Genomic DNA, 286,239 nt, shown 5'->3' with positions numbered 1-286,239 from the left:
AATCAAGTAAATATAAAGCATTAATGTGGACAGGTCTTGAAGAGGTTATAGTGATGTGATCTAAATGAATAAACGGAAACTGTTTTATGCATGAAAATCCGTATTTATTATAATAATACGGTATTCATAAATTCATGTTGAACGAGGTTGCCACTAAATAGCTTTCCATTACGATAACATAGATATAATTAAGAATAGAATAGAATAGAATAGAAAGACATCATTTATTCATCCCCGAATTCTTCGAATTCTTCTGTGTTGCTCAACACAGAATAGAACACAGAGAATGAATACAAAAGAAACTTAATGTTAAATGAGACAAGATGAAATTTAAAAAAGGATATTAAATGTTAATATTAATATGTACAGGCTTTACGTGAGTAATATAAGTAGAGAAAGGATTGACTGAAAACACAGCAAAGTGTAATAATAATAATAATAATAACATTAATAATAATAATAATAATAATAATAATAATCATCATCATCATCATCATAATAATAATAATAATAATAATCATAATAATAATAATAATAATAGTAGTAGTAGTAAGTAGTAGTTAAAAGGCCTGGGCATTCATTGTACGTCATTAATTTTAATATAAACAGGGATTTTTGAACATTTTACAACATGTGGTTGAAGCACACAAGTTAAAAGTTAGAGTTTTCAAACCGTTTTAAGACGCACACTCATGGAAGTTGGAGGAAGTCCAAATTGTTGCTTCGTGTCTGTGAAATCTCGCGATATTTCCAAATCCCGTCTGTCAGGCACCGAGAGGAGTACGGATGAGAGGAGAGAGGCAGCAGAAGAAAGACCAACAAATAGCGCATAACTAGCAGATATTTTGTCCGAGAAACCAAAAAACCCTAAGTCTGCTACATGCCAGTCGTGATTTCCTGAGTTTACGTGAACTGAGAGTGGAGAGCACGCGGCCACAGAAGCTGAATTGTATGTGTGAAGTGCTAACACTTAGCTGACAGGCTACCTAGCATAGCCATTGGAGCAATGGCGTTGAAAAGAATTCAGAAGGTGAGTGTATATTTTTCTTCATGTGTCACGTTCGCCCATCACTGGGTGTCTTTTTCCAAGTGCGCCGCCCTCTCCGAAGGCAGCGCAGTGTGGTATTTTCAGCAGGTCGAACTAACCCTCTTCAGCTTTGTTTTGTGCGGTTCTTTTCCAAATAATTCACAGACAAAGACGAGCTAACTCACTGCTGGCCCTGTTGGTGCACTGCTGCCAATAATGTCATCACGACGCGTTGACTTCAACATTTACACGTGATCTGGGTTGAATGTTTGAACATTTTGTGTGAAATCGTGTCTTTAAACTTGATTGCAGGTGGAGGAGAGAGAGTAAATCCTCAGAGCAGTGTTTTGGATAGCACTTTTCCTGCTAAGCGTCAGTTTGGTTTCATTGGTTGGCACGATCAGGGTTTGCTCCCAAATTATTCGGCTGTCAGTTTTTCTTTATCCCGGTGGTCGATGTCTGAGGCTGACTCTGTGCCTGTGTTTAGTGGCTGAATGACAGCTGCTTGATGGTTGCCAAAATTGAACCCTAGTGTCAGTGTTGCCATATAAGGAATGGCAAATGGGGCACTGGAGCAGGCCATGGTGTGTATTTATATAACAGAATAGATAGACTTTCTTTCAATGGATGTTAAATAACCTGCTTTAATTCTATTTTGGCATCTGCTGGCTGGAGTTGTTTGGTATTTGCTGCAATAGGTTTCCTTTATAGTGTTTACATTAATGTTAGTGCATCCGGTTTAATATTCTCTCCTATTATATTGTGTTTTATTATTCATGGCCTTGTTGGTATTTTTTTCAATTGCGAGGCAACTATTTTTTTTTTATTTTTTTTTTGTTCTTGTGTCACAACAGCCAAGATTAAAAACATAGATACAGATATTAAGTGTTCTCACGACCGCCGGAAATGTATTCAGGTCATTTTAGCTGTCATTTGATTGTGATTTAAAATGTCATGTTGATTTCAGGATTAACTGACTCTCAAAACACTGCTTCAAAATTGAACCTTAGTAATGGTAGAGCCCAATATCATAAGCAAAACGACAACAGCTTCTATTTATGTTTTAGAGCATTGTTAGTCAGTGACAAAGTTCTTAACAAGTTTTGATAAATTAATCTAGAACTTTGATGTTTTTTTTTTTTTTTTTTTAGATAAACAATTTACACTACAAATAATAAATCTTCGATTCAGAGAAATGCTTGTTGATGATTGATGAATTACAAAATATGCCAATTGTTCATGGTCTTTGTTTTACCTCAGGTTAAACCTGCTAGGATGCAGATATAGACAGACTTTCTATAACTTTGTGACCCTGTGATATCTAAAAGAGGCTAATGTTCTTTACAAAGCTGTCTGTTTTACACATCAAGGCAAATATATTTGAATATATCCACTGTTTATCATTTGAACCCAATTGTATCAGTCGTGACGTGAGCAGGTTTTTAAGGGTACCCATACCACATTAGCATCACATCAGTTTAAGTGATTTTTCAAAGTTTCCTAATGTTTTTCTTCATGTAGGAACTGTCAGACCTGCAGAGGGACCCTCCTGCTCAGTGCTCTGCTGGGCCAGTCGGAGAAGATTGTAAGTGTAATGTTTTTCTGTGATGTACGAGTATAATTTCAATGTAACATCTGTAAAGTGACAATGTCCTTTTTTGTGAATTAAAATTGACACGTATTTATATGATATTCTGTATTTACTCTTCAGTGTTTCACTGGCAGGCCACAATAATGGGTCCGGTAGGTAGCACAAAAAATATAAAATACGAAAAACAAAGCTGCTGACAACATGCTGAACTTGTTCCTATTTTTACTCCCAACAGAGTGACAGTCCTTATCAGAGCGGAGTGTTTTTCCTCACCATTCACTTCCCTACAGATTACCCCTTCAAACCACCCAAAGTGAGTAAAACTTGTGTGTGTGTCACACAACAAGACACAATTTTAACGCGACCAAACCAACTTGTCAATCAAGTTCATGTTATTTGTGAAGATTAAAATGTTCCTGTCATGTTTTGCCGCAGGTTGCGTTTACAACAAAAATTTACCACCCAAATATCAACAGCAATGGAAGTATTTGTCTGGACATCCTGAGATCACAATGGTCGCCTGCACTCACAGTATCTAAAGGTAAGAAGAGATGATGCAGGGTTGTTCCAAATCAAAAAATGTTGTCCTGTATTTGCTTCCTTGACTCCTAAACGTAGTGGAAAATAGTCAATTTGATACAAACATATTCAAAACCAAAGAAGGCCTGTAGCTGAGGTGGATCCGAAAGCCTGACATGAAAACCTGAACTGGAATTTGTCAAACTCCTTGATAATGGTTGAAATTGTGCCGTAATCAACTTCTTTACTCCGACCCCGTTGCCTCTGACCAGGTTTGACTTCAGCACTTCTCCCAAGACAATTGATAATATTTACAAGATTATGTAAAATCACAAAATGCTGAACAATAGAGTTGTGGGCCCATTTTTTTAATAAAGAGATCCCAGTATAGGATTCATCACCATGTCACTGAAAACAAAAATACCGTCATAATATTAAACAGATTTTGAAAGTTGTTATGTTGAGAAAAGGGCAAATGTCACCCATTGATAGTTTTACAGTCAAATTAAATCCAGTCAAAGTAGCCAGGAGTAAAAACTAATTCAAATATTCCTCTTTTCACACTTCCATGTGTTTTGCAGTCTTATCCACAAGGGGGCCGCTCTAAAATAACAAACTGGCCAAATTCCACCCAGAAGAGTAGAGTTTTTCAGGGGAGAAGTAAAAGAAAACGATCCATACGTCAGTGGCTGCAGTGGAGGGAGAAGTGATCGTGGTTGCAATAAGAAAGGATGACCAGTGGAGGCGCTCTGTCAGGACTTTGAACTCCACAAACTGCCATTTCCTTCCTATTGCAGCAGTGCCTCCACGTCTGGTGGTACTGCGGCAACCGGTTCATGTCGGTTAGATTCAGGGGAACAGACACGTAATGGATGCAGCGTACGCACACATGGTGATGTTTGTTGGTTTGTTTATCTCACTAAGAGCATAAATAAGCCTTTGGACTCTACACTCCAGGTTGTGCTGCTACACTGAACATGACCTCCAGTGTGATATTAGCCTTTATCTGACATATGTCCCTGTGATCTGCTGCTGGATGTCAGCATACAGACTGTCTCGTTTAATCAGTCACTAACACTTGAAAACAATCAGAATTTTGTGAGAAAATGTTACTCATTAATATCATGTTTGAGATTTCTGGTGCTTGGTTTAGGTTTGTAAAACAAAAGTTATCTCTTTTTTTTTTTTTTTGTTTCGCTCTTCTCTCATGTTTTCTTCCTTCCACAGTATTATTGTCTATTTGCTCTCTGCTTTGTGATCCGAACCCGGACGACCCTCTGGTACCGGAGATCGCTCATACGTACAAGGCCGACAGGGAAAAGTGAGTGCAGCGCCTGACGACTTTCACCATTTCTTGATTTCACGCTGATGTCTGTTTGAAAGTTGCTCCAGCATTTTCACAAACGTTGCATGTGTCTCCTTTTACAGGTACAACAAATTAGCAAGGGAATGGACACAGAAGTATGCAATGTGAGAAAACCAGGAAGCTTGAAATACACATGAGAACAAAAGAAACAAACGAATTGTAACTTGAGGCAAATGAGCAACCGCGGAGAGAGAGAAAAAAAAACAAAACAAAACAAACCCATAACTAATCAGCAGCCCATGTTTGGAGGAGGAAGCGATACAATGAGGTACAGTGCCACTTGGCTTTCCATGTGCTGAACTGCTACCGTCTGCTTTCCTTCATGACTTGTATGGATCTGTTGAGCAGGACCTGATGGACTCCTTAAAGCACTCCCATTAAGGAATAGCGGAAACTTTTCACAGTCCCACCCTCGGACTTCAAACTGTTACTCCTGCTCTTTCTGTTGTTGCAACTAATGCATCGTTTTCTTTGTCAACGGAGTCATATCGTGCTACTTGGAAGCGTCTTCAGGAGATTGGGTCTCCTTTCATTTCAGAGGTACTGTCTGTGTCCCACTGGAAGTCCCGTTATTACTGTATTTCCATGTATTTAGTGGCCTTTCTGTGTTTGTGTTTTAATTTTTCAAGCGGTATATGTGCAATTGAGACAGAATGTTCTTTGTTGAACACAAAACGGTGCAGTGCCACTACCAGCAGCTCATCTGTTGGCACATAACTGTCTCTACCCCCCGAAACAATGTGAACGCTGGCAACGCAGGATTGGTCTCCCATCACCCCACTGCAATTCAAGTTGTATCAGTATTAAAACGGTTCTAAAGACACTGGAATTAAAATTAAAAGAAAGGAGAAAAAAAAGCTGCTGTCAACGACCGGCAACGCCCACACCCGCCGTTCACTCCCATTTTTCTCACACATGCTGTCATTGCCCTCACTTCCTGTTACGAACCACCCATGTCTGATGCCCATTCTGCACAAACGACTAACGTTGGTTACTTGTGTTATGCGGATATCAACATGGCTCCTCTTCGGCGTACGGCTCAGCCGTGCGCCGCCGCCTCCTCAGTACAGTTACTCAGGTATCCGAACACGTCGGCCTTCTCATGCAGTGACACGTGGTGAGAAAAATCACTCCACCCCGAGAAATCAGACTTCGAAAAAACAAAACAAGACTTAATCCAATGGTTTGTTTACTTAAAAAACTATGTTTAATAGGAGGCAGCATGGTCAGAGATGGGCCCTGACCATCCCTCTGCAGTTTTCCACTCCTTTTATTATTATTATTATTATTATTATTATTATTATTTGAACACTAGTATGTGAACAGCTTTTAACCAGGGGAGCAAACTGTTAGACATGTTTGTGCTCCTGTTCTATTGGAAAGGAAACGGCCTTTTGGTGACCGGCCGCAGGCATCCCTCGTGCTGAAAATGGGAACTTGAAGAGACTTGACCTTTTCTAGAATCTAGTCCTTCGAGGTCATGTAGTTGCTGGAGGTGAATAAGTACAGTAACTCACCATGACAGTTTTAAGTTTAATGTCGGGTAATATTGACGCTTCGCATTTATTTATGTTCAAGTTTTTGTGTTTTTGTTTTTGGATTCTCAACACTGACGGTAAAGCATTTTGTCTGGGTGTTACATTTGTGACTTTTTGTATTGTATCTTCAAAAGCTTTAGCTTTAGGCTTTTTGTTTTTTCGTTTGTTTGTTTTCATTTGTGTCACAAGAACTGAACATGATTGTGATTTGTCATGATGTAATAGTTTTAATATAATCCATTGTAACCGTTGGATAACATAGATAGGAAAAGTTGATTTTCAAAAAAATAATAATAGTGGCTCAATGTGCTGATGCTGCCAATATAAAGGGAAATATTGAAAATTAAAATGGGGAAGAGATTTAACTATCGAGGCATTATTGAATGGAGTCATCCAGGAAAACACATAGCGAAGCACGATGAATTTAGAAGCTTTGATTGTAGAATTAACTTCACAGTTTAGGCACTTAATATAGATTTTCATCATTGTTAGCTGCTGTAGAGAAGAAGAAGAAGAAAAAAACAAGATGTCCTGAAATATATTCACTAAAATGTTTTGGTTTTTTTTTTTGTTTCGGGGGGGTTAAAACCTCTAAAGGCAGTTAAAGTATTTTTGCTGCAAGAACCTCAATTGTAATACAAGTAGTTGAATCCTTGTGTGCATTGTTGTCTGTTCTCCTGGCTACTTATTTATTTGAACGCTAACTCTCTTCCAGCTGTACGACTGAATGCAGCCTCGACTCGACACTACGATATTTACTTCCCTCATCCAGCAGTGTGCTCTGTAGAAGTTTATATAGGCAGCTTGGCATGCTTTGCACTCTGGAGAACCGTCTCACAGCCATTTGCCAGATATCAGGGATTTCGTTACAAATCATCTGCCTAACACCTCCGACTAAAATTTTAGCCTTAACCCTCATTTTGTATGTATATGTATATATCAATAGAGGCAGACGGAACGTGTCGTAAACTGTAAATTTGCTATCAGGGCTGTGTGTTGTCCCCCCCCCCCCCCCCTCACCCACCCCCACGCCCCTGAGAGTGGACGATTAATTTTCATCGGCTGATAAGGAAACCTGCTTGAGTAATATCAATATTTTTGTTTAAAAAAAAAAATAAAAATCAGCCTGGCTTCTCCCCTCCCCTTGAATATGCAGGAACAGCCTTCATGCATTTAATAATTTGGAATATCTGTGCTTGAACTGCCATTATGAGCATCCACACGTCTTCACATAGCCTACACAAGATAACTGTCGACCTTCTTACAACATATGAATAAAGCTCATCTTGGTTTACTGTTGTCTGCAGTTATTTCTCTCCATTTTAATGCACAGCAATCAACTGTGCATCGACTGTATTGAAAAGCCTGTAATGCTTTGTAGAGCACTGAAATATGTGTAGTCTTGCATTTGATGGATATTTGTTCAAATTTGGTGTAAACATTACATTACGTTACATTCCAGTCATGCAATCAATTACTGTATCATTTACAGCAATAAGCAGTTCTACATAAAGTTTGCCAATAATTTGCAAAACCGCTTCACAATATTATGGTGCATGTTTGCTCAGTGCTGCCTTTCAAATTAACACAAACCTGCGCTGAGAAAAGGAAGTCATTTGCTGAAACATAGAGGCCAAGCAGTAAAGTTTATGCTTGAATAAATAACTCAATAATTGACACCACTGGTTGCCCTGTTTTGTAGGCGAATTTATTTATATAAGAAAATTCTGACTCATTTTATTGTTTTGAACAACGCGTGATGAGAACAAAACACTAGCGAGACAAAATACACAAGATGAATATTAAGCCAAGTATAAATAGAACTAGGATTTTTTTTTTTTTTTTAATGCATGTCCCTTGAGGACCTCTGTTGTGTTGCTCGTGTGCAGCAGTAACAACAGCACAGTGCAGTGTTTAGTGCAATAATTAAAAGGAGTCCAGTGTCAAGCACTTAAAGATGCATCGTTCAATGCGTCAAAGGCATAAAAGGGAGAATAAATAATGTAAAAACTTTATTAAGTTAATGGTTAAGTTAAAACTTGTTCAATGTAAAGCCTGGGCAAATACTGTTTCAAGTTCTGATTTAAAAGAAGTGAGTTTGCCAGCAGTCCTCCACAATTAAACTAATTTCTTCCACAGGTGAGGAGCGTAGGAACTAAAAGCTGCTTCACCTCGTTTCTTCTGACCCTCGGAACACTGAGTAAACCTGTTCCCGAGAGCCTCAGGAGTCCACATGTTTCACATTCTACAAGTACGTCTCAGACGTATTTCGGCCCAGGAACATTCAAAGCTATATAAACCAGAAATAAGATTTTGAAATCAATCCTTTGACTCACAGGCTGCCAGGGCAGCGGGTGAAGCTCACATATAGCATGCTCCACCTGTGTTGGCTGCAGCATCAACCACTTTCTGTGAATCTTGTTTGGTCAGGAATCCTTTCATTCTTGCCTTATTTTTCAGATGGCGAAAAGCTGGTTTTGTTATTGTCTTAATGTGGTTGTTGAATTTCAGGTCTGACCCATTAATTACTCCCAGACTTCTGGCTTGATTTGTTATCTTGGGTGACATTGAGTCAAGATGAGCGCCGACCTTTGACCTTTCCTCTTTGGGGCCAAAAAAACAATTACCTCCGTTTTTTACAGGGTTAAGTTGTAAAAAGTTCGGGTATACCCATTCATTCAATTAATCTAGTAATTTATTTACCTTTTTGTTCCTTGTTTTGTTTTGTTAGATTTTTTTTTTAATGTATTTTTCTGGTGTGTATGCATGTATTCTATTATTCTTTTTTATTGTTCATTCTGTATGTTTGTTCACTTGTAAAACTGAAAAATTGTTTGCAATGCACGTCTGTAAGAAATTGTATGTCTGGAAGAAAAAGAGAATAAAAAAAAAAAGCAAACACAATGTGATGCACAAATCATCATGATGAATGATCACATGAATCGATTCTTTATGTTCCAAATGATTGAAAATATCTATTATTTAGTATATGTTAATAGTATAGTCCTCGGATGGAGTCCTTCTGGTCATCCCAAAGTCAAAGCTTCAATCTCAGAGTTACCGTTTGTTCTCCACCAGGGCCCCTCAACTGAGGAACGACCCGCCCGAGGAGATAAGGCTTGCAGAATCTGTGACTCTTTTATATCTCTTTGCAAAAACCCACTTCTATAGATTCATCTTAATTTAAACTTACCTTTTGTTTTACTTGTTTTTTTATTCCATTGACCTATTCTTACTCAAAATTATACTCTATTTATCTTATATAGGTTCTGTTTTTTAGCCACTTAAGCCCGTAGTGTTTTGTCACCTATAACATTTGTATGTACTACATATTTTTTGCTATTATTATTATTATTATTATTATTATTATTATTATGAAGAAGAAGAAGAAGAAGAAGAAGAAGAAGAAGAAGTAGAAGAAGGAGGAGGGGTGGCACGCGACACTGCCCACGGGCTCGCTGTGAAGTCACGCCCCTGCATACCTGTGCGTGCTGCCTCAGGGTATGTTTGATCATCACGATAACTATTTTGACGCTTTTGCGGTGCAGACACACAAAATCAAATGTGGAGCATTTCACCCTATATTTTTCGATGCAGCCGACAAACATTTGAACTTCACCACTCGTTCGCAAATATATTTGAGTTGATTATTCACTGCTGACAGAATCTCCGCACCGTCGGCGTGTGCAGACGCGGTAAAAGAAGCGCACCCCGCCTGAGTCAGCATCACCGCCGCTCCTCCCAGTAGGAAGGGCGCATCCCGGAGAGCTAGCGGGCTAGCTGGACGCGGTGGTAACGATGGCAGTGAATCTCTGTAAAAACGGCCCTGCGCTGACAGCCGCGTACAAAGAAGTGGTGGATGAAAAATCCGACACCAACTGGTAAGAGGCGGCGCGCGTGAAGCGGCTCTTCGCTCCGTATCGGGCGGGCTGTTAGCTGCTGGGCTGGCTAGCTTTCAGTTCAGCGCGTCCAGTAATAAGTTAACGTTCCGTAACCTGGACATGAAATGAACCCAGTCTTAACCTGCGGTCAACGATTCTTCAATAATCTGAGCAAACGAGTCGGATTAACGATGACACGAGATGATGAATGGTGTTCATATATGTGGAGGTTCATGTGTAATATCATCTATATGTCCTCAGGTTTTTTGTCTTGTGAAAAGATGCCCTGATTAAACCGCTTGTTACTGACGGTGGAGTTGATTATAGAAATTAACTAGCTTTACATGCAGTTTCACCTTTAACAATAGTAACTTGATACTAAATGAGGTCAGTGGACCAGCTCCCTCACCCACTTCCTGGTAAGATATCAGAAGTTTGACACGATCTGCGTGAGAAAGTAAAAAAAAAATAAAACACCTAGAGACTTCCTCTTGAAGCAATAGAGTGAGTCAGCCAGGACTCATTCAGACAGAAACCTGTTGATCGCTGCTGCAGTGTTTAATCCTGACCTGGATTAGTGAATCCCATCCCAGGGGGAGTCCTGCTGGCGGGATCTGTGCTCAACTCTCATGAATGGCTGCTCGTCTGTGTCTTTTTCCTCCCATTTCACTGAACAGTTTGTTCCTACATGGTGCTGACAAGAGGAAAGTAAAGCTGATACAGTTGAGAGGCAATGAAATGACTGGGTACACACTCGGCCTGCCTCGCAAACATTTACTTTTGGTTACTAAATGACAGAATCAACATCTTGTAAGAAGAGATTTAATTATTCTACAATGGGCTTGTAAAAAAATTTGATCATGTGAAAGTGTCCATTGGCCAACAGCCCTCATTACGATATCTGATGATCGCTCAACTATTTTAAATAGTTTCTCACCAAACTCTTTTTGCCGAATAGAAATATGGCCGTTTTAGAACAAAGGCTATATAAGGATCTGACCTGAGGCCTTCGTTGGCGCTGAGGTTGAACTTTGGACAAACATCTCGTCAGCTTTTGGCAACGGAACGCACCAAGCCGGTTTTCGCTCAGTCCATAGTTCTTATATTTAAAGAAGCTCTTTCAGGGAACCGTGTACAAATGAAACCCTTAATTTGCTGATTTTGTTTAGTATAGAAGAGAAGAAGAGAAGTGCAGGCATGGTGGAGACGAGTGTCAGGCGCCAATGTCGGAACAGATGTTTAGGTGGAGGAGGCCGAGATGAGGATGCTGAGATTCAAAGATGAGCGGGTTTCCAAAGGTTGAGCCGCCGAGGTAAAGTTAGACCGGCCAGATTGAGATAGATGACGGATGTAGTGAAGGAGGAAGCAGATCAGGTGAGATGAAGGTCAACGGTCTTCATGCAGTAAACGTGTTCGATCTCATGTGATAAAGAACAACAACTCACACCAAACACTGCACAGAAAGTTCCTCTAAGCCCAACATGGGATTTTCCCTCCGATAAGGAAAAAAGTACCAGAATTACCTGTTGGCCATTTGACCAAAGTTTGGGTTTCCCTGGACTTTTTCTATTTATTTTTTTTTTTTGCATCAAATGTGTGTGAAGTTGCAAGAAAGTGAGATAAGGAAGTTGCGTGTTCGTATGTTGAAGTGAGATGAAAACTGAAAGGAAGTGATTAGCATGTCCTTTTTAAATGTGCTAATTTGAAATGTTTATCCGGCATTTAATCGCCTCTGAATTTCTTCCCTCCGTCGGCCTGAAAAACCTCCTTTAACCCACCGTGACATTAAGAAGATGCTGTTTTGCAAAGTTTTACAGTAAATACTTCCTTGTGCCTCTATGCTAATAAAAACCAGTGCAAAGAAAACCCAAAACTGCCCCGTAGCAACTCTGGATTTAGTTTATTTAGGGAAGCTAATCTTTGGTTATTTTTATTGGGCATTTTATAGCAAAGAAAATTCAGTAAAGTCTTTATTAGAGCCAGAGCACACATCCGTTCAGGATTAGTGACATGGGCGATATCAAGGAGGATTAAAGCTGCAGAAATGTTTGCGCCGCCCGACTTCCTCTGTGGAGCTCTTGTGTGAAGGAGGCTTAAGTGTGAGAGATCCTTAAAATAGGTTGACGAAACATCTGATGAACTGCGTGAGCCTGTTTTTTTTAATTTTATTTTAATGGCTGATGTTTCTGCAGGGCCTTGTTCACCTACGAGGGAAACAGTAATGATATCCGTCTGGCGGAAAAAGGCGGTGAGTAACCCGAGTTGGTTTTGTCATCTCGTTTTTAATGATCTCAACACAATATTATGAGAACGGTGCTGGAATTTGATTGTCAGCAGCGTTCGGATGCAGGACTGGAACATCAGCACAAAAGGATCGCCTGCCGCTGCTCTCTCTCTCTCTCTCTCTCTCTCTGTCTCTGTATCTCTGTCTGTCTCTCTCTCCATTCGCAAAGCGCCAATGGTTACACAACAAATCACCACAACCATCTGACTTCTCCCCACAATGTTTATGTTTCAGACGGAGGCCTGGAGGAGCTGGTCGAGGAGCTCAACAGTGGAAAAATAATGTACGCTTTCTGCCGGGTCCAGGATCCAAATTCCGGTCTGCCCAAATACGTTCTCATCAACTGGGTCAGCACCACATTCAGCTCGGCTGTATTTCTTTTCTTTTTTTTTTTTTTTGTGGCGGCCGTCCTCGTGCTGATGGAATCTTCTCTTGTGTTTCAGACTGGCGAAGGTGTGAAAGACGCCAGGAAGGGATTATGTGCAAATCATGTCAGCTCCATGGCCAATTTTCTCAAGGTAACCCGGTCTACTTCAAATATAATTTCTGAACACACACTCCCGCCACTCCTCTCCTGCTCAACAAAGGTTCACTCACACACACCTTTCGTGTTTCTTTCTGATAGTAAGCAGGCGTCCCGACTTATGGCTGGTTAAAGTTTTGAAGCTCTCCAGACAATGACAGTGGAAACATATCATTTCTATTTAATTAAGACAAAACTCATTTTGGAATTGCATTGAATGATTTTACCTTTTTTTTTTTAAATATAAAGTAAGATATTGATGCAGTTATATGTGAAGCATTTTGTTTTTACATTCATATTTAGAAAAAGATTGCACATGTTAAAAAGCAACCAACAAGTTATTGTGATCTTCCGTTTTATCGGCGTCATGCCAAAACAATGTATATTACAATCTATGCTCAGGGAAACTGCACAGAACACACACTTTGTGCTCAAAGTGATTTAATCGCAGTGTAAATTGAGTCGTTTTCCTTCATATTAAAGTGATAAATCTGTACAGCATCTTTTTAAATCTTCAAGACAATGAATAACAGATTTAATACAATTCAAAACAACATGCGTAGAAACAATGGAGCCAAAATGTTGGCTTATTCATTTAAAACGTGTGTTTTGACACCAAGGAAAAGCAAGAAAAGGAGTTTTTGATGAACAGCGCGTCTTTCAGGGGGCCCACGTCACGGTCAATGCCAGGGCAGAGGAGGACGTGGAGCCGGAGGCCATCATGCAGAAGGTGGGGAAAGCCTCAGGAGCGAACTACAGCTTCCACAAAGAGGCTTCCAGTCGCTTCCAGGACAGCGGTCCTCAGGGCCCAGTGGTAAGGCTCCTCCGTTCGCTTCCGTGGGAAGAGATAAATGGCAGCGTCACATCTTAATTATGCAGCTGCGTCTGAAAACATGCAGGCACAGGAAATGTGTCTGTGGGCTTTCACTCACCAAGCCTGCAGTTTTGTTTTTTTTGAAAATGGTGGGAATGATTGTGAAGAGTATTGAATCTCTGACAGTCCCGTTTGAGCTCCAGTTCCCTGGATGGAGAAAAAAAAGCCCCCAAAAGGTCTTTGCATGTCATAAGAACTATGTTCTCCTATTGGGGATTTTAATTTTTTTCTTCCCTGTTTCTGTTTCCTTTTTTAATGATTTGTTTTCATGACAGATCCTCGTCTTATATTTATGTTACACACATGAAAGAACATCATCAAATGGTCATTCTAAATTTGATTTCCATTAAAGCTCACTGGTGAACTGACTGTTTGTCACATTAATATGAATTATTTTTCTTTCCCTCCTGCAGGGCTCGGTGTACCAAAAGACCAACGCCATGTCGGAAATCAGAAAAACCAATAAAGACAACTTCTGGGCACAGGCAGAGGTATAATTCTGAATGTTCTTTCAAACCAATAAAGTGTGAAGAGTGCCTCTAGCATCTCTTTAAAAAAAAAAAAAAAACCCTGTGAAATGTGTTTACATGGTTTTAAATCGTCGACTCTTCAAAACTGTAAAATATTAGAAAGTCTTGGACTATTTGATGGAGATGAACTTTTCTCCTGATGTGCAAATATACAGACATGTAGTGTTTAATCATCAAGAATATAAATAGAAACTTTGCTCAATGTCAGCGCTTCTTCTCATCTTCTGACGGCTTTTCTCTCCATTTGCACAATAACCAAGCAGTGCGGCTCCCGTTTGCTATGTAGAAAGAAGAGGAGAAACGCCGGCACGAGGAGCGGCGCAAGGCGGACGAGGAGCGGCAGAAGCTGGAGAAGGAGCGGAAGGACCGGGAGGCCAAGGAGGCAGCGCAGCGGGACAAGAGAGACAAGGAGAGGTCCTCGCAAATTGACCAGCAAAAGTAGGTTACGAGCGGGCCGCCGTCAGGTCGCAGCTGTTCGAAGAGGTCGAAATGACACTTCCTCTGTCTTTTGAAACGTTTACTAGGAAGTACCAGCAGCAGCAGGACGCTGTGAGCAAAGAGCAGGAGAAGCCGCGCTGGGTAAGAGTCTCTTGTTTCACGTTGGCGACAGTGACGATGACTGGAGGTCAAGATGGGTTTTATTTTGACGTCATGTAGAACCGACCCTCGTCAACCTTCGCGTTTGTAGAGTTGTATTGATGGTGAAAGAAGAGATTTGGGGTGATGTAAGAACAAAAAGGGGGGGGAACAATCAATGAGAGCAGTGACATCATTGATGTCGACGTCATCAGGAGGAGCAGGAGGAGAACCAGGAGGTCCAGAGGAAGGCAGTCATGAGAGGTGAATCTGTGGAGAAGGCCAACGTGAGTCCCCCTCCCCCCGAAAGTGTCCTCTTCTCGCTAATCTTCTTCCTCCTTTTTTTTTCTCTTCTCTCCCATCTGAAAGCGAGCCTCCGTCTCTCTCTGAGGAGAACGCACCTGTCCTCCACTCTTTGCACGACGTCCTCGTCCCGTCAGGGTCTCGTTACGTTTCAGCAAAACCTCATGAATTATTTGTGTCTCCCAGGAGGCGGCCTCTCTCATCTCTCAGCGCGCCATGAATCCCAGAGAGATGTTCAAACAGCGAGAGCGGGGAATTACTCCCAGCGACTCGGACGTGCCCGCCGCCCCAGCCCCAGCCCCAGCCCCCGCCGCCAACCCTGCCCCCGCCCCCGCCAGCCCTCAGCCAGGTACCATCACGACCGAGTAGCTTGTTTTGACTGTCACTGCTGAGTCTCTCAGCCGCTCGGGGGTCGGTAGGCTGCAACCCGCTGGTTTTTATTTCTGTGGTAATCGGTGTCTCTTTCAAAGTTTCCATCCGACTGCAGTTGTCCCATAGTCATGCTTGACACTGTCTCCATAACGCCGTCTCCTCTTCTGCTCAACTTGTTTTGTTCTGTCTTTCTTTCTCTCTCTCGCCCATTTTGGTTTGTCTCCACTCATTCCGGGGGTTCACTGCTCAGGGCGTCTGCAAAGCCCTTTTCTGTCTAAGCAAGCGTATGAATCTGAGCGATCCAGCTCACCTCAGCGCCAAGCTTCTCCTGTGCCAGCAAGCTCCGCCTCTCCTGTCCATGCCACAGGTGTGAACTTTACACACACACACACACGAAGAACACCTCCACAGCTCAGCATTTCGTGTCTCATTCTTGCTCTCATGTCATCATCCTCATAATTCTTCTAAGCTCCACACGTTTATCACGACTCTGCAGCTTCCATTCATTGTGTTTTCTGTTTTCCCAAGCGTGTTTTCCTTTTGTTATCCCCCCCCCCCGATTGAAACAAACCATGAGTGAGACCGGCTGTGGTGTTTGAGCCTGTGTGGAATCGTGAACGTGTCGCTGTGTGCACATGCATGTCTGTGCTTGTGTTTTGGCTGATAAGAGCCCGATGTGGATGACGGACAGTCCAGGTGTGAGTATGAGGAGCAGGAGGCGGCGCCACAGGAGCAGCTGAAAGGTGGGGCTCTTATCACATGGAAACCACCCCACTGTTAACCCTGTAATATCAGTTCCCCCCCCCCACCCCCCCAATCCCTCCATCTGCTTCCACTGCCGCTGCAGTGTGTTCTCATGATCAGCTGCTGATGCTGCCACCTGCTGGCAGAAGAAGTTGTGCTCACCGTCGTCTCTCTTTGCAGAAGAGCCACCGGCTGCCAACTCCTGGGTTCCAGAACCAGCTGTTGAAGAAACCCCTCAGGTGGGTGTAAAGAATCTGAGTGTGCATTAACGGCTATATGTGAATACATCTGCATCACGAGTCCCGTTTCTTCTCCAGGTGGAGGAGAGCAGCTCCCCGGAGGTGACGCCCGTGGAGTCAACAGACCGAGGCGTGTGTGCCAGAGCCTTATATGACTACCAGGCTGGTGAGACCCCCCCCCCATTTATTGTGTTTATTGAATACCTGCGTTTTTAGTTGCAGGTGGTTTCACTTATTGCCACAAACTTTCGAGAAACGACTCCCCACAGTCATAAAGCACAGCTGGGGGCAGGTCTTACTCTGAAGTAGAAGTAATAAGAGGAAGTTGATTTAAGTGACAGATTGTGTTTGCCCTGAACAGTACACTTGTTGTTCGTAGAATTTGCTCGGCAGAGTTTTTTTTCCAGTAAGAGTGCTGCTCCTTGTGTTTCCCAGCCGACGACACGGAGATCTCCTTCGACCCCGACGAAATCATCACCGGGATCGAGATGATCGACGAGGGCTGGTGGCGGGGATACGGCCCGGACGGTCACTTCGGAATGTTCCCAGCCAATTACGTGGAGCTTATTTAGCCCCCCTCTCCCTGCCAGCCACCCCCCCCCTTCCCCCCCCCAAAAAAAAATAAATTTAAATCCTTATAGTGGCAGATCTGAAGAACTTCTGCGGTCCAACACCACACTGCTAAGTCAGTCCACACGCACCAGATCAGGCTGAGTCGGGGCCAGTGAGCCTCCACATTCTGGACCAATGAAGAGTACGGACAGTAATGGTGGGCCTGCTGCTTTTCAAACCTCTTTATCATTTCAAGAAAGAAATTCCATTTCTTGTTGATGTTGTGAGCAACGGGTCGCATAGTTTTAGGGATTTGTGTCGATCCACACGCTGACCAAACCCCCCCCCCCAACCCGAGACGAGTCTCTTTGCCTGTCAATGTGATGCAGTACAGTGTCGGCCTCCGTTATATTCCATTGTGAGCATTGATCGCACTTCTCCTTCACATTCCTTTACAAAGTGGCTTCATTTCTCTTCCAGGTATAGTTTAGTCGTTCCTTGTAGCACTCGCTCCTGTTCATTTCAGGGAAATGACGGTGGTACCAGCTGCAACCTGATCTTTTGCCTTGTTTTTGTTTTTTTTGTTTTTTTTTATCTTTTTGCCTTTCTATACCGGCATACTGAGTTTTCTTTATGTGATTGAACCTACATCCTGTGTGAATCTCCAGCCTGTACTGATAAGACTGTGGTTGAAGTGAATATTTAAACTATAGAGAAACAGATGTTTGCCGTGTTCTGGGTGATTGGCTCCAGAATGAGAATGCATGAAACGGTTAAGTTCCTTAAAACTGTGAGTAAATAACAGTTTCCATTTCAAGACCTTCCTCATTTGAACAACATCATTTCAGCATTTCAACGCGCTGACTTTTCAGGGACGAGCTGGCGAGAGGGAAGCTTAATAAGTAGGCGTGGTTTTCTGCCCCGTTTGGATCCGGCCGGACTGAAGCCGAGTGCGTGACCGAGCTGTGATATGTGAGGTCACGGTGCCATAATGACGGGGTGAGATTGTGGTTGGTGGCATTTCAAATTAAGACATTTTCAACCGCTTGATGGCAAAATATATGCAAGTCCATTGCTTTTTTATCATGGAAGAAAATACCTGGTCTATGAGGTCAGTTGACCAAAAAGCAGCCGATTGTGAAGAGAAAGCGGCATCGCGTTTCCATTTTGCTTTTTGTTTTTCCCCCAGAGTCTATTGTAACGCACAGACATTCTTCATAATAAAATGAATAAAACAACCTGCTGTGGTGTGTGTCAGTTTCCTGGAATGAAGCATCAACCAGGGGAATTCACTTCTAATGCTTAAGTTTCATTTTCACACGAAAACCTGATCAGCCTTTCTGCCACATCAAATAGTTTTGCAGGTGAATATTTTGCACATCTCGAATTAACTTTAAATGATCATTTGCAATGTAAAAGAAATGCGGTGACTCTTCAAGCCTGCGTCATCTGACCTGTTTTGTCCTTTTCACACTAGTGGAAAAATGGATGGTTGCATAAATGTATTTTTAATACACAGGATTTGGGTAATTGTAAAATGTGACTAATGAATATTGGAGAAGGGATAAGATTAAATGTTTTATTTATTAATATCCCTTTTCAGGCATGGAAAATTAGATGTATGACTTCATATGTATGGGAGTAGTGTACTTGGATATAGTTATTTGGTGTAAATATATAGATTATCAACAAGGTTGTTTATATGTATAAAGGTGTATCAGTGTATGTTTTTGACTTGTCTGAAATTACTTCATTAAAAAAAAAAATCAATGTAATGAAATGCATCAAAAGCTTTGCTATTTTTGTTTGTTAACCTGTCTTACATCCAAGTCTCTTTTTGTAGATCCCCTCAAACATCTATTGGCTTTTAAAGAAATGAAACGCGTAGTTTAGCAAGTCATTTCTGATTGCGCTTGCCTATTTTAAAAACTCTCACCACAGGACAAGGACGTTAATTTTAGCTCAGTTATTGTAAGCAATGCAGAAAAAGAGTAAGAGGGAAAAAAAAAAAAAACTTTGAGCAGAGATAAAGACAAATGCAGAACTGTAAAACGGTTTTAAATAAGGCCTCAAATGTAAATTGGATAGAAGAGTTTGGAGATGAAATTGGAGAAAGCACATGCAGCCATTGCACTCAGCTCAGCCTGGTTTTCTAACCCTGTTAGTGACAGTTTGTCTCTGGAGTCTAATGTGTTTCACTTTGTTCCCTGGGATAATGAGTCACTTCAGACAGGAAGCCTTCTCATGTGTTGGACTGGCAATATTTTCTCTCCACATGCCCTGATTTTACATTTACATTATGGCAGCCTCACTCCGCTGCCTTGGTTTTTTTTTGTTTTGTTTTGTTTTTTGTCAGTGAAAGTCTGAAATGAATAGCTGGGGATTTTTTCTCAATGTCACGACTGATGTTTCTGCCGAAGATAAAGAAAGATCAGAAGGGCATGACAAAATCTGACTTCTGGAAATTCTAACATTTCTGTAAAGCTGCACATCAACTCAGTGTTTCTGTAGAGGAAAGGATAGAATCAATATTAACATTTAGAAGTTGCGTTTACACTGTGTGCACACATGAATTATTGTTCATGTCTGTGAGTTCAACTGAAAACAAAGTGCAAACTTCAAAAAGTATAAAATTCAGTTTATCAACACTTTTATCTTCAGCGCAGAGCTTTGTTGCATCTTGAAAACAATCCGTTTTGAAAAGCCCCCCCCCCAAAAAAAAACTTGTTTTTCTCACTGAAGCGGAGAAAAATCCCTCTGATATTTGACCAGTTTGTAGATATTTGGGTAATTTGACATTTAAATGTTAATCATTTTGAAATGTCATTCGCTATCCGCACCAGATGGAGGAATAGGGCATCCCCCTTTCAGAGAGGTTGAAAACATGCAGAGGAAATGTGGATGGTGCTGCATCTTGTGTTTTTAATCATGACATCTCTGCAGGTTTACAGGAGGGAAAAACACGGTCAGATGTGAAAATATCAGAAAGTTGCTATAAAGTGCTGCTTTTATTCAGTCAAACAGAGAATCCAGGCTTTGTGTTTCAGGAAACTTCTTTCCAGTTCTTTCTGAGGGTCACCGTGGGTGCAAAGGACCATATTTGGTAACTTCAACATTTTCTGATTCTTAAAGCAAAAGAAGAATATAGTGCTTGAGGACGGAAAACTGAAGGGCAATTTTTTTTTTTTTTGTTAAACCAAAACTTCTGGTAAGTAAGATGGAGGTTCATAATTTACAAGTAGCACATTGAATAGTATGACAGTTTTACAGAAACCTATTCAGTTGTTTTTCTTTTTTTTTATGCAATGGTTTGATAAATGTAATAGTTTTGTAACATGTAAAACTCTTTCCTCACACTTCAAAGTCTTCAACTTCTAAAAAATATGCTTTAATCAAACAGTGGAATTGAAATATTCAATTTACAAATATGTTAATGAGTGTCCTCTATAAACTTAAGACAATTCCCTGTAACTCTGAACTTGTAAGGGACTCTTTTTTGTTTGTTTGTTTGTTGTTGTTGTTTTTGAAACCCGCCTGCCAATCATCTGTACTGGAACAGGCTACTTCTGCATTGTCTGGGCATCCTATTTTTAACCAATATCTTTCAGCGATGGTCAGTAGAAACCATTTTCAGGAAGTAGTACATTCTCTCTTCCTGTAAGTGTAAAGTGCTAAACAGCCAGCAGCGCCTGAGCAGTCTCACAACTCTCCATCAAACACACCAGCAGGTGAAGATAGGTTCATCATGCAGTGAGCTGAAGTTAAATTAATGTGTGGCTGTCCTCAATTATACTGTTCAAGCACAAACATTCTCTTTTCTTTTTTTATTACAGTTGTTTAGTTTGGTGTCAAACTGATCCGGACCATGGAGGTCGCTCACATTCACCCTTCGCCAATTTGGAGCTACGGTTTCACCTTAAACACTTGTTTTTGATGACCGTGAGAGGAAATCCACACAGGGACGACATGCAAACTCGGCATAAAATGGTCCTTTAACTGGACTCGCTTTATTGTGAAACCAAAGGAACGAGCTACGACAGCACCATGCCATCACCTTTAAATTAAACTCTAATTCACAGTACACCCCTGAGAAATAACACTTTATTGTTGTTGTTTTTTTTCCCGGTATGATGGATTAAACATGCCGTTGGATTAAACAATGGCGTGAAATGACTTTGTGATTAGAACAACAACATTCATCATTGACTCTGAAGGATCCCACAGTGTTTCTGTCCTATTCTCATTCTTGAGTCACGGTTGTGTTCATGCCAGCCTTTACAGTCATGAGGCTCGCATCCTTTTTTTCCCCTCCGTATTATCAATTTGCAGTAAACGTCCCAGAAATGTCACTCCTACATGTCATGCAGACATCGCTTCAAACCTTTATTTGGACATCAGTTGAGTGTTGTTTTTTCACTTCCTTAAATCAAAAAACGTTGCTGAATTTCGTGTCTGTACATTGAAGGTGACAGGCTTGTTTAATATGTTGTGCTTCTGGGTTCATTCTATCCAAAATATAACCTTTTGCGAGTTTGTATGACGCATTATGGTCGCACGGAAACTATGTGGAGATTTAGAGTTTTCACTTGTACTTGATAATCCATGTACTGACTTACAAAATCGAAAAGGACAGGTCAGTTGGTTTTTATAGTGAGCACTATTACATTATAATTTCATGTTTCTCTGGCTGTGGGAAAAGCATGGAGATGTGAAATTTAATGACCAACAATTGAAACACAGCTGTCATCTTTTGGGCAGAAAATCAAAAGATGAAACTGAGAGGATAGATATTGTGAGATTTAAGCAAAAAAAAAAAAGAAGTACTTAGTTTCCCAGCCACATTTGCTGCGGTGTGATCAGTCAACCAATGAAACTGCCCTGTGGAAACACCTTCCTATTTCGTGGTGTCGAGTTGAAGAGAGCATGGCATGAATTACTGTCACTAAACACAGATGAGCCAGAGACTGAAGGACGGCTTCTGGAAATGGGTGAGAATCAACTTTAAATTCATTGAGGACCTGTTACCTTGAGCTTATTTACAGTTTGTCTTTTTCCTTTAGAACATATGAAATAGAATCAAACATTCAAGTTAATGAACTTTTTTTTATATTGAATATATGAGGAGCTGAACTAAATCTACTCTTTTTTTAATGTAATTTATGCACATCATACTTTTATTTGTTTAGATATTTCTCCTTCACTGGGAAATTATTTGTAATCTTTGCCTTCTCTCAGGTCCATAATTGCAGTAAATCACTACAAGTAAATATAATAGTCTTTTAGTCACACAAATCAAACAGTCATGAATATTTTATGGTAGCACAATATACGAACAAATATGTATTCAACAGAAGAAAATAGAGAAGTCGTGAGCTACTGAAAGCAGAATTAAAGGTTCAAGCCACAGCACAGGAAGCGAGCCATGTCAAAAGTGAAGCATATTGGTTTTACACAGTATTGACATCAGTGCAGGGCGGAGGGCTCACAAGATGAAACACTTTACTCTGGTAAAGACATACTGTTCTCAGGCTTGTCAAATTAAAAGCTCACTCTCCCTGACAAGGAAATTACGAGATCGGATTCTCATAATTATTCTGGACTCTGCTCATCTTTAATTGCTTAAAGTTGGTGTATTTTGAGCAAGGATGGAAATTCCATCTCCTCGTCGTTGGGAACAGAAAACATGCTCGTGAGCACTTTTCAGGGGGGTTTTTAACCAAAAGATTGCTCTGAACGCTACGAGACTTTACCCACACAACTCTATGAAGTGATCATTTTTTTGTTTGTTTGCAGATGTAACATCTGGTGTCTGTGTTTTGAAACCTTCAATATTGATATTAGAGTACTTGGGGGTTTGTTGCTTCACTGCAGTTGCAGCTTACAAAGAGAAAATCTTGCTCAATACTGAGTTACAATATGATACAGTGCAGCACATGGTTGTGCCGATGAGCAGGAAGTGGTTTACGAACCTGTGGTTTTATATCACACCCAGTTTATAATAAGTGCTACTTTTCTTTGTGTTTGTTTTTTCTTTGTTTTTTTGTGTGTATTTTTTTGTTTTGTTTTGTTTTGTGCTGGCTGATCAGCTGATCATGCAGATTGCAAAATTGTCCGTTTATATATTTATATGAATTCCCGGCAATCCGTTTTGAAATCTCTCAAGGGAACTGGGTTTGTGCTTGTGAAAGACTGCATTGTCATTTTTTTTCTTGAAATGAAGAAGTGCTGGGCTCCTTCACTTCTTTGAATTCAGATTTACATAGCAACTTAATGACTTATTTCTGACTTTCTGTTCAAGTCATTTCTTTGCAAATGTGTTTGTGTTTCAAGCCCAAGACGAGCAAAGTGAGGCATCGACGCCGAACCGTGACGGAGAGAGGACGAGAGCGGAGCAGGTATTGCCTTCAGTCACTGCTGATCAATTATTAGGCCTTCCAGTTTGCATCAGTTACAGTTAATCAGTGACTACAGACATGACTGCTCAGAATGAGTAATGTGCGTTTTCATTTCCCCTTTTCACTCGACTTTCAGAAAGGGTTCTTTTTGAAGTGCTGATTGTTTGATGGACGTTTAGAGGCGATCTGTTGGACCCGCTTCACATTTCACTCACCGCTGTATTTCATAACATGTGAAGACGCAAATTAGGCCACGAAATTTCCAAGGTTGACGTGTGTTGAAAGCGCGGCGGTTTCTGTGGCGACCGCTGGGCCCAGCCGATAGCATCGGTCCAGAACGCCACTAACAATCATCGCAAGAATCACATAAGCAACACAATGACATCAGTACCACCCACGCAGGTTTCCAAATAAAAACAAAACAAAACAAAAAAAAAATTACTCAATATGTAGAATTCAACTGAATTAGTGACAGAATGACGTCCAGTCTGAGGGACCCTGTGAGCTCCAGCTCATGACAGCGAGCTTTGGGTTGGGGATTTGAGTGCAGACGCTTCCTGAATTTGAGAATTCGCCGCTCGTTACGGTTTTGTGAAAGACGGTGCTTTGTCGGGATGCACCCCGTCAATCGAAACGCAACACACCCGCGATGGGAAACGCGGCTCACTGAGACGTTCTCGACAGAACAGCAGCGGAAAGTCAGAAGTGCAGGCGGTTAGCTGGGAACTACAATGTGAAGCCAGTGAACTGTGACTCAGCCGGCGCTATCTCGGTTAGAGGCCTCCACCTTCACTATTAGTCACTCGAGAAGTTTACTTCTCGGAACCAGGAACCACATAGAGGAACTTCATTCAATATGAAACCGCCTCGAGCTCTTTTGTTGTGCAATGAAAGCCGTAGATATAGCAGCTTCCACGTAGGCTGATTCAAAGTGAAATATTGACTGAAATTCATCAACGCAGGCGCCATGTGAAACCTCACATTTAAGTGTGTGACGTGAATCCTGAAATTTTCAATTTCAGGGCAGAAACCCGAATGACTAACTACATGATCCACAGCCCATGAGAAATAGATGCAATGACTCCTTTTCGCTACTTACAGTACATAATTTACATTAAAAACTATTTGTTTCCTGTGATTATATTTTCTTATAGTACCATCTGTGTTAATAAATAGAAACTTTTTAGTGTTTCAGTTTCAATCTTCTGGAGTTCTCTTCAAATAGTTTGAACTCATCAGTTCTTATCCTGCATGCCTTCACTCTTTCATTTCTCCTTTCTTGAAAACCACAAATATTGACATTGTGATTTACTGGAGTTTGTAACACTTGACACACTTCAGTTCAGATGCTGAGCACACAAACGCAGATCCTTTAATTTTCAGCTATTGAGGATTGTTTTTTGTTTTTTTTCCAGAAATGTCTGAGTTAAAGTGGGTTTTGTTTTTGAAACCAAACTCCCCTTTCGGGTTAAGCTTATTTTTCAAAGTAAGACCGGCGACAGACAACGCGAGACCGAAAACCCCACAAGTCTGCTGCTTTCTCTCCAGACAGGAAATGTAGCGGTTATCTATTGAAAGCCGTGGTGAAATCATACTCTCCGATTTTGAAGTTTCAGTTCAATAGTGAGGCGTTCAAGACATATCTGTGCACAGGTTTTCACACGGTGGAGGACTTAGTCATACACTTCTCTAATGTATCTGCTCTTCTCAACACCAGGCTTCCATGTCTGTTATTGAGATTGATGACTCCACCGCTGAATGCGAGGAAGAAGCGACACCCGGTGTGGTGAAGATGGAGGAGAAGGCGTTCATTTCAAGCTTACACTCTTTCATGAAGAACAAAGGCACACCAATAGAACGAATTCCACATCTGGGCTTCAAACAGAGTGAGTTTAACGTCTACTGGCATCATGCCAGCTTATGAATTCTTTTAAATTGAAAGCTTGGGTTTTAATTGTTTTCTCTCTTCAGTCAACCTGTGGAGGATCTACAGAGCTGTGGATAAACTTGGGGGCTATGATTCAGTAAGTTCTATCTATGCCAGTGTAACGGGCCAGAGTTGACTGTCAGGTCCCAGGCTGTACACTCACAAGACAATTTGCAGCTGCCCACGCATGCACACGTTCACAAACCAGAGTTTTGTTTCCGTACTGAAAGTCTGCAGTTTAATAACCAGCCACAGTCCTTTTGGATCCGATGCAGAGCAATATTACAATGAAACAAGATAGAGAGACGACACGTACAGTATAATTTCACCAGATAAACAGCACAACATGACATACCTTCCAAAAACTACGACTTGTTGCCTCTTTCTTACTATGTCGTATAAAAAGTCATTTGTCACTTTCACGCATCAACTGTCACTATCATGAACTTTGAGCGTTTGTAAATGCTTTGTCTGTCCAGGTGACGGCTCGACGTCTGTGGAAGAAAGTGTACGATGAGTTAGGGGGAAGCCCAGGAAGCACCAGTGCTGCCACCTGCACACGCAGACACTATGAAAGGTGGGACTGATCCTCCTTTATTTTCCTGATAGTAGCGTGATGTTTACTTTAGTCTAAGTTTTACAATAAAAAAGTGACCTCGATGAATGTGTTGCGTGGAATTCTAAAAGCAAAATGTGTCATTAAAGGCTGGTGCTGCCGTTCGAGAGACACTTGAAAGGAGAGGAGGACAAACCGTTGCCTCCGAGCAAACCCCGAAAGCCTTACAAGAGAAATTTAGATGGAAAGGTATACAAGGCTGACGGAAAGAGAAAAAAGACTCATCTGGACATAGAGTCGGAGGTATGCAAAAGACAAGAAAAAGAAAAAGTGTATTCTGCGTTGCTGATGGTCAATTATAAAACAAATCCTTTGTATTGTCTTACAGTTATTCCTTCAAAGTCCTGAAGCTGCTTGTCAAAGTGAGTCGATGATGCATCCTCACTCTGTTCTCTGGGCCGCCTCGCCTGACAGACCCGTCTCCAAGAGCAACCAGCCCAAAAGAGCCGGCACTGACCTCTGCGCCTCCGTCTACACACACATCCTCCAGGCCCCGACATCCAATTCCTGGATTACTCACATCCCACCTGCAGCAGGGGAAGTCATCTCTCCTCTGGAGAAGAAGAAGCGAATGGCTCAGGCGAGCCTTCGTTTGCCAAGAAGCTCTGAGAGCGAGGACAAAGACCGACCGTCCGTCATCCACCGCTCTCAGTCTCCTGCTCAGGCTCTTTCCAGCAGGAACTCCGAAGGCTCGCCGTTGCCTCTGTCCTCCTCGTCTTCACGCAGCCCCTCCCCTGTGTCTGTCTCATCAGAGGATGGTGCAGCAACTAGTAAATACAAACGTGCATCCAGCTCAGAACTGACTGTCAAAAACACATCCGATTGCAGTGAAGAAGGCAAGACTATGACTCAGACATCCAAAGACCCCCTGGGACGGAATAACAACGTAGCTCCAGTTAGATCCCAACCACTGTCTCCCGACTCGGGGAAACAACTGAATCAAGACTCTGCCTGGAGGCCTTACCACAAAGGAACTCACAGATATTTCTCATATCCGCTTCAACCGTTGTCCCCCTTCTCTTCTACCACCTCCACTTCGAGTTTCACTAAAGTCGCCTCCAAGTCCGTGCAGCTTCTACGGCCCGCTCCGATACGACCCAGTTATAAAATGTACCCAAGTAGGTTCCTTCAGCAGGTGGACTCTGAGGCCTGTGCAAAGAGGCTGCACAGCGGGACTCCGTGGCTCCATCAGACAGAGAAGAGGGACAAATGCAGGACAGCCCAACAAAAAGTTCCTGCTGTTCAGCAGAATGTGATTCACCCCAATGCCGCTCTGCTGAGCTATGACAAGTCGGGGAGAGATTCTCGCTATCAGCCGAACGTACACCCCGAGTGTCTCACCAACCGAGTGAGACTACCTCAGTCTCAGCTGATGTACCGTCACGTCCCCATCGGTCCACCTGTCTTTGGTTCAGCCGTCTATCCATATCCGTACGCCATTCCGCTATACAACTCTCAAAGTGGATATAACATACCTGCAATAAACCACATTTACCCTCACAAGCTGTAGTCAGTAAGCAGTAGTGACATTTGGAGATATTTATCGGATTAGACTTGAACATTTCTTTCATTGCCCACACAATGAGTGCATTTGGAAAAATAAACTATTCACAAAATGTAAATTACACTTGTGCCAATTGTTGCAATGCCATATCATGTAAACTGATGTCTTTATTTACAGGGTCCTTATTCCCACGTTCTTGATATGAACTATGAATTGATAAGTGATACATTTAACAACCAACCATTTCAGATGTTGATTTTCATGGAAGAACAGGTGGAAATGTGCTATTTAAAATGCAGTTTTTATCAAAATATGTACCACATTATCCTCATATGCCACATATTTGGTTTCTGCACGGCCTTTATCTATGTTTTTTCTGGAGTAAATAAAGAAGAATATTAACAAATATAACTAAATTAAACATATTGCTCAATGTTTTCTGTTAATATGGTAAAATTGTTCCACAGCAATAATGATAATTTGTGCAGGTTATTTTTCAATGTTTATTCAAACTTTTGACTGCAGAATTTGTTTTGGGGTTTCATTTTAATGTACCATACAACTCAGCGCTACAAAGTCCACATCATGTTGGGTTTTTTATTTTTTTTTGGGGGGGGGGTCACAAGTCCTTGTCTCTGTAGTCATGCTATTACTTGATATTAGTAATATTAATCAGCTGCTCCCCTCTCAGTCTGTAAAAATATGAATTAACTGAGTTGAAACAGATACCCTTTGTAATTATTTGTTGATGTTAAATGCATTTAAAGCGAAAACTATAAAAATAAGTGCAAGCTGATTTATTAAACTTGATTCCAAACATAAAGGATCATTCTCATACTTGTGCTCTGATGTAAAGGTGTTCTTCACAGTTGGATTTCCCTCAGTTTTAGTATTTCAGGAAGTACAAACATTTACCTAATAATAAAAATGCAAGAACCGGATTCATCAGTGTGTGTTGTTTCACCTACTCTTAAGATACTCTAAGATATTGCTTTATGTGTCCCACAATGGATATATTTTATTGTTGCAGCAAAGTATCATCACGCACATGGTACTATACCCACATTTCTCACCCAGTCCCTCGTTCATGCATGCATATACATGACTGTACACATTCACTTATTAACGTTCTCCTATTAACCTGTCATGCCAGTTTTCAATGGAGACAACATCAGAAGAATCCTAGTTGGCTCCCGTTGCAATAGCAAAAACTGTTTTGACACTAAACGGCTCTTAATCGTGCATTATTGAACAAATTAGCTGCTAAAGGGAGCACAAAAATCATTAATTAATACAAATATTCATTCCCATGTGGGTGATACAGGCAGTAAAATTTAATTATGAATTAAAAATGGCCATTCATATGAACTTAGAAATTTAGATTTGGGCTGTAGTATGATATAAAATAAAATATTTCCAATTTGTTGATTTGTTTCCAATTTATTTGTTGAAAATTCAGCGAGTTAGGACAAGTTAATTTGCATAGAGAAAACCACGTCACTCCAACAGGCGGCGACAATCAATGAGGCGCGCGCTAATGTTTCTCCGCCTCTTGAATGGAGCTCATTTTATCCTGGGTTTGGTATTTCAGGAAGTACGGCTCGGAGAGGGGAGCTGGTAAAGATAAACTCTGGTCAACTACATGAGGAAAGATAAACAGTGATATAAACATGAAATAGGCAAAGCCTTTATGCTCGCAAACTGCAAAATATATTCTAAATTCTTGGAATTTCGCAGTACATTTCACACAGACGGCAAGGAGCGTTGCCTTCCATACAAAACTCAGGGTTGAAAAAAATACGTTTTAAGATCTCGCGAGAGGACCTGTTGTGGCGCGAAGAGAGAAGCCGCTTCTCTAGTTTTCGGTCGTAATATTTATCCACACGGTGAACAATGTCGGACTCTTTACCGAATGACAGCGGCGACCTGGAGCAAGATGACAGCCAGGAGGAGATCATGACCCCGGCGGAGCTCATTTCCAACCTGGAAGAAGTAAAGTGGCTTCACCTGGATGAAGTGTGACGTCTAACATGCAGGAGCCTCAACTCCACTCTTTCTTTATTTGTTTGTTTGCTTGTTTGTTTGTTTGTTTGCAGGCCTGGCTGAATGAGAAGTTCTCCCCGGAGCTGCTGGAGAGCAAGTCCGAGGTGGTGGAGTGTGTGATGGAGCAGCTGACTCACATGGTGAATAAACATGTTCACTGTGGGAGAACCCTGGTGGAAGTCAAATAAAAAATAGTGACACAAATTATGAAGCTGGCAACAAAAGAGCCAAGCAAGCAGCGATTTAAAATGTGGACTTGGTCCTTAAAAATAAAGTGTTACAGTACACCGATGTTTAACCCTGGAATAAAAGTGAGAGGGATAAACAATCAAAAATATTGCATCTCAAAAATCGTTCAATGTGTTGCACTTTTTTGAATGTTTCCTCAATGATTGCTACTATTTTTCATTCTTTAATCGCAGTTCTATAATAATGCCATTAACCACTGTCAGCCAGATTAACGCTTTTTACTCCTTATTTCATAACGAACTGCTCTACTAAATCCTACTAAAATGTCAAACTTGCTCTAACTTTTGTGAAGATTATATGAACGACATTCATGAGAGCTCATCTACATCTTCTTACTGAACCACAGCAAACATTTAAAATTCAGATATGCGACACTCAGTTTTTTTGACACACAGTTTCATGATATTCGTGACAATGGAAGTAATTTTTTTCGCTGGACATTTCAAATGCCAACTATTAAAAAGTTCAAGATGCAACCTGAGTTTGCTTTGAGCTTTAGCATTATTATATGTCAGCGCTGGCATCCACAGTACCAGAGATGCACTATATTTATAGCCATAAATAAACATTTTAAAATCTTTTAAATGTTGGTAGTTTATCTCAGCTGTGTTGTAGCTTCTTTTTTGTGTTTGTGATTTTTAAAACATTTTTATTTCCCACCGCCAGGAGTTGAACTTGCAGCGGGTGAAGAAAGGCGATGCGAAGGCCAGCGTCCACCGCATGGAAATAGACAGAATCCGCTTTGTCCTGAGCAGCTACCTGCGCTCTCGTCTGCAAAAGGTCAGTCGGCATCACAGAAAAGCAACGAAAGAAAACAAACCCCCCCCCCAAAGAAATCTCTGAACACTGTCGGCCAGTCTGTAATCTAATTCGTTTTGACTGCTTGTCCAGATCGAGAAGTTTTTCCCACATGTCTTGGAGCGTGAAAAGTCGCGAGGTGAAGGAGCTCCTTCTCTGCTTTCACCAGAAGAATTCGCTTTTGCCAAAGAGTTGAGTGTTTTACAACAGACGAAAGTTTTTAAGGTGTTTGTTTAAAACAGTGCCGGGGATGTAAAGTCATCGATGTGTCCTGCAGGTACTATGCCAACACAGAAACCTACCTGAAAGCGGTCGCATTGAAGCGCATGCCGCCAAACCTGCAGACACTGGATTTGCTCAAAGCAGGTCAATTCTCTCGCACTCAACTGAGCCCTGGATGCGCTGTGGCTTTTCTCTCGACATCTTCACTGACTCTCGCCTGCATTCCAATGTATTTTCAGTTCCCGAGCCCTGCTTGGACTCATTTGTGTTCCTGCGAGTGAAAGAAAGACAAGAAAACATCTTGATTGAGCCTGAAACAGACGATCAGAGGTACCTCCTTCAAATCTCTTAATATTTGGCTTCTTAGTTCACTCTCCAGTAGGTGGCAGTGTTTCCCTTTTCACAGTAATTGGATGATTCTGCTTTGCTCCTGAAATGAGTGATGAATCTGCCCTGTGGCTCTTCTGTCAGAGAGTATGTGGTGGATCTTGAGGAGGGTTCTCAGCACCTGATGCGGTACCGAACCATAGCGCCGCTGGTGTCGAGCGGAGCCGTGCAGCTCATTTGAACGTGGAGGTAAGAAACGGCGGGTGTTTGACCGCGTCGCCCTCCTCATTAAGCCGGCGCTGCCCTCGCACCTTCTTTTACCGACATCTGCAGATCTTACATAAGCCGCTGCTTTGCGGCGACATGTGGATTTATTTTTAGCTCTCACTTCTTTCTCAGTGTTCATTGTCTCTTGGCAACACAACGTGGGCTCCTAATGAATCACAATATTAGAACAATATGTCCAACCTGGCATTTCACGTTGCTGCAGTTCTGGGTCACACACAAGTAACGCATCATATTTATTTATTTTTTGATCTTGCAGGTTTGTCCGCTGTGTTATTCTTATTCTGGACAATGCCGCATTGAGAAAGAGGTTCAGTTTGCTTGAAGTCACACCAGAAAACACGACCTTCCGCCCTGCGACCGTCTGTAAGGACCGTCGAGTGGGGGATGCGATTGCCGAGAAGTTTGGAACGCCACGGCTCATTTTAAAGTGCTCGCGAGGAGACGTGACGGACGTGGAGGAACGCTTTTCACTTGATCGGCTTTTAGCAGTGCGGGGGTGTTATTTTTGGGTCTTTCATATCATGTCACAACATGGGTTTGGTTACATAATTCTAATGTATTCTAGTTTGTTGATATCTATGTGACTGCTAAGCCCCTTCTCGCGCATCTGCTAATTCATCACTCGTCCTGTTACTATATCCAAATTATTCACATTATTTGATGTTTTCTTCCCCCCTGCATGATAACGAGATACATCAGATGACCTGGAGGTGAAATTTCATCAGTTCATTTGGCATCACAATCCCTGCTTCATGACACACATGTTTATACCCGTGCAGATTTTAAAATGTTTTTCTTTAATCTGTGTTATTCACACTGTGATTTGTAGATATTAATATGATGTAAACAGCAATAAATCACCTCCCTGTGTTTTTATGTGCACCTCAAGTTCACATTTCTTTTTTGTGCAGTTGTGAGCTCGATGTTGACGGTATGTAGAAAGCGTTTCCTCCTCAGATCAATAACCGGTGTGAGAGAGCTCTTATATAGGAGTTTCATCGGGAGCCATCGGTGCCTATTGTCTGGCCTCGCATAAACACACTCAGTAATCGGAGCTAATAAGGAGCCGAGGGAGAGGCGGCTGAATACAACTGAGCACTGTCGGCAGAATGTCCTCCTCTTGAACTCCACTGCTCATCCTCACTACATGAAAACACTTTATAACTCGGGTTTTAATTCTTCTTTGAGAAGAGTTTTCGCAACAATTTTTAGTTCAACAGTCAATGTTTGGTGAACATTGAACATGAGTATTAATAAACAATGAACACAACATTGAATTGGAACAGTCTTTTTAAATTTATTGTAACGTGCTGGCAGGCACAATCACACACTCCTAGTCTGAGCTCATCAAAAGAGTTTGAATGCATATCACTAACTTTGTCTTGACCAGTAGTTATGTGTGTGTGTGAATGTGCTTATATGGAGAGATTGTGGGCAAAGCTTCCTCGGTAAAGTGACCTGCTCATCAGGTGAGAGTGGTGATTAATCCGGTTCTCCTCGGTGGTACGTGCTGATGGACGGCAGGACAGTGATCCAGTTAAAGCAGAAGCCCGATACCAGAAACTTGGACCGATGCCTCGGCCTCTATTAGGATCTGTTGACGTGTCTGAGAATAGAGCCCGGGATGACTGGAATGCTTTCCACAATGCAGGATGAGGTTACATACTTTGTACATTATGTGCTTTATCCATCAAATGGGAACCGAGCGACTCTGAGCTGAGCGCATAATGCATCCACTCCCATTTTACACAAATCTTCCTCCTGACAAACTGCTTTAATCAAGGTCTGATCCTGTTCTGATGAAGCATTCAACTGAAAAGAAATGCATAAAAATGAAGGGGTGCTTTTGCAAAGTAAGCAAAATCAGTATTGTGAAAACATTTGAAGTGCACAAAACCACAAAACTTGACTGGCCGGGACAGAGAAGAGGGTGGGGAGTGCAACATGACAACTTTACAGAGGTGGTATAAATAGGAAGCGGAGGCAGATTCTCCGGCGGGCAAATGGATGACCGAGACGACGTAGAACAACCTGCGGCTCCCTGCAGTTTGTAAGTTACCGGTAAATATGGATTTTTAAATAACTTAATCCTTTTTTTTTTTTTTATGACATTTAAAATGCAGAATTGTACATAAAGTTGTTTAAAATATTCACAATAACTTGAGATCTTTCTCTAGCATGTTATCTGTTGTAATACTGACACAGGCTACTCTTGTATTTGGGTTTTCTAGATCTTCCATCAAGACCAGAGTCTAATAACGGCATCACTCAACACGAGACAAACACTATGGAGATGTCGAACACAAAGTAAACGCTTTCTTCATGCTAAATATAGGAATTGAAATGAATATCTCACCCCATTGAGTCTAATTCTAATGATTCGCTCTGGTTCTTGCTAGTGTCTGCCCGGCTGTTGGCGTTGGCTCGATGGCCCAGTCGGCTGGACTCGCGGAGATCGCTGTCAGGCTGTGTTTGAACCAGCGCAAACAACTGTGTCCTCATGTGTGGGTTCCCATCCTGAAACCCCAGCGGCCCTGCCTCCGCTCTTCACTCTCGGAACAGCCATCCCCTGAAATCGTCAACGAAGCTTATCTGGGTCCCCTGTTCTTTCCCTTCCTGGACGACTTCGACGAGGACATTTTGATCCCCGTCAGGAACAAACGGGTGGTTTTTGCCGACACGAGGGGATTGTCTCTGACAGCCGTGCGAGAATTTTCTGAGAGGGAAGAGCCGTCCGACCTTGACCTTCTGCCGTCTCTACAAGGTTTGGGGAGTATGACGGAGGATGGCTACAGCTGCACCGTCAGCACCTGCTGCCCGGGAACGAGCCTCAAGCTGGGTTTCCCGCAGCCCGCGGCCAATTTCCAGGCCTTTCGCGCAAAGCTGGCCGAGAGCATGGTCACCCTGGAGAACTGCAGCATCAGTGAGCAGGCCCTCCACGGGACTGTACGGGTCAAGAACATCAGCTTCCAGAAGGACGTGCGTGTGCGCATCACCTTCGACTCGTGGCGGAGCTACAAGGACGTGCCCTGCTCGTACGTGCAGAAGCGCTTCGGAGGGCCTCAGACAGACATCTTTGAATTCGACGTTTCCATTCCTAAAGTCCTGGATGCCAAAAGGACAATAGAGTTCTGTCTGAGATATTTGCCAGGAGGGCAGAACGAGCCTTATTGGGACAATAACAACGGGCAGAATTATAGCATTGCAGTGTGTGTGAACTCACATCTCTGCTGCGGGTAGAATCTAAGTGAAAGGGCATGACATAGTTTTGATTGGAGGCGAGAGGTGACCCTTATTTCTGTCATGTGTATTACGTCAATCCCTGAAATGGAATTCGTAATGACGTGGGGGTATTCCATTACACATGCTTCGTTTTCCCCCATCAAATAGTATTTCGAAATGTATTTTAAAAGTGGATACATTTTTTTGCATTTAATATTATCTCAAATGTTTTATAATCCCTTAAGCACAACATTGAAACTTCATACTCCATCGCCATGACTAACATTTTGGCTCGTCACCCTGGTATGAATTGGCCTTGTAGTCCGGAGCAGGGATCCCTTTCACCTCCAGAGTTTCTGGGATTCCTTTATAGGTCAGAGATTACTGGGCAGGGAGCAGCAGCAGACGCTAATCTTAGCTCGGAGCCGTTTTAAGAGCTGCAGCTTGCAGTCAGAAAGTTACTGCTGCAGCCGACTTTGAAATACTAACATCTCCACTGTTGGTGTAAAATCCCAAATAGCTTTTACTCGTGGCTTTTACTCGTGGCTGTGCAGTGAAAAGCAGCACGGGCACACAGATAGGTTCCTTATCACACTTGTACAGATGTTTTGAAGCTCGTAGAAACATATAGTGTGAAGGTGCTCCAAGTAGAAGCTAAAGTGGCATAGTACAGAACTGCTTTTGTGTTTTGGGAGAAAAGTTGTGTTTTTCTGACTTCATGCACAGGGCATCACTATAAGCTGAATTCATTGTTTCTATTACTTAAAAATTGTATTAAAAAATGTAATTATGGGCTTTGAACTCAAACGTTGGTAAAACAATCCAGCGAAACATGTTGGAGAAAAAAAAATGTAAAAAGGAAAAATTTCTCGTAAACGTCATTGAAAATGCCTTAAAAGAGTTTGTATGACTCCACAAATAAAAGAGCAGAAATGTTCACCCGTCCTGTCAAGCCTGACATGTCTTCCATAATGACTGTGCTCTTCACTGTATTTCCAGCTGGTGGTCGTGGTGAGGTTCTGCAGTCCACATTTGAAACGTTTTCTACTTTAAACATACTAATCTAGTCCTGGAAGGGTTGGAGACAGAAGCAGCATGGACTCTAGAAGTGTCTGTTTCCACAGTGTCCGTCAACTTGTGGTGAGTGTGACTTTGTGGTCAAGCTGCAGCACTGTTTTTAACTGTCACTCCAAACTCAGTCCTGGTGAGGTCCTCGTCCTCAGCGTCCCACACTGATGTTGCACACTTTGCAGCTCGGGTCCTTCTTGGCGTTGGCTGTCGTCAGACTCATGAGCTGGTGGTGTCCACTGATCTGCTCCACGCTGCCCTGATCCAAGTGAACTGGCTCCGTGAAAAGCACCTCCAGGATGACATCACTGGCGTGGCAGTACAGAGGCTCCTCTCCCGGCCCCTTGGGGGCAGTGTATGTCAGAAAGGGGTTAGAGGCTAAGTCCAGCATGGGGAGGCGTGTGCGACAAAAGTCATCTCCCGCGGTGCCGACTGGAGCCAGCACCAGCACTACATAGTGGTAGGCTGTGTACATACAGTAGAAGTCTGCAAAGTAGAGGCTGATGTTGGGATTCAGCAGGTGTCCGGCCGGGATCTGGAAACGAAGGGGCCCGTACGGAGAGTCTTTGGGAGGGAGACCTGTGTCAAACTCCGTGTTGCAGCTGAAGAAGACTCCATGCAGTTTGCCATTGATGGGAGAACCGTGGCTCCCACTGGTGTCTTTGAGTGCTGGACTCATCAGTCCTCCACATTCCCGCCTAAGTCAAGACAGGAAGAAGAGGTCATTGTAGCATGGCGTTGCTGTGGACACGTCTGAAGAGAGAACGGGGGGCTGACCTGACGCAGTCGAAGTAGTCTGGGTGCTGATTGCGATAAAACACGGAGAATTTGAGCAGCCTCCCCGCGGCGCCTTTGGCCTTGTCGAGAAGCTGCTGAAGGTGTTCCACAGCGTAGTCTGGAAAGTTCATTTAATTATTTCAAACTCCAATTCAAGCACTAATGGCCACTCCATGCTGAGACTATGATTGTTCATTTAAGCCGGTTTCTCCTCTTCCAGGCACAGCACATTTTCCCCCTTTCAGTCACAGTCTTTCACATTGCACAACACGCATCAGCGGCACTATAATTGTAAGACGTAACACATCTTACCCCCGGTGCAGAACTCCACCACCTGGCTCCACTCTGACACCTGGTAGTCGCCGTCCGCCTGGCGTACCGCAGTCTGAACAGCCACACAGTATTCAGTCCGCGGGCTGAGGAACCAGTGTCCTCTCACTGCCATGGGAAGAGGCACAGCCTTGGCCACCAGCTTGGTTGGCACATCCTGGAGGTCAACAGCAGGAAAATGGTGGAACTGGGAAACTGGATGGATGTAACGTTATAATACGACTCTGCTGTGTCACATTTACATTTCAAAGCAAATGCAATTGCTAATCGGGCCATTTCGCTCTGTATTCGTTGTCTTATTAGTGTGGGTTTTTTTTTATTTCAGTTTGATCTCAAGCCGCTGTAATCAGGATAAATCTAATCAAATACAGCGGCTTTGTTTTGTCGAAGGCCTCCAAGAAACGCAGCTAATTACAACAGGCTCAGAGGAACTTATATCCATAGCAACATCGCTGATGCAGGTTTGTAGCACATTGTGCATCAGAGAGGGAATATAACTGCATTCAGGAAGAAGTCAGGCGCTCCTGCTGCCTCACTGACGTTCTCTTCCTGAATACTGCCTCCAATAATAGACTGTAATGACAGTAAAGATTAAGCATCTGCTCTAAAGGGAGGTGTAAAATGTTATGAGTAGTATAACTGCCAATAAAAGAAACAAACAAGTAGAAAAGGAATAAATATCTGCGAAATGTACATTTGTGGAGAAAGTATGCTGCTAAAAGCAAAAGTTAGATTCTAAACTAAAACATACCTAATAAATAGCAGGTCTGTAATGCAAGAAAATCAATTCTAACAGTTAGAAGTCAGTTTAATGTTCATGCTGCAGGTGTTAAACAGAAATGTTTAACAAGAAATGTGGTTGCAGATAGATGGGAGGTAAATGTTGCACATAATACCTCCGTTAGACAAGAATATTCTCTGACTGCTACATTTATTTGAACAATGCTTCTTTGTCAACTTGTCCATGTTTAATTCAATCTAATGGCGAATTTGAGAATTGAAAAAGTTGTGCGTTGGAAGTAATTAACATGGACGCTGCTCCCGGCTGCAGCTGGATTTGTCAGTTTGAGTCCAGTTTAAAAGAAAACAATGTACGAGTGAGTCACTGGCCCCGAAGCCGTTGACGGCACACGTTCTGCTTTTCATTTGTATTGGAAGTGACTGAAAGGGCGCAACCACAGTGTTCTGTGCTCAGACTAAGGCAGGGTGTCATAAAGCAGCCTGTTAACCCAGCTAGTTCTCTGTCTTATCGAGGCGAGACGCTCCAGCATGTAGTACAAGTAGCTAATAGACAAGTGCGTAATGAAAACTGATTCATTGGGCCTCTTAACACCGTACAGACGACGACGACGACGAGTGAGGGGTGTGTGTGGCATCATGCAGGAGGTTTAAATGATCAGACCCTGTGTTTGAAGCGGTTTGGATCCCTGTTCTCTTTGCGGCTCAGGTCTATGAAGAAGTGTGTGGCTCTGGCAGTGTCCTCCGGGGTCATATCCCACATGATGCGGAAGGAATCGCAGGTCACCTCACAGATCTGGATGTTGCAGGGGGTTGAGAGGGGGGCGTCCATTTCCGTAATCTGCTTTTAAAAGTGGGAGATGAGAGCGGACAGTTAGACCAGGCTGTAATCCGGGATTGTGTTGGGCAGTGCTGGAGATGGTGAACGATCGGCTACAAGAGATTAAACTGTGCCACATAAGAGCCATGAAGTTGACACTGAACAGCGGTTGAGAAATATTCCGGCTGAATGCACCTCGGACGGAATCGAATTAACCTTTCATTTAGGGGTCGGTGTCCCAGCATTTTACCCTCTTGTCTTGCTCATTTATTTCCCCACTGCCTCCCCCTTTCTCGCCCTTAACTGACATTTCCAATCATTACACAACACAATATGTTCCCAGCTGAGTGACTGGCCCCTACTTTCCTTGCACATTTCATAATCCACCTACAGCAGTCTCCCAGCAACCGCACGCCCGACGCCTCCCTCAATCATCACCCTGTGATTCTCAGGGAAAGGGCCACAAACAGAAACGTTTCTGCGCCCGTCAGCAACGATTTCAAACTAAAATGTGCCTTTCTGCTTTTGTGCTAAAAACCGCTTTCTGAATCAGCTCATTAAAGTGAACTCCCCGCAGCACAGGGGTAGACCTTTAAACGGCTTATGGACTGTTTCTGCAGGCACGTTAGGTGTTAAGCACCAGCAGCAGGTGATATACGATCATATCTCCTCAGTGGCCCATCAGCAGCTCGATCCAGACTGCTGCACACAGCCTTGAGTACCGGGCTGGGAGTATTCAATTGGCCAGCCCTGTGCTTGTTTCATTACCTGTCACCTTCCCTCCTCTGAACTGATGAAGCCTCTCTGGTGTGTGCAAAATTGTTTTTCTGCTGGTAATTTTCATTCGTCTGGAGTTTGTCCTCATTATATCTGCTCCGGCAAATCTTGCTGACTTATTATTACACGTTTATTTATCTCCGACCCCAGCTTCTTCTCACCAGAGGGTTATTGTTATTTAAAGCTCTCATCACACCGAGCATATGCCAAGTCACAGATGTGGCTAAAAATAACCCTTGAACAATTTTAGATCAAACAAGCCCCCTTTTGTGTTCTTTGTGTTCCTGAAGACGTCTGGAGTGGAGTTGCTGTCTGACTGTCACGTCTACTGAGGTGCTCTCCAGTCACTATGATGGACAGGCTGCATCGCCTCATTAAAGCCTGTGAACTGTGAAATTTGCGCGGAAGCTCGTTCACGCGGGTACCGGGGAGGAGAGAGCTGTTGCATCATGCACGTGCATTTCCATGCGTCTGTTTTCCAGCTGCTGTTCTCGTTCCCTCGTCGTCGTGTGGTCTCAGAGATGGAAACTGGGGCAAGAGGAGATTCTCGCAGGACAACTCATCCCGGCCCCATGTTTGTGTTCCACTTTATGATCGAATACATTTGAAGACGGTTCAAACGCAGGTTTCCACATCCTTCACACAGTTTCAATGCTCTGCATTTATAAATCCGTTTCATTATCTGCACTGCACAACTGGATCTGACAAGGCAGCCGGTGCTCACATCATTAATCATGTTTTATCTAGAGGTGCTTTTATTGGGCTGTTTTCGAGCTTTGTTGTAATCCTCATCCAAAGCTGAAAGACACAACACAAGTACACGGATGCTGCGAGCTTCATGCATATGGAACAGGGGAGCAATGCTGACTTCAAAGCCTTTTCCATTCAGACAGAATACTTTAAAACACAGTTAGATAAGAAAAGGAGACGAACAACCCCATGTTTTCTTGCAGTTTTTAATAAGCTTAATAAGGAGAATTTATTGAATTTGAAGCAGAAATATATCATCCATTTATGAAAGTTCAGGCAGCACTCTGATAAAAAAAGAAAAAGCAAAACCCCGTGTGACTGCAATCCCTTTCACCGTTTAACCAAGCATTAACAGAAATGGAACCCATCTCATTACATGAATCAGTCAGTGCTGCTGCAGAAAATATCCTGACAGTCTCGTGCAAAATGTCTTGAACAGGATTTAATGGAGTCCAAAGTTGGAAAAATGGATTTCGTCACACACGCATGTGTTCACTTACATTGCATGAGAAAGAAACAACTTATAAATCATCACGCACACATCAGACTCTGTGCTATACCCACAAATGAAAGGATTGGTAGATATGTATACTTTCATCTGAATATGGAGTGAAAAACACTCTTGGGTACTTAAAGCATCAATAAAATTGAGTCATTCATAAGAATTACTTACTTGTATGAAGCTGGGGTTTGTGATGGGAGAAGATTGGAGCTTGTCTGTGTCCCACTATCTTCTCACTTTGCTTTCTTCTTGCCTCCTGTGCTGCGGTCGCTGATAGATTCCCCCAGGAAAACACTGATCAGGAGGTGAAACGAGCACACGGACTCCTCTCGTCTTCTAACTACCTCTATTCCTCTCTCACTCTCTGTGCCACACAACCACTCCGACCCCCCCCCCCCCCCCCCCCCACACACACACACACACACACTCTCTCTCTCTCTCTCTCTCCCTCCATCCACTCCTCTCTCCCTCTCTCCTTTCTAAATCGCTTTTTTGCTCCGAGCACTGTATGATGTTTATTTCACTGCTGTGCGAGCAAACGGGATGAACTAAAAACCTAAATGCAGGGGGGAAAAAAAGAGGGATGGGGTGGGGGGGGGGGGGGGGGGGGGGGGGGTGAGGATGGGTGAGAAAGAGGGAATTCCATCTGCAAGCGGTGAAACGTTCATTCAACCTTGTCAGCATCATGCTTTCACCAGCCAAGCATGCACAGCAGCTCGCCAGTAATTCTGCCTGTGGGCACAAAATCCACACACTCAAATGTGAGTCTGGAACATTTAGCTGTTTGCTTGAATGTCACCTCTCAGATATGGAGACAGTATGGCAGAGAAAGGGGGGGGGGGGTGACAAACACTTCAAACACACTCCACTTGCCATAGAGCATTCAGAGGAGATTATGCTTTGAGTGATGTCCCAGTATATTACATCGAGTACCATCCAGACCTCAAAAAAAAATATACATGCACCAACTGTCATGCCATATGGACCAACTCCACAGGGCATCCCCCTCCCAGCCTCTCTGGAGGCAAGGGATGCCACTGTGTAAGTCCAGAGTAAGCAGATTTCCACTGGCATTCATTTTCAGTGGGATGTTTTTGTGCTGCTTCAGCCTCATGTAGCAACATAATTTAGGATTCCATTAGAGATTAAAGCGACCCCTCCCAGATTAATGTCTATAATCTGCAGTTAAAACAATAGACATGAGGGTAGGATAGAGGCAGATAACAAAGGGCTCAAGTTTAGTGAGAGTGCAGTCTTTTCACAAACACATAATATATGTTTTTTCCCCCCCGAAATGACAAAGATGTATTGCCATAATTTTACGGGCCGTGCACAGTATTGAAAAGCTTCATTTATTTCCAACCAGTCACAGATAAGTGATACCCTCAGCGTGTAATTAATCTGTAATCATCCATCATTAGTCATGCCATGACAGTCCTCCTCTTTCCAAATCACTCTCACAGCACTCAAGATGGGAACAGCAAAGGGGGGAGAGACTGCTTGCGTGTCTATGGAATGAAACATTTGGCCTCATTTTTAAAAGAAAACATCTCTATATTTGAATTAGGCTAACACACTTCATATTATTTCCCACAGATTTAATAATCACAACTCACCCTCTGAATGTCATGTATTATCAGCAGGGCCAGGCCTCAGCAGCCTGGGGCACCAGAATGCTCAGAAACAAAGCAAAGCAGGTTCCATGTTAGCACGTTGTCTTTTCCTGCAGGATGCCACATATCCTGCATTTTGTGAGATGTGTGCATTTGTTTGTATGGCATCAGATTCTAGACCAATGTTGAAGGAACTGACACCTCTCAAGTTAAATTAGGATGCAAGCATAGAAATAAGTCTGTATACATTTAAGTCAAGGGGCCAGACGATGAGCCATAGCTCACATTTAACATTAACATTCAATTTGTATAATTTCTAAGGCTTCATTTTATAAATAAATCCGGGTGGATGATTAAAAGGAATAACCGAAAAAAACAGTGAATGCTTGATCATAGACCAAATAAATCCAGTGAATTTGTTCTGCCCTGGCTGGCACTTTGGGGCACTCATGGAAATGATCCTCATTCAATTGCTTGCCTCACTAGATGGCACACTCCACCGCCTTAAAAGAAACACATGCACACACAAAAACAGAGGTTTTCAGAAAATTATTTAATTAATGTTATGGGGTATTGAATTTGCTTATTATTATTATTATTATTATTATTATTATTATTATTATTATTATTATTATTATTATTATTATTATTATTATTATTATTATCATCATCATCATCATCATCGTTGAACTGTCCTTTTAAAAACATGGCAAACCTGGAAATTTAATTAAATGACTGCAATTCCAACAATATTCACAATTTACTTCACACATTTTATTACACTACTTGCACCATAAAACATTTGTCCACATGAAGCTGGAACTCAAACTACATTAAAAAAAAAAGAAAAACAATAAAAAACGAGGTTACGGGTCGAGATGCGCGTGTTTGCGCAGGTTTGATCCTCGTGAAGGCGGAAGTGTCATGGCGCCGTGCGGCTTCATGGTGAGTCAACGTGATGCGGAGTCGGTGTCAGTCCTGAGAGAAAACACTTTGTGATGACTCGAAACTTCTGAAGCTGCACGTGTCGGACAGCAGAAGAAAGAAAAGACCGTAAGTATTTACATATAAGACTCACATTGAAGCGCTGAAAGCGAAATAAACGGGTATTTGTGCGGTATATTAGCCACGTGTTGCAGATTATTCTTGGAAAAAAATCTTCTAGTCCTTCCAGCGATGATCGTGACGTGGACAGATGGTGAAATTTTGATTCATTCGTTAATTTATACGTTTAATTAATATGGATTTAGGATGTTTGTGTTCTTGAATCGTAAATTGTTGTATGATGCAACAACAGAGGCTCCTTCTGAGGGTAAATATTGCATCAGTTCTGTTGTGTTGACAAGTTAAGTTCCTGTATGTTGTACGATTCTCATATTCATTATGGAAAATCTCCATAATTAACACAAACGAGTAACATGTCAGATTCGGTAAAGAAGTTCAAAGGTTCTTGTGCTCTGACACGTCCACATTTTATAACCGGTATGGATTTGAATTGATATTTTATTTAAAAATGTTTTTTTGGGGGTTTTTTTGTATCAGGAGACTTGTTCAGCACATTTTCTGTCCTGTATGTTGGTTGATTCGTTTTGAAAAGACAGTTCTTATTTGTCAGTCGTATTGTGGTTCTCCATACAAGCAGCTTCATTTTCATATTTTTTAGTTGGAGAAATTCTCTTCAGACCATTGATTGTGGAAGTAACATCAGTCTAGGTATGGAGAGTCACCTCTCGCTTTTCTCTATTTTTAAAAAAATCTTTGATCAAAGAAAAGATTAAGGTCTTTTTTCTATACACAGAACAGGGATGCTGTAAATATACTTAAGTTATGAAGCATATTTGAGTATCATATCTGTGGGCTTGGCCAGGTGTCTTTTAAAAAAATGTTCACACTAAATATAATAATAAAATTTAGTAAAAAGCGTTTAGGGGTTGTTGTTATATACTCATGAAAATAAAGAGCTAGACTGGTTCATTGAATAAGTGAGAGCTGTGAACTATCATATTGTCAAAATAATCACTTGGATTTCCTTGTACAGAATTATGCTTTCAGTTATAAATAATCAATAGTGCTTCAGTTTAAACCTCCATGGCACGTTTAGATAGAACTTTTACAGTTTATGAAGTAAGCAAGTAGAAAATAAGTGAGACACAGGCAGGTATGGACGACGCTGCTGAAGATAAATGAAGATAAGGTCTATAAAGATCCAACTATATGACAATAATTCACAATTCAATTGGGAAGTGTTTTTGTTTAATAGCAGACCTATTGGCCACATCTAAAAGTGCTTAAAGTTAGAATGATATAATTTATCAAGCCCTGGATTTTTTATTTATTTTTTCATGCCAGTTCATGATGGCTGACTCTGGAGACTCCAGCAGCCAGCGTGTGCCCACCCCCGGACTGCTGACGGGCCGGCGAACAACGGCCGGCGTGGCTGCTGCCCGGCTGCCTTCGATGCGATCCAGAGACCTCACCCTGGGAGGAGTGAAGAAGGTAATACAGTGTTTTGGGTTTTTAGTTTTTTTTTCTCACTACGAACATTCACCGTCGGTGTTTGAAAGAATGACACGCTTTTAGATGACGACCTATTTCTGCTTGTCTTTCATCTCTTTGATTCTTTTAGAAAACATTCACGCCAAACATTATTGGCCGAAAAGCTAAAGAAGAGTGAGTTTCCAGTTTTTTTTTTTTTATAGTTATTTATTTATTTTAACTGATTTATCATTTTCTTCATGTTGCATTGATTACTGACTTTTGTCACTTTCTGTCTCACCAGAGCAAAAGCTGAAGGCGATCCAAGGTCCGAGAGGAGGGATGCAGGTCGGGGTCGGGGAGCGAGAGACCGTGGACGGGGCCGAGGTCGTCCAGAGGTCATCCAGTCCCACTCTATTTTTGAACAGGGACCTGCCGAGATGATGCTGAGGAAGAAAGGTGGGGCTCCAGACGAGTCGAACACACAACTCTGCGCCGAACATTTTGCCTGTTATTATTTCTCCCCCTCGGGCGTGAACGCCGTCACTCAGACGTTCTCGGTTGAGGCGAAATCTCCTTGTGTTTCACAGGGAGCTATAACAGCGAGGCCGACGCCCCGAGCGTGGGCCCTTCACCCATCATTAATATTAAAAAGGAGAAGCGAGAGACCGAGGAGGAGACGAAGGAGATCCTGCGCAGCCTGGAACGAGACAACGTGAGTCACTGGGTCGCCAGTCACATTGTTATCGAGCGGGCTCATTGTGTCGTTCTCGGAAAGTGGTGACTTTCCTCCTTGTGCGTCATGCAGTTTATAGACGACCCTTACCTCAAGAGTGAGCAGAGGAGCTGCCCGGTCCAGCTTCCCCTCGCCGTGTCCGGGTGGGGCTTCAGGGAGGAGTTTTCTAAGCCCGCTGTTAAAGTTGAGACGAGAGAGGAAGATGGTGAACCCATGGAGGTCGCAGTTCAAGGTGTTTTCATTATGTCACTTCACAATCGGTGTGTTTTCCACCGGTTCCAAGCGTTCTATCAAAATGTTTTTTTGCTTTTGCCAATACACACCGACTTGTCTTCAGTGAAGCAAGAGCCAGAAGAAGTGGAGATCAAGAAGACCGAGGCCATATTCAGGCCTCCTCCCCTCCCCGATCCAGAGGTTCTGCCCGACCTGCTGCACCAGTGGAGTTTGAGTAAAGCCGAGGAGCTGTTCTTCATTCAGATGCCGGACTCGCTGCCTGGACAACCGCCCACCAAAGAGCACAAGCTCGTGAAGACCGAGGTGCAGTCCGAGGATGGGCAGTCCATGCTGCTGAAAACAGAGGCCCAGGTAAGATAAACCTGTCCTTTACGTTGTAGAAACACGTTGTGTTTTTCCAAGATAACTTCAGTATCTGAAGTTACTTTTTTTGTTTGTGGAATGTGCTTCTTAGAACGGTGTGACACAGTGGTGGCCGTTGGTCTGTTCCCAACATGACCTCACCCACGTTGAACTTGATTTCAATTTCCAACAGGATGAGGAACCTGAAGACAACAGCTGCAACCTGAAGGATCTCCGTGAAGGGCTCGTGGGGAAGATGCTGGTCCGGAAGTCTGGCCGGGTGCAGCTCATGCTGGGACAAGTGACACTCGACGTATCTCTAGGAGCGTCGTGCTCTTTCCTTCAGGTACGATAACAACATGCATATATTGTCTGCCTCTGGTTTTATCTTTATTTTTTTTTAAGAATTTTCCGGGATAAGTTTTAACTTGCTTTTATGCTTGAATTTGAGAGGAATCAGTCACTAATTCTCTTAAAATTAATTAAAAAACAACATTTTTGTGCATCAATGTGCTTCGATTGTCTTTGTACACATGGACCACGTTGAAGACTGACCTGAATCCTCTGCTTCTCCTCCCTGCCTCCCCTGTGCTTCCTCAGGAGCTGGTCTCTGTTCATACTGAAGGAAAAACAGGCAACCTGACGGTCTTGGGGAATGTCAAACACAAGATGGTTTGCTCCCCAGACTTCGAGGCTCTGCTGGAGAGCCGAGCCTGACGTCCATTAGAGCAACGGGCCTCCTGAAGCCTGGCTCATGAACGGACTCGCGCTCCTGGAACCTGGCAACTCCTCGATCCAGGGTGGCAATTAACTGCACTTTAGTGTTTCCGAATGACCTAGAACCTCGTCCATCTACACACAAACAAATGGAAAACAGTGCACAGATATATATTTTGCTGTGGTCAAGGCTGATTATGTGATTCAAAGCTCGAGTTGCGTGCCAAGTTTCAATAAGTTATTTTTCTTTTCTCGAGCTGAACGTGGGGAACTGTACATGATTGTAAATGTGTGAATAAAAGCTTTTGTTACTTGGATATGTTGAAAAAAAATTTAACAATTGTTTGAGTGACAGAAAGTAATGTTACTCAGCTTGGAATTTAAAGACGTCCCTTCTGGGAGACAGCTGCTGTATGACAGAAGGGTCATGGCAAAAGTGAAAGAGGGTGTTTAATATGCAGTGGTCTGACCTGGTATTGTAAAAGACCAGAGAAATGGTAGAGATGAAGTTGCTGAAATTTGTGGTGTTTGTCTGTTCCTAACTAGACTGCTGTAATTCCATATTATCACGATGTCCTAGGAACTCATTAAACGATCCCTGTGAACCAATATGCTGCAAATAGAGTAGGGACTAGCAGAAGAGATCACATCTTGCCTATATCGCCTCCTCTTCATTGGCTTTATTTGAAATCTAGAATAGAAATTCAACTTCATTTAGCAGCCTGGCTCCATCTTGTACCGGCATAGATTCTGTCTGAAGGTCAGAGCAGGCCAGTTTGCTGGCCAATAAAACAGTGACGGCATCGTCACTGAAACACCTTTGAGTGGGCAGGTGATGAGGCCTGTTGGAAAATAAAATCAGCATCTCCATGAACTTACTGACTTCATTTCATGACTTCATTGACCGTGAACTTCAGAAAACACAGTGGACCACCTCATCTGCCACTGTTGGGTCTTTTCTTAGCAGTTTATTTAACAAGGACTTTTTCACAGTGTGTTTTAGTATTTTATTTTGATTACAAATGAATTGTTTCAATAAAGTAATCCAGACCTCATGAACTTGGAGATGAACAGAAAAATTCCCCAACAACAGAAGACTAAAGTAAAGAGAAATGTGATCCGCTTTCCTCTGAGCTGCATGCACTGCACATCTACACCAGCAGGAGGCGCAGTCTATACGCTGTCCACACAACTGGACAGATTTACAGTAATTCTCAAGGGGATTTATATCTGGTTCTGGTTCACTTCAACTTTTTTTTTGTTTTTGTCACATTTACTCATTTGATCCGTTAATTTCTTTAATCCTTTTGGGAATAAATGTCATTCATTTTCAAACTTTGTTTCTGTTTTGTCTTTTTGTGGTCCTACAATTGATTTGTTTTGTGTGAGTTTGTTGATTTTGAGGGTGATTATTGATCATTGATTTGATCCGTTCTGATTCCTCTCGACACCTGCGCATCAGTCTGTGGCCATTTTTATCCATTTGGATTGTTTGGCATCTCTGTTCTGTGTGGCAGGAGCATCAATATGAATATCTTGAAAGTTTCTCTCATGCTCTGGAGGGACTTTGGACATTTGAACCTTGGGTGTCGTCGAGCAAGCTTCCTGGATGCTTTGTCTTTTCAACAATTACTAGGCCCAAAATAAGATTGGGATGGTTTGGTTCTAGCCCTGAGAAAAAAAAGAGTGGAATAAATGAAATATTAAAAAAATAAATCTAAATGATTCTATATATATTCTTGTATTTCGTTGAAAATGCATAACTTACAATTGTGGTAAGAAAGCTGAAATGCACAAGATTCACAATATAGAGAGACATATTGATTTACTATTAGGGTGAATGGGAAAAAAATCGGCAACTGAAATGGATCTAAACCAATATTTTGTTTTTTTATTTGCAACTAGTAAAGTTACTGCCCTGTTGCACTGTCAAACATGCTCAAATATTCCAATTTAGAAATTCCTAAACAAGTCTTTTATTTTGAACACCTTCAGCTCACAACAGTGTGGGACAGTTGGCAGAAAGAAATGGCAGAAAAATAATAATAAAACTAAATAGCTGCCTGGGATAGTAAAATTTGCACCTTGCCTCTTAAAGTTGCAGGCACAAAAAGTAATAATTAATTATTTTTTTTTTAAGTCAATGGATTATTTGCAGTTTTTACAACTGACTCCGCGGGCCGGGTTTCACTCCCCTGCTCTGCCGGGACAGTGGAGGTTGTTGCTGTCGTGGCGTGTGTTGTCCAGCAGGGGGCGGCGCGGCGCTCCGAGCGTGTTGTTGTGGGCGGGGCCTGCTGTTACGTCGCCGGTGTGGCGGCGCTGCTGCGAGTGCTCGTCGTCCGCTCCTGCTGTCCGGCGGGTGGAGTTTTGCTCCGGCGTTCAGTCCGCAAGACAAAAGACAAAGTGATGGTTCTGTGATGCCCCGCCGTGCCGCCGCTGGACGCAACGTGACTCGCAGGTCGGTTCCGCCGTCACTCCGTCTTTAAACGTGACATATGCGCACAGATGAGGGTTGATAGCGCGAGCGGTCCGGGGCTAGCGGGAGTTAGCAGGGCGATGGGGGGGAGAAGAGGAGCCAGGAGAAACAATCGAGCACAAAGTGTTAGCTCGGAGGCCACAAGCTCACTCCAGCCGGGGTTTATTTCAAAAACCATGTGGCTCCTGGACGGAGGGTCAGCTTCACGACCCGGCTCCGCTCCGCTCCTCAGCCCGGGTTGAATCGGTCTATAAAGGCGCTGGAAGGATTCGCGAAAGCCGAGGCGGTGTTGTTCACGAGCGGCTAATCCTGGCGAGAGCGGCGGTGCTCCGATCCAGTTCGCCGTCCTGCTGCATCGCCACACGGCGTGAGGAGGATGGAGGTGGGGGGCCTCCAGCTCGCTTTATCTCTCAGCCGCAGCTGATAAACTCCACGTTTATCTGCTTCTTCACAGACAAAACATACGAGGTCGTTGGGTTTGGACTTGGATGGTGACACTCGTTTCTTTACATTGTTTTGAGCGCATGCAGATGCGCTCTTATTTCCCATGATGCAATTAAACCTTATGTTCTCTGACGCTTTGTTTACATCTTTTCAGGGGGTATTTTGTGTGACACTTGGAAGCCTGCTGGACCCTTAGGATCTGCACCAGCCTCCAGGAAACACCTGCCGTGGCCATTGTTTACATCTCTTCCATGTAGCTGGGGACATCTGCTCCCAGGACACAATTCACCAGCAGCTGCTTCAAGGATTAAAACATTTTTTATTTTTCTTCCCTGGAGCCAAATTCAGTTCAGGTTCAGAGACCAAAACTCATGCTGCGACTAATGAACTTTATGGATATTGCCCAAGAGGGCAAGGTCAAGATGGGTGCTTGTATTTCTATTGATCGCCTGCCCGCCGTGAGGAGAATCTCCATCCCCTAGTCATCTTGATGACGGCCTTCTGGTGACAACAGATAAGGGCCAGGAGGTGGACCTCCTCGGACTTCTGCTCAGCCCTGTGACTCCCAAAGTGTTTTTTTTCCTACATTATCTCACCCGCTCCCCGACTTCAAGATGGAGCTCTTCTTCAACCCCTTTGACAACCTGGTGTGTATCCTGCTGGGCATCTCCTTCACTGTGTGGTTCACCCTGCTGCTGGTCTTCATCATCGTGCCTGCCATCTTTGGAGTGTCCTTCGGCATCCGTCGCCTTTACATGAAATCTCTGTTAAAGCTCTTTGAGGTAAGCCTCGCCTGCCCCCACATCCCATGTTTGTCTATTTGAAGAAATGGAGACGCGTTTAATTTTGCTCTGAAGCAGTGCACACACACACACACACACACACACACACACACACACACACACACACACACACACACACACACACACACACACACACACACACACACACACACACCAGTCTATATATGCATATATATCTATTTGTGGATTGTGCCTAATAAAATGAAATGGCGTTTTAAGTGAAGGGAAATTACTCCCATCTCATGTCGAGGAAATGGACAGGTGCAGTTTTTCCGCTTGCCATTTGAGTTCAACCAACCGGTAGACGCTACGCTAACATGCTGATACAGATTAACAGCCACGGCCCATTCTTCCTGTGTTACGTAACTGGAGGAAAATAGTGGCTCGGGCCCCGTCAGAAACTGTCGTCCGTGACATGGCTTCAGGAGCGCAGCGTCATCTGAGGAGGAGAGTTTGATTGGCCGGCGAAGGTATTAATTCAGCCGCTCTGCTCACGTGTATCATCAGGAGTAAAGCAGTCGTCACTTTCCATCGTATACCTCCGAGAGCCGTTCCTGTGCCTGAAATAAATGAGCCAGCAGGGGATATGGGAGATGTTCTTCGCTCCAGTAGCAGCAATTAGATTTCAAAGAAAGGTCAAAGGGCCGAGGGGGCGCAGAGAAAGCGAGAGAGGCGTGGTCTGCTTCGTAGCATTTGGCTCAAGTTCAGCGACTTAAGAAAAATGTATTTGCTGCGTCTTGCGCGCCCGCCCTTGTTCAAGGTATTCCTGCAGGAATCCCACACCTGTAGCACTTCTCACAGGACTTGAAACTGTCCCTCACATGCAGCTCCCGAGTCACATGCTGCCACATGTGGTTTTTATTTTCCCCTCCCTCTTCTACTCCAGTGATCATTACTCTCCAGTACAGCTGCAGTTGTTTTTTTTTGTTTTAACCCCTGACTCAGGAATGTAACGTGACATAACACTATTTAAAGGCAGCTGCCAAGGGAAACAAGAAGATTGCTGGGATTGTATGTGTCCTAACCCGAGCACAACTTGTAGTGTCGGTGCTTCGGATATGAAGTTGATTTTAGCGTGAAATGTGCAGGCCTCAGCCGGACGGAACACCACTGTACCGCTGGAGCATTCTTGGAAGTTTTTTTTCTCCAAGTAGCTTCCTCCCCTCTCCCTGTATAACGTTCCCTCCCTGCACGGCTCCATCCGCAACTGCTTTCAAACGTTTCTTGCCGTGTCGGTAAATTCTCAGCGTCACTGATGCAGGCTGACCTCGTGTTCGGGCGGTTGGTAGTTTTTGACGGACCGGCGTGTGCCGGACGGCTTTCGCCTCAACAATCATTTCCTGAAACTCTCCTGCTCGTCTTACAGCTTGGAGGAACACGGTGTCCTTCCTCCAGACCCCCCCCCCCCTCCGTTTGTTTTCGTCTCGGCACGCCGAGCGCTCGCCAGAGGGCTGTACTTTTTTTGCATGTCCAATTTTCATAGCTTATATTTCTGACACTTATTGTTGCGTTGTGCACACAAGTGGCCATTTTAATGTTGGTTTCTTAAGGGTGGTTGCGATCACATTTGTAAAGACATGAAAATAAATGTTCCAGGTGGGAATGCGTGGCTTTTCTCGACATTTCAGCCAACTTACCATGTGGTCCTTTAGTGTGAAAGAGTTGGCAATAAGTTGGAAACAGAACTCCCGTTTCCCCCGATGCACGAGTGTCGCTCAGTAATTCAAAGCTCACAGTGCTTTGTCTTTAACTCGCTGAATAAACATTTGATCGGCTGTATTTTTAAACCAACCGGTTTTCCTTTCCGTCGTCCAGTGGGCCACGCTTCGGATCGAAAGAGGAGCAAAGGAAAAGAACCACCACCTGTACAAACCCTACTCCAATGGTGAGATCACTGGGCGTTTGTGTTTTCCGCCGTGTTTATCTGCTCCCGGCGCGCTCACATCCTGTCTCTTGTCTCCTGCCGAAGCCATCATCGCTCGGGAGCCCACCTCTCTGGAAGAGGAGATCAAGGAGATCCGGCGGAGTGGCAGCAACAAGGACCTGGACTCGGCCACCGAGTTCGAGATGTCGGACATCTTCTACTTTGCTCGGCGAGGGGTGGAGAGCATCATGGACGACGAGGTGACCAAGCGCTTCTCCGCCGAGGAGCTGGAGTCCTGGAATCTGCTGACGCGCAGCAACTACAACTTCCACTACATCAGCCTGAGGCTGACCGTCCTCTGGGGCCTGGGCCTGCTGATCCGCTACGGGGTCCTGCTGCCTCTCAGGTACTACTTCCAACCTCCACCCAATACAAATACTCGCAGCTTTGATTCATAAAACTTTGGGTTTTAATCTTGTGAGCAGTTAAGTGACGCAACGTCTTCGTTTTTTTTAATTGCAGCCGCAAATGTGTTTGGGTTTTCCGTTTATCCGTGTGGCTTTAAATGGATTTGAGCAGATTCCACGTTGAGACTTACCCAACAATCTCAAGATATTCCTCTGTTGGAAAAAACAAAATAATGATATGACCTCAGGTTGCGTGTTTGACTGTGTCGGCTCAGCAACTCTCTTCCTAAACTTGTAAATGGTGTTGTCCAATGTTGCCACGATTCAGTCCTCTTGAATTCACCACTTTATTAAAGTAATGCAGCACTTGAAGTCAAAAGCTAAAACTGTAATCAGAAACGGTTTTTACCAGAAATATGTGACTTATTTCTTGTTCCAACAGTCAACAACATGTCAGCTGTGACATTACAACTCTTTAAAATGTGTTTTATTGTGTTTAAATGTCAAACATAAAACACGTTTGTTATCACACACGTCTGACAGGTTCCTGTTTCCAGGCCATACTTCGTTGTTTTTTTTTTTTTTTCTTTTGTAAGATGAAGCTGTGACAGATAGATATGACAATCTTCTTTTATGCAACAGCAGTTTGGGGTTTTGAGAAAATTCACAGCTGCATTTGTTTGGCGCACACATCCTGACAGTCATCCTCACACAGAAGTGACGAATACCGGCACTTCCAAACAAATTAAAATTTCATTAATCCGCCAACTGTTTTTATTGATCCGTTTATCAGCCGTATTGCGATAATTGTGACCTCTTGTTGAACACATTCAGAAAAAAATGATTGTTTTGAGATGTCGTTCTTTGGATTTTTCAGCTAAAATGATAGTGAGTTGTTCTGAAACGTGCCTGTAAACGTTGCCACACGCAGTGTGTAGAAGAGCTCCCCAGTCAGACCTATTGGAGAGACACAGGGACAGTGACTGGGTTCTAAGGCCGCCTGGCCCGTTTCCAGTTGCCAGTGGGGAGACGGATCAGGCCACCGCCGTTGTCGTCTCTCGCGCAGCCAACAAATGCGTTCAGTCAACACTTGTCTGGATGAACGTTGGCTCGGCTCCGATTGAGCTCGGATCCTTCACCTGTCTTGTGTTCTTCTAATCCTCACACAATCTATTCAGCACCTTCTCTAACCCTGGATGATTGGTTCATCCAGATTACGTGGACCCGTTGGTCAGCTTAAGCGTCGCCTAATGTGCCCTCATGCATCAGTACCAGCGGGGAATAAAAGCCAGCGCAACATTTCGAAATGAAAAAAATTGCAACCCTGATCTCTCGGAAAGAAAGAAACGTGCCGTGTTCATATGAAGTGAACAGTTGTTTCTCTCTCAGTGGAAGCTTGAAGTCCAGAGAGGGTCATGTATTTGCATTTAAATGTCCAAAGACGCGACGCACCTCATTCACATGCACGCTGGACCTTCCCATGTCTTCCAGTGGTCTTACGTAATGTTCCTGTGTCTCTCCACCAGGGTCACTCTTGCCTTCACTGGCGTGGGCCTCCTGGTGGTCCTCACCTCCGTCATCGGGCTGCTCCCCAACGGAAAGTAAGACGGTTCACTCTCTCCACGCGATAAAAAGCCCGTCAGCTCAGACCTGTGGTTATGTTTATGCCTATTTGTACTCCTCCCCGCAGGATGAAAAACTTCCTCAGTCAAAAGGTCCACTTGATGTGCTACAGAATATGTGTCAGAGCTCTGACCGCCATCATCACATACCATGACAGGTAACGCCGCAACGCGGACTCGCCAGTAAACGCTTGTAACGATGTCATAGAAATAATGCAGATTAAACAAGCATACATTGGAGGCACACAATCACCAGAAATAGGATTTAAAGTACGAAGAAATCAGAGTAATTGCAGATGTTTTGTCTTTATTGGTTAGAGTTGTTGCTACTTCTCGTCTCCGCTGTTCCCAGACTGGATCTTGTATTGGTTAAGCTATCTTTCATATTTGGTGTGTTTTTACTTTTAAAAAGTCAAAATCTCACTGAACAACTCTTGAGTGATTGACTGTATCGGTCCAGGTATATGATGACCACCATGGCAAGACAACAACTTGTGTCATATATTATATCTTATCAACCACATATCTGTGGGGGGGGGGGGAGTCTACAGACTAGATATTGTTTTGGAAATAAATAACATGAATGCATTAAATAGGACATGTGTGAACAGAACATTTTAACATGTCAGAATGTCTTTAAAGACTCCGCTCCGCCATGCAGTCATTTCCCTGCTACATGATGGTTCCTTCTGGCTTCTTTCGAAACAGTTTTGTTCTTCAGGACAAGTTTAGTTCAGTCAGTGAGAAATGGCAGCTTGACGGAAGACGGCCTACATTTTTTAAAAAACTGATTTCTTGGAAGGAAAAGATTTTCTAAAACTGTATTAAGTTTGATCACATTTACTTGATAAAGTAAGTTGCGTCTTGCAGTTGATGGTTTATTATCACACTGCCGCTGCTCACATACCGAATGCTTTCGATGGAACACAATGTGCAGCAACACGCCATTCGTATAGATGGCATCTTAAGAGTTTTCCGCATTTTTTTTTCTATTTTCAAGAGAGGGAATATCAATAAAAAAAAAATAAAAAAAGCAACAACAGCGTGATGAAATGAGTTGTTTGGTTTTAAGCCCTGAAAAGATCTAACTTAGCCTGCCTTAGTCTCTTCATACCTTTTCATTCTCTTGTTATTCCAGTAAGATTAATATCAGACGTCTGGCCAGGAGGAGGGCTCTCTGTCGGATTATGTAACAGGAAGTGAATTATGCTCGGAGGAAAGAAATCGGGGTGTGTTATATGAACACGCACAGCATGAACATAAATGAGGATTCCCTGAGGCTGGACTTGCTGTAAGACGTCCTGCCTGCCTTCATATTCATTGCAGCTGTCAATATGAGACAAAAGACGTCTGCTGTGTTTAACAAGCTGCACTGCTGATTGGTCCATTTTAAGGAGACATGAGCACATCGTTTATTTGACCTCAGTGTTCCCACCTCGATAGAAGACGCTTCATATTCACATTTTGTACACCATTATTGTTTCGGGCAACTGAATATAAATCTAATCTAAAAACAACTAATTGACATTTCGAGACCAGTTTATTCTCACAGGTGAGACAATGATGGGTTGTGGCTTTCTCAGCGTCTGGCTTTTAGTCCCCGGCCTGTTTGAACTTGACCCAGTCAGCTGTTAAAAATACACAACTGACATAGGAAGTGTTGCTTTCTCTCTCTCTCTTTCTCTCCCTCTCTCCCTCTATTTAAGATAGTAACTCTATCTTTGGAATGTGAACTTGGTCCGTTTGGCTCCTGCTCACGGGGTCAGACCTTTTAACATCAGACGCCACGCCGCTTTGTTTCCTCCCGAGACGAGCACGAGAGGCGGTGAACCGCGACTCCCTGAGCTTGTTTTGACACTCGTTTTCATGCATCGCTGACTCCATGCTTTATTTTTATCTTCCCGTTCCAGTGAAAACAAACCCAAGAATGGCGGCCTCTGCGTCGCCAACCACACCTCTCCAATCGACGTCATTATCCTCGCCAGCGACGGCTGCTACGCCATGGTAAACAAACGGCTTCCTGAAAGGAAACTGTTTGAAAAAAATGTTTTTCAAAAAAAGTAAACATATTACAATTTGACTCGCAGCTCTTTGTTGGAGCGACATTTCATTGTTTGTGTTTGTGTTTGTGTCAGGTTGGCCAAATCCACGGGGGCTTGATGGGAGTCATCCAGAAGTCCATGGTCAAGGCTTGTCCTCACATTTGGTTTGAACGCTCAGAAGTGAAAGACAGACACCTGGTGGCCAAAAGGTGTCATTGCAACATGTTCTCTGCTCTCGCTTCAAATAACTTCAGTTTAAACCAAGAATCTTAATCCTCTTTTCTTTTGTTTGAACTTTGCATACATCTTGTTTTGCAGGTTAAGCGACCACGTAGAAGATAAATCTAAACTGCCCATCCTCATTTTCCCAGAAGGTGAGCTTGTTCAGTGGTTTTCTACAAACCCCAGTTGTCGTCTTCTACAATTTTTTTTATTTTTTTTATTATTATTTTGAACATATTCGTGCCTTAATTTCATCTTCCATCGTTTCTTTTCTTCCCAGGCACCTGCATCAACAACACATCCGTGATGATGTTCAAGAAGGGCAGTTTTGAGATCGATGCCACCGTCTACCCTGTGGCCATTAAGGTGGGCGTTGTGAAAGTGTATCATCCTCTACTGCTTTATGTGCCGTTTTCATTCACTTTTAGATCATAACATTTTTGATTTCTTGGTACGTGTCAGTATGATCCCAGATTTGGAGATGCTTTCTGGAACAGCAGCAAGTTTGGGATGGTCAACTACCTTTTACGTATGATGAGTAGCTGGGCCATCGTCTGCAGCGTGTGGTACCTCCCCCCCATGTCCAGAGAAGTACGACTTTTCTTTTTGATAAATGGATCTAATTGTGTATAAAGCTTTAACTCTCAAAGTAATCTAATGAAAGAAACGACAATAAGGTAATGTCCATTGATGTCTCATGTTGTGCTGGAGAAGTTAGTGAGTCAATCTTCTCATCTGTTCTCACTCCAATAAGAGGAGTGGCTTAGAAATATTGAAGAGTAGACATAGTGGAGGCTGTGAACTAAACTACAAACTGAAAGCAAACTCACTCACTACTGCCACCTAATGCACACAGGTGGTATGTTTCAATTACTCATTAAGCTTTTGAAGCTTTCCATGTGCACGTGAAATTATTACACTAAAGAATACTACATTTGGTTGTTTAAAATGCGTGTCCCGCTGTTTCTAGATGAAACTTTTTAAAGTGCTTTACTGTTCAAGGTGTGACCATTTTCTTTGTCCTTCTCGAACAGGAGGGAGAGGACGCGGTGCAGTTTGCCAACCGTGTAAAGGCAGCCATAGCCAGGCAAGGAGGACTGGTGGACCTCCTGTGGTAAGAGAAGAAGTTCTCATGTGACTCTTGATGTATGCAGCCTGTGATCCTTGAGTTCAGGGATCACATATTCCTCTAAAAACAATCCGCGGTAATGTTACTGTTTCAATATCAAGTGACGTTGCCGTCCTTGTCAGTATTGCTTTGTTCCCTCACGGGTACTAAATTCTAGAAACATCCCAGATTGTATTAAATAACCTTCAAAGTAGAATAATCTGAGAATAAACAACACAGTGGTCTAACATCGAATCCATCATCCTCACCTGCTTTGTTCAGACGGGGATTAAACATCAAATGGCGCCAATTTTCAGCGAAACGTATCCTTGTGCCTGTGAGGGAGTGGAAGAGTTGGCAGTTTTCTGAGCCGCACCTGAACACAGCATGGCATGAGCGTATTGATACTAGGAGCTGCAGAAGTTGAACGGAGCAACATGGCCGATAGAAAGCGCTCAAAAGTACGGCTCCACTTTTCTAAATGCGATGCAGATTACGCTCGCCGTAATATTTGTGGCGCGAAAACCAGCAGCAGAACGTCTCCTAATCTGAGAAGGCTCCTGGTGAACCACATTATTCTCAAGGATGAAGAGATGGTTCATTTGTTTTAAGCTCATTTGGCCTCCACGGAGCCTCCTCACACCATGTTTCCAGGGGTGAAAGGAATCAGACTGGGGTTTTAATTTGTGCATTATTAAGAAGAAAAAAAACCACTGCGTAGTTGTAGTTAAGGGTTTTCATGTTGGAAGAACTTTGTGAAACAACTGCGATGTTACAATACAAGCAGTTAGATGTTGTGATGTATTTGTTAAAGTTTACATATTGAGAGATGTTTATGTTCAACTGAAACCTTTTGAGATTTTATTATATAACAAACTAACATTTATTACCAAATAAACACAAAAGTACCAAAAATTGCTACCATTGATTCCCAGGTATCAGTTACCATGTTTGCCCCGGTTACTAGTGAATGTAGTCCAAGCTATTACAGCTCTCAGTGATAATCATTTGTATTGGTGTTGCGTATCTAAACTCTTCTTTCATACAGTGGGTATGTTGAGTTCTGCAGCCATAAATCAGATATAACGTGAGGAACCTTGTCAACAGGAAAACCTCACTGGCTCCTCCATCAGAACCTGCTCTCAGCGTTTGAACCAAACTTGGGAACTTCAGTGGGAAAAGTCTTCAAAGAAAATTGGAATACAGGATAGGACTTAATATTTTAAGAAAAGTCACAGTGAATGGCTTTCCTCTGATCGTTTCTGCGACGTTGCTTCAACATCAAGCTTCATGGTGTTGTGTGTTTAATAGCTGAGTACCTACCAATACACACACACACACACACGCGATCATGACGATCCTCGTCCTTCAGCGACACACTGAACCCTAGTTTCCACTCTTGAATTGGTAAAGCACGCCGAAACTGCCGAGGTGGTAGATTGTACTGCTCCACTTGTGTATGCTGCAATAAAAGATTATTTCCAAGGTGACAGGAGGGTACTCAGTCTGCCGTGTCCAGCCTTTCATCTCATTAAACTTTATTCTGAACATGGAACCTGTTTAGTGTCTGAATTAACTTTTGATCTCGCTCTCTCTCTCTCGCTCTCCAGGGACGGAGGATTGAAGCGAGAAAAGGTAAAAGACACTTTTAAAGAAGAGCAGCAGAAGCTGTACAGCAAAATGCTGGTGGGCACTCAGGAGGACCGCAGCCGCTCCTGAAGGACAATTCAGGAAGTGAAACTCGCTCAGCAAACTGAGGCGGGCCCCTCTTGACGGCGTTGGCGGTCCCACTCTCTGCCGAAGGCACCTGGACTGCAAACCCTCCTCCCCGATGTCGACTGCGCTCCATTTGGCTTCCTCGGTCACTGCCTCGGCCCGGCATGTTCAGTTTGCAATCGCCGTTACGGGTCCTTCAGAGTCCGCCGCCACGCGTCTCGACTCGAATCCCTGCTTGCATCAGAGACGAACGGCGCACAGAGAAAGTCTTCCTCCACGGCAGTCTTCTGCAGGCAAACCTGTTATTACCCACCATTGAGTTCCTGTCTTTGTTTCATAGTTACCACTATAACTTTATAAGTTTTCAGGTGTTTGTACCACCCTGTGTTTTAAGTTACACTCCTACGTATAATTGGGATTTAGAGGACAGTTATTGTAGATGCAAGGTGACTTGAGTTGAGGGTTTTTTTTCGATGACTGGCTCGTTCCCATGTTTCGAGGGCAAGAGTGCCAGTGTTTGTTACATTTCAAGATATTTTTCTGGGCTTTTTTTTTTTTTTCCTCCACAAGAACAAATCTTGTGTTTGAAGCTTTGTGTTTTGCATTAAGACTTGTATCCACATGTGGCCACTGCGGGAGTCGCTTTGCAGACGTTCTGCTCTCACGTTGTCATTTTCCGCGATTTCTTCTTCTTTTTTTGTGTGTTTTCCTTCCCACGGAATGTGTAAATCGACACATTATGAAGTGGAAACTGTGCCGTTACTCTGATGGAAGGCTTTAAAAAAAAAAAAAAATGGCACATCCTCCTCTTCTAGTGAAATAATGCAACATAACGGAAGTAAGGGGTTTTATTCAAGTCCATCCATTCGTCGACTTTAATTGGTCTTTTTTTTTAACGCTAATGGTAAACTGCTCGACACGCACTAAGAGACTTCCTCAACTAATCTAAAACATTCTTCTCATGCCATCGAGCTGACAGAAGGTCATGCTAACTGGACATCGGCTTCCTGCTCTCTGCAGTGACCCTCCTGTCTCATCCATTCATTTCAACTGAAGTCTAGAAGCGACTTTATTTTCCCACTCATTAATAACCTTCCTCTCACTTGGCAGCCTGGAGGAGGCGTTAAGAGGAGCCTGCAGCTGCAGTTTGGACGACACCACACTGGGCCTCCCTGAGGCACTTATCACATTTCTTCTACCTTTTTTAAAAAAATATTTTTTTCATTCATGGACAGTCATTAAGATTGTGTCAAATCAATTCAAAATAAATGTTGAAGAATGTGACTCCATGTTACAGTTTAAGGCTTTTTTGTTTGTGCTTCTCCATCTTGTATACAACTTCATGTATAGGTGAAGGCCAGGGTAGACTGTCCATCACAGGACAAACACACACTCGTATCCACAACTTTTCCAGTCACCATTTGGCTTCAGCTGCATATTTGTGTCCTGGCAGGACACCAGTAACATCCAACCAAATCAACTGGAACTCAAATGGGATTTTCCCTCTATGAAGCCATAGTGCCAACCGCTTTGCAGCCTTTTGTGTCTGTTTTCCTCAAAAAGAGACAATAAATGGATTTAACATGTTCTCGAACAGATGTTTGGTGTTGAGTTCCATAGCATTTTCCAATTACATGGATACATTTATAGATGATCTAAGAATGAAAAAAATGATTGCTTTCATTAATTTATGCTGTTATAAAAAGACTCTTCTTGCAAACTATAACAATACAAAGTCTTGACTCTGCTATATCTTAAGTCCTACCAATGAGCTTTTTGTGACTCTACACTCGATACTTCTTATTTTCATGTTTGCAGTCCTCACCTCGGTGCCGTTTGGATTTCACTTACGTTGCTTGCTGTATGTTTTTTTTTTTCCTTTGCTTACTTCTGTTTTGTTTTTCTATGGCGATCTTGGCACGTCACTGTTTCTTTTCAGATGAATTGTTCTCCCCAGCATCATGAGGATCACATCTAAAACACCATGTGGATATATGTCGCTTGAATGTTCAGTAGCTGCTTCATCCAAAACCAGAGCCTGTCGCTGCTGCCATAAAGCACCTCGGGGGCCCCTTTCAGAGAGGCTTCTTAAACTCTTTGTCTCCAAACCGGTGACGGGACATGGCAGCATTCTTTTGCATCTCTGCTTGCAATAGTTTCAAATGGATGTGTTGACGTTGGTGTATAAAAGCACCCAGTGCCGGGGAGGAGGAGTAAGAGGAAGCAGGGAGAGGTGCTCAAAGGGACTGGTTGTGTAAGCCATGCCGTGTTTGAACGGCTCGCTCGCAGCACTATGGAGAGGCAGAGTCGGGCCCCCGGCGATCTTTGCTTTACCCCGGGCCGGAGTCCAGACTGCCGCATGGCACAGGTCCATGTGCTCTAAATGCATGTTTTATCGCGAGTGGCCTCACTGGGGAGTGTAATTGTAAAATAGTGTGGTTGGTCTGTTGGGAGGAGGCAGGCTGCTGAAGAAACAATGACCTACTATAGTTTAAAGCAGCTTGCTTCTTCAATTTCTTAACACTTCCAGAGTCTATACATTAATGAAAAAAAAAAAAATGGTTTCATACACTCATGTCCCAATGAACAATTGTTCGTATTTGATTTTTTTTTAAATCACTAAATTGCAACATTTATGTGTTGTTGAACAATGTCCAAGCTTCTCTGGAATTAGGGTTGTGAAAAAGGTTGTGTGCAGACGTAAATGCTCATTATGAAAGACTTTGCAGTGAAAAGATGCTTCATTGAAAGAGTTTCTGAGAAACTGACTAACTTCCTGTTTGGGAGTCTGCAGAAAGAGGTTGTGGTCTGTTGAGCATCCAGCAGAGAAACCCCAGCTGGTAAGTTTTTACAAGTGTAATACTCAATACAGTCCATTATTATAGTATCAGTGTGTGGCTGAACTGGCAAGTCAGTTGGAATGTATACCCTGGACCCTGTACCCGAGATGCTGAACAGATAAATGGACACGTCGCTGTAGACCTCACGGCCATTTTTTGCCCTGAAAGACAATGGCACAAACCAGCATAAAAAGAACATTTTTGATCCCCCAGAGGGAAAAAAAACTACCAAAAAACCCCACAAGTTTCATGAGTGCAAAAAAAAAAAGAAGTTATTATGAAGAAACACATTAAAACCTTGTAAAGTGAATTAAATAAACAGCAAAAACACAAGCGGTTCACTGTCAATGGCCTACAGTATGCTTGTAATAATAAGGTACCCCCTGGACAGACCAGCAGTCAAAGGACAGACACAGAGAGACAGGCAGATACAAACACAACCACACCTACAGGCTTTGCACTGTGGTATGAAACCAGAGTGCTTCGAGACAATCCACGCATGCACAGGGAGAACGTGCACATTCTGCACAGAAAGGCTATAAATAACCACAATAGAACTGCAGGGCTCGTTCAGTCTGCTCACACCGGGTCGAATGCTTAATAAACACATGTGTAAAGTCATCATTGGTGCAGGAGGTCAAATCAGCTCGAGACTCAATTGTAATATGCGTCTGTAAGTGTTTTACGGCTCGCAGCCTAACTTTACCATACCCATCCCAGATTGTCCTCTGACGAGGCTCATGAGCAGAGATGGAGCCGGTTGAGCTCTCAGAGAGTCTTGCATGAGGAAAGAGCAGTCAGACTGTGGCAGATGGGGCGGAGCACCGACTCTCCATAACAACCCAGGACGGCGGCGCTGATCGGAGCGCGCTTCACAAGGAGGCGACAGATGCGCCGTCCAGGTTGGTTTTAGTCCCCTAAGACGCTCCTAGTCCAATTAGCCCCGGGGGAGGCGCAAATCCACGCGTGTCGGCACTTTGTGGACCAACTTCTGCGGCGCTCCTCCGCACGACGAGGATGAAGAAGGCGCGCGCGGCACCGGCGAACGGTCTGCTGCTGCGACGGACGCAAGTTGGAGCAGCAGAAGCGACGCGGTGCCAGTGAGAGATGCGCTGTTTGGAGCGGTAGCAGCGGCGATCTGAGCCCGTCTCTCTCTCTCTCTCTCTCTCTCTCTCTCTCTCTCTCTCTCTCTCTCTCTCTCTCTCTCTCTCTCGCACGCGCGCTCAGTAAAGCCTCCGTAAGCCCCACCAGCAGAGCCGCCGCCGCCGCGAGGCCTCGATCTGTGCGTCATTTCGCCGGAGTTTCCTCGTCGGATCGCAGCTGAAACGTGGATCGACATGGAAACCTTCACCGACGTGCTGCTCGTCACCGCGAACGTGGGCTCGCTGTTTGACAACGTGAGTAGATTTGACAGGAAACCCGGCAGATACTGCCGGAGGATCTAATCTCATAAATAGCGCAGAGAGAGAGAGAGAGAGAGAGAGAGAGAGAGAGAGAGAGAGAGAGAGAGAGAGAGAGAGAGAGGGGCGCACAGGGAAAGTTTTGAATGGGCTCCGGCGCGTCTGCACTACAAGTGTGCCAAATAAGAGCGCGTCCCTCTCTCCCTCTCTCTCTCCCCCTCTCTCTGGTTTCCCTCAGTGATTGTGATTCATGAGGATCTAGTATCTTAACGCGTTTCTCTGTCAGCTGTCAGCCGCATGTGCTCGGAAGGAAGGCTCCGTCAGTTGCAGAGGAAATCAAAAGTTGTTATTGTGTCACATGACCTGCACCACCCACGGCCCAGGCGGACTATTTTTAAAACATCAGCCAGGCAGATGATTGGCTTCTAAGATGCTGAATGAAATCAAGTGAGACATAAGAGTTTTCGTAGAAATATACAATAATTGAGCTGATGAACTTTGGTAAAAAAAGAAAAAAAACAATTGAGGGAAAAATTATATTCAGATTTTATAGGTTCATATCGCAAGAATGTTCCACAATCAATATACAATAGATCACAGATCATTACTATTAATCAGGCCAGGTGTTAAAATCAAAATGTGTGACCTTAAAAGGCCAATGTGGAAAAATCTGTTTAACAAACATCACTTCAGAAATGTTTAGGTTATAAAGGTTTTGGCTGGTTTTGTTAAAAGTAAAAATGAAGAAAAATCTATCGATCTATCGATCGATCGATCGATTGATCGATCGATCGATAGATAGATATTGGTCTTGGCCCAACTTTAACCTTTATCTCACCTGACAGCCCAATAAATGTAAGTTTTAAGAAAGCCTTAAAATACAAATATCCCCATTAAAGAAACAGTAGGTTGAGTTAATTTGTGTATCTTCAGTGGTTAAATCCTTGTTTTGTCAGTCTGGATCCCTTAGTGGCTCATCACCATTTGAATATTTTCTGTTTTGTGACTGCTGCTCTGGTCATTTTGTTTCCAGCCTATTTGTTTTTTTTTTTACAGAAATTGGACCTCTTAACACTGCTGGATTCATTATTATTGAGGAATAAATTAATCAGCCAGCTGTTTGGTTAGAACCACGTCAGAAATGGCTGGCCTTTGTTGATGATACTTGAACAAAATTACATTGTTGGAACCTGCCTAAGATGAAAACATTATTCAGTTGATCAACAATTATGACTGACGGAATCAGGAAATAATCCCATTTAAGACGCCAGAATCAAATATGTATAGACGCCTCCCAAACAAGACTGAAAACGTTGAACGAATCAGTATCAAATTAGTTTTCTTTGCAGGTCATAAACTCAAACATTCATGAGATTAATTATGTGCCTTTTTGTTCTTTTTCCATCAGCCACAGTGTTTTTGCTCTTTGTGTCTCTGTGGTTAAACGTCCCTCTTATCAGACAAGACGACAGAACGTCTCATAGCAAGATCTTTAACGATTCCTCCTACAATCTGCTGCCAACTTGTCCTACTGGACTCGATGGACTGAGGCAAGTCAGAAAACAGGAGCACGTTACATTTTAAAGTGTTTGTACAGTGTCCTTGTCTTTATCTTGCTATGTGGCAGCTCCCCTACTGACGCTGCCGTCCTCGAAATGACTGAAGTTGTAGTTTATAGCTCAGTCGTACATGTTTATATCTGTTTAAAAGTTTGCAGTAAAAGCCACTTTTAAACGGAATCAGAGTGGACACACTGTGACTTCACTTCTCTAAACACACCTCTCAGCAGCCGGCCCGTTCTTTGTCTGGGCCGGGGCCCGCCAGACAAAGCGTTCAGACGTTGCAGAGGGAGGAGGGCCCTTGCGCTCATGGAAATTTGGCTCGGGACCATGTTTCCGGTTGTCAGACCGAGCTCCAACGAAAACACGCTGGATGCCATTGTGAGAGATATGTAAACAGATGGTATCTCGCTCGGGGGACTTGATCCTTTCGACTTACTCTGGCCCCCGTATTTCTATAAACAAACACTCCTAAACAAGCCTTTGGGATAATAGCAAGACGTTAAGCACATCACAGAATAAATCCTATTGGTCGACTGCGGCAGACGAGCCGAGAGTCTGAGCAGCTCAACAAGTGAACTCCTGCTACTCGGTGTTTCTGACTGTTCAGTACTAACCACTCCTGCTGTTTCTACATGTGACATACAACTAGTATTTGCTTGTAACAGTTAGTAACTGGAGAACAATGCTGCTGGGGACACAAGCCAGCCAGGATTCTAAGAGAACCTCAAACAACAAAACCGTAACTTAATCGCCCTGCGATGCTCAAATGTTGACGTTTTTATGTTTCTACATCCTGAGTAAAAGTTGCGCACAAACTGTTTGTCAGTGAGTGTCCCGAAATGGAAACGGAGGCCCATATAGATTGAAAGTATGAATCCTGTAGACAGAAGGATGCTGGATTAATCCTCCAGGTCACAGGAGCTGAGCTGCAGCCGCCCCCGTCATGCAAACGCACTATGCAAAGTCGTCTTGCAGAGAGTCACGCATTCACCTGCTCAGACGCGTCACATTTAAAACATCGTAAAGGTCTTTTCTTTTCATGTATGTTGTTTTGTTGCCAGAAGATTCCGTTTTATTGTTAAAAATGACATATTTTTCCATTTGCTAACTGAACAAGCCTGCTTTGTTTGGAAGCTGTATCCAACAAATGAATGTTTAAGAGCTGGAATAAAAAACTTATTTTGAAGTAATTTATGAAAACAGAATTTACATACACACACACATACAGTATACTGTGACACATGTATGAGTGAAGCAGGCAGAAACACCTGATCAACGGCAACTAGTCAAACCAAACCTAACAGGACCGATTTCCAGCATCTTGTGCACAGTGGCTGTGAAGCATTAAATAATAATACCAAATAAATTCTGTTTTCATAAATCACTTCAAAATAAGTTTTTTATTCCAGCTCTTAAGCATTCATTTGTTGGTTACAGCTTCCAAACAAAGCAGGCTCAAACACATGGATTACATTACTTATTCTGCTCACAACGTTTTACTTTTACAGCCTTCATTTGCACATATACATCTCTACTTTTAACTCTTTGCATCCTTTGATTTGAGAGGATCACGCTTCATCAGTGGCGGTTTCTATATCAAAACGTCTTTTTGCTGTCTGTCTCAACACTATGACACAAGTTGAGCCATGATTTGCAGTGGCGGCTCAATGTTAAACTTCTTTCATCCACGTTGAGAAACATTGTATGACGATAGCAATAGTTTCCATGTGAGCGGAGGCGCGGCACTGCACTGTTGCGTCACCTAATGAACGTCTTGGTTCATACTGGGTTGAGTTTGCATCACATGTCTGGGTTTTCACACTTCGCTCTGATGTGCTTCTTTAATTCATTGCAGGCCTGAGTGCTTTGTTTTTGTTTTCCTGTGCTTTGGGCTCCTGCCCTGTCAAGGATGTTAAGTGGGGATATTTCCCTGCTCCCTGGAAACATTGTTAGGAATGAAACTGGTTTTATCTGTAAATAAATAATACATTTATACACGAGAGCAGCATTTCCAGTTAGTATTCCCACTGCGATAAAATTAACGATAACAGTGGATGTTTCACAGGTAAAGAAGCAGATTTTTCCAACAGTACCTTTAAGATGATAGAATGATCTGCACCCAGAAATCTTGCTCTAATGAGTCTTGAACTTTTTGATGTGATGAGACGTGTTGTACCTCGTCTTCTGACTGACTGAGTGTTTGATTTGATGATGTTGCATCAAACAGTGACATCTACTGGCCTCAGTTCGTCTGGCTCAAGCAGCTCCCAGTAATCGAGTTCATTAATGAAAGATTGTGAAAGATTTTAGTGTCTGTGCAACAAATGCACATGTTGAAATTTTAAAAAGAAAAAAGAGTTTTGCATTGAGCTTTCACCATTTTGTGTACTCCTGCCAACAGTAGAAGCAGAACTCTCAGCGCATTACATTGTAACTGGAGAGGAAGAAATTGGCAATATGGAAAAACCTGCAAGGGAAGGAGACTTGTTTGTTTTTGCAGTTTAGTACATGAGCAACTTGGCTCCATTAAGCTTTCACTATATATAATGTAAATAAACATTTGTTTTCATGATTGTTTTATTTGCGTTCCACACACAGATTTTTTAAAAAACTGGTCTCGTCTCTAGGCTGCAAACAGCTAAATTCTGTAAAACAGCTAAAACAGCCAGAACAGATGGATTTGCTAAAAATGGGAGAAAATGCCATGAAACTACTCCCCACAAAATGTACAGGAAGTAAGGTCAAAATAAAGTGATTAAAATGGTGAGTTCCAGGAAAAGGAAAGAGAAGAAAGAAGACTTAAATAAATTAAATAGAAAAGAAAAAAGGAGAAAAAGAAAACAGAAAAAGAAAAAAAGAAACAAATGGAAAAAGAGGAGAAAAAGTATTGTAGTATAGCTGAATCTGCTCTCATAATTGAAAGTACACAGCGACTATAAACAGCTAAATGACTCAAATGGGAAAATCGCTGAAAAAAAAGGAAAAAAGATCTCTAAAAACAGCCACAAAAGCATAAAATACAATAAAACATAACAAAATTGTACCTATGGCACATGAATGCAGCCTAATTTTTTTGCATGTACAGTATAGCTATGCTTTTCCTCTTAATTTCAGATAATTGAAATGATTTGTGGCGTCAGACAAATTTTACTTGGTGGAAAATCCTGAAAACGTCTCTTGAGGCCATAAAGGTTGTCATGGTCTGGTTTCGTAGATTAAACACTTTCAGCTGAAGAAGGAACATATTTCCAAGATCGAATGAAACAAATCGATGACCTTTATCTTTGTCATTTTGTAGGTGGGGGAAATTCAAAATGACTGGTTACAAGAGTTGTACAAGGTGAGTCTGACTTGTTATTTGAGGTTTTAATTTTGTTACTTTCAAATGTAATCATGTGTTTGAAATGTAACCGTTTACAATGACGACGTCGGTAACGCAGGAGCGACGACTGACATTTCCGTGGGCTTGTGACTGTAGTTGTACGTCTTGGAGCTGCAGAGCAGCAGTCTGTGTATGAGAGACTGCGACCAGCTCTTATTAAACACACCTCAGCGAAGCACTGACATCCTATTATACACAACCTCTCCGCGTTCCTCCGGAAAGCCGATGCTGAGCTGATGACTGATAACAGAGACCAGTGCAGGGAGTCTGACGGATGTTTACTGTCACCCTGAAGCTGTTTGCTCTGCTTTGTAACAGACTATCAAGAGCTACAAGCCACAGTTCATCGCCCTGCATTTCCAGGAGGTGGGAGGGAAGGACTACATGGCCAACATGGGCCATGCCGAAAACTTCTTCTGGTAGGATCAATGTGCCAAAGAAAGAAAAAAAAAAAAAAAATCTTTGTTGCACTGTCAGTGTGTGCTCAGCTTTTACTGTGTGTTTGAGTTTATTTCAGTCTGGTACAATAAAAGCCCTGTATCTATTGAGTGTCTCGCAAAAAAACAGATTTTACAGGTTTATGTTTGTATAGTTAATACTTTTTAACACTTTTGTTGTTGACGAAATCTATTGTGTTGTGGTGGACTTGTACCATCAATTGAATCATTTCATAATTTGTTCTCCTGAAAATCAAACTGTTTTGTTTCTGTAGATCAATCGTTTCTCTGCTGTTGTCGTTCTCAGGAGCATTGAGTCCAGTGTGGAAATGAAAGACTTTGACAGGGCCTGTATCTACGTGGACAACCAGTTCCAAGCAGAGGACAGCTTCACGGTGAGACGTCCAGCTTTGCTCAGTGTCAATTCCCATGTGCGTCCACTAGATGGAGCCCTCCTCCACGTTAGGGCTCAGTTGGAGCTGGACATCCAGGATCGGTTTATGTTTCTGAGAATCAGAAGGTGGACTAAAACCTGTAAACCTTCCCATGTTTGGTCCTCACTCAAGCAACCACCAGCAATTTAGACTCACCAACTGACCGGAAATGCATGTTTTTGGATTGTGGGAAGAAAATGGAATATCCAGAGAAAAGCCATGCTCAGAGATAACATGCAAACACCAGCCATCACAGAGTGCTGCTAACAATGGCGCCACTGAGACGCCAAACACTGTTCTTCAAGTGTAACTGAGTCTTCTCGTGGGGAAAGAAAAGTGTCATTATCGTCCCCAACGAAACAAAACTCTCACTTCACATAAATCCGATTTCCTATTCGTGTGGGTGAGACTGTGTTTACAGTAAAGGGTGAGTTAGTTTTCATACATCAAGTCTGATGGGATTTATTTTTGGTCTCACACACGTGCCAAAGCACACTTGTATGAAAGTGTGATTGATCACAAAGACACTTTTTGAAACAATGCGAGTCATCAAACAGGAGGAGGCTCTTACAGAACAGTTTGTTTAGGTGCATTCCCGAACGTCACGTGTCGTTGAGAGTCACCCTCTGAGACGGAGCTGATTCTCTTTAAAGTATCATAAAGGAGCAACTCCCAACACTGCGCGGCTCACGAATGCAATAAAAAGTGAACTCTTCCATGCAGCTGGGCGTCGTTGTGACCTCATGTGGCGACCGGACCTCTGCGTTCCTTCCCGAAAGCCTACAATTTCCAATGAGAATGCAATTACAGAAGTAGTGGACGCCGAGATACACGCAGCTTGTGCGGGATTTCTAGAATTGCTGAAACATTTCTGCTTCACGCGACTCGCGATAACAGAAATGCCTTTGATGACGTGCATTTTGCACACAGTTAGTTGTTTATGAGAACTTTTGCAATCATTGGTCTGTGTGTGTGTGTGTGTGTGTGTGTGTGTGTGTGTGTGTGTGTTTGTGTGTGTGTGTGTAATTCAGCTATGATGGGAGTGGCAGTCCTCCAGCTGAGCAAAGTAGCTGAGTGTTTCTCAAACTATTAACCCTTGGTCCTCCCAGGTGAGACCCTCACACTGGGTGTGTGACAGTAGGGGTCAATGGCTGCGTCTGCAGACTGAAGGTGCGTGAAGTTAAGCGGGCGAGTCAATGGCCAGGTGTGTGTGTGTGTGTGTGTGTGTGTGTGTTTGTCTGTGGGGTGGGGTGGGGTGGGATGGAGGGGCGGGGGGGTGGGGCAAAGTCAATACATTTAACTCTAGATTAAAACTATTGATCCCACCCCATTCGTGCACAATAAATAAAGTGTGTTGGGGGCTGCAAGACAGCTGGGACTAAGTTTCCCCTCGCACTCGAGTGTTTGCACCCTCCACTGTTTGCCCTGAGAGGGTTGCAGCCCCCCCCAACCCCCACCACCCCACCTAATGCCTCATTCTCATTTCGTTGGTGCCACCTGCATTGATTTTCAATTTGTTTCCCCTTGGCTGCAGATCATCAGTTATATGGCCAAGAGAGACTGAGGTTCTCCCTTCAGAGGGGCTGCAGAAGTAGAGAGGACAGACTTGCATGCATTCCCAGTACAAATGGTGTTTTGATAAAAAATCACTTGTAAGTCAATATTTTTTTATTAAACTGTGCACAAACCTGATTGATGAAGATAGGTGTTTGGCGGCGTATGTGGAGGAGAATGTGGAGGGGAAAGTGTGTGTGTGTGTGTGTGTGGGTGTTTGTGTGTGCATGAGCACTGTGCTGTAGTGTTTAAACATAACATCGTTACTAATCCAACATAAACTTGAAAGAAATGTGGTTATTTTTATCAATGAGTTAATTATCAGAACGAAGTCTTCGAGTATCCACAGAGAACACAAGTTTTTTTTTGTTGTTGTTGTTGCCGTGAACTAAAACTGCAGGATAACTTTTTCTGGAACTTGATTTCTCCTCCTCCTCTCTCAGCTTTATGTCTCGACTCTTTAACAACTTTATGGGACTGGTTCACAGACAATAACTTCCTCCATCCTTTGTTTAGACGAGCTGGTCACTAATTGCTGCTGGCTGAGCTGACCACGGAGACTATTCCATTTTATTAAACGAGGATGACTTTGGCACGGAAGATAAATGACATCTTCAGGGAGAGATCTCTCATGCTCTGGCTGTGTGTGTGTGTGTGTGTGTGTGTGTGTGTGTGTGTGTGTGTGTGTGTGTGTGTGTGTGTGTGTGTGTGTGTGTGTGTGTGTGTGTGTGTGTGTGTGTGTGTGTGTGTGTGTGTGTGTGTGTGTGGATGGGGAGGGGGGTCGCACAGCGGTCCGTCACGCCCCGAGCCCTCCGAGCGCCGGCTGATTTTTCTTCGGCCCCCAGTCACAGCAGCGCTGCCTGCAGACAGCAGGGCTACTGCTTAATACCTTTTAAATGGTTTTAATTTTCTGTCTTTATTGATTTCACGGGGCATGATTAATCAGATCAGTGGAGCAGGCAGTTAGTACATTAAAAATTGTCAGGCCCGTGTCAGGGAATGATTGGGCACCCGTAGTGTGAGTGTGTGAGGGTCCGCCGTGCGCCGCGCAGTTATATGTCCCCCCCCCCCCGAAACGTCTGTATTCTTTAAAGTTACATGTGTCTTTTCTGATCGTCACGATAAACTGTGTGATTCAATACAAGGCTCACAATTCAGCTCAAATAGTGAAGAATGACGGTTTCATTTCATATTAGCATCGGAAAACAATTTCAAGCATTTATTTTTTTGCCGCCATATTGAAGTATTCTGTTCATTTTGAACCTCTGCTGAGGAGATTTAGAAAGTCTTTGTGAAAGTCTGACACTTCTATGAAGTTTAATGTGTCAAGATTGAGAATTTATTTAGGGTTGTATTCCTGCCGCAGTGGTTTGCTCTTTTGCTCTCGAACAAAACAGTTCTAGTTTTCTTTTTTGGTGTGTGGGGGGAGGGGGGGCTTTCTATAGATTTTGTGTGCTTATGCAGACGTATGGAAAGTGAATGGCTAAAGTTTAAAGACGGAGTATGAAAATTGAAATAGTGGTTTGCACTCTCGCCTCACTCACAGTTAAAACTCTCCAGTTACAGACTTGGGGCTTCGCTGTTCTGAGTCTAAATTTAGGGCAATTGCCCCTCTGTGTTTGCCCTGTGGAGGAGCTGTGAGGTGTGTCCTCTGAACTTCATCCAATTCATATAATGAAAGAGTGAATAGAAGAAACTTCTGCTTGCACGTCAGTTCAATATCCTTTTCAATCTGAATGTATTTTTGCATCTTTTAATCAGATTGAGAAAAGTTCCGACACAGTGATTTACTTGTGATTGCGCCTCTTCTAAACTCGTGTTGCTTCCAGGTACATTTGGCAGATATCGTGAAATATCCTCTTCTGTACCCACAGGCCCTGGGGAGTATGTACTTCATCCATAAGTCACTAAAAAATATCCATCAATATGACTTTGAAGGTAAGAAAAAACGTCGTAATTGATTTTTTTCACCATTCCATTAATTACCAGGCTGTCATAGGTTTACATTTGCGTTTTTTTTCATTCTTTAAAACACCCCCACGAGAACTCACTCCTTCGACGAAACAAATTCATTGCTGTGTACAATTTGCAAAATTCTTCTTCTTCTTCTTTTTTTTCTCACCTTTTACATTTTAAGGCCCTTCTTTGTGTGTAATGGCAGTTTGAGAGGCGCCTCTCCTCACCAGGTATTTGCAGAGGAGTCAAATTTAAAGCGAGGCTGTTATTCCTCTGTTGCATAGTCCAGTCACGTTAGGTGTGAAAAAGCTCCTCAGAAAAGCTTATGGAAGAACCATAAACATCCCACAGCTGCCACCTCGCTGCGTGGCCCCCCAAAACCGATTGTTGTCCACCAAACGCCGGCTAATGGCCTGCTTATAGATTCTCTCATCACGTATGCCGCTCTGATGAGGTTAACACCAGTTTATTGATTTCTGTTTGCATGTTTTCTCACTCTTTTACATGCCACCTCCCTCACTCCGCCTCTCCCTCGCTCAGTTAAGGATTTCAAAGCGGTGCTGGGGCAGAACAAGTGTGTGGGCTCCCTGGTCGGGGTCACCACTGTGGAGAAAGAAAAATTCCCAAAGAATTTCTGGCCCGATGTGAGTTTGCATCTGTGTATGCCTGCATGAGTGTGTGTGTGTGTGTGTGTGTGGGGAGGGGTACACATGGGCCAAAGGGAGATGTCCGGACAAATGAGTCTGCAGGGGCTGTCCGCCGGCTCTGACAGGAAGATGAGACAAATTATGTGCGAGAATCAATAATTATCAGTTTGGCCCTTTAAAGACACAGCTCACTGCTGTTTAGTGACTCACTCAATTTGTCTCTGTTGCAGTTCAAGTGGTCCAGGAAGGGCTTCATGAGGACCCGCTGGATCATACACAACCAGTACGTAATATACACCGACGTCCCGACGGACTCTGAGTTCTGGTTCTTATCCGGACACATCCAACTTTGAAACAAAACATGTGGCCTGATGAAAATAATCTGGGAAATGTTAGTTTGGTGACTATGATCACATTAAAAGCAGGTTTCAATTGAAACGATCGCAATTGAATGTAATAGTGAGGTCAAGGAAAGAAAAAAACAAAAAACAAAAAAAAAACTTGAAAATTCGCTGCCTTACATGTCATTCATCCTAATCCTGAGCTCGGCTTTCTAATCACTGGGTCATGGATTACATTTTGTAATCCATTGCAAACATTTTGTGCATGGGTAAATCAGCTAAAAAAAAATGTATTCTGTCATTAACAGCTGTACAAGCCAGAGGTCAAACAAAGATAACTGGTCATTGTGGAGCTCAGTTCAGCTGGACGAGCCGCGTGCTGCCGTCCATCTGCCCGACAGTTTGCAGACCAACAGTCAAAACTTTTCACTCAGATGTAACAAGCAATAATGTCGGAAATGTGAAGAACTGAAAATCATCGTTGCTTCATATGTCTGTATATATTTTCTGCCTGGCGAATGAAGCTTTACCACAAACATTGATGCAGCCGGCCTGATTCAAATATTTACAAATGATATCGGATAAGCAGCTGCACCGACGACGGTCAATTCAGTTTAACCAATTGATGTCTGGCTTGACATTTAATGTGGATCCCCTATCGCCGCTGATAGCAAACCAACACCCGGGCCACTCCTTAAACTTGTTTGGCCACTTTGAAACGATCATTTCACTGTTTTCTTCTTCCGCATTTTCTGCATCTCTGTGGGTGTTTTCAACAACAACTTAAAAGAAAATAAACACTTTCATATTTAAATTGTATTTCATTTTAGCACGACTTCGCCACGAAACCACGCTCGGATTGCTTTGTGTTTTGGAAAAACTGAGGGCAGCATTCAAGCTCCACCCCGGTCATGCATCTAATGTTTTGAAATATTACACATTTGTCAAGCTGTAATGTTACTGCTATATCTGTATGTTTAAAAATAGACAGAAATTAGCATTTTATAATAATCTTTATCCATCCATCCATCCATCCAAAGCACATACTTGCAAGTCATTTTCAGAGAAAATATATATTTGCGTGTCTGTTTTCGAGATACTGTGTTGAGCATTGATATTAATGGAGCCACTAAACAAGCTGGAATAAATCACTCGGCCGTGTGTTATAACCCGAGGCGCCACGACCTCCCGCAGCGAGTCAACACAATTTATTTGTCATATGCGCGTTACTTAATTCTTCCCTGTCACATACAGACTAAAGGAGGGGACACTTATCCAGGACAAACATGCTCGTTCACCTCAAGATAAGAACTTACGTGATTTAGAGCAGAAGTTTTGCCCCCCCTCCAAAAAAAAATCTACCTGTTTTTTTTTTTTTTTTTCTTTATCTGCTGCATCTTCTGTTGTTTTCACAGAGGTCTCGACCTGGTTAACGTGCACCTCTTCCACGATGCCTCCAACCTCATTGCCTGCAACTCCAGTCCTTCCATTTACTCTGCCAACCGCAACAACGCCCTCAGATACGTCATAAACAGGTCAGATTTTCATTGGCATTGTTTTTCTTTTTCTTTTTTGCAAAATTTTCAAAAACAGCTCAAAGCTACAAAATCTAAATTTGCTCAAAATAATTTTCTGCAATCATGGTGCTATTTTGAGCGGCTATTTTGGTGAATCGTACAGAATGGAAAAGATCCTCTCTCTCTTCCCAGGGTATCAGATAGCCGCTACTCTTCTCTGCCTTTCTTTGTCTTTGGAGATTTCAACTTTCGGCTGGATACACTCAGTCTGGTGCAGGTATGTACCAGCATCCCTTTTTTCTCACGAAGCAGATATGGTGAAATTCAAAGTGTGGACGTGGCATATTGACACCAGTGTATTTGGCCTCTCTTGGACCAGCATCTGTCCACTGCGGCCGACGTACAGCGAGTGAAGAAGGACAGCAGCAACGAAGTGGAGAAAATAATATGCGAAGAAAAAGATAACGACCATCAGGTGATGCAAGCAGAAATGCGTTTCGAGGAACAGCTCAGATAGGATCTGATGTATTTCGTGATGCGCCTGACGTGGCTTCATTCCATGTGCAGGTGCTTCTCCACATCGAGGAGAAGCTGTTTGCTTACCTGCACCAGGCGGTTTTCAGAGAGGATGACGGCAGAGCGGTGAGGGCAGAATCTCTACCATCGCCCTGATGAGATGCAATCAGGAGAAATGACCTCACTTTCATCCATGTCACAATTCTATTCATTCCTGTTGTGTTTATTTCCTCGTGTTGACAAACGCTTCTGTCCCCCAGCTCTTGAAATATGACAAAGAAGTTGTGGCTTTTCATGACATTTTTAAGGAAGAGGACATCAGGTTTCCCCCGAGGTAAAACTCACAACCCAGCCGCACGCTCCCTCCTGACAAGCCAAGTCCAGATATTGAGGCTTTTCTATTCTGTCTCCTCTCTCTGCTGCTCAGCTACCCTTACAGTGAGGAATACAGCAAGCCGACTCAGTACATGAACACTCGCTGTCCTGCCTGGTGTGATCGCGTCCTCATGTCCAACACTGTGCAAGACTTTATCCACAGGGTCAGTCACTGTTTCGCTCACATTGAGAAAACTCCTCCGAGCGCCGCTCAGTGGAGACGCGTTGAGACAATTGACATTTCTCAGGCTATACGTCTGCTCAAGATGGATGGATGGATGGACTCATGTTTGTTTTAAAATATCACAAATGTTAAGCGTCAGAGTGGTTCGAGCCATGTGACGACAAGGTTCACCTTTCTTTTCAGAGAGATGATGGCGAGAGTGGCGTTGTTTACAACACTGTGGGTCCTAATGTCTGCATGGGAGACCATAAGGTAACAGTTTGAATGGTGTGTACGGTGCGCAGGTAACAAACAGACCATGTGACGTCTCTCTTACATTTTTTTGTTTTTTTTGTTTGTTTGTTTCCCCTGCAGCCTGTTTTCTTGTCTTTCTCACTGAAGACAAATGACCATTGACTCTGATCCTTCTCACTGGTAAGTGTATTGTGCCTCTTGAGTGTGTGTGTGTGTGTGTGTGTGTGTGTGTGTGTGTGTGTGTGTGTGTGTGTGTGTGTGTGTGTGTGTGTGTGTGTGTGTGTGTGTGTGTGTGTGTGTGTGTGTGTGTGTGTGTGGTTCCTCCAGAGGCCAGATTCAGTGTGTGAGAATGATCACAGTAATCTGGCTCCGGTCCCCAGGGAACCATAACCGGGCCGGCCCAGTGGAGTCAGGATATGAACTAAGATGAAGTGCCTGCGGGACACAAGCGCTCCTTTGTGTCCAGTGTGGTCGGAGTGCAGGCGATCAGCACTTTCCCCTGATCTATGTCTATCGAATCCTCTCCACTGTCACTGTTGCTACTCGTTAAGTGCATTGCTGGGGCCCGGTTTTCATTAATTACCACCCCGATGGTCAGACATTCATTGAGCCAGACGGCATATTGGCATTTTTACGGCCATAATTTTGTTTTGCTGGCGTTTAAATTTATTCTTTCTGGGATAAACTGCTTTTTCATGAGGGCGCTTTCTTTAGAAGTCAGCAAAATGATGAGATCTGTGGAATCAAGGGGTCTGAAAGGGGCTACAAACGGCTGGCATTTGACTTCATGTGTGAGAATTTGAAGCATGAAGTTAACATCAATACACTCGACAAACCGTGGCTTGATATTTCACTTTGGGGAACCTTCAGTTGGGTGCAGCAGCAGGAAAAAATCTGGGAGTCAGGAAGGGTTTTTTTTTTTAGTTCACGGCGGTGTTTTCCTTTGAATTTTTGAGAAAAAAGATCTCGACAAAAAGGAATACGCGGATGGTAAAACTGCTAATTGTTTTAATATAACATATCTTGAGTTCAAACATTGTTTAATTCAATGAATAATTGAAATGGTAAATGAAATCAGAGTAACCAGAGCCATTAATGAAATTAAGATATTTCAAATTCAACGAGCACATAAAGGGCTGGATGGGGTTTGATGTGTTTCAATCGCTTTCATTGTGGATATTCATCCGTCAACACTTTGATTATTGTGGATCTTATTGTGCATGCTAGTCGAGGCTGCCTCTGACTTAACGTAACATCATGTGGATATTGTGTGTGTGTGTGTGTGTGTGTGTGTGTGTGTGTGTGTGTGTGTGTGTGTGTGTGTGTGTGTGTGGGTGTGTGTGTGTGTGTGTGCGTGATATTGACTGCAGGTTTTTGGACCACACCGCCTTCAGAGCTCTGCTTCTGGAGTTAAACAGCACGATTGTCACTCGGTACAAACCGACCCATCCGCCACCCACAGGGGGAAACTCAGCCTGCGCTGTAGAAGCGCCTCGCCTCGCCTCACCGGCGTCTCACCTCTGCCCTCACTGCCACGCACCGTTCAACCGCAGCTCTTCGGAGGCAGGCGCGCAGATTCACCAGGAGCCGTCACTTCTACGGCTCGACTCTACAGCCGCTTCCTCGGCGAGACCCCAAGTCACCCGAGACGCCGTCGCCCTTCTTTTCCCTGCCTGGAACTGTTGGGAGGGAGTTTTATGAGCGACACCAAAAGGGACCAGACCTCTCAGATGAATGAATGTCTACATGTGTATGTGACGCATTTAAAAAAAAACAAAAAAAAACCAACAACAACTTTGAGGCGTTTTTAGTCAGCTTTATTTTTTTAATATAGAGCCAAAGGATCATATGCATCGTTTGTCTTTTACTGACTCTTAAAAGTGTCTACATTTTTAACTTAGTCACTCAATTCAAATCTATTGCAAAAAAGACTAAAACTTCTGAAAAATATTATAGTAATGGCAAATTGTGCTCAAATATTTGAAAAAGTTTTAAAGATTGTGGATATTTCATTTAGTAAGGAATATTGCCTGACGTCCTCCCATGTATGTTTTATAATTGTATTTTAAGTGACATTTTGTTCTGATATTTATTTTTTATGTCCCGTTGAGTTACTTACTTTGATGGTCCCACGCAGATAAAACAACTGGGTCATAAAGTTTTTTTGTTTAATTTACACACACGTAGCTGTCATAACAGGCGTCTGGCTGATCAGTTTTGATGATGTTCAGTTTCGGAGATTTTGATTTCGATATTACGTAAAAATGATGCGATGCGGGCACTGAAGTCGATTACATAATTCTTATAAAAAATAAGTAAATGACCCAATCAGTTTTCATGATCTGTAGGAGGAACTGAATTAAAGCACAGAACAATGGTTTACCCTCATGAACTTCAACTGACATAGTTTTTTTCTTTATCGAATCAAGTGCTTTTATTTCACAAACTAGGGCAGATTTTAGCGATTAGGGATGATGTCCTCTGTACTCTTTCTGGTTGGCACTGGCCTCAACTCATTGCCAAAACTAACAAATAGTCAAGGAGTGTGCTGACGCTTTAGTTCAGGGTGTGATTTACTGAGAGTGGATGGAAGAGATTTAGTCGCCCCTGGTCTATGTACCCCCACTTTAGCTGGATTGTTTGATTTTTTTTGCGATTTAATCTACCCTCCTAATAGTGATTTAAACTCCAGCTTCACCAGTAGACCTGATAAAAAACGATTTATGTATTTTTAGTTCACAGTAAAGCAATGCCACAAATTCGTTAACTCCTAACTGAAAATGACCCGGTTCTCGTGCCGAGTCGTCATTTCCGGTGGACCGGCGGACTTCCTGTGTTTTCCTCATTAGAAGATATGAGGAAGACTTTATTTGCTCTGATTACCTCGGCCTGCTGCAGCTTATTTTGTCATTTTAATTGGTCTTGACATTTAAATTGAATTCAGCTTTCAAAATGTGTATTTTAATGAAATAATGAGGTTTACCTTCCCACCAGCTGTGCAAACGCTGGTTCCTGTGCAAAGTGAAACCCTGCTTCAGTGTCACGGTACACTGAGAGTATTTGTCTCTGGCAGCTTGAAAGATTCACGCGCAACATTAAATCACAGTTAGATTAGTAAAACTCAGAGAAATGAGTAGCTTATGATGACATTCTACCTGTATTTTCAGTTTAACCTCACAAATCCTGTGTGTAAACAGTGCATACACACACACACGCACACGTTTGGATTTCTCTGATTTCGGTTCGTTTTCTTGATTCACAGTCTGATACTTTAACACCAGAGCAGTAATATAATTTTATTTTTAATATGCACGTTTTACGTTTGACATTTTCTTGTGGCAAAAAAACAACAACAGTGAATTTAATATGTTTATAACTAAATGTACCGGTAATTCGATTTTTGACTGTTTTGTGGGGCCTGCTTGATGGATGGCACAGTACACTCCCTATATTGATACCAAAATGCTTTATAATGCATTGCTTCACAGATATTCATATTTGTTTGGACTCTTTGTACAGTGTAACCTCTTTTTAACCAGACACTGGAATGCAGATGTTCGTGTAGATTGATCCAAAATGCCAGTTATAAACGTGTAGCATTAGTAGGATGTCGTCACCGGAGTGAAGTTGGTCGTATGGTCAGTTTTATCTTTTGCATTGATTCTGGTAAAAAAAACAAAACAAAAAAAACACTACATCATTGCGATGTTTCACTTTTGTAAATAAAATATTACCCTGAAATGTCTGTTGGAGTCTTATTTACTGCAGGGATTAACTGCTATCCGCTGTTGCAGATTGGCAGTTTGGAGTCACGCCTTTTAGAAGAAACGCAGCCGGCTTTGTGTGATGAAACATTTGTTTACTCTCCCGTGATTCGTTTATGACCCGAGGGCTGAGAAGCAGGTGAGCTACAGGAGGTCACGTCAGGCATAAAGCTTTCTTCTCCCTGAAGCTGTTTCCACGAAATGAAAGTTGATTATGAAATGCACAAATACATTCAACACTCTTCTTCTCCTCCTTCTCCTTCATATAAATAACAATAATGTGAATAAGGACTTCAGCCATGGGGAGAGCAGAAGATAAATTCCTACTGAAACATTAGTTAAAATGAGTCTGGCCCCTGAAACTGGAATTGGCTGCCTATTTGGAGCTTTTTGTTCAAATTGAAAATCTCCAAGCAGTCAAAAGTGCGCCTGATTTTACACTGGTTTTCATTTTCATTGCCATTTGATGTCTGAGGTGAGTTAATAGTTTGTTGATTCAGTCGTTGATAAATGCCACGACAGCACGGAGATAAAGGAGATAAAACTTGGGCCTTGGCAGCTGTTAATTGTTTGCATTTTGCCCGCTCCTGCGTGGACTCGAGAAGCATTTAGATAATGACGGGAGGGGTAACTCCGGCACGCTGCAGCCAACCTGAGCAGGCTTCCTGAACACGGCTGTCAGGCCGGCTGTCGGCTAATGAACCACGGCGGGACGAAACTCACTCGGCCTGAATGGTGATCGAGCTGCTCTATTGCTATTGATTTTATGTTGAAGTGGGTTGCAAGGGTCATTGTCTTCAATTAAGCCATACCACAGGAGTAAATCACATAAGATTTGACCTTCGACCTCTTAAGCTTTTGTACCTCTTGGTTCATTTCATTTTTACCATCACAACGCAGGTTGATCGTTGGTAGGCCTTAACCCACTGCTGCCAATAAATATATATGTACTTTAGATTATTCAATTAAATACAAACTCGACAAACACAGTTTGATAAATAATTCCCAATAATTTATTGTGCAGGAGTTCAGGTGCTTCTCTCATTGCATGTCTGCTGCATATTTTATAAACAAGACAATGAGAAATAAAACATCTGACTTGTGTTTTAACAAAGTGAGCTTCAGTTGGAGCGGTGATAAAAGAAATACAACAAAATGAAAGTGGATGTTAACAGACGGCTTCCCTACAAATATTGCGTCCCCTTTTATTGCTTTCTCCCAAAAATAATGCAAATAAAAATGTGATTCTGCTTGTTGAACGGATGGTTTTTCAGTGTGACAGCCTGCAATTTAACCAAACATTACATGAGAAGCCATAACGGCAATGTGAAACTATGACGTAATCATGTATTCTCTCGACGTATTTTCTGAATTTCACTCAAAGTCTGTATTGGTTTGCGTCAAAGAAGACGAGAATTGTTTTAATGAAGTTATAAAGAGAACCCAACCTGAAACAACAGTTCAAAATGGGAGCTTAGGGGAATTACTTTCGGTTTTGCTTTACATTTATTAGTATGTCCTACAGCATCATGCAGCTTTTTTTTTTTCTATTTCTGTCACTGAGTCATATGTTTTACAAAATTATTTGTATATTTGTGAATTCACACAGCTGAGTAACAGACCAGGGAGTTTTATTTCCAGTAGCTTATAAAAGTTTTCTTTTTTTTTTTTTGCTAATTGTGTGTTGGACCTGTCGTGAACATGCTGTTCACTGACTAAACCTTTGGAATTAAAATGTTCATATTTATACAAGCATGCGGGTTTGCAGAGAAGCGCGTGGATGTAGGCGCGCATGTGTGTGTGCGTGTGTGTTTGTGTGTGTCTGTGTGCGCGCGCGCCCAAGGTGCGTCAGACGTGGTGCGGCCCGAGGCGCAGCACGGAGAAAGCCCTGCGGTGTTTGCGCAGCAGCAGCCGGATCTTGTCGTCGTCGGAGTCCGGGTCCAGCGGCTTGTTGTACTCCTCGTCCTCCACCTCGTTCTCCGAGGCCTCCCCGCTCTGCCCCGCGTGGCTGGCCTGCGTGGAGCTCGGCTCCGACGCGCTCTTTTTCCTCCACTTGGTGCGTCGGTTCTGAAACCACACCTGAAGCACAACAAGGGGGTCCGCTGACATTTCTCTCCACGACTGTCGATGCAAGGTAAAACAAAAAAACAACAACAACAACAACAAAAAATGCATCACATGAAGCCTCAAGAGGTTCAGGATGAGGCAAATGTGTTTTGTTGGCAGTTTTTCCATCAATCCATGCAGAAGGTCAATTAAGTCATCGGATGATTTGACCTTCCTCTTTAATCACAAAGGACAAACATGCCAGCTCCCAAAAAAACTGATATAAAAATGCAACACGTTAGATTTTTTTTTTGGCTTCAGTTTTGATCAAATAGCAAATAATTTCTAGGATTTAAATTTCCCCACATAACGAATTTTATTTTTTTTTCTTCAGAATTACCCCCTGGAGAGGATAGAAACGTCCCACAGAAGCTTCATTTTCAAACTCAAAGCCATTATAAAATGTCAGCATGCATTCTGGATTAGATTTTTGAGAAGATACATTTCATAATCTTTACCTCAAAAATTATTTTTCTTCCACATTATACGCCTATGCATTAAAATGCTTGTCATAATAAAAAAAGAGAACATACTGCAAAATACTGTTTGAACTTTCCAAACGAAATCATATTAAAACGATTTCATATGTGGAACACAATTAACTCTAAAATAAAAAGTGAAGGTTCAAAACAGAGAGCATAATGTTACTAATATATTGGCATCGACTCATCAAACTGGCACTTGAAGGGTTAAAATCTTGATCATCAGTATCAAATAAAAAAAAAAAAAGATGTGGCAGAGTTAATTTGCTGCATCTATTAAAGGTGTACCTGCATGTTATAGAAAAATGCAATAAATCAATTAAGTAATTTTGTATTGATAATCAGAATGATTATTTCACGAGAACAAGTTCATCTTCACCTTGACCTGTGACTCAGTCATTCCCAGAGAGTAAGCCAGCCTCGCCCTCTCAGGCCCGGCCAGATACTTGGTCTGTTCAAAAGTTTTCTCCAGTGCAAATATCTGATGGCCACTGAATGTCGGCCGGGTGTGCTTCTTCCTGTTGGACATCTCCCCGAGATGACCGCTGCCTGGAAACATCAGAAAAGCAAACAAGTTAAAATGTGGATGTGACCGTATGAGATGAACGAGGCTGGACAACAGTGTCGGGAGAATCGGATATTTAGCTCCTTCATTAACAAACTGCTGGGTTTTTTTGTTTTTTTCCCCCCAGCTTAGGACATTTGCTGTCTACAAGCCTGTGTGAAATGACATGAAAAGTAATTTAAACATCAACTTGTACATTCTGGAAAATCCTCCAGCGGGCATGCTGAAAACATGTTTCAGAGCAATAAATGAGAAAATACAGATTATTATTTTTTTTTCTCAATTGAAACCTGCAATGATGTGCTGACTATGTTCTCGCTCTTTGTGTTTTTGCATCTCTGACCGCTCACAGACAGACACAGAGAGGTTTTACTGGGTTGCTGAGCTGGACACTGAGCCCGGGCTGCCGTTGTCAGACTCACTGTTGGTGCACTGCTGCCTCCCTCCTCTCCAGTCACAGCTGCTCTCTGCCCAGCAGCTCACGCTGCGAGCCTTCATGGGGCACTCGGCGCCGGGCTTGGCGAAGCCGCCCAGGGACGAGTTGTAGTCTCGGTTGTAGTACATGGACGTGCTGGTGACCGAGGGGCCGAAGCCGCCCATGGTGGAATATCCCGACAGCAGGGTGGTGGTGCCCGTCGAGCCCACGCCGACCATGGAGCGGCTCAGGATGTCGCTGATGCCGTGCGGCGTCCCCGGCTGCAGCTGGCTGTTCAGGCCCGGGTTGAGCTTGTAGAAAGAGTTGGGCATGGAGTACTGGCACACCGGTGCCTTGAGGTCTGACGGAAACTGGTTCAGGCTGTTGTTGAACAGGAAAGACCCCTGGATGTTGGGATCCATGGAAAGTACTGTACGTCTGCCTCCGGGTACCAGGAACACGTCCAGTAAGATCCAAGCAGGAGAAGACCAGCGGTGGGCTGGAGAGAGGAGGCGTCTCACCCACAACAATATCTGGATCGGAGCTCACCTCCCGTCCCCAAAGTTGCAAACAATTCAAAGCGCTAATGGCAATTTGCACACAAGTCCTTGACGCCTCTCTGCAAGTTGGTACCGCATCAGAAGCAACGCAGCCGGAGATTGAAACTCACTCTCGCCACTCGCCCTTCCTCACCCACACCGGGCCGTGTGTTCGCTCCATGTCTGGAGTCTTCAACGAGAACCTCTGGACACAGATTTCCGTCTCCCCCTGAAGACGTATGCCTCCCGCCGGCTCTCGGCTCAGAAATCATAAATAAGCCGAATGTGGAAGTGGAGTGGCACCTTGATAAAGATGGGCCGCATTAGAATGCGGCCTGGGATTGGCCCGGGTCTGGCAGCTTTAATGCCTTGCTATTGGCCCGGCGGCCAGAGCCGAGCTCTTTATTGGACGGCAGCAGATTGATGGAGTTTTGAACAGGTGGAGTGGGAACAAGTGGATTTTTTGATGACCTGCCATGTCTGACCAAGTGAGGTGCAGCTGGTGTACACACTGGAGGGGAAGGGATGAGACGCTCGGCTGCCTGTTTAAACGACACAGATATTTCGCTTTGAAACCAACAATACTTGCCCATTTGCTGCGTGCAATGCAACAAAACAAGATGTTAAGGTGGATGCCAGTTTATACACAAGTAATCAGATTCACTTCATTGGTAAATGGCTTTTCAATCATTACGTGTGACACAATGATTTATGCTTACTCAGCACGTCGAGGGATAAAATTCAGATCAGGACCATAAACATGGTCATTTAGGTTTTAAACATGAATTCTGTCTTCAGTCACGTCAAGGAAAATGTTCCTCGTGTGATTGTGATGAGAGATGCACTGTCCTTGCTATATCCTTCAGTTTATTTCTCCTCCAAATTCTCCGGTTTTTGAAGATGTGAGCTGATAGTATTATTATCTGTGATTGTAAAAGCTTTATTGTACCATCTCAGATGAGAACGTGGCTGCTTCAGGGCATATTTAATAATCATAACAACCTTTATTTACATTGCACCCCTTATATACACACCATGCCGGTCAAAGTGCAGTGACTTAAAATGATATGTAAATAAGTCATTTATGATTTGTAAAGCAGCACGTGGATCAGTAGGTGAAAAGATTTACAGTTATTGTCTCTCTTATCGGCTATACTTTATTGTGCAGCTGATTCCGGAGACGTTCCTTTCATTTATTGCCGAAGTTTCCTTCAGTTCCCTTCAAACGGAAATTGGTTTGATCATCTGCTGCAGCAGCAGACATTCGAGCATCAGTGTAACGTTTCCTGTGATGCCAGAAACTTGATATTGTGAATTTTTTTGTATTTTTTAAAGAAACTCATTGAGACTTTCAGAGGTCATTGAATCTCTTCTCACGCAGCTTTACCTCCGATAATCTCACGGAAAACTTTTGTGGTAAAAAAAACGTGATTTTCTGGATAAAGATGAAGCCCATTTATGAGATACTACAGGATACACGGTATTTTATTCTTGTATGAAGAGATTTAACCTCAAAACCTGCTTTGAAAGGCAACGCGTTCAGACATGTTGTGAGCTCATTGGTTGCCTGGACATGCTGTAATCCTCCACCACGGCACAAGGCTGGGATTTTTAGGAAATGTTGCTCCTTTCAGGATAAAGGCCAGTAAATTTCCAGGAACGATGATCTCACTGTGGAGTCCTCAGTAAGGCCTCATCCTGTCACATGATCCTATAAAACAGATGGTTTTTGTATTCTAGCGTGTCCTGTAGGGGGCGGCAGATCTTCCTCCCTTCAACTCGCCACACATGACCACGTGTACATAATTTCATTACTCAACTGAGGGGACTTCCTATAAGCTCACCGGTTTAGTCAAAGGAATGACATTCAGTGTCTTTATGGAAATTTCCAGCTTGGCGATAAGGACTGTCTGTCATGTGATGTGGGTTTTACAGTAAGGAAGTGGGTTTGTAAGTTGCTAAATGCAAAGTATGTATGAAAGTATGAGGGTCATTTTGGGGCTGGACAAAGAAAAATATCAATATTGAGGTCCTGTAGACAGAATATTATGTTTATATCAAATGTCTTCACAGTCCGACAGACAAAATAAATAGTCTTTGTTTATTTTCTCTGAAATGGAACAAAAATAGGCATTTGAGAAATGAGAAGAAAGAAAAATTTGACATTTGCATGTTGTTTCCTTAGAAGCCGCATCCTAACTTTTGAAAAGGTCTACTTTATCAAGCTGCTTGTACAAAATTACGAAATAGTTTTCATTTGAAATATTTACTGAAGCTGTTTTGCCACATATTTCAAAACTGAAACATGTTTTTTATATGCATTTAGATACTTATATTACAAATAATGGGGGGATCATCCTCCCCTATGAAATACTGTTTTTTTATTTTCATGGCTTGCTTGTATGCAAGAATGATAAAGAATAAGACTAAATAGTTCAGAAATTGTTGCATCTATATGTAATAAATCCAAAATATAACATTTCTCAACTGAATAGTGAGAGAACTAAAGTTTTTGTGCATGCGTACTTGTGTTATTGTCCACTTTATTAAGAACTTTAAAATGAATTTGCTTGTCTCCTAGAGTTTACAAGAATCTTGAAATTGACTATTAAATGTTTCCTTTGCAGAACTGATTTAGAACTGACCATTTGTAAACAAATGGTGCTTGTGAGCTTTGCTCTCTCAAAGTGAAAGACAAACATCAGTGGTGAGCGATAATGAAACTAGTGGAGAATAATTGTCTCATTCTTTATTGCTTCCGAGAAGGCCGTCCCTTTAAATCCTTCGCTAAACCTGAACCTGACTTTGTTCTCCACTTTGTGTAAATTTCCAATGTTTAGTTCCTCCCTCTGTCCCGCCTTCTTTTCCCTTTCCATGCAGCTACTTTTTTCTTTTCTTTTTCTTTTTGTTTGCAATGAACACATCCACCACGTGCTTTAGGTCCCGCCTTCTGTGTGTTCAAAATGAAGCCAATGCTCAGGGTTTGGGACAATCACTGACACACTGAGCTGGGCTCACTCAAGACTCCAACAAAACTAAATGATTGCAGCTTCAAGATGAAGAAGCAGAACAGCTATGAGAACAACGGTAAGAGACTCATTCTTGGTTTTGACAGAAATTGATATGAATGTTATAATTCTGCTTTTACATGTGGCTGTTGTATTGCCAGGATGAATTCCTTTTTTTCTGAGATTGAATTTAGTTTACAAAGTAATGTGAATGAGCAAACGCCTTTGAAGTGCAGGGAAATTGTGCAATTAGAAATAAATAGTGGAAAAACAGCAGTGAGTAAATAACTTTAAACATGTAAGGCTGAAAATACGGCTGGTCGGTGTGTGTGTGTGTGTGTGTGTGTGTGTGTGTGTGTGTGTGTGTGTGTGTGTGTGTGTGTGTGTGTGTGTGTGTGTGTGTGTGTGTGTGTGTGTGTGTGTGAGTCAAATGTGTAAGATGAACCTAACAGATGTGACGGAGCTGTAATTCACTGTGATTCATCCTTTGGCAAACAAAACACACATTTCTCAATTTCATCATCTCTGCTCTAAGACAGTTTAATATTCAACTTGTGAAGAACTTTCTCAAAATGTTATTTATGGAAAACAATATTCATGCATTATGATTTGAATAAAGACTTAATATTGGCAGAGTTGGTTGTTTCAATGTAGAAGATTAACGGGAAGCTAAAATATGAGCAGTATTCATACCATGAAGACCAGGATTCTGCACACAGCTTGTTGTTGTTGTTGTCATTGACATCATAATGTTTATCTGTTAATGAAAGAATGCACTGAGATAAATCAGGGATCATAATTGAGTTTGTTGTGTTGCAGAGGGAGCATCACAGGCGTCACACAGGTGCAGCTGGCGCTGCCTCGGTCCTCTCACCTTCCACACTCAGGCCGTGGGAGACATGGTGTGCCTGAGCCATGGCCACCAGCGAGCAGAGAGAAACAAAGACACCTTCAGGAACGGCCTGGTGTTCAGCAGCCGCCCGCTGAAGGTTCAGGAGAGGCTTCGTCTGCGGGTGGAGAAGGATTTCTTCAAATGGAATGGATCTCTGCGTGTGGGCTTCACCAACGTGTCGCCCTCAGGAAGATCTCTGCCCCTGCCCAGTATGGCCATCCCCGACCTGACCAACACCCCCGGCCACTGGGCTGCTGCTTTGCCCGAGTCCTTCTGTCCTGCCGGTGCAGAGCTGGAGTTCTGGGTTTCTGCTGGTGGCAGCATCTATATCTCAGGAAACAACGGAACAGGGCTAAAGCTCCTAACAGGGGTGGACCTCAGCCGCCCACTGTGGGCCTTGATTGACATCTACGGACAGGCCTACTCCATTTCCCTCCTGGGTAAGTTCACTTTATATGTCACATGTACCGATCGTGCTGTAAACTGTTGTAAAAAACATGAAATGATTGAATGTCTCTTTGGCTCTTTCTGCAGGCTCAGAGAAACAAGGACTGGTTTGCAGAAGATCCTGTCCTGCAGCTGAAGCCCTCCTCCCACCTGACTGTGACAATCAACTCAGTCTGGCTCCTGGTGTTTCAGGCCTGGAGGAAGACTGTGATGAAGACATGGAAACCTCTGAAGGTAGGACCGAGTCCCTCCAGCTGACACTGTCCAGTTTGAGTCGTCAGTCTTGTAATTGTGATTCCTGTCTTCTGTCCACAGGTACCAGCTGTGTGGTGTGCATGACGAAGGAGGCCAGAGTCACTCTGCCTTGTGGTCACCGCTGTTTGTGTTCGCAGTGCAGCAGCAAAGTGTCCCAGCAGTTTGGCACCTGCCCGCTGTGCCGACACCAGATCAGCGCTCCACATGTGCAGATCAGGAGAGTTCCTGTGCTGGTCTGAGCTCCAACACTCCAGACCAAACTCCCCAAATGACTGGGTCACACTGACCTGATGTGCGAATCTTTTTGTTTTTCACCTCCTTTAATATGTGAATTTTGTACAGCCTGTGTCAGATCATGTGAAAATAATGTGAATGAAAAGCAAAGTCACTTTCTTGCATGTAATTATGTAAAATTGCACTATGTATAAAACATTTTTACAAACTATTGTGTAAAACTTCTGTATGTATTAAATATTTTATTTATTTTTGTGAAATTTGGAAATTTGCCCATGTTTTCTGTGTCGAAAAATAAAATGCTCCTATGTTTTAAAATAATCTGGATCCTGCTTGTCTCTCAACTGAATTCCCAATAAAATCATCACACATTTCAATAAGTGTGGCCAAAATAAAATAAAATATAACAGTCACACATTCAGAATAAATGTGGACTTCATTTAAGATATTTCTTGTTAACGTTAAGGCATGTTGGAAGTAGTATGTTGCAGTGCTTTAAACTGCTTTTTTTACTGAACGTCTTTTGTATATTTGCATGTCGTGTTTCACTTGTGAACGTTTCACAATCGACTTGTTTCAGTTTGATTCAACATCCTCATGAAAACATTGAAATGTCCATCAACACGAAAGTTAGCATCAGTACATTATGAATGATTAACATTGACCTTTGTTTTATAGATGAGGGTTTATAAGACTGAAATTATATTAACTGGGAAGCTGAGTGATTTATTTTGGATTTTATTCTGCAATTGAAAAAGCGAAAAAGAAAACACACATGAGCAATGCACATACCCGCTGCAAACACTACATACATTTCCACAATTTACTCGAAGCAAAATATTCTGCATAAAGAGGTCAGGAAAGTTCACTTTCATTTAGGTTTTACTCATCACCCAGGCCAGACCATGTAATAAGTCACTTTATAATAACATGAATAGTCGACACATTAAATCTCGGGTGTTGGTGGAGAAGCAATACTTTGCTTTCAGTGTTGTGCTATGTCTTCTACTCTCACAAAAATGTTCTATCCGAAAGAAAACAAAATCAAAACAGCAGTTATTTATTTTTGATAGAAGTTCGCATATGTCAGGTGCACAGAACCAGAACTACTACAGATCAGATCCAAGGCTTTTAGCTTAACAGTCAACAATTCCTGCTGGACGGCACAGAGAGAAAAAAAACCCAAAACTTTATTTCTTCAATATTAGATTTTATTCTGTTTTCCTTCCTAACTACTTTGATTTGCATTTCATTTATATATATAGTATTTATTCTATGTGTGACGTTTTCTCTGGAACCTAATATTGGTCTCATTTTTCCCAAGTTATAGCAACATTTTATCCTAATATTTCCTGCATTTTAAATGACATTTCATCTGGCTTTTCAACACGAGTTTAACCTTATTTTTGTCAATTTAATATTTTACAGTATATATTATTTCTCTCTCTCTATATATATATATATATATATATATCAGTTAGAAAGTATATTTAAAGGTATATTTCAAATTCACTACTTTTCTTAATTTTCTGATAACTCTTTGTTAAACTTTCGAATGGCCTTTTTCATTTTTGTCTTGTATTTTCTCTTTCATTCGGTCTTGATATTGTTACATGAATCTTCCTGTGAAGCACTTTGAATCGTACCAACCTGCATGAGAAGACCTTGAAATGCATGCAAGATGAAGAATCAAGCATTTCAGCGTGTTTATAATAGAACCTTGCAATGAGTCTAAACCTACAGCAGCATAACTGAGGTAATGGCCGACAGTGACTCCAGTCACGTTCAAATAGATGCCCACTGAATCTGACAATTTTAAGCTTTATCTTCAAATTGCACACTATGTGAATACATCAAGGATCTCAATCATTCAAGTGCACAGCAGAACATCAGGCAGTAGTCAAGAAGACATTGAAGTCAGCAGACGGTGAATGAGCAGAATGAAGCAGCTCGATAGAAAGTGTAAATGCAAAGGTTGGTACAGACAGGCCCGCCCCTCCCTACACGCAGAACACGCGCTGTGCGTAGGGCCCCGCGATCCATGGGGGCCCCCATTTTGCGCAAGTGAATTGAATTTCCCTCCGGATCAATAAAGTATCATCATTCTCTGCAAATGCGCAAAGGATGCGCGTGCATTTTGCCGAGAGGCGTGCGTAGAGCACCGCCACCGAGTCAGCCCGAGGCAGGAGAGAGAGAGAGAGAGAAAAAAAGAGACGCAATGATTGAAAGCGCGAAGCGTCACCATCTGACCAATCAGCGATCAGACGGGCCGGCAGGCAGTTGTTTACAGGTAGAGAGAGAGAGAGAGAGAGAGAGAGAGAGAGAGGTGGCTTCCAAACGTCAATACGATTCGGGAGCTAGCAAAAGAAAGAAAAAGTCCAAACAAGAAGAGGCTCGTGCTTCCCTTGAAGGTGGGGATGTTGTTGAAATAAAAAAGAAAAAACTTTGTGGCATAAACTGTTTATGCCACAAAGGTTTTTCAGACGTGTGCATCTGTAAAGTTCTTGTTCCACTGTTGATAGAGGCTGTTCATTTGATTCGTTAGTAATTGTAATGTATTATTATTATTATTATTATTATTATTATTATTATTATTATTATTATTATTATTATTATTATTATTATTATTATTATTATTATTATTATTATTATTATGTTATTGGAAGGGGGGCCCCAAAATAAAATCCTGTTTAGGGCCCCCACTTGGCCAGGGGCGGCCCTGGGTACAGATGCATATAGTGATTGGCCAGGCACAGGAGGTACAGTGAGAACGGGAACAACAGAGGCATCTGGAGCATATGCCTTTATGAACGTTTTCTTTATGTATTCTTTGGTTTTGGATGTCTGATCTTGGATAGTGGCTCAGAGTGTTCACCTTCAGGATGCTGGACTTGAGGTGAAACTCTCCACGATTGGCGAGGAGCTTTCTTGTGTTCATTTTTGTGGTTTTTATCTCCTCGTTTGGCCAGCTTATGATCCCACGACTGGCAGGGCTTGCATGTCGATGGCTTGGATCATCGGTCCATGTCAGACATGTTATATAACTAGTATAAAACAGAGGCGTCAACCGGAAAACCGGTTTTGTTCTCAGATGATCATCAGTTATTGCGTAACGTGTTTGATTCTCCGCCTTTTGAGATTCAAGTATTTAGATTTTTTTTTTTTAATACCGCACCTACTCCATGGTGTGTAATGCTGGTGGGAAAATACTGAGTATTTCCATACAGCATACAACATGGATAAACGTGTGCTTTCATTGAAAAGAATAAAAAAAAAATAGACCTCTACTGTAAATTAAATAATGATGTGGGCTAACAGTAAAGCCAGTGTGGCTCTTAAGTATGTACTGCAGTCAATGTCAGTAATCATTTTCAATGTAGAGTTTACTCAAGTGTAAATCTCAAATCTTTTTCGATGAACAATTTTGTTATGCAAGAAATGATTATGCATTGTGGCCATTGAAATACACTTTATGACATACTTAAAAAATGTGTCTGTTATTCTCATTTTAACCAGATTACCTCTTTTATATGATCTTTTCAGACTTTGAGACTGTTTTGCAAATGGACTGTAATGGACTGTATTCAATTGGTGGTGGTTTTCCAAGTCCAAACTATTTTTATTCAACCCATCAACAATCAACTGGTTTCATCTTTAGATTTTTACAGCCATCAAATTTTTTTATAGGTGTAATTTTGCATCAAAATGAAACTCAATGTGGTCTGTCAGTGTCATACAGATAAAACAGATAAAGCCAAATCAAAAGTTCAAGCTTTTGCAAAGGGAATTAGATATGAGTATGCTGTTGTAAAATCTTGCAAAATGTGTCCACATGATATTTAAGATTTAGTGTATGCCTTAAATAGTCAATTAGATAAACATATGCCAAGTCTTGGTCCAACAGTTGGCCAACTGCATTAAAACTATTCCATTTACTATTCTCTTCACCCACAGCTCAGTTTACACTGAGTCACTTCACGAAAGACTTATTTTGTCCCATCTCGCCTTACCAGGCGTCTTGGACTGGAATTTATTTAGGGTTTTTGCAAAATAGGTGTCATTTTTTAAATCATACTTTAAAGATTTGAATTAAATTAAAGAGTATCATACATCAACAGTGCCTGCAATGATTGTGCGCTGTGGCCATTACAAGAAACATTATCGGTATACAGTGGTCCCTCACTATAACGCGGTTCACCTTTCGCGGCCTCGCTGTTTCACGGATTTTTTTGTGTGCAATTTTGCATGCTTTTTTTTTTTTAAGGCGTATGAACGTGCACAGTGCTCTGCATGCTGATTGGCTAAGGGACTGTAGACCCTTGTCAATCAATCTCCCTGCCATGTTTCGTGTAAGCGAATGCATTCGACTTGCATATACATATACATATTGCAAATACATCAATGTACAGCACTGTGACTCTGAAGTGCTGCATGTTTGCAAGTTTGTTTTAAAATATACAAAGGTTTCAACTGTGGGAGTGTTTAAACAAGAGAGAAATGTGAGAAAATGTGAAAAATGAGAAAATGTTTTTTTTAGGGGTTTTGCAGCCTTAAAACATATATAATACTTGTAAAAAACAAAAAAGTTAACTACTTTGCGGATTTTGCTTATTGCGGGTTATTTTTAGAACGAAACCCCCACGATAAACGAGGGACCACTGTGATTGGTATCAAAATGAAAGTGAATATTTCAGCAGTGTAAATAATTAACAGGACCTTGAGTGTCCAAATGAGTTGAAGTGTCAGTAAACAACACGTTCACCAAGTCATTCTTTAAGAAGGGCATGAGGCTGATCTCAGGTGACCAGGACCAGGTGGACAGGTGACCTGTCCAACACCTGCGTCTCACACACATTCCTGAGCAATTTAGAGTCACCAATTAATCCTAAACAACAAAAACACCATTTTGTGCACTTTGAATTGATCTGTGGCTGAATGGTGTTTTACATATCAATTTGCTTTACCCTACCTGGTATTTAAAGTCATTTTGACGTTGAAAAAAACCTATTCTGTAATTACATCTTGACGACCAAGGCATTTTCCTATTGTGAGCCTCCATGGATGTTTATCATGTGACACACAAGGGTCAAAGAGTTAAAAACCTGTTTTTCTGTTTGACGACTTGTTTGCCTCCAGACAAATACAAAGTTCCTTGCAAGGATAGTATATGCACAAGACATTCAGAGGATACACTCATCACAGAGCTGTCATTTTTTTTTCACATGACCTATTAGAATATACGGCCTTTGACGACCAGGATTGCTCACCTCTGTTCTAAACCATATTAAACAATGAGTTCATGTTCAAAATCTATAAATAGATTCTGACAATACATGTGAAATCCTCTGGTTTGTTTGGTTTTGGGTTGATTATGTTGCGTTTGGCCTTGGTTTGCTTTTACACATAGTTTGTCTTCAATGTTGAGTGTTTCCAATAAATCCTTTGTGAATTCAAAACAACCCCCAGTCATTCACACTGCTGATGCGTTGACTTTCATTCTGATGTACAATTGCGCCTATAAAATCTGATAGTTGTAAACATCTAAAAATGAAACCAGCTGATTAATGTACATTTGAAAAACAACCTCTATGTGCTAAATATAAAATATTTGGTATAAGAAAGATGCCACTTATCATGATCAATATACTTGATTTACAAAATTGTCTCTGAGGAGGTAATTCAGTTAAAATGAGAAAAACAGACATATTTTAATGTATGTAATAAAGTTTATTTAAATGACCATGATACATACTCATTCATTACAAAACTTTACATGAATAAAGATTTGACATTTACAACTGAGTAAACTCTACATTGAAAATGGTTACTGACATTGACTGCTGTACATAATTAAAGACACACTGGCTTTACTGTTAACTCACATCATTATTAAATAATTACAGTTGAGGTCTGTTTTTTAATGCTTTTCAATGAAAGCAACACACCTTTATCCATGTTATATGCTGTCTGAAAATACTCAGTATCTTCACATCAGCATCTCAGCTTTTTATCTGACACAACATTCACATATAAAAGAAGCTGAAAAACAAAAAGGTTCCTGGTTGACGTCCTGTCAGAGACGGCGTGGCCGTGAGGAAACGCCTACTGAACCTCCAGAACACATCAGGTCAGTGTGACCCAGTCATTTGGGGAGTTTGGTCTGGAGTGTTGGAGCTCAGACCAGCACAGGAACTCTCCTGATCTGCACATGTGGAGCGCTGATCTGGTGTCGGCACAGCGGGCAGGTGCCAAACTGCTGGGACACTTTGCTGCTGCACTGCGAACACAAACAGCGGTGACCACAAGGCAGAGTGACTCTGGCCTCCTTCGTCATGCACACCACACAGCTGGTACCTGTGGACAGAAGACAGGAATCACAATTACAAGACTGACGACTCAAACTGGACAGTGTCAGCTGGAGGGACTCGGTCCTACCTTCAGAGGTTTCCATGTCTTCATCACAGTCTTCCTCCAGGCCTGAAACACCAGGAGCCAGACCGAGTTGATTGTCACAGTCAGGTGGGAGGAGGGCTTCAGCTGCAGGACAGGATCTTCTGCAAACCAGTCCTTGTTTCTCTGAGCCTGCAGAAAGAGCCAAAGAGACATTCAATCATTTCATGTTTTTTACAACGGTTTACAGCACGATCGGTACATGTGACATATAAAGTGAACTTACCCAGGAGGGAAATGGAGTAGGCCTGTCCGTAGATGTCGATCAAGGCCCACAGTGGGCGGCTGAGGTCCACCCCTGTTAGGAGCTTCTCTGTCTCACTCTGGTTACATGTGACGTTTATACTGCCACTGGTGCAAACCCAGAACTCCAGCTCTGCACCGGCTTGACAGAAGGACTCGGGTAAAGCAGCAGCCCAGTGGCCGGGGGTGTTGGTCAGGTCGGGGATGGCCATACTGGGCAGGGGCAGAGATCTTCCTGACGGCGACACGTTGGTGAAGCCCACACGCAGAGATCCCTGCCAGTTAAACAAATCCTTCTCCACCCGCAGGCGAAGCCTCTCCCGAACCTTCAGCGGGCGGCTGCTGAACACCAGGCCGTTCCTGAAGGTGTCTTTGTTTCTCTCTGCTCGCTGGTGGCCATGGCTCAGGCACACCATGTCTCCCACGGCCTGAGTGTGGAAGGTGAGAGGACCGAGGCAGCGCCAGCTGCACCTGTGTGACGCCTGTGATGCTCCCTCTGCAACACAACAAACTCAATTATGATCCCTGATTTATCTCAGTGCATTCTTTCATTAACAGATAAACATGACGTCAAATGACAACAACAACAAGCTGTGTGCAGAATCCTGGTCTTCATGGTATGAATACTGCTCATATTTTAGCTTCCCGTTAATCTTCTACATTGAAACAACCAACTCTGCCACTATTAAGTCTTTATTCAAATCATTATGCATGAATATTGTTTTCCATAAATAACATTTTGAGAAAATTATTCACAAGTAGAATATTAAACTGTCTTAAAAGAATATTAAACTGAACATAAAAAAGGGAGTAAATAGAAGTCCACTCTTTCAGTGACAGATTATCTAGCTGTGAAAACTAGTAACGTCAGTAATGTAGATATTTGCGTGAAAATACTACAAATCAAGTAATCATTAGATTTGGGTTTTTTTTGTATTGTTTTTTTAAATTCTTATCACAAGTACATAATTAAATATCTAAAGTGTAACTATAGCTTATTCATCCTATTATCAAAATCTATAGTATAAAATCTTACCAGAGTTTTCGTTGTGGTTCTGTTTCACCATCTTGAAGATGCCGGCAGTACTTTTTGGCGAGTTGTGTTTGTAGATGAGCTCCAGCTTGGACCTCCGTGCAGTTGTGATGGGACACAATTGTCACGCTCCTTTTTGTTGTGGCGCTCAAAATTGTGGGCTGTCCCTAAGTCGCTGAGGTTGACGGGTTTAGTAAGAAAAAAAAAATCTTCAAAGAAAAAGGGGAGGACACAGACCCATAGTGATAACATTTTTCTTCACCCGTTTACTGACATTCCTGTGTTCCTGAACCACACTGCACACGACCTTATTTAACTTGTTATTCATCATTGCATTACTCTCGTTCCTAAATATTTTGAGAATGTTTATGACAGTAAACACCAGTTGAAATGAACTGTATCACATCAAGTCACAGAATCAAAACATTGGAGACGACATACCAAAAAGTACAAGTGAGAATCGTATCAGGATTCTCAAGGTCGGGAGAGGCGTCAGACAACCATGACAGGACATCCGGTTTTAACATTCTTAGGAGCCTGGACGGTGTGATAGAGTGACGTTGAATTGATTGAAATAAAATGTCCGCCTGGCCTGTCGAGAGTTCAGCCTCACGGCTGAACGCAGGTATTGTGGTCCATCCAGACAACAAATGGGGGTTTTGCCCCCTCGAGTCAGAGTAGCCACCTTCACCGCCAGCAATTCTCTATTCCTGACATCATAATTCACCCCTGCTGTGGTCAGCTTTCTGCAGAGGAACATACAGGGCTGGGTTCTGTTGTCCTTTGTTGCCTCAACGTTTGACCCGTCCACCATATTGATCTATTGCTGTTGGGGTTCAGGTACCATCGAGACAGGAGCCCTGGCGAAGAGGACTTTGAGACATTCGGAGGCGGTGTCAGCTTGAGGGCACCAGGAGAACGGTACCTGAGAACTTTCTGTATAAATTGACAAGCCTCAGTAAGCACTGCAGATCCTTTCAAGTGGAAAAAGGTTGGCCAATTCCTGTTGGCACTGACCTTCTATGAGTCCATCTCCACATGACCCAGACCCACCATGTCGCTGAGAAAGGAGACCCGGTGAACATGGAAGTCACATTTCTTGACGTTCATGAACGTTCACAAAGCGGTACTTTGCCATGCGTGCCAGATGTGTAAGTCAAGGTCAAGGGAGAAGATCAAAGTGTCATTGAGGTAGACAAAGACGCTGGTATTGAGCAGTGGACACAAGTTTTATCCACTGTTTTAATTGAAAATACTTTGCACATTTACATTTGAGGAGAATTGAATAACACGTGATATGATTTCAACACATTCACTGCGTCACGTGGAGAAAGAAAAATCCTGAGCCAAACGTAGCAAAATAATAGATCAGTGGTCAATTTCAACAAGTTCTTCTCATTTTTTAATCCATTTTATAATCCAAATTACACAGGCTGCTGTTCTGTAATCTGCAAAGCATTGCTCAAGTCGCATTTGCTAAAGCTCCAGAATAATAGTTGATGGTGCCATGATAGTGTTGCAATAAACTCGTGTTGTGATATGTTTACCACCTCATCCCATGATTATAGGAATAACACACACACACACACACACACACACACACACACACACACACACACACACACACACACACACACACACACACACACACACACACACACACACACACACACACACACACACACACACACACACACACACACACACACACACACACACACACTGTCAAAGTGAAACTGCTCACGATAAGCTAAGATAACAGTTTACATCGGTCACGCTTCTGTCATTAAAATATAGATATTAAAAGATAGATATAACAGATGTTGTTGATGGTCTGAAAAGTAAACAATGTCATAAAGGTTTGTTTGGCTTTAGCTGAATATGCCAGAGCAGTGAGAGGCAGCAAAGTTCGGAATTAGACAAAAAAAAGTACTCAAGCTCGCTTCTCCATCCTCCAGACATGATTATACATTCCAGTATTTTGTGAACTTGCTGTGCAATTTGATAGACACCTCTGAACATTTACCCTGAATGTACTCGATAGACAGTCAATCACATGTATTTGGTATTTGCGTGTTGTGAAGGTGTTCATGTGTAGCCTGTGCCATTCACTATCCCTCACTGACTTAGTTAGAGATGCATGTTGCTGTATTACTATATACTACAAGCAATTGGTATAGTGACTTGCCTCCCTTAATTAGTCCAGATTTAGTTCAGCTGTTTGAACTAGGGTCAGTCCAATAACTCAGTCCAATCACTTTCAATGAGATATTCCAAAATGTGTTTGTTGGAGTTTCTTCACAGAGATACAGTAGATATATGAACTGGTAAAAAGGAGGCCTTACACAGGTACTACCGGTACATACTAATGTTGATTTTGATTATAATACAGCAATAAAAACCCACGCTTTACCGAGTCAAAAGGAGTTTAGTGAAATGAAGCTGCTCATCAGCTCGGAGTGATGCTCATGTTAAAGGTAACAGTGACTGACGGCTTAGTTGGTGAAAACAAGACTCCACTTTACAATTTAATCCAATAAATGATTGTCGTGATAAAAATGCTGTCAAAATGAAACTCTCAATACAGCAAAGATTACAGTTTACACCGGTCACGTTTCTGTTATCAAAATATATAATTGGGAGAAACAAGATAGCAGCTCCACTTTTTTTTTGACTCCTGCTGGAGTCACTTGTTGTGAATTAAAGGTTCAGGTGTCACAATCGAGTGGGTTTTCTGTTCCGTGTCTATATAGTTATTGTACTTCTGATAGCAGACTTCTGATAAAATCAAAGTCTTTCAGTTTCTTTATGAATACAATAATGTTATCCACTCTTTAGTTGAACAACAATGATTTTATTTGGGTATTTAGATTATTTGGTGTTTCTTAGTCAATAAAACATTAAATATTCTTGGAAAACAGCAACAGAGCTCAGTCAGCCACGTGCAGGGTGAGGTGGATGATAAACATCTTTGGACGCTCACGTTCGAGATACGTTTGTGTATGTATTGCTCTGATAAAATGGTCTCCAACCTTTATTGCGTCACAAACCGGTTTAATGTCAAGACAATATTTTCACGGACCGACCTTAAGATGTGGTGGATAAATACAACAAAATAAAATGATACAACCAACACAAAACTGGTATTTTGTAACTAAAACAATAATAAAGGTGAATCCACTGTGTAGTTGTATGTATTTCTACTTAATTTTATGTTATTCTTCTGTCTCCTAGCTGGACCTTTTCTCCTTTGCAAAGAAACTTTCCAAAGACGACTGTTTTTTACTCATTTTGCTGCTTGTGGGTTTAATATCAGCGCTAATGTATCACGTGACCGACACAAGCGTGAGTCAACGACGGATGTAACGGAGATACATTTTTGAAAATAAAAGCTTGTCCAGAGTTTGATAATCAATAAAACGGAAATAATGTAAGTGATTTATTCTTTCTGTGCAGCACGGTACCGGTCCGCGGCCCGCGGGTTGGGGACCACTGATGTACAGCATTCCCCCGCATTTGTTTTCATTCCTGAGGTGTCGTGGGTGTTTTGTCTCTGCTGCTTTACAGATGAAGATGATTTTTATTGTTGTGATCGGTTTGGTTTGATAAATGTAAGGAACATGCATCTGTGGGATGAGCACAGATAAGATATATTGCCAAGAATATAAGAATACGTGAAAAACTGCAGTATATTATACAAATGTTATGTTGTGTTTAATTGTTTGTCTCAGGTGTAGAACGCTGTGCAAAGCTTGTGTTTTCTGTGTGCTTGTGTACGTGTGTGTGTGTGTGTGTGTGTGTGTGTGTGTGTGTGTGTGTGTGTGTGTGTGTGTGTGTGTGTGTGTGTGTGTGTGTGTGTGTGTGTGTGTGTGTCTATGGCCACTCAGTTTTTATCTGTCAGGAAATGAACTCTGCCCAATCTCTTTCTGATGTTTTGATTTCAAAGTTATTTGATTTCTTAGCAGTTGTTTGCTATAATAGGAAAAATAGATAAATAAGTAAAGATAATGAAAACCCTTACATCTGGATGCATTAAAAAAAAGGATAAATAGAAATGTTGCAGAGCACAAAGTGGAGATTTTCTTTGTTATCTAAAAACATTTGATGACTCACAATTGACCCCATGCATGAAGGTTGTTTTTCAGATTTAATCTGAATGGCAGACAAATGCAGGAATTTCTAAAAATAAAATGTCTGTAAATCACAGAGGCATTAACTCACATTCCTGTTAGGCCGACATGTTGTATATTGCAAATTTCCATACATCCACATAGCCAGTTATTTATTTAGGTCATGTTTTTGACCTGATTGTAAACATTTATTAAATAAATCAAATATTTGTGCTCTGCCGCTATGCTTATGCCTATCAAACAGCCATTCATTTTTTATTTCAGTTAAGTACATAGAACATAAAACAGCAAATAAGACACTAAGCATATATTACTTTTCAAAGTTGACGTGAGAATGCCTTCCTTCAGCAAATATCCACACACCTGAATCTGGCGCCATCTGCCTGTGCACCTTATAATATCATTTAAACGTTGTACTTTTCCCTCAAGACCACCAGGAGGCGGTGCGGTACTATTTATTATTTTTCAGAAACACACAGGCGTGCATGCCAAAAGACGTTTGAAAACTGGTTTCTTTCCTTAAATTAAACGGGAAAAATTACATAGAACAAACAAGGTGCGGAAATAGATTCTTATTTGTCTGGAAGTTGGGTCCGAGAAAAAATATCTTTGACTTAAATAGAAGTGTGATAACACGGAGCATCTGGTGGGATCTGGAGGAAAACACAGAGGTGTGACCTTTGGTTTCTGATCTCACAGCCAACCTGTTAAATATTTATTTTGCATGGAAGAGCTGAGCAGCTTCTGAACTCATGGTGCAGGAATCTACCTGCCATCTGTTGTTGAATTAGTAGTTTTTTCTTTCCCTCATAAACTCATAAACTGTGTCTCATTGAGTGTACAGACAGGCCTTGCAAGGTGGTGCATGATTAAGTCATCTGAGCCACCCGGGGCTTGTACAGAAGCACTAATGCGTGTCTCCTGTCCATGATACGAATGTGATACACACGACATGTGAAGACCTGACACAGTGAATAGATCCCTCTCTTATGAATGTGGATTTCACCCGGGCTCATTGGTTGAGATGGAAATCGCCTCCTCTTCCTTTATGCATAAAACACTTGAGGGCGGTTCTACTGAGTCTGTATGGGAATCTCTATTATTTCCAGCTGTGCATGGAAACTATTACTGAGAGTCCTCTCCCTGATGAGCTTTAAAGCACACACACACACACACACACACACACACACACACACACACACACACACACACACACACACACACACACACACACACACACACACACACACACACACACACACACACACACACACACACACACACACACACACACACACACACAAGCTCTACACAAACACACTGCACACGCCTACAGACACCCAGTCAAACATTCAGACCCACGCTGAATCATTCACCAGAGATAAAAGAGACTCTGTTGGCCTTAGTACGAGAAAGAGAAAAAGGGAGGAGAGAGACAGGGAGAGAGAGAGAGAGAGAGAGAGAGAGGAGCAGCAGTGGTTCACTCCTTTTTTCTTCACTTCCTCTCCTACCCTGTGCTGAGGAGACCTCACAGCTCAGCTGCATTCGCCTGTAAGTACTTCACAACTTCTGTCTCACTCTGATTATAGAGAAGTTGTCAGTGTCATGAGGAAAGAAAACAATAAATTACTTTTTCCAACGTCCATCACAGCAACAGGAATGATTTAAATGCATGTTTTCATTACAGTTCAGGAGAGATTTCCTGACAGATTTGAGCATCATGTTTATTTTTCAGCCATTATTAGTAAATGAATCAAAAACAAAACAAAAGGGAAACTACTATTTATTCAAATCTTGGTTTTTGTTGGGACTGTTTCACCTCAGTATTCTGTTTGTTGTTGAGTAGTTGAGGATGAGCTTTGTACCCGAATAAGCCTTCCAAAGAGTAAATGTCACCCCGATATAAGATGGTCGTAATCAGGCCTATAGCTTCAAGCTGTTTGTCGTGTGAGGATGTTTCCAGGTTAGAAGTGCACAGTTTTGTTGTTGTTGTTTGATTTGTTGATCTGACCAAGCCCATGATGATTCATGGCAGATTTATGGAGATGTTAGTCCTCTTCAGCCAACAGTATGACACAGAGTCCCGGGCCAGAAAAGACTGTTTACAGTCAGAATAAACCCTGATGCTTTTTGTGTTTGTTCCCAGATTGTTATGTGACTAACTGTATAGTAGTGTTTGCGTTTGTTATCTGTCCATGCTGATGGTTGTAAACCCCACGGACTCATATAACCTTGATGATGTGACAATTTGATGGTAACGTTATCTCAGAATTTTACAGACTGGCTGTCCCCACGTCCAGGACCCCAGGACCAAATCTTAAAGTTGATCCCCATAGTCACAAAGTAATGAAGTTTTTGATTACATAACCCATTTGTGTCATGGATTAGTCACTCGCTGGAATCTTTGGTTGTCATTATTTTAATGAGCCTCTGCAGTGCCACACTGGCACTGTGTGAAAGGACAGCCGTGGGTATTTACAGCGGAGTAAAGGTCTGCTGGAATCCGTCCATCGAAGTGAAAGTCTGAGACAAGCAACCTTCGTTCCAATATGTTCATGAACCTTCCTGTTGGTTTTGTGCAGAGATCACATGTACGAGGATCCCGTGGGAAAGGTGTTGAATCCCAGTCTGAACTTTAGGCATGGTTACTTCATTTTACTGCAGACTGACAGGGTGTCAGATGTGCTCGCAGTGGGGTGAAAGTCTGCACTAGTGGGACTGATTATGAAGGGGCCCTTCTGCAGCAAGCCCACGTTGCCCCTCAAATCTTTTTGCCGCGCTGCTGTTTGGCAGTAACAGGCCTGGTAAATGGATATCGGCCTTGAGTTTTGCTCTACCAGGCCAGACCGCTGAATTATTTAATAGAGCTGAGTCCTTCAGTTTCAAGCTGAAAAGGGGTCAGCACACGCAGAGAGACTTTTAAACAACTTGAAGGACCACTGACTGTACCATCAATGTTATTCTTCGCCCTCCTTTCAGTTTATTTTCAGATTACATTGTGTCTGTGAGAATTGAAGCTGATTGCATTCATCAGCTGGTGATTGGATCCCTAAACCTGCGACATGGACCTTGTAACTCCGTCCTTTCAGACGTGCTAAAACAAGCCTGTCAGCATCTTCGACATTGGCTTTTTGTGCTGTTTGTCCCTTTTGGCAGCACATGCGGATGAACTGGTAATCCTGGTTTTATTTGGGCAAGAACTGCCTGCAAGAGGGGCCGGAGGAATTTGGTGTTGATTCCTTTCTAACTGGTGTCGGCGCCAAGCTCTGGCCAACCATCCCACCAGAGTTTCACTTACTTATCTGTGTTCATAACACAAATCCTACTTTGAATAATTCCCTGGTTAAAAAGAGTGACATGGTTCAGCCTCCACTTACTTCCTTGAATCTCGACATCGGAAAGTATTTTGTGTGTGGTGTGTGTGTGTGTGTGTGTGTGTGTGTGTGTGTGTGTGTGTGTGTGTGTGTGTGTGTGTGTGTGTGTGTGTGTGTGTGTGTGTGTGTGTGTGTGTGTGTGTGTGTGTGTGTGTGTGTGTGTGTGTGTGTGTGTGTGTGTGAGACCACCACAGTTTTGGTTTGTTTCAAAATACATGATTCCACAATTTACATATTTCTAATGGTTGAAGTGTGGTTTTAGGGTTGAAATCACAACTGGGTCAGGACTTTGAAATGACGGTGTTTACCTCTATTTCAGCCTGGTGACTGGTGAACAGAGTCAAAGGCCTTGTGAGGGATTGAGTTTAAATGTCGGGATTCAGATGTTCGGATTTTGCCTTTTTCTCCTCAATTAAGCTTACAGCTTTTATTCAAAGGAGCAAGCTGAGATGAGAGTTGGATTGAGGTTAGGAGTTTGGGGATTCAGTGCAGAGTTAAGGATTCCATTCAAGGTCAGGCAGACGTTGGAGTGATGGCTAAAACATGACCAAGTTAAGGCTCAGGCTGTCTCCTGGGATTGAGGTTACAATTGAGGTAAAGATACAGATTGAAGAAAACAAGTTTGATTGTGGTTAAGAATTGGACTAGATTCAAGATTGAAAAGTCAAGAATAACGGCAAAGGTTTCGGTAATAATCTTAAGAATAAAAGCTATAGGCACTTTGTTGTGATGGTAAGGTTGGTGTAAGGCGCCAGGGGATGCAGCGAGTGGACCCCACAAGTAATGCTCCAGACTGGTGTTTGCATTCATGTGTGTGTGATAGTGGGATAAAAGTGAGAAAAAGTTGTGGCACACTATAAAACCTGGAATAATGACTTTGAAACACTTCCAGGGCTCCTGGAACAAAAAGAACTCTTATTCTCCCTTCATGGATTTGGCAGGCAAGAGACGTGGCCACACACACACACACACACACACACACACACACACACACACACACACACACACACACACACACACACACACACACACACACACACACACACACACACACACATACAAAGAGAGAGGGAGGCAAGGGGGTTATAAAGTCAAGGGGGGGGGGGGGCAGTGAGCAGTGGCTGGGACGTGGAGGTGATGAACTATTTGTGTTCCCCGTTGGTTAACCCTGCACTGTGAAATATCACCTTATCACAACAATACGAGCTGCCTCACTCAAGGAGGTGCCCCGAGACGACAAGCCAAGTGCAGAATGGCTTTTGAACGAGGGCAGAGTTGGGTTGCTATGGCGACGCCTGTCAACCGGGAAGTCCTCTGCAGAGAGAGAGAGAGAGAGATTGAGAGAGAGAGAGATTGTGTGTCCTGGCCAGTTTCAAGAGTCAGAGAGAGAAAGTGCAGTGAAGGTCAGCAGAGTGGTTTTCATGCGCGACTCGGGGCGGACAGAACGAGGTGTGACTTTGCTTCTTGCTTCCACTTTGAAGGTGAGTCCGTTTAATCACCGTAGCTGTACAGAGATGTACGGCATGTTTGGCTCCATTGCAAGTGTTTGTTTTTTTTAAATTTTTGTTAAGGCTGAGTAACCAGTCTGACTGCTAGAGGAGTATGTGCTGCTCAACACCGGCAATGCCTGGAGTTTACACACAGAGTTGTGTTCTCGCAGAAGATGAGCTCCTGTAATCTCTGCAGTTTCCAAATGTTGAAGGAGACAAGCTGTGTTGAGTAAAGAAAAGGGGAGAGCATCAGGTGTAACAGCTGGAGGAGAGTAGAGAGAGAGAGAGAGAGAGAGAGAGAGAGAGAGAGAGAGAGAGAGAGAGAGAGAGAGAGAGAGAGAGAGAGAAAGAGAGAGAGAGAGAGAGAGAGGACACAGTGGGTTTTGTTTCCAAACATGTCATCCCTCATTGCTTTGCCCGGCAGGTAAGTCTCCACTGGTCTCTGCCAGGTGAGCTTGAGACAGTCAGAGGAAATCTTCTGTTGTGTGAGATCATGCTCTCATCCCGCAGCAGATATCAAGGGTAATGCCCCCCCCCCTCCGGTCAAGGCATCCTTGGAAGCCAGGGGGCTCTCCTAACTGTCGGGGTGATTTCCACAGCCGGCTCTGACTTCCTTTGTGATTCTCCAGAGGATCGAGCTGTCACTGCTCATATCCTCGAGCTGGACTCAGCTTTAGAGATGCAAAATGACAGGCATGAGGATTTAAAACCGTGCACTTACTGTGCACCGAGCATGTACTTTCTCACTGACACACTCAGTTTAGAAACGAGGGAGAACAATTTGGATAAAATCATGCAATTCTACTACTCTCTCTGGCAGCAGGAGGCTGATTTATTCCCTTGTGGACACATTGCCTCTCCATTGACAAGAAGCACGCAGACTCCTCCTGTTGTTGCTCAGACTGGAGGAGCACCATACATGGAGGTGAAATACTTCCCCTCCTGATAAATGTGTGTATCCACCAATAACACCATATCATAAACTAGCGGCTCCCCAGGACCTTGTATGGAGCTCCATCTGCTGATTTGCAGGAAGGCAGGATGGTTGTGCGAGCCACCTCTCAACACTGACCTTTCACATAGCTGCTGAGTGACTCATTTCATGTGTTTACATGGAAATGCCTGTTTTATTTACTCCACAAATGTGCTTGTAATTACCAGCGCACCACTTTTATTTCAGCAGATTTTCTTTGCTCTTTGCACCGCATTACATAACCTGTTAGGTCGCAGGTATCTTGTAGTACGAGTGATAACTGTCGGCCCATATGATGCAATACTGACTGGGATATAAACAATATATTTAGAGGATATAATCTCATACAATTTGAAGATTGTACATCTCATTGGGGTTTAGGTTGAATGCAGGTGAATCTCACAAAAGGGCCAGTTGGAGCTGGGCTCAAGTTTTGGCTCGCTTCCCTTCACATGAGCAGGTCTTAGATCCTTTCATCAGACTGTGTGCAGCAGTTCCCACCACATGGAGTCAATGATTAACTCTGCTCTGCACTCCCCACCGCACACTCCAAAACAGAGGACATGAACCATGTTAATGAATGGAGATCAATTCAGAAGTGACCGTTTGATTTGTTTTATTCAGGTCCATTGGGCTCGATTTATGGACAAAGAGTTTCCCTCCCTGACCCGCACTTCATAACCTTTCATACCGAACGCAGGTTCACGGGTCACCACTGTGACAGTTTTTCACCAGAATATGTGTGGTCACCTCGACAGCCTTGTTCTTAGTGGGAACAATGCAAGAAGCTCCCTCCCTGTGTGGTGCGGAACCAGGTCATCAGAGGTCACCGTCTTCTCAGAAGGGACCTGGCTGCAATAGAAGACGGACACATCCATGACCGACGTTGCCATAATCTCCGGTCCTTGTGAACGAGAGCTGTTTGACACTGTTTCCTCTTCATACACAGAATTTAAAAAAAAAAACTTTTCTTTTCTTCATATTTGTTACCTCACATTGCCGTTGTGCAGCTTTATTATGATTCACAAGACTCACACTGGGTGTGGTGAAGTTCACTCACCCTGTATAGCTGCTGAGTCGGTCTCCTCTGGCTCAACAGCGCCGAGTAATATCCGGGATTCTCATCCGCTTTCTATAGATAACATTTAGAGATTCTACATAGTGTCAAGTTAAGAAAACCCTTTATATTTAATCACAAAAGCCACACTGAAGGTCTTTGTTTCCAGAGCGTCCCGACCAAAAGAACAGAACACCACGGTGATAATAAAGGTAACAAACAAAGACAGTAATTAAGTGCAGTATTTAAATAGCAACATTAAATATGATTATGTGAAACACTTAGAGGTAGGTGACCAGGAGATTTAACATGTGCTTCAATTTTAAAGGGAAAGTGTTTTCTGGCGAAGGAAGTATATGTAGATTAGCCTTTATTATTTTTGCCAGCTCAGCATTAACAGTTAGAGAAACATACCAGGAACTGTCAGCAGATCAGAGAATAAGTTGTCCCGATTTTGATGGTGAAAAAACAACAACCAAATTTATGCCATCTGTGTTTCTTTTCTTCGGATCATCATACATATGTAAAGTTTCATAGAGCTCACAGACCACGTACTTGAAGCCCACCGTTGGATTTTCACATCTGGCTCAAAGAGACTGGCTAAAGAAGGAGGGAAAATGCTGAATTTCCTCTGGTTCTCATGTTGCATGTCCTCGGTTAACCTATTCAAGACTGAATGTAAAGTAAATTCAAACCGAGAACTCTGGATTTTCCTCAAGGTGTTGCAAAAGCATGACTGAGGCCAGACATTATCTCTATACCCAGACTTTTTATGGCCCTGTTTTTCCTTCCATCTGTAAAGCTGATCCAGCAGTGATAATGGACCTCTCACCTAGCAGGAGTTCTGCGTGTAAATTTGTGGCCTACAATATTTGAGATAGCATCGAGTTGCTGCCTGGGAAAGCTTGTCGCTGCCTCCTGTGTCGAGTCTTCGTAATTACATAAGAATGCGCTGGGCGTTCAGAGCAGATCCAAGGAGAGCCAAGATTTCTGGACAGGGATCTTCTTGCTAGATATCAACACGGATCTCTCCTTATTAGGCAGGATTGCGTTTGGTGCTGTCAAAGGGGGGAATGCTTCTGGTCCTGGAGGATTTCTGTGGTGGATTTTGCTCCCAAGAGGAATGAGGCAGAGTCAATGTTATGACATGAGTTTATTTGTGGAGGGGCTACTTTTGATGAAGCACAATGTTTTGTCTGTCAGATGGAGGGGGTTCCTATTTCAACCACAAAATATTGCAACTCGTACATAACTGTCGTTGTATTAAATCAAATTGTGGAATGTTTTAGTTTTTAGTTTTTTTTCCAAATTGAAAAAGAATCCAGTCTAACCGGTAACACTGAAAAGATTTGTGCAGAAGGTGTGTAATCCTTCTTCCTGTCTGGTGGGAGTTTTCTCACCAGACAAGTTTCAAACCAAATCACCGACATGTCCTCCTTCACTACATCCATAAATGTTCACTGAGTTGTTCTTCATCTCCGACATTTAATTCATCCACTGGCTTTCCTCAGCACACGTCCAAACCATCCCCAGCCTCTTTAGTTTATCTCTGCCAGCTCCAGCTCCTTTGTTTCAACACTTTCCAACCATACATCCCAGCAAGTCTCACTACTGTCTTGTAAATCTTTCCTTTCACTCTTGCTGCTGCCCCTAGAAGAGGGAAGCCTGCCTCAATATATTAAAACCAAAAAGTTATTTATTTATATATATACAAAGGTAAATTATGTGTATGTTCATTTTTGAAACTTTATAGCTCTTACCTTTAGATGAGGTATTTGTGGCCCTATATTTAACTTAAATTTGATACCAAAGACTTGAATGGCTTCATGATATGGACATTTTTTCCTGCATATTTAGCATAGTGGCTGTCATATCTACGCCTCCATTCGACAGTTTTCTAATGCAAAACTTTCTATCCTCCGGCCAGTTACATGCATCCCATCCATTAGCCTGCTGCTGTTCTTGAATGATGTGTCTGGTGCATCAGTATCATTTGAAAGTAACTGAAAGGAACTTTCTCAGATCCACTGAGAAACATACATTGTTTTTCTAAATGATAAACGCAACAATTGGTCACTGGATTTCCTACACACCAAGTCCTATGACGCGCGGAAAATAATATATATATATATATATATATATATACATATATATATATATATATAACTTAAATATAAATGAGTAGATGCATTGGATGCATGAAAGCTGCCACACTTCCACTGGCACAGGACAGGAAGAATTGAAGGAATTAACACGTATGGCCATGTTATTCTGGAGAGGCATGACCGATGCGTACATTTTGGGGTTGAAGTCATTATTGTTATTTAATATTTCATTAATTACTTTCTGTTAAAGCTTAATGAGAAGCGATACATAGAAAAGACGGTCCATTGTTTCTTCCTCAAACGTTCAAATGTAAATGACTCATCTTTGTAAGTGCTTCATCAGCTCCTTAAGACTGAGTGGCCTCTTGCTCAGAGGAGATCAGGCATAAACAGGGACCAGCTTGTCAAACATCTTGTAAATGAGGTTAGTTGCAGTAATTATTCCTAAGTTGAGCTCATTTGCGACGTTTCCTATTGTGAGGTGGATAATCAGCTGGCACTGATTGCTTTAGGCGATGACAGGTCATCTGTCATGCGTGAGCGTTAACAGCCTTGTTGTGGACTCAATTCTCTGGTTCCCATCTTTCTCTCATTATGTAACGTAGTTTACTGGGACATGATGACTCAGATGAGTGACGGCGTTGTCTGGAAACGGTGACGTTGATTCTATCAGCGGACGAGCTCCGCGCAGTCTCCTAACCTTGTGCGATAGAGACACAGGCTGCTTATACTTTTCTCGATCTTCAACCACGATGTTTATGGACTCTAATACGCAGCTGCGAATGCCACATGGAAAACTCATTAGTGCAAATTGTGTCGGGCAGCTCTCAGCCTGCAGCCGTCTGGGCCCCACTAGGTCATTATTTTCTAGCCAAGCCAAAGCTTTTAAAGGCAAATTCCTTATATTTACCTCACAAGTTGTGTAAGCGGTGTTTTCTGTGAGGTTTTCTTTTCTTTTCTTTTTTTTTTTACCCCCAAAATAAGACTTCAGAATCGATTGAGAGCTGGACTTCGTAGAGGCTCGAGAGTGAAGCTTATTCAGGGGCTGTCAAGAGTCTGCAGTTGGCCTGTGTTGTCATTATAGACTATTTAGCCGCTGGAGCAGCTCGTTTCACTCATGAGCGGAAACGGCTTCATCCTCTTCACTTTCCGCTCTGCTTTGATGTTGAACCAGCAACTCTAATCTGTCACTCTGAGGTGCAAATGATTAGGAGCTGGTCTCCACTTTCAGTAGCCAACCTTATCCATTATCAGGTCTGGCTTGTTACGACGTTGTTTGACTGGGAAGAATGAGGGAAGCCAGGCATGTGAGTCACTGTCATTGTTTTTTTTTTTTTTCCCTCGGTAACTGGGGGGAAAAAAAAGTGGATGACGCTGATTTTCCCTCTTTGGGATTCTATTGGGATGGCATAATGGAACAGCTGTGAAATGTGAAGTCATGACAGAAAGGCTTTGTGCTTCTGAACACAGATCATGAGCCGTTAAGAAAAGGCAACAATTCACGTTCGAAAATGTAAAGATTCTTCAGCTATTTTGAATGGTTTTACAAAAATTGGCTGAACATGAAAATTCCCATTGAAGAAATATATAAGCTATCTATCCTAAAAACAAAGGTGAACATTTTTTCTTTTAATAAAGATGGTTTCTCTTTCCTCTTGTTTATCAATCTAAGACATTTCTAAGGTGGTGCAGTACAAACCAATATATCGCCATTTTCAAAGTAATTTTAGCTCAAGGGTCACATACTGTACAATTGAATCTTAAATCAGAATTCTACCTTTCCTTAGTGTTTCTATTCAGGCTAATGTAAGGAACAGCTTGCTGCCTCTCAGAAGGCAAGACTCCTGGAGTCTATCTGTAGTATGCAGGTTTCCACAAAGCCCATTGTATGATTTCACTAAAGAAGTGTGGCACCTAGTGGATAAATCAGTGAAACCAGCAAGATTTGCTTGATGAAAACTACTAAGATGATATTGTGATGTCACAAAACCTGAGTGGCATTTAAATACAATTTAAAATTAAACTATTGATATGTCAACAGAATTAGATAATATTGACATCAACATTTTACAATTGTTTTTTGTTTTGCAGATTCTTTCGATGCTGGGTCAACGACACTGATACCCTGAACGACCGTAACAGATCACATGCAGTCTCAGGTGAAGCACAGCCTTTCCCAGCTGATGAACATATGACGTTGCCTTGTAATAATCCGGGGATAACACTCATTAGTGTGACACATGTCCAGTCAAGTGTCACAAAAACATGCCTGTGGTGCAGATAACCGTCCCCACCGGGCACCCGGGGGGTTTTCCCATGACCTCTGACGAGTGAGCAGAGAGGGCCGGGGCTTCTGATTGAACCGCATGGAGGCGGGAGACTGGTCATCGCGGGTCAGCTGGAGGAGTAAAAAGTTACTATGGAGACCACGAGGTCACAGCGAACTCTGCTCGATTTTGACGTTGACATCAGAGACCCCATCCCGCCGCTACCTCCCCGGCCCCAGCCCCACCTCCTGGATGGAGAATAGGGAGACTGGGTGAATAGAGAGTTAATGGGCTCATAATGGTGCTCTCCTGTTTCAGTGCCCCCGCTCTGCACCTTCAATGAAGCCTTTCTGCAGGGGAGTCTCGTGAGATGATGGAGTGGGTGGACACGCCACGTCCCCCCCCGCTCGTGCGTTAAATAAATTAGGGACCTTTTCATCAGAGGCTCCCCCCCGCTGAGGCCGGTTATCCTCTGGAGAGTCGCTCGACTGTTAACAAGTTCACATGAGCTCGTGTGGAGAGCGTTGTTTACTCTCGGCAAGCAGGACGACATGACAGGAGCAAAGTTCACACAGTGTTTTTGTTCATCTATATTTCTCATTTCCTCTTTGTTTAGCAACGTGAGGAAGTGGTCGGGGGACCAAATGGCTCCGGGATTGTCTTCCCCGGGGGGCCCGGAGTTTCTTCACATCAACACATCCTCACTTCTCCAGAGCTGACCCATGAGGTGGTCATCTCCCCCGGACTCCCCACGCCTCCTCTGAGCCCCTTCCGCTCTGTGAGGCAGCCGTCTGGAGACTCCAAGGTATCTGATGATGGCTTGGAGGATGAGTTATTAGAACGACTGAGGCCCAGTCAGAGGATTTTAGTAAACAAGGGCTCCTCCCTGTGGAAAAATGTGGCATCGCATGCTATATAAAATCAACTGTGGCCACAAGGCCACTATTGAGGTTTTTCAACTTCATCACACTGGGATTTTTGTATTATCCTTAGTTTATATGTTTATTTCTTTTGCTAGGTGTCAGAGCTCAATGGAGCACCAGGAAGTCTCAGCTTTGGTTCATACTATGGACCGTCACAGGCACACGGTAAGATTATGACATTTTGTCATTGAATGGTTAAGAATTGAGGATCATAATAAAGTTATATTGAATGTTGATTGTAGAAATGTTGGATTCCAGCACTACAGTTTGTCTATCTTTAAAATGCAAATAAATATATTTGCCATTGAGTGACCTGTCCTTGGGTTCACCTGAGAGGAACTTCACATATGTTCTTGGGTAAATCAACTCAGTGCGTACTAAATTTTAAATAATTGCAAGGATGTTTCAGCTGGAAAACTTCTTATTTGTTTATTTCACTAAATCAATCCAGGAGATTTTATTCTAAATAAAATGTAAACTTGTATTCTTCAACGGGTTGAATTATCCGACAGCATAACTGAAGAATCAAGCTGTTTAAGCATAAATTGTCAGGAGATCAAGACTGAATATAACAATATAGCGATGTTTGTTTACAACAAAGGATAAAATTTATTTTTTTATAATATAACAGTGCAGTTGAAAGATTCAGCTATCGTTTTTTTTGTATTGTGATCTATAACTGGAGCCGAGTGGCGCTGAATCAGGTTATATAATTGATTCAGTAAAGTTTAGCATCGATTTCTTGCTTGAAAACACAGACATTTAATATGTAATTAACAGTGAGGAACACAGTGACTGAACTCTTATGTTATTGATGGGAACCCAGGCGGACTGTCCAATGGCGTCCAGGCTGCGGCCACTTTACCACGCAGCTGGACGCCCACCAGGGAGGAGAGGCTGATCAAGTTCCAAGGAATCGGACCGGTGGATGAGACCGGGATGCCCATCGCCTCCAGATCGGTAAAACACCAGAACTTAATACTTCATGATCAAACACTTCCTTTCATTGTGTTGTGTCTGATTCTCCAGCTCTATTTCTATTAATGAGCTCGCTTTCTTACTCTTCTCTTTTTGGGAGTTTAATGTAAAAAGTCTAGTATTTTAACGAAGTCTGATAAACTGCCGGGTTTATTTACGTTCTGCACCTCCCCTCTGTTCTTGCATCAGAGTGTTAACAAACCCAGAGACTGGTACAAGAGCATGTTCAGACAGATTCACAAGAAGCCAGAGGGTAAATATACTCCTCCTCCTCCTCCTCCTCCTTTCACACACTCCACTCCAGAGCAAATTCCTCACTGTCAGCGTCAGGTACAACAGAGGTTATTCAGCAAACAGATTATTGCAGGGGGAAATAAGACATGATGAAAGAGCCCTAAAGTCTTATGTCATCTCAGTTCATGAGATCTGACATTAATCCAGCTTCTTATGTCAGCCCCTCCTAAACCCAGGTTTTCAGTTATCTCTGTTTTGTGTTGCATAATAGAACAACGTGTCCTGTTATTTATTTACTAAACTCATGACAGGAGTGTTGGTTTAAATTCTAAATCAATTTTGTATTTTGTAGCAATATTTCTGCACGTGTTTTACTCAAATTGTATTATAGTTCATTCTACTGAGGGGGAAAAAAAGCAACAAAGCAGTTTCATGTGCAGCATTTCCTGTTAAAACACATGTTGTCATAACAGTGACAGGATTTGGCAGAATAATCTTAGATCATAAGATTCAGGGAGTAAACTCCTCTCACAAAACCACCTGGGATACTTTGTTTGTATCTCATTGTAAATGAGACTTTTTTACTAAATTATATGACAATATATGACAACTGCTCCTGAAGAACTGATTAGTAACAACACAAAGAATCTATTCATAAACATACACATGTTAAATATATTTTAGTTCCACGTAATCCCACTTTGAAAATAGATTAAAAAACATTGGGAGGAATGATAAAGTTTTTGTTCCTTTTTTTATACTTACACAATATTTGATTATCTGATTTCTCAAACTGAGCAACATGTGCGATTTTAAATGAGAGTAAATGTGGCTTTCCTTCTAATTTATGTATATAAAGCACTTAACTGATCCGAAAATGATGTCTTTGTTCACCAGAACTGGAGGATTCGCAGCAGTGGTCGATTGAGAGTGAGTTTATCCAATGAATCTATCATTGTTTGTGTTTGTAATCATTTCTATATGTGAGACTGATCCACTGATCCGCACGTAGGACTCCGGTTATCTGATAATACAGGGGAAAGTAACGAAGCAGACAAGAACCTCTTCCGACTGACGCCTCACGGAGCTCTTCCAGACTGGTGAGTTTACACTGATTTGATGCAACTGCTTCGAGGTCACGGGACGACTTCTCACATCCCAGCATGTACTGGAACGGAAAACTGAAGCAAACTCACAATCAATCACCAAACTCCTTTCACCATATTTAATTACATTTATAGACAGCTTGAGATGCAGTGGGTTGTTTTTTTAAACTTTTCTTCAAGATGAAACACCTGCACACTCAACGCGTGGCAAACTGCATGATCTGTACCGAAGTGACACATAAACTATCATGCAGGGCGAAAGCAGAGGAGAAAAAATGTGCAGTCGAGACAAGTTTGGATTTGTTGTTACAGGTGCTCACAATGAGGCCGTGATTAAGTTGCTGTCCATGATGTGTGTGTGTTGGGGTGTTTCGTTTCAGGAGCGAGGATGTAGATAAGCTATCAGAGCCGGGAAAGCAGCACCGTCAACCGAAGAGTATATTCGACTTTGAGCCGGGAAAGACGAGCAGCTCTGAAAGCCACAGCCAGGTACGAGCTCACATGTATGTCAGAGTAGAAAGAGGCTGTGATTCTTCCCTTAAAAAAATAATTTCATATGGCTGATCTACCCGGTATTGTTGTAGTTTCATCTTCACTGAAGCTCTTTGTGTAGCCTGTTTCTTTTCCCACCGTGGAGCTCCGGAGTGGGCTGGTCACCTTTTCTAACAGGATTACCGTCTAAATCCTCGTATTTCACCTTCTCACGCGACGTATCTGATGACTTGTGAGTGAAGGTTTCTATACAGTGCATGGTACCTGTTTGCATCTTCTATTCATGGCGGGCCTTTTTAGTATTCATTCATTACGTTTTCCAGACCAGGCTTCATGGAAGTGTTCATGTTTGTGGCGGTACCAGGTTTCATCCTTAAAGGTTGTGATTTACGAGCTTTTCAGCGACTCTTCCGGGATTGGTTTTTATTGGTGTGTGTGTCCTGCACCGTCTGGGTGCTGCATTGACAGAGTGTGGAATCATTTTTGTACTTCAGATGTGCGCTCCGCATTTGAACATTCCCAGTGAGTCACAGAGTGGTATCTTGAAGGTTTTTTTTGTTTGTTTTTGTTTTGTTTTTGTTTTTTTAAATGGCTCTTGCAACACTGTCCTAGATCTTGTGCATTATGTACCTTGCATGGTACACTGGTGAAGAAAAGAAATCTTTGTTTTCACTCCCCCACAGGAGCTGAGGCGTCTTGTGATTCGTATTATGCTGTTCACCTCTGGTAGTGTGCAACAGCTGACAGCACAGAGACTGATTTCATTTTGTTTTTATGACAAAGGCCAATGTTGAATCCCCTGGACATTGTTGAACAAACTGTACATAGACCATATCAGGTGCTGAGCTGCTTCACAGTGACATTTTGCACTGAGGTTTTTCTGTCAGAATGACTTTGAACTTACTGGGAAGGTTCTGGCATCCGGGGAGAAATGTTCAGCCAAGATTTTATAAAAGAAAAAAAAATAATGGCTCAACTTCTCGCCATTGCAGCCTTTTAAAGTCATGTTGCAGAGCTGGATCAGTTGCAGGTGGCGTTATGTCTTTCTTAGGAGAAGGTAAAAGAAGCCTCGCTGAGTTTGTAACTACTAGAAACTGGACCTCCACCCTGTGTCCAAATGCACTTTATTTAAGCTGTAATTATTGTGCTGACTTCTGTGCATGTAGGAAACGCTGCTATTTTGGAATGTAACGTAATAAGGAATTTGACTTACTATTTTCAGTTGTTTCTGCTTCACTCTGAAGGCCATCAAGTTTATGTATTGGAACTGACAGTATAAAAATCCGGTTTCTTGTTGAGTCATAAATGAATTTTTATTTTCTTTCCATACATTTGCTGAATGGGTATTATCAGGGTAGCAGGGTACACAGACAGACAATACCACACAGTCACATTTACATTTATGGGACATTTTGAGTCACTAATAAGCATCAGAAGCCTATTTTTGGACCGTGGATGAGTGCCTGGAGAAAACCCACACACAATGAAAACATGTGAGCTCACACAGAACTGTCCATCAGAGAATCAAACTGAGGACAATCTCACTATGTGTTGAGAAGTTTTGGATCTTCTGTAGTTTTAGGAGCAATTGTTCATTTTGTCTCTCTGATTCAGTCACGATGAGGTTCAGTAACTGAACTTTTTCTTTTGTTCTTTCTCATAGACTCAATTATTTTTGACGAAACAGCCTGAAAAACAAAAGTGCCCTTCAATTGAGGTGAGTGTCTCCAACTCAACTTCAATCTACAACTCTCTGCATAACAACTGTTCATTTTAAAATCAATGGATTAGATACTATCATCTCCTAAAATAAGACTGTATTAGTGTTGTAATCATGCTATTACATTACTCCATCGCTGCTTGCGCTCAGGCCAGTCTGGTATCTGAGCTGAGTCGATTTGAGGCTGAGCTGGATTCGGAGATTCAGGGCCTAGAGCGAAGTCTTTCCCAGAAGGAGCAGCATCGAGGCCGGGGTGAGGTACTGAGCCCCCCTCCTGACTCTCTCTTTCTGTAGCATCCCCTCACCCCACCAACTGAACCTGCACATTCCCCACCTAACGTCACCGTTACGCCACACTCTCTGAGAAAAGATCCTTCTGCTTGCTCGCTTTGATCATGTATTTGCCCCCCCCCTGTGAACTGGATGATGACCTCAGCATTGCCTGCCTGTCTTGCACTTGGATGATTCTGCACTGATGATCATCTGCCTGAAAGTTTCCCTCAACAAACCTAAACCTGCCTGCCGAAAAAAAAAAAAAAAAAACAACTAAGAATCAATCGCTTTTGAATCATTTTTAATATGTTGTTATCTTGTACTACAGGGACTGTCTGAACAGTGTTTGATTCTCGTGCTTCTCCTGTGATTGCGTTTGGCTCCAGCAGCTGCAGCTTGACTGAAATACCAAGCAGCTCAGACACATCATGAGTTGTGTTGTTGTTTGTAGACTGGGGAGGATAGGACCCAGGGGATTTCTTGCTCCTTTGGGAGTGGTCAGCACCTCCACTTTGTCTGAGTTGTTGTGAGATTTGCTCTGAGCTGTGAGGTTCTGTGAGGGCCGCTGTTAGGGGGGAAAAAACTGTTAAATGTTCACTCTGCTTGCAGAAGACCAGAGATCCAGAGACTGCTCCAAACTACAACAGCAACACAAACTACAGGTAGGATTGAGACCACACTCCTGTGCTATTGCTATGATCATCATGAGGACAAGTCTCATTTCACAATGTATTTGCTTGTTTTCTGGACTTTTGAGAAGTATTTTTTACACTTATATTATTATTATTTAAGGGAAAGCCTCCTTCTTTCAGATTGTACTGTTGACTGTAAACATTCCTAATACAGTGTAAAGTTGATGTATGGTTTTATGTTTCTTAATGTTTGTATGCATGTTGTTCACCAATAACTAAACAAACACAGTTTATACTATTACAGTATGCAACTATTTGATTAATTAATAGTGGTTGATAGAGATGTTTTGTGGCTCTTAAATATTTTCAGCTCAGAAAGTTTATTCACGCACGCAAAACAAGTTAATAGTCAAGCCAAGGTGCATTGCCGGATAACAGACCTCCTCTGAGCATAACTCTCCACCTCTAAATCCAGTGTGATGTTCCTCTATTCCTTAAGTAAAGTTACTACACTTTACTTCATGCCTCAGCCAGGAATACTTTGCAGGATACCTGTTTGTCGATCAGGTGACCTTCTGTGCTGGACACACTGTGAGCGGGCTGTCCAGTTAACGAGTTCAAGTACTGTACAGTCTTCATTACATCAAGCAGCAGACAGCATTCCACATTTCTCACCATGTGTGTAATGCATTCTTGGACGATTCTCACTGCTTGTTTTTTGAGGTTAAATTCATGGGTAATGACCTTTTCCATTCCAGAATGTTTCATTCAAAAACAGCAAAGTGTCCATTGCCTCCTTTCTGCTTCCTGCGATCTCGACTTGTGTAGCTGTTTGTGTCTCGCTGACACAAACACAAAAATACTGTCTGCAAATATGCAAATTAATTCAAAGGAAGTCAAGCAGGAAACTTTTGATTCAGGATGAATTCCCACCCTAAACACAGACCCTTGGATGTCATCAGGATGGAACTGTCAGGACTGTGAAGATTAATGCAGCTCCCATACTTTCTTGAAAACCTGCGTTTCAATTCAAGGGCACGTCACACAGTATCAACAGCCCGCCCCTGTCGCTGTCTTATTATTTGTTTCAACTCTGTCTGAATCCCAGCTGCAAACAGATGTGCTTTACAGTGAATCTGCAGGAAAGCACCACACACGCTGTCCCTCAGCCACATGCAGTTTGTGTATTTTGTCTCCTGACGCCCCCCCCCCCCGATCGTGAGACACTGTGACGATAAAATAAACACAAAAAGTTAACGCATTTATTTTCCTTTTCACAGCAATTTCTCAGCACCAAAGCAGCCTGCCCACCGCTCTGTTGGCACATCCTCAGCCTCGGCTCCTTCATATGGTAAACATGGCCTTCAGTAATATCTCTCCAAGTGATTAGTTGATCAATTCTTTTGTAATCTTTCTTAAATTGTGATAAATGAAAGCCCTGCATCTTCAAAAAGGAGGCCATTTATTCAATCAAGTCAGAACATATGAGACAAAACATTAAGAAATTATGTTATTTTCTGATGGTCCTGTGCTTCTTTTCGTCGCCTGTGTTGTTTTCTGCTCTGGTGTTTCACCCTTTTATCGTAGCTGACGTAAACCTGGAAAGTCTCAACAGTTCTTTCCTATAGAAACAGCTGTGGATGGGTGGGGAGGAAGCCCACAAAAATAGGAAGTTAAACTCGGAAGACCTGATTGAAGATTAGCTTTATCCAATTGTTCTTCCTGGAAAGTCAAGAGTCCATCTGAACCTGTGCGGGTGTTAAGCCTGTGACTGCTTTTACATGGCAACACATTTAAAAACAACATCTCACTAAACAAAAGAGTGCAGGTATTAAGACTCCACTCACAGCTCCGTGACTTCATTTTTCCTCCGCAGTAGAACGTCTCTCCACTGCAGATGAAATCATGGAGCTTCCACATAAAAAAGATGAGAAAAAGGTACATTTCTACAATTTACTATGTGGTTTGATTGCATGATGAGTGAATGAGCTATTCTCTGTTGTGTGATTTCACTTATTTTCAAATAATTGCAGCTATAGCTTTGTTCTCATGACACTGAATGATTTGTTTTTTGTTTTTGTTTTTTCAGATGAAAGCAGCACGAGCCAAATTTAATTTCCAGGCGCAGTCGCCTAAGTGAGTTACAGCTGATACGATCAATACACATCTTCCTGTTGTGCCCGGTCATTTACATTTCTGACACAGAACAGGGCAGCAAATAAACAAAACTCTTGACTTCACAGCTCAGACTGAAAACACCCAAGAGACCAGCGTTTGCTATTGTGAGACTGTTTCATGTTCTCCTGTCCTGCAGGGAGCTCCCGCTGCAGAAAGGCGACATTGTTTACATCCACAGGCAGGTCGATGCCAACTGGTTTGAAGGAGAGCATCATGGGCGAGCCGGCATTTTCCCTACATCCTATGTGGAGGTGAATTTCTTCATGTTTCGAATGCGGCACCGTCTCTCTGTTGCACGTCCACAGTGTGACACCGCGTGATCACGGCTACAGAAAATCCATCTCCTTCACAGATTTTGCCGCCGACAGAGAAGCCGACGCCGATAAAGTCTCCCACCCTCCAGGTTTTGGATTACGGAGAGGCTGTGGCTTTGTATAACTTTAATGCGGACCTACCTGTGGAGCTTTCTTTTCGTAAGGTAAACGCTTCATGCTCTAAAGAAGAAGAAAAAAAATGTCGCTCCCTTCACCTCCGCGTGAGAATCTTTATTATTTATGAGAATGATAAGATGAAGACAGACTGTAAATTATGTTCTGCCAAAATATCGAGACAAGAGCTGCAAGCTCATTCAAACATGTGGAGACAAAAGGAGTTTTTCTGTGTCGTTTTGTGTCTTGTTTCTTGTAAACGTGTATGTACACAATTTAGCACTTCTGTACAATACACTGTAAATGTGCATACATATTTCCAATGTTAGTCATATTTTTTTACAACTAAAAACACAATTTCAATTTTCTCTACCCTCTTTTTAAAGAATGTTATGACAGTAATCTTCACGTAAGAATCATGTCTGTAATTATGAGGCTTATTTGATTTCCATTGATGAAGCGTTATACTCAAGCTAAATGGTGTCAATTTAAAAAAAAAAAAAAAAAAAACCCAAACTGATCTGACTTTGACTTGGATATAATCTAAATGCTAATTCCACAAAGTGACCTTGTTAAATCTCTATATCTCAATAGGGGGAAGTGATCAGCATTACCAGGCGAGTTGATGACAAGTGGCTGGAGGGCAGGATCTCAGGGACCAGCCGGAGTGGGATCTTCCCCGCCACTTATGTCCAGGTCCTCAAGATGCCTCGCACCAAATACTCCACGGAGGACTACTCACCGGGCCCCATGTCTCCCCTCTCCCCTGGACCCCAGAGTCCGGGACGCCCTCTTCACTCGCCCTGCTATTCACCACTGTCACCTTTCACGCCCGCCTCACTGAGCCCCAAACCTCAGCACTCCCCCGTGAAGCCGTCCTCACCCGTACCGTACGGCAGCCCCGCGTCACAGTCACGCTCCCCTACTCAGTCGCCCGTGTCTAAAGAAATGGCCAATCGTTCGCCCCACAGCGCCTCTAAAGCTGCGTCACCCACCAACCTGAACAGCCACTGGGCTGGGACACACTCGCCAAACCAGAGCTCTCCAGCCAGAGCCGTGTCTCCAGGAGCTCCCGCCGCCGCCGCCAGCCCCAGATACACTGAACCCTCACAGGTCTGCCTTCACTGCCTCCCCAGCACCCCCACCCCACCACACACCCCCCCACCCCCCCAGCTTTGCTGTTTGCGCTGTCAGGAATGTGGCTCATCGTTTCTTACTCCGTAATACCTGACGTGAACGTTTCTGTTTTTCCCAGGGGGCAATACCGAGCGCGACCGCTCCGTCCAATCCGCACGTCAACTCTCTGCTGCGCACGCGAGCACCGAACAGCTCCGCTTCAACTGCGGTGCAAAGGCAGCCGTACGTCGTCAAATTCTTCTTTTAATTTCACCTTTCAACAGAATAACTACAATCACCCGGTTAGCCAAAAAAAGTAATGCTGGCTTCTTTTAGTATCTAGAGGGAGGGAGGAGACCGTCTGGAGTGAACATAAAGTACAGTCAGGATGACGGTGATCAAAATTATTACTTATATTTATATAGGTAGGCTTGTTGCTCAGACAAAACAACACTCCAATTTGCTGACCAAGCTTCAGGGATTTGTTCATAGAAAGCCTAAATTAACATTTAGCTTTTGTTTATTGCTTGGTTGACATTTATGTTTCCATTAAAATATTAAGGATGAACCTTATTATACTGAGGATTTTTGTTTCAGGGCTGTTATAATGTCAGTTTTGTGGTTCTGAGACTGTGCCGAGATTTAATAACAAGTATGAGTAGACAGCCACACTCCATTTTTCAAAATATAGAGGAGAACAGATCATCTTTAAACTGAAGATTAAACTACATGTATCCTACACTTTGAAACCCCCATTTTTGACCAGGTGTTGCAGATCAGCCGATTCATTCAGTCATTTCTCACTGAATGTATGTATCCACATTATTTATTTCAGATATAAAGCTGTTTACAATTACAAGCCTCAGAATTCTGACGAGCTGGAGCTCAGAGAAGGAGACATTGTTCAAGTGATGGAGAAGTGTGATGACGGCTGGTTTGTAGGTAAGTTTTTGTTGTGCTTCCTTTCATTTAAGGTCACTGAGAAGAGCCATATTGGGTGTGTGGCACGTACTGAGTTGTATTTATTGTATAAACAAGACAGTTTTATTTTCGGGGAAACAAAAATTCTGTCCAATGTTTTCAGTGATGTGTCTATCAACACATGAGCCAGAAGTTTGTATTAATCATTACCATTAGTCATCTGAAAGCCACAACTTCATACAAACACATAATTTAAGACTTACCCATAAGTAAGTGCTTCTGCACCTTATGAAAACATCCAAATATTTTTAGCTGGTATTTTTTCCTCACTTGATGCTGTGTTTATTGGAAATGCAACAACAACCAGATGTTTCTATTTCCATAAATCATCAAATTAAAGTTTAAAAGGAATTTGAGTGATATAAACTGTGAATATACTTGGTGTCAGTTCCCCCTCTAGTGGACATTACAGCACCTTGCAATTTTCCATCAATAGACCCAGCGTTACATAATGTGTTTTCACGCGTCTCAGACAGCTCATAAATCCCTCAAAGCAAAAACACTGATGCATGCATTATGAAATCATAGTATAACCCAGGCACAGGGCCCAGTTCCAACCTGGTTAAGCGAGAGCGCTCGCCGCTCCAGCACTGTGTGGCCTCTTCACCTTGACAAGTATTTATCATGTGTTTTACTGCAGGTACGTCAGAACGGACTCGTGCTTTTGGAACTTTTCCTGGGAATTACGTTGCACCGGTTTGACTCCTTCACTTGCTGCTTGGCCACATCCACCAGGACTCACAGGAGCGCGGTTATTAATAACTGTCCTACCCCTTCACCCTCCACACTCCAAACACCTGGATTAGTAAGGTCCTGCATGTTCACTCTGGGTGAGGGGGGGGGTTGTCACCATTTGGTCCCTCAAGCCTGCATGTTTGCGTACATGTGTATGCGTGTGGCACAGAGACATGGAGAGTGTTTTCACCCACATCACTTGAGGAGAAGAAAGAATGAATGCTGATGATACAGTTTCAGATGCAAAGAATGGACTTTTTTGTTCCACGACTGTTTGCAGCTGCAGGACATTTGCATTCCTTCCCACTGAACAGCACTGTTCCCTCAGAGGTTTGACGCTGCATTCAGCTTTTTACCGCCACAGAGCCGTCGCAAACCACTGCTGAGAATTCTGAATGAAATTTCACCCTTTGAGCATTCTGTTGGATTAATTATATTTCCTTTCAATATTTACCCCCTCTCCCCCTCCAGATTTTCTTTCAGATCTTTGAAAAGAGCCATGGCAAATCAGAGAGAACTACAAGAACATGTGTAAATAGCGCTCACAGTAAAGCGCAGTAAGAGCTTGGAAATATCAACATAAGTTTACAGTGTGCAGTCTTTACAGAGCTATGCAGAAACATTAATGGAATCAATGCAATGTACTGATTTCTTGACCAAGTTTGGATGTGGGAATCATGTGCAACCCTTTGACATTGAAGTGAGTTGCCAAGGGTGCCTGATCATGTTCTGTGTTACGAGCATCTTGTTATAGAAATTACATTTCAAATCTCAGTAAGTTGTACAAGATCAGCCATATGGACGGACTGCAAAACAACGAATGCCTCCATTTCAAACAGTTAATCTCTTAAAACTGATTTAATGCTGTGTGTGTCAAGGCTAACATTAAATGACATGACTCTGTTAAACTTTCCACTTATTTTATTCTTGCTGTGTTTGCTGCTGCTGCTTTTTACTGAATCTTCTCCCAATATGGGGTTAACATTGTCACTTTGAAATCAGTATTTACAAAATAACGAATGTTTGTGCCAGAAAAAAAAAACCTTTTGACAAATTTGTGACTTAAAAAGAAAAGATTGTTATCATGAAGTCATTTTGCAATTTCATACGACACTTTCAGATTTTCACTGTAACATGTTAATCATATTTAGTAGACACATGAGATGATTGTACAGACTGTAACCCTTTATCAAACTGAAAAAAAATAATATATATTTGTTATAAAAACAATGTATTTCCTATGTATGGTACGCAATTTTCTAAAAAGTCTATTAAACATTGCAGAGTGATACCAGCTTGTGTTCTTGTTTTACTTTTGTTAACTCATTTAATCATATAATTCGGTATCATATGTATGAGATTATGAAATAAAACATTTAAAGTCATTTCATCTAGATTTGAGCTATGGGAGGCGTTGACAGATCCCTACCACTGAGAGACAGAAAGTCCTACTTATGTTGAATGTGTTATTACCATGCATATATTTCTGAAAGATTCTAGGATGGTTTTGATTTGTAAAAGCATGCAAATTTACCTTAAATGATATATGGGCAAGTTACGCAAAGTTTCTATACACAGATGACGCAGGCCTCCTCATGTATTGCGTTTTAGTGCAATCATCCGGATCATAAGGATCCTGGAGGAAAGTCAAGCATTCAAACTGTTGTAGTTTGCTCCATGGGGAACTGTCAGACATGACAGGAAGGGGCTTTCTGCTTTCGCATGTGCGTGAGAGTGGGTGTTTCTCGCACTGTAATGTTTTCCCAAGTCAGAAATTAGAGAGGGAGCCCACATCCTTTCTTAGAGGCAGGAGCTAAAAAGAAGTAAGGACAATAAACAGTGTCCTATATGAGAACATACAGTTACAAGTACAGTTAATCCTATAGAGACAGTAGCAATTTATATAAACAAATGAGATCAAATCTAAAAACACTTGAGCTATACACTAACAGATACAAGTACAGTTAACCCACAGATTAATATACCTGTGACTAATTCAATAAGGATGCTAGATAGGACACTGACAGAAAATCAGTTAACAAAATAAAATATGAAGTCAAAAACAATATATAATTCAGTCTCTTTGGTGACATTATATTAATCAAAAACACCATGAATACAATATTTACCTTGAGGGTAGTAGTTGTTGAAGGATTTCTGGAGATGAGTTGGAAGGAATTCACTAAAAGTGAAAGTTTATTAAAGCTAAAGTTATATCTTAGATAATTCTACAACACAGGACTTGCTGTCCCATTTCTGAGGAGCCAACCTTCAGGGAACATATTCATGAAGAGAAGCAAAGCATGGGAAGGGGAATTTAGAGAGGGATACTTGGTGATTTTACTGTGTTTTATAGGACACTCCCATAAATTAAAAAAAATGAATGAAAGAAAAGACATTTATTGCTTATTCACAAAAGCAAAGGTACAAAGCGCAAACAGAAGACTCAGTCATCGCTTCGATTCCAGCTGAGAGCAATTATCTAATTAATCAATTGACCTCAATTAACTGTGATATCCGCGCGCGCGCTGCTTTGCGCCCACTCCGCCAGCAGGTGGCGCGTGGACACAATGCGTCACCGCGGAGTGTTTCGGGTATCAATGGTTCAATTATCACTGCGGCACCGTCCTCCTCCTCCTCCTCCTCCTCCTCCGAGACGCGGTCCGCCCTCGGCCCCGGGTGCCGCCTGTGTGTCAAACCCGTTTATTTTGGTAACAGCACATGGCACCGCGATCAGTGCGCGCGCAGCCACAGGTGATGGTTCATGCGTGCCATCTTTAACGTCTGACACCGCAGAGGAGATATAAAGGCGCCGGCAGCGCCTCGGTTCCTCCACACCGAGAGGGAAGTCTTGAAGCTCTGAGCCTCGCTTGTGCACGCAGTTCGAAGACAGTGGAGGTGAAGCGGGACTACGAGCTGTCCTGGGTGTGATCGGTGTTTTTCCTTGAGCAGCGCGCAGAGATTAAACAGGTGGAGAACGCACCTTGACGCACATCACCTTGGTACGTGATTTTATTTATTTGTTTATTTTTAATTAATTTTAAAGAGACATCAAGAGACATGGACTTGATTTAAGTCACATTCTTATTTGCTGAGTAAACGCACTTTCATATTTAACCCTTTTTATTGTGTGTGTTTATTGCTGTTTCTTGAGAAAGCTGACATTTTCACACTGAACTGTTTTAAATATAGAACGTGAACGTCCATTCTAAAGCTTTCTGCGTTTCTGAATAGCTGCTTTTGGGGTTTAATGGTGCATGATTGAAGTGGAAATTGGAAGTCAGTCTCGCAGACTTGAACAATAAAGCCCACACAGAGTTCAAATTTCCAGCGCCCACTGTAGACTTTTCCATCCCGCTCCTGGATGCAGGAGAGCGGTTCAGTTATTTGCGCACATGAAGTAGTCAGTGTGATTTGTGGAGGGGCTGAACCAGGTGCGACCCCGGGGAGCTTAAAGTCAGTCTTCATGTCGCATTAGTCCAACAGCTGAATTGTTATTTTCTCCCCTGTGGTGATGAATTGGCAGGTTCAGGTTGAAAGGCACCTCTCATTGCCCAACCCCCCCCCCCAACATGTCTAGAGGTGCTTGTTCTTTAACTTGGCCTTCCAGTGTTTGGAAATCAATAGCTGTGGCTGTGAGCTGAGCAGATGGGAAACTACTTGAGGTTCTCCCCCCTGAGAGTCTGGTCCAGAACAATCACTGTGGAAGCATCATGTTCTCCAGCCTCCAGCTCCTGCTGTTTGTATATGTTGTGCATTGTGATTGTGCCCAGCTGCCTTTCACATGCATGCTTCACCAACCCAGCTCTTACTTACTGTTTGTCTCCTGATGGCTTTTCTTTTTTTCTTTTTTGTTTGAGAGAGAGAGCTAGAGAGAGAGATAGAGAACACTCGGCCTGGATAAAGTTATGCAGGAACCAAAAACAGACCACTGTAATTTAGGATAAGGAGCAAAGTCGGTAGCTTTTGAAGAAAACAGAAAGAACCAGTTTGTTAGCTTCTAATTCAGGGAGAGATTTTTTTTTGTTTGTTTTTACAATTGTCCTGTGGTTTTCAACTGGAGTAAATTAACTCTTTTTTTTCTTTCTGAGTTTTGCTTAAATACCACTGTGTTGCTGTGATTTGATTTTTGTTTCTGCTCCTATAACTGTCTCTGTCGAGAACACACTCACAGGACGGCAGAGCTTTCTGTTTAGTCTAAAAAGATGAAAATGTTCTTTTGGATCCCGTCTCGCAGAAGTGTGGTTTTCACTTTTAGCTGAGGCTGAGTCTTTGCTGGGTGTTTTTGACTGTTAGGGTTTTTTTTTTTATTACTTTCTTTCCACTTTACACCAGGTTTTGTTGCAGCAAAAGTTGGTTTCCAACCCAACCGAGGAAACGGTCTTTCATCAGGCTCATAGGTGCACAGCTGCAGCAGAATATAGTATATCTGAAGAGAGCTACTGTGGCTCTTGGTGTTTGTCTTGTCGTGAGGATGGTGCACGCAGAGGATGTGGTGAACTGATTGAGCAGCCGCGCTGAATCTTTTTAAGTAGCACAATCACTCAGTGCTGATGCAGAGCGGGAAAAGCGGCAGCCGAGAGACGACGCGAGTGTCTCCTGTGAATGGAGTTGTTTTGTCGACGAAATCCACCGGCAGTACGCACCCTGAAGAGGTTTCTCACCGAAAAGGGAGTAACCCACAAAAATCACAGGTATGTTTCGGTCTGTGATTAGTTGGATGACACACGAGCGAGTAGACTTATACGACAATACAGAGGCTCATCAACCAACACCCTTTGAAGACATCACTTGCCCATTGTTTGTCCTGTTTTATTTCCTCATCTCCTTGGTGATTACCGCTACAGTTTATCTGAACAAATGGGTGTGATTTGGAGAATGCTCCGAATGCCTTTTCACTCTACTCTCGGTCCGGGGAGAGGCCTGCCAATGCATTCTTCTCCTTGTTACTCAGTGGGTGTGTGTCTGTGTATGTGTCCAAGTAAAGCGCCGACCTGTCAGTGTAGTGAGTGACGCACGGGTTGGAGTGTGTGGCATCGCCAGCACATGCTGTGGAAAAATTCACACTGGCGCATGGCGACCAGCGTTAAGAGTCCCAACAAGTGTGTGATTCATACCAGGAACATTCCCCCCCCCTGAAGCCACGGTGGCTCGTCTGAGAAAACTTCCTTCACATCAGAGGAGGTTCGGCCTGAACGTCTGCTATGTTCATCAGCCCTCCTTCCCTTCTCTTATTGGCATGTTGGAGAGCCGACGCTTGTCCATCTTGAGCCTGTGGATTTTGGCTGAGCGTTCAAGTAAAAGACAAATAAATCTAATTCAGAGAGAAGTGAAGCGTTGATGTCTGTGGTCAGGTTTGAGTGCCAGACAATGGAGCATACCCGGTTAATCTCAATGCCACACTGACAAGAATATTTGATTTCCAGTGTTGCACAAAAAGGTTCAAGCTTTTCATTCCATGGAGTAAATGAGGTGTTAAGTCGTGGATTAGCTTTGTTAAATATAATGAGACAAATGGTTCCGTGATTGGCGTAAATGTAGGAGTCTGTCATTTTATAAGACGGCTTTTTCGGCTTGCAATTAGAATGTTTCCTGAAACTATTTTGTTCCGTGTTTAGTAATAGTACAACTGTCAGCTGCCGGTTGCCTTAACTTGTGTTGTGACATGCATGTTAAATTTAATGAATCATCAGGGGAGAGTCATAATAATTTTCTCTGGCTCAGAAACCTGCATAGTTTCAGACTTGTGTTTGCAGGTTTCACTCCATGCCATTTGTCCTCACAGGACTACACCCTAAAGTCAAAAGGCTAAATGATATTATTGGTCTTATATCTGCACACTCAAGCTCGTGTGCTTCTTATTTGTCGTGAGAAGACAATTTATAATGGCTACACTCCTTTCTTTACATTTTTTTTTTTTTTTTCAAAGGACAAAACTAGGAAACTCATTGTGACCAACACATTTGCGGAGGTGACAGGAGTTCAGCAACGTCTTTTCCACACAAGTATTGCTTTTATCAGTTGATTTATCGGTTTCTAAAATGTGCATAGATGGTATCAATAGAGATCTGACTTTGGCACAGTCGATTCCATTCCAGTTTGCCCTGACAAAAGTATACTGTACGTGAAACCCCAGTGATTCTGCAAGTTTTTACTAAACGAGGGGTCAGTCATGCCGAAATATCCCAATATGAGAATTTTTCGACACCCCAACTAAAGTTAAGGCAGGCTGTTCTCTATATATAAAAAAAAAAAGTCAGATTTAATGTTGAAAAGGCTGACCAGTAATGTGCTTGTTGAATTATTTTCTTTGATGGTGAAATATATTGGATACATCAGACAGAATTCCGTTCTGATCTTCACGATAAACGAGGCACTGGCCAGTGAGAAGAGCAACTTTTTTTTCGGGGGTGAAAACCATGAAATGTGTAAATTAAACTTCTGAGACTCTGCATGTTGGAGCAGCGAGTCTTGAATCTAATCTCACAAAAAAGCCTGTTTTCCTCCTTCATACTTCTGCTGTCTGGTTTCGCCTGTAGCGACAATCCCTCAAACGTATGACAAGTGCCAGAGTGGTCTTGAGCATATGAAGTGTGTACACAGCAGGCTGGAACTCCCCCCGGAGACCAAGAATGTCCCTGTGGAAAGGGAAAAATACAGTGAAGTCACTGCTGAGCTCATCAGTCCCGGCACCCCGAGGGTTGTTTACTTCCACCACAGCGGAGCAGCCGAGTATATGAACCCAATTCTTGTTGTTCCCGCTCTCTTTTTATAGATAATATAGCTGGACACAATAATCCAGATTGCATCAGGAAGGACATCCAGCTGAAAATGTCCAAGTAATCGCAAGTTGCAAAGACGGTGGTGGCGCCTGCAGCCGATCGGACATTATTTCAACAGTGTATCCTCGTCATTGAACAACAGTATTAATTTGCTTCACGTTGACTTGGAGAAAACTTAAAGGTTTAACTGCAGTGTTGTGCACTGGAATAAGTTTTACTGCAAAATGTAGTTTTATTGATGCATTCTGCAAGATACCGTGATGATGCCTTTGGCTATTTATCCATCTCTGAGTTAGAAGGAACAAACATGTTAAGATCACAGTAAACTTCCTGCTCGGATGTCATTAAATCTTGATGTGGCAGCTAATAAAAATTTACTATTTGGACTTTGGAGCTGATACAGATTCTACTTGCATTAATGAAGGAAGGATATTTGGCATCATAAATGCTGTCTCCTGCAAAAGTTTAATGTTGATACACTGCCAATTCCATAAGTACAGTGATCCCAACGTGTTGCCCTTGTTTAAAGATACCAAATGGTTTCAACAAAGCTGAAGTATAATATTGTCGTAGTTGATTTTTTTTTTTTTGGAAGTCTTTCCCACTCTGCAGCAGAGATTATTCAGATTTTCCTCTTTCTTTGGCAGCAGTGAGAACATCGGCATGTTATCTTGCTAGAAGTCAATTAAAAGTATGTTTGCAACTTTAATTTCACTGAAGACATCATAAAGTTATTTATTTACATTTGTAGTGAACACGTCTGACAAGAAGTAGACTTGTTAATTCACGTGTGCAAAAATACAAACGATCACAATTTCAAAGGTAAAGATAGGGCCACATCGCCAGATTTTGCATATTAATATTCTATTAATCCGTCATTCAACCCTATGCAGCCCGAGGCTGAAGGACACTGAAGCGACATCCAGTTGAAGAGGTGAAGGTAGGGTAGACCCTGGACACGTCGCCCATCCTGCACAAGGCGAACACACTGTAACTTGAACTGGCTTCAAATCATTGTAGTAGTCGTAGTAGTACACAGAGAAAAGTCCTTCATGCATGGGGAGAACATGGAAACTGTCCGCATAAAAGGCCCTTAAGTGAACTTCAACCTGGATTTGAACAAGTCACACACTTTCCATTACACAAGAGGACGTCCCACTGTAGGGTTGAGCTATAACGGGTACATGCAATTTAATCAGAGTGCCTGCCATCATGATCTGCCCCCATTATTTAGGCTTCTCTGCTAAAAATAGTTAACTTAAGCACAGCTATATGTAGGATCTGGAAGTACGGTGGGGGATTATTGCCTTCTGTAAAATTAAAGCCATTTATTTTTTTTCCATTTCAGACTGGTGAGAGCAGTCTTGTTACATTACACTTCATTAGCTGCAGCTTCTTGTGTGGGATATATTTGAGTATGTGAGTCAAAATCGAAACCTGCCTCATGAGGATGCAGCATGTTGTAGTATGTCAAACGTGACGCCACGCTGTTTGTTGGTATGCAGGTGAGTCGTAAACCTGCCTGTTGTTAGTCGGAAGTGAGAGCACTTCACTCTAGCTGCAGGATCAGTTTGCGTTCTCCTCCTGACCTCCTGCTGTGTGACTGATGCTGGACTGAAAGACTGACTCCATGACTAGAATTCCTGTCATTGTGCCGGGCTTGTCGAGTTGCGCTGTCAAATTAGGGTCGCAACAAAAGCGGCGAGATCTCACCAGAAGGGAATTCACCTTTTATTTTCACTGGCAACGGCTCATCTCGTCAATCCCTCTGTGGGACGGCGAGGTTGCATACAAACTGTTCGGCGCTTTGCTTTATGCAAGTAGCAGTGCAGCATCTAAAAGCTCATCAGTGGCTAATTAAACGGAGCGCGTGAGTGTGCCACTTATCCTCACTGCCACAATGTGGTGCTTTTCTTTTCCACGGTCTGCTCGCTCTGCCGCATTCTTTCACCCTCCTTTCACTTTGTGCACCACTGGCATTTTTTATGACGCGACCGGCGGAGGTCTACACAGAATTAGCAGGGTGCCCGCCTGATAATGGCCACGCTGCAGGAGGAGCTGCCGCAGCTCATGGTGCTAATGACACCCCCAGAGGCTGGGAAAGTTTTGGGCAGCTGCTCCCTGTCATTATCACAACTGCACCTATTTCTGGAGGCCGCAGCAATTAAGAGACCCTAATGACGGTGAGCCGGGTTACCCTGCTAATTGGCCCAGACTGTTAATGAGTATCTCGGTGTGCACTGCTTGTCCCAAACACTTGTGGAATGTGCCTGACGTGAAGCGGGCCAGTGTTTGGAAGGATTCAAGGGAACAGCGTGGCCGCTGTCCTTGATCTCCTCCACGCTGCTCCATGACGTCTCTTTGCTTGTTCCTCGTATTTTCCGGAACTTTGACACTTCTATTGTGTGATTATGTAATCATTGTGAGACCTTTATGGCTTTTTCTTTTATGGAGCCTGAGATTGAGATCATAATTCACATTCCGAAAGAGTGATACTGTGTTTACAGTGCTGCACAGTGTATATTTTATCATTGCTGCTTGATATCAAGCGAACATGTTCTCAGATACTAACAATTTAGAAAATACATTTACATAGATATTGATGGTGTCTTTGTGCTTTAATAAGTAATATTGCTCTTTGATTGAATTTTCACTATTTGTGACTGGTCAGATAGAACTGGCCCATGAGTTGTAGTTTTTTATTATTTCACACACCGTATGGCCTCAGACACATTTACAGCGATGACGGGCGTCACATTCATTAGGCCTCCCTCTGACTTTGCTTCTCTTCTATTAAGTCGCCTTAGATATAAGCTGTGCGTTCACTTTTAGAGACCCATTTTAGCCTGAGTTGTCAGTTTTGGGTTGCACAACACCTGAGAAAGCTGTTTTGATGTCTCTTTTTCCACCTTAGCAAAGTTGCAATCTATACTTAAAATAGCTTGTGTCATCATCCACGGGTGCACCTACAAATTACTTGTTGCACTAATGTCTTCATCTAGAATAAATGCACCTTTTCTTAGCAAGATGAGTTCCAGTCACGGACTCTGTGTGTGCTGTGTGTGTGTTTCTGGGTGCAGGTGGTGGTGTGTTTATGAAGCTGTAGGTGTTTATCCCATCATCACGTCTTCCCACCACAGAGCTCTTTGTCTCCACATGCAGTCAGACTTGCTTCGTCTGAGAAAAGCCAAATCACAGGTTACCGTCAAGACACGAAGGAATATCGGCGTTATTGTTTACCCCCTCACGGGACTTTATTCATGCTCTCTATGGGTTCCGATCCGATCCGACCCAGGATGACTTATGAAGAACAAATTGAGCAATTAAACCAATTTGTAGGCTTTGTCTGCACAAACTAGAACTGAAATTGCAAATCCACTTTTAAAATGTTTCAGCAAATAACTTGAATAAAGGCACAAGTAATTATTTGGCACAAATAAAACCATAATTGCACATTTTCTGATATTATTAACAACAGAATGGCTCTGTCTTTTTGTTGGATTAGACAGATTGCGGATCTTTTTAAGGTGACTGTTAAGTTTAGCACAACCTTCGAGGATGTTTGGCACTTTCTCATTATGAATTTTAGAAGTATTTGTAGTAGAGTAGAATAAATTCATATTTTTTTTTTTTTTTTTTGTAGGGTCAAGTCAGACTTTGTCAGATCCCCTGCTGTTCATGTCAACAAGGGACACACTGTTGGATTTTGTTGCTGAGAAAACTCAGTTACTGTTGAGCAGCATGGCGCTGGACACATTTGGCTTTACCAGACGGTGCCACTCTGACATCCACACAAATGAACCAGGAAAAGCTTTTTTGCAGCAGACCTGCTTTTTTCTTTTCTTGTATATAAATATTTATGCCATAGAGACGGACAGAAGAGCACACTACACTGTCATTACCAGACACAAGTTGCAGTACGTGATGCTGTTAAAGTTCCAGTCTCAGCAGTAATTAAAAGCTCTCCATCTGTTTCCCATCTGTTTTTTTGTCATGAAGCTGACGAGATTTTTGATGGATAAAGATAATCAGCAAAGGCTCAACATAATCTTCAGGCACATGATGGTCGACGCTGACCGTCAAAACAGAAATATTGTTTAGAGTTAGACAATGTTCCATATGGCGATACGAGAACAAAGCAACTATGAATGATGCTTTAATAAGATTTATTTGTCCTTTTAACAAATAAAATAATGCTATGAATCAAGTTTATGTGCGAGTGGATAGAGATCACACTACTTCACATGGTTTCACTACACTTTGGCTTCAGTCACGAATGTACATGAAACCTCAGTAATTCACAACAAACTTTGTGGAGTGCAGCGTCGGCAAATGGTCGCGCAAATCCTGAGCAGAACATTATAAAATACCCATGAGGCATAGACTGACTACTAAACAAGTCGACTTGATGGCTGCAGAAGTTTATTTACGTAGCCTCTTCTTGTATCTGGTATAAAAGGCCACTATATCACACTGAACCGCTGTATACTTTAAACGTATAACTTGAGCTCAACAGTGACCACAAAGAAATGTCTATTTTCATGCTGGTATGACTTTGTTTGTTTATTGTTGCATTGAAAGTCCAGAATGTTTTTGGTGCTGCAGACACTTCAGTGGCCATATTCAACTGTGTTTTACATTTGGATTCTTCCCATTCCTATTTAATGTGCTTGCATAATTCATGTCAAGGGGTCTTGGGTCAGGGGAAGGGAAGTGCTGCTAGAGGTGAAAGGCAGCTTATATAAATGGTCACCCTCTGCTCAATATTGGGCCTGGCTATCGGGACATGTGACTCTGAGTACCAACCTTTTACCAGCCGAATGTTTAATCGCATAATAATTATTTTCATCTTTTTCTTTTCAGGGCTTTGACGAGACGCGTGTTTATCCGATCATCCAATGGCGTTTACACTGAACCTGATCGGTCCTTCACCATGGGGCTTCAGAATATGCGGAGGAAGAGACTTCAAAAAGGCGTTGACCGTATCAAAGGTACATGCCAACAGCTGCCCTGGTGTTGAACCTGGTCACACCTTATCAAACCATATCCCCTGTTTTTGTCAAAACACAGGCTGCGAAACCATGTCATGCAAAGTCAACTTCCCACCCTCTGTCTCTTTTCTTGTCTTTGTTTATGGCGGCCGCTGCGTCGTCGCTGCTTCCTTGACCACTGAACCTGTTAGAATAGGATGGAAGTCGATTGCATGAGAAGGAAACCACTGATTACAGTAACGGTGGAAGCTGAGGTGGGAGGTTGAGGAGGTTCCTGCTCTGAGTGAAATGTGCAACATGGTTTTATGTTGCACATTTTTATGTGTTTTACTACACGCGTCAGTAAATTCAGCACAATTGGTGTGTGTGTTTGTTTTTTTTTAACTGACCATACTTTCCAGTCTGTTTCCAAAAAAGAGAAAGGATGGAATAAAAGAAGCGGAAACAATACCACTGTAAGCAGCCAGTGTGCAGTAAACAGCATCAGGAAACGTTGCTCAGGCTAACTTCGGCATACCGGAGACACCCTGTTCTGCCTGCCGCATACCCCAGTCGCAGATCACCACCTCAGCCTGGAAGAAATTTTTTTTTTTCCTTCCAGTGAGATTCCTCCAGTAGCTCCTCGGCCCATAAAAAGGATAAATTACGGCAAAGCCATAGCAGGGCACCAGGGCTTCAAACAGCTGGAGTTTCAAGCTCCTTCATCTTCAAACGTGTTCAGTGTTTTGGCTTTACTTAACAGCTCGTGCTGGAAAAACGGGCCTCATGCATGATTTGTTCAATTATGATTTTGTTACCGCTTTCCAGTAAACAACCCCAACGGGGTTGCTTGTCTCGGATGTCCCACATATTCTGTGAAGTGACAGAAACTGTGTCACTGAAATTGGTCTGGAAAGGCCAGTGTGAGAACAGCTTGTCTCAGTCCGCTGCCGCCGCCTCCCCCCTGGCAGTTTTAACAGCCGCAGGGTCGAGGCATCCAAAGCGAATGATGCTTGGCAGATGGATGACATGGATGCCCTCTTTTATTCCTGTTGGGTTGAAAGATGGCTTGTCCCTGTTTTTCTTGGGCACAGACCCTGGAAAAGAGCCCCCCCCCCCTCCAACTAATCTTGGTTTATGTGAACCCAGGCGTGTCGTGATCAGAAAAGGCACGCACTGTTGTGGGTCACCACAGCAACTCTTAATTGCCTCTGGAGTGGCCCAGACATGGCATCTCTGCCCTCTAAACTCGCCATGTTGACCGTCGTTTTCCTCGCTCCCTCATCCATACCAAGAGTCTCTCATCCTTGCTGATGATTTGTTTTGGATTCCTTGTTTTATGGGCTGTCTTTGGCTTTAATTGCGAGGCAAACGTTTTGCGGGAACTCATACTTTTTGACGACTGCTATGTTGCGGCCCATTAGTGTGGAATTCCCTCTGATGTGGTGGTACAGCATTGGTTTTGACATGCGGTGAGGCTGGTTGCAAAGGTTAAGCCCAGTCAAACCATCAAATAGTGTCACACTAATGATTTCTCCCCAAGGGTGTCATGAATCTGTTGCCCACCACTGTCTCTGTTCCGTGTTTTTGAGTGAAATCCTTTAGTGCCCGTTTGCGTTTGGGTGGACTGAGTTATTCATGTATTCTAATGTATTTATAGGATGTGAATGTTATGAAATGCTTTGCAAGTTTTCTCATTTTTCAAAATTCTACATCTCTTTGCCCAAATATTCACACAGTCCAGTGATGCAAAGCTGCTTATGGTTCTCGGGTGAAAAGCGTCCACAGTGTTATTTTTTCATGACCTGGGGCCAGTAGCACCGAACTGGAGCTCATTTAATTTTTCAACAGGTCAACGGGGGCAGCAAGGCAGAGCAGGCAGCCTTGCAAACCGGTGATGTTATCTTGGAGATCAATGGGGAAAACACTGCCGACATGCTGAACGTGGAGGGCCAGAACAAGATCAAGAACTCCAAGACTCATCTGCAGATGCTCGTGGAGAGGTATGGATGCATGATATCTCCTGCTTAACTTTCTTCTGCAATCAGTTGTTTTTTTTAATTTTGTGTACCCATGGTTGACATGCATAACCATTCATGTAGTGCAGTACATAATGGTTCTTTTAAGCAAGGCTTAACAGTTCAGGTCATAAACACTGCAGCTTTAATCTTTATTTACACTGTTCAACTCCTCCGCTCAAGTACTGTACAAAAAAACAAGTGATTGTAATCAGGGGAAATGCCAGCATGTAGGAGAGCCACACTGTTCCCTTCCCTGGTCCCTGTTAATAAACCTTGTTTAGAGGTTGGCCAAGACCTTATTTGGATGACAGGGAATTGGCCACCGCAATGCTTTTTCTGTTGAGCCAGGACTGCTCTTGGCTGGCATTTTGATTAAAGATCCTCCCTAAATTCTTACCTCTTGACACTGTTAGCCCACCATCACTCTTCGTTTCTTATTGCATTCAAACGCACACCGTTATGCACACACACACACTCTCACACACGTACACTTCACATACTTCCTCCTTGGATGTCCTATGTCCAAGTGAGTGAATTTTTCCCTTCTGACCTCATGTCTCGCACCGAGCCAGAAACAACACCATTACTCTGCCTGCCGGGGACAATGCCACTGTGTAGCTCTGCCATATCTTTAATCCCACTCTGTTGAGTGCCCTTCGTTTTCAGCACCAAGACTCTCTCAGGCTCCTCTGTAAGTGTTACTTGTCAGGCTTATTAACAAACTGAATTATATCCAGACAAGCCCTCCAGAGGATGGTAATCAAATAGTAGGAGTCTTTTAATGTTTAATCTGGTCTTTGTCCAGGTGAGAGGACTCTCTGCCCGGCTCAGCATCTGTCCGTCTGCATTGACGTGAGGACGGGTCGTCCTCATGGTTATGGCGTTTCTCTTTGAGGCCATGACACCGGCGCTGCAGCCACTGGTCTGGGAATGGCTCACTGTTTATTTGCAGGAATACACAGGGGACAGATGTCATAGCTTCCCCACTACTACATTACCCTATAGATGGAAAGCAGATGGATAGAACAGTATTTTGAATAAATAAAACTGCGCCATAAGTTGTTTTGTTTAAAGCTTGGCAGTGGGCTTTGTTCAGTGTGTTTGGACTTGGTTGTTGGCAAACAGGCCTTGTGCGTTCAGTCTTTCTGAACAAAACAATTGTCTCTGTGATTCTGTTGTTCCTTTTTTGGAGTTTTGCCACACTATTACCCCAACAGAGTACAATAGCGTTTCCTCTTCGATACTTTCCGTGTGAATTATGGTTCATTTGATAAGATTAGCTTGTTTTAGTCATGTTTATATGTTGAAAGTAAGACATGTATTGAGCAAATTAACACATTACTGAAACTTTTCAAGCAATACACAACCCCAGTACAGGTTGTAACATTAGTTTTTCTCCTTATGGATGTGTGTCTTCTTTGGCTCTGGTTGGATATCAAGTGTTTTATTTCACTTTTCAGAAACTAGCATTATTCTTAAATTTCACTGTCGTGACAGGAGACAGGTGTCTCCGGTGACAGCTGGGAACCGCTAACGGCAGTGGCCGGTTTCAAATGTTTATTTATGTCAGTCTTGCATCACTATGGTTTGAAGTCGAGGTTTATTTATTTTTTTTACCACTAATCCATCTTCTGTAAAAGACACCTAAAACCTCAGGTTCTTTATTGAAGTCGAAGCGCTTATCTGCTTTCTAATCTAAAATGTTCCTCATTGCCTAAAGGCCGCAGCTTCCTCCACTGTTCATAATGATACGCCACAGGGTGAACATTGTACAAAAGGGGGAACTTTTTTTTTTTTTTTTTTTTTTTTGCTGCTATGTAGTTCTTAATGCAAAACGAGTTTTTCAGGCCTGCAAAAAACTGGCATCCCTCTGAAGGGAATCGGGGTCTTATGGATGCAGGATGATTTTCTGTGTTCTTGCCATGTCTCACTTGCACGCAGCCGAGAGCCAAGGCCACTCGAGGTGTGTTTCTGGGTGATTTACCACAGGCATCCAGGCCTTCCTGTGTGCTTCATTACCCCGGGCTCTGGCCCTGCAGCCGGGGGGGGGGGGGCAAATGTGTGTTTGTATTGGCATTTACACAGCCCATATTTTCTTCCCAAAAAAATCCAATAATGGAAATGCTCTGAAATTACAGCAAAAGTCTGAAAGTATTTTCTAAATTACCCCCATATTTTGGAGGATTGTGAGTATCCACATCTGAAATCTCCAGGATTCATGAAAACGTACAGCCCCATACTTGCAGAACATAACACAGATATCAAAATTATTTTATTGCTACTCCCCCACACTTCAGACACAGTTCATTAGTTTTATGGTCCTTACAAAAATGGATTTTCCTTCTCCCTGCATTTTAGTTCCAGGTTTTTTAACATGTCATTTTGTACTCTACCAAAATGGCATTGAATTAATTTTAAATACTTTTGCTTATTTATTTAACTCAACTATCTCACATCCTTGGCTCACTTTCTCTCTCTCTCTCTCTCTCTCTCTCTCTCAAGTTCTGCAGTAACGAGATGTAACATTTTCCCAGATCCATGGCTGGAGACTGAAAATTTGGGTCGTCTAATATTGTTACGGTTAACAGTCATTTTCTCTCTGTGGTTTTCTGCCTATTTAAGACCTGAACCTTCGAGCCAGAGACAGACCAATGGCATCAGCACTCCCGAACAGCTCACCGGGCGCTTCCAGGTCAGTGCTGAAGCTCCTCTGCAGATTTACTTTAGTTTGCCTTGATTACTGAACTACTTTTCTCTGGGATTCATGAGAAGGTTTTACCTTTTAGGACCTTGCAGTGTGTGCCTGTTAATGTGTACTCTTGGAAACTTCACACATCTGTTTATCGCATTTGACATTTTCATGTCCTCGGATAGAAGCGGTCTAAGAGATTATTATAGTTCAGTGTATGTCCATGGATATTTCTGAGGCTATAATGACTATCCCAAGTGCCGGATAAAACATGGCTGAATACAAAGTGTTTAACCCGATTGTATATGTGTGTGTCCGCCTTCTCCCAGACGCTATTCCCACTTGGGACTTTTATTACCTGCATGGCCAACAAGCAGCAGCAAATATAAAGTTGTGCACAGCATGTTAATGCACTCATATTCTTCTGATGTGTTCTGTAGGAAGCCGTAATAGTGAGTCGAGATGAGAACCAGAACTACAGAGACTACAACATCTACAGCCCAGCATCTGTGTCCCCAGGACCGTACTCGCCAATTCCTCCAGCCAGCCCCGATGGGAAGAAGGAGCAGCTCACAACAAACATTAACAAGAGGTAGCTGTATTTCTGTTGCAACAAAAGTTAAGGAAAATGCAGAATGAACTTGCACACATAAATTCTTGTTACTTAGGAGTTGCAGTTTAGATGAGCCTGGAGGTTGTATATCAGAGAGAAGTTCTTTCAGCATGGTCGTGGTGTTAAAAACAAACTTTTTGGAACTCCATGATTCGTGTGGACTGTTGGGGCTTTTTTAGAAACCCAGCCATTCACTGCCTAAATAGGCTTGTATCTGAACAAAAGGCTGCTGCAAGTGCTCTCTTGACTCCACAACGGGCGAGTCAATAGGTACGGGAATAACAGACCGAAAGTGGAGCCACGGGATTGTACTGTAGTAACAAAGGATATGCACAGGATATCACATTCCTCCGTTTGCATTCACTTTAACAAAAGGTAGAATGTGGAACGTTCACCACACTTTCTCTGTGTTTGGACGTTTGTTAACTGTCCTGGACAACGTTTAGTGGGTCACAGTTCAAACTACATTTACTTCAGCTCAGCACTTGACTTTTTTTAATCCACATTATCATTATTGTTGTACTTCACTTATTGTAGTTTGCTCTCAATCACAAACATCTATTTTAGTGGGAAAATGTCAGGATTCATGTTGGTTTTTCAATTCACATATTTACAGTTGTTGTAAACCTTAAGCCCTGTCCGCACAAGCCAAAACTGTCTTTTTTTTTCTCCCCATCATTCTTAAATATGTGTGGTGTGCAGATCTGAATCACAAATTAGTTGTTAAAAACAAGCCTGCTACTCTAACCTCAAGGCCATGATTGCACGACATAGGGCAGTGAAATCCTAATTACATATGACTTGTATGTTTTTCACAAGACACCATGAATATGTACCGTCTTGATTTTGTAGAAATGATAAATTGATGTATGTTTTTGTTGATAGTCAAGCTCGGCTCTCAGTGTTTGATAGTACTTTAACGAAATGAGCTTAACCATCTGAAAAACTGAATTTCTATTTGGGAAGACAACAACCAAATACGTTTGATGCATAGATTTTAAAGGTGGTAAATGTGGTTCCTCAATGAGTTGATCTTTATTTGTGCAGCACATCTCAGATTGGCAAACGATCTGTAAAACGTTACATGTAAAATGTTAAACATGGAAACAAATACCATAAATATGAGAGAAAAAAATAATCTGAGTTGAATTCTGACCTGTGATAAAAGATAATAAAGGTATTACAGTAACACCTAAGTCAGTACAGGAAAAAAATGTAAACTGTTTTATTGGCTTTACAATGCATGAGCTGTATGTTACCAACTAAAGAATTGTATATGTATGAGTCTTTGACCAGTTTTTCTCCTCGTATATTTCAGTGTACAGCTGCGCTCATGGTCACCAGAGGAGAAGAGTCACAGGCTGTCCAGACCTTTGTCACAGGTTGGTTTCAACCAAATCCTTTAATCTTTCATTGTTTCCTGCATTCAACAGAATTGATTTCACAAATGTTCAATGCTATGCAGCCATAGTTGTTTAATTAAACGCAGGTGTTTTGCTCCCTGTCTGGGTGCATGTAGAGGTATGCAAAGTCACACTCTGAGTGAATCTATCATACAAACTCGTGTAGCTGCAGCTTTAGACTGCAGTTCACCCAGACAGTTCAGTTTTCTGTTCTTTTTGCTTTGCTCTGTGGAGTCTATTTATTTTGACTGCAGTAGTCCAGTCTGCAAGAATAACATCGCCTTCCGCCTTGAATTGTTGGTCTCTGATGCCACAGAAGGTGCCCTGGACTGGGCTTGTGGACAATGCACTGAATGTGCACTTCACTCTGAAGGCAGGATAAAGAAAGGGTTTGACATTTTTATAGCAGGGAGTGTACAAACTTCAAAGGTCAGCCTTTGAAAATATCTGGCATAAAGCTGAGCAACAGTCTGGAGCTGTTTCATTCAGAGCTCTAAGTGGAAAAAATGATATGCTTTCCATCATAATAGTGGGCTTAACCTTTAGTTGTCTGAACGGACTCTCGTTGGAATCAGTCAGTGGCAAAAAAATGGAAGGAAGTGAAATGCAGACCTCGAGGTTATCAAAAGAGTGCAGCTAAACTATGCTGTGTCTTTTTGCAGCTCCTGCTACAAAACCAAAGAAAGGGGATTTGGGCGTCTATAGAGACCTCGGTGGGTTAAAGAGAAAATATGTTGTGGGAAAGTTCATCATGAGCTATTTGAGCTATGCCTTCATGCTCGGGTCTCATGCATTTTGTCTCACTGAAGACAGAACATGTCAAATGACAGCAGGAAAAAACATACAAGCCCTTTGGTAGCGACACAAAGAATTCCACCCATTTTTTTGGTATCTCTGGACATTACAAAAAGTTAGATAAATATGCAGAGGTTTGAACTTCAAAACATTCAAGCATTCTTTCTGGGAGGCAGCTGGCTGAGAAGGTCCAGTTTTAGGATTTTAGTTCGAGTTTGGCATTCTTTGTGTTATTCACATGTTAAATGGGATTCAGATGTAGCGTCACGCACAGCAGTGTCTGGTATCTGAGGCTTTGGTCTGACGTCGGAGCCGTTTTGGTCTCGTACGCTGCGTGGCACTGATACAGTCATGATATAACCTGAGTGAAATGGGTCAATTGAGGATGCAATCATTAGTTCTTGACAGTCATTGATAAGCTTTCATCCAAAACAATGTATGTCACCGATTGCCACTGTGAATGTGGGTCCCAGCTGATTGTAGCCTTCAGTAGGTGATAACAAATGTTAATCCTCATGGTGAGTCGTCTGTTTCCGAGTTGTCTTAGGACACGTTGAACTGGATTTATGTATCTGATTCTTCCCCACATATGGTTACTTTTAATTGTCTGAATGCCAAACTTTTGTTGCCTTGTGAATGTGTTTTTAGTCTCAAAGAATTGTTTATTTAGTCGGCACATATACTTCATGTCATTATTTTGGATTTTTCTTGGTGATTCCACCACACTTTCTATGCTGGGGTGTCGTGGGGCGGGTTTTGGCGCGGCCCCACTGAAAAAGTTGGCCACTGCAGTAAATAAACACCTCCATGTTGGTCGTATTGCTTTTTACTGATGTAAAATCAACACTATATAGCTAAAATGGGGATTCAGATGGTCTAAGATCACATTCAAGAACCCACTGAGGAGATATAATTTGGCTGCCTGCAAACCATGATAGAGGTAACTGGAAGTGGGGATACCCATAAATACATTGGGGGCTGTGCTGTGCCAGAGGGCTCAATCAGCCAGCTCTCTAAATTCCTGATGGGACGGTCTTGCATGTTTGTGGTATTTATGGAATCACCTCTTCTCCCCAATTCTCCTCTCCATTTTAAAATGTATTCTTTCTCACATTTTTCTAACATTGGAATCTGTTGTGTAGCCTCTGGAAGCCTGTGTTCTCAGTTCATTGTGTGTGACTTGAATCAGCCTGGTGGATTACAGTTTTTGGTTTAGGCTGACCCCCTTCCACCAAGAGATCTCTACTTCAGTTTTAAAGTTTTGATGATCCTCCTGCCGCAATGCCGTGATTAGTAAGCAGAGTTCTTTCTGAGCACTCGGTGGGGAAATGGCTGAGAAGAGGCCTGCCCGGGGTACATTGTGCATTATGCTGCTTGGGCTGGCAGGAACACAGCATCCCAGTGAGCATGGAGATGTGGAACCTCCATGACAAGGGCCTCTGTCCTGGCCGAGAGGTGCAGAGAGCTGCTGTATCAGGTGATCAACCTCAATGAAAAGCTCCTAAAAGCCTTTTCCACCCCAGGTTTGGCTCCTTGAGTACACAGAGTGGGATGCGCAACAGGATCCTCCATTTTCCTGGGTGTTGGGTATCCTGAGAAAAGGCCTGTGTACAATAGTGGTTGTGATGGCAGATGCTGTCGAAGGCTGCTTTTCCCCTCGTCTCACAAGGCTGGTTGTTGTGTAATGGGGGCTGGGATGGAGCAGGCTGAACACCAGGGAGCCCACTGATTTAATTTTTTCTTAACTTTACTTAAGCCACTCTGAATGGTCCTGTATCCTCGTCACATAAAACCGAACTGCCTGTGCCACCAAAATGTTTTTCCTTCAAGAAATGTATGCAGTGCATCTGGAATGGCAATGAATGGTGTTTAGAAACAGGATTATAAGGGACTTGTATCTTGGTCTGAACCAAAGTTGTCAGTATAAGGTGTGTGGTCATACTGGCAATGTCAACCTTTTTGACCAATTGGATGTCTGGCTTGGACAGTTGGGCTATGATGTTCGCCGAGAAAATTGCATTGTATTTTCAATGTTTTGTTCTTTTACCTGCTAAGAACTTGCCAACAGGTTCGAGAATGTAAAAATGCATAAGAGCAGAAGCTCCTCACTGGGCATAGTGCCTCTGATAAAATTAGGACATTTGGCACCTCTGACATTTGTCCAGTATTGCATGACTAGTTAAACATGTATAAGCCTGATCGGCACTGGTTTGCTTATCTCTTAATCATATATGTGTATAATGACTGAGAGATCCCCAGGGTTAGGGAGTCTGTCCCCGAGACCCCCCAAGAAGCTCTGCTCCCACTATAAATATCACATTTCTGCTTTAAAATGATGGACCTAGTCAAGAAAACCAAATAAGTCTCATGTGTATTGCTAGAGCAAAAGGTATAGAGCCACTGTAGGAAGTTCTGAGTATAATGTGACACTGTGGATCGTTATGTTTCGTCATGGTGTCACTGGATACGTTTAGTCTTTGATATCTTTGTGCTAAACGCCATGTCAAAAGAAGCAACGTACCACCAAAATTCCTGAAAGCCCAGTCAGTGATTGTATCTGAACTGGCTGGAGGCTGTCAAGATTCAGAGCATCTGTTTATATCATCAGAAAGTGACCACAACAGGATCCGTGTTGCCCTGAGCAGTGCCAAAACCAAACTGATTTTCACAAGATGCAATCCGTCACTAGGCCATTACAACCAGGCTGTGTGTCTGGGTTTGCAGTTGCTGCACGTTGAGGTTCCTGAGGGTTGCCTTAACGACCGCCTATCCTGTGCTGGGATAGGGAGTTTTCTTTATAAATGTCCCTCCTTGTGTAGGATGGGTAGCTCCAGCAGGGTGACACACAGTTTTGCGCCAGTACAGACCAAATCTTTCCTGTCTTTGCTAAATTGGGTGACCTGGCCTTGGCTGTATCACATGCCACTAAGCTCTTTATCCGAAAGGGCTGGGTAGGTATCCATCCAGAACTCCTCTGCCCCTCAAAGTCCTGTCCATCATCGTGCTCACAGCAGGCCAGCCTGCTTTGGTCTCTATTCTGGGGGCTGTGGTGGACTGCAGTGCAAAGCTGCGGTCATTGCTTTAGCCATGTAATAAATGCTTTAGATTCAAAAATAGACACAGATTTTATAGCAGTTGCGTGTTAAACTTTGGATTGCATATCGAATTTTAGTTTTTTTGTTTTTTTTAATAAACATTTAGATGTAAATGTGTCTTACCTACAGTATAGTCTATACAGGCATGCATACTGTAGACTTGATGACTGCTTGGAATGATGCACTATTTCAGGTCCGACATGAGTGGGCCTCTTGTTTGGCTTGGCATGTCCATGCTACGTTAAGCCAAGCCAGTGTCCGGGGAGCTGCGCTGGCTTTGGCTACAGCGGAGGGATGTTTTCTTCTTCTCCTCCTCTGCACAGTGAGCTCTGTGATGGGACAGTGTGAGGCCTTTTCACGTGGACTTTCACGCTAAGCTTGGGGTCCATTGTGGCCGCTCCATGGGCAGCATGCCTCTCCTCATCCCCACTGATTGATCAGAAGGCCTGTTTTTCTTTCCCCCGGAGTGGAAAAGCAAACTGGGGCACTTTTGATTCCCCGGGCTTTTCCAGGCCCCCGGGTGCACTTGAGGGACGGTGGCTCGTGCGAGTTTTATGGGGGAACTTTGGCTGAGAGAGATGGCCCTTTTTACTAGTTGGTGCTGTTTACGAAGGCGGTTGAGCGATATGTCAACATTCCTATGGTTGTTGTCAAGGGATTGACGAGTATAACTGCCCCTCAGTGTATTCATGCCAAAAAAAATATACACATTCGTATATGTTCCTCTGGTTTCACAGAGAATAACTCCTACGTTTTAGGGTAATAGTTGGTCGGGCTACATTTGTTAGTCATAAATCATATTTTCCTAGCAGGTTGAATGACATCTGCAGCAAACTCTGGAAAATAATTCTACTGCAGTGAGTCTATAAATGCTAAACCTGCTGACATTAAGTTTTATGTTTTAGTCATTAGTGGAAACTCTTGTTGAAATGATTGTTAGGTTGCACTCCTTCACTTAGACCAATAAAGTATATATAGGCTCATGCAGTATCTTCTTTGTCAAGGAGTTTTTATTGAATGACAATTGAAAAGATAAGGTGCCGTATTGAAACCTGCCAGCTTGATATGACTATCTTATCAACACACTTGGAATTCAGCTGGTCTCAGGAGTGACTGTCATCTGGTCGGCCATAAATTGGAAGTATCAAGAAGTCCACTCCGTTTCTTTTTCCTCTCCTCACTATAATGGACTCCAGATGTCTAATGAGCTTGATATGCTGCTGCAGTCAGCCACACAGGGAATTTAATAGAGGTGAAAAAACTGTGTTGCTCATAGCGCCCTTCGTGTGTAAATAAGTGCTCAGAGACGCGAGAAGGGATGAATCAAAGTCTGAGTTTTTGGTGGCAGTGTGGATAAGAGCCTTACTCAGACCACCTACAGTATGACGCATGAGACTGCTTTGGCTTCTCTCATGGTCTCAAAGTATCCGTCGTGCCATTTGTGATTCAAGCTTTTAAGTTTATAAAGAGCTGAGCTCTAAATATCAGGCAGGTTATAATCTGAGTGAGAAAGTACCTAAGTAGTAAGACTTGAACCTTTAAACGAGTCTGATACAGAACAAACATAGAAACACAGACGACACCCATGAGAGATCTTACAGTCAATAGTTTACCACAAAAGTTGTTTTTTAAACAAGACAAACCAGAATGCACAGAGTGAACATGCAAACTGGGGACAGAAGGGCTCAATATCCTAGACTTTATCCTGAAATATTGTTACTTGGGATGGGTCCGATCTGGCATCGGGTTCTGATACGAACATAACTCGTGGATCGGAAATTTCCGATCCAACCTGCAGAGATTTAAGATCCATGAAGCCTCGTCTGATTTACTGTTGCTGAAATGACTCCACAGTGTTTCTCTGCTGCTGCACTGCTCGCCGGCTGCAAAATGTGGAATGGATTTCCTGAACAGACGCGGGTCTCAATGAGACGCGGAGTAATGAGTCAGGAAATCCTTTCCACAGTTTTCAGCCAGCGAGCAGGCTAGGATAGTAACACTGTGATATCTGACTTTTCATGACAACATATCCGCTGTTTGGATGCATTTTACGCTCAAAACACCGCAAAGTATCAATGTAGATGTTTGCAAAGTTGTTGTACAGCGAGGCGCCGCTCTGTCATTTGCTAGACATCACCATTTAAAACTGCCAGCTCGCCGAGGAGAATGGCACTGGCGGCGGCATCAAAACAATGAAAAGCTTGTTCATCCGCTGTAGCAGGCGATTCACACCTCTGTGAAGCTCTGTCCTACTCCATGCAAAACTCCCTGAAAACAGTCCCAATCATTTGTGCTGCATTAGAGCTGGACATATTCGGTTTGTGCTGCATTGCTAAAGAATTTCCCCAGGAATTAATAAAATGATTCTGAGGTTTTAAAGATTGAACTAGTTTATTATGAGATGATATCATGCAGACCCCCACATTGTCCAAATGGAACAAATATAGTTTGTACCGTTTCCTTTTCTGACCTTATACTAACCTCAAGTTGTCTTTTGAGAGAATACATGCATACATTTGTACATTTCATACTTGCCTGTAGAGAGGAGTTTATTACAGCCTCTTATAAAATCAAGAATGATGATAATAACATTCTAGCAAACAGAGCTCTGGTATCAGTACTGGCAGATATCCAAAATTGGGTATTGGGATCAGTTCGGAAGTGGAAAAACGTGGATCAGTGCATCCCTAATTGTTACTGTAAGGAGAAAGTACTGAACAATTCATCACTGCGTAGATCATTTTGAACCCTTATTAATACATCTACTCAAAAGTTTTGTTTACCATAACCCAACATTAAAACAGTAACTGGTGTTTTTGTTAAATATACTCTGATGTACTTTCACGTCCATTGGCGAATCAGAATCATTGAAGATGTGTATGTTTACTGCAGACAGTCGGTCAGAGCTGTAGCCCTGTTCAAGCTGCTGGTGAAGTTGACGGTGAATTACAGTATGCTCACAGTCATCCTGTTGTCTTCGTCTCTGCGCTGCTTATTTGGCCTCTAATCTCGTACATATGGTTTATATCTGGATCGTTCTGAGGGTGTGTGGCCACAGTGAACGAATGTAGAGAGGAGGCTCTATTAGTGCCACAATCACTTTATTCCATGTTATTGAATGCTGCTCTCTGTAAGCTGATGCCAGGAATTTATATGGCGGGAGTATTATGGAGGGATTAAGGAGAATAAGTTTAAACGAGTCTGGACTTTGTTGTGTTTGTGTTTAGGCGTTTTACATGCCTTGTCTTATTCGAGGACTTGAACTCTTTTGAGAAAACAAAACTTTCCATACAGTTTATTGCATATTGGACAGGTCTAATTGAGGACATGGGCTCATCAGCTGAAGCAACCATTTGTCCTTTTTGCTTGTTCATTTATTTTTTATATTAATCAGCAACTCGTAAGCCCATGCTGTGTCATTAGAACCATCAGTGTAGTTTAAAACCTGGGGCCTTTGTGGACCGTGAGGCAGTAAAAGAGGTCAAGAATGTTAATGACATGATCTTTGATATAAAACTATGTCCTGTGTTCAGCAATTTATTGGCTTTTATTTGTTGCAGAATGTCATGCAACATTGCTCAGACATAATTACAAGGCAGAGTCCATCAGTGACAGTGGATAACGAGTAGGTTACTCTCAGCCTCAGGTCTGTGCCCAGGACCTCCACCAGTGTACACTGCAGGATAGGAAACACTACACAGAGCTCTGATTATTACCCAGCCCAGGATGTCTGGTGTCCCCCACCTCATTGTTGTACAGCATTGATGTCTGTGGCGGAGACGTTGAATGAGTACTTGCAGCATACTTTCTTACTGCAGCACCAGGCTTCCCAAAATATAAGCTCCTGTGAGGCATCGCTCCGATGTGCTGCTGGCCGATGCCCTGTAATTGAAGCAGCAGGGTGGTAATGATGATGCGGAGTGGCTTGTTTGGAGCCAGACTGAAGGCTGCTCTGCTGGCACTGTCCCTGCTGTCTCCCACGAGTCTTTATCTGTAACAGCTGCCATCACTCTACTTCCTGTTTGTGTCTTAAAGTGGCCAGTCATAAACCACTTTCTTTACTGTTGCCTTAGTTTTTCTTTTACGTGTTTCAATAATATTCCTATCCTGTATTTAGCCCTTGAACTTGCTTTCCATTTAAAATGCTTTTCAGTGCAATATGGGTACTTTGTAAAATTAAATGGTAATAGGGCAACCCAAAACATTTAAACGGACATAAATCTGCGTTACTCTATCCTGGGAGAAATATGACATCCCTAGGTTTGACATTACTGCCATGGTTGATAATGACATAGAAACGCATTCACAAGGGGGCATAGACTCAAGTGGGATACCTTGGTATTTTAGGTTTTTTAATCATCTCAAGCCTATAAATACCTTGTCTCTTTCCTTCCTATGCAAGCCGAGATCGGCTCCAAGCTCTTCATTCTCACCATGAGTCAAGCGAATGTACTATATGGTTGGATGAGTTGAATAAATAGCAGACTTCTGCACAATCCTCCACAACCAGACAGACATCTTTTTAGCAGCTGTCCTGCTGCAGATGAACACAATTAACGAAGGGGGAGGATTGTTAAAGCTTTTGTTTAGCCTTTTAAGTAATTTTACTAACTACAAAGGTGAAACTGAAGTTAAAATGTTAGTAATCCTAATGTTTAATGGCTGAAAACTCAAGTAAGACAAGCTGTTATTTCTCAAACATATTCACTTCAAAATATATTTGAATTAAATGGAATTTGTTGATGGACGCAAGTCAACTTCTACTTGGAGAGTGCAAGCTGTAAACATCCTGAAACCGTCGCACCTTTTATATTTCAGGTTCAGTTCACTTCTTACTGCACATTTCTGTAAACAAGTAAATATTGTATGCGGTGCAGGCAAAAGTATTTTATCTTTTACTTTCTTAAATTGTGCGTCTATTCAGCTGCTTGTTTCTCTCAGGTGCCACCACATGTTAATTCAACTTGCACCAACTTGCACTTGCCTGCATGTATCTAGACTGTAGAAGGAAATGGAGAAAACCCATGCTATCATGGGGAGAACATGCAAGCTCCCAAACTCTGTTTTGGAAATGTGCTGCGTAAGACCCAGTGACTCATTGTATTGTATTTTTAATTTCCCAGATGAGGTCTTGTTTGTGCAGGAGACAATCTCAGACTACAGGCAAACAACCGTTAAGTGGCAGACATGTACTGCAGGCTGTGAAATGAATGAGTGGATGTGATGTTGTATATTCAACTTGAAGTCAGCGCGGTGTAGCAGCGACTTGCCTTAATGATCTGGGTTTGTTGACTATGAACTCCTGATTACAGTTCAGTCCAGCTTTAATCAGAGCTTCCTCCTCTCACCAGCCACAGGAACCTCAGAAAATTGGCTGATGGTTTTCCCCACTGGTCTCTCCCATCTCTGACCACGCTTCCATCCAAGACGAAATAAAAGGCTTTCTTCAGCTCGCCTGTGCCCCTCCCTTAGTGTGCTGATGCGTGACGCTTGAGGACATTGTTGGCACCGCCATGATGCACTTAACCAAACGCATTGTAGCCTTGGGTGATTCTTTGATGGCTTACTCTGAGGCGGCGATGGTTTTACAACAAAGATGTTTTGGGGAGGAGAGTTCACAACCACTGCCAGTTGTCCCATGGTTACGCTAATAAAATCCTGGCATTGTGCAGCAGAACAGATTATGGTGATGGAGCAGCTCCTCTGGTTGGAAGGTCAGGCTCCATCCCAGCTGGATACTGTATGTCACTGCGCAGTTCTTGTTTTCTCTCACACTTTCTTCTTTTTGTTTTTCTTTACTTCATTGCATTCCTCCTGAGTCTTGTAGATCACGGTCATGATTTCATCCTTAAGTTGTTACGCTTTCCGAGAGCATGAGGATCCACATTCAGTAGCCAGACTCTTGTATAACGTACACTTGGTTTGCATTAGTGTGGATTCATATGAATGTATTGGGTGGCTTCACGAAGTCTTCCTGAAGGAATCTCTAAAGCATGTATGTCCATCAGGTATGTGCCCTTTAGATTGTTTCACAGCAGGAGAGGACACGGACGTCTCTATCCTCTACCCTGATGATATGAAAGATGTGATCTTATGAGCCATGACTTATTATGCCGGGTTTATCCTGAGAGGAATCGCATGGAGATGTCCCGATGGTCGTTTCTGGTAAAGGCTTCTTGGCATGCACCACTAATCTGCTCACTCACTAAGGAAAAGAGGAGGGAAAATTGGACTCAATTGGGAACAGAGACATTGTTCAAAGAGTTTTTCTGAATTGGAAACGGCTGCTGGCATTGGACACACAAATCTTTGACTCCGTCCATGCCACTGTGTCAGTTCGCGCTCCAGCATCAGTCTGGGATGTAAAGAGGCGGGTGGAGCTTTTTCTGCCTTGGATGGAATCTGCGAAACACTGATGCCAGCTGGTGACTGCTTAGGAGGAAAACCTTTGTGAGCCATTGTGAAAACTGTACCCTCCAGTTGTTTGTGGGCTGTGCACAGCCTTGAAAGTAAACAATAGTTTTGTTGCCCTAGCAATCAAACAGTTGTGAAACTGTTTTGATACATTCTCATTTTTCTTAATTAAAAAAAAAAAAAAGTCATTTATTTTGAATGTTTCTATGTTTCCACATACATTTTCCTGTCAGTGAGTTGTTAACCTTATAGGTGGACATGGTTAAGTACCTGACCGTTGTTGTAAAAACAATTAGCTGACTGAGATTCCTGAGAGTTAAAGTGTCTGACATGATTTATGTGCTGTGCACAGTTAGTCCAGGTGTGCTGAGAGTCTGTTGCAGGCATGTCAGAGGTTGGTGTTTCAACTGGCTTGCTGATGCTATCTTTTCTTGTATGATTAATTTCAATTAACCTTGTGTCTCATGATACAAGTGTGAGGCCATGATGTAATACCCACAGATCACTCTCCCAACAGTTTACAGTATCTTAGTGGTAGGTAGCGCCCTCGTCTGGTAAGAGTAGAGTAATATTCTCCTTATCAAGACGTGTGTCAGTTTCCTGTCAGAATACAGTATTTTTACAGTAAGTGTTTTGCCTCAGCTGATCCTGCAGTGTTGACTCGTGTCGTTATGAGACACACCGTTTAAGGACTGTGAATAATTGTGAGATTCAAGCTGCATCTGGAAACTATTGAGCTCCAGGCTGGTCCTGCCTTTCCCATCAAACCAGTGCCGCCAAACATCTGTTACCACACTATCTCTCATCCATCAGCCCGGGGGTCGAGGTACAGCTCTGATTATTAATGGTCAAGATAAGAAATGTTTAAACCAGCTGCAGTGATTGAGATGAATCAGCAGTACGAGTGAGGACTGTTGGGTGTGGCTCCTCAATGAAACTGTTCAAGCACCCGATACCACAGTGCAATGAAGAGGTGATTCACTGCTTGGAATTGAAATCTTCCATCTAAATGAAATCAGGTTAAATTAACAACCTCGTACGTCTTTCCAAAAAGTTTCTTCAAGTGCCTGAATGTGTACAGTATATCCAAAATATTGGACCTTTGACATTGTAAAAGAAACAATGACAGCATGACCTCTTGCCCCATGTTTTGCAACAAAGCCAAATTGATATGATTGAAAAACAAAAAAATCATAATTTTTTTTTCTAACTTCCTATTTATTTTGACATGAATCAAGAGACCTTGGCATAGCGAGTATGTTGTCAGTTTCTTGTACAATATGCCCGCATAAACACTCTTCGGTCCCCTAACTAGACTTTGTACTTTCTTTTTTATCAGGCTTTCATACAGGTCAATCACCTCAGATTTACTGCCTTCTGAAAAAGGAAGAGAACACATGTTCTGCACTGCTCTTGTTGATCTGAAATAAATTGTTGCCTCCCCACCGAACATAGCTCTTTTTGTCTCTCTCATGGTCTACGTCATGGACTAAGCACTTGCACACTGTCTCAGTGGATTCCTTTTGGACAGAAAATTTGGCTTTGACTGCTGCAGAAGGTTTGACTTTCATTCGTGCTCACGCTCTCTTGCACTCATTGTTGATTTCCACTTCCTCTACAGGAGTTTTCCCCTTCAGACTACAGGAATAACTCGGTGTCCAGTCGAACTCCCACACCACCGGGCTCCTACTCGCCACAGAGCCCCGTTGATAGGGACATGCCGATGTCACCAAGACGCAGGTAAGACCTACTTTCTCTTGTATGAAACTAGTTTCTTTAGATGTGTCCACCGGTGGCCTCTGGTCTATTTTAATTTGCCCCGCAGCAAATTAGAATGTCATGAAGGATTGTAACAAGCTTTTGATATTGGCACTTGTCTGCTTGTGCTTGTGAGTTTCAACATTGTCTGTATTGTTTAGTAACTTCGCTCTTCTGAAGTCGCTGATAGAAAATGAGTCCAGAAAATTCACCTCCAGTGAGTTATCCTGTCCTTTGGATCAGTCTGAACAGCATTACCAAATGTGTTTACACCTTTCTGGAAAAGCTGAAAGGTTGTTAACGGTGTGTGGTCAGTGTGCAAACTGTCTTTTAGTGCCACCTGTAGGCCTTTTAAAGTTTGGCTCACAGAAACTGATCTGAGAAATCGATGCCCCCCCCCCCCGAGGCCTCATTTATGGAAAATATACTTACAAAATAGCGGGACGACGACGTCCCTGAGGCTCCCAAGCATCACACTTGTTACACATCATCAGTGCTTTGAAATCACCTGACTTCTACAGATAGATATGTATGTTGGCATAATTGGGTTTGATGTTATGTGGTCTATATGTGCAAGTTATGTTTTGTATAGTTTTCAAGACAAACACACACTTAAGTTACTTTCTTGAACTGGAATTTATCTGTAACATGAAAGTTGATCAAAATTAAATTCCAATAAATGAGTAAAATGGTCATTGCAATGTTTAATCTAACATTGTTCCAGAGCAGAAATAGTAGACATGAACTTAAAAGCACCAAAGCAGGGTAGCTACTCATTAGTTGTCCTTTACAAAAACATATTTGTGTTTCTGCATTTAGGGTGTTCCCTGTTTAATAGCCTGTGGGTAAAAGCAATTGAAAGTGCTAATGGAGCACAATGTCTGTCAAAAGGTTGGTCGAGTGTAAGATTGTGAGTCATCTTGTAAACTCGCTGCTGCAGTGCGGCTGAGTGTCGCTGTTCGGAGCGGTTTGCAGGTGCTTTTGGAGTCGACAACCATAAATTAATTCTCAGCCTTTGGGAAACGCCAAACTGTGTCCATCTGTACAGCTGCAGTCTGCCTTTTTTCCTGCCTCACCCTCTCTGATGAGGTGATACGGCTGCATTTCCACTCATTTCCCAGTGTGCAGGTGCTGCCCTCTCGACATTGTTTGGAATGTTTTTTTGTCTCGGCAAAAATGAAAATTTTTCTTTTGGTCGCGGTCACATAATCCCCTGTGTCGACTCTCCTTGCTTGAGAACCTGTTGCCTGTGTTTTCACAGTGCACAAGAGTTGACCTTGGCCCCCCAATTCTCCTCTCGGGTGACCACGACCTGTGATGTGACGTGTCAGCAGCTGTATCCAAACACCATGTATTCCCAAAAAGGAGAATGACTTTTAGCACACCCAGATAGACCCCTATCTGGAGCCCCCAGCCTGCTCTGCAAACCTCTCCTTACTCCTCCTCCTCAGCCAATCACAGACTCTGGAACGCCCATACGCCAACCCCTTCATGTTGCGTGGCCAATGACTTTCACCCCAGGGGCACACCTTTCAGTCGGTCCTGTTTTTCTGTCTCGTCTGGTTTAGATAGAGGTGTGTGTTCTGCATCTCTGTGTGCTGATAGTGTTTTATCAATGGTGTGCTCTGTGTTGTTCTAGTTAGAAATTAAAGGACTGCAGGAGTTGTGCTCCCTCGCTCAGTTCCCTTTTTTTTTCCCCCTCACATTTTCTTTCTTTTTGAGGTGAGTCTTGTCATTTTGATTTCTTTTGTCCACAGTGTGACATATGTGTGTTCTGCAAGGAGAGCAGCTACAGAAATGTGGCTTTGATTTAGTGCTGTAATCCTAGACGTTTTGGCTTCACGTGTTTTTGAGTCCTCAGTATGGCTTAGTCATCATCATTCCTCTTCATGAAGCAGGGAACATGGTTTGCTCGGTTGTAGATGATGTACAATAGAAGAGAAGAACATTTGAAAGCACAGTAACAAGCCCGAGGCTCCCATACAGTGTGAATACCATGTGCTTTTACAGCAAAGGACTCAAACCCATTCGCTCTGACCCCGAGTTCTGTTATTTGTTTTCTTCCCATTTGTTTGGAGATTGCACGTCAGAGATGGTGAGCAAAACGAAAAGGGGAAATGAATTGCTGAGGGTGCAGCTGGACACGAGGGTGTGCTTTAGAGGTCTGTTTTTAATTTAAACTCCGTTCATTGATGCAGAGAGAAGGTCGGCGCATTTGTTTCGGCCACATTTTTGTTGTATTGCAGTGAGGAAATAAACTGCCAAAGGTTAAACCCAGAGAAGAGCACAAGAGGGTATGAAAGTCATAACCATGGAGGCTCACAGGAAACTGAGCAACATTTGTAGTTGGTCTCTTGCAGCACAATGGCACACTTGCATGCAACACTCGTTCCCCCAGTTTGTGGACCACACAGTAAGACCCCGATCCTCACAGAAAATCCCAGAGACGGTGAAATGAAGAGTGAAATGTTCTTCAGCAGCCAAGTCTGTCACATGATCTCAATCTGCAGATTTACACTCTCGAGGCAAATGTCTGAAACTTGCAAGCAAGTGAGCTTGAAGTGGTTCAAAAAGCATAATGTAAATTCACCAACTTGTTCACTTCGACATGTAAAAGAAGGAAACTCAAGTTGGAACAAACTTTTACAGTCGATACATTATTTAGCCAAATTGCAACTTTGACTCTTTAACCTAAAAACATGGTCAGAGTTTGTATATTAGTGTGCAGAAAGATCTTTGCAGCAAATCTTCAACTACTGCTACTGGAGCAACGATGTGACCAAAATAAAAAGCTCTTATGCATGTTGAATCCCAACAGTGTTGAGGTGGAAGGCTTTGCCTTGGAGCTGCTTCCTAACAACACAGGTGTCTGTGAACGAGCACATATTTGTGGATGTTTTTGTCGGTGACAACAGGCGGGACAGTCGATCAGGTGAATGTGACTGACAGGCTTCCTACAGGTGTAAAGAAACACAAACCACAGCTGGCGGTAGTGTGTACCCAGCCAACCGGTTCCTACTGACAACAAACACTCTGAGGTCTGCTGGTGAGCACAAGGACACGAGAAGAAAATACTGCATTTAAAAATGCAATCTGAATCATGGATTTAGATTTAAACGCGTGTGTCTTGTGTGGAAGGGTGCAGGAGGGGAGCTGGTGTTCAGCCTCGCATCAATGAAAGTGGCAGTAAAAAGTAACAACCTTTCCACCAGACCAGGTTTAAAGACTGCTTGTAAAAGAAACCCTCTGGTCTTTGCGGAAGTTTGATGATTAGCTTTTTCTATCCTGTGTATAGATTTGATAGCATTATTACAAAATGCAGTTTTTTTTCTCCTTGTTTTGATGAACCAAGATTCGTTTGTAGCCATGCACTGTGTCAAAATTGTACTTTTCTGATTCTTCAGAGAGGAATTCATCCATGTTTCATGCATATATTCAGTTATTTGTCTTGACCTTGCTTCTCTTTGTGTTGAGGCGCTTTGTTGAATCCGTACAGTCCCTCTTGACAGACTCCTGCTGATTGAAGGAAAGGTTGAACCTCTTGACTGCAGTTTGAACACACTAACCTCTGGTATGTCTTCTTCTCCTCATGCAGCAGTACCAGTTCTGAGTTTGTCATGCAGAGGTTCGATAAGGACTCGGAGGTGTACAAGATGATCCAGGAGAATAAAGAGTCCCGCACACCGCCTCGTCAATCCAACACTTTCAAAATGCTGCAAGAGGTCCTGGAAGCTGATGAGAAAGGTTGGGGGGAAAAAAAAACTGTCAAATCAAATGCTTAGAAATGAGGGAAATGCATTTTGCATACTATATTTAAAGGTGCACTAGTTTCATAAAGAAAGATAAACAAGTACTTGGATTATCATTTTCAGGTTGTTGCTTAATGAAAAACTCAAAATGAGCATTGTTAGGAAATTGTTTTTTGTTCCCAAATGTAGTGTTTCTACCTTATAACCAATGTTGTATATCGCTGGCAACTTGTCCCTCTTTAATGTCTCCCCGTCAAATATGCATATGATGGAGGGAGTACAGGCCTCCAGGTTCTTGTCGTAAACCTCACTCATGCAAAGCATCTCTTTTGCCATTTCCCATCTTTGCTTTAATAATCGGTGGTGAAGATGAAACCAGACGACGAGAACATTCTTTCACGACAAGATAATGACCAATGTTTGTGATCCCAGTTCATGAAGCGTGTCCCCGTGGCGGGGAAACGCAAACAAGCTCCAGCGACCTGTGAAGGCAGTGTTGATGTGATGAACAGAGACGCACCAGCATGTCAGGACATCTTTATGAGCGGCTCTGTTCATGTGTGTGTGTGTGTGTGTGTGTGTGTGTGTGTGTGTGTGTGTGTCTCCCCAGAGGCAGCAAGGCGGTTTCCCGGGAAACTTTCACCCAACCCCCCGAAACCTGCCACATCTGAGGGAGGAGTCGGCAAATACCACACCTGTGAGAGGTGTGGCAGCAGCATTGTGTAAGTCTCCATCACCAGCCAGAAGATGATGATCTGTGTCCCACAGGAAAGGATGTACACAGATGTGTTGCTGTTAATGATGGAAATAACGGGACAAATAATCATGATCCTGGTAACGATGATGAAAATGATTATATTGATAAACCCTTTAAAACAAAGCTTACAAAACACTTTGATGGAAAACACTGTCTACGTGGGTTTTTCCGGAAACCTCCAGCTTCATGGTAGAATGTGAAGACGGGACTGTCACTCTAAATGATTCATAAAGCTCGTCTCTCTCTGTGTTCGCTGTGTGACGGGTTGGTGATCTGCAGAGTTGAGCAGCCTCAGCCAACAGCTTTGGTTAAAGCAGGCAAATAAGCTGGAAGCGTGGATGTCGGACCATAAAACAATATAAACAAAGCATGATAGAACTGCGTTATTGTCGACACTGACTCAAAAGCATATGCACTGAAGTCCAAAGCTTTTGTATTTCAAATAACAAACACGACTGATAGATGAATTAGACTTAAGAGGAGTCCAGGATGGTCTCAGTCAGGGATTCATGACGTTTCTACCCCAAAGGGAAGCGGGACATACACACTGTGATCAGCCAATCAGACAAGCCAAAAACTAAAAGTGAAGTTATGTGTAACTATATATTTATTTCCATCATCATGAAGATGAATCCAGCCAATCGATTCATAATTCGGCTTAAGCTTAAAGTCCATTTCTGCTCAATGTCATCTACTTAGCCAGGTGCCAAAAGGCAAAATATCTAATTTAACAAACATTTTTTGTGGGTTTGACAATAAGTGGTTTGTTTCATCAAGCATTCTTGGTGAATACCAGCATGTCGTGCACAGTTGAAGATGAGATCAACATGTCGACCTCTCATCAGACGGAGCAGTGGATTTGTCTGGTGTCTGACGCCGCTCGTCTCTCTGTAGCACACAGGCCGTGCGCATCACAGACGACCATTACCGCCATCCAGAGTGCTATACCTGCTCGGACTGTGGCCTGAACCTGCGGATGAGGGGTCACTTTTGGATTGGAGACGTGATGTACTGCGAGAAGCACGCCAAGGAGCGGTACCAGGGTCCAGGCACGTCCCCTCTCGCCACCATCGTGCCTCGCCAATGAGTCCTCGTCTTCACACCCGGCTCCCTCTGGACATGAAGGGCTGCTCGTCTCCCTGAAACTCCTCCTCATCCTCCCACGGGGGCCACACGCCTCGGGACGTCGCTGCAGAGGTGGACACAAATCAAAACTGTGGTCGAGGATGCGATTTACTGATCAAAATTTAAAAAAAATATATATATTTTGCAATCTTATACTTTCTTGCCTCTCTTGTAACTGTATGAGGATTGAGGCTTTGTTTTTCAAATAGCGCCGTCTCCAGTCTCTCTAGGTTATTCTTGGATCTAATGATTCACAGCTGCCATGGACTCAAGCCACATCACGTTGTACTTAGGCCAGATTTACATAATTTTAGACAAGGTCAACAGGAACGACTCTCCGGGGATCAGGATCATCATTCGAATTTTCTGCCGACACAAAAAAGGGACCAAAATCTAGCTTCCACTGCATGCCGTTTCAAAAGAAATGTACTGTACAGAGGCAGTGATGTGTGGGTGTGTATGGGTGCATGCTTTCACATGCAGACGTGTGGTTGCTTCTGCATGCCTCCCCTGCATCTGTGTGTGTGTGTGTGTGTGTGTTTGCATAATTGCGCGAGTGTGTGCGTGAGAGAGCGAGACTGAGTAGAGGAAGTGGGGGTCCAAGTTGTTATTGAAACAAAGGAGTTTGTGAATTTTGCGCTAGAGTCAGGCCAAACACCCTCCAGTTTTTCTGTATTTCTTTTGTAAGCAGAATTTGATTAGAAATGACAAAAAAGAAAAGAAAATAGCAGGCTTGTCTGGCTGTCGTGTTGGTTTTGAGGGAGTAGAGATTCATTCTATACAACTATTTTTGATGTTTTTGTGATTGAATTGTATTCTATTATATAGATCATTTAAGAATGCATAATGTATGCACAGCACATTTAGTGTGAAAAGAATTGACAATACTACTCTTGTCCATTTACAGCAGTACTTCGAGATATACTATAATGTTCACATTTCATGTGGCACTTAATAAAAATCACACGACCTGAAAGTCTCTTCACTGACTATGATTGTGTTTGAAACGAAGCGTGTTTAGAGTCGAAATGTTCGTCTGCATCGTCACTGCTCCTGTACATTTTAGGAGCCATTTCAAGGCGCACTACATCGCCGCCAGGCAGGATCCAAAGGGACGGAGGTAAAAGGAGTTGATTTTTGCACATCACTTAAATTCTACCCACTTATTAGTAGAAGTAGTTTGAATACTGCTTGGTGTCTTTAACCAAATGCAATTGCATTGTCAATAGAAGTCCTCTTCAATTTGTGAGATTTCAAAACAATTTAGTAAGTATATATCATTTACTCTAAACTAAACAAATGTGTGTCGATCTATAAAGCAGGATTGTTCATAAAGGAAGCTCTGCTCCAAAAATGCAGATCAAAAGGGTTGAATGTCAGTTCATAGTGGAAACATACTCATGGGTAACTTGTTATTTTAAACGTAGTGAAGTAAAAAAGAATAAAGGTTCTTTGTTACCATAATTTAATCCAAACTGAAACTTTCATATATTGATTTATCAGACATGGACTGAAATGTTTTTTTGTTTTTATTTTTGTCGTTTTAATTAACCGTACTTAATGAAAATCAAAAATGGCACCTCAAATTATTGGGATTTTTGATAATATTGGATATTTCTCTAATGGAATTCATAAACAAAAATACCAAGTAACCAATAGACCAAACTTTGTAATGGTAATGTATTTAATTATTTGTGAAAACTTGCAATTTCCATGTCAATTAAATGTTTGATGAAAAGCAAAAAAAAAAATTTAATTTGTTAACCTTATAATTGGCGTGTAGCTGTTAATCATGTTAATTAGACTCGTATGAGATAATTTCTCATTTAAATCAGACCTGCGTTGGCCTCTCCTGTTTTATTTCGTCTCCCTGCTCCAACACAGCTGATTCAAATGAACTCCGTGACTCACTGATGCAAAGCAGGTCAATGACTGAGGTGTGGATCATTTCCAAGACTCTAATCTCTCCAGTAGGAATACAGGTTTGGCAAGCAGGGTGTTTCTCAAACCTGTCACAATATGTTCTTGTATACAGCTCAAGAGTAAGGTGAGTTAACAATACATTATAAAATAAGAAGCAGGTAGTGACAAACAGCATCTTCTGTTCTACGTAAAATTGAGGCTGTGACCCTCTCTGGCTTTTTGTACGTCTTCATAACGTTTGACTGTGTTGGAGTCGTGTAATTCTCAGGTTTGACCACCAGATGGCAGCGTTACTCCACTTTAAAACTTGCTTCTCCGCTCGCATCACAGGATGACATGATTTAGTTATGATGGCCACAAAAATGTCCTCTTGAACGAGCATGCACATTTAGTTTATTATTCAATCATTTTAACAGTGTAATCACAGTAAATTGAATTCAACTATGTCTGATGGTGTTCCACATCTCAAACCATGTAAAACCAATAATTTCGGTTATAATAAATTGGCTCAAGAACTCCAGAGCATGTGGATAGGGGTCACTGGTTTCCTACGTTTGCATTTTGGGAGAACTCACAATGTTAAATTGTCATTTTTTAGAGAATAATTGGAGTTTGGAGGAAAGAAAATCCCATTAAAGTTAATTGGATTTTCTACAATGGATTAGTATTTACAAGCAGAAATGACATATGATTTATCACAGTAGTAGCTGTCTGTTTTTCAAATGTAAACAGCCCATCTGCATTAAACCTATTTGTACATTATGCAATGCAATACTTTTCTAAATTTATTCAGCATTACATTTCAACAATCCCTATATTATAGCTACTTATGTCACTTACACAGTGCTGATGTCTGTGCTGATTTTCTGTTCATTGGCTTCGCATTAAGTTAAATGAACAGAATCAATACCTCTATCTATGAGAGGGTTCATGTCTTGTAACATGTTGTCAATTTTGCACAGAACGACAAGAGCCACAAGAATAAGTTTGGAAAAGCAAATTGTCAATTCAAACTGCTTTTCATCGACAAACATGGAGGTTGCAACTCACAGAATCACAACAAAGAGAATATAAGGGAAAAGACGATCGTTCAATGCTGCAGTGTCCAGTCACTGATCAGGTGGGGTCAGTGTGAACCAACACAGAAAAAACTGAATGACGAATATGTATAACGTTATAAATCTTTGTCCTAATTGTCTATTCCTGAAGTATTTTCTCTCCCCTTACCTCCTCTTCCTGTGACCTGTGCCCTCTAGCATGCAACCTGTGTCCAACTACCGCCACCAAGTGTCCAAATCATGCAACAACAAATCCAGAACTAAACCTGCCAACAATAAGCAAACATTGCTTCTACATACACTAAAAAAGACAATTATTGTCACAAATTTTGGGATGAAAAAAGAGGAGCTCTATATGAATGTGATGCAATATTTGAAATTGCAGTTAAGAAACAGAAAGATCTAGATGCGAGCACGACTGGAATGTCCACTGCTGCTAAATCTTAGTGGTCAATAAAGGTATTTAGTGTTCAACATGTGGCACTACGTTATTATTTGATAGCCTCATTAAACATAGAGGTATTGGGCAATAAACAGTTAATCAGAACCAGTGATGGGATGATGCAGTCTCTCTGTGAGCTGCTGGTCACACCACTAGATGTCACAGGCTCCTCAGGAACAACACGACCAGTACCATCCAGAGGTTCCCGGCTGGAAGCTTTCTTTTGTTTTCCCGCCGGTAGAGACACAACCCAGCCTGAATCCTTGCCTGAATCCCAGCAGCCAGTTTCTGATTGCTTGAATCCCTCCCTGGATTTTTTTTTTCCCCAGAAGTCTCTCACTCAGACATTCTTAGAGGTCAGTCACCAGGCATCTCACAAAATTGTGGTTGTATTTAATCCAGCTCCACTCTTCAAAACTCCACACATTGCCCACCAATTGTACTTTGTGTTTTCTACCTTTCCCTCTCAACGTTCTCCACTTTCCCACCTGGAATGGAGTCCAGATGTGGAGCAGGGAGAAGGAGAGATTGCTCGCTTTAGCTTTCAGGAGCGAGGAAAGGCCGTGCAGTGCGTAGAGGGAAAATGTTGGAACGACATTAAAGTTTGTCTGGATGCCATTAAGTACAATTTGATGTAATGTGCAGTTCGGGACGTGACATTTAAAATGGAAACTGTGCTCTCCAGATGAGAGAGATTTGGGCCCAGTGGAGTCGGAGGGGGGGGGGGGGGGTGTTGTACTTGAAGCCTTATTTAACAGCTTGGATAAACAGCCCTCTGTTTCACTGCTGAGCGGTCGCCCATCGACGCCTTGTGCTTTCTTTCAATAATCACGCTGGCTTCCCGAGCCCGCTCCAGTGTACAGTATCATATGCAGGAATAACAAACCCGGGGTCCGGTGTGCGGGTCCGAGCACAGTGCACCATTATACTGGCAGGCCGCTCGCATGACTGAGGCGCCTGCAGTTCGAATGCGACCGTGAGTACATGTCAAGCCCAATCGCATAAAATCTCATTTCAAGAGCTTTCCTGGTTCACCTTCTACATATTTTGAAATTCTCACCAGATTTGAGTCGCTGCAGTCTCCATCCTCCCGAGTCTCTCCTATATCAAAAAGTATTTTGGAAGCGGGAATCTGTTAACTGTATTTTGGGAAGTTTCCATACGCATAGGCAAACTATGAAAAGGACACATTGAGGGAAAATATTATTCTTTTCAACAAAAGACTTTAGTTTGGCAGGTTGTTTTTTTTTCACCCCTTCAGATTAGGTCTAAATCAAACCTTCCCAGAGCTGCATTAGTCCATACATTTTTCATCCACTGTGACAATATGAACCACACATGGCATGCAAGGAGCAACACACTCTCTCTCAGCCGCCTTTGAAATGGTAATGTTCCGTACGTTAGTTTGGCTTAGAGATGTTCCAAAAAAATAAAATAAATAAAATATCCAGATCCAGCTCTTTTCAAACAGCCACTCATCACCGCAGCCATCAGGCTCTGAAGTGCCTTTTACGGTGTTCAGCTTCTGTTCACCAGCAGAACCTGGCAACCAAGTTATATCATACACTTGTGTCATCAATTTATAATCTCTGCAAGTTGATGATGAATCTCTTCCCACGGCGACAATATAGTTTTAACAGCATGAACAACCTCTGCTTCCTCTCTTTCCTGCTAATTGAATGAAAAGTCTTTTGAACTGCTGGAAAGCACAATACCCTTCAGCTCTCGGCGTCCATTCACAACTTTAGGCGCACAATGAAATTAGGGCCTTCCTTTCTGTCACAACCTGGGAGGGGGGCAGAGGAACACAATATACCCGTTCTTTTAATATATCACTTTTATAACCAAGATGACAAGAATATGTGTTCTAATTACAACTGTAAATACAAAAATAGTCGACAAATAGGATTAAACAACACACTTACTGCTTCTTTAGGTTTTATGACACGCTGGAGCTGTGAGTTTATCTGGATGTGTGTGTAGGGAGGGGGGTCCAGGTGGGCTGACAGGACTGGAGAGCCCTCCTCTCCTCTCCTCTGTGTGCTGTGATCCGGTTGCGCTAGGACCGCGGGGACCGGAGCGCAGAGCCGCTCGGAACGGAACGGGCGCACTTGGGGTTGTAACGGAGTGAGTCTGAGTGTGACAGAAGCAAGCAGGCAAAAACCGCTACATTTTGGGAATTACACAGGAGCCCGACCAGGAGCAGCTCGCGTCTTCTCCCGACAAACTTGTTTTTTGTTTAGTTTTTTTCCTCTCCATTATTTTTTATTTCCCGCCCCCCTCCTATATTAAACTTTAGTTGCGCGCGAGAGATCGGAGCGCGCAACGGTCTGGGAAAGAAAAGAAGAAAAAAAAAAAAAAAACCTGAAGAAAACTTTTAGGAACAGCGACACGACTGTCCAAAGTTTGAGATTAAACTTTTTTTTTCTTCTTTGCTTCCTGGTGTTAAATGACAGCGTGTGTCTGGATGTGAACCCCAGGAGCGTCTGGATTAACGTTGAGACGGTGAGATAACGGTAATCTGGACACTCCCAAGTCCCCAGAGAGATGTAGCCGAAATCTCCTCAGGTAACTGAGACGAACCCTCCAAGGCGGCACGCTGCGTCTTTTCCACGTCTTTTACGCGTTTGGATGGACACGCACGCACACACTGGCATCCTTTTGGATTTATTATCCGCTTTGACCAACTGGAGTTGGAGTGTCATGACATAACGGGACACTTGGAAAAACCTGAATGTTTCTGGAATGACCGGCTGAGGTGTGTTCCCAAACTCAAACTTGACCCTTGAAAGCACACTCTGTCTCCTCTCTGCCTCTTGACGCCCCCCTGAGAGCTGGATGGTGGAGGTATGGGATGACTGGAGGCGGGGGTGCAGCTGAGGTGAGATCCGGCCGAAGGACAATGTTTGCGCCGGGCGTTGGCATCCCTCCGCTGCCGGGGCGCCTGGTACTGATGCTGCTGCTGTCGGTGGCCTCCGAGCCGAGGCTGTCCCAGGCCTGCCCCGGGCCGCTCGCCTCCACCAGCGGCTGCAGCTGCACGGACGAGCGGTCCAAAGGCCACAGTGTCCAGTCGGTGGGCAGGAGGGTCATCTGCAGCAAGGAGGACATGACCGAGATCCCCGATGCCAGCCTGCTGCCCAACAGGACCGTCACTCTGTGAGTTTGGATCAGTTTTACTGCCATCCACCACACCATGAAACAAAAATACACTATTAGAATCGTCACTGCATGGTCTAGTGAAAATGGTGTGTCTGAGATTTGACGGATTTCATGGTGAATATCTGAGTATCACCAGCTGCCAAACTGTATTTCTACACTGTCTTGGTTTTTTTTTAGTTACATCAAGAGTTGAAGTGTTTTAGTTTTGTGATCAGGCCCACACAGCCGTGACCCCGTGACCTCCGTTCCAACTGTATTGCTGTGGGAATAAGTCTTGTCAGGTCAGAAGTTTACATCTTGATCTGGTTTAGCACTGGAGTGGAGGGCTGAGCGTTGCCGCTCTGTAACGCATTAAGATGATTGGCGTGATGGCAGATCGACTGTAACCATCATCACGGCCCTGCCCCTCTGACACAACTCTGCCACTTTAAATTTGACTCCGCTGCTTTGAAACCAGCCCTGTGCACATGGTCCCACTGACTGGGCCTGACAAAACCAAAATTTAAAAAAAAAAGAAACACGTTCTGTGCATTTTTTTTCTTTTTTTCTTTATTTATTTTTAAATATCTGGCGCTTTGCTTTACTGGCGGGTTGGCTCCTACTTAAAAGGCTGCAACACCCTGTCTCATTATTTTCTTATGGTGAAGAGGAAAAAGCATCTGGTGAGTGCTGGACATTGATTGTTTAGTTGGATAGTTCTAATTACAAATCAGTTTTTTTCGTGGGTTGTTTGGATCCAACTTGAAAGTCATGATTGCTTGCCTATCACTGGTATTAGTGACACTCTGTGTGTGTGTGTGTGTGTGTGTGTGTGTGTGTGTGTGTGTGTGTGTGTGTGTGTGTGTGTGTGTGTGTGTGTGTGTGTGTGTGTGTGTGTGTGTGTGTGTGTGTGTGTGTGTGTGTGTGTGAGGGGGGTGGGGGGGGGTGGTTTCATGAAAAAGCAGCTCTTTCTTTCTTCACAACTGCCATGACTTGTTCCTACAGAGTGTTATTGTCTCTGTACTCTGACCCAGCGAGGGGAAATGCTCGCCGCACATGGGCACAGTGAAAATAACATGTTCAGCTCCTCTGCTGCAGAAAGCACAAGAGGTAAAGTGACGGGATGTGTGCCCCGAGAGAGCAAAAGCCAGCCAGCAGTCCATTTATAGGGCCTTATGTCTGTTGCTTAATAAAGGCGGGATAAACATCTGGGGAACACATTGCTGAAAGCCAAGGCAACAACAACAACAACAACAAAAAAAATGGCTTGGGGTGGCAGTGGTTGAGGTGATCTTCTATCCCCGCACCTACTAATTTGGGGTTGAGTTGTTTTTGTGCACATGTTTTGCATTCTGCGACACTTTTATGAGGCTTTGTAACCAGCAGCAAGCGATTCCGCTCGCCGGCCGCCATTTTCCCCACCTTCCTCCCCCATAGGAACTCCTGGTGTCTGGAGCGTTTTGTTTTCCCGACGTTCCGGTGAGTTCCCGAAGCGCCTGCGTTCCCATCGTCGCACATGACATTAGCTCCAGATGTGGAATGTGAGAAGTTGTGTTGATATTCGTGTTATTCCTGACATTCCTCCGCCCGCTCGGAGACTGGCGTGGACAGTATTCCAGGTGCGGCGAGGGGAGGAGGGGGGAGGCGGGGTGGGGTAAGGGGGGGGGGTTCCCGGTGCTCCACGCCGCCTCGGTTCCTCGCGGTGATCGGAGGGCCGGAGAGCATGCCCCTCTCTTCTGGGGCAGGCGGGAGGAATGCTTTCCTCCATGCTGAGCAGGCGAAGGCTGGAGGACACCGGGCCCAGGGCTTCCGGGGCCGGCTGCTACGTGTAATGCACAACAGCTGGCCCCTGTGAACATTCCAGCTGAGGCCCCTCAGCCTCATGGGAAATCCCAACGGGGATTTGTTTATTAAAACTATTAGCCGGCTGTTTGTTGTTCCTGCCAGCCGCAAAGGAGAAAACAGCCTCCTCCCCCAAAATAATATCACTTCCTCCCCTGGCTTATGAGTGCCCGCCCTGTGCTTGTGCATCAGGTCGCACACTGAATCCTTTCCATCAACTCGTACCCTTCGCTCCTTCCAAACTGTCCCACTTTCCCTCTTTTTCTTTATCTCTCGCTCCCCATTTTGCTCCCCATTCCCACCCCCTCTATCATGAGTTCATCCACATGCAGTAACTCTCAACCTAAATATTTAGTCGTCTTGGTAGGAAACTGCCATGTCCAAACTCCTTCCAGATGTGAGCCTGCGCAGGCTTGTGCTCAGGCCTAATTATACACGGCTGCAAAGGAGCTGGAGCCCTACGAGAGGAAGAGCGGTGGAAGGGTAGAGCTAGAGGAAGAACAGATCAGCGTGAAAGTGAAAAGGAGTAAAGTTGGAATAAGTAACGGAAGTCAAAAGGAGGCAGAAACGACGGAGAACATTGAACAGAAGGGGGGGGAAAGTAGTGGAAAGAGTGAACTGAGAGGGGGTAACAAAGAGCAAGAGAGAGTGGAGCAAGAAAAAGAGGATGGAGGACGGAGAGGGGAAGCTTGGCAGGCGGTTCAGAGGGATGTGCCCCTGGAGACTGAAAACTCCCCAGCCCCTGACTAACAGATCTTCGACACTGGGGTGAGGAGGAGGAGGAGGAGGAGGAGGAGGAGGAGGCAGGGCTCCGCGGTGCAGCGACATATCCTCACTTCTAAAGTATTGCTCTTTTATATTTACTATTAGACATAAAAGTGTGAAGAAGGTGTCATTTGGAACAACCAAAAAAAAAAAAAAAAGTCTCACCTTGAAGTTGATCTATACTTTCAGGCAACAGGCCAGAGAAGCAGAGAAATGAGACCTTCCTCGCTGCAGCGTCATGGCCCCGTGTTTGTTTGAGTGTTTTCCTGGGTAGCAGGCAATGGAGGGCCTCCAGTGGCAGTTTATGTGTGAATATGCTGGTTGATTCATAGCTTGTGGTTGTTACCCAAGTCACAACTGTACTCCTCCCTTGGCCTGTTTCCTCGTCATGGTCGTCACTGACGGACTGGACTCAGTTGGTCCCAGCCTGAATGGGCACAGATGCCCTGAGTGGGGGGGGGTCAGAATGCCCATCCTTAGCCTGTCCCCCCCCCCAGGACAGCTGAAACTTCTCCCTGCATGTTTGAGCTCAAGCCCAGTATGTCACTGTTGTTGGATGGCAGGCAGAAGTTTGAGATCAAAATATTTCAGCAATGGCGACAGTGTTTTTATCAGCCAGGATCGTGGCTGCGGGTCAAGTTGCTCCTGATCTATCGTCTGATTTTCACTCATTTCTTTCAAACATTGAAGCTTTGGTGCTAAAGCCAGGACACACCTGGACAGGCCGTCGGTCCATCACACTGCACACACAGAGGCAGACAACTACACACACACTCGCATGCACACTCACACACTTTTTCTGATCATTTTTGGCCCATTTAGACTCACCAATGATCCTCCTTTGCATGGACTGTGGGAAGAAGTCAGAGTACCTGGAGGAAGCCCATGCCCGCATGGGGAGAACATGCAAACTCAACATGGAATTTGTTTCTTCATGCCAGTTCGTGTTTCTTTTTCTGAATGAACTGATTTTGCCGACATTGGTTATTCACACCACGGCGATGTATTTACCTCCAACAGCCTCACTGAAGCAACCCAATCACTGGATGAGATTGTGTCCTATAAGATATTAATTAAAGCAATGACATTTTTAGTTTGGTTCTCAACACAGTGAGCTTGTGCACACTTTATCAGGCATCTGGAAATCAGTGGACTATATTTGTATTGAGAGTCTTGTTTTCAATCTAAATTTCTTATTCATCTTATAACTCCGTGTGCATGTTTGGCCCAGTTGACTGCTGTGCAGCCTGTTATCATTTTCAGTCTGTAATTATTACTCTGACTGTTTTCCAACGGCCCGCTCACCTCAAAAGTGTCATCGATTGGCCACCGTAGGAATCTGGGTGCCCTTAATCACTATTTTTTCTTCTGAGTAACGTTGTGGGTTTCTCAGTTGCGGTCGACATGTGGGGGAGGACACGGACGGGTCGGCAGATGTGTCGGCGGTTTTACTGTGAGTCGGTGTGTGTTGACGGGAGTGTGTCGACAAAAACAGAAAGAAAAACAACAACAACAACAAAAAAACGTCGCAAACAGTCGTCTTATCAGCGGGGAGAATTCCAATAGTGGAGTGGAGCCGTACCCCCGGCATTCCTGCAGCGATAGGGTTTATTTGTGTGGGGAAAGGTGTTGAGAGGAGGGGGGGGGAGCGGCTCTCCTCCGCACATGCTAGCCGGGGCAGTGGTCAGCAATAAATCAAAAAAGCAAACAAAGGCCTGACACGGGATACCCCGAGCTTCGTCCTGCAGCTGCAGCACCTGCTAATGCCACACAAGCCCGGGTTTTTTTTTTTTTTTTTTTACCATGCCCCTGCAGGTCAAGGTCACGTGAGCATTATGTGACGTCTCCGCGCACCCGCTGTGCTGCGCCGACGCTCCGGGTGATTAATGTGGATCTCACTTATCGCCTTGTTGTGTTTGTTGATTAAAAGCCTGCGATGTTTCAAAACTTGACAAAAAACAGTGATGTGTGGTCACAGTAATCCCCCCCCCCCCCTCCCCTCCCCCAAGTGGCTCTTTGTTATTTTAGTTTTTCCTTTCTCGCCGCTCTCTTCTTATCTTACTCCAAAAAATGGCTGACTTTGGCTTTCCTCTGCCAGCGCCGACTTCCCTCTCCCTGCGACTGACCACAGCGGCCCTCGCAGTTCCTGCTCGGGGTCGACAGCCGTGGACACAGGCGGAGATAGTGGGCGTCTGTAGTGGAAATGCCTGTGGCTTGTGTGCGTGCGTGTGTTTGAGTGTTTATAATGTGCTTATTCTTGAGAAATAATCCGCTGCAAAAGCAAATTTATCGCCTCAATTTCAAGAACTTAACTGATGTAATGTGATACTGCAAAGCTGCTTTTTCTTTTTCTTTTTTTTTACTCAAGTCTGGAGCAAAATTGGTTCATTGGAAGTATTTCCTTTAACTCGTGTGCAATGTTGTGCATTAGTTATGGAATTAAAGGTAATTGATGTCGGTTACTTTTTTGTAAAAGTAGAAGAGTTTATGCATTCGTCACACAAATGTCAGCTGTTCAAGTGGCTCAGCTGAATTAGTCTCTTACAAAGAAGATCTTTTGCTTATTGAGAGGCAGGAATACTTCACACTTATTGCATTTTAACTGTATGTTAATGTGAGTACTGGTTATGTTTGGTTAGGTTCAGTTCAGGATTAGTAAAGCGTTTTGTTAACAGGAGTTTATTGTAATGGTAACAAACAGCTTTGGTTATACTGACAGTAGGTTCTTCAAGCTGGACAGAGGGATGGCAACTTTTTTCATTTTCAACAAAAGTTAAGTGGCAGTTTCAAAATATAAATCAGTTTCCACTGTGTCACTGCTCAAAGTCTTGGCATTATGACAGAGCAGCTCATAGCTACATATGTTTACCGTTATAAAATATAACCAAATATAACCCTGCACACGTTTCATCTGGCACCAAGTGGTCATTTTGGCAAACTTCCAAGTGTTTTTGTCATATCAGATATTGTTACTCATGGTGGTTAGGACCCATAGACGATGGAAAGTGAAACTGTTCTTTTAGTTTAAAAGTCTATTTAGATTGTTTTCAACTATTATACATGACACATACACACACAATACCATATTGAGTAATGTAACGTTATCTGCATTATTTCAAATGAGGAAAAACTCTGAAGACGATAAATGCTTTGGGTTTTGGTTCCGCGTCGGCTCGCTGCAAGATGCAATTTAACACGAGTAACGCAAAATGTGCTGCTATTAAGTGGCGTTTCTTCATCACTGATTTGTATAGTTGAGTATGCTATTATATACCACAAGATATTTAAAATCTGTCACAATGTTCATATCCATTCCCCTTCGGATCTGTGAATATGATCTGGCCCACAGCTCCAGTCGAACGGACAGACGGGGTTGTGAAATATGGCAATAAACTTTTATTAAAGTCTTTGTTGATCGACTAAACCACAGGTTATATACACACTATAAATTTGTGCTTTTTCAGCTGAAATTGAATCATTCTTGGAAAGGCATGTTGGTCTCCCGTACAGTTGTTATAACACAGGCCTTCGGATTGTTTGGTAAATTGTGGTTAATTCTGGTGTTGAAACTGGATGACATGCGGTAATTAGGAGTGATCGTGATTCAAGGAACACACTGAGGCCCACTCTACGAGGCATAAATGCAACCTTTCTCACAAATAAAGGCCGTGAGTATCTGGGGCAGAAAGATTTCGTCCAACTCTTTGTAAAAGCAGGCTGATTTCCCAGCAGTCTTTGGTGAGAAGCAGAAAACAGAGGCGGGTTATGAGACCGAACAATGAGACAATGTTAGCCAGGCATACACCGCATTCCACTCACTGTCTCAAACGGCTAAATTCGCCAAATTGCCTCATTAAAAGTGTAAAAACACTTTAGACGGCGATTAAACTGACTATTGTGTTCCTGCTCTGCAGCCACAAACTTTCCAATTTGGTTAGTCTTGACGAGTCTTTGACTGTAAATATTGCGATAATTTATTGCAGCTTAATAGCGAGGCGTTTCTACTTCAGCTTGTGTTCCCCGGTTGTTAATATTTGTCACAGCTTCTTGTTTATATTCTTGAAAGTTCACTGCTTGTCCAACTTTGATAGATTGTGTATAGAAACGCGCTTCGTGGACAGTTCCTGTTAGCAAACCTCAATGGATTGTCTAATGAGACCGTGTGTGTGTGTGTGTGTGTGTGTGTGTGTGTGTGTGTGTGTGTGTGTATGTGTGTGTGTGTGTGTGTGTGTGTGTGTGTGTGTGTGTGTGTGTGTGTGTGTGTGTGTGTGTGTGTGTGTGTACGTGTGCACACACACACATGTGGGAAGGGTGTGCATGGCCACAGCTCTGAAAATAGCTTTCAGTCCTCCCCTCTCTAATTAGAGACATTTCAAAAACCCAGATTTTAATTTTAGACTAGTTGCATTTTAGACCACTTACACACACACACACACACACACACACACACACACACACACACACACACACACACACACACACACACACACACACACACACACACACACGCACACACACTCTTTCCATATAAATAAATATGATAGGTCACACACTTGCGCATCTAAATCTGCACACACACACACACACACACACACACACACACACACACACACACACACACACACACACACACACAGAAACCACAAAACCTGACTCTCTGGTCCAGCCTGCTAACCCAAGCACAATGCAGTATACTCTATAATAAGCGGTTGCACATATCAGAAGCAGGAGCACACTCCCCACATCGGGCCTGCAGGCACTTCAGCGTGATAATAAAACAAAGTGATGCATTGCACGCTTTGCCTGCTATAAATCAGCAAACTCGTATCAGGTTTTCTTTTTTTTTTTCAGATACTATGTATGACAAGAATCTCTTCCACTCCTTAATGGAGCGTCTCGGCCCTCCTCTCGCCGTTTGACGACTGAATTACTCGATCAGTGTCTGCATAATGATTTCTCCAAAAAAACATTATGCATGCAATTACATGGATGCTCCTTTCCAATGACAGACAGTTCACGGGGCCTAGAGTTTGGCAGCGTTCCCCAGTGGCTGCTACAAGCCCTCTGGTGGATGGGGCACAATGGGCACATTCACATCTTGACATGCATTTGCTGCTAAAGTGCCTGTTGTGCTCGAGGGCATTTAGTCTCCCTGTTGCATTCAGCGACGTGACTCTGTGAGGATGGGCTCAGGGTGCAGGGGTCTCTCGGGACCGCTCGCTAAGGTGGCTCTCTGTCTTTTTTACTACGAAAGGGTTAAGCTATTTGGATAGACCCATGCACTGAATAGTCGGCACAGTCTGGAGGCCTCTTAGAAAGTACTTATTGTAACAAAGATGACATGACCACCTCCCAGTCTGAGAGATCTCTCTGGCTCTGCTCCCTTTCACTACTCCCCTCCCCACGCTCCTCTTCGTGTCTCTGCAAAAGTGTCCATTAGCACAAAAAAAAAAAAAAAAATAGAGACCGAAAGATATAAGCTGCAATCCAGTGAATCGGGATGTTGCGTGACACAAACCCCAACTGTCAACAGTCACGTAAACGGTCCACAATCAGCATCATTGAGTTGGATAATTACACCATGAATTCAATCCAAAAGTGCAGAATATGTTCCCCCAGCACAGTAGCAGATCCATAGTTTGGACTCCAAACACCATCAAACCAGCTGCACCATGGTCATCATACTGGGGCTGGTTGACAACATAAAATCTTTACAGTTTTTTTTTTGTTTTTTTTTCCACAGCCTGCTTATATACAATTCCTGAAATTACAATTTACTTCCCCCAAAGTATAAACACGAAAAAGCCACACTTATCCAAGCCAAACCTCAAGCATCAGAGACAAAATTAAACACTTTATTCAAAACATGTTATCTTCCATCTACTTGCAGCTACTGATTATTCTAGCCTTTGAATGACATACAGAAGCTGCCAAATACCAAAATACCTCTGGAATACGTATAAAAAGTACTAAATTCAGGGCACAGAAAGCTCTATTCCATAAACTGTCCAGTTAAATTTAAAAGGTTCACATCACCTGTTTTATAAGCGTAATTCTTGACAACATGAAGATGTACGTATATGACAGGACTCGCTGCTTTATCGCACTAAGATTCCACAAACATCAGATTGTGCTTCACTGTGCAGGTGTGCTGAGGAAATTCAAACCTTCAACCTTTGGTAACGAGGCTCAGGGAAAACATGCAAACTCCACCCCTAAGAGCTTCCTGCTCCTATCAGACTTCATACATGTTGCCTCACCACTGTATCCTCATGCTGCTTCTGGAAAACGTGACTGAAGTATTTTGAAAAGTTCAAGTGGAGACGATTTGAACTTTTGTCCCAACGTTCCTGTTTGTGTGTATACAGCACTCTACTGAGAAAAAGCAGGCACGCTCAGAAGTGATAACATATTTTCAGTGATAATAGTACTAAATGGCTCCATGGCAGTTTATCATCGGGGGTGAATTTGGATTCTTGCTGCATGGAAACATAATTTTGCCTCAGTGTTATATGTTTTCACTGTTTCAACAATAGAGCTTTTTTTCCCCGTTTGTTTGTTTTGTGGCATTTGTGCACGATGGTGCAGCACTTTTTCCTGACTGCTTGAATATCCTTTATATAGCCTTTAAATAGCCTTTCTGTGGGGAGTTTGCATGTTCTCCCTGTGCACATGTGGGTTTTATTCCGGTACTTTGCTTTCCTCCCACAGCCAAAACAAAATATAGATTTTTGGGTGATAATGAGAGACTCCGAACTGTCCGTACATGTGATTGTGCAGGTGTATGACTGTCTCCTCTGATGGATCCATTCAGGATCTTGAATGTTTTGCTCATAGCTAATTGAAAGGATTTCCATTAACTTACATACTTCACCAAATTGATCCTGGTTGTCATTAAGCAGCTTTCAGGTCTGTCTTTGTGCATGTCAACAAAGCCATCATCGATATTTTTAATATCTCATAGAGTTGCTGTGTCACACACATTGTGACACATTATGATCCACCATTAAAGGTCGCTGTGGGAGATTTGACACTAGTGGAGCCCAAACATGAAAATGGAGTACTGTATCTGGATGTGTGCATGCACGTGCTAGTTTTTATGGCTAAAGCCTTTTCACACACTGTATAATTGATTATGACGCAGGTATGATTGTACGACCCCTTCTTTGTTTGTTAAACAGACAAATAATGTTGATCTATAATGACACTCGATCCGTCGGTCCTGGCCTATGGACTGAGTGAGCAGTGCTGGGAGAAACAGCCAAATCAAGCGGTACAGCTTTTAATCCCTCTTTTGGTTTTTAACCGCGGACATTTGTTGATGTGCTCCGTCGGTCCACATTACTCTGAGCGATGAGAGTGTGATGTATACATGAGGAAAAGACAAGCTGCCGTACCCACTCAGTTCTCCCGCTCGTACTCTTAAAATGGAGCATCGGTGGGCAAACGCAGGTCAAACAGGGAAGGGAAAGATCTCGTTTTCATGTGTTTGACTAACAAATGAAAGTGCTCACCCAGTGCCCAATAGCAGATAATGATAGTGCTTTCAGCAGAGTTCATCTCCCTGGAGGCTGAATTCTTATTAATTTTTATTTATGTGAACTTCAGCAGTGCTCTGACACAGAGCAGCATGCCTGCTTACCAAAATTGGCACGCTAATTAATCTGGGCTTAATTCAATAATGGTGCCCCGAGTCTCTGATTCAAAATCACTCTCATTATCTGGCTCCAAATGGTCTCTGGATTAGGACTGGATTTATGCCACGTTACCAATCTCTTTCAAGGGTTCTTGTCTCTCGCCTCGCGTGTGGTCCTTGAGGGTAAGAGACCAATCCAAAGTTAAATGATGTTTACACAGTGGTCCATTGGGTTGTTCTAACTCTTTATTGCACTGAACCTGCTGGTGCCTCTCTCTCTCTCTCTCTCTCTCTCTCTCTCTCTCTCTCTCTCTCTCTCTCTCTCTCTCTCTCTCTCTCCGGGTGCAGGATCAATGCTCATCAGCGGAGGGTTGAAGCACACTGCTTCAGGTCACGGTGTTTTTTCTGCATCAAGCCGCTACTATGTTCTGCAGGTTAATACAAAGGTAATGAAAGTAGGCTGCTTAGTGTGCAAATAAATTCTTATTAAAAAATAAATCCGTCTTTAAGAGCTTTTTTTTTTTCTTCTTCTTCTTTTCTTTTCCTGCTTGTGGTTTGCAGTGCGGGCCTACAACTACACAGGCCTCACTGTTTGATTCCAACATACCTAAATATTTAGAGGGCCAATTCAAATCAGCGTTTTTTTTTTTTTCACTCAAGTGCATTTCATTCGTTTGCCAAACAAAAAGCCAAACCAGGCTACAGCATTTCCTGTAAATGCTTCCAACTTTGAACCCCCCCCCCCCCCTCCCAAAAAAAAAATGAGGTTTTGCATGTCTGCCAGTGAGACAGGAGGAAAATTGAAGAGATTCTGACACCAAGCAACAGTAAACAGAAGTTCCCGTCGTGCTCCAGTCTGCGGTGGTTCTCGCCGCAGTTGGTGCAGGAGATAGAAGGAGGTGTTTTCACGCCTCTCCACCAGGTTATGGCACGTTTCTCCCACAATCCCTCACAGAGCTGATTGGCTGACAAAACCAAGACCATCTGCAGAAAGCGCTCGACAGACAGTTACAGTTACACACACACACACACACACACACACACACACACACACACACACACACACACACACACACACACACACACACACACACACACACACACACACAAACAGTGTGTGGGCGCAAAGCCTGGGGTCATTTATTACAGTGAGACGAACATCGAGTCGGGGCAACAAACTGAGGCAAATCAGTGAGTAAACATGATCTGAAACTCGCTGTCATACTCCTCTGTGGTCCTCAAAGACTTTGCGGATTTCCGAAGCAAATTGAGCAAACCGACAAAGTGAGTGGCACGGTGCAGGGAGGAGCCGCTGTGGTTTACTAGACAAGGCTCATTGTATGGTTTCTACTTTTTCTCACACGGACAATGCAACAATGGTGCTCTGAGCTGTGGGGGAGTGTCGTGGCTCATGATACTGAAACATCAAGCAGCGGAGCGGCACTCATACTTTCACTTTTAGGATCATTCATAAAATTATAGAATTATGCAAATCATACATTAATCAGCTTGATTAGCATTGCCCCTTCATGTTAAGAGGAGATAAAGGATTTTATCTAACTTAAGAGTCCTCCGGATACTTATATAACTATGTTAGAATATACAAGATGAAGTATTTGGTCATTTGAAATATATAATTTTCTTATGGAACAAAAGTTAATAAAACACTCTTGAAAGTGTGGACGTCTCCTAGCAGATTTTAATGTATTTCTTTCATAATTAAGATCATACACAGTCCTTGTTTGCAAAATATTTGAATACATGAATCAAACTTACATAAGTACATGGCCTTATAGACATTTTCATAACCTCAAATGAAACTTCTCATTTCAAATGTGCATTTAATGATTGAGCAATGTCTCATGTATGTTTGTAGAAAGTCTTCTCTTTGTGCCTCTGGAGATTCCCATTACAACAGGTCAGATGTGTATAAAGAATTCAGATTCAACCACATAATCCTAAATGTTCCTATTTGTATTAGTTTAGAATAGGTCAGTCTCTCTCTTGTCTAGAGTTCATAGATAGATTCTAACTAATCCTCTCATATTATCTGTATCTCCTTTCAACCACCCCTTTTTCAGAGGGTTTTTGTTTTGGGTTTTTTTACATTCAGAAACTAATGTTCTCATGACAATATGTCTGCTTCTGTCAGAATACTCAGGATTATGGAAACCAGACACCTTGTCAGTGGGCCATGAGAAATGGTCATTTGTCATCTATAGTTTTAGGTAAAAATCTTTAAAGCATGAGGTACTGGTGTGTTTGTGCTGTTTATGTAAAGACAGCTGCAGTAGAGAAGCCGGTGTGCGTGTGTGTGTGTGTGTGTGTGTGTGTGTGTGTGTGTGTGTGTGTGTGTGTGTGTGTGTGTGTGTGTGTGTGTGTGTGTGTGCGTGCGTGCGTGCGTGCGTGCGTGCGTGCGTGCGTGCCTGCGTGTGCTTCTGTTTGACCTGGATCTTTTTCATGTGACCTTCTGCTTTTTGATCTCCTTGTAAATGAATTACATGAAACGGTTGAACAAGATCCTGACATGTGGTCCTGCTTTTTTTCTTTTCTTTTTTCTTTCATGGATTAGATGGATTCAATTAACCCATCAGATTTTGTGGAGGCCTTTGTGGTCTGAAGGGGTTAAGTGAATGAGAGATGGTAAATGCTGCTCTGAGATACCGTCCGCTGTCTGGACTAAGTTAGCACACAGTTCGTGCCATGCACCATACAGCATCATAGCTCTTGAAAAGCAGATTAACTCAATCTGCCATCTGATCTGTCACTTATGTGGAGCGGAAAGAAGCCACTCATGTACCGTTAAGCCTCGGTAGGAAACGCTCGGCCTCCGAGGAGCGCGAAGACGAAAGAAGCTGCTCGTCCTCCCTGCTTGTGTCGCTCTGTTAACCTCGCCGGAGCGACGCCCAATGAAAGAACAATGTCCCCCGCTACAACTCTGCTCCAAACATTGGGCTTCAGGGATTATACAGCAGTGTCCAGCCTCTGCAACTCCCCTGCGTTCCTGGAAGTCTGCGCCTTTTGTTGTCTGTGGGAGGAATTCAGTTAGCTCATTTTGTGGTCGTTGTTTATTTACGAAAGTCAGCTTTTAAGTCCGGGTGAGGAGAGTAACAAGCCAAATGTAGTATTGTGGGGTGAAATGTCTTAACTTGAGGGCTATTGTGACATAATGAGACGTGCAAATTTTATTTATTTATCGTTCATATTCCAAATGCACATGAATCCAGCCTGATATTAACACATCTGGTGGGAAGCTTGGAGGGAAAACATGCACGGCCAATGCTGGGAAAGCTGCAATGACTGAAGTTTCCATGAGTTCAGTAAACCAACTGTGAACCTTTTATCCACCACATTACCTGTAATGGTTTTGAAAAGTAATGTAAATTTTAGCGGAGCTTTGATAAAAGCGACTTGCTGTTTGTTGCATGTCAATTGTTCAATTCCTTTGGCTCTCTGCTGGTTTGTCCCAGCTTTGTTTTTGGAAGCACTGGTGCATGGATCTGTTTTTTAGGAACAAGTGAGACATCAAGTTATGCAGCATCTTAAAAAAATGCATACATACAACAAGGATACATGCACAGATTAGCATTTGCAATTGATGACTTTAATAATGACTTTAGATTAATTCAAACAAACGGGAATAGCATCCATGTTCTACCGTGGCACTTCCAACTTCTTCCCACTCCTTTTTGAATGTAAATATTTATTATCACAATCATCATTATTTAGTGTCTTTGTCTATTCGTAAATTAAAATGAAAAAGAGGTTAAGGTGTCACAGCAGTACAGCTTCATGCACAATATTACGTTCTTTCGGCTGCTGGCGTTTATAGGAGTCTTCATTACGTCCTTCCTGTTCAAACTCCAGATTCAAGGTCAGGACCAAACGCACTGCACCACTATTAAGACATTCTAACTAAGATAGATAAATATGAGGAACACATGAGTTACTTGTCCAAGCCACTATTTATTTTTTCTTTGTGATACAGTTAAAGTAGCTCCAGCACTTGTTGTATTAACTCACCAAAACCAACCATGGGCATAAATCACTAACTAATAGTTTTCCTTTTTTTTCCCAGCATAATAAGCTGCGTCAGAAGCTATCTGCATCTAAACAGTCTGTGTTGAATTAAATGGCTTGTTTCTTTGCCAGATGTGACTTTCTCTTCTCCTATCTGTATTGAATTATTCAGGCAGTTCCGGATCCTCTGTAGCTTTCATCTCGGGCCTGCATCCATTTATAGGAAGAGATTCTGTGCCCAAAGTCAAGCGAAAGACCTCAAGGCCCCGGAGTCATAGGTTCAAATTCGGGCTACGGCACGAGCAGACTGCTCTCGTCTGACACGCTGAAATAGCTTGATTTAATAAGCTTAATCTGGTTCAAGAGCTCAGTGCAAATTTGTGAATGTGAAATGTTTTTTTGTCTTTTTCAGGGGACAGAAATTATTTGGAGTAGCTTTCATTTGAAAATGACTTTAGGTTTCATGTTGAGATAATACGTGGAGAGGTCTTTGTGTTAGTCATCATCACTCTAATCATTCCCTTGATTACAGGGCCGTTTGAAAATACTTTTGTCTGTTTTTTTAAATGTTGCTAAATATTGTGCATCCAGACCAACTGTGATAGAACAACCTTTATTTTAGTTTTTTTTTTGTTTGTTTTGTTTATCTTGTTCTTGAATTCTTTTCTGTCTTCCATTCATCTCTATATCTTAAGTAATACTAATAGTTACTGAAGAAAAGTCCGCCCTGTTTATCCCTGTATACTAAGAGTGAACGATTAAATGTGGTCATTAAGTGAGCTGGAAGGCGCAGCGCTGAAGGCAGTGTTTTTATTGATGTGGCAGGAAACAGGGGGGCTGACTGCTGCTGCTGAATCTGTAAATCTCACAGACTGTTCACAGTCAGCTCCCTCTTTTAAAGGCGCACACACGGCTCTCCTCTCGATTTGAGAATGCACTTAATGTCACAAACAGCCTGTTAAGCGCCATGTGGTAGGGGCGAAGATGATGTGAAGCTGAAGGGCGCGGTAATGATGACGGGCTGTCGCCAGCGCCGGGCGGACCTGGGCTGGTCAGGTCTATGAATCCACAGGGCCAGACACTGGAGTGACATAAACACTCTAATCTGCAGCAAGCGTGCGCGCGCACACACACACACACGCACACGCACACGCACACGCACACGCACACTGTGCCTGTGATTAAATATTAAAATGCACAAGTTTTCCACCTTAACCTCCGTCTTTTTTTCTTCGTGTGAGAGCGTCACACTTTCTAATTGGAAAAACCAATGCAGTGAATGTAATCCAGTACGGCAGCAGTTCTGTTTCCAAAATTTTCACTCCAACAAAGACCCAGTGTTGTGGAAACTGCCATTTCTAACTAATATGCCCAATTGTATAAATGCTTTTAATGCAACTCCTTCTCTTGCCTAAAAGTGCAGGGTTTTTTTTTCCCCCCTGGAAAAGGAGGGAAATAATTTTCAAAGATAATTGTGCTTTGTAGGATACTAGAAAGTCTTAACAACCAAACATAAAGCTGTGAATATTGGTGTACATTTCCAAACATGTCAACTAGTAAGAAACCCAGTGAGAATAGTTCAGCTGAGATTTAGCTCAAGCTTTTTATTCTGTCTCTTTTTTTCTAATAAATATTGTATTTAGTATATTCCACATTATTGTTTTTGATTAGCTTCATCGTGTGCTGTAACTGTGAGTCAGTCTCATTTGTGATGCAAATGATTATCCTTTACCAACACCCTGCTTTATTTGTTATATTATTCATTTTTGTATTGTTCTTAATCATTTATGGCTCGGTTGTTTTGAATAGTAAACAGTAAACTGACTGATATTGTGCATTTTTATAGCTTCAACAGTCTCAAATGTCTTTACACTGTTAGTCATGTTCACACATTCAGACACACACTCATAGAGATGACTACCATGCGAGGTTTTGGAGACATTTCAGGGTTTTCTCCAAGGATATATCAACATGTGGACAGAGCAAAACGGGGCATCAAAACTCCACTTTACCAACTGAAACGCCACTTTGCCCTTCTTAGCCCTCAATTTAGGCTCCAGGTGTATGAAATGCAATGTTACCCGTTACTGTTCTGACAAGTGCCTCCAAATAGGCCGGCTTTTGTGTTGTTTTCACGTGTTTCTGTCAGACAAAACAAATCGCAGCCTTATGTCTCGCAGCATTTTGCCCCTCGGGCCTGAAAAGGGTCCCATAGGCCAAGTGATTTGCCAGGAGATAAAGAGCAAATTAACAAGGCCTGTGCAGCCCTTTTTTTTTTTCATGTGGAAGGACATTTGTTTGATGTACGCGAAATGATTGTAGAGATTACAGCCTCCCGCCTAATCTTGATGTCCTGTTCTGTCCTGACATTTATTGGAAACATCTTTAGCTAATGTCTCTGGTCAGGCTAATCTCTCATGTGACTGCAGCACCAAGAGGACGTTTTTCTTTGGCTGTCATCCGTCCAGTGTGTACTTCACAGTGTGTACGGTTGAACCGGAACTCTCCCTAATAATGTATATTTGAGTTTCATCTGAGCATTTCTGACAAGACTGTGTTTGCTGTTCTTTTTACAGGATACTGAGTCACAACAAAATCCAAGTTCTCAAAAATGGATCCTTCTTTGGACTTTACGCCCTGGAGAAGCTGTGAGTATCCTGTTTCTCATCATGCCTCTTCTGTCAGGTTTTCACTTCTGCAGATGCTCTGCTGTTGTGTTTACTGTTTGCATTGGTTTTGTGTCATCCTCTCACGTGACGGCGGCCTTCTTGGCTCCCCTCTTTCAGAGACATTGTTGCAGAGACATAAACACAGGGTATCAAGGAGATCTGAGTCGAATCTCAGCAGCTCTGTGCACAGAGATCCAATCGTGGGCACCTTTCCAGTGGGGAGGATGATGCTTTTAGACTTGCTATCACAGATTTATGTTGAAAACCTCACATAATTACACTTCAGTTCTTCATTATCAAGTAAGCCCCACTCCACAGGACAAGATAAGAGCGATCTCTGGCAGGAGGTGTGTGTTGGCAGTTCCGCCTGCGGCTTGCAGACAGTCTGGCCCTCCTCAGAAGCATCCTAATCTCTCTGAATGAGGTGTGAGGCAAGTGAAAGATGAGATTAGTTGTCAGGACTTATGGAATTAGGCAGAGTATTCCTGTGGACAATCAGAGCGCAGCCGTGTGGAGAACTGCGACAAGCTCTTCTGACTGAAATTGGCTTTTGTGTATGCTTGTCCAGACTTGCTCCAGATTGCATGATCTCAATGGTTATTCAATGTTTTGTCATGGCTTTTCTCTCGTTCCTTCTGTCTTGCGAAGATGATTAATACTTAAGTTATTTCAGCAATATCCTCACTTTTAAACTTGCACCATTCAGTTACTGACAATTATTGGATATATTATAATTACATTTATCCTCCAGAGGATAACTTGCAGACAGATTGAGCAATGTGTCTTTTTTCTCAATCATTTCATGTTTAGAAGTTTGTGCTCACAAGTATCCAGCGAGATAGAGACTGTCCTTGTCTCCCCCCTGGATACCCTGAATACGAGACATTCGTGTTTCCCACACAAGACAATGTTTCCAAGGTGTGCTGTTTCACACAGCATCCCAGTAAAGCTTTATGGCAACAACACACATGCTGCGGCTTCAGTGTGGATACTGTAGACCCACTTATTTTGTTGGAGAGGAAGGGCGGGTAATGTTGAAGACATATTAGTTCCACATGCCACTTGAAGTTACCACCCATGACGCTAACAAGCTTCTCGAAAATGTTGAAGGAAAGGAAAATATGGTAATTTGCTGCAGTTGTTAGCTTGTTAGTACCTACCTACCGGCACTCACACCAGACGTGCCAGTTGAGAACAAAGGCTAATTTTGCTGAAATTGCTCTTTTTTTCCCCCCTTTTTTAAAAGTGTCTGGCGTGAGCACAACATGGGTGAATAGTTTCAAGGCCAAGTTGTCAGTTCTCATGTCATCAGCCTCTCACCAAGGACAGTGATAAAGTTGTGAAGAGGAAAACACCAGGTCCTGGACTTAATGCTGCTTTGACAATAACCATTATCAAAGTGAAACCAAAGTAAATCTGCTGCTCACAGCATTTGATGTCAAATAAGCTGACGCTGCTTATTTTTGTAAAAGTGCAGACGAGGCCCCCTGTTGCTCTGCAGGGTCGATGGGTCGGGTAACCTGAGCCTGTCCACGAATTGGCCCCTCTACCTGAAGCAGTGATGAAACTGGCGGGGTGCAACAGGGTGGAGCGTTCCGAGATGCTCAACTGAAGGAGCGGGCTGAAAGACACACAGAGCAGCTCACTCATTCAAACACCGACACTTGCTTACGCTCTGAAGTCGGAGAAGTAGGCGTCTGGTGTAAGGAGAGGATTTAACTAACGTAAATCATGCAAGCTTCATTTCACTCCTCTGCCTCAACCTCTGCTGGCTCTGACACACCGCGGTGGAGGTCTGCTCACTCACGCTGACAAATTTAACCTTTAATTGAGCCCTGCATGGCTTACAATTATATCTGAGCTCATGAGAAAATTGCTGTATGTTGTAAAATGTCGAGCATTAAAATTTTTCATTGCAGTGGTGGAAGAATTAAAAGAGGTGAATTTTGATTTGAAGGGTCTATCTGTGAATGTGTTTTTGTCCGATTTCAGTTTTCAGCTCTGGCCCTTCAGCTCGCCATGCATCCTCAGGTCTTGTCATTGTTTCCAGTATAAAGTCTACATGTGCTTGTCATTTGCAGCAGTAGTGAGCAGTTACTCATATTATGTGGTCAGCGTTGTAATCAAAGGCCAGCCCACGAGGGCTGAGTAAACACACATCAGGGAATTACACTGCATCTCGTCTCCTATATGAAAAGGATAAACAACATCGTCTGCTCCCGGTGCCCGCCTGCACCACCAGCACATACAAACTCCTCAACCCGCCTCTGGTGTGACTGCAATGTGTGCTGTGACTCCTGCGCATTTCCTAGTATGGCCACCATCACTCGTTACCCAGTCACTTCAGACGCGTCTGCTCACGCTCTCGGCGGACGCACACTCTCGTCCACACGCTCAAGCCAGACTTGTGTTCAGAGTTGAGTATAGTCTGATCTGCTGTTGCTTAGCGGGCAAACACAGCACCAGGGCCAAGCAGCCTTCCTCCAGGCTCGAGCCAGACGGTGCAGCAGTTACACAGTTAGCCCTTTCATTGGGACAAACCTCCTCAAAGCCACTATTGCCTTCATAACCTGCCAAACCACCCAAGTACAGAGGAGCAATTTAGGCTTGTTTGTTTTTGCCCTCTTACTGGACTACTGTGTTTTTGTAGCTCTTTTAAATAGGCTTACCATCCAACAGCTACATTTGGATCTCGGAATACCTTATTTCTTTCCAGCTCGCGGGGCACACGAGTTGAATCGTACCTTGCCTTTGTGGTCGTACTTGGTATGTGCAAAAAAGAGTGACTTTTGGACCCACCAGCTCGAGGCCTTCAGCACTGCACTCATGTACCTATTTGAGTACCTCCACCTTTGTGCACACCCTTTTTTGGGGGCGAGGTTTCGCTGGCAGCCGCGTTAACGAGCCGGGGCCTTTATGAGTTGTGGACAGATCCCAGCAGCCTGTCCTGCACTGATTTGAGGCAAGGTAATGAGAATAATGAGCAAAGAAGGCTGAGGCAGTCTGGCTCTTGTCCAGCTGGGCCCCACTGCACCATGGGACACAGGACAGGCAGGCAGGGCACAAGGGGCCCTCATTACCAGGTCTGTTCACCCTACGGGGAGAGAAGGAGCAGCGATGATGATGGATGAGGGAGCAGCAGGGCGTTTGTTGTGAACAGGTCTGAAAGGCAGGGCCAAGGCTTGTGGTTCGGACTGTGCAGAACATCAAGGTGTTGGCAGCATGACAGAGTTTGTCAGCATAAGATGCTGCAATGACCCCCGCAGTGTGAATCTACTTGATGTGACTGCACTCTTACTTATTGCTTTGTGGAGGATAATGCACAGAAAATGTATTTAAAGATAATTGAAAACTTCCTCTTGACTCCTTTCAACTTTATTCTCGAGCAGGAAATAAGGAGTTTCTTGTGATATATCATTGGGGAGCATCGGGGATTAAGATTTATAGTGAAACCGGTGACCAATAAGTCACAGAGAGCATGGGAATGTGCAGATATGTTTGGAAAATATGTCCATCGTTGAACTTTCAATTATAACGGTATGGTTATGAATGAGGAGGGTAGTTCTCTACTTAATGACTTGATCGTATCTGTTTCATAAACAGGCCACTCAGTCTTTGCCTGTGTCTCTCAGAAGCCGACCTTGAGATTAACTCTGCCATTCTGAGCAGCTGGGTCTAGGAAGAAGTCCAACTTAAACAACTTTACCATCTGACACAGGGGAAGTGGAGCCGAGATGGCTAAAGATGGTATGGTGGTGGCTCGAGTGAGAGGGGAAAGAGAGGAAGAAGAAGAAGGGGGAGGGAGGGACGGAGGGAAGGAAAGCACACTCCTGCAGTTTGTCTTATATAAACCTGAAGTTGTTTTCCTTAGCGGGAGATTAACATTATTTCCACACACAGGCTAAAGAAAATTACATTGATGAGTGGAAACAAAGGAGAGCCGAGCAGCGATATAGCATGTAAAAACAGAGAGAATGTGTAGACATGGCGAGGAGCCCTTGTGTCTAGACCAGTCTGGGTTCAGATTGTAGCAGGCCACCACTCTGAGCACAGCTCAGGGCAGCTGTGGAGGTAGCACACGGGACACTTGTTTCCCCCCTTCACAGGAAAATGAACATTTATGTTTGTGTGTTTTCCCGCACACGCCATCAAGTGGCTGCCGGTTAGGCAACGGTCACTTAATGAGAGTGCGTGACATTGAGGGGTGGAGTGGGTGAGGAAGGGGTTAAACGTGCTGGAGAGTGGAAACAGAAAGGGGGTGCTGCTGGAGTTGATAGACTCCAGATGTGTCTTTCAGATAAACTGAAGGAACGGGGTGTGTTTGTATTGCAAGCCTAGCTCAGTCGTGGCTCTGGGGGTTTATTGAAACAGCGAGCGAGCCCCCTCATAAACCCATTACCGAATTGTACGCTTTATATGCCAGTAACTCTCGCTCACACACTCTTTCGGCAAACTTGATATGGTTTCAATGGCTTTTTCCTGCAGAGGAACTTGAGCTTTCTCTGGACTTACTTCCCCCCACTTCCGTTTCTGTTCCTTTTCTGCTTCATTTTTGCATCTGCCCCCTCCCATCTCACAGGGTCTTTCACTGTTCCTCCCCTTTGACACTCTCTACATGCTACAGTCCACCTACTGGCCGAAAATAACTTTTCGTTGTCGATTTTAAGTTGCTTGTGTCTTTCCAAGCTAATGTTACTTCGTATTCACTCAATTTGACATACCAAATCTGTGTTATGCTAGAATATTGGAAGGATTTACAGCTTTTTCGCTCTTCTGAAAATTGATTTCTTTGACTCTGAAATATTTGACGTTACATGATGATCACACTCCTTAGCTTCTATGGGTTCAGATCATTTTTACTCTGGTAGGTCTCAAGACGAAATCCTTGCCATCAAAATTCCTTCATCCTCTCACTCAGCTGCTCTAAAAGCCAGACCTGGAGCCAATAAAGGCCCATGCTTCCAGTGTTTTCCTTGGCTGCGTATTCTCAATATTCTCTTGCTCTGGAATATAGGAACATATAATCAACGCAGAGAACTGCACACGTGAATTAAATTTGCATTGCTATTTTTGTGGACCTCGCTGTGCAGTCTTAACTGCCAGTCCATGATAGTACCATGAAAAATGAGCAGGTTGTTATTGGCCCTCACCTCTGCTTGGGGTTCACCTGTTGAACCATACAAGAAGAAAAGCAGGGACAGGATGAAGCTCTTCAGTGAGTAAAAGAAATAGATTCCGTATGTATTACAAGAGCAATCCAAAATGCAGAAATCCTCTGACTGTAAAAGAAAAGTTATATTGATGTCATGCAGCTTTCTGATGGCTCTAAAACAGTTTCCACATGAACAAAGACATAACGTTGATTAGGTATACTCGATCTGAGGGGAACCAGAAAAAAAATAAAGAAAATAATCTGGGGAAGGGACAGCAAAGCAGGAAATTAGTAGAAAAACAAGACCTCTGCAGATCCTGCTTTCCTGTTTTGGGGGGAAGGCAGGAGCACGGTTTGGGCCTGTGTTACAGAGACCCCATTGTGAGCAAGTGTGTTGAGGAGTGGGGAGGTGGGGTCTACGGGGCCAAACACAGGAACGATTTTGCTTCATACTGAATCCCCTAACCCACCTGCCCCTCCCTACAGGGGAAAGCTCGGCTGTAAAAATGGAGAAAAAGGAAACTGTAAAAATAAACGAGCGAGGGCCACGGAAAGAGACGCCAACCAGACAGGAAATGACACGCAGCACAAAAATGGTCTCCACTGACCTCCGTCAGGAACCAAGGTGCCAGTCAACCTCCCAATTGCCTTTTTTTTTCAGAAAACCTATGTTTTTTTTGTTTGGCTTCAGACAAAGCTTATATTGGGCTGTACCCAGAAAAAAGTATAATCAAAACATAGAAACAACCCCTGTAATTCCACGTTTTTCTATTAAAAAAAATAATTCCTGCCACAGGAAATTCTTGATTCCAGTCTGGTGATAATGAGCGGCCTTTCCCTGGCTTCAGTCTTTTTCTCAGCTCCCTCCAGAGCCGGGCCCTAAACAATGTCAGCACTCCAGTCCCCGCTGCTGCGCTCCTGATAATGGAGCACTCCATGTCTGGAGCACATTATAGACCATGTCTTCATTATTACCCTCTCGTTGCCCTACAAGCACATCGCTCCTCTCCAGTCTGCTTGGGGCCCAGGTGCTCATCCCCTATACCCAGCCAGCAATGACTCTTCAGAATGGCAGAGGACCAGCCCCATTGATCAAGAGGAGTTTGTTGCAGAAAAAAAGACATTCTTAATGGTAGCCTCTGGTGTTAGGCCCAGTGGCAGCAAACAATGGCCCCTTTTGGGCCGGGAGTGAGCTCGAGTCTGTCACAGTCCAATCACACAGGCCACATGTGGCGAAGGGGATAAAGCACTGCACTCAGAAGGTTACAAAGCATAACTCAAAAGGAAAAGCCAGAGTCATAATAATAATGTGTCACGGCCAATCATGCAGCTTAAGGATAATGAAAGAAAATAATAGCTACTTTACATTTTTTAGGATTTTAGACAGCAATATTTCCGTGTTCAGCAAGCATGTGAGGCTTTGAAGTAATTCTTGTCTGCGCTATTATCCCCGCGCATGGTGACAGCTGTTGTCATCGGTGTCAAGGCCACTGAGCTGTGAAGCTGTTGTCAGAGAGGGCGCTCTCCACTCCAGAGGGCACACAGACAAGTCAGCGCCTGAGTGTGAGGCCCGCCGGTGCTGCTGTGTGGACTGTGCTGCAGGCTTGAAATAAAGCTGGAGACAAATCAGAGAGTGGCGAGGGGCTGCAGCTGAGATTCAGCTCGGATTATGGCGGTGAGCAACAGCTGACGTTTGGGCTACGGTGAAGGCGAGGGCTTGGCTGGCGCTGCAAGCACCGCTGAGCCCCTTCAAATTCCCCAGCCTGGTGATAAGAGACTGTATCACTAGCAGCAGACTGTTGATACTCCTCAGACCGAAGCACGCGCAGAGCTCTGTGCTTTCAAGTCACACAGAGATATTGACAAGTTTAAAGTTAGTTTAGTGTCGTTCTTAGTGTCGGTCAATAAAATAGTGAATAAAAACATGTTCCTGTTCAAAACCCAGTGTAGTTGCTGTACACAATAATGAAAATAAAAAGTGTCTATTCATTATGGGAATCAGGAAACGCCGATGCCTCCAGTGCCACTGTGCTGATGTTCGTCACTCAAGTGAAGTGTGAAGTAACAACAATATTGGTGTGACTTCATGACAGGTATCGTGAATCGAGGACATTGTTAGTGTTCCTCACACATAGACATCTTTCTAATTGCTGTCAGGACGACTGCGTTAGCTCAGGATTAATTAGACTGTCCTTGCGAAATAATATCAGAGCTGCTCTTCACATAAGGAGTAACAGTCAACGGGAGCAAAGAAACAGCAGCTCTTTACAACAGATTTCATATAAGACAGGTGACAAGTAACAAATCCAATAAAATAACTGTATTAATACTAATTGCAATCCGTTGCCAGATTCTGCCAAAAGGAATAGCATTGCAGAAGCAGGTTACACTTACAACACTACTGGGCAAAGTTGCCAAAAGTACTCATATTCTTTATCCCAGTAAAATAAAAGCATTTGGTAAAAGTAAATGCAGTTCAGATGAAATGTTTACATTATTAATAAAGTATGAATGTCTTTTTGCAAGGCTTCCTGATCGACTTTCGGAAGCATTTTTGTCATATTGATACGTCAATCCACAAATGAGCCTTGACGTGATTTGGTGATGGACGGTTGGAGAAGTCGTCAGGTAATGATGCTCAGAATAGTATTACACTGATCTGTCTCTAATGTGGATCGATGTCCACTAATAGCATTGAATCTGAAAAATTACTGGCTTTAAAATGTTCTTGTATCAGCTGGCTGTGTCTGTTCAACTTTTCATGTGAGTTAAAGCTCCTAAATAAGGCCACGGATGGATGGAGACTCCCTGCCTTCAGTCTTAATTACTGTCAAAGGGCCTACTTTCAGCCATGTCATCAATAGTTGGCCTTCTTGCGAGCGTCATAATTTGCAGGTATAAGAAGTAACAAACTTTTTTTCTGTAAATGAACAGTAAAAAGTACTGAGAGTCCTGGTAGAATATTATATTTAAAACCTTAGGAAAATCAAGCACCTCTCTCCATCTCACCCTGCCTGCTGCAGGGAAGTCAAAACATTCCTCTAGGTTCCATTTTTTTGTTGTTGTTTATTTTCAAAATATGATTTGCTAACTTGTTAATTCTCTATTTGTGCATTTATTTCAGTAATTATTTGGACATTAAGATTTTATTAGGGACCTCGCCAACGGCTGGGCCCTAGGCCCAGCCAACGGCAGGTCTCTTTTGGATTTCGTCGTCGCCAAAAGTGTGGGGCCTCCGCAGGAGGCCCCACACACATCCAGGAACTCCCCTGACCCTCCCAGAGTGGCGCCCCCTTCGGGGGCGTGGCCACTACCTGGTGGTGAAATTCTATATTGTTCTTCGAATGTTTCTTATTATTATTATTTCATGGGACTCCTTACGCGTCAATCGCCTCAAATTTGACCCCCTAAACACGCTCAAAAACTCACCAAATTTGGCACACTCGTCAAAACTGGTGAAAAATTTAATAAAATCTAAAAAAATCCCCCCAAAATCAAAAAATGGCTCTCTAGCGCCACCTACACACTTTAAATCGTACGCCACGGTCCGTAGGAATGTCGTACAGAAAAACAGCGAATACGAAATTTGTTCGTCTACTCGAGCCCTACGACTCACGCGCTCTAACTTTTGGCCTAACTCCAACAGGAAGCCGGCTATTTGCCTTTCAATGTAAGGTATTCGCCCAAAAAAGGGAAAAAAAGGCAGAAACGGAAAATTTAACTCCTCATAGGGCGAAGGTCGCATCGGTTAAATTGAGATATACAAAAATAGAGGAGATTGTTTACTACTGAACTCTAGAGGGAAATTTTCTTACCTAGTCCAGTTTAATTTTTATTAGCCGTCCAAGCTCCCCACCCCCTAATCGCCTTTTTGGCTCCTGTCATCCATTAACATGGGGAAACCGAAAATTCTCCCTCAAAATCTACGATTTAAAACTCCCCGAACTACTCTTAACTGTTTGCAAACCGTGACTCTCAGCCACAAACCGAGGGCATCGCCACGTACACGAGACCCTGCCGAACAAGAGGATGTAACATATGTGGGGAAAATTCCACAACAAGTCCCCAGAATGACGAGTTAAAGCGACACAGTAACATTTTTTTCATTCTACATTTTTACATTGAATCCTGATGGGAGATATCCGGCGTTGTCGCCAAACAGCGCACCCTGGTGTCCAAAGTTTACCTCTGACTGCTTCCAAACCCGCACAGTATTAAAGAGGACAAAAATTCCTACAAAAGTATGGTATTTTTATCCACATACTCCCCCGATAAGTATAGATTAAGAGCAGTTGTTCGCAAAATCTTCTAATATAATCCTCCCTGTCTCACACTCTGACGTCAGAGTGTCCGCGCTCGGCGCAGCTGTGAAATTCTCCACTGTGATTGGTCAGTGCATCACTCCATATATGGGCAGCTTCCTGTAGCTTCAGGCTCATCACTGCTGTGTGATTGACAGCCTGTCATATCCTGCAGTTTGACCTGAGAGTGACCTCACCAGTCATTCTCAGGTCAGGTTACTCTCATGTGACCTGACCTCACTCTCGTGTCTCATGTTCTCCTGTCATGAGGACATGCAAAACCTGTACGAGGTCTGGCCTGAGACATGTAATTCATGTCGGTGAGAGTTTGTGAAAAACCTTTATTGCTGGATCAATCACACCTTCGTTTACGCCGACAAAGGCCGGGCCTCCTAGGCCCGGCACTCCACCAGGTCACTCTCATGTCACACACTGACCTCCGTAGGAGGCCTGGCCTGAGGCCATATAATTCATGTCGGTGGAAGTTTTTGAAAAACCTTTATTGTTCCATAAGTGCAGTGTCATTCACACTAGAATTGAAGTAAGACCAGATTCGGGATCGGGGCAACCTGGGGAGTACCACACTGAGCTTTTCATGTGTATCCGCTAGCTTGCGGCATAGCATGCACATTAGCATGCTACCAAACATTGTCCGATTGAGCTGAAATTTGGTAGGTGGCCTAATGGGAGCGCTGCGGTCACAAACCACTAACTAATTACCTGGTTTTGACCCCGCATTTTCAAAATAAAAGTACTAATTTTTTTTTTTTTTTTTTTTTGCTTAAATAATATTTTTTTTAATTAACCGTTCATAGCCACCCCCCCGACGGGCAATCTCGAGGTCCCGACCAATGCTGCTTGCAGCTTTAATTTAGGGTTAGAGTTTAAGTGCAAGCTGACATAAATGCATCATAATACAATATATTCCTGACATAGTAATGTCCTCTTTAGAATTGTATCACTTGTGTTTAAGTAGAGGTGCTCAGCCCTGGACCTGGAGAGCTCCTGTCCTGCATGTTTTAGCTCTCTCTCTCTGCTTCAGTACAACCGACTCTCATGGTTTTGTCCTCACCAAGCATCTAACAAGGCCCAACAATGATCCAGGATCAGTGCTGGGGACCCGCAGGTTTAAATTGATAAAAGAAAGCCCATGGGATACAAACAACACAGGCAGGAAAAAAAAGATCCATATTTTTCACAGGTCCAGTTTATTTATACTCCTGTCACAAATGTAATTCCTTCACCTACAATAGAATGCACCAGTCATCATATTTTCAGTAAAGTGAACCAGTGTTTTGCATTCGTCTACAAGCACAGAATGAGAAAAGAAGCCTATGAACCCTTCCTCTCTGATATAAATGTAAGTGAAGGGCGTACAATTGGTAATGGGTCTCTTTGTAATTACAGTGGCTCTGCTTTACCTGCATTATAATTTGAATCCAACTCTATACATGGGTATGTCAGAGCATCTACATGGGGGTCAGTGTGAAACAGCAAACACATGCTTGTGTATGTGTGTGAAAGGGGCAGACAGAGAGGGAGGGGCAGACCTCAGAGAGAGGAAATAGTGGGCAGTGCCTCGTCTTTCATCGCCGCACTAATGAGCCCCGAGACACGCAGACTGGAAACAGCAGTATTGTTCTCTCCCTGCCCCGGTCAACAAATCCTATACAGCTACTGACACACAGAGACACATGTATACTCAGAGTGGGACATTGGCACACAAAGATGCATACAATGTGGCAGACCCACAAGGCCTCTTGCACACACACACATATATAGGAGGGTACTGTTGTTCTCTCGTGAAATGCAAAGGCTCCACTTTGATTTGATTGGTGAAGTGTGTGTGTCGTAACAAGCTGCTCATTTCTGTTTGAATCCAAGTTATGGGAATATCTCGCATCTTTTTTTAAACGTCCTGTCTGGTCAACTGGCGCGCGCTCAAAGAGCTGAGGAAAAGCTGTTCAAACCAAAGCTCGGAGACAAACACAACACACTTCATCTTTTTGCTGAGAGGCCAGACAATTTCTGCTCCATTATTATAACCTGTCTCCCGTCTATAATACAAATATGAGCGATGGCTTGAGGAACGCTTGGACCGCCAGCGAAACCCATGATCTTTTACTGCATCCAAGCCATACCGCACAGTGTAATTTCTTTTTTTTGTTTTTTTGCTGGAAGTCATTCTCAAAAACAATTTCCCTGCCCCAGGGTTGACCAAAAAAAGCTCATCTCTTGGAGAGTGGACAAAACAATGGTTATGAGATGCCTGAGGTTGTGCAGGATGTGAGGCAGTGTGGTTAAAAGAAGCAATCTCGGATAATGTTTGTGGAAAAAATGACCCAGAAAGTCCCCTAAGGTTGTTCATACCACTGTTCATCTGGCTTAAAACACAAACACAGAAAACCTACAGCTTGGTGGTTGTGAACTCTTCCAAGGAAGTCCTCGTCAGCGATCAATAGAAACAGGATTGTGTTTATGTTTTAACAAAATACTTTTATTGACCAGATTTAACCCTGTTCCTCTCACCTAGCTGATAAAACAACTCTCAAAATCTACTGTCCGATGATGGATACAAGTATCTTTCTGGAATGTATGACACACAAAATAATGGCAAATCCTTTATCTGTCCCTCCAAAACGTACTCTATTAAGTATCTTGGTAGCCTGAATTCACGCAGTATGATTTTTCTCTGAATATATCTTGGAATTGGTGAAAGGAATGAATAGAGTAACATAAGTGCTGAAGAGAAATGCTGGTCCTCACTTTTTCTATTTACTTGGTGCCCATTCCCAGTGTGTGTGTGTGTGTGTGTGTGTGTGTGTGTGTGTGTGTGTGTGTGTGTGTGTGTGTGTGTGTGTGTGTGTGTGTGTGTGTGTGTGTGTGTGTGTGTGTGTGTGTGTGTGTGTGTGTGTGTGTATGCATGCATGCAACCATCATTCTTATCCTTTGTTTATTCATTGATTTTTTTTTTCAGAAGCTGCGGTTTGACTGAATTATTACATTTGAGCAGAGTTTGGCTCACTTTTCCCTCTTGATTATATGCTAAGCTACACATCCTAAGCTCAACATTTTACTTGGGTATGTGTCCAGTTGTGAGTGAATCTACAACTGCAATTGCTAAATTAAATAATCCCCAATAATCAAAATGTCACTGAGCTCAAGGTACTTATAGACTTACTTGGTCAAGAAAGTCAAGATGATTTTAGTCATTTCATTCATGAAGGAACACTTTCTTCAACGTATCTGGTTTCTGCTTCCAGCTAATGTATTTATTCCACAGTCATAACAGTGGAGTAGCAATAAATATCTCCCAACACACAAAAAAAAAGCTAATCCCAAAATCTACAATTATCCTCCATTACGCACCATCCCTGTCTGCATTTAGTTTGTGGCCTAATGTTTTTTTTTTCTCTCTCTCCTTCAGGGACCTCAAGCACAATCTAATCAGCACCATCATGCCCGGAGCCTTCCGAGGTCTGTCTGAGCTTCGGAAACTGTAAGTAGACAACAGCATGATTCACGCGCTGGTTAATTAATGGCAGAAGTAGAAGATGTTAATCATTTGTTTCCCGACTCAAGTCGACTTTTTAGGTATAGTATAGTAACTCACATATTTAGAACTTTTTACTTTTACTCCCTACATTTTAGCACAAATATCTGTACTTTCTATTCCTTACATTCTTCAAACAGCCTTGTTACTTGTTTTAACCTCTCCAGATAATAATTCAGAGTTACAGTGAAAGGATCCAGGCAGCGGACAGATAATGAAGTGGCAGGACTTGACAAATTCAAGACTTCAAAAGACTCAAGTAGAATTCATACTGGTCAAACTCTGGTCACTTTAATACATGTTGTATACACTTAGAACATAATTTAACCTCTGAACCAGAACTATGGTCTATGATTTATGCCATTGCCAGTGAGCTGGTGTATGCTGACAAACACAGTGTCACAATAACAATAGTCGTCAAAGCATGTGCAAATAACCCACAACCACAACATGGTTTCAGATTCATATAAAAAAGAGCACTGTGTATCAATAAGTATACTCAAAAACATTTCAGTGCTTCAGTATTTTTTATGTTTACTTAAGTGAAAAAATTGAATCGGCACTTTTACAGATATCAACGTGTTTTAGAATCTGCTTTTCTTCTTAAGTAAAGAATAGGAATACGTTTGCCAGCTCTGGTTCACACCAAGAAACCACGAATCATCACAGTTGTGTGTTTTGACATGACAGACAGTAGAGTTTAACTTGTTTATGACGGCTCATCAAGATTGACAGTAGCTCAGACAAAGTCACATATATGCTGTTTTGGCAGCTCGTGGCAGATGTTATATTGAGCTCCCAGTGTTAGTGTGACCATAAAGGCCTCGTTCAAATGTTTCTGCTGATCTTTGCGGAGGCCCTGGGATGTCATCTCTATGCCCCGCATCACCCCTGAGGAAACCTCAGAGGCTCCTCACACGGTATTGAATGTGACAAGGCGGCTGTTTGCAGCCGCTCGCTGTTCACTCGTTGTGTTTTTGGACACTTGAGGTCTGGTTGCAGCGTGGGTCGAGACTGTTCGTCTGTGCCGCTCCGCGTGACTCCCCGTCCCTCCTCCCCCTACTTGTGTTTTCCCTGCAAGGTCTGGGGCTTCTCAAAACAAACAAGGGGAGATAAACACATGCTCTGGACAGCTCTCTGCTGGGTAGTGTCAGAGGTGCAACAGAGCAGATCCCTCTCTGGCTGCAGCTATACATCACACTCAGAGGCAGAACAGGGGCCCTGCTTTTACCCCGGCAGTGATAAACTTTTACTCTGGCACCGTGGAGTCCTGATAAGAGAAAGTGGCAGGGACTGCTGGCATGTTTATATAAATCGGAACTTTCTAAGGCTCCGTATCACTATTTGATTAATTGTAAACCAAAGCAAAGGAGGCCCTGAAAAGTTTTCAACATGCCTATTATGAATATGTAATATGTGATCTGATAACATGAACGCAAAGGCTTAAGATACCAAAATATGTGGCTGAGTGGCTGAGCTAACACATTCCATTGTATTTTCGCACTTTCAGCGACTTGTCCAACAACCGCATTGGCTGCTTGTCTGCAGACATGTTCCAGGGACTGACCAATCTCACTAAACTGTAAGAGACACATCCACAAAACAAAATGCTGTACCGCTCAATTTGTGGCAAAGCGATTGAGTTCATTTATCTGATCTGGCCCTGTGGTAGAAACCTGTCTGGTAACATCATATCGACCATGGATCCAGGAGTGTTTGAAGAGCTGCCGTCCCTCAAGCTCGTGTGAGTGTTTCAGTTTCAAGTAATCTTTAACTCATGTTCAATTAAAAGTATTCATTTTGTGTTTTTCATGTGAAATGGAATATTTAATGATTTTATGAGTGGTGACATGCTTTAACCCTGAGTTCACCTTGGATCAACTTCAATGGATGGATGGATGGATGGCTGGATGGGTGGATGGATGGATGGATGGATGGATAGATGGACAATGCACTGGGCGGGCCCAACTATTTATTTGTCCAAAACATGTTTTGTACCTGCAGCAAATGAGGAGTCTTAACAATGCAATGCAAAAATGTCATGGCATGTCAAATCTGTAATGAGATCAGAAATTGTACCTGCAAAAAGGAAAATAAGTATTATTTCTCTCTCCAGGAACTTTAACTCAGACTACCTGTCCTGTGACTGTGGTCTGCGATGGGTCCCGGGCTTCTTCCGCAGCAGTTCAGCGCGACTGGGGGATGAAACCCTGTGTGCCTACCCCAGGAGTCTCAAGGGAAAGCCCCTGCGTGGGCTTAGAGAAAGCCAGCTGAGCTGTGGTGAGAGTCTGGCTACATATGAATGAGGTGGTTTGCCACTTTATTTTAGAGAACATTGGACTATGAGTGACAATGACAGTGCCCTCATAATAACACGCCACATCATTTCAGCTATTTCAAGAATTGTTGGTCCAGAAGGGTTGGAAGTTGGAACAGATCTGCACCAAGAAAACCCTGCAGAGAATCTTTTCAAAAAGTATCAATGAACAGTGTTGACAGCTAATCCTGTGGGTTGCATTTATGAATTGCTGCAGTCTGCATCCAATCTGCTCCAAACAGTGGACTCAAACTAGCTTCTGTGGAAACATTTAGCTGAGGTTGGGTAATGAGAGAGCAGCACAAGTCATTTGGACTGAAGTGTGATGGTCACATCTGCATCTTTTCCCACCATGTCTTTCAGACGGTCCTCTGGAGCTGCACACCCTGTCCCTGCTGCCGTCCCAGCGCCAGGTGGTCTTCAGAGGGGACCGCTTGCCCTTCCACTGCACCGCCGCCCTGGTGGACAAGATCACCACCGTGCACTGGCGTCACAACGGTCAGCTGGTGACCTCTGATCCTGAAATGGGTGTCCAACTGGAGGACAGTGTGCTGCACGACTGCACCTTCATCACCAGGTGCTGCTGGCTCTCTGAGCTCACTTCTCCTTGAACGTTTACTCTATTACTACAAAGTGTAATGCCACACAAATGAACAAGGGTTTTACTACTTGAACATGATGTGTTGATAATGTCAGATAATGAGCTGTCTATTTTGTCTTCATCCAGCGAGCTCATTCTCTTCAACGTACATGTGGAGGCCAGTGGAGAGTGGGAGTGTGTGGTTTCCACCGGGCGGGGCAATACCTCCCGCACTGTTGAAATAGTGGTGCTGGAGAACAGTGCCTCCTTCTGTCCAGAAGATAAAGTTGTCAACAACCGTGGGGAGTTCAGGTTGGTTACAGTTACACTGATGTTTATCTTAAACAAAAAGAAATAAAAGAAAGTCAGGTGTCTCAGTGTTCTCTGGGCTTATTTACCAGGTGGCCAAGAACTCTGGCAGGCATCACCTCTCATCAGTACTGCCTGCAGCTGCGCTACACTTCAGTGCCTGTGGAGGGAGGGATGGAGCAGAAGAAAGCGTCTCGATACTGTGACCGCTCTGGACAATGGCAGGATGGCGACTACTCCAACTGTCATTACACCAACGGCATCACCCGAGTCCTGCATACCTTCATCCTGGTCAGTATGGCAGCCGGCAAAATAGCAGCTCCACAGTCTGTCATGAAATAATGCCTCAAGGTCTGACTGAAGTTTTGCTCTTACATTTCAGAGACCCATCAATGCGTCCAATGCTGTCACTGTGGCGCATCAAGTTCGCACGTACACAATGGAGAGCACAGGCTTCACTGATTCAGTAGATGTCATGTATGTGGCGCAAATCATGGAGAGGTTCATGGAATATGTCAGACAGCTGCGGGAGGTGAGAAAAGCTTTTCAGTTAATGATTTAAGATGGATCTTTTTCAGCCATGCTCTTGTGACGTCTTCTCTGGGTGTCAGCATCTTTTTAAATCTCTGTACAAATGTCTGCATGTGTTCCAGTTGTCGGAGGTGATGGTGGAAATGGGCAGTAACCTGATGCAGGTGGACAATCAGATTCTTGCTCTTGCTCAGAGAGAGAAGAGAGCCTGTAGCTCCATAGTCTACTCTCTGGAGACCTTGGCCTGGCCCCAGCTGCACAGTCATGCTCAAGACTTCTCCATGGTGAAGACCATCAATGTTTTATTCTGGTTTTTTTCTTTTGTTCCATGATAAGATTTATTTTCCATACAATACATTCATAGTTGCTGTAGAATCATATCAAATGCGTAAATACAATGTGATAACAGGACATTTACTGTATATGCAACAAATGTATATGTAATGAAGTTTAACATGTTTAAGGTTGCAATTAATTTTAAAGCCTCTATATTTTTTGTCACATTTTCTTCAACTTATACCTTTTTCACCTTTTTACCTTTTCGCCTACAAAGTAATCATAAGAAAATACATTTTTAAAAATACACAAACAGCTGTAATATATGTATGAAAAGCAGAAGTAACTGACCAAAGTGTTTGACTGAAACAGGTATCTAAAAACATTGTGATGGAGGCTCATCTTATCCGACCAGCCCACTTCACTGGTATAACCTGCACGGCGTATCAGCGTCGCGATGTGTCCACGAGCAGTCCCGGAATTGACGTGCCAGAATCCATCCATGAACAGCAGCTGCATTTCCGCTGCAGCACTGGTTCCCATAACACCTCTCTCAACAATTTTCCACTGAAGGTGAAGCATGCGCAAACTCGTAGTGTCTCTCCTCTCTTCTTACCTCATACATACTGTTCACCAACAATTCTGCCTTGATTGACAGTTATTATGTTTTATTGGTCAATTTCAGCAAATAAATACATACTTTATTTTTTTTTTTTTCCCTTTTGTCCAGAATTCTGTAGCCCTGGCTTCTGTGACTCTTCCAGCGACTCTGCTTCCTCCCGATGCTTCAGCAGATTGTAAGCTCCAGTTTGTAGCTTTTCGAACAGGAAGCTTCTTTCCCCTGTCGGGAAACTCCAGCAACGCTGAACACTCGCGCAGACGTAGTGTCAACACTCCTGTCATCTTTGTGGGCCTTGGTAAGGAGACATCTCAGCCAAAGCTTTTTTTTAGGGGTTATACATTGAAAGAAAACTGTTCTATAAAATAGTTAAAAGCCTGCTTAAAATGTACAAATTGTGCAAATTATGTAAACCTTGGTAATGTAATTATTCTATTGCATTATTATCAGGAGTCCAACACTCAGTCAGCTTTCACTCTCCACCAGAATACCCTAACACGCTTTACAGATGTGATGCTGGTGCCAAGTCACATCAAAATTACATTGTGATAAACAAATCTACAGTGACAGTGTAATCTCATCGAGCAATTTAAACGATATATCTGACAATTTTGTTTTGGCATTTTTGTCTTATTTATTGAGATTGTTCAGTGTCACATTTGTTGCAATGTCTTTTGGTTTGTCTTTATCTTTTTTTATCTAACATACAAAGGTTAAATACATTCATTGTGATAGAATAATGTATATAAATGTAAATATAATCACATTCATCTGCAATTCAAAGCACGTCTGAAAGGTTTTTGTTACTTAAATTTCATTCCATCCCACCATAGATGGTTGCAGCATGTGGAACAACTCGGAGGCCATCTGGGTGTCACTGCGCCACTTGTCCCCCGGTACGGATGCAGTGGCGGCCCAGTGGAGCCTGAGGGGACTGGAGAAGCAGGGCGGCTGGAGCCAGGAGGGCTGCCGGCTGGCCCACACTGATAGCAGCACATCCACAATGCGCTGCTCCGTGCTTGGAAACTATGCTGTGCTGCAGGTAGAATTACTTTGAATATTTTACCCCAACATTATCAACTGGCAACCTCTGTTCCAACTTTTTGTGTGCTGCAAGCACTTTTTCTTAAGCGCCATAAATCACTGGTTTCATAGGTGATGGATGGTGGAGAGTAATTTTAATTATATTTCTGGTAGCAGGTATAATAACTCTGCAATCACTATAGTAATGATGTAGAAAGAACAATTAGATTTATGCATAGTAATCAATTAACCTGATTTAGACAATTAATTTTATTAAACTACGAGCCACAATCTTTGCATTTTGGCCATCTGCAGAGCAAAACTACTTTTTTTTTGGCCCTCACAATTATTATAATTGCTTGTCCCCGATGTAGTTCATGCAACACCACTAAGACTTTCTTGTTTTCTTTTTTTAGGAGGTGCCTGAGTTCCCCAACTCCAGTCCCATCTCTGTCAGGGTGCTCCACCCTGTGGTCTATGCCTGCACTGCAGTGCTCCTCCTTTGCCTCTTCACCATCATTATCACTCATATACTTCACCACAGGTACTGTCGTGTATCTCTATAGAGATTTGTCATTGCTGCTTGTTAGTACGCTTCATCCTCTCATTAACTGCCACTGTCACTCTCACAGTTCCATTCACATATCCAGGAAAAGTTGGCACACACTGTTGAATATGTGCTTCCACATCGCCATGACAACAGCGATCTATGCAGGCGGCATAAGCTTAACAAGCTACCCAGTGGTTTGCCAAGCGGTAAGTTCACTAATTTCTTCACAAATTGTCAGATTTTCCTTCAACAGCATTTTTAGTGGCACACAAGTGAACTAATGTGAATGCAACACACAACAGGTGGGCATTGCCCTGCACTACTCCTCCCTCTCGACCCTGCTGTGGATCGGAGTCAGTGCCAGGGTCATTTACAAAGAGGCTGTGTGGAGAATGCCCCAGGCTCCAGAGGGAGAGTCTCCTGCTCCACCTACTCAGCGACCTATGCTCAGGTCAGTGAGCAAGCCACAACTCACCTTCCACCCACGTCCTCCACCATGAGATGTTTGTTTTCAGTACGGTTTATGTCTTAGACAGATGCGCAAGTGCGTTTTGCATGGCCACCCAACGTGTTCACCATCAAAAGCAGCCATTGTCCTCCAGCAACCAAAGTCCCTCTGTTTTTAAGAAAATTTGGGGGGGGCATAACAGATTGAATGCTGAAAGGCAAAAAGGGCCCTGAGCTGAGATGAGTATGGGAGGGGAGGAATGTGTGAGACCAACATGACAGAAGCAGTGGGAGTTGTCATAAATCTGAGCGGGGTGACTCAAGGGGTGCACTGTCTTGCCCAATATTCTCCTCCATTACTCCTCCCACTTTTCTGCCCCTGTGATATTGAAAACTGCAGGCATACACTATGCCCCTGACCCCAGTGAACCTTCAGCCACCCGCTTTGTTGCCCACTCAGCCCACATGGGATTGGGCTGCAATAAATCTAAGACTTCTGGACTCTGTATTGATCCTTGTTACACTCTGCCTCCAGAGAAAGCAAAGAATCACACAACTCTGTTGAGGGTATAACCAGAGAGACATTAAATCATCCAAAATGAGACTGTTGTACCCTACACATTTTAAACACACCCACACTCCCAAAGTTGTTGTTGTGAATTAAACATGATATGGTCCCTTTTCTACAAATTATAGCTGAGAACTTGTGTTTGATGTGTTTTCTCTGTTGTTAAAGGTTCTATCTGATAGCTGATGGAGTTCCGCTTATTATTTGTGGGATCACTGCAGCTGTCAATGTCAACAACTATGGAGACAACAGCCCATAGTAAGTTGTATTCTCTTGACTCTGTGTTGATTCATTTGTGGCTGAATCGAATGTGTACATTGTGTAAACTACTGAACACACAAAGATGTTATTGTTTTTCACACGGACTCCTCTGCCATCTATTCCCACTCTTGCAGCTGCTGGTTGGTCTGGCGCTCCAGTCTGGGGTCTTTCTTTGTCCCTGCTGGCCTTGTGGTGTTGGTGACCTGGATCTACTTCCTGTGCACTGTATTTCGCCTGAGGCACCGCATGGTCAAAGAATGCACAGGAACCACCCTGTCCTCTCCTGAGACCGAGAGCCATCCTGCGCTGACAGGAAGCACCAGCCTGCTCTCCACAGACTCTGCGGTGGGACCTATGAACCCCATTATTCCTCCAGAGGATCAGTACTCACTGAAGACACAGTTCTCTGTGCTGGTGGCCACCCACTTTCTTTTTGTGGTTCTGTGGTGTTGTGGAGCCATGGCAGTGTGGCTCACAGGTCACATCAGCCTGCTCTTCAGCTGCCTTTATGGGATGACTGCCACCATTTTGGGGATTTTTCTGGTGGTTCATCACTGCTTCCGCCGCCTGGACGTGCAGGCATCGTGGCTTTCTTGTTGCCCAGGCTATCGCCGCTCCCGCCCCATGTCTCCTTACACACATACCTGCACTACTGGGAGCGGAGTGCATACGTCAGAGCAGGGCTCCCAACTTTTCATCAACTGCCATCCACCAGCAGACTCTCATAACTCATCGTCAGCTCGATCGTCGTCCACGCCCAGTGGGATCAGCAGCGTGGGGCCGGGGCCCTGCAAGCTCACCAACTTGTTGCAGGTGGCACAAGACGGTTCAAACCACACGTCTCGTGTCCCCACAGGCAACAACACCAGCACCAGTACTGACAACATCACCAAGCCAACAAACAATGCTGTGGCCACCAATCACTGTGCAGCTCCAGTGCATCCCCAGAGGAGGAAAGTGAGCAGCAGAACTAAACCAGGCAGTAGTCAGTATTATCATCGGGGCGAGGGCAGAGGTCACTATCGTCTCAAAGCCCTCAGGACTGCAGGAGGTGGGGGCAGTCTTGGGGCTTTAGGCCCCACAGGGTTAGAACACATCAGTTCATCAAATGCTGTTTACAAACAGGCCACAAGTGAGAATGGCAGCATCCACCACAGCCTGTCCGAGAACCAGGCGAGCCCTTTGACCAATGGGAAGCGGGTGGGAGAGTCGGTCGCGACAAGCCCCTCAGAGGGAAGCGACGGCGGCAGCAGTGGCAGTCGCAAACCCTTCCCGCTGCTGCCTTCTGTGGCCAGCAGAGCAGCTGGACACGGTGCTCAGAGACGATGTGCCAGCAAAGACAATTTGAAACTGGCAGCGACATCCGACCGTGAAAGTAAGCGCTGCTCGTACCCTTTGAACAGTGTCACCACCACCGTGCCAGGAGCCGCCACCACGAATGGCACTCTGAAAAACTCAGTGCTCGAGCTGGAGCAGGACATGAGTGGCACAGACCAATCCCAAAGCTCTGTGGGAATGAAGAGTGGCTTGTGGAAAAGTGAAACCACAGTGTAAACTAGAAATCCATGTGAACACCTATGCATGACCTTATTGAACTCTTACATGACTTGGTTATGTTTTAATGGTCTCTTAATAATTATATAATTTAAGATGTAATTTCATGAAGGCTTCCAGGACCCTAAACTGGTACTTTTGCCTCTGTAGCATTGTAAGAGTTTGCTGTGAAATGATAACGCAATGAGGCAGTTGTTTTTTTTTTTTGTCTTTTTTATTCTGTCATTTTCAAACATAGGACACACATTTATTTTATTCACTTTACAAAAAAAGGTTCAAGATGATTCTGAAATTGGCATATGATGTTGATTTTGGATATGTAATGAAAGCTTTATTGTTTTAGTTGACATTCTTTTCTATGCATATCAACTATAGCATGAAATAGAATACAGGACGTTCTATTTCCAAAGTACAGCTATATGCATTTATTTTGTGGACAACCTTTCACCTTCCTTTGTTTGTGGGCTCATGTATGCACTTGTGCGCGTGTATGGGTGTGTGTGTGTGTGTGTGTGTGTGTGTGTGTGTGTGTGTGTGTGTGTGTGTGTGTGTGTGTGTGTGTGTGTGTGTGTGTGTGTGTGTGTGTAGCTGTACAGAAACTCAGAGTGCATTAAAAACGCTATGCGACTTTACATCATAGAAAATGCTTCTTTTTTGTCACAGTCCTCTCGTCAGCTTTGATAAACAGTCGGAATTCTTAAAAAAAATGTTGGTTAGACTATCAACTTTTAAGATTTTGTCAAACCCACCTTGCCAAGCATTTTATTCAATGCAGTAATACTCAGCTCAAAATAATTAAAGTAACTCAGTTGTAGTAACAACTTTTTTCATGATGAAGACATTTAGATGCTTGACTAAACTTCAAAAGTATGTGTTCATACTTACACACTGAGTTATTCCTGGATCCGTTGAGTACACTTGCAATTTAGGACATTACATTAGCAGGAAATGGTATTTCCACACAGCACAATGTCAGTGTTTTCCCCCATTGTTCTTTGGGTCACATACTAGATGTTGTAACTAACAGATGTTTCAGTGTTGTCAGCTTGTGATGCATACTACACAGTGTTTACTATATGAGCTATTTTTTGTTAGTCTTAAGCATAATGTGAAATTGACTTATCTAGAACATGTTGAACAAAAGCACGTTTTGAGAAATATTTGTCTCACATGGGATTGAGAACAAGTCATAAGAGTTTATTTCTAGTACAAACGTAACTGAGTCAGCAACAACGGTTTATTAGTTTCCAATTTTAGGGATATGCAGCACATGTTATATTTTCAAATATACAATTAATTACTCTTTATTTACACAATTTGTTTCAACAAACTGTATCTCTAAATATTTATATCTCAGTTTTAGATTTCATGAAATGTTTTTTGTTTCTTTTTTAACAACTAATACATGGATGGTTTTACAATATAATCTCTTTAGGATGTTACACAATCATACAAAACACGAGAAATATTCAACACTTGTTCATGTTGTGTCCAAAATGTATGAAGGATACTACTTGAGGAAAAAACTGTAAAAAAAAATTCCTATTCATGTACCATTTCTGGTCACATCGTGGGATACAGTTGTGAACTCTATAGCAATCTTGACTGCATAATAGTTCTAGACTGAGCGCTGTGCAAATTTAATACTTATTGTGACGAAAGTCACAATGTATTTCATCTCATAAAAACCATCACTTTGAACATCGACTTCGTAATTTGAAAATACAGTTAAACTCTAACTTTTATCATGATCTCAAACATGTGGTATCTGTTTGTGTATTTATGTATTTAATGTTTTTACTGTCCTGTGATCATTTCACAGACTGGCAGTCTAATTTGGGTTTTAAAAACCAAAACAAAGTCAGAACTGTAGCATGGCCGTCTTCTTAACGGTCTCGTGTGTTCACGCACTCTCCTTCTAATACCCAATCACTGACCGGGGTTTATAATTGACAGACAAATCAGCCAATCGCGTAGCGATCTGTGGAGAATAGGCGGGGCTTCACGCCATCAGGGAAGTGTACAGTTGAAGTTAGCGGAGACAAAACGTCCTACATTGTGTATCTACGAGCTTTGTTTTTGTTTTTGTTTTTAAAACAGATAGTCGCTCTGCATATGTGCCCCTGTTTGTTTAGCCAGGCTGGTGTTAGAGGACATTTGTGAACCGGGCGTTAACGCAGTCAAGATGTTATTTGAGGTGTAGTTCGGAAGAGAGGAGGGATCGTGTTACGACACCAGATCAAGCTTCCTGAACAGCCCTGAGGTAACCGGAGCGGGGACGCAGAGGACGCTGAGGGAGGGTGGGAGCCACCGAGTTCAGGAAGACACAAAATAAAAAAAAAAAGGTCCCACAAGAGTTTTACTTGTGAACCTTTTCCACAAGGTGATTCGGATTAACTTTGTTGGGGGGATCGCAGAGGACTTTTCGCGATGTCTCTGGCCGAGCAGAGCCAGCAGTTCTACCCGACCAGCGTCCAGGTAACGGTGCATCAGGCTCGCGACCTGCGTGCGAAGGGGAAACATGGCTCCAACGACGCGTACGCGATCATCCAGGTGGCCAAGGACAAGTTCTCCACCTCCGTGGCCGAGAAGACGACGGCTCCGGTGTGGAAGGAGGAGGCGGCGTTCGACCTGCCGCTGTTTCACCCCGGGAACGCGGAGCGATGTACGCTGTACGTGACCGTGATGCACCGAGCCCAGGTGGGACTGGACAAGTTCCTGGGACAGGCTGTGGTCAACTTACTGGATCTGCATGACAACAAGTCCCGCAAAAAGATGGAGTGAGTGCATTTACTCTGCTGCGATTGTTGTGCATATGTCTGTTGTTGTTTTTCGTTGTCTTTAGATGTTCTATTGTAAATAAGGGCTGGACACAGGTGTCAAGTATTTGTGTCTGGGTCGCAGTACAAAAAGGTTTCGCCATCAACCCGATTGTCTTATAGAGTACACCTTCATTTTAAAGCCTGTCATAAACAAGCAGGACAGTTGGTTTAACTTAACCCTCATCACTCCCCCTCCCCCTCCGTTACAGGTATCCATTGAGATTACTCTGACCCGATGCTGCCTTTCCCCCCCTCTGAAACACATTTTCTTATTCTACTGACAGAGTCTAAACCGAGATAAAGACACGATGACAGCCACGCTACCCCAAGCTTTCCTGTGACCAAATATAGTCTTGTTTTGTTGTGTATGTGATGCTTTAAAACAATAAATTTACGAGAGGATTTGCTTCACGTTTCAGATTTGTCTCCATGGTAGCAGGATTATTTAATATTCAATAACAAACTATCAACATACCTTCTGTGGGTTACAAGCAAGCTTGTGCTTGATTCACATAGCACTCAGATGAGAGTTTGGATTCTGGCCAAAGTAAAACCACCAGCTCTGGTTACAAAGGGTTGATCTTCAACAGAAAGCTATTAAAAATGTTTGAATGTACTTGTATGATGAAACAGTTTCTAATTCATCCACAGAAATACTATTGTCATATGTTGCATTATGTTTCCTCTTTGGGGAGTTTTGACATTATGAAGCTACTGGATCCACAAATTAATGATTAATTATTGTCACTACTTTTTTTGTATATGTCACTTACAGTGCAGTTGAAGTTGGTTTAAAGAAAATAACCATAAACCAACGTGGTAATGGGCTGTCCTGTCCTCACCCACTTCTATTATCAGCTGCTTATTGTTATTAGTGGTGAAAGCAAAACATTGGGTTGCTAGGAAATGCATCTGACTGTTCTTCCTGACTTGTTTGCAGTTGTTGGGCAAACCCCAGACGCCTGGCTGCGACACGCACTTGATAAAGTGGTGTGATGTCAACGCCGTCGCTGTCAGTGAGATACAGCTCTCTGAAAATCACTTGTCACTTTACTGCCATTAATCTGCCACGTTCCATGAGGCTTTTGACGGAGTTACAATGGCCTTATTTGCATCCATTACACAAAACGGAATGACATCTGTGGGGTTGACGTAGCATGGGTGTAACGTGGATGGAACAGGAACCATAACAAAACTTTGTCTCGGTGTAGTGCTGAGAAAAATACACCCTCTTATGTAAGAGCACTTTTAAAAATAAGGTTTGAGTGAAATGGGCTCCATTCTGGTAAATCCTCCCAAGTGTGACCTTTAATTTTCCAGTGAGCTGTGGTCGAAAGCCGAGTGCACTGGAGGATTGACGGTTCTCAGTAATCCAAGGGCAGCGATGATGTAGTGAAAGGATGACTCCCCTCACTGAGTTATCAGAGAGGAAATAAAAAAAGGTCATCAAACAGTCATATCTGCAATGTTGTCTTAGTTTTTATGAGATCATGGCAAAGTTCAGTGCGTTTCCATGTCGTTCCCTAAGTCTTTTATCCCTGTTGTTTGCCTCACTCCCTCCCGGGCCTTGTGAGATCCAGTGTACAGGTCGGCGACTGGATGGTGTGTGTGGTGTTGGATTACTGTCTCATTGTGCTGATGCAATGTGCTAGAGACTTTGTTTTCCATCTGAAAGAGATCCCTATGGTTACTTCTAATACAATAGCGTAATTTTCATAGGAAATTAGGGCACAAGGGTTAGAATTTTATATAATTTTTCTTTACTGTCTTAATCAAATCTAAACATCTCTGTTTAACTTTGTCCTCCTGCAGGGAATATGTGTCGTAATCAACTTCAATCAATTTCAATGGCAGTAATTTCAGTCATTGATTACACTATGATTAATAGATAGTGTCATTTGTTTGTGTTTTTCTTTAAATCACAATCCTGGCCAATTGCTATCCCTCATAACGGCAGAAAAAACATTTTAAAGCTTCAATTTGATTCGTTTGTCTGTCCTGTTATCTAAAACATAAAGGGTTTCATAATATTTTCACAAACGTGTCAATTTCTTGAATGAAAAAAACCCCAAAACAGATTGCTGTTTTCCAATTTTGTGGTTGTTTTTGGCTATAATTTCCTTTACAAATCCTCAACAAGTATCAGCCAGATCATTATATAAATAAGCTGTTTTTTCGGGGTGAGTTTGGAAGAGTTATTCTGATGCTGCATTTTCACATTAGAGCCAGGAATACCTGATCACAGGAGCTGAATAAATGTCTCCTGGCTCTCGGCGCTGCAGTCGGGGCCATAGATCACTTCGAATTGTTGCAGGGCTGCTTCTCCAGAATGAAGTTTTTTTTCAACTCTGTGCTGCAGCATTGAGTTTATTACCACAAAGTAGAGCGCTGTCTTTAAATCATCATTACAGAACTCAAACTAAAATGCAATCTTTTTTTTTCTCCACATTTTAGTGAGTGAAATCAATATGTACAGCTATTCTGTGTTTTTGTATTTTTTCACGCTTTATGTATTTTATTGATGGTTGCTTCCGCTCACAGAATGAACATTGACTCCGTTGTTAATCATTATACATTCAGGAGAAGTAACTTTGACGGTTACCAGGAAACCTGTACAGCAGGATCAGCGAGCACGCGGCCTTTTATTTTAATGAAGACAATAGAAAACCCAAACGGCCTATGAATAACCACAGCTGTTGCAATGTGTCTTGCAGTCATCCGAACACGTCCTCATGTACTTGTTGTGAAGCAAAATAAAAAAAACATGCAAATTCTGGATTGACTTGAAAAGCTATCCTCATCTGTCTTTCTGGTTTGACATAGTTAGCAATTGTTTGACTTGGCACGCTTGGTTAAGTGTGGGAGTTGAGGAGAGTTTAATTTAGATTAGAGTAAAGCCTCCATTATGTGACAGACTGCGCAGCTCCTCCTTACACTTTTCAAAGTGCTCGAGGAATGCTGGTTCACTCCCATGCTTGTTTTCCTGACTCTTATTCCCATGAGAGTCTGTCTGGATGTCATGACTTGAGAATGGACGATCCGGGTTAGTGTCTGGTTAATACCACACCGTGGTTCGCCTTGGGAAAACAATGGTCTTGTTGCAGTTTGCCTCCCACACAAACCCACCAAATACTGTAAACGGTGAAAGAGATATTCTCACAATGACCTTTAAAACGCGTGTCAAAAAAGGGGAAAGGCTTGTCATAATGGGCACTTCTGTTGCTGAAATAATATCTAGAGTTTAGAATTGTTTCATACCGGTTCTTTACAGACAGCCTGTAGTGCAAAGACGTCATGTGGGGGTAGTCCGTACGTAGCTGAGTTTGTCAGGCTTTATCAGAGGTTGGCAGGGTATGACCAAAAAGAACTGGAACAAACTGTACACGAGTTAATAACCCTTATCAGACTCTGTACTTTAAGACGAAGAAAACACAAGAGCAGCACTCGAGGGATTGAAGACTTGGTCATGTTGTTCTGCATCGAACTGCAGTATGCTTAAGTTTTTCCTGATTCCTACAAAAACGAAATAAAAATCAAACATGGTCTGTAGTCGTCACAAATTTAACTGTGATGACTTTGTTTACATCATAATTGTATACAATTGAGTGAAATTGAACAAATCCAGTATTAAATGGTGGTCCAAAGGGAACCCTAATGCTTTGCCTGCTATGTGGTTGTCAAAATTCGATTGCATATGTCAAGTAAAAGCATATTAGGTCCCTTTCAAGAATGTTGCGCCAGCTTGGGGATGTGCTTTGCTGTGATGTTTTGGCAAATCAGAGATTGCAGGAGGAGTCTGCAGCCTTTCTTCGAGGCAAAGCTGTTGATTAAAAACACATTTTTGGAGCCATCATCTTTAAGCCCAATATGTTCCTTGGATCTGTGGTTGCTGTATTGACAAGTGCTCGTCACAGTGAGCAGACAGCAACTGAAAGAAAGAAGTCAAATGAAATGAAGAGGAAAAACAGATTGCTTCAGCTCATCTTGTGCTGTTTATGGAGATGTAGTGTGCACAGATGTGAAGGCAGAACTCTAATGACAAATTAATTTATCCCTCACATTGGGACACCTCAACTCTGACACCAAACTACGTGATCTAGATTAAAAAATTCTGATGAACAACCACAAACACAGTTCTAAAAATCTGTGACCTTGCAGACATTAATCTAAATGTACTCTTTGTGTCTTTTGCAGTTGGTTCAAGCTGGTGGACAAGTCTGGAAAACAAGACAAGGATCGTGGGGACGTGCTGCTAAACATCCAGTTTTTGAGAAACAACTTGTCAGCCAGCATGTTTGACCTCTCGATGCAGGACAAGCCTCGCTCCCGCATCTCCAAGTTGAAAGACAAAGTCCGTGGGAAGAAAAAGGACGGTTTCTCTGACTCTGCCTCAGCCATCGTGCCCCCTGTTAGCCAGGTGCTCACCGACAGTGAGGGAGAGGCAGACGCAAAGTCACTTAATATGTCTCCAGGGGGGAAAAAGAAATCCAAGCTCAAAACTCTCTTTGCCCCCAAATCAAACCTGCACCGTAACATTTCTCAGTCTTTGTCTACACTTGGTACACTCCCTGAAAAGAATTCATCTCTCAGTGGTAGCCGCTCCTCAGGCCTCAATATTGATTCACCTGAAGGTAATTGAACTTTTCTCTACTCCCTGGGCACTTTATTTTCCTTCTCTGTTGCACGTTGCAAAACAGTAACGTCTCAACTCTCTGTCTCTCCTCCCCCAGTGAAAAAGAAGTTCAAGTTCCTGGGACACAAGCGCTCGGGCAGCTCTGACAGCAAGGCGTCTCACAATCCGTTCTCCCTGCTGGGTCGCTCCAAGCAGAGCAACAGTGACCAGAACAGCGTGTGCATCAATGGCAGCCACGTGTACGCAGAGGAGAACGAGCCCAAGAGTGGATCCACGCTCAGTCTGAACAGCTCCGGCCAAGGCTCGGCGGAGGACGTCCGCAGGCACACGTCGGATTTCTCTGCAGATTCCTTTCAAAGCGCACCTTTACCCTCCTCAAGGAACGAGTCTGAAGACAAATCTCTGCAGGAACAACAGCACCATCAAGAGGAGCAGGAAAGAAGACAGGCAGAAGAAAGGCGCATAGCAGCGGCGAGGAAGCAGGAGGAAGAGGAGAAGTACAGGGCTGAGCTTGAGAGACTCAGGGAAGAAGAGGAGCACAGACTGCAAGAGGAACAGGAGCGGAAAAGGCGCTTTCTGGAGGATGAAGCAAGGAGAAAGGAAGAGGAAGAACGCCGGATTCTGGAAGCGGCGGAAACCCAGAGGCTTGAGGAGGAGCGTCGCCAAGCGGAGGAACGGAAACAGGAGGAGGCCTCCATGAGCGACAGGTTAACGTCCCTGTTTGGGATGATCAGAAAGAAGGAAGAGAAGAAGGAGGAGGTGCAGCCACAAACTAAAGAGGAGCACCAGCACACCACAAACCTTCACAGTGACACAATCGAGCCCAAACAAACAGTCCCCCCCTTCTCCAACCCATTTGAGGACATTTCCCTGAATTCAGACTCTCCTTTCAGCAGTAATGAAAATCAGAAATCCAGCCTCAACCAACAAACCCCGTCCACCACGGTCTTCCTGAACCGCACTGCAAAAGTGTCTGCTGTCAAACCCAGGTAGGCTTTTCTATGTCCATTTGTTTTCTGTTTGTAAATAATATTGCTCTGAAATAAATGTTGGGGCAAATGTAATACTATTTACTCTATGTAGTAAAACTTGCTTGAGAGAATTGGTGGTAATTTTAATTATTTTCATTTTAATTCAAGCCAAAGCATTCACCTCGTATCAAAAACAAGCTGGTTTCCTTCTTACCATGCTCCAGCAAGATGGGGTCTTCAGCTCGTAATTTAGAAAATGAACAACACGTCTCTCTAATCATTTATTTTTACTCTGTGCTGCGAGTTATGCAACTTTGTGTACTGCTTCGGCTCACAATGACTCGACCTTGTCAGAGTGTCATTTTACCAAAACCTCTGAATTCCACCCAGCGGCTGCCAAACACGTTGGACCAGTTTTGTGTCTGTGCTCATGAGAATGTGGGTGTGGCTTCTGCTGTTGGAGATGTTGTGGAACAAGTTACGGGCTGACCAGAGCTCACAGGGAGGGAATGAGCCTCGGCGTTTCTCGCTCTGTGTGGATGTTCGGGGCTGCTGAGTTAATTTTTGTTTTTTTAAATACTTTTCTGAGGTGGTGGGCTGGAATGGATGGGATTTTTCAAATATTTTGATCGGAATGGTAAGGGGATTGTGTTCGTCATGGCTGTTGTTGTCGTCTGTGTTTTCCAAAGTGTTGCATAGTTTGTTGCAGTAGTGTAATCAGTGCTGTAGATTTTCATATTCTGATGAAATGTTGAACTGCCTACGATTGACAAAGTGGGATAATATTTGTGTATAGTCACTCCTCAATGTGGGCAACCCAAAGCTAAGATTAGAAACAGCTTCCACAAGACACGTGTATATCAGAGGTTTTGCCTTCAGGTCGGTCATTAACATTGAACAGTGGCATGTATTGTTTGAAATCGATCGGCCATATTTAGCAATAGTTTATTTTATGGTAAAAAAAACAATACGTCTGATATAATAAATGTTATGCTCTCTTTGAAGTATTTAGTGAGGTTAGCGTTGCTTGCATTGAATTCTGGGCTGAAGGTCATAGTTTGTCTGGCCTTTGATGTATGAATGAATTGACATGCAATATTTTGGTTTAAATTGGTGACGGGCTGAAGACTGGTGAAAGTAGAAATGTTGTGGTCCCACTGACCTTTAGGCCTTTGTTTTCACTCCTTGGCAGATTGTCTCAGTCTTCGGATTCTGAAATCTCTGACTCTCAAACCCCAACTCAGCTGTCACCTTCCCCAAACGACTCTGAGCCCATCTTCTCGAGTACCCAGCCCGAATCCACCAATAGTTTCCTGGACCTCCACTCATCCCTCGCGCCACCAAATATAAGCCCATCTGTTTCTCCACGTGGAAGCACAGAGAATCTGTCCACTGCGGAATTGGAGCGATCAGAGAGTTCTGGGGAATCGTCACCCACCATGGCCGATCAGTGGAGAAGACCTGGTCATCCCCCTTTGTATTCAATACCAGAGGCCCAAACTGGAGGGGAAACGAAGAGCTCTGCATTTTTGGAGACAGATGGATTACAACATGATAAAAAACTCTCTCTGCCACTTCCTGATTATGAAACCCTCTTTCCTCAGAAGAGACACGGTGTGCAGGGGCAAACTCGATGGGACCATCTCATTGCAGAGGTCAATCAGAGACACAGGGAACTTCCTCCTGAGCTGATGGGTCCAGAGATGAGTGTGGATGGCCCAGTAGATCGCAATGCTAGTCCTACCTCTTCCAGACCTGAGGAGAGATCTGCACTGGGCTTTTATAAAACACACTCCAGTGACACTAAACCTGTGTCGACAAAGAAAACAGCAGCCCCGACTCCACCAAAACCAGACAGATCTCCATTTCCTGAACCAGATTCCAGTCCAGTCAGCCCTAATCCATCTGCAGTTTCTGAAAAAACAGACACAAGAAGGGCGGTGAGTCCTTCACTTGCACCGGCTCCTCCGCCCAGACCGTCCAGCCAAACGGCCCTGGAAACAAGTGCATCGGACGACCAAAAGCAAGCAGGAGTCACCGTCAACAAAGACACACCCACAGCTAAACCCAGACAAAGGGTTAGTGGCCCAGGGCCAACACAGCTACAAGAACCTCTTGTGATTAGTAACAGCCAAACTCTGCCCAGTTTAAGTGAGAGCAGGGAAAATAAAAAGGATAGCTTTGTAGAGTTTGACCCATTCCCTAGTAATGACCTGCTTTCCGAAGACCCATGGGCGTCGCCGAGAGAGAGCCAGAAAGTGACTGACGGTTTGACTGGCAATGTACAGACGGAGCACAGACCTATAGATCGAGGGATGACGCCAGATGATCTTGATAACATTTTCAATCAAGACAAACCGACGCATTCCCTCACCAGTTTCAATGGCGGCGATTCCATTAAAAACAGTCCGTCCAGCCTTAAGGAGGACGTTTCCAAGCAGTTTAGTGCCGCTTTCCAACGAAAAAATTCACAAAAAGGAAGGAGGAGTTTTACACACTTGACCCACTCGGATAAGACTTCCACGTCTCAACAGGAACCTGCGACTAGAGACGGCGCAACCTCACCCACCGCCAATCAAGATTCCTCCACGAGCACGTCCGTCACGCTGCAAGCTGATGAAAAGACGCAAAGCAATTCTTATGGCGGTGTTGATCTATTTGGAGCTCCGCCTTTGACTGTCCCCTCAACTCTGACAGCATCGGATGAATTTCCGCCCCAGGAGGAAAGCTTATCTGGGGGAAAGTCGCATTTGCGAGCGTGGGGCTCACCTTCCGAGTTTCAGGCTGTCAATTCTGAGAATAGCAATGGAAGTGATCTAGTCTTATCTGCACGCAGGTGAGATTGAACAGGTTATTTACAACGTATGCGCTTGTGGACTCTTTCCTCTTAATTTACACGTGGACATGGTGCATTGCACATGGTGCTGTAGTGTTGGGAGGAAAATGGATGGCTGGGATTTATCTTTGGTGTTGCTGTTTTGGAAGCTGGGATTTCTTGGCCATTTCCTTCACGCTGAGTTTAACTCAATCACAATGAAATGATTTGGCAAAAGCACAAAAAAAAAACCCACAATTTTATGATTTTTGTTTTCTTCTTTCTAATGAATTCATTTTTTTTTTTTATATATATATGATATATGAATATATATTTCTGTGCTGGACTAACTTGCAGTGGATGTAGATGTAGAAGGTTTTCTAAAAATGTGTGCAATTTGCTTTACAGGCCTCATCCTGTGAAGCCCTTGAGCTCAGCTGAGACTCAGCATCCCTTCAGTGCCCCCGCTGGTAGAGACACAAAGGTCCGGGACGTCGCTGCAGGAAGGATTAAGGTACTGTCTTGTAGAGATACTGGACCTGGAGTGCAGAATGACATCTGAGCTAGAAGACATTAACACCAGTGATCTTGGATCATAGCCTGTATAATGGAATTTTGCAAGTTTGATATTCTGGAATGAATCCCTTGTAAAACAGTTGTTTTAAAGAGAAATATTGACTATTTGTCAATCGACTTGTATCTGAATTGTTGTGACAAGCTGTTACTTAAAATAGCATGTTGACCCAAAAACAAGTTCTCCTCTTGTGCTGTTTTTCCTCTCAAATCTGCATTTGGCCCGAGGATAGCCGAGCAAAAGAATTAGCAAGCTGTTTATGAATAGTAATTGTATTTTGTTATGTAGTAGAGTACATGCAGCAATCATGTTGTAATTAGAGGGCAATGCACTCTATTCACTCCTCTTCACTCTCCTCAGGTGGGAGACTCGGTGGAAACCGGACCCTACACTCAGCTGACGCAGGAGGAGCTCATCACGCTGGTGGTGAAGCAGCAAACCGATCTCTCCATCAGAGATGCCAAGATTACGGAACTTGAAGAGTACATAGATAATCTGCTGGTGCGCGTGATAGAGGAGCAACCCACCATCCTGCAGGCACTCAAGATTCCCAAGCCAATATGAGGAGAGGCTCCCTGGAGGGAAGAAAGCCCCACTGGAGGGTTAATCTGTGTCTTTGTCATGTTGTATAAAATGACGTGTCTCTGTGGCGGTCTTGGAGCATATGCACTTTTTTTTTTTTTTAATCTTTGGCTTGAGAGTGCTGGAAAATCATCTGACATACTTTATGAATATGTATTAATTAAAATCAAGCAAGTAAAAAGTCTTCATGTAAGCAAATGAATGTATTTTTCTGACACTAAGATAACACAGTTTGCTTTAGAAATGTGTTACATTATTAATCTATTCAATGTTATGACGTGTGTACAATACTTGATGAAAGTCTGGCTTGAGCTTTAATATACTGCGGAGAGAAGTATAGCTTTCTTTAAACTTGTCTTAATTTTTTTTTTCTTCCAACCTTTACACTGAGCTCTGTGTAGCTGGTTGCCTTGCGATGAACGATCATACACATGTGTACGGCCTTTTCACGTTCTTGCATGTTTTACTCAAGTCCTATTTTTTATTGTCCTCGTCCCTCCTTTGCACCCGTATATTTTGAAATGGAATACATGACACGGTATTGCCACACTTGAATGTCATCCAGCCCGTATAAAGGTATTGTGCCTTCAGAGAGCTCATTCAGCCATTACGGAAACAAGTAGCTCAGATGTACTGTACCTACTTTAAACTGTACGGTAATTACTGCTTTTTCCTCCTCCTCTATGGTCGTCATGAAGCCTCTTGGCCTTGTACCGAAAATGTCATGCAAATAATTGTACAGAATCACGTTCTTCTAAAAATAATATTAGGCTTTGATCACTGTGATGCTTGGGTTGTATTTGTAAAACTTAAAGTGATAATCAAAGATGATAATCAGAGAATTGTAACAACCAGCCTTTAACAACAGGGAGGAATGCCTTTACAGACGAGAACTGTTTGGTGTCTTGGTACAAATCACAGCAATATGAATTTTGAGAAAGTACAATACTGTGCCTTCAATTCTTTTTTTATGTATTGAGAGTTGTTGGCTACCTCTTTGTTTCCTCTGTAATTGGTGTGTTATTGTACTGCAAGTGTACAGCCTGAAAGATTGTCTGACAAACAAAAAAGTGATCCAGATGTATATGTCCGAGAGCACAGCAATATGCTTTTATTTGAAATAAAGACACTAATAATGTCACATGTGGTTATTCTGTATTTATAAAGAAGAAAAAAATGACCCAGAGCTTGTTTAATGTATTCACTGCAATTCAGACCAGATTTCCATGCAGGCGAACATGTTTTTACAATATGTTCTTATCAGGGATTAACTCATTGTTCATAATTAAAACAGGCCATCAAATGTAAAAGGGTAAAAAAAAAAAAAAAATTCTTTTCAATTTACAAGCTGAGATGAATCTCTAACATGGATTTACAAATATAAACACTGGTTGTCAACTTTTGTTTTTACAAACAATTAATTGAATCACAAGAAATTAATGGTGTGTGCATGTGTGTGTGTGCATGTGTGTGTGGTCATAAATGGCTCCATTGAAATTGCACGGACTTTAAGCGCCTTCCATAATGTCTGTGAAATTACATGAAGCCTCTTGTAGCTTTCAGCTGCAGGATACAGAATACAGTGTTCGTCTGGCGGGTGGAACGTTTTTAAAGTGCATTGAAAACAAACATGACTTTACCAAATCTATACAACTGATAAGAGCCTGTCTGATAACTGTCTGACCGAAACCACGTCTCCACTTTATGTCCCAACGCCTCGCCAATGAAGCTACGGTTCTCACCATCCCGGAGCGTAACATCTTCATGGCTGCCTCAAAGTCATTTCAAGTTGTCCATTGGTGTTCAGGATTGTTGATCATCATGGAACCACAACAGATGATAGTACTTACATGTTTGCTTCAGCAAGGTGTTCTTGACAGCTATTACCAACTGAGTTGAGCTCATCTTGTGTATTTAGAGCCTCACTTAGCATGACTTTTCAAATACTATGAAGTGATTTATCTAAACCATTGTGTAAACCATATATGTGCTGTAGAAACACACACAAAAAACCCCCTGAACATTTGCATGTCTGGTTTATCAGCCACAAAAGAAATGGATGAAGAAGAATTTCATTTAATGACAATATAAATGTAAATATCGATTTTGTTACATAATTAATCTTTGATGTGTTTTTTTCATATCATATTTTGCCTTCATAAGTCATTCATCTAGTCTTCATCTATTTTATGATTTTTTTCATACGAGACAAAAATATTTAGCCATGAGTATATTTTGATTTGTACGTGTCCTGTGATGTTACAATGTTTTTGGGGGCATCTTTTCAGGACACCAGGCTGCACAGAAATCCAGTCTTGTTTTCTAATATCCCCAAATGTGAGTTGCAATAGTATGTTATCAATCTTTTCTATTGTTTACGTTCCAATATTTTGAGAGATTTCACATGATAAAGTTCAGGGATTACTTATCCACCCAGATGACCTGAGAGCCTCCTCAGTGTAAAGCCAGAGGGATTGAGGATGAGGTAGATGTGCATGTAAATGCCAGTAATGAACAGAGCCTGGCGAATTTCCAGTGCGGAGTGGAGTGAACGGTTCATCTGACTTTTGGTTATCGTTTAGCCATCTTTCACTGCAGCCAGCAGGAGCAGGTAGACAGCAACAAAGATGAGTCTTAATGTAAAAATCTATGTTAAATCGCATGGCTTTATGTCAACGAGACCCTAAGACTTTCTACTGGCTAACAAATATAGAATACATACATATATACATATATAGATATCGACCATGCAGGGCACTGTTGTTGTTGTTGTTGGATTAGCATTGTGGGTGTGGTATTACACAAAAATACTACTTCTGGATCAATAATTGTATTTCTTACAGTTGTCTTTTCTAACACAGTATGTCGCGCATCATTTGGCTTCATTAAGAGCAGGCTAGATTATCACACAGACGTACAGTCGGACTCCTTCCTGCCTTATTCTACCTGAATGTTGTGAAAAATAAAACCACTAAAGTCGCAGGGCCGGGCATTCCTGGTGCTGCATGTTTTCAGTAACCCCCTGCTGCAACACACCTGAGTTTAATGACTGCATCATGATGAAGCTCTGCAGAAGGCCTGATGAACGAGTTAATCGTTGCTCTCAGCTGTGTTGAAGTGAGGACCGGATTGAAGCCGTGCAGGACCGCAGCCCCTCGAGGACCACCGCTACGGAGGTTCACAAAACCACACTGGCTGTGGCGCAGTTGTTGGCCGAAATGCCGATGCGGCGGCGACACGTGAACATCTTGCGGAGCTCCGCGCGGAAGCGGTCGTGCAGCCAGGCGTAGAGGAAAGGGTTACAGCAGGATGAGCTCATGGCACAAAGGTGACACAGCAACTGGATGAGCAGAAAGTAGCGCTTGTCAATCAGGTCGATGTCAATGTCACGCAGGATGTTGAAGACGCTGATGGGCATCCAGCAGATGCCGAACGCCGCCACCACCAGGCTGACCAGCCGGAAGGTCTTCCGTTTGCGCATCCGCTGGGCCTCCGCCTGGCTCTGGGTGTGGTGGCCCGGCACGACGCAATTCCGCAGCTTGACGGAAATGCACAGGTAAGAGATGCAGAGCGCCGACAGGGGCAGGACGTATGTGATGAAGAGTTGGCTGTATGCGTAAGCCAGCCTCTCCCTCTCCTGGCCCATCCAGAACTCCTCGCAGATGGTGAAGCCTTCGTTCCGAAACTCCACGTGGTAAGTGTGAGCCACAGCCGGAGCCACCAGGCCACAGGAGAGCAGCCAGATCCCTGACAGAAGGTAGGTGCATGCCAAGACTGAGATTCGCTTCTTCAGAGGGTGCACTGTGGCGTAATATCTGAGAAGAATCAAGGCTCAGAATTAAAAAGAGAGCAGAAAACACATTATACATTTTTGTTGATTGCTAAATAGCAATGATTTGTCACAATACTGACGGCAATGAAATTATCGTAGAATGAAAGGTATCAAAGATGCCACAGGCCAAAAAAAACCCCAATCAATCCATAGAGTTCCCTCCCAAAGAAGCACAAAGTCCAATTGAGGTTTGCAACTGCAAGGTCACCAGGTTTGTGCTACTGAGTCATATTTATCTATTCATCCATCTTCTATACCAGTTTTACCCAGCTTAGAGCTTACATAGGAGTCATTTTCTTATCATATAAATCGACCCCCATGTGTTTCATGCTCAATCCAGACAGATTTACATTTCTATGTGCTCAGATGAGATTAGTGCATAATATCTCTTCAAAGCTAGATTCTTTTCATTTCTCAGTACCCATTGAAGAGATCCTATTGACAGGCAAGTCATAATGCAATGTGCCAGAATACAGAGTTTCAATGCCCTCCTCCACTCATGTGGAGGCTTTGAATTTCCATTAAAAGTCCTGGAAACAAAGCAGCACTTCAAAATCTGCCATCCTCCAAACGTCTATAGCACTACGCTTGAAAAGAGTGCAGAGAAGAGTTCAAGACTTGTTATCAAATTATAATTTGATCCACAGAATCATTTGAATTTCACCTTAGTTGCCTATACATTTCAGTGGGTTGTGCATTATGCGCTCTGCCTTCCTTGGAAGTCCCTGTCACAGTGACTTGAGAATCAACATCCAGGTACCGTCTCATGTGCATTATTGGGCACTTTGTGCCACATTTATTGTGACTGGGTTCTGTGCAACATGAATACTGTATTTAAGTACAGTTTCTAAAAGGGTAACTCAAGCTATTTGAATAAATTCCCCGAGCTCAAACACCTCTCTGCTTTTCCCACGGATGATTCGTGCAGATAACGCTCAGCAGAAATCCTCACGAGATCTTTGCTTTTCTTTACTTACCTGTCCACACCAATGGCAGTGAGAGTGAAGACCGACACGTACACCGTCACCGGCTGGATGAGGTACACCAAATAGCACATGAATCGGCCGAAGACCCAGCCGTGTGGGTTGAAGGCGTAGGCCAGCGTGAAGGGGACGCACGTGGCACACATAAGCATGTCGGAGAAAGCCAGGTTTCCAATGAAAAAGTTGGTGACGTTGTGCATCTTGCGCGTTCGGCAAATGACATAGAGGAGCAGGTAGTTGCCAAAAACGCCCACCAGAGCCACCAGAGTGTAGCAGGGTATGATGAGCAGTTTAAAAGACTGCAGCAGCTCCACGCCGACAATCTGGGGACTGCGCTTTGAGGAGCCGTTCTGCAGCGCCACCTCAAACACCTTCCTGCTGTCGGTGCCATTGGCATCGGGCATCACACATGGAGGGGTGAGTTCGACTGCCCAGCCACTGCCTGTGTCCTCCATCCCGAGAGGATGGCGTCAATCTGGAATCAGTAAAGTAGTGATTACAATATAATACATGTCATGTTTTCATGGTGAAGTGTAAAACACAAACTGGAAAAAAAAGACACGCCCTATGACGATTATGTCACATCATTACAAATAACACAAGTGTTTCTTCTTATTACAATCAGCTGAGGATGAGCCAGTTGATCACTGAAGTTCATGTAGCTGTGATGAAGTCTCTTCCACTTCCACTTCTGAACAGATACTAACTGCCTTTTGTGTTTTATCCCTGGATGATGAAGACTGAGGTTGCAATGTGAGATTTGAGTGAATCCAATCTCCTTGATCAAAAAAGGAGTTTCAACACGAACATTCCACGGTGAAGCAAACGCTGCATGACTCAGATGATCTCCAGCATCTGTCTTTTCACCGTGCGCTTGTATTATTCACGTGCAGCGCAGAGCAAGCATAGACTGCTTGAGTTCAGTTCAGCTGAAAACATGGAAGAGAAAGTATCGACACTCCCAAAAAGCATTTGAACTCGTTTCATGTATTGACGTAAATAATGCGCGTGCGCGCACGCACGCACGCACACACGCCACTTTCATTAAGTAAAAAGGAACAAAATCAAAATAATTGCTGTTAGAGAACTGAGTGACATTTGCGCGCAAGAAATGTGCACGATAATAATGGCAAGTAATGTCATATTCGCACACAAAATCGCATTCTCGCCTTCTAACCAATTTCCTCTGCAAAAAGTGCGACATTTTCATGACATTGATGGGTCTAAATGGGGCTGATCGCTTTTCCCTCAGCAGAATGCAAACCATGTAGGCTCCGTCATCAGGGATGAAAAAAATATTCTTAAAACGAGATACAGAAATGGGGAAAAAAAAAAAAAAAAAAAAACGAGATGTAGTTAAATAGCAACTGTTCAGATTTAGAAAAAGTGTTTTGTCACGCTCACCATCAGTCACTTTCAACCACAAACCTCCTAATTCAGGCATCAGTGAGTAACTTGAGTTTGTTGTCGCTTTTGGAGCGATTGTTTGATCAAATCCCACCTCTCTCTCTTCCCAAAGCTCAAATATTCTAGACATCGACTTCATGACAATCTTTCTTCAAATGAAAAGTAAAACCGATATTTTTTGCATTAGAAACAGGAAAACAAAGCAGCGCACCCACCTTAGTTTTTTTTTCAGATGCAGAGGAAAGGCGCAGAGAATATCCTGCGCGTCGCGTCCGTGCGCCTCAGCGAGAAACGCTTATAACACGGATGGGAGAATATGGGTTTCTGAGAAGCCACTAAAGTCATGCATCCTCTACACGAAGCTTTCATTAGCCACGATAGACGTTCTAATTATCCTTGCGGTGGTCCGCGTTAAGAGAGTGTGTGTTGCCAGGAGATCAACAGGTGCGCGCCAGCGACTGTTGGAGATGGTCCGCCTATATATATGTGCTGAGAAGCTGACGGACAGCTCTGAGGTCTGAGGACAGGACTTTCTGACGCGTTTGTCTCTGTGCAAAATACCTGAACCTATAAACCACGTGCAAAGAGAAAACATTCGCAAGGAGCTCTCAGAAACTAATACAGGTGCCTGCAAAATCCTTTTATATAGAATATACCGCTTGATCTATGTCCGTATGTGTGAGTCTAGTGTTATACGTAAGTTACCCCTGCAGGGTTTGCAAAAAACATCCCTCAGCACCTGACTATGTGTGTTAAATCATCCACTACAATATAAAAGAACAATGACTCTATATTTAAACATTCTTTTCATTCACAAAATGACGTTTTCTGGTAATACAGCCCAAAAGGGGACATTGATTGTTTGAGCTGAGGTCTCCTCCCCAGTCGCTCCACTGCTTACCCAGTGGCTCTTCTATGGTATCAAATGTTTGCAAAAGGGACACGGGGTCTGACTGATAAGGAGGTGTGAGCCAAGCCTTAATATTGAGTAGCCTTTGTGAGGAGAACACTTACAGATGGAGCCGCCAGGCAGGATGCTTCAGTGAACAAACGGACTCATTTTGTTTCGAACAAAGCAGAAGCAAGTCCGTCATTGTGTGCAGCTGCTAGATTGGGGATCAACCGGCTGACGCAGAGCCTGAGGCCCAGGGCTAGAAAAAGAGACCCTGGTGTGATGTTCACAACACATGTTGTATACTCACTATGTCTGAGGTGTCAGGAAATTCATTTGAAGGGCCAATTGTTCTGTAATTGTTGTAATCACTTGAGGTTAACTTACTCCACTCATCTTCCTGCATGGAGGCAATAACGCAGCCCCCAGGTCCCCATTCGCAGGATTTCCGATATAAATAAGCCACATCTTATTCCAAAGATTACTGAAAGGTGCCAAAACACTGAGCTGTAGAAAGTACAATGCAGTACACAATAAACACAATGTACTCGCAATTATACAGCGACAATGAAATATACCTAAACAAATATTAAAACTGTGTTAAACATGCTCATAGTAAAATCTCATTCTTTCTTTTTTTATTTTGCAGAGCTGGTATTTCTCCTGTTTCCTTTGTATGGCTTCATCTTCCTCCTTTTGCAAACCTGCTCCTCGACCGTCTGCATTTACCTGCACACACATGCCCAATGTGAGATTGGGCACAACGGTTTAACCCTGAAAGAGTAAATTCATGCTTGTGGGAGTGTTTTGGTTCTGTGAATTGGGAATTACACAACTCTGTTCATATAACCTTCACATTCATCCCCTGAGGATTCAGCCACAGTCGGGAAGATGAACAGGGACAATTACAAACCCTTTCCAGTCTTAGTTGTGTCTTTTAAGTGAAGGGAATACAGTTGGTGAGGCTGAGCGATCTCCACTGTCACACACTGGGGAAAACGTTGCTCTAGCCAACAACTTGCAAACAAAATACAGTTAGACTTTTAACTTGAATTGATGACTCGCCGTGAGAGCTGTGAAGACTTGGTGGTCATTGTACCAGGACTTATATTACCATTCTGAGCCTTCAGAACAATTTCTTCTTTCAGAAGCTTTGAAAATTATGTTAGTTTCATAACTTTTTCTCCACGATTGTTAAAGCCAAGTCTCAATGTGGCAGAATGTTTTCTCCTTGTTGAATCAATAGGAAAGACTTCGGGGGTGAGATAAAAGACAAGACAGCCTTTCAAAAGGGAACACGATCGTGGATTGATGAAGAGTTTAGGATTCATCTCACATTTTGCAGACTTTTCTGTGTTTTCAATCTCACCGTGCTAAGTCTGTAAAGTTTTGTACGCTACAAAATCACTGATGATCTGTCATTAACAGAGAAAAGTCATTTCAAATCAATCCCTTTTTATTTATAGCACCAAGTACAACACTGTCATTTCAAGGCACTTTTACAGAGAAAAACTATTAGAATACGACAGTCTCAGTTTAAGACTTTTCTGTTTAATAAAGTGTATTGGTTCAGACCATTTTCTGAAGCTGCTTTAGGTTTAGACTGAGAGACCATTGCTGGACTTGGCGTTTTTCGTCTTCCACTCCACATACAGTGATTCTCTTACATGTCATTGTTTGTCTCCTGGAGCCTGTGCTTTATGACGATCTGATTGTTGCTGGTTGCACTGTTCTATCCTTGTTGCTCTGTCCTATCCTATCCAGAAAGCTGCCCCCTCTAACCCTGGCGCTGCGGGATTATTTTTTTTATTAAAGGAGAGGGTTTTTTTTCTCCTTTCCTCTGTCGCTTACGACTTTGGATTTAACAAGGAAGATGGTAAACTTGACAAGACGCAGGCAGTTTGTAAACACTGCCATGCTGCTATACCTGAAGGAGTGTTCAGCACAGCAGATGATTTTGTGACAGCAGAGCTCAGCTTGAAAAAAATTACTCTGACCAACAGGTGGTTCAGAGCTGCAATGAGTATGCCAAACCTGTAGGGGGCAGTATAGCAAGAAGCACCAAACTTGTCACAGATTGTGACATAAATATCCGCCTACCCGAATTTAAATGTAAACAGAGACGTGGATTTTATCCAGAGCTTCACTGTGACCGGAGTTTTTCCAGGAATCAATGATTGTGGTGAGTCGTGGCTGCGTTTAGGTGTAAATGAGCCCACACGCAGAGAAATATCACAGTTTTTTCAGATACCCAGGTACCTGTAAAACTGCTTCTCCCTGAACACGTGAACCAACTAATCTTCCTGAAAAAACAAACTGGTAAAAAACAACAACAACAAAAAAAACAAACAAACACATGAAATAAACCACCAAGTTAGGTGTGAGAAGCATTTTTTTGTGTTATTTACATTGAATATGACTGAGAGTCAGTTCTGTTTTATTGAATCTGCTTCTACCAAATAATAGTTTGTTTTTTGTTTTTTTGCACAAACAGTTGTGAAAGGCCTACCATAATTGTGAACGGTTATTACTATTTGTATTATATATATTTGAAATCTTAGTTTAGTATCAGTCTGGCAGACAGGAATATGGACATTGCACTATTTAAAGAGTCATTTTAAGTTACTCATTGATTGTGATTGTTGTTGTTGTCTTACTGTTTACTGTTTAAGTTTTGACAGTGTGATAAAAATAGTTCCAAATGTGAGGAACTGATTCCCGTTCCTTATGTTCAATCTGGTTCCAAATCCCAATGCTGTGAAAACGTCTGTTTTTTGTGTTGTGCTTTTTAAGAGGACAAAAAGAAAAAGCATAAAGTGAATCATAGGTCTCATAGATTATAAGCAAAATGTGAACTTTTTGTTAAATTTGCTGCTTATGAGGATTGGAATAAAGAATAAATCCCCTGCCACTAGTACCATTATGGAATTACAGCATCTTATTCTAACTAAATTTCTGGTATAATTTCTTTGCATCACGTTGACTCGTATCACACCAAATCGCATTGTATCACATTGTCGAGATGCATATCGAATCGTTGTCAGTGGTGGAGATCTCACATGCCTATTAGACAGATGTTCTCAAACTTCATTTTGTCTTTCCCGCCAGTGACAAATGGACAAAGTGATAACTGGAAGAATGTCGCTGACGTCACACCAGTAAAAAGCTTGTCGTCATGGAAGCTCTCACGGTGTGTGATCCACATGTTGGCCTTCATTTCCCAACTGGTAGTCAGAGGGAGTTGTTCCAGTTGCCCTGCAGGTCTGGAGTTGCCTACTAGTTGGAAATGTGAAATGTATGAAATATATGATGACGACCACCACACACTCCTGCATCACTGTTTACCTTCATAGCAGCCTTGTGGAAACATGTTTGGTCTTTGGGTTGTTATTGAGGTGGACAGGAATCGTGTTGCGTTCCAAATATAATGTTTGTCATCTTTGTTTTCTGGAACTCTTTCTGTCCCTTCATTAAACTCAGTTTAATCCAATTTACTCGATCCGTAGATTTCACACTTTATCTGAGGCAGTGTGCATCACTCCGTTTAGAGACCTATACGTCCGTACACATAACCCACATTAAGATTATATTACATGGAGTAGACAATAAGGTTTTACTCAAGCAATGCATCTTTTCACATCTTCCTTTTATAATCGTTCATATTTAGAAACGGAGTCTGTAAATACACAGAGTCTTTAATTTAAAAGCCTCCAGTCCATTCAGACTACTTTAGTGATCATCATTGTAGGAATGGCAGCGTCGGCCTTGTAGCGCTAAAGTGAAGTTTCTGTGCAGTTTTAAATGAAGGACTTTGTGTTGAAGAGCTTTGGGATCTTTGTATAGGTTGATGTTTCATTCACAAAACCATAATAAGAGTGGTTGACACCTCAGAGCCAGGATGCCATCTTCAGAATTATAATTGGAGTAAGAGCGACTGTTGAACTGTTAGATATGTTTGCACTGACCTCTGTGTCGGGTCCAATGCAAGGAATCTTAAAGGGTTCAAGTGCAATTACAATTGAACTTTAACTTTTTAAAACTGTTTGAAAGTCAACATAAACCAACAACAAGCTTTCAGCAGAGCAGCTAATCAGCCAAAACAAATTCAACCATTGTTTTGTTGCTTTTTGAGTAACTGAATATGCCACCTTGTGTGGGAAAGATTGTCCTGCAAGATTACGGCTCCGGCTCCTTCTTACTTATGTCCACTTCCTGCTCCTCTCTACTTCTCCCTACGTCCTGCTCCTCAAAACTACTGCCCACTATTTAATGTGTGCGCTCAGTGCCTGATAAGGTCAGAGGGTATTTCTGATTTGCACATGAAGTCACGAAAATCCTCTGAAGAATTGACGATCCCAAAGAGGGAATCAAAAACAATATGTTGTGTGAAATTACTGCAGGAGTTTGTATGGAGGTCAAAATGTTGTTGCTGTCATTCCTTTGCTTGTGATTCAGTTGGTCAACCTGGACAGGTTGCACATGATGTGCACATTTCTCATGAGGCATGAATAATTATATAATTTCAGGAAGAGGTTTCCTCACAGCCATTCACAATGTACCTGTAATGCCTCCAAAAACTAGCAAAACGTACAAAATGACTATAAGGTGAAACTCTAGAAATGGAAACTGCCGAATAAATCCTTCTAAAGGTGATCATAAGAGAGACATGTGACATGAATTAGAAATTTACCATCCAAAGTTGGACCTCAAAGCAGCTGCAGAGAGATTAACAACTGTATAAAGTGACAGTTTTGAATGCAATCAACCCAAATGTGTCACCTTTTTTATGTCCTTTTAGAAAATATGTCAATCAATGTTTTGGATATAATTATTACTAAGGTGTCTTTTGAATCTCCTTATTCATTCACTTGACTCTGAAGGTCTTATCCACGTTAAAAAGTGTCTTCCCAGCATAGATGCCAATGACCTGCAGTGAGCTTGAGTTTGTTTTATTTCACTAAAATCTTAATTCATGCAAAAACTGACAAACAATACACTGGTGACTTGAGAACAGCAACATCACTGCTTGAGCTAAAGATTTAAATGAGGCTTTTATTTCGTAAAAACCTTTTTTTTTCTTTTGAGTGAAAGTGAAAATCATCATGCTTCAGGTTTGTTTCAGCAGGGAATCATAATCACAGGTGAGAGGAAAACGCTTTCCATGCTGTGCTTGTCGTTTCCATGTGGGAAGTGCGTGGTGAGCCCACTAGAATGGAGTACACTGCTCAGCTATCTACACCACTAAGAGGGGGGCTGTTGTGCTTCCTCGGTGTGGCGGGTTTTCATCGAGGATTTAGAAAAAAAAATCTTGATTCTGTAGTGGTTCCACTGACTCAGTTGTTGAAGGCTGATGTTCAATACGTTTGGTCTCCATCTGTTGTTTGGTTTTGGGTTGAGTTACTTTGCTTTCTCGCACACGGTCACATCCATTCACTACTTTGTTTTTGACTCTTGACTCTCAGTTTCTCGAATCAATTTCATTCAAGCTTTAATTTCCTCACATGTGGTCTCCATGTTTTGTCCTTCCTCTGACTCAGGTTATAACAATAAGTAAATAAATTGAAGTGAACATACACTGTGTGTATACTGATACATAATAACCAATTTGCTGTGGACGTAACATAATAAGGTAATGATAATTGCTGAAGTAAACATCGTTGTTGAGCCTTGGGAGATGCTGTCTGCGTCAGACATGCTTCTATTTTCATTCAAGTCCTGTATATATTGCCCTTTCCTTTGAATCAATATTGTTATGTGGCTTTGTCTGATTTCTTCACACATCAGTTCAGTCTAGTGAGACCAGGAGTGAAATCACATTTTGGCTCAGGTTAGACATTGGGTTGGTGTAGTGGTTAATAGCAGTGGTTGGCTGTCACATCACAGCAGGAATGTCCTTGGTTCAAGTGTATCTCAACCTTAAATTGTACACAGGAAGGTGGATGGATGTCAATATGTTGTTGACTTTATTCTCCCCATTCTATGATATTTTTTCTGTCGTTCTTCAATATTTAATCAGCATTGCTCCCTGCTGTCGATATCCGTTTGTGTGGTTTTGTTTGTTCACAATGTGCTGCTGTCTCAAGTTCATGCTTCCCAGCGTTTCCTGTGTTTTTGTTCTGTTTGTTTTGTTTTCCAAGCCCAATAAATGTCCATTTGTTAGTGGACACTTGCTTCGCTGGCATTTTGTCAAGAGTGGCTTGTTTTGTTTATCTGGCTGTAAACTTTGTGTGCTTCCTTTAGGCTCATTTTAGCTATTGAAAGTTTTTGGACCTTTTAATTGTGCCGGTTTCTACACATGTGTGTCGTCTCCCCTGTTCTCTCCTTGACAAGATAGAAACTCTTGTTTGGTGCATCCATTCAATAAAGTCAAACTCAATAACTATCAAACCATCAACTGCCATTCAATTATATTATTTCTTTACATTCATTAGTTATCATTTTCACTATTTCTAATAAGGTAAATAATCCGATATTTCATTATTTGCCTTTATGCAACAAAAATTACATCTTTTTTATGGCTTAACATGTACTTTGCTGATAAAAAGCTGGAAATATTTTGCTAGTCTGTGAGCGTATGTGTTTTTGGGAGACAATAAACACACAAGCCCTGGACTTTTCCCCCTTATTTCCTGGTACATTAGCAGCTCAGGTGACACCTGGCAAATTACTGGCATGGTACTTGATGAAAATGCTTTTCTGATGAACTGATGGCTGGTAAATGTTTTAGAGTAAATCTGTGAAAAACATAATCCGGTGCCCTTTAGATTCTCAACTAAGACTGGGTTTTTTTTGGTTTTTTTTAAACGACAAGCTCAATTAGCTGATGAGAAATATTGAAACATAAGTTAATCATGTTCAGTGGAATAATGAATATATCATTTCATCATTCAAGCAAAGGGCACTCACAGACAGAGTTAAGATAAGTTTTGTGCTTTTCATCATCCACTCAAAAGTGATTGTCGCCAGATAATTTGACCATCATTTTCATTAAAACCATGTTATTGTCTCTTTTTGTTCAAAGCTATTAGCATTTGTTCAGTACTGAGTGTGAGTCATGTTTGAGAACTCAGTGCGTCAAAGAAATTACTCCTGTGGTAATAAAAAACTTCTGTTCATCCATTCAGCCGGGCCCAGTGTGCTCAATGGCCTCAACGGCCCCACTGGCATCTTACTGCTACAATTAAACTTGGCGACAATCACCGAGATCCCAGGAGGTTTAGCGACCAAGTCTTTAGACTGTATTTGGCATGTGATTCACAGTCTGGGTTAACATCATTTCTGCTGGGTGCCGAAGAAAAGATGGTGGAGAAAGAGAGCGCTGATCTCATGTTTCCATGTCTTATGAGCAGAAAGATTTTAAACAAGAATCTACTGCCAGACTGCCAGCTTTCAGAGACTTTGTGAGAAGTCCAACATGACTACTGGATACAAATGAGGAACTTTTTCTGGTTGTCGCTTAATCAAAGTTGTGTTGAAATATGTATTAGCTGAAATATTGAGCCTTTTTTCTTAATGACGCTTCCAAATTATCCAAACGTGTTGCCTAAAAATGCTCATTTTGATCCCCTCATTAGCCAAGCGACCATATGTGGTGATATTTTCATTCCAAATGAACAAAGATGGGTTAATTCTAATCATGCACAAACAAAATAGCTGTGACATTTAATGAAATAGGGTCTGCTTGGGGAGAATTTCTGGAATTTGAGTAGATGATGAAAAAAACACGAGACTTCATGCTTCTCATGAACAAAAACAACATTGCTGTGTTTTGCTTTGAAGCAGCACCTCTTTCTCCAAGTCCATGAACAACATCTGACTTGATGCTTATGTTTGATAGTATGATCAAATGTTGTGAATCCATATTTAATCACAGGATGCAAAAGAATAAATAGAAAGTTAACAATACGGTAGACATGTTCAGCAACCACTGACGTATAACACAATACATTGATGTACAGTATGACTGAACAGTGTATTAGATATTTAATACGTTTTTTTTTTTTTTTTACACCAATCCAGTGGGAAATATGCCCTTGAGATATTTTAAAGTTGACACGTGATTTTATTCAATTTGATACTTTTTCTACAAGTTTTATGAAAAATAAATACCATGTAGGTAATGTTTTTGTTGTTGTTGTTTTTTTTACTGTTATTATCTTAAAAAGTCTCAGGTAAAAATTGACTCATGGAATACCTTTAATATTTCCCACTTTCAATGGCTTTAAGCTGTGTGCCATTCTTTATTCAATATGATTCTGAACCTTTTAAAATTATGAATAATTAAAGTGTGTTAATAGGATAAATACAAACAAAACCCCATTGAAACATGTTAAGGGTTTGTACAGTGAAACAGTGGTTTCCACTCTTGCCTCGTGTCAAAAACATTTCTGGTTTACACTCTGTTTGCACTCCCTGTGCCTGTGTGGATTTTCTCCAAAACGCTCTGCAGTGACACACCTGTCAGGTCCACTGGGGAGTTAAATGAGTTTCCAGTCGGTGTTGATGTGTCTGTGACTGGTTGTTTGTCTCTGTGTTAGCTTCTTCTACAGGTGGACGTAGTAACGTTCATAAAACAACGATGAGGCATATGCATGCAAAAATACTCAGTTGTCAGTTTTAATTGTTTCCTGAACCAGATAATTGTTTATCCACATATTTGGAATCACACTATGACATGAACACAGACTAGAAAGAGTTTTGTATTTAGACTGAACATGATCATGATTGGCCAGTTGTCTGGGCGCACCAAATTTCTTCCACAATCCAAACATTGTTAAGTAAAGTGTTGATTTTAATATTCCTGCAGGTGGCAGTATGTGTGGATGATCAACTGCCTCCCTGTTGTAAGACTGCTATGAGCTGCTGCCTTTAGAACCCTGACTTGGGTAAAGAATAGAAGGACGAATGGATATTGAAAACAATCCAAGTGTTAAACAGCAGTCAAATGTTTTTTTGCAATCCTGCATTCAAAAAGCCTTTGATCTTAGCTGCACAGTGATACAGTGGTTGGTACTGTTGCCACACAGCGGGAACATGAGTCCAGGATTGTTTCCCTTGGAACTCCCTGAATGTATGTCAATTATTTTAGATTCCCGCAACCTTTGCCTCATGGAAAATCCTCATTATTTGATAAATGTGAGGATAACCATGTGCGCTATATTAGGCCATGTGTGAACAAACCTATAACCTCTGATATGAGCAAATATCTTCAGCGGTGTGCACATTCAAGCATTTCCAGATGCAAGTCAAACAAGTTCAGATGGGACCTAATGGCTCTGACTCCCTGTAATGGAGCACGCTGATTACGCTTACCGTGCTCGCAGGGTCAGAGGAATGAAAAGAGCGAGCACACCAGCTCCATTAAATACCTTGTCACAACCTGCTCCTCAGAGCTAAACAGCATGCAGTGGCAATAATGGCATGTCTAACAAATGAAAAGAGAGCTTTCTGAGGTATTAAGCTAGTTAGATAAAAGGCCAGTGTTGTGCAGAAAAAAAAGTGTATTTTTCTTTGAGGAAATCAGAAAATAACATTCATTTCTGTATTGCTCCATTACTGACACACACACACACACACACACACACACACACACACACACACACACACACACACACACACACACACACACACACACACACACACACACACACACACACACAAGCCTGACTAAGGAGAGCATTACTCGGTGGGGTTTGCAGATGAACAATAATTTGCTGTATAACCCACTCCGATTATTTTGATGTTTTTCTAAGTAGAGTAGAAGGGATATACTTGGGGGGGGGGGGGCATTATTCTGGCTGTTTCACAGTTAAGATCTAAAATATCAGTACAAATAAAACAAATATTGGTAAACTCTCAAGAAAATAAAATGGAGCTCATAGTAATATTTTTGTTTTTGTTTTTGAAAGACAGTACAAGCATTTGTCATAATCATTGATAGGGTAAAAAACAAACAAACATTAAAAACAACAGCCTAAAATCTTTTTTTTTAATCTATAAATGTTAATTATGGGCAAATTAAATCACAGAATACATCAGACTTGTTTTGAAAAATATCAAAAGATCTTAAATTGGAGTTTAGTTGAAGCCATGCTGAAAGGCAGTTGAGATCTGCACTGTCCACAGCACACACTCGAAATATATTGAAGAGCTTTTCCAATTTTATTCTTGCAGATGCTCACATTTTAAACAGTCATAAAGCTAGAGAGGAGGCACAACATAAGGGGGCTTATCAAAGGTTTTTCTTTCCAAAGGATACCAGCCTCAGAAAAGGTCATCTTACAAGATAGTATGTGCTCTTTTCAGTTTACAGCACAGCGACACTGAAAAACCAGGTTACAAAAACTGAAGGACTCAATGAACTGAGTTCTTCTATTTTCTTTGCTTCATCCGAGTCATTATTGCAGAGGCGGCGGCTGATGCCAGCTGACATTGGCAAAAGGTTTCATGCCCATCAAAAGAGAAACAGACCCACAGCAGAGAGACCACACATTAACACCTACCGTCAAGTTTGTGTTTTTTTTTTATTGTGAAAGTGAAGCTGGAGTAGCTGGACAAAACCCACACAGGAAACGATGTGCTCACGCCACGATCTTATGCCTTGCCGAGATTCAAGAGTGTGAACCACTACACCATTGTGACATCGTCAATGGAATCAAAAGAGAGATGGAGCCTCCCTCTGGTCTCTGCATTTTACTTAATTATTTTCCTATAGTGAGACTCTCGACAGCCAAACATGATGCGCAAACTATGAAATTCCATCTCGGAAATGGCCACTTGACTAAATTGACAGTGCAGTGGACTGAAGGCTTTGTTACGGAACCTCTGACGAAACCGTGTACAGTCTCAATAATCCATTCTACATCCGTTACCCTTGAGTTACTATAGTGTGCTTCTTGAAGAAGCAGGCAGGGAAATATTCCTAGGACTAGACAAGCTGCCGCCTGCTGTCACCAGGATGAAGATTTGACGAACCATTTGCTTAGGAGCTGCCCGCGATTCTAATTGGTCATCTTTTAAACATTTCTGACTATTTTTAATAAATAAATTGCCCGAGACCAAAGTGCTGCATTGACTGGAGTGGTTCCTGTGGTGGTTGAATGCAGGAGCATGTGATGCTGCAATTTATGTGTTTAGCGTGTCTTAATGTGTATTTACTGGACGTCTGCTAAACCACCCTCCCAACATAAATACATCAATACATTTCCTGGCAGGTTCCTACTTTACTCTCACTTTGCAAGTAAAAACCATAGCACATCTGAACGACAACAAACAGTTTATATCACACCTTTGTTACATAAAATACAGCTTCACAATTTAAAAAAATAAAATAAATAAATCTAATAAAATCTATAAACTAACAAGGTAAAAATTACATACTGACAAAAATAATCACAAAAAAGATTTGTAATCAATCTAAAATATAATAAGAGTGGGCTGTAAAAAGAAAAGTGCTTAAGACAGTGTTTTAAACTGCTTTTTTTCAGCTGGTAACAGATGGTGGTAAGTGGCAAGCGGCAAGTAAATTGGTAAAGAAAATTCAACAATTTCATAAAAATGGAATGCAGGTTGTTCAATTTTTCTGTGCTGAAACATTTGATGAAGCAGCACCAGCTGAACTTAAAGTGCAGTTTGAAAGATATTGTCAGGTGATGAGAAAAGTATGGATGTGCTATAATCTATAAAATATTGTATACATTCTGTAAGAAGTTGACAGAGAAAATGTCTGTTTTATTCTCATTTAATCTTCAGAAATGTCATCCAGACATATTGTTAGTTTAAGTAATGTATTGCTATTGTTTGGTTTTATGGATAAATCATAGTGTCATCTGTGTTACTATGGTAACCTATGCCATGCTTTTAAATTGTATTGCCAAGCTGAGACATGTCCACTCAAAACATTAATGGGCCTAGTATACAAGCTTGAGGAACACCATATACTGTACATGTTAGCTCGTGGTTTTGTATAAAGATGTAAGAATTTCACATATAAAGTTTAACTATGTAAATATAAGGCCAATACTGGAGAGCAATGCTGTGCTCCTGCATACCACAGACAAAAGAATGCAAAATTCTGCAATATTAGCAAAGACACAACAGCCTGGATATCTTTTAACGGCACTTTGAAAATCATTGTGTGACAATATTCTGTCTAACAATGACCTTGCAGTGGCTTCAGCTAACAAGAAACTGAACATTTCCTCAAGAAATATGACACGTTCAGGCTCCGCATGTGTCAGTCAGGCTGAAAAGCCTCTCCGGCACTGATTTTACATCGTGATGAAAGGCCATGGTTAGAGTGAAGTGGTCAGGGCCAGATGAATGGACTCGGCCACATAGTCCAGGTTGCAGCCGTTGATTGCGCTCATGTTTAGGCAGCCACTTGGGAGCAGGTACACGTGTCTGGTAGTTGACAGGAATTCTACTTGATGATCTACATTGACATAAAAAAAACCAAAAAACCAACACATATGTATTAAAGTGAAAATATTATTGATAATATCACAAGGCTTGCTCTTTATTTCAGAGAGGTCTAAACGTGGTCCTGGAAGGCCACGGTTCAATCTGTCTCTACTTGAACAACACTTACTGCAAAGGGCAGCTTGTTACCAGGTTTCCTGCAGACTTTGATGATGAAACATTTATTAAATTTGGCTGTGTTGGACAGCAAGACATCAAACACATGCAGGACAGTCGCACTGAGGATCAGGATTGAAGACGACTGCTATACTATGCTGAAAAAAAGCTTGCGAAATGAGCCAGATATATACATTAAAATACAGTGCCTTCAAATAGTTTTCAAACAGAAACAGTTCATGAAGATACAGGATGGAGACATTCTGTTAATGTCAATAGAATAGTTTGTACTAAAGCAACCAAAAACAAGATTTATGAAAACTGTGTTTCCGAAAAATGGATGTCACTGGTTAATAATGGTCATTTCAAACACATTTGAACTTCACACTAATGTACCAACTGGAATTTTATTTGAAGCTGAAAATGATCAAATGTATCCTTTGTGATAAAATTTGACTTATTATACTTGCATTGAATTATTAAATTATTGGACACACCTCTCATAAACATTTATAGAAGAAGTGAATCATCATAATTTGGCTCTCAGGTAGTGAGGTAGACATATTTATGGTCACTAAAACATTTAGAGTTGCCCAGCTTTAAGGAAATAGACACCCAGACAATCCTAGTGCAAAACTGCAGTGTCATGCTTCTCACCATTCAAGCCAGTACAACAGAAGAGCCCACGTTGTTGAGTCAGGTGGTCCCAGCAACCCGGGGTCCCCAGAAGCCTCAGCTTTTCTCTCAGAAGGGCTCGGATTAGCATGCATCTCTCAACCATGTGCTTGACGTCGGCTTGCCTGCGGAACACAACAGGCAGCATTATTCAGGAAATCTAAAAGGATTTAGAAATCCAAGAGACTTCACCAGGGAAAGGTGAATTTTGAAAAAGGCCATTGCTTTTTGACACAGCCAGTTCACCTCTCTGAGGGACAGTCCAACATGACTTAAGACATCTTGTAGCAAATCAAACATTCCAGCCACATTCTATACATACCAGACCGCTCGTTCAGATGGGAAATACCTCACCATTCTACAAGGTGGGCTGAGTTGCTGAGCACCGTGGCGACAACGTGTGCTCCTCCCCCGGACGGCTGGGACCACAGCGAGCTCACTATCTTGTCAGCTTGGGACTTCACAGATAACACGAGGGAGTTTCGTTTCAAAATGCACAGCAGGTGTCCCACGGCCTCGCCTGGTGAAGGAGCGAAGGCACAAACGCACGACGGTGATCAATAATCTGTCATCAAGGAAGATTTCACCACGTCGCACGCAAAAAAAAAGAAAAAAAGAAAAGTACATGAGGCTCTAAAGAAAAATCTGTTCATTCACATTGAGCCTGTATTCATCTAGAGCAGAGGCAGGAGTTTCTGGAGGTCAAAGTCCTGAATGGTTTCATCATGTCCTTGCTTTAACACACCTGATTGTATTGATAATAACAGGGTTCCTGCGTGATGCCACGCTCACTGAAATGGGGTGTGCTGTAACAGAGGCACATTGAAAAGTGTGCACACCTTCAGTCTTGCAGCAAACACACTCATTTCTCAATTCTAACATCTTCTCCTGCCATCATTTGCGTCATCGTCCTATAAAACACTGCATTCCTTTCTTCTGAATCGTCTCTCCTTGGAGACCCGGTGCTGGTACAAATGCAAAAAGGACAACTACCGTCCCAAACATTTGTTTGAGATAATTGGAAAAATAAATGAAGTGGGAAGTCACAACGTAGCAAAAGACCCCACAGACTAATGCAATCACTTTTTATTTTTCTTCACATCAATGACATTTGAAATGGAAGTGAACACACAGTTTCAGAAGAACTCTGAGTCAACACTGACACTGTACTGTCTGTACTTCCGCCACATAATGTACAGTGTGTTGATTCACTATAAAACATGTCACATAAACTCAATTTGAAAATGAAACACACATAATTTATCCTTGGCTTTTTTTTTTTTTTCAATTTCCTCACCATATAGTCCAAAGCAATGTGAAAAGGACTGAGCGCAGAAGAGCTCCATTCCCTGAGATTCACAGTGCTGCACAGGCCAAGCGTCCCGCTGTAAGTCCCCATAGCAGAGACCCTGAGCAGGCAGCAGCAGGAACGGCACCAGCCGGCGCCTCTGTCGAAACAAAGCGGCGACAGAGCAAAGGACGAACCAAGTGGGAGTGAAGACGGACAGATTAAAAACTCTTTTCGCCTTTTGTTGAGGAGCATAAAGCAAGACGTCCGTTTACCGTGATGAGTTGCGTAATCGCAGCCCACTGGTTCAGAGAGAGGTCTGCTCCAGTCGGGTAGTGGGCGGATGCTGAGAGAACGACGGCACTGCGCTCGGGGGCTTTCTCCAAATCCTCCAGAAGCCTCTCCAAACAAACTCCCCTCTGCTCGTCATCCCAGTAACAATACCGGCGGATGTCTTGGATCCCTGCTGCCTGGAAGACTCCGGCCAGTGAGTCTGCAGCAAGGATCGAGATGAAAAACCACACAGATCAGATGTAGAAAATCATGAAGCTTTATGGCTAAATCCTTTGTTAGTGCATCAACAGCCGTCCGCCTCGACGTTCTACTAAATAAATATTTGTCCCAGTGTCCAGTTCATTCTTTGTATTTACTTCATTGAATAAAACATGCCAGGTGCTTTGTTGTTTTTCAGGCGCAAGGATTTATTCTAAAGCTGTTGCACACTTTGTACAGAATTTTAACAAAGTTTAAAGTTTATTTTGCCAAGAAAGCTTTTGTTTTTGTTGACTTTTTTGAGATTAAAGTTTTCAAGAGTCCTCAAGGAATGTGATGTGTTTCATAAATGGTTTCATGTTGCGTTCATATGTGTCTTCAGCCTGTGGGCTATATGTTCACTTTAGTGCGGAACACTAAATGTATCTGATCTGTGAAGCTGCTTTGCACATACTCTGTTCTTAAAGCGGTTATTTGTGTCTCAGTTCAGTGACTTTCTCCCTCAAACTCTATTTCACTATTCTGTTAACAAACATGTATATTATCCCCATTGTAGATTTTCAGCAATGTGTATAACGGGAATGCTTTGCAGCCTACACATCTATGCTTTTCTTTTCTTGACCATCAATTCTTTATCCAATATTTAACATCTGTGAATGAGGTACAGATACTGTATGTGGCGGTTGCAAAGGATTCTCTGATTCCTCTAAGGATTCTGTCTCACTGCTTCATTTCACTCGTACATGATCCTTGACACAGTGCTTCTTTTAAACAATTTTTTTTCCTTCTGAATTCTTAGGAATCGTGTTCATGCCACAGTGACATGAATTGCAAGAACATCTCAAGGTCGAGTAAAAAGAAACTGAGAGATAACGGGATGTTTCGGGTTCTCTTTTTATCACAAGGAAAAACTAAGCGTCTCAGACTGGATGGATCGATGGATGAATACATGAGTAGCAGCGCCCAACAGTTACCTCGATCACATTTGGACCTTAAACTAAATCATTCCTAAAGTATGTTCCTTGAGCGTAGCAGAATGAACTCTCCATGTTCTAGTTTTAAATGTTGTTTAGAGGAAGTTAGATTTCGACTACCATCACAGGGAGCGGAGAGGTAAACAGGCCCGCACCAAGCAGCACTAACGTCACACCGGTGCTTCAATAGTTCCGCTCCAAGACGCACTGCAGCGATGAAACCGGGCGTTTGGACCCCAAACACCTGCAAATCACAAGTATTTCTCCAGTCATGTTACGACCCGAGGTGGTGCTGATGTTGTATTAAGTCTCTAGGTGTAAGTGATTGACTTGAGTTATTGATGTGAGTTATTGATGACATGATGATGATGTCGTGTCTCTCCGTTCGTTTGAGAGTGAAATCAAATGTAAATATATAAACATATACACTGCAATGGGACATGGTTTATATGAACACTAGTGGTTACCCGGTTCTCCAGTACAGATGGAGAACTCTTTCCCAAAGTGACCTCTGTGGCTTGCCGACTGAACTCTCGCAGGCCAAGAGACGATGGATACTCTGGATGGAATGTGGGGTCATTGTTTAACTGTTGCTTTATTTTTCCAACAAGATCCGGTTCGTACGTCTTTCCGTCCTCGCTGAAATACTCTGTGAATGAGAGATGTTTAAAACGTGTATTAAACTTAAACACCAAGATGAAGTGAAAATCTTCACAGAGACGGTACAAGAATGTCTCCAAACTACATTTTCTGTAAGTTTTTTTTTTTTTCCCCCAATGAGGTAAGAAGTATCTATGTATGTATTGTACTCCTTTGTTGTTCAGAACAAAATGTAGTGTGCAGTACCATTGGAAAGATAAGATGATAAAGTGTAAAATGAGACCATTTTGAGGTTTGTTTTTCCTGCTTTTTGTTTTTAAAAAATGTCTTATTTCTTCATACCAAGCTTCCAGCTGACTCCATGTTCTCGGCACCAAATTGCTTGTTATGATGGAAGGAAACAGAACCTCCAGTCTTTTAATTGCTTTTTCAATGTTCGATTCTGAGCACGCTGTCCCTGGTTTCCATAGAGCTTCGAGCTGCTGGTTCACAAATACTGAAGGTCAGAAGACACAGTTATTGATTCACATGAACATCGTTGTCCAGGTTTAGTATATTTCACCATCAAACCATATGAGCAATGGCCCAAAAGAAACTTCTTTCAACCTCAGTGAGTCTTTATCTTAGTGTTGTAATTCAATATATAAAGATCAAAAATAATCGTTCTTCTTTTGTTGTACAACAAAGTCGTATTTATCTTTGTTTGTTTTGTTTTGCTCACATGACAATGGACATGTCCATCAACATGGGAATTACACAAATACAGAAAGACATTTAGCGTTCGAGCAACTGAAATCCAATGTCATGCAAGAATATGAAAGGATTTCTGAAGGACGACAGCTGCTCTATCCAGGAGGTGATATAAAGAGGAAGTGATGCAGCACAGTGGTGAACAGGTTTCTGTTACTGGCATCAAATTCACTCTTAACTTGGAATTTAATGCATTTAAGTTGAATTTAAGTTTCTTTGTTCAGCTTTGAGTTGGTGCCTCATCGTCACTTATTATAGAGCATTGGTTTTAAAAAGTGACGACTGAAATAAAAAATTTTTTTAAAAATGCAAAACTACTCTTACCTTGAATTAGTCCCCTGTGAGGTAAACATTATACACCTCTGGACCATTTTTCACCTGGATTCTGGGTTGCTTTTATCATGTGGATGATTTGCACTTGTGCTGCCTCACTCACACATTCAGCTCTTCGGATAACAGCGTTACCCTGCTCATTATCCTCACTGTCGACTTTCAACAAAAACAATGACGCCATGCAGGCCATCTTGGCAGTTTTTCCTTACATGCCGCATTGAAAATATAAAGTGCAAATGCCGGATGTGGATGAGTTAAAAGAATCTGTGAAATGTCTGAAGTGGCAACAATTATTTTTGTACTTCTTGTCACATTTCACCCAATCGTCCCTCACTGGCTGTTTCAGCAAACACTTAGTTCCGAAGGTGTTGAAGGAATTTTTCCATTCACACCTATTGGACATTTTGGAGTCAACAATTAACCTCAACTGCATATTTTTGAAGTGTCATACCTAAAGGAAGTCCAACTGCTGATGACAACGCAACTGCGTCGTTCATTAAGTTTGAATAGATTTTGAAATGTTTAAAAGTGAATAAAATCAAATATATAAAATGTTTTTTTTTTTTTTTTGGGGGGGGGGGGTTCTTTTACTTACTTATTTACTCTTCAGTCTTTTCACTTCTTTTTGTAATGAATCTTATCTGTTTATGCTTGTTTTCTTTATATTAGTTTGTTGTTGTTTCTGTTTTCTTATCCTAAAAAAAAGAAGAAATAATCACAGACCATACAACTGACCAGTAAAACTGTACAATTCCACCCGTGAAATTTCCTTAAATATAATTGTGGAAAAAATGATTAAAAAAATTACATATAAAAGTATTGGTTAGCTATAATAATAATAATAATAATAATAATAATAATAATAATAATAATAATTTATAAAATCTCAAAGTGGTACTAAAAGCAGATACAATTTAGAAAATTATAACCAGTGGAGGGGGAGCATGACGTTAATCATTTAAATAACTTTTAGAAGCGAGATGAAAAAGTATCCTTCTTTTCTTTTTCTATTTTTATATATATATATATATATATATATATATTTTTTTTTTTTTTTTTTGGGTGGAGTCTCGAGTTGCCAGAAACAACAGAGCAATAAACGTATTTATGCAAATGCAACACAACAACCAGACGAATAGAACAACATGATTGCCTGTCATGATCACGAGTTGGGGAAGCGGAACTTCCTGCTCTTGTTCGCAGGTGAAGAGGAGCACAACTCACCTCTGCCTGCCAGATTCACTTTCCCGGCCTGCAGGTGCTTCTTGAAGGCGGACAGAGGCCTTGTTTGCGGGCTCTCCCCGGCGGCGTGAGGGCTGGTCAATACGGACAGATGACCTCCCGCGTCTCCACGCTGGACGGCCCGCTTTCCATCAGGTCCGCTGTTGGCTCGGCTCATCCTGAACTCAGTCGGACTAATCAGCGCAGCCTCTTTGTTTGAACACTGTTGGCAGACGACGGCACGTATTTGGACGGGATGCTGTCGCCATGGCAACACCGGTGATGGGGGACCGTTGTCCCTCCTTTAATTCTCTTCTCTCTGGTGAGTTTACTTTTTCCATTCACCAAACAAGCTGGTGTTATGACGAGTTCTGCTTGGTGGCCGATCAGTGCTTGCAGTGTTGGCAGTGGGAAGACGCGTGGACGAATATTAACTCCATCAGTCAACCATGCTTTATTTATTTAGTACTCACACCAGCAGTGCAACACAGACTCCTTATCACTGAGAATATTTAAGAAGAAACATTCTCTTAAAATCTGTGAACTGAGAAAACATCATAATAGGCAAGGCAGATTTGTTTATAGCAGCATTTAGACACAAGGCAAAACAAGGTGATTAAGGAGCTTAAGTGATTAAAGTTATGACACCATTTAAACAATTAAGAAAGACATTCAAATTACATTAAATAAAGTAAAAGCCTGAGCAAATAACAGTGTTTTAAGTCCTGATTTAAAAGACGTGAGTGTGTCAGCAGTCTTAGAGGTCTGGATGTATATGTAGGAAAACGCCAGAGGTAGTCAAAATACCAACTTAAGTCAATCAATTAATACATGAATAAAGATGTTGTGTACATAGCAGGCCAGAATAAATGCAAATATTTATGAAATCAATGGAAATGTAGTATAATCAAGTGAGAAATTAACAAATTGGTGGTGGGTTTGAGTTTTGGACTGGCCTTCCAGGCCACAGTTTTCATGTTCTCCCTTTGCATGTGTGGGTTATGTCCACTTACACTGCTTTCTCCCAAACAGTACAAAAACATGTTTGAGGTAAGTGACCCTGAATCGCACGTGAATGAGTGTGTGTGACGCTGCCCATGTTTTTTTTTCCTCTGATGACTGGGCCTGTCCAGGGTCAATTCTGTGTTCGCCCATTGTTTGGCTCCAGTGCCCCCTGGCCCTGGATTGGATAAACCTGAAATGAGCATTGTAATGCAATCAGAATGTACTACTTTCAAAGTACATGGCGTTTATTGCAGATGTTATTGCATTATTGCACAGGTGGACGCTAGAAGACAGTAACGCTCCAACAAACATGGTAGCTTGAAAATGAGATAAATTATATTATGACTGCTGTATGCACATATTAAAAGTGAGTGAGTGAGAGAGGGAGAGAGAGAGAGAGGAGCAGAGAGGGGAGGGGGGTTACGTAAAGTGAGAGATGCAGGTTTTATTGTCTGTTATTTCTCCTTCAAATGCATGCAAAGGCCATTTCTATGTAACTAGAGGAACCTTGCAATCATGTACTCTTGCACACGGTTCGTTGGGGGCACTTAGCAAATTCATCACAGTAAATTTTACTCATGTTACTTAACAGGCTGACTGAGAGGATAAATGCAGCAGACAGGCCTTACCGAGGTCTGAGATAATCAGTCGACATTAAAGTCCTGGCTTTTTTTTCAAATTGCACGTACTCCTCTGCACCGTTTCGTGCGAGAGGGGATGCCATTTTCTCCAATCTATAGAAAATTCCATCATTACACTTCTCTGGACATAACAGGAGCCGTTTTTCAGTTAACGAGAGGACACAATCAGGCCCCCACATGGCTTCTATTTAGTTTCCGAATAGCTTTTAACACCGACAGCAAATCAGCTCAAAGAGGACCCTGATGTCCTCATTATGTTTGTTTTGGAAGCTCTTCACATGACCTCCAGCCACTTCTAATTAACAGACAACAGGCAGAGAGCCAGCCAGGGCAGCTTCTAGTAACTGCACCCAAGCGTTGATGTGTGGAGTCCACCTGGACTCCAGATCGGTTATTGCCAAAGATTTTCTGCACATTTGGCTTTGGATGATCAATTTGTACATAATGAAGCAGGTCTGTTGATACATGGTGTGATTTCAGGGATCAAACAACCTCTTCAGTTGTGCTGGTATAAAAGAGGGCTTCTCTGTTTCCTTGATTAGATCGGTGGTTTTTCATGGTGGGTGTGACACATGTTTCTCTAGGGGGCGCCAGAGAGCTTCTGTGGGCACACAGTGTCACGAAAATGAATAAGACCTCTTGTCCACAGCCTCTTCACTGCTTTGAGCTGATCTACTTTTTGCTGTTGTATTGTAACACTTTATAAGTACAACTTGTAAAATAACTTTCACATTTCTTTCTGATGCTTACAGTAATGAGCTGAAGACAGAAAATAAACTTAACAGTCATTAATTATATGTGTTAAAAAAAAAAAACATGACAAAACGCTATCTTTATTTTCAAGCCAAATGTGAGTAAAAACAATCTTCGAGGTGTGTGTGTGTGTGTGTGTGTGTGTGTGTGTGTGTGTGTGTGTGTGTGTGTGTGTGTGTGTGTGTGTGTGTGTGTGTGGGGCAAAATTATTGAACAGCATTTTACCAAAATCAAGCAAGTTTATGCAATGTTGATTTTAAGGTATAGTTTGTTGAAAACCTTGTGATCTAAACTCCTGCAATATAATGAAATAACACCCTACAGTGTAGAACCATTACGTCAGCGATTGCTGAAGTAAACATCACAGTTTCCAACAAGATATCCAAGGTGAGACTTGTGATAGAAGCAGAAGGGAGTGACGTCTTTTAAAGAAATTATTGACAGACTGAAAATGATGAAGATACGATCACAACACAACGCTTGGCAAGTTCAATACAACTATGTGTATAAACATAAAAATGTAATGAATGTGATGCAGAATGAATAAAAGGCAAATTCACGATAAATGTCTGAGGGGCAAAGGTTGAAGAGTTTTCCTCCTCTGTGGTAAAAATAATTGAAGTGTGGAGAACAGCTTGAGGCGGATTCCCTTGAGAAACCTCCCAGCAGCAAATCACACCTTGGTTATCACGTAGGGCTCGAGATAATGAAAAAAAATAAAAAAATCTAGTTGAATAACATTATTATATTTGCTTATCTTTCTTCAAGTCAGTAAATTTATATTCTGAGGGAAAGTTCTGCCAGAAGGTGTCATCTATTAAAAAGAAGAAAAGGAGGCTAAATGACTTACAGCCACACAAGAATAAGATTATTTTCACTTTTAGCTTTTAAAAATGGCCTGCAACTCCAGCATGATGTGTCGTTGTGGCTGATGAGTTGCACAGGAGGTAAGCATCACGACAATGAAAACACATTCATCCCCTATTTTATTTAAGATATTCATGTACATGCTGTTACTACCAAGCTAAAGTTAATCCCATTCTGTTCAGCGCTGACTCTGCGGGACACAAGGAAATATAATACACGTATTGAACCTTTTGTGAAGCTCTCTTTGAATTATGACGTAGCTCACATGCTGATGGGAATCAGGTCTTTCTGGGGTACACCCCCTTTAGTTGTGAGAGAAGCAGTGTGTCTTACTCAATGAAGGCAGTGCAGTTTAAGACCGGAGATCACAAATCACTGCACTAGAGGGCAGTACACGGTCAAAGCAGCCAGTTAGGCTCTTCAGTTAGTGATAATATGTAATACAAGAGTTATTTAAGCGTCAGCCTCCATCTCACCTCTCAGAAAAGAAGGCATTGGCCTCCAGACAAAAAGAAGCAACGCTTTGACTAGAAAAATAAGTGTAGGTTTCTTGGGGGAAAAAAAGACATGCAATCTGCATCTTATTGTCGCCACAGCTGTGATCCATGTGCGATGTCAGGTTATCTGTGTTTGCACAGTTGGCCTGAGGAGCAATACAGATAAGTCATAAAACAAAAGATACAGTGAGGATTGCTGTGATTCCCGGGCCTGTTCAGATCTGAGAGAAAAGCTTTTGATGCGTTATTTGTTTACATCACGGAGTTGTTAGCGAGGAAGAGGAAGCCGTGTCTGAGGCTGCCAGCTGATCCCAGGGGAATGAGCCTCAGTCACGCTGCCGCGTTACCAGGATGAATCCACAATACTTCATTTAATTACAGTGCCACTGATTCAATTAGGAAACTTCCCTGGTAAGGCTTTTAGTGTGTTTTTAGTGTCAGAAGGACTTTTTTTTTTTTTTTTTTTTGGTCTAAATTGGCCTTCTAAAAGAGGCATGTGTCCTGAAGACAACTGCGGTGACTCCTCGCTCAGGACAAGCTCACCGGTAAAAGGCTGGCGTTGGACAACTGACTGCATTTGAACTTTATCAAAACAGAGAACATGTCTGAAACTTCCAGGTTGACAACTTAAAAAGTTTAAATGAAACGAGAAAGTGCATTTGTCACATTGATTAGGAAACACAGATGAGTACACACAGCAGTGGACCTGGTTTATTTGCAATTGAACATTTTCTAATCAGAAAAGTTGTGGTACTTTGACTTATTACTGCGATTCATCTACTGGATCTATACTACTAGTTGGACACAGAGAGTTTACCCCTCCCTGACCAAATCCCACAGATTCCTGTGGGCCACATCCATTTTTTATATTCGCCAAATAGCCAGTGGGAGAAAAAACCTGCAAACTCCGCACAGAAAGTTTTCCAAAGAACCAAGTTGGACTGGAACAGGTGATTGTATACGACGAGGTGAGAGGCTCCTCCACTGAGACGTCCCCTTTTACAAGACCTCTTAGAAAAATATCTTGCTTCTTGTCTCCAAAGGTTTCAATGGTCTCGGGCCTAAAATACGTCTGGAGTAGAATATGAAGCATCCAAAGTCCCCTGAGGTCCTCAGGAAGAGGTTTTCTCAGTGTTCCCGGAGTCAGAAACAAACGAGGTGAAGCAGCTTTTCTTTCTTCAACTGGAACAAACTTCCTGAACTCTGGAGGACTGCTGACACTCTCACTTCTTTTAAATCAAGACTTATTTGTACACGCTTCAGAACAAACAATAGATTTGACTTACTTCATTACCTTTATCTTAACAAAGTTTTCACTTAATTCATTATTCTTTTCATGCCGTTTTAATCCCTTTGTTTTCATGTCTTTCATAATCTTAAATACTGAAGGTTTAGATCCTTAATTGCTGTGATTTCGCCTCCGGTTCAGTTTCTGATTAGATTTGAGGTATCTTGTCTCTGATCTATACTGGTATAGTAACGTCTCTGTACTTCTTAGCAATGCATTAATTACTTATTTAATCATTCCTTTTTCTTCTTTCTTTTTTTTTTTTTAGATTTAACAATCTACACTACATAAAAATGAGATGACTGTGGGATTGTCAAAGTGATAGCAGAGCCTTGACTGTGATGTATTTTGTGTATTACAATGTGTTTCCTGGGGGGGGTACAGTGGGGTCACAAACTACATTTCGGAATATTTGAACAGATTGCTATGTTTGTGCTTTATCAAGCATATTTCTAAAATGCACCCTGAGCACCTCTGCCATAAACTCTGAATTTATAAACATAATAAAACTCACTTTTCATGCTCACTTTGTCTTTACACTTCATGGAAGTCTAGTTTGCATCCTGCCACGGTGTCAAACTAGATTATGTTAAGAGGTATTTTAGTGAGATTAAAGGCATTTTCTTCTCAGTTATTGTCCTGAGCATCTTTTCTTTCTTTCTTTTTTTTTTTTGCAATCCATGAAATTGTCTTTCCGTGCATTTTCTTGTGAGTATCATTTCAAGAATTGTACAGCCAGGCCAAGTATGCAGTTTGTTTTTGGAAATCAAAAAACGTTGGTTGTTTTTTTTTAATTATTTAATTAATGGTACAACCAAAGAGCCAGAATGTAGTTCAGTGTCGTCCAGTGTCGCTGCAACATGGGACTGGTTCTTAGAGCGTTAACTGATGCAGGTTAATTTATAACTCCATCTATAATGACTTCAAATTTTTATTTTAGACGTGGCTGGTGAAACCACTTCAGCAGGACCTTTCGATGTGGAGGAGTAGCGGGTCTACTTTCAGCCTCTCCTGGATGGTAGAGCTCTTCACACTGTCATTAATTGTGTTGGTGTAGAAAAGTTTGCATGACATGTTGATCTCCAGAACTTTGGCCTTTCGGAAGGACATGCCGCTATTTGTCACTCAGACAAACCCGACGCTGGTTTTATGGCGTACAAAATAACATTAACTTGTTTATTCCCAAATTGTTCACCTTCTAAACCCGGTGCCACAACAAATTGTGCAGTACCTACTTTGGTCCACACCGCAGGACGTAGTCATTTAACAAAAACCGCTCTAAAATTGTGACATTTCATCTGCCGAGTCTTTTTTTGCAGGAAAATCCTGATCATCTCCTGGATGTTTCTTCCACAGACTCTGGTGTAAAAGACCCAAGAAACTGTTACGTAAACAACACTGCTTGATGAAACTGAAGAGTTAAAATCAATCCACTTGAACGTGAGGCTCAACTATTTGTGGCCCCTTCTCGTTTTAAATAATGCTGTCACATACTGAGTTGTACAACTCGAAGCCTATGTCTGAAATGTAAAGTTTAAGATTGAGATGGGAGGACAAACCAGTTCAAAGGCTCACCATGGTTACAGCCTTGTTATTAAAGAGAATATTACCCTTCTTCATTCACCACATGGCATAGTGCATTGATAAAGTCGTTTCAGTTCTGGAGAGCATTCAAACTCCAGACTACTGCATTCAGTCTCCACTCTGAGGTCACCACTCCAGACTTCAGATCTCGGCGCTGCTGCTCCATCGCAGGCAAAACATGGCTTTGTGTTTACCTTTCAGACATCGTGACAGATTGTTTGAATTAAACAAAACGATGATGCTTCCGCCTCATCCCTCTTGCAGGTATTGCATATGGTCTATGGATGCATATGGCCTTTTACTTTGAAATATGTCAACATTTCGGATGTATTATCTATCATTATTGATGATGCTGCTGCAGCGGCGTAGTTACATGGCTGTCTGAGGCATGCTGCATACGGTGCTCAGTTCATATCAGTAGTCAAAAAAATTGACTGAGCTGGTCGGCAACTGATCGATTGAGGAAATCTGAAATCGGCGTTGATCCGATCAGGGCATGCCTTGAAATCCACACACGCAAACACTTACCTTGTTTGGAAGCTTCTGAGCATGTATAGTAATCTGGTTTACCACTGACATAAAATTCCGCGCAAGCACGTGAAAGTGTGACAGCGTCATTGATCAACCCACATGAGCCACATTTTAGATTGTTGAAAATGTATTTCTGCTCACTGCATTAATATCTTATCGCACTCACACTCATCACCTTCAGTGGTGACTTCTCATTTCTCCATTCCAATCTGAACCTGCTGATGGAAAACATCGTAACAGGAATCAGCTGATAAGAGTGTGGCCTCACTTCAGGCAGGGTAATTGTTTCCACTCTGACTTGTTGTATTTGTTTTTTGTTTTGTTTTTTTCACTGGACGATATTCCAGTAGTCACACAGCCTTCTTGGCAGAACTAATGTTTGTCAGTTTGTTTTTCTATGCCTTGAACTTTACTCTTAGTTTATTTCTCAAAGCCCGCAAAATCCTGTAAATTCCTCCCATGTTGAGAGGATGCCCGCTCAAAACAGTAGCAGAGTCAGAGATGACATAGGGTTTTGGTGGGTGGAGGATTAACAGAAATAACATTGGGAAACACAGGGGCTGTTTAGAGAGTACAGCTTGTTTCAACTGCAGTTTTACTTTGCTCAGTGTTGTGGAACAGTGTGTGTCAGTGTGGAGGTCAGGACCTCTCAGGGCTTCTTAAAATATACCCAACGTGGACCAAGGGGTCCTCGACTCCTCAATTCTGCATTGGAGACATTATTCCTTACACACCTTTTTACAATGAAAACAATGAGCGGGCATTTTAGGAAAATATTCACCTCCACAGTGATGCTCTTTGCTGTCATGAGCGTTCATGAGTGTAGAAAATACTTTTTATTGCTGAAGTGAAAGATTGTAAGTGCTGAAGCTAATGTCATTGAGAATTGTTCTGCTTGGCTGAATGGCCATGACTTATTGTGGATAAAGAATAGACGGCATAATATAATATCGAGCAGTCAGTGAGTTAAAGCATTGATAAAACCATAATACGCTGTAATGATGTGGCTCATTGACATTTTATCCCAGCAAGTCCATCCTTTATTGCCTATCTTCTGTTTCCAGAAAACAAATAACACACACAAAAAAATAATATTCATTTTGAGGATTTGTAGTTTTTTCTTTCAATGTTACAAATCTTTCTTCTGCTCAAATGTGGGAATTCTAAGAAAACAAAACTGTCAGTTTTGAGTAGTTTTTATCATCTACATTATTCATGGACTTCTGTTTCCTCCTCGGTGGCGATTCTGTGCACAAGAGCACATTTGACCAGTGTTAGACGATGTTATATTCAATTTCTGTAAAGCAACAGATGGCGTGTCAGACGGGGCCTCAGTCCATTAAAACACTGCGATGCCTCTCCGCTTCAGCACACTTGTTTCAAAATGGGAGGCACGTTATCAGGCTGGTGCGGCGCTCGATGACAACTCGTCCGTTTGAGTGAGGAGAGCTGGAGCCGAGACGGCCAAAAACAAAATGGGACAAAAAATATGGTGAAACGCTGCATCGAAAATAATGGATAATGTTGGGGCAAAGTTTTTCAGTAACATGACCATTATGCTCCTATTTTCAGACATTTCAGAGAGTGTTAATGTGCAAGCACTTACTAAAGTAAAAAAAAAAAAAAAACATTGGGGGGAGGTTTGGTTGCAAAATATATATTATAAAAGCCTGTTTTGCTGCGTTTATGTGCAGTTTATGATACAAGGAGATTGTGAGAAAGTGACAGACGCCACAACATTAGAAAAGCCTGAGGCCTCTTCTATTGGTCATCATCACTGCTCAGTTCATTTGTTCCATTGTTCAAGGTAACGATCATATTGTCATGTGACGAGACGGTTCAGGATGAATTCAATGCATCTCATTTTTCAGTACAAGTTCTAATTTCTGACTCAGGGTTTCATCAAATTTGTGACTCAATGATATTTGCCTCAAACTAAACCAAACGAAATGAACGTGGTTAATTCCATATTGTACCGTGTCTTCACCCATAATGATCTTCTTAAAAAGCAGTTTTAAAAGATGTCAGTTTGTAAACATATATGGACTTAAATAAAACGTATCCCTGAGATTAGACCCGCCTTTTCACAATCTTAACCACCCACACTTTGTGATAGCGAATTGAATGAGTGAAGAGTCACGTAGCAAAGGGCAGAATTATTTAAAACGAGATGTAACATAGGGCGATCACTGTTTGCTGTTAGTGATCATGTTTAACAGTAGTGTTTCTCTCGAGCAATGTTTCCTATCCGGGAGAATATAAGGAGGCTGAATTCGATTAGCACGCTAGAGAGAACTGCGTCAGTTTTTGAATCCATGAAGAAATGTCCTTTATTTTAAACACTCCTGCTCTTGTGTGTTTGTTCATGTCGACGTGAGCGTTGAGCTTTCATTTGGGTGAATCGTGGACATGAGATGGCTGTGAGCACTCAAAAACATCAGAAATAGACACAGAAAGTGAAGTTAATACATTTTTAAAATGACTTTGAAGTTTTTCATTTATTAAAGTGAAGCCCAGTGCTTGATTTTCAGAATGAACGTGATGAAGGCTTCCCGGCCTTTATCCTTGCAACCTCGCAGATTGCCTCTAAAATTCAGATCAGTGTCGTGACATATAAGAGGAGGAGGCAGTTTCCCAGGTCTGTTAAACGTTAAAATGTTTTTTCTTCAACATGTGCAGTTTTTCATTTTGACCATTTCAGCGCAGGAAAGAGATTTCAATGACCTGTAGCGTGGTAAAAACCCTTCAGTCTGCTTTGCTCTGTTCATTATTAAAGCTCTGGCGACTGAGAACGACTTTTCCATCACAAATTGTCCATCGATTGATGTCAGTCGTAATTCATTCTGCTTGAGACTTCAACAGCCATTATTTCACAACGTCGGTTTAGTCGATCATAGACCTGGAGGACCTGAACAATTTGAACAACTATTCTTCAGAGAATCAGACAGAAAGACTTTCAACAGAGGATAGTTTAACATTTCATTGAGCACGATCACACTCGTGTGATAGAAATTACATTTTCACCGTGAAGACTTCCCAGAATTATGCATTAGTCGATCTTTGTCGTTTGCTACAGATTCAGCGTTTTATAAATACTTAACTTACCAGATAGCATAATGTACAAAATCAGTTTGATGTTGACACTTTTGAAACCACTGGCCACAAACACCATGTCCAAAGGCATGCGATTCAAGCTGTCAGCACTGTCTTCTGTGGGAACAGAGAGTCTTTTGCACCCTGGATGGAGATGGATGTAACACCGGGAGCTTCCCCTGCGGCGTCGCCTCTTCCTGTCCACGCCAAATCAGCTGTTTCTGCAAAGGGCCCCCACTCCTCTCCTTGCGCCCCAGAGTCGGTGTCGGTCTTCTCTTCTGCTTGTCTCCACTGCTGCTCAGACTTTGCAGGAATCACAGTAACAGCTGGAGAATGAAGTTTGCTTCTGTACATTGAAGTCTTACAGTTCATCCGTCCTTTTCCTGCAAAGTGAAGCTGGAGAGAAACAAACACATCAGTTTGCTGTCGTCACACACAAACGGGCTGAAATAAATGACAGGACCCTGCCATATCTTTGACATATATTTCGTACAAACTTTATTAAATTAATATAAAATGTTTGTTCCTATAAGAATGATGAATAGATTTCAAATATTGCGTGCACTTCCTGTTTAGTTAAATTCTCCCAGTCGCACATATCAAAGGGGATCGTGGCCATGCAAGATGTTCCATAGGATGTTCAGTATCTTACACACACAAACTAATTAATTTGCAGTGATTCAACTATGCATCAAGTCTCCAACAGCCTTTATTTATCTATTTGATTGTATTTATTTATTTTATATATTTACTTATTTTTCAAAAGGGCCCAACTCTCTATTTAGCAGGTGACCATATTTGGTAGCTTTTAAATTTCTGCCTGCTTGTTTTGAACAAATATTGTAAACGGTTTAACTGAAATAGTTGCAGCCGCTGGTATATTCTTCCCTCTTATTCAGTCCAGTCAGTTCACCTGTTCACTGGTGCATTTCACGTAAAAATATGATCCAGATTAGGCTGTCGTCATTTATTAAAATGTGGTTGTTAAAGTATAATTATACACTTATACACGTATAATTACACTTCTACTTAATATTGTTAATTTGGTTATTTGAAGTGGGACGTTTCTGACTGGAATTTTGTTTGTGTATAAGAATGAAAAGAAAAAACAATAAAAAACGTCAACAAACAGTATTCGTCGTCATCATCGGGTATTTTTTGCGACCAAAAAAAAAAATCCCCAAAGAAACACATGCAAAAAGCACATTATATAGTTGGACAGTGGTGCTCAAGAGCATGGAGCCAAACTTTTACAGAAACTCAGTGAGAACTTCATCTGGTGATTTTTTTTTTATATATTAGAATTTGTAAACTATGTACGATTTTGGTCGCTATATTGGTTTCCAACATGTTTTATTTCATACAAATTACACACTTCAGATCATTGGGTATCTAAAGATTATCTCATCAAGGGTTAAGGTATATTCAAGGTGTTAAAACAGGGGGGGGGGGGGATCAGCACAACTACTTTTAGCAATGTAGTAGTGCTGTTTTGGTTTGTCAGTTCTTATTTAAAAAACAGCATATATAGTTACCAGGGTGGGCTGTTTGTTTTTCTTTTTTATAAACTTAATCACATCCATGACTTTGCATGACGCTCTCCTTCCCAAAGAAATGAATAAAGTTGTTGTCTTTTTGCCACAGTATGACTTGTTGCTCTGTTCTGGTCACACCCTGCACTCAATTTCAGTTTCTGTCTGATAAAGAAAAAGACCAACGCAGCAGGTTGTCGTCTCTCAGGTTATTTTGTGACCAAAAGCAGTGATATCACTGCCACAACTCTTTCGTTTTTATACATCTATTTCTGTCTTAGTGGATACAAAAAGTCACTGCATATTTGCCCTCATCCCTTTTATCCTCCATGAAACCAAAGTTTTCTCTCCTCGATCAGGACAGGAATTCTGATGCTATCACATCCACTGTACATGTCTGCACAGGAAGACATAAACTGCTACGAACCGTGAGCTACAGAAATATGCAGGGGTTTGTCGTTTTCTCCCACAGTAACAAAGACAAGTGACCTTGCTTTATTTCTTTCAGTTTTCGCCTGAAGCCCTGTCGATGGTGATGATTTCAACATGATGCTTTTGGAAAATGAAGTGAGCAAGAAACCTTCAGGGGTGGTGATGTATTTCATACTGGTCTTGATGAGCCTCTGGGTCACACTCTGCTTATTGTTTTCTTTCTTTTTCTTTTTTTTTTTATTGCAAAAAAAACACTGAAATACAGCTATCTGTTTTTTTTTTTTAAATAAATAACAAATATACTCATCTTGAAATTAAACAGACATAAATCTCCTATCAACAAGATATGAGCATCTAGTTTTTGATCTGAGAAGACAATATTGCACCGAGCAACATCAACAAAGGTGGTCTTGGTTTTATTTGTAAATAATAAAACCGTTTTTTTAACCAAGCATGTAAAAGGGAGCCTGTATGGAGGACGAGCAGATACAATTATAATATTTATAAACTTGGGTTAAGGTTCCTTAAATGCTTGTATCACGGCTGGCTGAGCTAATCAAAGAAAACCTTTCAACTACCTTCATTAGGTTTTTTTTCACTGTAGAGCCAAAATAGACAAATGATTTACAGTGTGAGTCTAAAGACTTTTCATCCCCTTAAAACTTGAATTTGTAATTTTATAGATTTTAGCACATTATTTTTATATTTCCAACTTCAAGTCTGTTTGAATAGTTTACGACCGCGAGGTTCAGTAAATCGGGCTTCTTGGAATCACTTTTTTGATAAATTCTGTAATAGGCTAGAGGCTATTAAGAAAAAGGGCTTGAAATGCATTCATAAATAGTGAGTATTGATAGCTTGCATTTGACTGGAAATCCACAGTTTGGATGATGAAAGCATAAATAATGCTAAAAATCGATCTGAGCCGCTGTTGAAGAAATAAGCATCTGGTGCTGGTTTATTGGTTTATTTTTAATCAATTTAAACCTTAATCCCTGATGCCTTTATTTATACACCGTCACACACCGTGATTTCCTCTGATATCGTGGGCCTGAAAAAAAAAAGGGGCGTCGTGGACTTCCCACAGGTCATCACCGCCATGTTTTTGCTTCACCCTGCTCTGTGCTTCACGCTCATTTAGGCCTGACCTTGCTCAAGGCTGAGTAAACTCACATTATATAAGCCGGCTTGTGAAACCGGGTATGGGGATCTGATTAGCATACAGCAGAGGAAAGCTCCGGGTTGCATAGTGCTGGAAAAAAAGCATTAGTCACTGCAAAGTTACCGCTCTAATGTGTGCGTAATGATAAACACTGCGCTGCAATGCCTTGTTACACACATATATTGGAATCACATGGGGCCGTAAGCTGCTAACAATGCTAAATCCAATCCTTGCTTAACAGAACAATCAGACAACTGTTTACATGTTTCCTCTGTGCACCTTATCCACCACATGCTGTACTTTCAAACATTCAGTTTGCTTATTGTAACAACTCGCTTAAGTAACATACAGTGTAATCCTGAGACGCAGGCTTCTGAACACATTGTCCTTTTAAGTTAGTTTTTTATGACTTGTTAACTCGTATGTCTGAACTGTTTATGCAATGAATTGGCGAAATGAGACATGCATTGTGACTTAGCTGCATTAGTATTTACACTGCAACTGCCATGCTCCACCATCTCCCTGTGCTTTCTGTAACATCTAGCTTTAAAACACGTGAGCCAAGAAACATCCACACACATTCATATACATACCATTCTTTTAGTAATAAGCTAATTTCCTACCGCTTGCTCTTCACACACACACACACACACACATATATATATATATATATATAGCTTTAAACACGTGCTGCTCTGTATATATATATATATATATATATATATATATATATATATATATATATATATATATATGACCATGCTTATATGCCTTGCAACAAGACAGAACTATAGTCTTGCCTGAAATAAAAATAATTGCGTGAATAATAGAGTTGGGAGTCATATAGATTGTACAAAGGGAGTCGCTCGGTTGGGAATCTGGATAAAATTGTGGTTGTCGTGTAGCGCGGTGCATGCGTGACAGGAGCTGAAGGCTGCTGGAGATGTTGATAAGGGCACCACTGATATGCCAGCATGTGTTTCTCTGAAAACAAAGTAGCTATTGATAATGTTTGTCCTGTGCACTGCCACGCAGCCTGCCTTCCTCGTAACCATTCATCTCAAGCACTTGTACCTCTCTTTATTTATCAGAACACACCGTCTCCTGCTATAACCAACCTTGCTGTTGCACGTTGTCCTGAAGTGCTGAATGTCTCTTTATGCTGCTGGTTCAATGGACCCTGAAGGTGGACGTGATCTCAAGCTTTGGTATAACTTGTAGTGTTAAGCTTCAACTTCAATAGTCCAGACTGTACTTGGAACAATTTTTCATTTTCAGCAAAGCAGTTGTTGAGCCTCAGACCTCTGAGTCACTGTTGGACAGCTGATGTCACTTACATTTGTAATCCTGTTGAAAGTACCGGTAGTTTCTGCTGAGCCTTCCCCTTGGGCAGATTTACTGCAGGACACACCAGACTCCTTTTAAGGATAACTTTTATATGACCGTAAATGTGTCCTGTTTTAGTGGCCCATTGATTATGTCTGTGAAATTCGACTGAATCATTGTCATGCAAGGAGATGAGAAACATGAAATAAGGCGTGTTGAGTAAATGTTTAAAGAGGAAACATCCCGAGTCCATAACACTGCTTCACTTGTGGGAATTGGCGTGGCACAGCAGGGACCGTAGTCTGAGAGTTGTGCCACTTGTCGAATAGATTTTAATTGCAAGCTGTGGATTTAAATTTTACGAGCTGAAGGTGAATAATGTGTCTTGTGATTTTATGTACATAACAAAAATTCAATGTACGTATATGGATTTAAAAATTCCAGCAGGGGATTTATGGCTTGAAGCAGGACTCCAACGCATTTGATAATAAAAGTTCAACATGCAAGCCATCAATTCAAATAAATACTTAACTGCATTTCAAGCCTTTATTGATGATGTGATAAAAACATTAACTGAAATTGATAAATATTATAACATATAAATAATATAATTATAATATAATATAATATTCTCTCTCTTATCTGGCTGTTATGATGACATGGCTATAAAACAGTAATTCAGCATTTTGGGAAATAAATTGGTTTGTGACCATATATAATGTGATATTTAGTTATTCCATTTTTGACACGACAATGAATCCAATATTCAGTTGTCAAAACTCTGCTGACCTGCAGTAACACCAGCGGCTCACTGCCTGTCAGTCTTGTAAACAGCCTCTCTGGTTGTGGGGGGGAAGTCTTGTGCTTCAGTGATAAAGATTTATCTTCTGCAGGGGGTGTTGGGCTGGGCTCACGGAGGCCCACTCTCAGGCAGAGAGCCACACTAATAACCCCAAATGTTCTCAGATCGACCATGTGGTTCTCCCAATCAGGTGGATCTGCTCGAGCCAGCTGATCAACAAAGACACTTCAAGAACATTGCATCTTAAAAAAAACCCCATTGTTGTTGTTTTTTTTAGATCAGTGAGTAAAGCTGAGCATTGACGTCTGTGATGTCGGATTGAATGCAATAGTGACGTTGAATCAAGTGTTATTGATGTGTAAATACAGATGTAATTTACCACCTATCACTGCAACACAACAAAACAAGCTACCCATTACATTTTCTGTTATATAAAAATAATTAATAATCAGGTTGTAGAAATAACAGTATTTAAAAAAAATATTGAACTGTTGTCGAATGACTAAAAGATGTCTTTATTCTTTGAATATTGGCATGAAACCAGACTGATTTGCAGATTTGAATTTGCAAAAGGAATTTTTTTTTTTAATAATCCCATGTACAGAGATGTTAATTGGATGTTTGATATTTGGGTTTAGAACCTTTTAAAAATTTCCCATTACTTATTTTGTGCTGATGTGGTCGCTGGAGTTTGCAATATGCTTAAGCCATACATTATACATAATTAGTATTTTATCAACTAAAGCATTGAAATTGCATTTTTTCCCCCCCTCTATTCCTATTTGTCATGGTCTTCGTGTTGCATTGAACACCATGCACATGCGCAGTCATATCTTCATTATCACCCTCGTGTTTTGGTCCTTCTGAATTCGAGCCTCCAGGAGCAGTGAGTGATTGTAATTGTTTGATTCTCCATGACATTGACTTTACACTAACCTTTCGACAAAAGCTCCTCAGTCTGTCATGTGATACACCGCTGATGTAAGAGATATTTGTTGCGGAATTAATGGAAAAAACCTTAAAAAACGGAAAGGAGGAGCTCTCAAAATAAAGATGTGAAACGTTGATGTACCTCACTCTTTTTTCAGTTTTAAAGAGATTTGATAAAAGATTGTTTTTTTTCCCCACTGATTTGAAAGTTGCTGTGATGATGATGATGATCATCATCATCGTGTTACCACAAAGCCTTACTGTTGAGCCACAACTGTCAAAGCTGTCGAGCTTCATGCTTTTTTAAAACGGCGATCTTTCTTTGTCAGAGTCAAGCAAAACGTGTGAAATGTGATGATAGGATAAGACAAAAGAAACTTACAGTTTGGTTTCTGGTTCTGAAAAGTCGCTGAACTGCGTGCTGCCGTTGGACCGCAGGGGACCGGGAGAGGCCTCATCACTTTTGCTACTTCCCTGTGTGCTCGACAGGCTGTCGCTGCCGTCACTCCGACTGTTTGGAGGCTTCTGGAACGAGTCCTCTGCCCCTGACTCGGGTTTCCATAGAAAGCAGGAGCAGAGAGTCTGCAGTTCTTTATACAAAGTATGGAGCCACGGGGTGGAGACCCACGGACAGCCCAGCAAGTTCTTGAACGCAGTACGAAACTCTGGACTCCTGCAGTAGATGATGGGATTGAGGCCGGAGTTTATGTACCCCAGCCAGTTTAAGAGTCTGAAGAGCCACTCCGCGGGCACGTCTCTGTTGAAAGCATTGATGATGTTGGCTACAAAGAACGGCAGCCAGCACACAGTGAAGGTCCCCATGATGATCCCCAGTGTCTTCAGAGCCTTGTGCTCTTTGACCAGCATTAGCCGTGACGGCCTCCGTTTGGCGCTCTTCCTCCTGTCCGCACTGTTATAATTACCAGATCCCACACAGGCCGAGGGAAGGATATTGTTCATATTGGGTCCAAATTGTATCTGAAGTGCTGGACGCTCATTCTGGAATCGCATCCTGCTCTTATCAATAAGCCTGACCTGCCGGGTTGCTATTAGAAATACTTTTGCGTACACAAAAATCATTATTAGCAGCGGAATGTAAAACGACACTATTGAAGATGTGATTGCAAAGGCTGTGTTGGTTACGAAGTCACAACACGCCGGGTCGTTGTAGCACCTCAGAGCCTCGGGGTCACTGTCTGCCCGCCAGTACCCCCTCATAATTGGCACGAAGGAAATTAAGGTAGAAACAACCCACACTAAACATACAATTATTCTGGCACGCCACTTACTCAGTAGAACCTTGTACCGTAGCGGCTTTGTAATGGCTATGTACCGATCCACCGCAATCACACAAAGCGTCTCGATGCTCGCCGTCACACAGAGGACGTCCACAGAAGTCCAGAGGTCGCAGAAAGTGTCGCTGAGCTGCCAGTTGCCCGTCACCACTATCGTGGCCCCCAGAGGTACCACGAGGACGCCCATAATGAGGTCCGCGCATGCAAGCGACATAATAAAGATGTTTGTAGTCGTTTGTAGCTGTGAGGTTCGAGCCACTGCGAGGATCACCAGCATGTTTCCCAGCACGATGATGAGAATGATGATGACCAGTATGACCAGGATCCAGGGTCCTCCTGCTCTGTGGTAGGGTCCCGTCACATTAGTCCCAAACGAAACAAAGGTGCTCACGTTGCCATCCATCGTTCACCAGTTGCGCTCAAGACGTTGGAGGCGAGTGGTTTTCACAAGTCAAGATTGTTCTCTCTCCTCAAACATCCTCCAAATTACTCAGCTCAAATCAAAAGCTGATGCAGATCTTCTCACGACAGACAGCTTCTGTGCTCCTCAGTCACTGCTTACATTTCACAGTTTTAAAGTTTTGTTTGGAAGCATCCAAAAGAGAGGAGTGGCTCTCCATCCTGAGGTGTGATATCTTCTTGAAGACAAAGCAACATGTTCACCAATAATTTTTTGGTTGAAATTGTCTACAACACCATATCATTTGAAAGTATTGGGAAAAAATTTTTTTTTTTAAATGTAGAAGCCGTCAAGTAAAAAAGAAAAAAAGTTCTGTGGAAGAAGATTCAGGCTTGTCCATTTAGATATGGGATTTGCTTCTCAGCAGAATCCTGCACGAGCCATAGACCCACACTTGAACTGTTTGGAGATCAAGCAGGCAGTGACGCTGCTGCAAGAACCAGCAGAGTGCACCAGTGGCTGCACCCCCCCCCCCCCCCACCTCTCTCTCTCTCTCTCATTGGCTCTAATCACACTCTGGCTGAAGTCGGGGTGGGAGGAGTTGAAAAGTGTGTTTGTGAATGTGGAAGCCCTACAGGGATCACAGACCTGATACGACGGCACACATGTGAACGATCACACATGCATATAACCTGCAACATGTAACGTTTAACATAACCACAGACGCGGACGCTCAGCTGAACTGGGTTGAGTGAAATGTCGGCTAACAGGTTGCTCCCAAAGCTACAGAAACACAAGTTGAGAGACACAAGTTAGGAAGTAAATTATGATCATCAGCTCTTCATTCCTGAAGTTAACAGTTACGTTAAACTTGTTAATGCATTAACTCCGTCTGTCACCTGATGCCGTTAACAATGGGGAGGTCTTATGTCTTGTCTGTTCTGTTCTGTTCTGTTCTGTTCTGTTGCTGAACAGCAGCATTGTTAAAAAGAGTCATTGGACTTTCTAACAATATGAGCTGCTGCTGATACCTTTTCATCGCCACTGAAATAACACAAACCTAAACTTCTGAAAAGGCTTATTTGTCATGCAGTTTGTGGTCAGCTCTGTTGACCACAAGGCACGAGGCAACCCATCTGCAGAGAACTGGAAATAAGTGACCCTCTCTTCGACTCAAAGCGGTAAAAGAAAATAATAGATTGCTATCTCGTTATTACTCAAACCATCGCAGTGAGGAAGAACAATCAGCGAAATGCCTTTCATGCGATTCGTCTCAGATAGCCACTGGTGGTTCGCTGTCTTGTCACCAAAGCAGTTCCTTCTTTGGTCTGGTCGGCTCTACAACTGCAGCTGTGACCGCTCCGTGCCTTTTTCCAAGTACTTTATTTCTCATTATCAGAAGTAAACAATGGACTTCTTCAAATCAAGATTAAAGTTTGTAATCATTTTTTGGGTTGTTTCATATTTTACCTTCTCGTCTTAAAACCAATGACAATATTTTCTCATATAGACGCCGCCCACCAGAGATAAATGGCCCCTTTCAGATGGAAATAAAACTTATCAAAAATGCTTATGGGTCTGGTTGAAGGAGCTTCACAGGGAGTTTCAGATCATTGCTGAACAACGCCTCTTCTTTCACTTTTGATTTTGTATACATCATACGTGCAGCATGTCACTGAAAATAGAGGTTGGCTGCAGTTACTCAGAATAGTGGTTTGCTCTCCCTCCTGCTTCATAATGAAAAGTAGAAACTCACTATATGTAATAAATAATGCGAAGAGAAAGTATTTACTTGGAAAGTAAGGCTCAGGTTACTGAGAACTGTCTTTGTCAATGAGGCCAGCCTTAAAAAAGTGCATATATTTGTGTCAGTGTAGTTTTGCTTTGACGTGTTAGCTGAATCCTCTGTAGTTCAGTCTGACTCATTCAGTTAAAGTTGCATCAGTTTCTTGGAGGAAGATGCTCTAAAAATCGGAATTTTTGTCGTTCTTGAAAGAAGACGAACCTGTTCCCCATCTTGTGTGAAATAATTTGCAGCTCTCAAGGTGCATTTAGCAGTAAACTCAGAAAACACGGATTTATATCAAGTATAGTATAGAGAATAGTCTGGGATTTGTTCACTTCATGACGACACGCTGTAAATCATCAGAGCCGTCACAGGGATTTAGAAAGTCTGTTTCTCTTGTATTTGCTCCTTGTATGTTCTGTACCCACAGAATATTTCACGATAACAAGAAGAAGCAGTAACAACGGAGCTGTGGTGAACTACAAACATGCAATTATCTAACGTGTTGAGCGGAATAAGCAAATTAAGGCTGCTAATGAACTTCATTCATCCATTATAGTTTTACATGTTGTCCCGACATATTTCAGGATTAATGAGAGTACTTTTCTCCAGTCAACAGGAGTTTGATAACATTGTAACACATATACCAAAGCTGACACTCTTTCATTAAACATCAAAGAGACAGACAGTAACTCTGCAGCACTCCAAAAGTTTTCCCATGCGTCAGAGCAAGTAACAGAAAAAAACCCGACTGACACTTCTACTGTGTTGCTAATTTGACAAAAGTAATACATTTGTAACAAATGACTGCAAACAGTTGTTACATTTCTTCAAAACTCCTTATTTGCATACAGTCATAGATAGATAAAGCAACCAAGTGAGTTTGTTTCATCACCAGCTGCTAAATCTTGGTTTCCATTTAACACAGCTACGTTCCAATAGTGTCCGTTTTCTTATCGAACTTCTGACAAGAAAGCAACGCAGCTCCATTCACAAAATTGCACACTACCTACAGGTGTTTTGAAGATATACTTTTAACTCCAGCGGTGACTTATAAATAAATTGTCCTGAGACGGAGTCCAGATTACAAATTCCATTGTATCGGTACAAGCCTTTCTTCGCCATCTATACATAATTTCCCACTTCCCGTTGACCCGATTTTAGCTTAATTTTTTTCATGTTTTGTTTTCCCTAGGCTGGGTCACTTTGTCACTCATCTGACAGGAAGTTGTGGAGTTTGTAAGTGCATTCACCAAAGGGGAAAAAGCAGGCAAAAGCAAAACACGAGTGCCTTTCTAAGCTTGATGACTTACGAGGCCCCATCTGACAGCATTTCTATAGATGAAGGCCGCCGCTGTGGAACTGACTGCTTGGCAGCTGCTCGTTCGTCTTTGCGTGAGAAGATGCCACTGGTGTGACCTGGACCCGGTCCGAGTCTAGTCAAGCGCAGCAGCTGGCACGAGCCGAGTTGCTGATAGTGGATTCAGCCGTGACAGCGTTCTCACCATTACATACAGCCAATGTAATAGTGGCATGTACTCATGGTGATTAATAATAGTGTAAGTCGTTTGCAAAAATTACTTTTTACATTCACAATGCTTCGCTGATAAGAGTAATAGTGCTGAAGATGTTGAATATTTGACCTTTTAAGAAAGTAAGTGTTACATAAAGGGCTAATTCACCCACGATGGTCAGTGGTTATATACGTGATGTGGTTTCACATGGGACGCCGCCATACCAGATGTAGGAGCAAAATTGTTTGCAGCAGCTTTACCTGTTCCCCATTGTGTGTGAAATGCTGCCCCGGAGACATATTTAACAGCAGGCGCATACTTCCCACAGAGAAAACTCCGGTTTACATTGAGCATAACAGTATGGGATTAGATCAGTTCATGGCGACACGCTGTAAATCATCAGCACTGTCACAGGGATTTAGAAAGCCAGTATTTCATTCTCGCTCCCAGTATATTACCGTACCTGGACAAGATTTCCTTTCTCTCTATAGAAAAGTCAAACATGGAATATTGCAATGTGCTACAAAACACACCCACAAAAAAAAAGAAAACACTAGAAGACTGATCTGTATTGTAAATCCATAGTGCAATTCATCATATTTTTACAAGGAAACAACTGTACAATCATGTCCTTTTCCCCTGGCTGATCGAGGTCAGCAGCACTGATTGTCAGTCATTTATTTAAAGTAGTCTTGCCCCTTTAGGTTGTTTAAATCTGCAGAAGTGCTACCACTCCAGAGGGAGACGAGAGATGCATCAAATGTTCTGATCTTGTTAAACAAAAGCACAGGCGCTACTTATGTCAATCAAGGGTCAATCAAGTTTTTCCACTTGCTGCTTCTTATCTGACTGCACAATCTGTGCTGCGCTCATAATGTCCAATGTCTGCAGAACTGTCAAATAAAGTAATGATTCTCTTCACGCGACACCCACACTGCTGTATGAACTGCCGTGACTTTTCTCGACATCAAATATTTACAAATGCCTCCCGCGAGATTGTTTGCGAGCTACCTTTTTTCCCTTGTCGCACAGGAAGCTCTCCATTAGCTGGAGGAGCTCATCAAGTCCGTAAGGAGTGGCAATGGGCACAGAGCAATGAAATTCTGATTCCACAGTACGACTTAGCTTTAATTTATCCTGTATTACACATACTAACCTGTACAATATGTTGTATCAGAGTCTGCATCAGTAATAAAGAAGGAAATGAAGTTGTATTGGACTAGAGAAGTTGTCGTCCTCATGTTTGCATCCTGTGGGGGATAAACCCCAGCACATATGTATAGTATGAAACCATATGTAGAGGTGAGAGGAGGGCGGTTTAGAGCCTGAGCTTCCACAACTATCATGTCGTGGTTAAATCACACTCATTAAGTATTGAGTAGAACCACATGCGGGGGTTTTTCTGGGTATGCATACAGGGAATACTGAGAATTTAAGGCACTGCCTCTGTCCTCATAACACAGCACTCTCACAAGAAACATCCCAGACCAGTGTCAAGCTACTCTGGAGGACAGGCCAACTATTTTGTTCAGATGACTCCCTCTTGAATATACTCATGTTCTTCATTATAGCCCAATAAATGCAGCAAGAATTTAACTTAAATTAGAGAAATCCCAGTGTATTACTGTATATGCATTTCACATCCCCTGTGTCTTTCTGCTAATAATCCTATTTGTTATGAGACAAGATGGGAAAAATGAAATAACATTTTAGTCATATCACTTATTTGACTGTATTCTGCGAGAAGGAGCTTCACAGTGGGGTTAAACTAATATTGTTTCAAATTAAAAACCCTCCTTTTAAGTAACATCCATGCATCTTGTTATGTTTGGACTCATCTTGGAAAATTAAACTGCATTTTTTAGTTTTTTTTATGTCTTTAGGCTAAAGTGCGTTATGCAGTAGTGGGTATGGTGCTGGGTCCAAGCAGCAGTGTGTGGATGCCGTGCTGAAGCAGCTCAAGTCAGACAGTTTGGCTGATGTGTTACAGACACACCACACATCCCCACCCAGCAGAAGACTTATTTTTACCTTCTACAGATGTGTGCTGAGACTTTTAAGCATCGATTAATAATTAACTGCAGTACATAAAGGAATAAAAATAGGTTTTGTGTGTTTTTTATTTATTTTTTACATTAATGACAAATACTGAACTAATTTTGATGGAAATGTCTTTAGGAAATAAATATAATAGGTGCTTATTTGAACCTTGAGGTGTCCTTCAGGGTTTAAAAATCAATTGACAAAGATAAGCCATTGTATATATATATATATATATGTATATATAAATACAACATGTTAGCAGCAGGCATGTCATCCATGGTCGGTGTCGACCATGGATGACATGCCCTCGTTGATATCTGGTCCATGAGTGGAACAGTTTGGGGTGTGACTGGTGAGGCCAATCTGGGAGTGACAGTTAATGTTACTTACCAAAAAAAGAAAAAAAAAAACCCCACTAAATATGACTTACAAGACAAGACCTATTGGGTGCATAACACATTAAATGGAATTCAGAGATGCTACAGCAAAAGAGCCAAATACTATGGTGTTTATGTGATTATGAGAAATTATATCTCAATAATTAGCACAAGATTTTTTTATTTTATTTTATTCTAGTATTTGTAGTATTCTAGCATTGTGACAAGCCAATTGAGGCTCAGCACTTTCCAGAACAGTGCAAAGTGCTAAACTGCCAGATGCATTCTATGGCATGTCTCACTAGTAGATCAGCTTCCACATGTATATACACACAATAACAACCTTTAACCTTTACTAGTTGAGTTCCTTTGTGTTTCACGACAGCGCCACGCAAGGTTTTGACCTTGTCTTGTTGTACCTCGTGTTCAATGATAGGCGATCCCAGTGAGCTCGTTGTGTTGATTTGTGATTTACTTACTCAATTAGTCACAGTGGCTGGGTCGTCATCAGATGACTGTTTGTTTATCTTGCTCCTTTAAGTCTGTGCGTACAGTGGCATGACTGTGCGACATGGATTACCTTATTCCTCTTACTCATTTTCTTGCACAAGATCAGAATTTTCTAGTGTTTCTCATTAATCCGCTCTGTCATGTCAGTGTCCATTCCACCCAAATCAGACTTTGATTTTTGCCCATATGTTAACTACATCTGATTTCTTTTTTGTGTTTAATACTGCGACAGTTTAGACTTTATACATGTGAATCTGATGATTGTTGCATTCAAGTATTAAAACCTTCAGAGTTTATGTGTGTTTTCCTTGAGAATAATATAGAGGACACTGTGTTGACTAACCGCTAATGTAAATATTAGTCCTTGTACAGGCTAGTCGAGTGAACTGAGTATCTTCAGTTCAGCTTGTTTTGGACATGAATAATGGTCATGAGACTATGAATAAAAACCATGTTGATGCTTCCATTTTTTAAACAATGAAACAAAAATACACATCATCTCCGGTCGCTCATGATCAAACTTGGCAATCCTTTGTCGGGAGGAAAAAGGTCTTCAGGAGGTCGTAAATCTACGACTTTGTTGCCGATGACCATTACAACATGCTATTAAAAATATATATAAGCACAAGGTCGGCCACTACGTTTAAAAGGGAAACAGTCACTTGAAGGCAAAGGTTAGCACGGGCTGTAAATCTTGATGAAAAAGGAATTGGTTTGCTTCCTATCATCTGAAATAGGTAATAGTGCCGGCTTCTGGCGCCACACAGGGAGACACAGAGACAGACAGAGAAAAGCTCTGGTAAAGTGATCGTCTCGTCCTGGGGGACTACAGCTAGTGCCAGCAGCATACTAAGCCTCCACCATCTGGTGGGGGGGGGGGGACAATACATTAATCGTCATCATTACTCACCACTTACTGTGATCTCACTCAAATATCATTGGCAGTTCAGTCGAGATCCTCCACCGAGTAAAAATTCATTGTCAGGTAAACACGCAAGATAGATATTTTCCTCAAGATAGATATTTTCCTCGTGGGACATCTTGATGTCCGAAGCAATGACAGTCCTGTCACAACAAAAGAAGAATGCAAGACAAAACAACAGAGTAGTTAATTGCGCGTGGAGACGTAAAATATGGGCACCAAGAATAGCACGGGGCACATATGGGAGAGAAAACTCTGTTTAACAAACCTTAAAAGAAATGAATTCCTGGTTCTTTATAGCCCTGTTCACAAGTGTTAAGTCTTTAAAAAAAAAAAAAAAAAAAAAAAAGCCCTGTAATAGCCACAGTTTCCGGCTGGCTTCATGCGTCTGCAGTTTATCATGCTGCTTGACAGGTTTTTCTTTTTTTTCTTCTTTTTTTTTCTTCCTAATATTCTAAAGAACCATTAGAGGCTTTTACTGCTTCTGTCTCTTCATATAATTCAGAATGGCTCCATAATGCTGCGACTCCATGTGGGATGTAATTATTTTTCACATGCCATATATTCAGTAATTACACAAATGCATTCTCAACATATTACATTTACCTGCACCTTTATAAATATGGTTCATTCCTCAGTTATTCAAAAGTATTTTTGGTGCATTTAAGGATGTATTTTGCTCATAAAACCATATATATATATATATATATATATATATATATATATATATATATATATATATATATATATATATATATATATTTACATCAGTGCTTAATGCGTAATCTACAGACAAAATTAATTTAAAGAGAAAAAGAAAAGTTTTGTTTTGTCTAGAATAATTCAACCAAACATAATCCGATCAAGCATTTGGCATGACGAATCCTCCACCTATTGCAAGCTTTTATGAGACACGTAAGGACCGACGCACAAGTGGAAGTTTGTGATGCATCTAACCCAACAATGTTTACATATTGTTTTTTTAGATTTATTTACGGAATTAAACCTATATTTAAGGATGATTTTAAGTTGGTCAACAGCCTGATTAAGAGTCAGATACAAAACAATAAGGACATCCAGAATATACCAAGTACTAGCAAAAAATAGGAACAGTACATACAGTCATATATATCAATGATTTAAGGTCCAGGTGACTTCAGTCATCTGCTGTATAAAACCTGAAAACATAAACTGCCCATGTGAAGTTTCCCTGTTCATTTGTGGGTTTCCCTGAGATGCTACATCTCCTTCCAAAGTTAAGACAAAGAAATGAAAAGGAAACGTGTTCTTGGTAACTGGTAACTCCTAACTGCACATAAATATGAATATGTAGGGTAGTTTGTAGCGTCCGTAGTCCGATGGGATCGGCTCGTGAGCCCTACAACATTGAATTGGATAAAACAGGATGAGGATGGATGTAACCAGATATAATCATTTCTAAAAACAAGATCAAAACCTTAAATAGTGCGGCGTTATGCTGGAGAAGGGACTTTCACTTCTGTTGGGCATGACTGCTCGTTCTGCCAGTGGAGAAGAATTGTGTGCAACAATTGTTTAAACTTTAACTCGGTCGTCATCTTGAAAGTAGTAATATATTAGTTGTTCAGTCATTGCTTTCCCTCCCACATCAGCTTCAGATACAATAAGATTCTAAATGTAAGCCTGCTTTCTATTTATGACTCAATTGAACCTTCGAGAGTGTTTAATTTTACTATAAGCAAAACCTCTTACATCAGTCCACATCAGCCATTTTACTCCGCGAACTCTCCCTGTGTGGCTGGGATATTCTAAACCTGAGTGAAAAATTACACGGTGCTGGCATTACCTCGAGTGACAAGCTGACAGACTCCAGTATTTACAGTGACTCTGAAAGAGGGAGAGCTCCACGCTCATTTTCCAGACTAATGTCAAAGCCCAGCCCAGTCTGAGTGAGCACTTTGGGGCTGACTTAATAAACGCAGAGCACCACCCATTTTCTCAAGCTGCATGACGTCCAACATGTATTAATTGAGATGTAAGAAGCCCTTTTTTTTGTGTAATAGAAACATAAACAGCCCCTATTTGGGCTCACAGAACCCCTTTTGACCGGCCTGCATCCTCAGCGGTCGTACAGCTGTAACCACATGTTTCCACCGACTTGTCATGAGCATGTGTGTGAACAGTGCTCCAGCCACAGTGTTTCAAGGCACGTCCTTGTAGCTCGCATTGCACCGCTCCGCCCACACTAAGTGTTCTCATTACAGACCAAGTCATTTGTTGTATTTTAAGGGTCACAAGCAAAGCTCCCTTAATATTTCTTGTAAATTGCTGTTTTTCATTGCAGCCGTTGTGTGTTTGGTCCAGGCCACAGATCATTTGGACTGTAATCAGGGGCCGTCTCCTTGACCGTCGCCCGATAAAACACGTGAAACGAACACACCCACACTCCCACTTCAACACGTTCATCCCTGTTCTGTTTTTTAAAAAAAAGAAAATGTCTGCAGACATTACACATCATTTCTATTAATTCTCTAATCTCAATCTCTGACCTTAATTTGAACCCACATCACTTAACCTTTAGTACCTCTAAAGAGTCACAACCCCTATGAAACACATTCTTCTGCTGTGGTTCACCCGACAAGCATAAACATTTGAACACATTTACACTAAATCTATATTCTTTGGGTATGTAAACATTGCTCTCAGCATGCATGCTTGGTGACCCGAGCTGTGAGAAACCCCCATGGAAAGATCGTCACAGATAATCTCAGGTGTGTGTGTTGTGAGTGGGAATGAACGTTCCCAACCAAACACACATGGAGACACTTGTCCTCCACAACTCTACTTGGTGCACAAAGAAAATGCAGTACCACGTTGAATTTAATATATGTTCTTCCAATGAACCCCACGTTTATTTAGACTGAGGGTTGATTCGCTGAGATCTGGTCTAATAGTTTGCTCTTTTAGGGTACAGCCACACAATGAAAAAACAACTATGTTTTTTCTCCCCAGCCTTCTCCCAAAAAATTCTGTCCACACCTCACTATGAACACGGCTCAACACTAGGCTTCAGGGCATGTAGTACACATGCCAGGCCTGTAGGGTCGCTATGACTCACCAAACACACCAAAAATGCCGAAGAAGACAAAGCACATAGAAATATAGAAGTCGAGTCCTACTCATAAACCTGTGATTACGTCATCTTCACAGTTTGAGTGCATTCTGCAAGTAATAAACTAAGGATAATACAAACATGACAAGTTTTTTGAAAGAGGGTTTGCGTGAGTCTAGCGAAACAAAAGAAGTTCCTTGTTGATTTGCTTTTGTTTGCCATACAGTGACTGGGGAGAGCAGTGGGCCGCGACAACCACAAAATGTAACCTGATACCATGGACTTAGTTGTTAATATCAAACTTATCAGAGTGATAAGTTAGAAACATTCCCACCCCTTAAATAAATAGAAAACACAATATGGGAGATGATCAGTCACAAAGTCAAAGCTGCAGGAAACAATATATATACCTGAAAGAGGTATGTAACAACCAACAGTGTAGCTAATAATGAAGTTATTTTGGCCTGTTTAAAATGTAATAAGGCCCTCAATGTAATAATAAAAAAGGATATTTTAGTCATTACCATAATTACACATTAAGAACAATGTTATTACATCATTAAACTCGCATTAAAAAAACTTTCAAAATGTAATAGCTGGAGCCATTCATGTAATAAAACAATAAATACTGTACATGCTGCAAATTTTGGCAAATAAAATATTTTCCTGGATACATCCGCTTGTGTCCATTCGCTTTGCTGGAGGATAGATTTCAGTTTGCCCGTTTAACTTCTTTGAGACTTTCTTTAATCACTGTCATAATTTATAAGCTGACAGAAAACAACCCAGTCATTGCCAACCTACTCAAATTCTCAAGATATTTTCCAAATATTCCTTCTACGTGTTCACTTAACCGATAACTCAGTGCAGCTAAATCAGCCGCATGTGTCCTGCAAGACATCACACTGGATTTTTAATATATTAGAGGAGACGGTATGCTGGTGGATAATGAACAAGGCCCTGTTAAGGTTTTGACACATTCAGCTGTGCAGCGTGTCCACCGCTGCCAGCTCGCTGTTAAATCCCAGCCAGTGTCCAAATTCAAACTCATGCGGCGTATACAATCTTTCTCCATACTGACAATGCAATCTGTAGACACAAGAACAACTTGTGTTCCATATTTGCAGAGCCTCTTTTGTTTAAATAATAAATGGCTTTGGCAGCCACGCTGCACTGTAATATTTATTCTGTAAATAAAGCTACTTCACTGATTAAGTCCTGAGAGTCATGCCAAAGACTAAAGTTTAGAGTCTTTAACAAACATTTTCTGTCAGCGGCTTTTCACTGAACACAAAGTGAGTCACACTTCTTGTATTTTAATCGTAGATACAAAAACAGTAGTTCCTGCTCAGCAATAACAACAAACCTGTTAGGGGAGAACTGTGATCCACCTTCCCTGACACGAAGCAGGATGTATATATATATATATATCATACTGTATATGTATATGATATATATATGTATATATAATATACATATATCATATATATCATATATTATCATATATATATAAATATATATAAATAAATATAAATAAATGAAACTGGTAATGCTATCTCAATTCTTTATTCAAAGCACATCAAAATGTTTTTAAACGTTGGTAGAACGTTGGTAGAAACAAAAACACTCGTCATTCAACTGTTGTAACCTCACCACCATTACCGTCAATGGCTTCCAACACTCACTCGTCCTGATAAAGGTTAAAATCAAGTAGCAAGACTGTTTGGGAAATTTAAGGTGTGGAATGTGCAGATATTTGAGTTCAACTGTAGGGAGGAAAGGTGAAAAGACTTCAAAAATAGAAATATGCACCTCTGGATGGGCTCCAGCTCAGAGAAGGTGGATTGATGGCCACTCACTGTAACGTCATTTGAATTACAAGCTTTTGCTGCTTGTGTGATATTCAAATATTTGGTATATTTGTTGAACAATTTATTATCTTTAAAATGTTGAATCCCAAAAGGTTCATGTAGCAGGCAGTAGATTTATCATGAAACTGAAGTCTGTCTACCTGCTGGCTGTCCAAAAGGGAAACTCAGTGAAAGAAGCCAGATAATAACTTGTGGTTGTTGGTAAGAAGCGTATTTTTTTTCAGTAAACCGTTTTCCTTCTGAGGTCGGTTGATTGAAGTCAGAGCAGTTATGAAGTGAGTAACTGGTGTGAGAGTTCAGGTTCAGCTCAGTTTAGCGTACTTGTGTTTGACTGTCTCTGCTGAAGTGTGTATGGTTGAGTGTGTCTTGGACATGTGGCAGACGTGCAACACAGCTTGATGTCACCAGGCCACAAAAAGACCTGAAGCTAATTCACGAACACTGGGGGAGTCCCAAATGATGTCTGAGAGGCTTGAGAAAAGGTCATTTTACAATATCAGAAAGTCGATGACCAATATAGGTTCTCATTTGACACATCATGCATTCTGCAGATGTTGAGGATCTTTAAATGTTAAACAAAATCTTTTCTTAGATTGCAGCCTCCGAGATAACCTTTCAAGCATCAACTCTGCATTTTCAGCTCGTCCTTGAATTTTATATTAATCTTGTCTGTTTAATTGGAACTATTATTATGAGTCCCTGGAGGATGGCTGTGGCCTGAAGGGACCCGTACTCTTAACAGGATGTATCTGCTGAGATCAGGACTGTTTGACATCAACATTCAAATTTCTGTGCTGCTTGTGACAAAAGGCCAGCTGAACTTTGTCTCACTACGTTGAAAGGAATCGCAGCATTTACTGAGCAAATATTGTGTTTCAAACAGCGATTACACATTCAATGCTATACAATATGGGAAAGTTGGGAAAATGTTATTATTAAGCTTATAACAAATGACGTGGGTCTCATATAGGTTTGGGAGTCTGTTGAGACATTCCTTCATAATGAACGCTGCCGTTTTGTTTGTTTTGCTTTTTACCTTCAGTCCAAGTTTTGTTTGTGTTCACTTTTTTGATTGCGCAGCCCCAACATGTCCTTTTAAGGCATTTTGCCTTTACCTCTAATTGCTCCAACCCTCTGCCTATCACCGCCCCATCAAAAAACACCAGCCAACTGCAAATGCCTGCTATTATTGGCAACGCTGGGGCCCAATTGACATGGCTCCACACTGATCTGAGTTTGTTTGTGACTTAGTGTGGCATATTTGACTTGGTTGTTTTTTTTTAGTTCTTTACAAGACAGATTCCATCCTAATGTGAATTCTTTACGTGTTACATATTTAGCACAAAGCATAAAAAGAATAACGTGTTACCTCCTATGGAGATAGTGTGCAGTGTAAGAGATAAGCTTCCTGCGTGTCATTATTGTTCTTGCAGTGATTAAGTATGGAGTGTAAGGAAACCGATAAAAGAAAACTTGGCCAGAAAAATTAAAAACTCTTATATTTGGCACAGTGACTAGAAGTGATTAGCCTGTTTTTCTGCACCTGTTGAAGCGGCGGTCATATTTTTTGGTACAAATGTGCTGCAGGAAAAACATGTTTTTACTTTTTCCATTTAAAGCACAACTTTATAAAAACAGCTATATCCCTTCTGTTATTGCTTATGGGACAATCTGACAATAAAAGGAAGAAAGATGATGCTATATACACACGTACGTGTACACATGTGTATTGGAGTGCACATATGTGCACACAGTGACCTTTATTTAAATTCCTCTATGGGGTATTTTAATTCCTTTTGACTCTTTCTGGGGTTAGTGACTGTATCTTGTAACTTTATGCTTTTTCCTGTTTCTTCCTGTCTGCTAAACATATACACAATGTCTTTGGTAAGTCCTATTTTAAATATTCTTTTTGCAAATAATACATTATACAGTTGTGCACAATAGCATGCAGTCAATCTTTTTTCTGAAATCCAGTGAGAAATGAATTTGCATTTAGAGATTTCTTAACACATAAAAATGGGAAAATAGAAAATAGATTTTTTTTATCATGTTTAAATCTCACATAAGGGTGGTTTAGTCTGACTTTAAGTATTGAAATACATTTTTAACACTCTGGGCTGTTGAATTTTCATGGATACTTTATAAAGTGTTACTTACATTTTGTTAAAAATAAATAAAAGTTATTCCAGTTTGAACCTGCAGCTTTGTTGTGTTATTACCCAAATCCAGTAAACTATTTGGCTTCATGAAGCAAGAATTATTATTGTGTGAATCTCACTTTTTGCTTTTCTTTCTGTTGTCCAGAGCTCTTATAGAAATGACACAAGAGCACAGTTTAGAATTTCAGTGGCCACCAGAGTGCTCTGACTGGGCTTTACAAATGTAAAAGTCTGTAATCACATCCTGGCAAAGCATCATGGAGAAGAAATAAAAACATTTTGCTACTGAAACAGTCTGTTTCTCTCACCCTTGTGACATTTCTAATGAATTCATAATGATTCATTGTTGCTAAGACTGTAATGTGAAGGCTTTGCGAGAGGGTTGAGCCCCTGGCGCCATGTAAAGCATGTTGTAATAAGGTCTAACATGCTGATTGGAGATAAAGCCGAGAAAAGGAAATGTAGGAGAGGAACTGGGTTGCGTAATCTTACTACTGAATGATGCCTCATTCTCTGGAGCAATGTGCTGAAGTATTATGATTTTATTTTATAGGGACTTTGCTTCCCAAAGGAAAATATAACCAGTGGAGTTTTACAGCTCAGCTTAAGCTTCATTCTCTAATTGCCCTCTTGGTGATCCCAAGGGGCTTCAGAGATAATGGGACAAGCCAGCAGTGGGGGGGGGCATCTGTCCTCCTTTGTTACTAAATTCCTGTACTGCACGCAAGTCCCTTGACATGCTCACCTCCTCGATGCCAGTCAGACTTGAGATTATAAAGACACACCTCAGCATTGCTTTCTGATGCAACTCAGCCTGTTTACCTGCATGTTTGTTCAAATCTTGAATGGTCAGTTCACGCTTGATTTACAGTGTAGAGACAGAAGGACAGAACAAGCCCGAATGATTGATGTGATTGCATGGGTGGAGGAGGGACAAGCTTGAAGGAGAAGATAGGTAAGGGAGGTTTTTGGCTTCAGACTGAGACAGCGAAGGGACACGAATGGCATGAAAACATGAGTGTGCGTCCTGCGATAGCATCTCCTCAGCCAGCTTCCTTTTGCTTTGGAACATTGCTCACATTGCTAATGGTATATGTAGGCTGTCGGCATGCTTAAACCTGTTCCTCTGACTTTTAAATAGAACAGCCGGCCCCTGTGTTTGGTTCTTCCTCCGCTGCAAGGCCAGTCGGGTACCAGCCCAAAAATGCAAACAGGACATCTCATTGCTCAGGGGAGACCAATCCTCATTATGTGGGGGGGGGAGAAAAAACATGCTTCGAGAAACATGCCTTGTTATCCAGCAGGCATTAGAGGTCCTGCCCTGCAGCTGAGCCAGAATAATAAATGCTGCCTTTTTTTAGAAAATTCTGCCATAAAATAGTCAACATTTACTTTCGGCACTACTTGGACACACACTCGCGTGATTACATGTCTCGACAATACCAGAGAGAGTTGAATGTCAGCCTGTTTCTTTTTTTTTTAATTTTATTTTACTCATTTGAACCCACTCTCTCTCTCTCTCTCTCTCTCTCTCTCTCTCTCTCTCTCTCTCTCTCTCTCTCTCTCTCTCTCTCTCTCTCTCTCTCTCTCTCTCTCTCTCTCTCTCTCTCTCTCTCTCTCTCTCTCTCTCTCTCTCTCTCTCTCTCTCTCTCTCTCTCTCTCCCTTTATTTGAATCTTCTGCTTTGACTCACAAGTGCTTTTGCGGCTCATTTAGTTATCTTTATTTTTAGTCAGTCGAGCCAGTTGGATGCAACCAGGGTCAACTGAGGTCAGGCTGAGGAAGAAGAAGGGGGAAACAGAACCAAGATTACACCGTGTTGATTACAGTTTACGACACGAGAGCAGATTTCTAATAGATTCATATGTCTTATGGACTCCAATCGCTCCTGTAATTACCAGTTTATCAGCAACAGCCTGGTGAGAATGTGATCAGGTGAGCAGTGATGGCCAGCGTTTTGAAAAAGAACATTTCAATCAGGTGTTATTGTGTGACACTGGCAGAAATAGAAACCTTATCAGTCAAACGCTGTAACAAAAAGTTATTTTTGCCAATTGTAGCACCTCTGGAAACTAAAATATACTCGACCCCAAAAGAACACACAGTGATGCTGCAGGCGACTTATGGTTTGTTACAGGGTAAGTGAGACTACAGATTTACAAATGAAGACTTAAAGGGGTCATGACTTCAGTGAGACTTCACATTTTGACTTTTCAATTGGAAGCAGGTCTTTCAGTTTGGGTCACGTAACAGAAAATAACAATTTAAGTGAAAAATGTTCACCTCCTCTGACTGCTTGGTAACATTACAGGATTATGTTCCTTTACTCATACACTTTTAGAAATGTCAACAGTCTTTTAAATTCATCTCCATCCAAGTGAACCCAAGTTTTCTCCTATTTTACATCTGGTTCAGCCTCCAGAAGCTGATGATGTGAATTTCTTAATCTTTGGCAGCTCGATCACAACAACCTGCGACTCATGGGCTGATCTTTGATCTATCTGATCACAGCTTTTAGCATTTAGAAGAGAAACTCTGCATTAAAAGGTTATATAAGGAACCAAAACATTTGATTTTATTCATTTAAATATAATAAGCTTTCTCAGAATGAATATTGGTTTGTGTTCTCGCCTCACTGCACCGCAGTCTTCCTGTGTCAGAGATACAGGAAGCTCCCGGCTTCGGACGACTGCTGAGCCGTGGTCATCGGCTGCAGCTCTGGTGACCTGCAGCCGCAATTCTACATTGCGACCCCTGCCTTAGATGCATCCTGCCTTCGCTCAGCTGGATTGACTCCAGGTCTCAGCAACACTAAATTAGGTAAAGTAGTATAGAAGACTAATGGAGAGAGTCTTTTTAATGAGAAATCCTATTAAAATATTATTTTCAGCAGTGTCTTTTACGCACTGCAACAGCTTCATTGCTTCTATTGTGTTCCTGTGCAGAATTTAATGAAGGGTGATTATGTCTATATTCTGACTTAATCCTTTCTAAATTGGTTTTCCATAAGCAATGATAATGTTGGTCAATTAAATTTGATGCTTCTGTAAAAAGTGTCCTCTCACAAGCCTAATTTAAATGCAAAGTGAAGCTAAATGCAGACTAATAGCCGAGAGGAAATTATTTACGGGGATGTACCGGTAGAAGCAATTGCTTCTTCCTGTTGTGACTTGTACAAAACGTGTCTTATTATGTCAAGTCGGTCAACGTAATCATATCTAAACGAGCTTTTGTTTTGGTCACTTCGGTAAAACAGAAATATATTTCAAGTTTTGTTTTATGGTCATAATATTTCCAGCATTTTGTTTTTTTGTTTTTATTTTATTCCTGGGAATGAACGTCATTCTGTGTCCCTTGATTTGTTTCCATTTTTGCTGCATGTCGTTTACCATCTGCAGAAGTGCCCTTCAAATGATTTGCTCGGCAATTTGGAGTACTTTCGTAATAACTAGAAATCAAATGAACCATTTTTACTGGAAATGTATTACATTTTCTGAGCAGATCCATCCACTTTAAGAATAAATTAGTAAAACTGTAAAAAAAAAGAAAAGAAAGAAAAGTAAACATCATTACCTTGCAGTTTTACACTTGCTTTCTTATCGTTTTTTCCCTCGTGTGCATGTAGAATAATCCATCACTCTTCTGCACCCTGTAGTCAAACATTAAGCTGAGCAGCAGACCATGATTCAGTGTGCATCCATGCACAGGGTCTGGTCCATTATTTCATGTAGCTTACACGTGTGTCTGTTTGTACAAATTCTTTGCAAGCATACGTGTTCCATGTGCATGGAGTCCAACGTAGAAGGCATGGCGTAATGATAGTTCCCCCCCGTCAGAGTGCCAAGTGAGACATGTCTGTGGGGGCTGCAAAAAATGAGGGATGCCAGCTGCTAAAGTGAATACAAATATTTGTTCATTGACCATTTCTTTCCATGCCATGTTGAAATGATGGCCAGTATCCCAAGTGGAGAAACCAGAAAAGCTCAGCGAATAATCTGGAGGTTGTATGATTTTGCACAAAGGTTCTTCCCACCAAGTGAGAGAAGTGCAGCACTACTGCACATTGCCAGGAGTCTGTGGAAGTTAAAATCAAATAAAGTCATCAAATTACACCGTCTATTGTGCTGACCCTCTTAGCCGTGATAGAGTGGATGCCAAAGCTTGTGTTGCGCTGAAGTTTTTGTGCAAGTGCGCTGAAAGGGATGAGTTCAGCTGAAGTTAATACCGCAAATAAAGAGTTCATTTATATACGCTTCATTGAATTCTCATGCATTTGTGGAACACCCACTCGTCTAGTTTCATAGAGAAAATCAACGCAAGCATGTCCAGTGTGCTCTGGGAAACCCAAGATTTTCTTTATTGTTGCACAATCTCTGGGCTGAATTTAACTGCATCAGTGTTTCCTCGGTCTATTGTGGTTGCTTGTGGTGTCGAGTCTGAATATCAGCAGATTTAAAGCCATGAAGCCAGGATTTTTGCTGTGTGAACACACATTCACCATCACAAAACGTATTCTGTCTCTCTTTGCTATTTGTCGTCCTGCTCAATTCTGGTGTCCCACATGCTGTCTTTTAATTAAATCATACATTTATCTGAGAGTAAAATCGTGTTTCCTTCTTGGGTTTCCTGGCCTGTTTGGTCCTCTCCAGCATTCCCTGCTTGTCTCCCACTGTGATGGATCCCTGAGGTCAGGAGGACAGCTCCAGACTTAGAAAACCTGATTATTACAAAGTCAGTGAGCAGTTTCCTGTTTATTACTGTTACTTCATTGGGATGTTACATAGGCTGTTAAATTAGGTAATAATTAGTCAAGCAGCTCCACTTTGAATTATTTGATTGTTTAGCAATGTCGTACTTTGTCTTTATATGGACTGTAGTTCAATCTTGATCTCTGGCAATCAATGTAGCTGCTATTGACTTTATAGTTTAACTAAATTGGTCACAAGAAATTTGAGCTTAGTAGATTACTTATTTATTATAACTATGCTTCTCAGCAGTAAATCTCATACCAAATCAAAAGCCTGTTTATCAGTGATGCCATGTTTTCGAGGAAAATGCTTTTAGGTCATTTTTTTGGTGAATGGCAAAAAGCTTTTCTTTGCTATTGAATGGTGTTTATTGTTGCCTGGTGGATTGGAGGAAAGAATACATTATCACAATTTAGAAATTATTTTGAAAAAAAACAAACAAACAACAAAACTAGATCCTCGGTATGACGTGGAAAAGCCGTACAGTCACATGTCCTCGTCGTGGTGCTCAATGAATGAAATAATAGAATAATGAAACAAAAGGAAAGACAAAGACAACTTGTTGCCTCAAAAAATAATCTGCCAAACACAAATTCCCTCACTTTTATTTGAAGCCATCAACGTTTCACAGCAGTCATTTCCAACATGTCCTCTGGGACTCCTCCTTTGACCTGGGAAACCACCAGTTGCTTTTTTTTGTTATTTTCTTTTAAATTCGGGATGTGTCTGACAATGTCTGGTTTCCATATGATGTTTTATATAATTAGAATCCGAATAAGCTGTCCCAAGCAGAGGAGTGTGAGAAAGGTGAGGTACCACTGCTTTCCACTTTACGTCACATACAAAACACTGTGGCTTGTATGATCGTTGTTTTATGAGCTAGAGTTCACATATAGGAAACATTGTTGTTTCTTTTTTTCGCCCCTTTTGAATAAGATATGAATCAGGCGTTTAATGATAGCATAACATTCAAAAATGTGTCAATTCCTAACAGGTGCATGCTCTCAAGCGTGTCATTGACAATATCCATAACCAGAGTGAATTTCCCTTCTACTTTTTTTTTTTTTTTTTACCCTCAATACGATCTGATCACGGCACAAAGAAAGTTTCCAGCGCTGCACATTGGCGTGTTGAATGAATGGCGTTGCCGTGTGTGCTGTGCAAACTCGATATTCATCTGTGGCTCCCAAAGTAGGTAAAGCTCAGATGGCAAGATTGCCACTGACCATGTTTTGACCTTTGAAGCCTAAAATGGGATCACCACTCCAGCAAAAAATAAAGTACTTCACTGTGCATGACAAGCACAATAATGTTAAGAGACGGACTCGCTTTTCTCTGATAAAGAAAATGAGCGATGAGGTTGGCGAGCGGTTCAACAGCTGCTCTCCAAATAAACGATCTCTCACGGTGTCGTAAAATTACCAACTTTACAAATATGACTCAAACTCCTTGAGTGATGTTCATTTCTCCTCCAACATATACATGTTAGCTTTAGCTCCATTAAAAACAGACATTCTGTTCCTCTCATTGGAGCTGAAATAGCATGTCGACGATCAGTCAAATTATCCACATTTTCATTTTTCTTTTTTCTTTTGTTTTTTTTAAACAAAAACAGGACTAGTTGTTGCCACTGTGTGGTCTGAGAAGAAGCATGTCCTGCCAAACACTGTGCCGAGTTTGTCCTCACCGTGTCGTCTCCCCTGTTTGAGGGAGTTGACCCACGTCTGTGGATCTGTGGTATGCCTCTTCAGTCAGGCGCCATTTGTAAAAGCAGACACATTACATCAGATGATCACATTCCTGGCTGGCTTTCAATTCCACATCAGATAAAGCCACACTTCACCTTTCAACTCCTGACCGAAACTTCGCACACACCTGCAGCCTGTTCGCCAAGCGATTTGAAAGAAAACGAGTCAGCATTTGTCATCTCGTCAACTGATTGGACATACATGACATTCCTCAGCCTGGCTGCTTATCTGTACACAGATTATGCTGCTCCCAATATATGATGAAACGTTGATGTTTGTGATTTAAGAGCTCTATTTCCAGCGCAAGCAGCAGCCTCACCACAGCTGGCCCAGATGGAGTTCTTAGGGAGTGCGTTTGTTTTTAGACTTGTGTAATAAGGTCCACTCCGATAGCGGCTGCTAAGAACGGGGACTTTTCTAGTGAATTTAGTCTATAATGGCTGAACAAACAGTGTTGCATTCGTGAGACTAGCATTATCAGCAATCCCGGAGATAACGCAGGGTGTTTTTACTGGAGGAGACAATGGGAAATGAGAGCTCGGGGTGGGAGCAAAGGGTGGGCATACATGGGACCATTGTGAACTTGGATATGTCTGGGTTTCTTTACACCACCCTGATTAATCTCTCTCTCTCTCTCTCTCTCTCACACACACACACACACACACACACACACACACACACACACACACACACACACACACACACACACACACACACACACACACACACACACACACACACACACACACACACACACATAGTGAGCCTCTGGGAGGTTGTGGGAATTTTGCTGGGACCAATGGGAATCCTCAGTACAATTATGTTCTTCAAAGTCTCATCCCCTTGAGAGGCAAGGTACATGTTATAAATAGGAAAACAAGAGATATTTGAATGAACCTATATATTTATTTGGAATACCCCTGGGGTTTATTTGCAGCCCAGCAGTGCAGTTTGCTGTTGCTTGTCAGTTGGCGCATTGACATTCCAGTCTTGTTCTCAGGCCCCCGCGCTGCTCACCACATGGCCATCCTCTGGGTCGACCCCTGCCACAGTGCAGCCACACTTGAATCCAGTTCAAGTTTGCTTATTTGAAGACTGAGAAACATTTTCTGAATATAATAAAAGGACCACTTTTTTTTTTTTTTTTTTTTAATGTGAAGGACATATGATAATTAACAGAAAGTTTGTTTTATAACATGCCCATATCAGCGATATTTTATCATAATTCAAAGAACACCGCCAAAATATGTCAGTCTCTATTCCAGTTCTCTTCTTTTGGGCCATTCTTAAAAGAGAATTGCACCACTAAAGTTCTGCAGAATTCACCTGCATGCTTATGGTGACCAGTGGAAGAGCTCAGTTTTTTCTTGCAAAATCAGGACAGAAAAGAGTTTTATTTGATTTTTTCCACCAATTGCACTAATTTTACTCGGTGAGTACCCAATAAAAAAAACATGGAGACCATTTAAACTCTGCACAGAATGGCCCCGATGCCCAAACTTGAAACACGGATGTTTTCACTATGGTGCTACATGCTAATTCCTACACCATTGTGCAGTAAATATCAATACATTGGCTTCTTTTTTTTTGCATTTAGTGTGGATGGATGGATGGATGGATGGATGGATGGATGGATGGATGGACGACTGGCATGGTGATGAAAGGGATCAATCTCAATTAAATTACTTAAAATGTTTTGATGTACGAATATCGTAAGTTCTGTGGAAGAAATTTTTCCAAGCCTTCGCTTGGACCTCAGCTGATTCACCTCCAAGATAAACAAGGACAAAGCCCCGTCCACTGATGAAAAGCCTGTAAAGAGGAATACAAAATGTCTTGCACAACAGCAGCTGTGCAAAGAATCTGTGTTGTTACATACAATGTTCACTTCTTTATAACAGGATGTTCATTCCAGATGTTTGTGGACCACTGTGTTTTAGCATCTACCTTGCTCAAATGTAGGGAGTAAAAGTAAAATCTTTTCAGTAAAATAAATACTCAAGTACAGAACAGATACCTGCACAAGTCTTGGCACTTTCCACCCCAGCTTATTATGCAAAGGCATGTTTACTCATGCACAAGTGGAATGACCCATGTTTGCGGGGGTCATTCATGCAGTTATCTGAAGTTAAGAATGTACAAGCCCACTGTAGGAAAAAACAGCAAGAGGAAGCTACACAAAGAATTAGAAAATGTTGCGGAAGACCTATTCTTCCTTAAAATGCTTCCTCGTGAATCCATAATTGAGAAAGTACAAGGTACAACTTAAAAGGGGTCAGAAGTCCACAAGATTGGCAACACATGGAGGAGGGCGGTGACACACGCAGTTAAAGAGAGACAGTGCAAGCTGCAGCCCAAAAGGCGAACCAAAGTCTGCTTCCTGCAAAACAAGTTGTATTACCAGTGGTGTGCTGCCTGAAGCTGTTTCAGTTCCATCGTATTTCTACGGTGTCTTTCTCCTTTTCCAACAATTTCCTCAAGTCTATTAGCAGTGACATTTTCTTCAGAATTTTACCTTTATGGTGAAAAAAACTGAACCAAAGTCTATTCTAGGTGTTTATTATGTGCGAATGCAATGTATCAGAGGTGTGTTGCACCTTTGGATCTGTCAGATCGAATATCCGGATCTGAGCTGGTAGCTTTTGGGACTATCTCCCATTTATAGATAGGATTAGTATTATCAGTGACACGCTGCCACAGAGCAGCATATTAATACTGTCCTCAAGTAAGTGATGTGATTACTGGGCACATTATACGTTATTAGGTTAGGAAATGACACGTCTTCTACAGGTGCTGTTGTTAGAGAAGAGAAGCTCCACAAGAAATAATGCTGACCACATACGCACTTACATATTCTTGCCAGAGGCCAGTTTATGATTTCAGCTTTATGATGTGATATATTGTGCCGATCCGTAAGGTCAGAGGCGAGCTGTGACGGTAGGATGAAATGAATTGTGTCTTGCGAGGTGAGCTCAACTTTCTGGTGCTCCCACTTCTGTGATGACTCTTCTTGGTGCAGGGCACTGAGCCCAATCTCATACTTCATTAATCCTTTCCCAGTGCGGTGCTGCCCACAAGCATGATCTATTGGAAGAGGGGTTATTTCAC

General features: G+C 42.3%; 19 protein-coding genes across 25 annotated transcripts; 13 read left to right on the top strand and 6 right to left on the bottom strand.

The window, feature by feature from the left end:
* Positions 1–771: 771 nt before the first annotated feature.
* Positions 772–4,752, top strand: ube2d4 (ubiquitin conjugating enzyme E2 D4). The gene is made up of 7 exons (XM_080499475.1): positions 772–1,030; positions 2,549–2,612; positions 2,739–2,770; positions 2,854–2,931; positions 3,054–3,159; positions 4,365–4,458; positions 4,566–4,752. The coding sequence occupies exons 1-7, from the start codon at positions 1,007–1,009 to the stop codon at positions 4,609–4,611; spliced, it is 444 nt and encodes a 147-aa protein (XP_080355601.1). The 5' UTR covers positions 772–1,006; the 3' UTR covers positions 4,612–4,752.
* Positions 4,753–9,787: 5,035 nt separating this feature from the next.
* Positions 9,788–18,151, top strand: dbnlb (drebrin-like b). Of its 3 annotated transcripts, XM_080500061.1 has the most exons (15): positions 9,788–9,922; positions 12,115–12,170; positions 12,441–12,553; positions 12,650–12,724; positions 13,394–13,543; positions 14,017–14,094; positions 14,420–14,571; positions 14,658–14,712; positions 14,925–14,996; positions 15,199–15,361; positions 15,635–15,751; positions 16,053–16,127; positions 16,309–16,367; positions 16,446–16,533; positions 16,803–18,151. In XM_080500061.1, exons 1-15 carry the CDS (start codon positions 9,840–9,842, stop codon positions 16,937–16,939), a joined length of 1,473 nt encoding a protein of 490 aa, XP_080356187.1. In that variant the 5' UTR covers positions 9,788–9,839; the 3' UTR covers positions 16,940–18,151. The 3 variants fall into 3 exon arrangements, with proteins under 3 accessions (XP_080356187.1, XP_080356189.1, XP_080356188.1); XM_080500063.1 differs by lacking the exon at positions 15,635–15,751; XM_080500062.1 differs by lacking the exon at positions 16,053–16,127.
* Positions 18,152–23,928: 5,777 nt separating this feature from the next.
* On the top strand, positions 23,929–27,367 carry arid5a (AT-rich interactive domain 5A; the record flags this gene model as incomplete). The annotated part of the gene is made up of 6 exons (XM_080499198.1): positions 23,929–24,012; positions 25,032–25,200; positions 25,286–25,338; positions 25,721–25,818; positions 25,947–26,100; positions 26,186–27,367. 6 exons carry the CDS (start codon positions 23,929–23,931, stop codon positions 27,365–27,367), a joined length of 1,740 nt encoding a protein of 579 aa, XP_080355324.1.
* Positions 27,368–29,221: 1,854 nt separating this feature from the next.
* Positions 29,222–32,133, top strand: gins4 (GINS complex subunit 4 (Sld5 homolog)). Its single transcript, XM_080499333.1, has 8 exons — positions 29,222–29,353; positions 29,458–29,544; positions 30,320–30,433; positions 30,545–30,642; positions 30,729–30,817; positions 30,913–31,003; positions 31,145–31,249; positions 31,545–32,133. Exons 1-7 carry the CDS (start codon positions 29,255–29,257, stop codon positions 31,239–31,241), a joined length of 675 nt encoding a protein of 224 aa, XP_080355459.1. The 5' UTR covers positions 29,222–29,254; the 3' UTR covers positions 31,242–31,249; positions 31,545–32,133.
* A 522-nt stretch (positions 32,134–32,655) lies between these two features.
* Positions 32,656–35,557, top strand: ppp1r3c2b (protein phosphatase 1 regulatory subunit 3C2, duplicate b). Of its 2 annotated transcripts, none has more exons than XM_080499330.1 (2): positions 32,656–33,338; positions 33,688–35,557. In XM_080499330.1, the coding sequence occupies exons 1-2, from the start codon at positions 33,292–33,294 to the stop codon at positions 34,526–34,528; spliced, it is 888 nt and encodes a 295-aa protein (XP_080355456.1). In that variant the 5' UTR covers positions 32,656–33,291; the 3' UTR covers positions 34,529–35,557. The 2 variants fall into 2 exon arrangements, with proteins under 2 accessions (XP_080355456.1, XP_080355457.1); XM_080499331.1 differs by having other exon boundaries at positions 33,309–33,349.
* Positions 35,558–35,729: 172 nt separating this feature from the next.
* Positions 35,730–40,593, bottom strand: phyhip (phytanoyl-CoA 2-hydroxylase interacting protein; the record flags this gene model as incomplete). The annotated part of the gene is made up of 5 exons (XM_080499329.1): positions 40,444–40,593; positions 38,088–38,267; positions 36,668–36,842; positions 36,356–36,473; positions 35,730–36,276 (listed from the first exon to the last, which is right to left on the bottom strand). The coding sequence occupies exons 2-5, from the start codon at positions 38,253–38,255 to the stop codon at positions 35,730–35,732; spliced, it is 1,008 nt and encodes a 335-aa protein (XP_080355455.1). The 5' UTR covers positions 38,256–38,267; positions 40,444–40,593.
* A 2,226-nt stretch (positions 40,594–42,819) lies between these two features.
* polr3d (polymerase (RNA) III (DNA directed) polypeptide D) lies at positions 42,820–46,706 on the top strand. Its single transcript, XM_080499173.1, has 9 exons — positions 42,820–42,938; positions 44,235–44,381; positions 44,512–44,555; positions 44,665–44,819; positions 44,951–45,075; positions 45,169–45,328; positions 45,434–45,681; positions 45,866–46,018; positions 46,273–46,706. The coding sequence occupies exons 2-9, from the start codon at positions 44,238–44,240 to the stop codon at positions 46,387–46,389; spliced, it is 1,146 nt and encodes a 381-aa protein (XP_080355299.1). The 5' UTR covers positions 42,820–42,938; positions 44,235–44,237; the 3' UTR covers positions 46,390–46,706.
* A 1,946-nt stretch (positions 46,707–48,652) lies between these two features.
* On the top strand, positions 48,653–60,382 carry LOC308131973 (glycerol-3-phosphate acyltransferase 4). The gene is made up of 13 exons (XM_080498900.1): positions 48,653–48,847; positions 49,464–50,091; positions 51,928–51,997; positions 52,082–52,382; positions 53,910–53,984; positions 54,074–54,163; positions 55,916–56,009; positions 56,141–56,256; positions 56,366–56,421; positions 56,550–56,635; positions 56,732–56,860; positions 57,304–57,383; positions 58,988–60,382. The coding sequence occupies exons 2-13, from the start codon at positions 49,924–49,926 to the stop codon at positions 59,094–59,096; spliced, it is 1,374 nt and encodes a 457-aa protein (XP_080355026.1). The 5' UTR covers positions 48,653–48,847; positions 49,464–49,923; the 3' UTR covers positions 59,097–60,382.
* Positions 60,383–62,828: 2,446 nt separating this feature from the next.
* inpp5l (inositol polyphosphate-5-phosphatase L) lies at positions 62,829–80,204 on the top strand. Its single transcript, XM_080499377.1, has 16 exons — positions 62,829–63,330; positions 68,194–68,235; positions 68,596–68,696; positions 69,022–69,109; positions 72,577–72,640; positions 73,199–73,302; positions 73,536–73,588; positions 75,062–75,181; positions 75,356–75,440; positions 75,543–75,638; positions 75,731–75,805; positions 75,940–76,013; positions 76,107–76,218; positions 76,422–76,490; positions 76,593–76,652; positions 77,843–80,204. The coding sequence occupies exons 1-15, from the start codon at positions 63,271–63,273 to the stop codon at positions 76,632–76,634; spliced, it is 1,185 nt and encodes a 394-aa protein (XP_080355503.1). The 5' UTR covers positions 62,829–63,270; the 3' UTR covers positions 76,635–76,652; positions 77,843–80,204.
* A 1,880-nt stretch (positions 80,205–82,084) lies between these two features.
* nkx6.3 (NK6 homeobox 3) lies at positions 82,085–84,226 on the bottom strand (the record flags this gene model as incomplete). Its single annotated transcript, XM_080500046.1, has 3 exons — positions 82,085–82,315; positions 83,204–83,373; positions 83,812–84,226. 3 exons carry the CDS (start codon positions 84,224–84,226, stop codon positions 82,085–82,087), a joined length of 816 nt encoding a protein of 271 aa, XP_080356172.1.
* Positions 84,227–87,350: 3,124 nt separating this feature from the next.
* LOC308132922 (E3 ubiquitin-protein ligase NEURL3-like) lies at positions 87,351–89,392 on the top strand. Its single transcript, XM_080500131.1, has 4 exons — positions 87,351–87,430; positions 88,171–88,683; positions 88,778–88,924; positions 89,006–89,392. The coding sequence occupies exons 1-4, from the start codon at positions 87,400–87,402 to the stop codon at positions 89,182–89,184; spliced, it is 870 nt and encodes a 289-aa protein (XP_080356257.1). The 5' UTR covers positions 87,351–87,399; the 3' UTR covers positions 89,185–89,392.
* A 5,962-nt stretch (positions 89,393–95,354) lies between these two features.
* On the bottom strand, positions 95,355–98,043 carry LOC308132198 (E3 ubiquitin-protein ligase NEURL3-like; the record flags this gene model as incomplete). The annotated part of the gene is made up of 5 exons (XM_080499197.1): positions 95,355–95,533; positions 95,582–95,761; positions 95,856–96,368; positions 96,909–97,000; positions 98,036–98,043. 5 exons carry the CDS (start codon positions 98,041–98,043, stop codon positions 95,355–95,357), a joined length of 972 nt encoding a protein of 323 aa, XP_080355323.1.
* A 4,416-nt stretch (positions 98,044–102,459) lies between these two features.
* sorbs3 (sorbin and SH3 domain containing 3) lies at positions 102,460–125,391 on the top strand. 4 transcript variants are annotated; one of them, XM_080500145.1, is made up of 22 exons: positions 102,460–102,586; positions 112,126–112,193; positions 112,918–113,106; positions 113,320–113,389; positions 114,051–114,184; positions 114,392–114,455; positions 115,334–115,366; positions 115,449–115,536; positions 115,923–116,031; positions 117,698–117,751; positions 117,905–118,012; positions 118,637–118,689; positions 119,940–120,010; positions 120,536–120,597; positions 120,749–120,795; positions 120,974–121,088; positions 121,190–121,315; positions 121,860–122,321; positions 122,352–122,378; positions 122,521–122,624; positions 123,217–123,323; positions 124,003–125,391. In XM_080500145.1, exons 2-22 carry the CDS (start codon positions 112,182–112,184, stop codon positions 124,062–124,064), a joined length of 2,097 nt encoding a protein of 698 aa, XP_080356271.1. In that variant the 5' UTR covers positions 102,460–102,586; positions 112,126–112,181; the 3' UTR covers positions 124,065–125,391. The 4 variants fall into 4 exon arrangements, with proteins under 4 accessions (XP_080356271.1, XP_080356269.1, XP_080356272.1 ...); XM_080500143.1 differs by having other exon boundaries at positions 121,860–122,378; XM_080500144.1 differs by lacking the exon at positions 102,460–102,586 and adding an exon at positions 105,823–105,890 and having other exon boundaries at positions 121,860–122,378.
* Positions 125,392–126,822: 1,431 nt separating this feature from the next.
* On the top strand, positions 126,823–161,244 carry pdlim2 (PDZ and LIM domain 2 (mystique)). Its single transcript, XM_080499565.1, has 10 exons — positions 126,823–127,099; positions 135,743–135,870; positions 137,701–137,852; positions 140,493–140,562; positions 141,000–141,151; positions 142,491–142,554; positions 154,501–154,619; positions 158,233–158,381; positions 158,997–159,108; positions 160,038–161,244. Exons 2-10 carry the CDS (start codon positions 135,778–135,780, stop codon positions 160,228–160,230), a joined length of 1,104 nt encoding a protein of 367 aa, XP_080355691.1. The 5' UTR covers positions 126,823–127,099; positions 135,743–135,777; the 3' UTR covers positions 160,231–161,244.
* Positions 161,245–165,858: 4,614 nt separating this feature from the next.
* On the top strand, positions 165,859–206,877 carry adgra2 (adhesion G protein-coupled receptor A2). The gene is made up of 19 exons (XM_080500055.1): positions 165,859–166,847; positions 183,669–183,740; positions 196,642–196,713; positions 198,278–198,349; positions 198,440–198,511; positions 198,884–199,047; positions 199,448–199,661; positions 199,812–199,976; positions 200,066–200,264; positions 200,356–200,505; positions 200,627–200,788; positions 201,153–201,353; positions 201,511–201,697; positions 202,233–202,441; positions 202,839–202,966; positions 203,055–203,178; positions 203,275–203,423; positions 204,156–204,245; positions 204,383–206,877. Exons 1-19 carry the CDS (start codon positions 166,546–166,548, stop codon positions 205,800–205,802), a joined length of 4,152 nt encoding a protein of 1,383 aa, XP_080356181.1. The 5' UTR covers positions 165,859–166,545; the 3' UTR covers positions 205,803–206,877.
* Positions 206,878–208,051: 1,174 nt separating this feature from the next.
* rab11fip1a (RAB11 family interacting protein 1 (class I) a) lies at positions 208,052–219,502 on the top strand. Its single transcript, XM_080499746.1, has 5 exons — positions 208,052–208,582; positions 212,819–213,255; positions 213,355–214,246; positions 217,452–217,557; positions 217,978–219,502. The coding sequence occupies exons 1-5, from the start codon at positions 208,233–208,235 to the stop codon at positions 218,179–218,181; spliced, it is 1,989 nt and encodes a 662-aa protein (XP_080355872.1). The 5' UTR covers positions 208,052–208,232; the 3' UTR covers positions 218,182–219,502.
* A 1,875-nt stretch (positions 219,503–221,377) lies between these two features.
* Positions 221,378–223,475, bottom strand: prlhr2a (prolactin releasing hormone receptor 2a; the record flags this gene model as incomplete). Its single annotated transcript, XM_080498834.1, has 2 exons — positions 223,009–223,475; positions 221,378–222,014 (listed from the first exon to the last, which is right to left on the bottom strand). The coding sequence occupies exons 1-2, from the start codon at positions 223,467–223,469 to the stop codon at positions 221,378–221,380; spliced, it is 1,098 nt and encodes a 365-aa protein (XP_080354960.1). The 5' UTR covers positions 223,470–223,475.
* A 14,131-nt stretch (positions 223,476–237,606) lies between these two features.
* got1l1 (glutamic-oxaloacetic transaminase 1 like 1) lies at positions 237,607–244,400 on the bottom strand (the record flags this gene model as incomplete). Its single annotated transcript, XM_080499196.1, has 8 exons — positions 237,607–237,746; positions 238,547–238,689; positions 238,919–239,084; positions 239,862–240,012; positions 240,128–240,345; positions 241,439–241,562; positions 241,786–241,967; positions 244,226–244,400. 8 exons carry the CDS (start codon positions 244,398–244,400, stop codon positions 237,607–237,609), a joined length of 1,299 nt encoding a protein of 432 aa, XP_080355322.1.
* Positions 244,401–254,849: 10,449 nt separating this feature from the next.
* On the bottom strand, positions 254,850–262,363 carry adrb3a (adrenoceptor beta 3a; the record flags this gene model as incomplete). Its single annotated transcript, XM_080499849.1, has 2 exons — positions 254,850–254,877; positions 261,048–262,363. The coding sequence occupies 2 exons, from the start codon at positions 262,361–262,363 to the stop codon at positions 254,850–254,852; spliced, it is 1,344 nt and encodes a 447-aa protein (XP_080355975.1).
* Positions 262,364–286,239: the final 23,876 nt, after the last annotated feature.

Source organism: Blennius ocellaris, assembly GCF_963422515.1.
Source record: "Blennius ocellaris genome assembly, chromosome: 7".
Lineage (NCBI taxonomy): Eukaryota > Metazoa > Chordata > Actinopteri > Blenniiformes > Blenniidae > Blennius > Blennius ocellaris.
This window is presented reverse-complemented; position numbering and strand designations above follow the sequence as displayed.

Bases quoted from the DNA above. Each gene is read 5' to 3' on its own strand.
- pdlim2 (XM_080499565.1), top strand. From the start codon at position 135,778: ATGGCGTTTACACTGAACCTGATCGGTCCTTCACCATGGGGCTTCAGA. The intron at 137,853-140,492 runs GTATGGATGCAT...TGCCTATTTAAG, and splicing joins CTGCAGATGCTCGTGGAGAG to ACCTGAACCTTCGAGCCAGA. The intron at 158,382-158,996 runs GTTGGGGGGAAA...GTGTCTCCCCAG, and splicing joins CCTGGAAGCTGATGAGAAAG to AGGCAGCAAGGCGGTTTCCC.
- ube2d4 (XM_080499475.1), top strand. From the start codon at position 1,007: ATGGCGTTGAAAAGAATTCAGAAG. The intron at 2,932-3,053 runs GTGAGTAAAACT...GTTTTGCCGCAG, and splicing joins ACCCCTTCAAACCACCCAAA to GTTGCGTTTACAACAAAAAT. The intron at 3,160-4,364 runs GTAAGAAGAGAT...TTCCTTCCACAG, and splicing joins TGCACTCACAGTATCTAAAG to TATTATTGTCTATTTGCTCT.
- adgra2 (XM_080500055.1), top strand. From the start codon at position 166,546: ATGACTGGAGGCGGGGGTGCAGCTGAGGTGAGATCCGGCCGAAGGACA. The intron at 183,741-196,641 runs GTGAGTATCCTG...TCTCTCCTTCAG, and splicing joins CTTTACGCCCTGGAGAAGCT to GGACCTCAAGCACAATCTAA. The intron at 204,246-204,382 runs GTAAGTTGTATT...CCACTCTTGCAG, and splicing joins TATGGAGACAACAGCCCATA to CTGCTGGTTGGTCTGGCGCT.
- LOC308131973 (XM_080498900.1), top strand. From the start codon at position 49,924: ATGGAGCTCTTCTTCAACCCCTTTGACAACCTGGTGTGTATCCTGCTG. The intron at 52,383-53,909 runs GTACTACTTCCA...TCTCTCCACCAG, and splicing joins GGGGTCCTGCTGCCTCTCAG to GGTCACTCTTGCCTTCACTG. The intron at 56,257-56,365 runs GTGTCATTGCAA...CTTGTTTTGCAG, and splicing joins AGACACCTGGTGGCCAAAAG to GTTAAGCGACCACGTAGAAG.
- rab11fip1a (XM_080499746.1), top strand. From the start codon at position 208,233: ATGTCTCTGGCCGAGCAGAGCCAGCAGTTCTACCCGACCAGCGTCCAG. The intron at 208,583-212,818 runs GTGAGTGCATTT...TGTCTTTTGCAG, and splicing joins AAGTCCCGCAAAAAGATGGA to TTGGTTCAAGCTGGTGGACA. The intron at 213,256-213,354 runs GTAATTGAACTT...CTCCTCCCCCAG, and splicing joins CAATATTGATTCACCTGAAG to TGAAAAAGAAGTTCAAGTTC.
- polr3d (XM_080499173.1), top strand. From the start codon at position 44,238: ATGATGGCTGACTCTGGAGACTCCAGCAGCCAGCGTGTGCCCACCCCC. The intron at 44,820-44,950 runs GTGGGGCTCCAG...TGTGTTTCACAG, and splicing joins GATGATGCTGAGGAAGAAAG to GGAGCTATAACAGCGAGGCC. The intron at 46,019-46,272 runs GTACGATAACAA...GTGCTTCCTCAG, and splicing joins CGTCGTGCTCTTTCCTTCAG to GAGCTGGTCTCTGTTCATAC.
- sorbs3 (XM_080500143.1), top strand. The intron at 118,690-119,939 runs GTAGGATTGAGA...TCCTTTTCACAG, and splicing joins AACAGCAACACAAACTACAG to CAATTTCTCAGCACCAAAGC. The intron at 122,379-122,520 runs GTCTGCCTTCAC...TGTTTTTCCCAG, and splicing joins GATACACTGAACCCTCACAG to GGGGCAATACCGAGCGCGAC.
- inpp5l (XM_080499377.1), top strand. From the start codon at position 63,271: ATGGAAACCTTCACCGACGTGCTGCTCGTCACCGCGAACGTGGGCTCG. The intron at 75,639-75,730 runs GTGATGCAAGCA...TTCCATGTGCAG, and splicing joins AAAAAGATAACGACCATCAG to GTGCTTCTCCACATCGAGGA. The intron at 75,806-75,939 runs GTGAGGGCAGAA...TCTGTCCCCCAG, and splicing joins GAGAGGATGACGGCAGAGCG to CTCTTGAAATATGACAAAGA.
- ppp1r3c2b (XM_080499330.1), top strand. From the start codon at position 33,292: ATGGATGACCGAGACGACGTAGAACAACCTGCGGCTCCCTGCAGTTT. The intron at 33,339-33,687 runs GTAAGTTACCGG...GGTTCTTGCTAG, and splicing joins CCTGCGGCTCCCTGCAGTTT to TGTCTGCCCGGCTGTTGGCG.
- LOC308132922 (XM_080500131.1), top strand. From the start codon at position 87,400: ATGAAGAAGCAGAACAGCTATGAGAACAACG. The intron at 87,431-88,170 runs GTAAGAGACTCA...GTTGTGTTGCAG, and splicing joins GAACAGCTATGAGAACAACG to AGGGAGCATCACAGGCGTCA. The intron at 88,925-89,005 runs GTAGGACCGAGT...TTCTGTCCACAG, and splicing joins AGACATGGAAACCTCTGAAG to GTACCAGCTGTGTGGTGTGC.
- gins4 (XM_080499333.1), top strand. From the start codon at position 29,255: ATGTCGGACTCTTTACCGAATGACAGCGGCGACCTGGAGCAAGATGAC. The intron at 30,643-30,728 runs GTTGAGTGTTTT...TGTGTCCTGCAG, and splicing joins GAATTCGCTTTTGCCAAAGA to GTACTATGCCAACACAGAAA. The intron at 30,818-30,912 runs GTCAATTCTCTC...ATGTATTTTCAG, and splicing joins ACTGGATTTGCTCAAAGCAG to TTCCCGAGCCCTGCTTGGAC.
- dbnlb (XM_080500061.1), top strand. From the start codon at position 9,840: ATGGCAGTGAATCTCTGTAAAAACGGCCCTGCGCTGACAGCCGCGTAC. The intron at 16,368-16,445 runs GTGGGTGTAAAG...TTTCTTCTCCAG, and splicing joins CTGTTGAAGAAACCCCTCAG to GTGGAGGAGAGCAGCTCCCC. The intron at 16,534-16,802 runs GTGAGACCCCCC...TGTGTTTCCCAG, and splicing joins CTTATATGACTACCAGGCTG to CCGACGACACGGAGATCTCC.